The sequence below is a fragment of the Oryctolagus cuniculus genome, chromosome 6, assembly GCF_051225735.1.
Source record: "Oryctolagus cuniculus isolate XC-2025 breed Fujian yellow rabbit chromosome 6, ASM5122573v1, whole genome shotgun sequence".
Taxonomy (NCBI): domain Eukaryota; kingdom Metazoa; phylum Chordata; class Mammalia; order Lagomorpha; family Leporidae; genus Oryctolagus; species Oryctolagus cuniculus.
Window position 1 is genome coordinate 161336248 of NC_142872.1, and position 288358 is coordinate 161624605.

The 288358-nt window shown below is 43.0% G+C and overlaps 1 protein-coding gene and 1 long non-coding RNA gene across 9 annotated transcripts; both read left to right on the plus strand.

Moving 5' to 3' along the window:
* Positions 1-11227: 11227 nt before the first annotated feature.
* KHDRBS3 (KH RNA binding domain containing, signal transduction associated 3) lies at positions 11228-217576 on the plus strand. Of its 5 annotated transcripts, XR_007918873.3 has the most exons (11): positions 11232-11764; positions 91762-91880; positions 114690-114806; positions 118933-119079; positions 131858-131997; positions 134187-134382; positions 167094-167176; positions 209750-209808; positions 211629-211778; positions 213173-213226; positions 216429-217576. XR_007918873.3 is itself a non-coding variant. In XM_051844066.3 (9 exons), exons 1-9 carry the CDS (start codon positions 11677-11679, stop codon positions 211718-211720), a joined length of 1041 nt encoding a protein of 346 aa, XP_051700026.2. In that variant the 5' UTR covers positions 11233-11676; the 3' UTR covers positions 211721-212244. The 5 variants fall into 5 exon arrangements, 4 of the variants coding, with proteins under 4 accessions (XP_089191874.1, XP_051700026.2, XP_089191876.1 ...); XM_051844066.3 differs by lacking the exons at positions 213173-213226; positions 216429-217576 and having other exon boundaries at positions 11233-11764; positions 211629-212244; XM_089335750.1 differs by lacking the exons at positions 11232-11764; positions 91762-91880; positions 213173-213226; positions 216429-217576 and adding an exon at positions 104818-104956 and having other exon boundaries at positions 211629-212244.
* A 27760-nt stretch (positions 217577-245336) lies between these two features.
* On the plus strand, positions 245337-270131 carry LOC149126350 (uncharacterized). Of its 4 annotated transcripts, none has more exons than XR_016234962.1 (3): positions 245337-245918; positions 257486-257589; positions 267444-267560. It is a non-coding gene; the product is annotated as an uncharacterized LOC149126350 (long non-coding RNA). The 4 variants fall into 4 exon arrangements; XR_016234963.1 differs by lacking the exon at positions 267444-267560 and adding an exon at positions 264035-264123; XR_016234961.1 differs by lacking the exon at positions 267444-267560 and adding an exon at positions 269901-270131 and having other exon boundaries at positions 245338-245918.
* Positions 270132-288358: the final 18227 nt, after the last annotated feature.

Below are 288358 nucleotides of genomic sequence, written 5' to 3' on the forward strand. Positions count from 1 at the left end.
TGACTCAGGTAATGCGGTCTGGGGAGGAGTGTTTGTATGTTCGGTGTGTGCACATGTACATGAGTGCACATGTGTATGTATGCATGTGTGTGTGGTAGGCTGCTGGATTGAGGCTGTGGGACGTCACTTGGATCTGTCTTAGTCCACTGGTTGGATGATCAGAACCTGAAACTACACTGTTTGTGCCGCCCCCAGGGAGAGAGAACAGGCGTAGAAGGAACTGATCTCTTGATGCAAAAGACAAGTAATCTGGGGGAAAATAAAATGGTAGAAAGCAAATTAGTAGAGCCAGAGGAAGGTTGAGCTTTGATGCTCTGAGCAAAAGAGATCCATGGTAGGTTTTGGAGAACTCATGCAATTCATTCACAACACAGGCCTCCAGGCAGAGATCTCCGTGTCTGGAGTGATACTAGAAGAAATGGGCAGAGCATCTGGGTCAAATCCCACAGAGTCCTGCTGGCCCAATAAAGGATTTGATTCTCACCTTAACCAACAGTGTTGGAGAGCCATGAAGGGTTTTAAGCAATGAAGAAGTGACCAGATTTGCATTTGGAAAGGTCAGGCTGGTGCAGCGTAGACAACTATCAAGAGAGGGGCCAGCAGGCACAAGCCCAGTGAGAAGAATGTGGAGAAGAGGGAGGGGAGAGAAGTGCGAGGAATCTAGACACACTCAGGAGAGTCACTGTCGGGGTGACCTGAGTCACTGTTGGGCTGAAGGCAGCAGAGGCCGAGTTTCTGGAATGATGGAGAGGCCATTTGATAAGGCAGAGAACTCTGAAAGAGGACGTGATGGTGGGATGCGGCCAACTCTTTGTAAGAGCATAGACAACAATTCCATGAAAGGCAAAGAAGCAAATACAAAGCAAACCCACAGTAATCCTTTAATCAGGGATTCATTTGTTTTAAGAGCTCTTAGGCTAATCTGAGGGAACTGTTACAAGAGCAGACTTGACATCTTGTAGAAACTATTCAATGACTACAACAACCACTCTTCACAACTGCCTCCAATACCCAGCTACTTCCAAAGGCCTATTGCAAAGTGATTTCTCCAGTGCTAGGACATCTGCTTGGGCTTTACTTGAAGTAAAGTGTCCTCACGTCATTAGAACATAACAGCTTCCTCAACAGCAGTGGCTTTGGTTTCTCAAGTATAATGTTTTATACTAGAAATCTTGGAAATAAACAGTCATTGCAAGAGTAATTTCTGTGGATTTTTTTTTCTTTACCTACTTTATGCAGCTTGTTTGACTGGATGAGAAGTCCAATTTTACTTCAAAAAGGACATGTACTGACTATGACAGTTATCAGTTACCAAGCTCTTTCTGTGTGCATACGATTTATCTATATAATATCCCATCATCTCAAATTTTCCATACGTTAAGAATTTACAGCATAGGCAATTGAGGCTTGGAAAAGGTAAATCACTTGTTACAGGTTATTACACATCTTGGAATTTTAAAAAATGAGCTGCGAAGCCTATGTGTTTTCTGCTATGCATGGAATGTGATTTGAGTTCACCAAGGGGTCACGTGCGGGAAGCTTGGTCTCCAGGGTGGCAATGTTGAGGTGGGACACTGAAGAGGTGAGGCCTCTTAAGGAATGGTTAGGTCACTAGGGGTAAGTGTCCTTAGAAAGGATCACCATAGTTCTCTTGGGGCCCTGTCGGTTCTTGTGAAAGAGATGTCATAAAAGATGAAGACCTGCTCCCTTGCCCTACCCTGATACCATTTGCAAGTAGGCCCTCAGAGGAGCTGAAACAGTGGGGCCACCTGATTTTGGGCTTTCAGCCTTCGTAAGGACTATACTACTAGCCCTTGTCTTCTGAGTAGAACAGTAGACCTCTTTCTGATTAGCGCAGGTAAGAAACACTAGTGCACATGGCTTGTTCAGAAATAAACCAAAGCTAACTCCTCTGACCATTTGGTTTCAATCTTACTGATACTTCATTAACTGATGTCATCTCTGACATCAGTTTTAGTTTCCCAAACTAGTTATTTCCTATATTTCCTTGTTATTCCTAGACTTTTGAAGATTAAAGGGAGAGGGGGGGCGATATTGTGGCACAGTGGGTTAAGCCACCACTGCCATTACTGGCATCCCATGTGGGTGCTGCTTTGAGTCTTCGCTGCTCAACTTCTGATCCAGCTTCCTGCTAATATGCTTGGGAAATAAATGGAAGAGGGCTCAAGTGCTTGGGACCCTGCACCCACTTGGGGAACCCAGATGGAGTTCCAGGCTCCTAGCTTCAGCATGGCCCAGCCTTGGCCAGTGAAGCCATTTGGAGGATGAACCAATGGATTAACAATCTCTCTCTTTCTCTCTCCCACTCTCTCTCCCTCTCTCCCTGTAACTCTGCCTTTCAAATAAATAAATAAATATTGTTTTTAAAGATGAAAGATAGAAGGAAGTCACTTACTTTACTGAGCAACTACAGTGTGCCTGTAGGACTATTTGACGCTAGAATTATCATCCTCATTTTATAGATGAGAAAATGGAGGCAATAACTTGGGCAATCACACATACATACTGGTAAAAGGTGATCAAGACTCTCACCCCCAGCCTATAAATACTGTGGTCCATGACCAAAAAGTATTGGCAGGGCTTTGCTTTGTTATGAGATAGAAGATCAAATCATTCTCAGGCTGTAGAATGCTAAACAGTGGATCTGAGTGACTTGTGTCAATGAATGGCTTCTTGATTTTGCTGACTCAAGCCCTTTCTAACTCTTTCCTGGACAGACACGTGCAGTTCTTATTTGATCACAGCACCCAAGGGAGGACGGTGTCTCAGACCAGTACCAAACACTAAGGAAATCGATGTGACAAAATTCGTTTACTGAACCAAGATTATTTATTTATAAGGATCTGTTTACTTAAGAAATCTTTATAAAGCACTCACTAGGTGCCTGGTCCTGTTCTAAGCAATTTCAAATTTTAATTTCATTCTTACAATAACCTGGTGAGGTAGTTGCCATTGTGATCCTTTTCCAAACAAGGAAATTGAAGCACAAATTTTAAGTACCTGGTGCTAGGTCTCACAGCTAGAGAAAATCTGGCTCCCGAGATTTCTTCTGAGCTGCTATGCATACAACAAGCAGCCTTATCTTTGGACGAAACCCAGTTATTTCTTGTGCAGAAACATGGGAGTGTGGCTTCTATGCTTTCCTTCATCTGAAGACCAGAAGCCCTAATGGGTTGACCCTGGTACACCCCTCATTTCTGTTCAGATCCCGAAACCCTTGCTCATCGTGTTTCTAGCAGGATAAAGAAAGAAATTCTTTCACACCCTCTGGACTAAGCCCAAGGAGTGCTGTCCATGTGCTTGGTGCTGATCACCCCAGACATCCCTTACAGTAAGCAAAGAAGAAGGAATGAGCTTGTGAATGTATGATAGAGCTTCAAAAAGTTTCACAGATTTCAAAATTCTTTTCAACAAAATAAAGCTATCATTGAACTCAATTTTCCATGAGATTTTATGAAGTTCCCTCATATAGAACGCCCACTGCAAAACTGGGTGCCTATAAGTTGGGAGACATTAAATGTTGGTAAGTGCCATATACTCTTATGAATCATTTCAGTCTCACAATCACCTTAAATAGGGGGAACAATTCTCCTTCATTTCATAAATGAGGAAACGAATACTAAAGGGTTAAGTAGTCCATGGACATAGAGCTTGAAATGGCAGAGCTGGGATTTGAACAAACACATTCTGTCTTGAGAACCTGAACTTTCAGCTATAATGTCCACAGCTTCTATGAGATAGCCAATAGGAGACAAGTGCTGCTTCCTTTAATATTCATAAGTATTCTGTGACTCAACTGCCTCTCCTCCTAGGATATTGGAGAGAGGGCTTAGTTCAGAGTGTCAGGTTAGCTTGCTCTAGGTCAGGCGCCCAGTGAGTAGGAAAGGCAGGTTGTAAGTGTTGGGTGAGTGAGTACAGAACCTGTGCCTCTCTGTCTCTAGACTCCCATAAGTCATGTGTATCCACAACATGAATGAGGATACCAAATCCCTCCCAGCAGGAGAGAAAATTAACCAGAGTAGAAATCCAGGAGATCAGTTCCATATATTTAAAGTGAAATCTTTTACTGTAGCACTTTTCAATATGGTTTGGCCATTCTCCTTTTCCCCATCTGCATCTCTTCTCCATCTTCTTCTACCTTGTTCTCTACCTGAGGAGGCTGACTTCTATGGGACACTGCCAATGGGAGGCCCCTGTAGGGGTGGGGAGTGTGGGGTCCCATGTCTAGCCTCCCTGCACCTTCCTGGACACTTCTGCTCTCTGCAGCCACAGCCCCTGCTGGAGGCTCCTCCAATCTCCTCAGCTGTCACAGGTCCTGGAATCTGCTTGCTCCCATTGTCTCCCCAGGTGTAGTGGTGGCAAGGTTTCCTGTTGGGGGCCCAGAAAACTGACCTCTTTTCTCTCTATTTACCTTTGCCACACACTTGCACATAGGCCCTTTATGAAAATCTCTTTATTGACTCATTCAAGTGCACCATCTGTTTCCTGCCATGATTCTGGCCAATACTTCAAATAACTGTGTAGACAAAACAACTCATAAAACTCATTGTTACATGATAATAGAAGATTTGGAATAATAATTTATTGAGCATTTCCTATGTGCTGGGCTAAGCCTTTTGTATGTATTATCTAACCTCATCCTCATACTGTGAAGTGGTGGTATCATTGGTCTCACTGTAAGACTTAGATTGTGAGTAACTCTCCAAGACTAAAGGGTTAAGAGTTGGTGACACAGAGCTCGGCAGAACATCTGTTTCTGCTCAATGGGGAGCAGGGAACGAGTTAAGGAGACCAGGGCTCAGGCAGTCATATCCCAAGATTTCCAAGCTGCAGCTGAACCCTTGGAAACAGCTGTAGTGCTTGGAAATCTTGAGAATACACAGGGGCTCACATCCCCATTCTTGTTGTGCAGTGCGGCTCTACTGATGCTTTACCTGTTCTGGGTCCACTGAGTACCAGGCTCTGTGCTAAGAAAACTCTACACGTGGCCGGCGCCATGGCTCACTAGGCTAATCCTCCACCTAGTGGCGCCGGCACACTGGGTTCTAGTCCCGGTTGGGGCACCGGATTCTGTCCCGGTTGCCCCTCTTCCAGGCCAGCTCTCTGCTGTGGCCAGGGAGTGCAGTGGAGGATGGCCCAGGTGCTTGGGCCCTGCACCCCATGGGAGACCAGGAAAAGCACCTGGCTCCTGGCTCCTGCCATCGGATCAGCGCGGTGCGCCGGCCGCAGTGCGCCAGCCGCGGCGGCCATTGGAGGGTGAACCAACGGCAAAGGAAGACCTTTCTCTCTGTCTCTCTCTCTCACTGTCCACTCTGCCTGTCAAAAAAAAAAAAAAAAAAAAAAAAAAAAAAAAAGAAAGAAAACTCCACACGTACACTGAGCTCAGGGCCACCTTTAAGTAAGCGTCTGTGGAGAGTGACGGCTGTGACTCATTTCACAAGTGGGGAAAGAGACCTCAAGAGGCTCAGGCTAAATCATCAAGTAGATTCTGGCACAGATCACTATGGTTTTGTACATCTCCGTGGATGCTTCTTTGCACATCAGTTATCAGTAAGTGTGAGTAGGAAATGGGGAAAGAATTGATTCTTGGGGTAAGCTTCACAGAAGTGGCCGGGACAGTCCTGCATGCCAGCTGTCACCTGAGGCTTGTCCAGGTGTACCAGGTGCCCTGCCTTTCTCCCTGGGTAGCAAGGAGCAAGGGAGGCTGAGGCATCATACACTGCCTAGGCATAAACCCACACAGGTTAGAGAGGGGCTGAGATCCCCATCAAGGCTTGTGCCACCTTCTCGAGAATCCAAAGAATGAAGCCACAAGACATTGAGGGAGTTCGCAGCCTGGTCACCGACAAAAGCCCACTTTTGTTTTGAAAAGAGGTTTGTGCTTGTGATTCAGTGATGTCTCCTGAGTACACAACTTCAATTTTATGTCCGTTCTTTTCCCACAGCCATTTTTGTTAAGCTTTTCACTTCATGTCCAACTCAAGGAAAACAAAGTACAAGCTCAAGTTTTTATGAGACCGGTACGTGTTCACATCTGCAGCGAACTCAGAAAACTTCATCACCCTCCTGGTAGCTGTTCAGACACCCAGGGTAACTTGACACTGCCAGAAATATTTTGTTTCTGATTATTTTTCCAAACTAAGATATGTGTAGTGTTACTGTAGCAAACTCTGCTAATGTGGATGGAATGGTTTTGTGTGTACTCTATGGGTTCGACAAGAAAGAGTGAGTTAGGGGATGGATGTGGATATTTTTACTACCCTGGCAATAATGTTTTACATTTCAATGGCGCTTTTCAAATCACAGTGTCTTACAAAGCACTAGAGCTGGTGATAACTGGATGCATTGTTGAAACACCAGGAGCACTTCAGCAGTCCTGCATCACATATAACCTTTTAGACCAGGAAGTGGAGGATGCAGGGCAGCTGCTGCATCAGGAAAAACAATGTAACACATTTCTAAGATGGTTCCATCTGAGAGCTCACAGCACTTTTTTTTTTTTTCTGGGGTTTTTCTCTGAAAATATTTATTGTTCTCATCATATTTCAATAAAATGTGAAGAGAAAACCCGATATTAGCTACCCTTTAGAAGATCAGAAATAGAGACAGAAAAAGATTGGGGCTTTGAAAAGATTGCCAAGGCTGGTGGGGCAGGTCAAATCTTGGATTCTCTGTCCCCTCTTTCCCTCCCTGGCTGGTCTGCACTGCCTGACTGCTACAGGGCAGCCTGCTGGGCATGCCTGCTCTTCTTATTTTCCATTGCTGTTTTCTTCCATATCAAGACTTGCCGCTGAGAAACATCCCTCATTTAAGCTTTCCTTTGTATTTTGATCGCCGTCCTTTTCACTTTTTTTTTCTACATTTTGTTCTCTCCACCCTCTTTTTCTCCCTTTTTCCGTCCTTTTCCAGTTTTTCTTTGCCTTCTTCCTTTTTCACTCTCATCTAAGATCATATTTCACTATTCTCCTTCCTGGAGTGGAGCTACATATCTACAGGGTAGGGAGGTGGGGGCTCTTCATGGAGACCAAGGGATTCTCAACCCCAGTGCTTTCTGGGGCATGCACCTCTAGATGTAGCCACTAGGGGGTGTGTGTGCAATACCTATAGCTTTTTAGCTGCTGCAACAAAACCAGGATGGCTCCCTTCTCTGGTGAAGCGAGTGTCTGCAAGAGGAACTGGGCTTTCTTTCCACCAAATAGTGACACTCACAGGGCATAGGGACCGAAGGCTGGGTGTCTTCAGGTATGTGAGTGACTGGGCTGGAAGGATTGATTCCACTCAGCCTTGGATGGGATGGAATGTGTGTGTTTTGGGGGGGGGGGGGGAGGGATACACGTGTGTGCCCAATTCACCAGCTACTATCTTTAGGTCGCTTAAACTTTTGGGCAACAGTTTCCTCACCTCTAAAAACTAGCGTCTTGTGAGCTACCTGGTCTCTGAGTTTCCTTCCAACTACGTTCCTATACATTGGCTGCAGAAGATTTTCAGAGATTGTTTGAATAAAACAGTGTGCCACGGACAGACCAGTCAGTCCTCAGCAAAGGCACTCCTGATCTTGGACCATGGGCTTTGCCCAGGCTCCCAACTTTGAAGTGTTCCCACTTGATGCTCAAATCTTTTTGGTTCTAGTTGCACAAGCATTTGGAAAATGTGATTCCTGCTGTAACTGACTGGAGTTAGGGATCACAGTGAACACTCTTGGTGTATTTCTCCTGACACATAAATGGCTGATTTCGAGGTAAGGGTGTGCCATCTTTTGGTGCCTGGCTTGCATGACAAACTCATGTGTCTGAGGCAGCTGGGGAGCAGGGTTGGCAGGGGCTGCACTTCAGGAGTGGATCACCAGCGAACGTGAGAGCTTGCTGCGACTTGACGGTCAGGTTGGATAAGGCACTGGGGCAGAGGAGGTCAGCTGGCTCTGGTGGGGTAAAGGGGTCCACAGAAGACCAGGACCTGATGTGTTCTGATCAGAATGAACCGGGGCACATGCAAGGCTAGTGCAGCAGGGCAGAGGTGAGTCAAAAAGCTGGAATCCATGCCAAGTGCCCCTGATAGTGAGTCAGTGCCGGGCAGCTGTTCTCCTCTCCCTGGGGCCGGGGTCACCGAAGGCAAGTAGGAGAGCCCAGGGCTGCAGCCAGGTCTCTCTGTCCCTGGGGGCACTCAGATTTGGTCTTCACCACTCATGGCGTAGCAAGGTCTTGAGTACCTGGGATTGGGCTCATCGTCCTGAACAGAAGGAACCAGAAGCTTGCAGTGTGCGCAGCAGTGCTGTGCAGACATGGAAATGCCCTCCCAGTCACTCTCCCTATGTTTCGTCTATATTCTCTGGTGACATGGAGATGTTGCAGCGCTGACTATCTGTGGTTAGTGCATAAGGACCAGCTAGAAAAGATTCTGTCTTTCCCAGTGTGTGTTGTTGCGGGGGCGGGTGCGGGTGGGGATTCAGACAGTGTCATCCTGGTTGCTGTTGCAGCTGCTGACAACTGTGCTGCGCTTCCAGAGAGACCAACGGCATTGGGTGAGGGCTGCTACGCAAGGACCCTCTTGGTGCTGGGGCAGAGAGGTGAGTTGTGGACTGGACCAGAGGAGAAACAGCAGCTGGGGTTCCTCAGTGTCACTTAAGGCCTCCATTCCAGGGAAGACACAAACGGTGCAGGAGACTGCGTGGTCCTGGTCTGAAGTGGCCTCGGAGAAGTCTGTCTTGTCCATGGATGGCCCCTGTCCTTAGAGCAGTCTCTGCACACAGTATCTGCTCAGTGAGTACTGCTATGCTCTGGAGATCCTGAGCCTGGAAGCCCCAGGACGTGGGTGTGGCCAGTGCCTGCAGCTGCGTGCAGGAAATCACCACCTCCCCCAAGGTCTGGTTTTCTAATTTTCAGTAGGATCTGAAGGTTCGCGCCTGCAGGATGGTGCCCTTGTGAAGACCGGCAGTGTGCAGGGAGGAGCCCACAGTCAATGGCTCAGCCAGGTTGGAGGGTGGGATAATTTCCTGAGCATCTCACTGAAACATTCATCTCCCTCCTCCCTGGAGGACCTGGTCTGGGCACTCACAAAGCCGGGCACCTGCCCTCTTGGAAGGTACTGGAGGAGGGAGGTCTGCCGCAGAAGATTCAGTGCCCTGGCTGTCAGCTTCCTGGTGCACAGCCCTCCTCCCCAGCTGCTGGCCGGTCATTCTGCCAACTGCTTAGAGAAGGGCAGGATAGAGTGCCAGGGGCGTGTGCCACAGGACCAGGAAAGGAGAGACAGAACGTTGGACTCATTAGAGAAACAGGTGGGGCTGGGAGCCCTCACCCACAGCTGTGGGACCCTAAGTAAAGCATTAAATGGCTCTGAGCCTCGGGCTCCTGACTTGTGAGTGGTGAGAAGTCTTCCCTGCGGGGTGCTGAAAGAAGTGCAGCCAATGCAAAGCCACTAGCATGCTGCCTGGCACTTAGGAAACACTTAATAAACACAGCGATCACTCCAGGTTTGAACTGTTGCTGGATGACAAGCGCAGATGAGGCAGTTGGTAGCAAGCAGAGAGTCTAAGATCAGGGGCTCAAAGCAGGGGGTGGGGGCAGCTGAGTAGCTGTGCCCATTCTCCTCCCCTGGGATCTCAGCTGCCACCCTCTGTACCCCTCTGGGACAAGCCCCAACTCACACGCCCGAAGCTAAGCTACGTCCTGTGAACAGCAACAAAAGCTGGAGGTGTGCCTCTGTCCTACTCTGTTAAAGCAGAAAACATTTCCCCAAAGGCCCTCCACGGGTGCTGGCTCAGAAACTCAGAGCGCTGAGCTAACCAAGGGGCACAGCGCATCAGGGAGGAGCTGGGATGCAGGGAGGACCCTGGGGCAGAGCGGAGGGGTGTCAGCCCCTGTCCTCAGTCTCCTGGGAGATGCCCCGTGTCCTCCAGCAGGTCCAGCAGTGGGGCTACTAGGGGCTTCTGTTTGCCATGTGTCCCTTGGAACAAGAGCTAGAGCCGGCGGGAAGCCGGGATCCAGGTGCCCCAGAGAGCAGCAGAGCGCAGAGGACAATACTCCAAAACAAAGAAGGGCTGTGCCTTCATTATTGGGTTCAGGGAGCTTCCTCAGGGGCTAAATACCTAATCCTTGAGACCCCCTAAGGAAAAAAAGGTTCCACTGTCATCTCCCTGGACAGAAGACACCTGCCCACCTCCTCCCGCGGCTGCTTCCTCTTCCAGGACGAGACAGAGCAAGAGTGTCAGGGAGTCTCGGCCCCACCCCGGGGCCGGGGCGGTGGAGTGGTGGAGCAGGAGACAGTGCCGGTGCAGGTGTTTGGGAGTGAGGGGCCCCAGTTCAGAGCAGCCTGGGGCTTCTGCATCTGCATGGCAACCGCGTGGATTCGGCCACGGGTCGCTGTCCAGAAGATGGGCCGTGCCCCGGGCTTATTCCTTCTACAGACATTCCTGGTGTCCCCCCCACCAACATCCGCCCAATCACCAGACAGTGGGGACCCCTACCCCCAGGAAACACCTCACAGAACTCCAGCTCAGCCCGACCCTGGGCGCCCAAGGCCAGCACGGACTCGCAGCTCTCTTTGGGAATGACCTCTGGGCAGCGAAAAGTCCCGGACCTTCCCGGGGGACGCTTCGTCCACGCCCCTCAGGCGCCGGCGACCAGAGGCCACCCCCCACCCCCGGGCGGCTCTCTCATCCAGGACCTGGCTCAGCCCAGAGAATGGCAACCCCGCCGCGAGTCCGAGAAGACAAAGTCGCCCTGAAGGGCGCGAGCCTTTACGTAACCGGCCTCGCGCCAGGGGTCGCGGGAGGCCGGCGCTCAGCAAGGAAGGCTCTGCGGCCAGTGCGAGGGGGCAGCAAGGCCGCCTAAGTTAGGCGAGTCCCGGAGCCGGCAGGAGCAGGCGGCCGCTCGCCTTGGCCCCGGGCCCACTAGGGCGCCCCTTCCGGATCGACCCCTGTCCCCCACTCCTGGGACCGCACGCGGGGTGATGACCTTGGGCGCGCCTCCGGACCTCCCCCGGCCTCAGTTTCCCGGTGTGGGCGTCCAGCCAGGCTGCAACGGCGCCCTGGGCCTCCCGCCCCCGTACCCCTACCCAGGCCTGGCTGAGGGAGTCGGCACGCGCCAGGCGTCCCCGCACCCCCGCGCCCGCACCCGGCCGGCGCTGCCCGGAGCGGCCCCACGAGGCGGCGCGCGCCGCGGCGGTCGGGCCCAGCGCGCAGGCGCGGCGCGGCGGGGCGGGGCGGGGCGGCCGGCGCTGGACACTCGGCGGCGGCGGCGGCGGCGGCTCAGAGTGCGCGGGGCGGCGCGCGGCGTGCGGTCGCGGGAGCTGCCCAGGCGCGGGAGCCGGCTGGCGGGGCTCTCCCCGGACCGCCTCAGGGTCTGCGAGCGCGCCGCCAGGGCCAGCCTGAGGGGCCACCTGGCCGCACCGGCGCCCGCCCGGAGCGCGGGAGCCGCGTCCCGGACGCCGCGGCCGCCAGCGCCGGGCACCCGGCGGCCACCGGGGACTGGGGCTGAGCGGCCGGTTCCCGCCCCTGTGGCGCCGCCGCTGCCGCCGCCCGGCCGCCCGCCCGGCTTGGCCGCCGCCGCCGCGGCGTCTGGCCCCGGGGTCCGGGCCGCGGGCGGGGTCGGGGGTTGCGGGGCCGCCGCTGCTGCCCGCGCGCCTCGGGTTCGCATCCCGGGCCCCGGACGGCCGCCGAGCATGGAGGAGAAGTATCTGCCGGAGCTGATGGCGGAGAAGGACTCCCTGGACCCTTCCTTCACGCACGCCCTGCGGCTGGTGAACCAAGGTGAGGCGCGCCGGCCGTTAACTGCCGGCCGGCGGCCGTTGGGGCGGGCGGTGGTCGGGGGGCTGCGGGACGCCTGGCGGAGACCCGCGAGGGGCCCCGGGGAGACGCTGGGATGCGACTTGAAGGGAATCTCTGGGGACTTGGGGCTGCCCAGGGGGTAGCTTGTGAGTGGGGACGGCGGGCGTCGGGGGGCTTCGTCGTGGGGGGACCCCGGGGTCTAGGGTGGGTGTTTGGTCGGTCTGATGAGCCGCAGGGAAATGGAGGAACCTGAGGGGACCCGGTGCAGAGCCGAGGAACGGAACAGGTGCTTGGGCTGTTGGTGAAGTTCGGGGCTGAGAGGGGAGGACCGCGGGGGTCCCAGGGGAGGACCCCAGGCCCCTCGCCCCGCGCGACCCGCCTGCCCGGGGTCCGGGGTCAGCAGCCCTGGCCAGGCCGGCTGCCCTGCTCGGGGGCTGGCCCGTGGGGCATCGGGAGGGGACCGGAGGGAGGCCCCCCGTCGGCCTGGCTGCGCCGGGTGGGTGACCCTCCGGGGCGGCCGGCAGGATGGAGGGCACTGCCGTTTCGCACGCGCCCAGCCGGCCGCTGGACGGGGTGTCTGGAGGCAGCACACCCGGACGGCGAGCCTCTGGCTGCGGGATAAGCCGCTGGCGTGGACGGTGGGTTCAGCCTCCCTCCTTGGGAGCAGCCCTCGCCCCCTCCTGTGCGTTCAGTGGGCGATGGGTTCGGGCCCCCGGCCTGCCTTTTCCCTGCGAAATGGCAGAAACGAACCTGGTCGGATCGGTTACCTTTGGCGTGAATCGCTGCGAGTCTAGCTCCTTGGTTAAGTCCGGGCTGCTGCTCTTAGCGCTGACCATGTCTCTTCCGTGGTCGGAAAGTGAGAGACGAGGCAGACATGTTCCGTGTGTGTTGAGGTCGCTGTGTTTGACACAGAGACCTCCGGTGTTTGCCCGGCGCACCCAGTTCTTCCGGTGGGCTGGTGGCGGTGGTGGGGAGACTGCCTGAACCCGAGATTTACGCACGTTGGAATGGTTGAGCAGGTTTGCGGAGCACCCCCCCCCCCCGTTTTAATTGCAAGCTTATTCTTATTTTTGAATAAAATGGGTTTGTGAAAAAGAAGTGGGCATGCATGCCTAAATTAGAGAGAAAGAATGCTAAGTTTCATGCTCATGTTGTTCAGAGCAGTTTACGGTTCCGTTCACACTCCCGGCTCTGCGATTTGCATGCATCTTTTGTTGCCTGCTAGGCTGTCCTATCTGTGGGAGAAATTTCTTTGTACGTTGGGTGAGTTCAGCAGCTTTCGAAATATTCTGGGCTGTGGAGTAAGTGCATTTTTCCTAATAAAGAAGCAGAATCCAAGTTATGCTGCGCTGAATTAAGGAAACTTATTTAATGAGTTATTTTAAAGTCAGAATTATTTTCTGTGCCATGTTTCTGTAGTATCGTGTTGCTAACACACTGAAAATTCTTTTTTCCCACTTTGCTGTTTTTACTACTGTTAATGGCTTCCAGTTACTTGAAAAAGATGCTGGGGAGTGTTGGGGAAATGTTGCCATTCAGTGATTTTTAGAGGATGATTTCCTTTTTCATCAGAAATTCTCTTGGGAGCATTTCTCACGTGTGGAGGCGGCCAGAGGTCCACTCAGCTGCGTGTGTAACTCTTAACTTGTTACTTGAGACTAAAAGGCTTTTCCCTTAATTCAGGGGCTGACACCCAGAATGTAAAGTCCTGTTAATTGAAAATATTAATTGTGCTGTTATGTAACTTCAAAATTACAAGTATCTTTCTCAGACATCGTGGATTCAGTTGAGTTTGCGTGATTGTTAGAAAGCTTTCATTTCAATCTGATGACCAGGTTGGCTTGTTACTGGCTGTATGAAAGTATTTTATTGTTACTTAGCTGTGTTCTTACCACCTGCCTCTAAGAAAGCTGTGCTTTCCAGAGGTTATTCTGAATCTCAGCACTGGAATCCCGTATTCTACACTGAATTGTGCAATGATGATGGGTCAGCATTGAAGCCTTTGTTTTACTGTAGAGTGACATGTAACAGAAATATTTTCTGAGTAACATTCCCGAATGCCAACAGTACCTTGTGTTTGAACAGTGTTTTATTAAAGTCTCCCAGGCACTTCATTGCACACCCTCTCCAATTCCATCCTCATGCTTGTATCCTTGTGAGGCAGGTGTTGGTGTTTTTTTCTGGGAGCACCTCAGTTCTACAAGCTTTTGCAGGCCACCAAGAATTAATTTGAACTCAGATCTTCTGTCTCTAAGGCCATTCATAATTTCTGCTTATACCTTCAGCAAAAGATGAAAGGAAATGCTTCTCACATGCTAATCTGAAACCCTGCGGAAATCACAATAATTAATATGATTGTTTCCAGGTGACTTAATGTAAGGGAAATCATATGTGTCCTTTAGGAAGACTTACCGAGATTTTTTTTTAATGCAAGTTAATTCTGGCATTTGTCTTTGAAAAACCAAGTGTTCATGGTAGACTTATCTCACAGGATTTTAATGCTCATGCCAAGAGGCATGCTTGGATTAAAGCTCTCCTGTGACCAACATTCTAACCAGCATATTACAGTAATAAAGCAGTTTGTAAATGAGATGTAGTCTTTTCTTTAAAATCTAGTATTTTTAAACATTATTCAACTTGTAGCTGTATTTTTTTCTTTTCTTTTCTTTTCTTTTTCTTTTCTTTCTGATAATCTTTAAAGGCTTGAACTGGGAAGACATGAAGAGAGAACTCTTCTGATTTGGGTTGGCTTACATACTTTTTCCAGACTTAAGGTTTCATGAAGGGCATTAATCTTTGTTTTCTGAGTATAACTTGTTCTTTTCCCCATTCCTAACTACTGATTTTGTTTCTCTAACAAAAGTAATGGGTAATGTTTACTTGCTGTTAAAAGAGAATCTAAGAAAAGCCTTTGATACTCTCCTCTTTCTAGCAGCAGTCCCCTGCCCCCGCCCCCAAGTGTCTGTAGGATGCTTTGACATTGCGGTGTCTTGCCTAGGAGGTTAATTAGAGAAGAAAGTACTGTTGCATGTTTTTTATTATGTTTGCTGGTAAGGGATGTGCTGACTCTTTAGAAAACATCTTTAGAAATGTCTCATGCATTGTAATTCAACTCAGTTCTCCAGTATTAGTTTGGATGGTTTTCAATCCAAGACAAATAACCATTAAATAAGATTACATAACACTGTATTTTTAATTATGTGATAATAGTGTACGGATTGGTGGCTGGTTCACTGCCAAGTTATATTTAGTAGTAGGTTACAAGAAGAAATGGAGCAAAGGATTCACAACTTAAGATGGTGTATCTGTGTGCAGTTGATTCAGTTGTTTATTGGTATTTCAAGATATATGTTTTTCATATATCAATTCCTCAAATGTTAAGATTCTTAGTATTGCTTAGGATGTATGTGGGGAATACAAATGTATAAAGGGAGATCACTACTTCACCTTATGTACATCTCTTTGTACAAAACTCAGTGACTTTAGATTTTGTTTCAGAGGACTCCTTTTGGAAAAATGCTTTTCATTTGCTTGTCAGACCTGTACAGTGAGACGGTAAGCATGAAGATTGCAGAATTGTGTTTTGCTGTGGTGCCGTTATGCTGCACTGCGTGATTCATCCCATGGAGTGGAGTGTGTGGTTATTTAGGTTTTAAGTGTTTTCCTTCAGATTATCAGTTTTAAAATTTTGTTTCGTTGTTTCTTTTTCTTTTTTTTTTTTTTTTTTTAAAGACAAACCATTTCTGAGTTTAATCTAGTGTGTGGTGCTTCACAGTGCTGTAGTGACTGTGAGTTCTGTTGTGGTAGAGTTTGGACGTTGAGAATCTAGGATGCCGGCCAGGTCCTGGAGGTGGAGGGAAACACTGTGTCTGCTCCTGAGCAGTCCCTGTTTTCATGTTAGTTTGGGAATGAGTTTTAAATTAGAGATGTCTTCTTTGCTAAGGAACATCATATTTGTCTTTAAATTATCCATCTGAAATATTTAATGACTAGGTGATTTAGATTTAATTGTCAGTTTACGAACATCTTCGTAGCACTTCTCTGTGCTGGGTCATGATTGTAATCTTAATACTGGGAGCAGACAGACATAAAGAGGTTATTAACCTAGTTTTTTAGTTGTACAAACCAAGACTGACAACTAAAGTGACTTGCCCAAGATCCATACTTACAGAATGTCACAGCAGAGGTTCAGATTTTATTGTTATCTGAATCCATTGTTCTTTCCACCATGCCCTGCCTACCCTTTGGGGTCTAAATAATTCAATTACTGGTCACACTCTGTTGCTATAGTCAGTTAATGACTAAAGGAGAATGAAAACCCTGGCCTCTCTGTGTACAGTTTGTTCTTTTCTAGCCTCTGATGGGTTGAAAGATAAATGATACAACACCCATTTTTATACTTCACTGTTCAAATTTCTGCCGTAAAGTATCTCCTTTGACTTCTTCTCTTCCTCCTGATGAGTTTGAATGCCCACTTTCTGGTCTCCCGTAGCACTCTGTACTTAACTATTATGGTAGAATCACAAGGCCTTGGCTTACATCCCTGTGTCTTTGGCATCTAGCGTAATTCTGGGTATGTAGCCCTTGGGAATCCCAGTCTTCGTTTCGGGGTCTTGAAGATCACAGAAGTAGGAATATTAGAAGGAATATGTGGAATTGAAAGGTCAGGGAAGCTTTGATGGTTGCTACTTTACAGCACCTGCCTGCACTGGGCATGGGGCAGGTCTCTGACAGCTCAGCACATACAATGGAAGCAGGTATTGAGGGAACTCAGTGGTAAACAAGCGGAACCTTGCAGTGCTCTGTGAAAGTCCTAGAACAGTAGGCATTTTTCCCTAGGAGATAATGAGAAGATTTTGTCAGATGTTCTTGAATCAGATGTTTGTTTACTTTTATTTTTTCTTGAGGACTTTGTTGAACCAGTACACATACAATTACCCCTCCCTAAACTCCTAGTAATACATCTTATAACAGATCAAAACCAGAATTTTTGAGGCCCTTATCATATGTCAAATAAACTCTCTTACCTGAAGGAGTTAAACTGCAAATTCAAATGCTAACGCTGGGCCTAAAGTTACAGAGGCAATTGAAATAGCAAATTGAGTGCCAGCAACAGCTTTGCTATCAAAAGACCCCTTTGCCTATAGTCACCAGTCCCAGAGAGAGAAGATAGAGTGGCTTATGTTTCTTCCCAAATTGTAGAAGTAGAGCAGTCCTTAGCATATGAGGTAGGGGTGTGTGAGTGTGTGAGATTATAATAAAAGCTGCCTTCTGTTCCAGGTACTTCTATCCATTATTTCTCATCACCACAATATCTTGGTAAAGTAGGTTGTTTTATTCGCTGCCTGAGTCCTTTGATTTTTCTCAAGTGAGGAATCCAAGGCTCAGAAATGTAAAGTAACTTGGCCAGTCAAGATTCCCAGCTTACATTAGGCTGGAAGTTTAAATCAAGTCTACAGCATTCCGATAGGATACATCAAGAAAGGAGTTAAGAAGACAGAACTCAACATTATTGTTTTTAAAATAAAAAGCTTAACCATAATAGAAGTTCACTAGAAATTTTTATTGCAATGACACATCTTTGAAAGAGGTTTCTGAAAATGTGTCTTATCAAAAAAGGCAAGCTCGCTTTTTTTTTTTTCCTGTGCTGCCTAGCAATCTTTAAGTCTTCAGTAGGCAAGCAAGGTGAGGATTTTTAATTATGTGTATATTTTAGTGGTTGAAGAGCAAATAGGAAAACTTTGTATATGGATAGTAAGTAAAATTCATGTTAATGATCTGTCTTGAAGGAACTTCTTAAAGGCACAGAACTCTATATTTTAATCTTTTATTTATTACAGAAGCAATTGAAGATATATTAGGATTTATTTCCACTTTGTTATACTTAGAAATTCATCTAAAAATAGGCACAAAGGAGAAAAAACGTATCATGAACATACTAGAATGTACGTCTGCCAATATGGTTTTGACTGCCTGGCAGGGGGAACATATTTAAATATACTTGTGTTGGAATTGCTGATAATAGTAGGTACTACTTATCAAGAGTTTTTTTTTCTGACTTTATACTTACATATATTGCTTTATTTAATTCTTCTAACAATCAAAAGAATAAATCATTTTACCTTATTTTACAGCTGAGAAAACAGATCAGGAGGTTACTAACTTGCCCAAGGTCACAGGGCAAGCAAATGGTGAACCAGGATGCAGATCCTTGTCTGAAGAGTGCCAGGACTCTGTGCATAGTTCTTGTCAGCATCCTGCAGAGATAGATGCTTTCACTGTGTTTGTTTTCCTTTGGGAATTTTGATCATGCAGCTCTTCAGAGTAACTACCTGGTACTGGATGGGTGACCTGGTGAGCAGCACAGACTGCATACCATTCAGAGGGGCAGAATGGTAGAGGAACTTAATGACAACTGGCAGCATGGAGAATCTGGTGGATATCATTTAATTGTGAAGTAGCAGTATTTAACAAGAGACAGGCTATACAGGACTAACCATGTGATTGTAGAGGTGACAGCTTTGTAGCCTTGCAACTTAATTTTTTAAAAAAAATTTTTGAAATGTATGCATTTTTTAATAATTCTTTAAATTTTTACTTAATACATTTTTCATAGGTACAACTTTAGGAATATAGTGGTTCTTTCCCCCGTACCACCCTCCCACTCCGACTCCCATCCCACCTCCCTCTCTGTCTCCCATCTCCTTCTTGGTTATGGTTCATTTTTAGTTTGATTTTATATACAGAGGGCTAACTCCATGTTAAGCACAGATTTCAACAGTTTGTACCCACACACACACATAACATATAGAGTACAGTTTGAGAACAAGATTTGCAGTTGATTCTCTTATTACAGCTCATGAAGGACGGAGGTCCTACGTGGTGTGTAAGTGCACAGTGACTTCTGTTGTTCCTTTGTAGTCTGCACACTTACTTAATTTTTCAAAGCCTTAGTTTCCCCATCTCAATTTGAGGACCTCAGGCAGCATTTGTAAGGTTGCTATTTTAGGCAGAAGTATAGTGTCTACACATAAAGGTACTTGATAAATGTTACATACTGTTTTTTTATAGATTGGCCTGAGGCAGATGTGTGTGCACTGGCATTACTTTCTAGACATAGAGTTTATGATAATAATAATAATAATAGTAATTTAGCACATAACTCATCTAGTTCCATTTCTTAGGGTAATGTTTATGTGACTAGATTTACTTTATTTTTCTGAGTCTAGAACTATTGAAGGAGCCATTTGTTCCTTAGGAAGTTTCTTCATTAATCCTGTGTACCAAATTGGCAGCAGCTATGATTTTATTATGTTACTCAAGATACGGCACCTGAAGCTTCAGTTAACCAATGATGCGTCCGTAAACGGTTTTATGACTGTGTGTCTTAAAGCGTGTCTAGACACTCAGCAGCCTCTAGAAGCACAAGAGGTTTTAGTCTAAATTGGTAAGCTGTCAATTTCCATAAATGTTCACATTTCCACAGTTTTTCACCAATCAGACCCTGCTGCTATTTTAAGAATTTTAGAAGTGTTCCTAGCATGTTATTGATGTTTTTCCTTGATAAGATAAAGGGCATGAATATGTAAAAGTAGCTTTTTTGATCTCTGTCTTTCATATAAATCTTGTCCTTGAGATCACTGTTGGTTTGACCTCCTATCAAGAAATTATAACAGAGAGGAGAAGGGTAGTTTTCATTCTCATTATTTTTCCTTCTGTTATTTATGCCAGTGCTGCTCTGCTTTTGTTCCACTAGGTGGTGCTCCATATAGCTAGGTTACCTGCTTTCATCAATACCAGTAGTTACTCCTGACTGAAATTAGTCTTGATCTCTTAGCTTGCATTACTTTTGTTTTTCATGCGTTGTCACTAATTTTTTCATATTTATAGTATCTTAAGAGACATACTTTAAAGCCAGTATTTTCAGAAATCTGTAACTTGTAAGCACAAATTATGTCGCCACCATTTCCTGTGTGCATATTGTGTGTAGGCACTTGTCACATTTCTTCATCTGGTGACTGTCATGTGAAGTTAGCTTTGTTGTTCTCATCGTACAGATAGAGAGGTGGGGCTTAGTAGGACATGCAACTTGTCTAAGGCATGTGGCTGACTTACAGACACTGTGACCTAAAGAACAAATACTGCAAAAGCACTGGACATAAAACATTTTTCAAAGATGTTAGGATAGTCTGACTTTTGGCTTTTGGTTTTGGAATTTGTTTTCCTCTCAGTTAAATTGCGTTGGAGTAGATTAAGTCACACTTCGATTTGTGTAAGGAAACAAGTGTAGGTAGTAACAAAAGATTTGTCAATTGGTGTGGACATTCCTGCTTCCTGCTGCTTTCTGTTGCCTGCTGACTTGAGTGAGTTAGGGGGCTTGAGCAGAACCAGGAACAAAACAGACGTGGGAACAAGTTTGGACAAAGCCATGTTTAGTAGTTTTAGCAGCTGGAATAGTGGATCAACAGACCACAGGACTTCAAAAATGTTATTCATGTATTCAACTAGTAGTTGTTGGGCTGCTGAACTGAACTGTGAATATTTAACACTGCTAAACAGTGCGTTGTGGACTAGTTATTTTACTTCTCTGAACTGTTGCTGTCCCTTCATCTTCACACAACAAGGATGCCCCCCTCATTGGTTGTTACTAAGATAAATTGATAACATCAATAAGAAACATAACATTTGTATGTTTCTGATTATCACAGATTTGTTTTACTGATGAATTTCATACCTTAGCTCTTGGTTTTCTGTCATTGTGGTGGTGGATTATTTGCTTTTTTTTTTTTTTTTTTTTTTTTTTTTGTCTTCTGACCAGTGCCCCTGCTGTCCTGTTCTTTCAGTTTGGGTATGCTCTGAGGATATAAATAGAACAGAACAGGTAGACAAGCCTTGTTCCCCTTTTGTTTGCCTACCATGTGCAAATACTGAAATCAGATTCAGACTGGTAAATAAAGAAGACAGAGTAGTTAACACAGTTTTAAGTTAGATTTGGGCTCATGTATCAGGTCTGCCTCTTCTTTGTGTTGTGACTTCAGTTATCTTAACCCCTGTCAGTCTCAGTTCCATGTGTACAAAATGATGACTCTGAATCCTGTTGGGAGTTTTTGTGGGGTTAAATGAGATACATGTGAAGAGGTGTTCAGTGACATGTGTAGCATGTAGTATGTACAGCGGAGATGGCTGCTGCTGTCCTGTTGTCATCAGCATCAACATCGTATTTTTATCTAAGAAGTCATAGTATAGTAATGGAGGTAAACATATGGACAGAACAATTTTAAGAGGGTGTTAAGTTCTGTGACAGAGGAATGCATGTTGGATTTGGTGTCTTGGAAGATGCCACCTAACTTATCAGTACCTGGACAATCTTGGGTAATCTCCTCCTATGAGGTGTTAGTCAGATGCAGAAAACATCACAAGGCATGAGAAACAACTCCTGCAGCAATATGTAACTTCTCTGATTCCTCTAGGTTATTGATTCAGTCCTTGTTTGTTTCCATAACATCTTCACGGTACACCTGGTCGGAGTGTATTATAGTTCTTTGTCTTTGTTCCTCCTCCTCCCTCCCATTTTTAAGACCTTTGTTTCTTCTTGGAATTAAAAATTTTATTTGGAAATAAGTTTAAGCTTACAGAAGAGTAAAGTGATAGTGCTAAGAACTCTTGTGCACCACTTTTTGATTTAGCAGTTCATATTTTGTTACATATGATTTCTCCTTTTCTCTGTATATATAATTACTTTCATGACTCACTTGAGAGTAAGGTGCATGTAGTTTGTCTCTTCACCCCTAAATAATATTATTTGAGAGGGAGAAATGGAAAGAAGGAGAGAGGAGAGGATACACTTCCCTCTAGTCAGTGGTTCACTCCCCAAATGCGCTCAGTTGCCAGGGTACAGCTGGTGCTGAAGCTAGGAGCTGGGAACTCAGTCCAGTCTCCCACATGGATTTCAGGAACTCAGTTCCTGTGCCATCACCTCTGCCTCCTAGGTGTGCGTGAGCAAGCAGGAGTCAGAGCCAAGATTTGAACTCGGGCACTCTCAGGTGGGAGGGAGTGGTCTTAACTGGCATCTTTCACTGCTAGGCTGAAAAGCAACCTCTAAATACCATGATATGTATTTCCTTTTATACCTTGAATACAGTAATCAAGATGATATGGTTCTGTCATCTGTAGTCCATGTGCTAATTTGACAGTTCTACTTTTTGCCTTTTATAAGATCCAGTTGAAGACCACACGTTGCATTTAGTTGTCAAGTCTTCTTCCTACTTTAGCTTGGAGCAATTCTTCTGTCTTCCTTTGCCTTTTCTGATGGGCATTTTGGAAAGCTACTTGGGCCAGTTTTTTGTAGACTGTCTCTCAGTTTGGAGTGTCTGCTGATTCCTTAGAATTGCATTCACGTTATGCACTCTTAGCAGAAATGCCACTAAGGTGATGGGGCATTACTCACACCAGGGGCACAAGGTTTCTGTGTCGCTCTGTCCCAATACAGGTGAGCATGTTAAGTTAGAGCACTTGGTGGTGTCAGTTTACTGTGAAGTTACTGTTTTTCTTTTCTAATTAAATTGTACTTTTGTGGGTAGATCCTTTGAGACTGTAAAAATTTGGTTTCTCATTAAACTCTACCTCACAAATTTTAGCATCCATTAAATGTTTTACCTGAACATCTCTATTACTGTGATAGTTGTAAAATGGTTGCTTTCCTGTTTATTTGAGAGAGTTACAGACAGAGAGGGGCAGAGACAAAGAGAGAGGTTTTCCATCTGCTGGTTCACTCTCCAAATGGCTGCAGTAGCTGAAGTTGGGCCAATCTGAAGCCAGGAACCAGGAAGGTCTTCTGGGTCTCATGTGGGTGTAGGGGCCCGAGCATCTGGGCCATCTTGTACTGCTTTCCCAGGCCATAGCAGAGAGGTGGATCAAGAGAGGAGCAGCCAGGACACAAACTGGCACTGCAGGTGGAAGCTTAGCCTACGATGCCACAGCACGGCACAAATGGTGATTTTCTAACTTACTTAATCTAGGTGTCTTTTTGATTGGCATTGTACTGAAAAGGGACATTTTCACTTTTCTTTTTCTCCCCCCAACCTCTCTCTCTTGTTTTCTATTTGTTTTATGAATTCATGGATTGGTCTTTACTTTAATTGGTTATAATCTGTTAATATCACTATATAACTTGATGCTCAAATTGTCATTGGGTACTCTTTGCCCTGGCTCCTTGGTCTTTTTCATAGAATTATCTCATACATTTGCCTGACTACAGTTGTGCTTTCATATCCGTATATTCAAGCAGCTGTCTCCAATATTGAGAAATTTGTACCTGTACTGAATGTGCACAGATTCTTACTATATATAACAACTATCTACATAGTATTTGCATCATATATAGTAAGTATTACAGGTACTCTGAAGACAGTTAAATATATGGGAGGATGTGCATAGATTATGTGCAAATAATATGCCATTTTACATAAGAAGAATACATATATAGCATTACTGATTTTGGTGTCTGAAGAGGGGGATGTCCTAGAATCTGTCTCCCAGATATATCGAGGGAATATTGAGGGAAGGACTTTTTTTTTTTCTAACTTTCTAATGGCTTTTTGTTCCAGGCTTTGTTCTCTGCTTTCTCTGCCCTAGACTTTGGAACCATGCATTTATTCAGGGTGTTCTGCTTCCTCTTAGTGTGGATCTCATTTAGAAACCAAGATGGAGTTGTTGATATATGATTGCTTCTGTGCCTTTTCAAAGCTGTGAAATAGATATGTTTTATGGGTATGTTTCCATTGTCTTTATGTTAAGTTCTTAACTTAGGGCCAACAAACTTTTTCAGTAGATAGAGTAGTTTGTGAGCTGTACATTCTACTTAGTCTATGCTGTTGTAGTCTAAAAGTAGCCATAGATAGTGCAGTGTGTAAATGCAGAAATGTGTTTATGTTTTGATAAAACTTTGCTTATAAAAACAGGCTTGTACTGGCTTTGGCTGTAGGTTGTAGACTGCCTCCTCCTCCTTGCTGTAAGTTTAGAGCCTAGGAACAGACTTTATTCCAAACTTGGCAGAATTCCGTTTTACCCATACCATCCACAACATGGGGCGTAATAAACACTATTTGGGTAAATTAAATAATGATAATTGTGAGTCATTTACATCATATACCACTAATTTATCTTACATGGATCTTTGTACATCAGCTTTTTATGACTTGTCAATTTGTAATGTGAGTCTTTCGATATATGTAAATATGTAAAATAATAAAAAAATCCATAAGCTCAGTATTTTTCCTGTAGTAGAGTAGATACCCTTTTTCTAATGAAAGAACATGTAAAGGCAGGGCTCTGTGTGAAGGCATTAGTGCATGAACCTTGCTGTGCGTTAGCAGTTCTCACATTCTGCATAGCTGAAGCTGAATGACAAGACTCCGATACCAATCAACTGGGTGAAAAATCTGAAAATTATATTCCTTTCATTATCTCAGAATAGATTTGTTTCTACACAATATTTATGTAATTTTTTTGCTGTAACTTATTCAGCAAACAACTTCATTTATAGCAGTAAAATGGAGCGATCGCATTCTCACAGGATAGTGTGTCATCAGGAAAGACCATCTCACACATGCCCACTGCTTGCCATCAAGGCATTACGTCAAGATACTTAGAGTTGGAACCAGCGCTGTGGCGCAGCTGGTTAAAGCCCCACCCTGCCGTGGTGGCATCTCATATAGGCTCCAGTTGGTGTCCTGGCTACTTCACTTCCTATCCAGCTCTCTGCTATGGCCTGGGAAAGCAGTGGAGGATGGCCCAAGTCCTTGGGCCTCTGCATGTGTGTGGGAGACCCAGAAGAAGCTCCTGGGTCTTGGCTTCGGATCAGCTCAGTTCTGCCTCTTGTGGCCATTTGGGGAGTGAACCAGTGGATGGTTCTGCCTCTCTATGTAACTCTTTCAAAGAAATAAAAATAAATCCTTAAAAAAAAAATGGTAGAGTCATCATAACAGATGGCAGTAGCTTAAGTAAAGATTCAGATTCAGTCAATTTAATGTCTGTGATGACTCTAAAGTAGGCTTCTAATTGTTGCTTGCTTTTAAAAAAAATTGCAAGCATTCAAAAGTTAAGTTTAAATGTGGTGAGCAGATCTGTTTGCAAGTGGGCCATCTTGTTTATTAGGAGGAGCATGAAGTTGCACTCTGAAAAAGGGGTTTGACAGTTCTGTGTTGACGGTTCTGTGGCACCTCCTGTTGTGATGGAAGGGAGAATGAGCAGGTTTTCTTTCCCCATGTAGTGTCTTTGGATCTTAAGATGCCTTATGAGCTTTTTTTTTTTTTTTTGACAGGCAGAGTGGACAGTGAGAGAGAGAGACAGAGAGAAAGGTCTTCCTTTGCCGTTGGTTCACCCTCCAATGGCCGCCGCCGCCGGCGCGCTGCGGCTGTTGCACCGCGCTGATCCGATGGCAGGAGCCAGGTGCTTCTCCTGGTCTCCCATGGGGTGCAGGGCCCAAGGACTTGGGCCATCCTCCACTGCACTCCTGGGCCATAGCAGAGGGCTGGCCTGGAAGAGGGGCAACCAGGACAGAATCCGGCACCCCGACTGGGACTAGAACCCAGAGTGCCAGCGCCGCAAGGCGGAGGATTAGCCTATAGAGCCGTGGTGCCGACCGCCTTATGAGCTATTGATTTGTTTAGTAAGTGTTAATGTTTTGTGTTACTTTTTAATATGAAAAGTACTAAAGAAATTATCTCTGTATCTGTGTTTTTTATAGAAATGCATGGAAAAAGGAATTTATTCAGTTTTTTGACAGTGTCCATCACTTAGTATTCCATCAATTCAGAACAAGTAAAGAACCATAATTCCGTGCCTTATCTTTATTCTGTTTGCGATAAGTTAGAAGAACAAAGGGACATGAAAAAAGTCATACTCTAAGAATCTGTTGACTATGTTTTGGGTTATATTCTTGTAGTTTCCTTTTACTCAGATTTTTGCTCCTTCTTTATAAGATTTATTTATTTATTTGAAAGACTTACACAGAGAGGAGAGGCAGAGAGAAAGAGGTCTTCCATCCGATGGTTCACTCCCCAATTGGCCACAATGGCTGGAGCTGTGCCAATACGAAGCCGGGATCCAGGAGCCTCTTCCAGGTCTCCCACGTGGGTGCAGGGACCCAACGACTTGGGCCATCTTCTGCTGCTTTCCCAAGCCATGGCAGAGAGCTGGATCAGAAGTGGAGCAGCTGGGTCTTGAACCAGCGTCCATATGGGATGCTGGCACTGCAGGCCAGGGCATTAACCCGCTGCACCACATAGCCAGTCCTGATTTTTTGCTCATTAAATGGGTATATTAGCTTTGCTAATAAGCTCTACAAACTTCTGTTTCTTCATCTTTAAATGGTCCTGAGAGAATCTATGTAAAGTGCCTGGTATAGTGGGCTAAAGCCTCCACTAAGGGCATACAGAATAGCCAGTGAGTCTTCTTTGTGGAATAAAAAGGAATTCATTCCATTGATATGCTTTGGTGAAGAAAGATGGAGACAGAGTTTTCCTGTATTTGAGAACTGAAATAAATTCCAGCTACTGATTCTGAGGTGAGATTTGCTGATTGTCAGACAAGTGTGCCAGGCATATACATTCTGTGGTAGTGTGGGTATTTAGCTTTAGTGTGGGACTTAGACCTTGTAGGAAGTCTTCCTCTGCTGCAAGAATAATTGGACCTATATGTGACCTTGACCTCTCATCTAGTATTGTAACTTGTAACAATGTCAGTCACTGAGTACCTCCAGACTTCCTGTGAGGATTCAGTGGCATGCATGTATTCTACAGCTATACTTAAGGCTCCTGAGAACTAGGGCTTCTATCCTCTGTCATTCTGTGCCAGAATGCCCAGTGGCTGACGTAGACCATGTTTGTTGAGTGAATGGTATGTGTGAAAGCACCTCCTAGCAGCCTATTTGGAGCAGAAGGTAAAAACAGGAATGTGTTGAGAAACAGGGCAAAAGGAGAGGGCAGGGACTAAAGCATGAAAGGCCTTATATGTGATAAAATGTGTGAATGTATTTTAAGCTTCTGGAACACAATTGAAGTATGATGTAGCAGTAGTGCCTGAGATTGACATGGTCAACAGTGTGTTTTAGGGAGAATAATAAAAGAAATAGAAGAAAAACAGTAGAAACTGTAAGATTCAGTAAAAAATAAAGATCACAAGGTATTCTCATCACAGAGTTAAAACATTGAACGATGCCTGAAATTTCTAAGAGATATTCCATAGGATAATCAATTTGCCATAATTTAATATTTCCAATAAGCAGATTGTCTAGTGAATTTTGTCATTTTGCTTTCTTCCATTTCAGTTGTCCTGTAGTCAACAACCATGTCTGAAAATATTACATGGTAATTTGAGAAATAAGCAAGTCATACAAAAAAGAAAGATCATTTGGGATGCTGTGAACAATGCAGGTGGAAAAGTTTTTGAATTTTGTGAGTCTGAGTTATTATGTGGTCTTTCAGTATATTTAATTTCACTAAACGTACACTGCCCTATGTTTGAGGCTGTGCTTGGGGATGAGATCACCCAGAAAGTGGGTGGAATCAAGAGAGAAAAAGCACAAAGGAAGGAATCCTTGCAGCCATATTAACCTTGAAGGTTGGGCAAAGGAACTGGCACCTTCCCTCCCTTCCTTTCTAAAACAGAAAGATGTATGATCATGAGGATAAATCATACTCAGAAATGTGTATTTTAAAAGCTGTGTGTGATTTATTCCTTTGCAAGTAGTCTCTTAAAACTTGTTACTGCTGGGAGGTGATGCTTAAGCAGAACGTGGCCTTTGTAAGCTTGCAGATCCCTAAGCTGAGACGAGTTTGAGGGAGAGGCCCAGCCATCTGATGCATCATCTGCTGCCTCTAGGGTGTGGGTTGAGTTCCAGCTCATGGGTTCTGCCTGGTCCAGCCCCAACTGCTGCAAGTATTTGGGGAGTAAACCAGTGGATGTGAGATCTCTGTCTCTGTGATTTTCAAAATAATGAATTAACTTAAAAAATTTGGAGGAGAGCCTTTTGGTACAAAGAACTCAGGAAGTAGATTGGAATAGTCAGCTTGTCACAGGATTTTTGGTCCAGAGAGGTCAGGGGCTCCTAGTAGCTTGTTTTCTTCACTGGCCACAAGTCTTCAAACTGACTTTGAGTTGGTTCACAATTTCCCTGCAAGTTTTCTCTCCTCTCCTCTCCTCTCCTCTCCTCTCCTCCCCTCTCCTCTCCTCTCCTCCCCTCCCCTCCCCTCCCCTCCCCTCCCCTCCCCTCCCCTCCCCTCCCCTCCCCTCCCCTCCCCTCCCCTCCCCTCCCCTCTCTTCTTTTTCCTTCATTCCTTCTGTCCATCCGTCGGGTTACAGACAGTGAGAGGGAGAGACAGAGAGGGACAGAGAGGGAGAGATCTTCCGTCCACTGATTCACTCCCCAAATGGCCACAACAGTTGGAGCTGCACCGATCCGAAGCCAGGAGCTTCTCTGGGTCTCCCATGCAGGTGCAGGGGCCCAAGGATTTGAGCCATCTGCTACTGCTTTCCCAGTCCATAGTAGAGAGCTGGATGGGAAATGGAGCAGTCGGGACTAGAACTGGTGCTCATATGGGATGCAGGCGCTACAGGTGGAGGATTAACCTACCTTGCCACAGTGCCAGCCCCACAAGTTTTCAATTTGATTGATATACCTTATGGTTTCCAGTCATCACCAGCTTATTCATGATACAATTACTGCCGCCTTTGTGTATGTTTTTGGTTAGTGTGGCTGCATTGCTCATAGTGGTTGGTCTTAGATCTTCATAGTCTTGAATGTGACTCCTACTGCCTGACAAGGGCCTGTGTCATGACTGAGGGTCACTGAGTATGTAAGTAGAGTGCAGAGACTACATTATTGGAATATAAATCTGGTATTATGCAGAGCTTTGGCCATGAGACTTCTACATACAAATCATAATAGATTTTCCCCTACCTCTTTCTGTTGAGGGCTTAGGATGGGAGCAGTCTCAATTGCCACCCTCGTCCTTTTCTTTATTCCCCTTGATTGCAGGTAACAGACTCATCATGGGTAGAGCTGTGACTCTTGTATCACAACAGTCATGTGATAAAATTAGGCCAAAAAGGAGTTTCTGGAGAAAAACTCAAAAAAGGTCTTGTTTTCGAAAGATGGCATTTTTAACCTCTTGCCTACTCTGACATGAAGCTCCACTTTACACTATACTGGTCCAGCTTGATATGCCAGAGGAGTCAGTAGAGTGGCCTTGGTTCTTCCTGACTGTGGTAATGTTTCTATGTTCGGTTGGTTTTTTTGACCAGGGCTGGGGGTAAACAGCAGGGATCCTTGTTATCCTCCAAACTTAAGTATGCCACCAATGTCTTTTCATTCCTTTGCACAGACCATACTAAGATTTGGTGAAGTGTCAATTAATAGTCCACAGTCTCATGGTTCATTTAGTTCACTTTAATTAAATAATTTTGTCATCTGTTTGAAAAATATCACTAGTAAGATTTCTTTAGTACCTCAATTTGGATTATTTATGTGGAGAGAGAAAATATTGGTCTTAACTTATAGCACATATGCATAAAGGAAGCAACATTTCTTGATTGTACAAAATCACCATTCAGTTTGTTTTGTGTTGCTTTAACAATATCTCAGACTGGGTAACATAACGGATGCTTAAACAACACAAGTTTATGTATTTTCAAGTATGGCTAAAATGTGCTTGACTTACATTGACCCTCAGAAGCTCCATGACATGGAACAAAATAAGAGTTGATTCAGAAATTTGTTTCACTTAATGTCTGTAGTAGCCTGAATTATACTTATCTCCCCCCCACCCCAACTTCCACCAACCAATGTCTATATCCTAATCCCCACAAATTGGGAATGTTATTATATGTGGCAGAAAGAACCTTGAAGATACTATTAAGAATCTTGGAGTGGATAGGTTATCTAGGATCATGTGTGTGAGTCCAATATTACTACTCTGTTCTGTGCAGAAGGCAAAGTCAGACAGAAGGCAAACTGTCAACAGAAGCAGAAGTTCCAGTCTTGTGGCCATAAGCCATTGAATATTTCAGTCTCTACATGATGGGAAGGATAAGGACCAGGATTCTCCTTTGGAGCTTTTAAAAGGAATGCTGCCTTACATACCCATTTTAGATTTCTTACCTCCAGAAGATCATGCATCTCTGTTGCTATGTTAAGCCACTAAGTTAGGGATAATTTGTTACAGTGGCAATGGGAAACTGACACAGTATCCTTAAATGATTTGAACTGTTTAACAATAATAGTTGAAGACTTTGATACCCTACTTTTTATAAAGGATACAACCAGATAAAATTAGTAAGAAACTAGAAGTTGGAACAATACTATAAGCTGGTTAGAAATAACAGACATCTATAGGACATCTTCTCCAGCAACCACAGAAAATTCATTTTTCCCAAGAATGTGGAGCATTTCCTAGACTCCAGTAAACAAGCCTCAAAAAAAATGTTAAATATTGAAGTCATGCAAATGATTAATTCCATTGACTATAACACAAATGGGATTAAAAATATTTTCAAAAAGAGAAATTCACAAATATGTGGAAATTGATAGTCTTTAACATAACCAAAGAGGTAAAGAAGAAATCAAAAGGGTAATTAGAAAATACTTTGACATAAATGAAAATGAAGATACAGTTTATGAAAAATTAACAGATAAAGCAGAACAGTGCTTAGAGGAAAAGTTATAACTGTAACCTCTTGTTTTAAAAATGAAGATAAATTTCAAATCAATTAACTAAATTTCATCTTAAGACTCTGGGAAAGGAAGAATAGACTAAATTAAACTCCAGCAGATTGAAGGAAGTAACACATATTAATATGGAAATTAATGAAATAAAATAGAGAATAGAAAAACTGCAAAGAAAAGTCAACAAAAAAAGTTGATTTTTTGAAAACATCAGCATAATGCAAATTTCATCTGTATTGACTGAAAGACATTTATTTATTTATTTATTTATTTATTTTTGACAGGCAGAGTGGACAGTGAGAGAGAGAGACAGAGAAAAAGGTCTTCCTTTTGCCGTTGGTTCACCCTCCAATGGCCGCCATGGCTGGTGTGCTGCGGCCGGCGCACTGCGCTGATCCGAAGGCAGGAGCCAGGGACTTCTCCTGGTCTCCCATGGGGTGCAGGGCCCAAGCACTTGGGCCATCCTCCACTGCCTTCCCTGGCCACAGCAGAGAGCTGGACTGGAAGAGGGGCAACCGGGAAATAATCTGGCGCCCCGACCGGGACTAGAACCCAGTGTGCCGGCGCTGCTAGGTGGAGGATTAGCCTATTGAGCTGCGGTGCCGGCCATGAAAAACTTTTTTTAAATATTAACTTATTTATTTCAAAGGCAGAGTTACAGAGGCAGAGAGAGAGAGAGAGAGAAAGAAAGAGAAAGAGAAAGTTCTCCATGCACTGGTTCATTCCATAAATGGCTGCAATGGCTGGAACTGGACCCATCCAAAGCTAGGAGTCTGGAGCTTCCTCCAGGTTTCCCACATGGGTTCAGGGCCCAAGGTATTGAGCCATTCCCAGGCCATAGCAGAGAGCTGAATCAGAAGTGGAGTATCTGGGGCTCAAAGCGGCCCAGATAAAGAGAAGACTCTGCCACAAAAATCAAGAGTGAAAAAGAGGACATTACTACTTACATCATAAAGAAGCAAAACATATTATAAGGGCATGTTATGAACAATGGATGCCAAAAATTAGGTAATTTAGATGGACAAATTCCTAGAAAGACATGGACTACCAAAACTGACTCAAGAAAAAACAAAATCAGAATAGCCTTGTAAGGAAATTGAATTGGTAAAGAAAACAAAAAATATACTTACTATAAGAAACCATCCAGATGACTTCACTAGTTAATTATAAAATATATTTAAGGAAAAACCAATAGAAAATTTTTAATAATCTCTTCCAAAATACAGAAGAGGAAGGAATATGTCAGCCTAGGTCTGTTCAGGTTGTTCTAACACACCTCAGACTGGATACTTTATAAACAACAGAAATTGCTCACAGTCCTAGGAGCTGTAAAGTCCCTTAACAGATTGTTGACAAATTTGGTTTCTGGAAAGGGCTTTTTCCCATAGATAACGCCGTCTGTGTGGCCTCACCAGGTGAAGGGGGCAAAGAGGCTCCCTCAAGAATTTTATAAAGGTGATAGTCTCATCCATGCCCTCATAACTTAATTACCTCCCCAATCCCCACTTCTAATTACCATCAACTTATAGGGAAGATCTCACACAGTCTGTGAAATTTGAGGGTGCCTAAACGTTCAGACTGTAGAAGCTTCCTAACTCATTTTTTTGTTTTTAGTTTTCCCTAGTTTTTAAAAAGATTCAGTATAGCTCATAGATACAATTCTAAGATTGTAATGGTATTCTGTTACTCCCTTCTTCCTTTCCTCTTCTTAATTAAAAATATGTCTTCTCAAAAACTGAAGAGGGAAGGAGGAAGGGAGTAATGCGCAGCCAAATAAGTCTGACAAATAAAAAGTTAAAGCACTAGTTTAGCAGGAATATAGGCAATGGCAATAAGTAGTAGTAAAATAGAAAGACGACCATTTCTCATATATACAGTAAATTTTAAGGTAGTTACAGATCATTAAAACTATGGTGTTATAACCTTCTTAACCATTGAGTTGACAAAGTGTAACAATTTTACGAAACTATATTTGCAGTAGTACTGATACACACAGGCATTTCTTTCATTTGAATTTTTTTCTTTATATAATTTTAGCTTCCACATGTAAAGTAGGTCACGTGGTATTTGTCTTTCTGTGTACAGTTTATTTTGCGCAACATGATGCTGTCCAGTTGCATTCATTTTGTTGCAAATGGTAGAATTTCATTCTTTTTTTATAGCTGAATAATATTCCATTGAGTCTATATACCTCATTTTCTTTATCCATTCATCTGATTCCATATTTTGGCTGTTGTGAACAGTGCTGCTGTAATCATGATGGTGCAGGTATCCCTTTGATACAATGTATTCTTGTCTTTTGGTTTTATACCCACTAGTGGGATTGCTGGATCGTATGGTAAATTTGTTTCTGGTTTTCCAAAAAATCTCCATAGTGTACTCTGTACTGTAATAATTTAAATTCCTACCAACAGTATGTAAGTGTTCCTCTTTATACACACCCTTGCCAGGATGTGTTACTCTCTGTCTTTTGGATTTTAGCCATTCTGATGCATGAGGTAGTATTTCATTGTAGTTTTGATTTGCGTTTCACTGATAGTGATGTTGAACATTTTTTCATTTATTTGTTGGTCCTTGTTATTTCTTTTTTTGGGAACTGTCTGTTGTGGTCCTTTGCCAATTTTTTTTTTAAGTGAATTGATTTTTTTTTAAGATTTATTTATTTTACTTGAAAGTTAGAGTTACAGAGAGAGAAGGAAAGGCAGACAGAGAGAGAGGGAGAGAGGTCGGTCTTCCACCCACTGGTTCATTCCCCAGTTGGTCGCAATGACCAGAGCTATGCCAGTGTGAAGCCAGGAGCTCCTGTGAAGCCAGGAGCTTCTTCCAGGTCTTTCCACATGGGTGCAGGAGCCCAAGTACTTGGGCCATCTTGTACTGTTTTCTCAGGCCATAGCAGAGAGTTGGATCAGAAGTGGAGCAGCCGGGTCTCCAACCGGCACCCATATGGGATGCCAGCACTGCAGGAGGTGGCTTTACTGGCTGTGCCACAGTGCTGGCCCCAATATATATAATCCCATTTGTTTGGTTTTGTTTTGTGTCTGTGCTTTGGGGATCTTGGCCAATAAGTCGTCCCATACACCAGTGTCTTGGAGTGTTTCTCCTACGTTTTCTTCCAGCAACTTCAGTCATGTTTCTTAAATTTAGGTCTTTGATCCATCTTGCCCACTCATTCTTTAAATGAGGCCACTATTACCTTGGCTTTTTTTCTGTTTCAAAAATTAAAAAAAAAAAAATTGTAGGAAAACTGCAGAACAGTATTTCTTATTGAAATCGGAGATGACTGCCTAAATTTTATACAAAAATGTGGTCCCTTAAGGTTCTCCAGAAGCTCCATCTGGGATGCCACATATACTATCAGAATTCGGGGTGCCATACAATATCACCATATGCTTGTTAGTAAGTCCCCAATATTAATAAACCCAAGAGGGTTTTTGCCTAATATTTAGAGAAGAATTCTAAATACTGGCACAGATAAATGAGGCAGCATGGTACATTTTAAGCTTTATTTAGTGTGAAAGATGCATAGGAGAGTGAGAGCTTTATTTAAGAGAGAGAGGTAAATCTGGGTTCATACCGAACACCAGGAACCAGCCACGTGGAGGAGCATCTAGGCCAGGAAGCCTGAAGGTCAGGCACCCTGGAGTCTCAGGGCTACAGCAAGCCCCTTCCTGGCAAGAGGCCAGGAAAGTAGACACTGTGTCCCAGGCTTTTAACCCACTTCCAAAGGGGAGTGGTTAATTAACCTGATTGGCTGGTGGGTACCCAGGTGTCGCCAGGTAGGGTCATGAGGTCACACAGGGGTGTGGTGAAAGTATCAGGTAGGGTGTGAGGTCACACAGTGGCATGGCGAAGGCATGGTCTTCCAGCTCACAAACTTAATTGATTTTAACCTATATGCCTGCCTACTTCATTATGACTATTAGATGCCAAACATTGTTTACAAAATACTAGCAATCCAAATGCAGCAATGTATAAAAGGGATTATACATGTGAGATCACCTTATGGGATTTATCCCAGGATTGCAAGGTTAGTTTAGGATCCAATAGCATCTCAAAAGAATAAACTGTAAGATTTCTACTAAGACACTACTAAAATGAATAAGCAACTTTGGGATATTTTTTCCCTTCGCCTTTGTATGGAATTTTTAAAAAAGATCTATTTATTATTTTTAGAAAAGCAGAGCTAAGACCTGTTCTTTCCACTGGGATCGCACTCACACTCAGAGATCTTTCATTTAGGGTTTTTTGTTTTTTTTTTTTTTTTTTTTTTTTTTTTTTTTTGCCAGAGTGTCTTGGCTTTCCATGCCTGAAATACTCTCATGGGCTTTTCAGCCAGATCCGAATGCCTTTAGGGCTGATTCTGAGGCCAGAGTGTTGTTTAGGACATCTGCCATTCTATGAGTCTGCTGAGTATCTCGCTTCCCATGTTGGATCACTCTCCCCTTTATTTATTCTATCGGTTAGTATTAGCAGGTACTAGACTTGTTTATGTGCTCCCTTTGACTCTTAGTCCTTTCATTATGATCAATTGTGAACTGAAATTGATCACTTGGACTAGTGAGATGGCATTGGTACATGCCACCTTGATGGGATTGAATTGGAGTCCCCTGGTATGTTTCTAACTCTACCATTTGGGGCAAGTCAGCTTGAGCATGTCCCAAATTGTACATCTCTTCCCTCTCTTATTCCCACTCTTATGTTTAACAGGGATCACATTTCAGTTAAACAAACCTAAATGAAAGATCTCTGTGAGTGAGATCCCAGTGGAAAGAACAGGTCTTCAAAGAAGGAGGTACCTTTCTCTGAAGGGAGGAGAGAACCTCCACTTTGACTATGACCTTGTCTAAACAAGATAAGAGTCGGAGAACTCAAGGGGCTTCCATAGCCTTGGAAACTCATGACTGGTGCATAGGGAGATTACTGATGCCATAAACAAGAGTGTCAATTTGTAAAGTGAACAACAGGAGTCACTGTGCACTTACTCCTCATGTAGGATCTCTGTCCTTAATGTGCTGTACATTAAGACTTAATGCTATAACGAGTACTCAAACAGTATATTTCACTTTGTGTTTCTATGGGGGTGCAAACTGTTGAAATCTTTACTTAATGTATACTAAACTGATCTTCTGTAAAAAAAAAAATAAAAGAAATTATTAATTCCCAACTTGACTCTCACTGGGATTAAACATGACAATAGGTCTGATCTGATTTCATCATCATTTAAAAAATCATGTGTTATTTTTCACTTTATGTTTCTGTGTGGGAGCAAACTGTTGAAATCTTTACTTAATGTATGCTAAACTGATCTTCTGTATATAAAGAGAATCGAAAATGAATCCTCATGTGAATGGAAGGGAAGAGGGAGTGGGAAAGGGGAGGGTTGCAGGTGGGAGGGACGTTATGGGGGGGAAGCCATTGTAATCCATAAGCCGTACTTTGGAAATTTATATTCATTAAATAAAAGTTAAAAAAAAAAAAAAAAGAAAAGCAGAGCTAAGAGAGAAATGGGGAAAACACAGAGATCTTCCATCTCCAAATGGCCACAACAGCTAGGGCTGGGCCAGGCAGAAGCCAGGAGCCTAGAATTCCATCTGGCTCGCCCATGTGGATGTCAGGGGCCCCAAGTACGTGGGCTATCTTCTGTCGTTGCATTACGAGGGAGTTGGGTCAGGAGTGGAGCAGCTAGTCCTTGATGGAACACAGACATAAGCCTCAGCCATTCTGGCTCATTTCCCAAAAGAGAGAGAATACTGAAATTTATCCCTTGCCCTTGAATCTCAACTTGGTCTCACACCCTATTGTCTTTACTCCCCACCCCAGCATTCTTCCCTAGGTTCAGAGGCCTGGTGGCCACATGAAAGACCAGTTCCCAGGAATTCACCTCTACCTGCTGCCCACCACCCCCACCTGCACCAGCCCTCCTAAAACATAAGAAAGCCTGGCCCCTGGGGTCAGGGCCTCTTGCCATGTGCTCCATTAATGTGCATGCTGGCAGTTGGTCACCTGGGGCTGTGGATTTACTTTCTCTGAATAACTTCAGTCTGGCTGTAGATTCTTAATGTGTTTGCTCTCTGTTTTGCACTCTTTTCCTAATATTTTGATGCCCTGTGTGAGGCGGCACCAATCTGCACTCTTTTCCTAAGAAACTTGAACCAGCGCTTATGTGGACTTCATAGGTGGCTGCTTAATCTACTGTGCCACAATGCTGGACCTTGTGTGGAATTTTGTAAGTGGAATACTTCTTCTGAAAATGACTGGTTTGTACTTTACCAGATTATGAATTTCATGAGACCGAAGTTTATGTCTGTTTTATAAACTAGTATAATTGGCACCTTCACGAATTTAAAAACAGCTATATTAACTAAAAAAAAAGAGAGAAGACTCATTTAAAAGTCAATCTTTACATACTTTAATGCGTGCTTATTATAAAAAAATGGAAATTATAAAAAAGGGAAAAAAAGAAGACTTCCCATAAACCAGTTTAGGAAAACATTAGCAATAATTTTAGATAATTTTATTTCATTCTCCATATTATATTTTATAAATGTAACTTTAATATTGTCATAGTCAATTTCGTGGGTTATCAGAAAGTTGTGAATACTGTTTCTCGTGGATATGTAGTACTCTGTTACATGTGTCATATATTTAACTGGTCTATCTCTGATGAGAGGAATTACTAATAATTATGATCTGTTACATGTTTTTGCATCCTATTCTTCCCTGGATCTCTGCTCTTATCTAGATTACTATAGCAACCTAAATTTGCTTCCTTCCACTAATGTTCCCCTCCCTTTCAATATTTGCATTCACTAAGTAGTGCAACATGTAGATCCAACCCTGTCATTCCTGTTTTTAAATTTTTCACTGCTATTTCATATCCTTTAAATAAATTTCTCAGATTGGTATTCACTGCCCTGTTTACCTGTCCAGTCTCATTTCTGCCACCTCTTTTCTTTAATTTGATCTTCAGGTTACAACCCTACTGGGTATCTTGTCTTGAGTCAGGAAAGATAAATGCTTTGTTGTGTAAGGCTTCTGTGTACTTATTTTGTTTTAAGCACAGGAGCCCTTTTCTATCTTATGCATCTAACTCGTTTATAGTCAGAGATTTACCTTAGGTTCACCACCTAGAGGAAACTGCATTTCCAGATTGGGTGCCCTGTTTTGTCCTCATCTCTTCGAGCAGTTTGCTTACCCCTGACAGCCTTTATCACTCTGGGTTGTAATCTTATTCATGTCTGCTCAGTAAAGGTTAACGTCCTGGTAGTCAATCTGTGTTCCTGTCTTTGCTAGCTTTTCAGATCCTTTCTTTAGAAGTTTCCTAAAAGCTGAATAACTAGTACAGAAGTTACCAACATTTTAAATGTTCTTGACTATATTCTGAGATTGATTTACCGGTGACTTTTACCAGTTAAACTTGCTGCAAAAGTGTATGTGAATACTTAGATGGTGCTTTCTGAATGTTTCCTGTTTGGAATGGCCCTGCTCAGGCCGTGGTTGTTCAGGAAGACATTAAGTAGTGAGCATTTCTTTGGTGGGTATTCAGTCTATCACCTTTTATGAGTACTTGCCAATGAGAACAAAATGTATCAAACTAGAAAACCAAAGTTTCCTTTCCAATTTTTCATCCTGTTGTATGCTTGCATTTCAAATGTAACTTGTTGTTCTTTGATACTGATGGATGGGCAGAGAGTGGCACTCAGCATAACAATAAAAACCCTAATAGGCATACCCTCTGAGAAAATACATTTCAGATTTGGAGAAAGCTCTTGGAGAGGCACTTCTTTCTGTCTGGTCTCCTGGTTTTGCAAAGTTGAAATAAAAGATATTAATGTTGCTGGACATTGCATTAATATATAACCTCAGAGTTGCTGATTGGGCTGGTGAATTTATGGTGGCTAAGGTTTTCCATGGGTAGAGAACAAAATAATTAGCAAAGATATGTGCAGTCTTTGGTTTTGAATCTGGTAACAGAATTACATCTGCATCAGCAGTCAAATTATAGAGCATTCTCTAGTGCTAGGCTTAGAAATAGGAAATGGTTAGCTTTTCCTTTGTAAACCTTAATAGTATAATAGAGGGAGGGTAAAGATAAACTCTTGATGACCAGATGATTTCTACAAGAAATCTTGTTTCCTTGGCTAAGATAATTCTTTATCTGTTATATGCTCCCAAAGGCTTATATTGTCATTGTACTTCCATAGCCCCCACTGTGCCTGTGTGTTATCTTTTTTCATAATCATTATTTCTTCTAAATTTTTGGATGTGTGTTGGAGTGGGCGGGAAGTGGCATCAGAGCCAGGGAGAAGCTTGCTGTGTGAGATGATGATTTTACTGTTTGGACAAGTGGTCTGATAGAGTAGCTATCAAATGGTCTTGAAGTAGCTATTAGCTGTGAGGACTTGGGCAAGTTAATTCATTTCTGCAACACTGTGCATCTGTAAAGTGGGGTAATACTAACCAGCTAGTAAGGATGTTGGAAAATGTGAGTGTACATAATGAGTGGTAAATGAAATAGTTGTGTAGAGCATATTAAATTAGTGATTGATATATAATAGGTGCCCAGCAAATGTTAATTCCTTTGTTTTTCATAAGCTCTTCTTGTCAGAGCATCTAGAAAAGAATTTTTTACATCAAATAACAAGTGGTACTTTGTCACTGTTCTGTTCCTGAGCATGGTACTGTTTCCCTCCCCCTCCCCTTATAGCATTTTTAAACAGTCTCATAACTCCCTCTTCTCACTGTCTCCTGTACCTACTTCCCATTAAAAAGAAAGGTCAAAATTGATGTTTTTATTTTCATTGAAATGTTATAATTAAATATGCTTTATACCTGGCCCACATTTGAAAGCTGCTTATTGTATTTATGGGCTGTTTATTAAACATATGGCATAGTGGTCAAACCTGTCTGAAAATACCTCCTTCTCAAGCTGGTAATTATTATAGTTGCATTGTTGTATATTACTGAACCCAAAGCGTGATGAACTGTGGCAAGTAAACACATTGAGCTCCCATGAGTATGTGTTGTGGTTTGCAGCTGTCCAGACGGTCTTGTAGTTGCCGTCAGATTGTGGTGTAGTAAAATCCTGTTATGGCAGCTGTGGGGAAGAGTGGGAGGCATTTCTATACTTTGAAATCTGAGGTAATTAGTCTTTGGAACAAAATAGTATAAAGTATATAAAACAGATTCATACTCTGAATTTATATGATTCTTTACTTTTCATTTGTGAATGCTCCATAATGTGAAGGAATCATGTTTAGGTGCCTGTTTCTGCTACCTGTCTGGTCTCTCTTGGTCATTAGCTGTCTCTCCAGAGCAGAGCTTACTCCCTCATGTCCCTGAGACCTTAGAGTGTTTGATGTTTGAATTCAGAAATGACCTGCTTATTCTTTCTACAAGGGTATCAGAAATCTGTTTGTGAGCCTGTGTAGGAAATTTTTAGATAGATTTTAGAGCATAAGTGTAGAATTTGTTTTGAAGCAAAAAGATCTTGAATGCCCACTGTTTCTAGAAGACAGTATTGCATAGTGATTAAGAATGAGGCCTCAGAAATCAGACTGCTTATAGTTGAATCTGTGTCATCACACACATTTATTAGCTGTGTGATTTAACCTCTCACTATCTAAATATACTCATTTAGGTAAAATGTGGAGTATAGTAAAAATAACCATTTCACAGGGTTGTTGAGAAGATTAAATATGCTGACCATTGCAAAGCACTCATGACCTGATAGGTAAGGACGTTGAGTGAATGTCAACTGTTACTGTTATACTCTTTTACAATTTTGATTTGTCATGTGCTATGCTAACTGTTTAGAATGTGATGGTGAATAAGAAATAGTCCCTGTATTCTACCAGGATATTTACAGCAGAACTATATACAATGTGATAAATGCTATATGGCAGCACAGACTTTTTGTCTGTCTCAGCTATCCTCCTTACTCAGTTGAGTTTTCTTCAGAGCTCTCCTGTACCATCTGTCCTATGATCCATTTACTGTCTGTCTCTCCCTCCTGGAATATAAACTCCCTGTAAACAGCACCGTGTCTGCTCATTTTGTATCCTGAGCACCTTAGTAACTGACAGGTGTTCACTGTAAGATATGCATGAATGCTGAAAGTGGTGCGGGAGCTCTGATGAGAAAATGATGAATAGCCTGGATGAAATAAGGAAAACAAAAGAAGATGGTATGTTCTACGTTGGGTCTTTAAGGATGAGTAAGAGTTTTCTTGCTATGTACAAGGTGAAAAAGGATATTTGAGCCAGAAGAGCAAGGATTTAGAGATACATAAGTCTGTGAAAGTCTGTGACTTGAATGAGAATGGGTCACAGCTGTTACCACATCAGGTCATTTGAAGGCTAGTTTACAAGGAAGTCATAGGAATCTTCTTTCTGTTTTTTTGTAAGCCATGTTCTCATCTAAACTTTTGCTTTGCTTATTGCAGAAAAGTATTTATTTTTAATATAAGCTTGCAAATGCTAGCTACATTTATTGGTATAAAGTTAATTTTCTAGAATACCATCTGTTCCTCAGCGATTCAATCGAGCACAAATAGGACTGAATAATGATGATAAAGACAGTGCATTCGCAAAGTGCAGTGCTTTTACCAAAGCATTTTCGTGCATTGCTTCATTTAAAGTCTTAGTAGCCTCTGAGGTATATAGGGTTGATTGACATCTCTAGTTTCTGTATGCAATGTCTTAAAGTCCATGGAAAATGCATATTAATGAAAAAAACTGGATTTCGAAATATTTTTGTACAATTTTCTATGAACTTTTGAAGAACACTTGTAAAAAGTTATGGAGCCCTGATAGATAGTGATAGGTTCCAGAATTGTGAAGAATTCTCAGTGAATGGTTGCTTTAGTAATAGAAAAATGAGAGAGAAGATTCAACTTACCTATTTCCATCTGAGCATCTGTATTAATTGTTTGAAATATGGACATTGCCCTAGAAGCTAGTAGAGGGTTCTTTGTAACTCTTTAATGTTAGGCTTAAAGAATTGTTTTAACATTATTGGACCTAGTCACACAGCAGTGCTTCAAAAATTGTATCTATTTTGAAATTTCAGTTTGAATGTATCTTAATGTTTTCCAAAATTGTAACTGTGCATATGCATAGATGCACATGTATATTTCTGTGTGTGCATATTCAGTGTGTGTGTGCATCTTCAGAAAATATCTACATACATGTTGTTCTGTAAAAAGTTAAGATATTAGATTTTATTCTAGATACTTGCTGAGATTCATCCTCCTTTGCTTAAGGGGAGATTATTACAATATTGTCTCAGTAAGAGAAATGTAATTTTTGTTACATCATTTAGTTGTTTTTACCCAATTATTAAACAAGCAGCTTTACCAGGTAGACAGGATAAGTTGCAGGAGGAACCATGTTTATCTTTTGTTAAGTGCAGTGTCTGGCTTAGGAAATGTTCCATGACAGAAAATGCCTTCCCTCTCTCCAAACCTGTGTGCATGTCATATTGTGGAAGCCGTTGAACCTTGTGACCTCATATAAATTACTTCCTCTCTCTGTCCCTTTACCCATCTTTAAAATGGAAATCATAGTGTGTAGCTTGTTTACCAAATAGAGCTGTAGGGTGAGACAAAATGGAAAATTACAAGTCTTTAACTTGTAAAATGTAATACATATTCAATGTATTATTAGAATTTTTGGCATAAGTATTGTGATGGTTATTGACACACAGTTGTGGAACACAGCATTATGTAATAGCAGCACAATTTCTTCATTAAATCTTTGGTAGAATTCTCCAGTGAAACTATCAGGGTAGGGAGTTTTATTTGTAGGTTTTTTTTTTTCCTTTAAAACTTAATTCCTTTAATAGATATAGGACTATATCTATATTCTAGATGAGTTTTGGTTGGTTGGTTGTTTCAGAACACTGATTCATTTCATGTAAGTGCCTGAATTTATGTATGTAGAGTCATTCCTAATAGTTACTTTATTCTGTTAACATCTGAAATCTGGGATGATATCTCATGTTTTTTTTATATTTTTTAAAGATTTTATTTATTTATTTGACAGGCAGAGTTACAGACAGTGAGAGAGAGCGAGACAGAGAGAAAGGTCTTTCTTCCGTTGGTCCACTCCCCAAATGGCCACAACAGCTGGAGCTGTGCTGATCCGAAGCAAGGAACCAGGAGCCTCTTCCAGGTCTCCCATGCTGGTGCAGGGTTCCAACCACCTGGGCCATCCTTCACTGCTTTCCCAGGCTACAGCAGAGAGCTGGACTGGAAGAGGAGCAATTGGGACTAGAACCAGTGCCTATATGGGATGCCCGCACCACAGGCTGAGGATTAACCTTCTGTGCCACAGTGCCGGCCCCAGTTCTCATGTTTATTTAAAAGTAGAGTCATTGGGGCCGGCGCCGCGGCTCACTAGGCTAATCCTCCGCCTAGTGGCGCCGGCACACCGGGTTCTAGTCCCGGTCGGGGCGCCGGATTCTGTCCCGGTTGTCCCTCTTCCAAGCCAGCCCTCTGCTGTGGCCAGGGAGTGCAGTGGAGGATGGCCCAGGTGCTTGGGCCCTGCACTCCATGGGAGACCAGGAAAAGCACCTGGCTCCTGGCTCCTGCCATCGGATCAGCGCGGTGCGCCGGCCGCAGCGCGCCGGCCGCGGCGGCCATTGGAGGGTGAACCAACGGCAAAGGAAGACCTTTCTCTCTGTCTCTCTCTCTCACTGTCCACTCTGCCTGTCAAAAAAAAAAATAAATAAATAAAAAAAAATAAAAGTAGAGTCATTGGGCGACACCGCAGCTCACTAGGCTAATCTTCTACATAGCGGCGCCGGCACACCGGGTTCTAGTCCCAGTCGGGGCGCCGGATTTTTTCCTGGTTGCCCCTCTTCTGGGCCAGCTCTCTGCTGTGGCCCGGGAAGGCAGTGGAGGATAGTCCAAGTGCTTGGGCCCTGCACCCACATGGGAGACCAGGAGAGGCACATGGCTTCTGGCTTCGGATCGGCGCTGTGCGCAGGCCGCAGCGCACCAGCCGTGGCAGCCATTGGAGGGTGAACCAACGGCAAAAAGGAAGACCTTTCTCTCTGTCTCTCTCTCTCTCTCTATCCACTCTGTCCAAAAAAAAAAAAAAAAGAAAAGTAGAGTCATACACACACACACACACACACACACCCTCCGCCATGATGCCTGCACCAATATCTCATGCTCATGGATTGGAAGAATCAATATCATCAAAATGTCCATTCTCCCAAAAGCAATTTATAGATTCAATGCGATACCAATCAAAATACCAAAGACATTCTTCTCAGATCTAGAAAAAATGATGCTGAAATTCATATGGGGGCACAAGAGACCTCAAATAGCTAAAGCAATCTTGTACAACAAAAACAAATCCGGAGGCGTCGCAGTATCAGATTTCAGGACATACTTCAGGGCAGTTATAAACAAAACAGCATGGTCTTGGTACAAAAACAGATGGATAGACCAGTGGAACAGAATAAAAACAACAGAAATCAATCCAAACATCTACAGCCAACTTATATTTGATCAAGGATCTAAAACCAATTCCTGGAGCAGGGACAGTCTATTCAATCAGTGGTGCTGGGAAAACTGGATTTCCACGTGCAGAAGCATGAAGCAAGACCCCTTTCTTACACCTTACACAAAAATCCACTCAACATGGATTACAGATCTAAATCTACGACCTGACACCATCAAATTACTAGAGAACATTGGAGAAACGCTTCAAGATATCGGCACAGGCAAAGACCTCTTGGAAAAGGCCCTGGAGGCACAGGCAGTCAAATCCAAAATTAACAATTGGGATTACATCAAATTGAGAAGTTTCTGTATTGCAAAAGACAGGAAAGTGAAGAGGCAACCAACAGAATGAAAAAATATTTGCAAACTATGCAACAGATAAAGGATTAATAACCAGAATCTACAAAGAAATCAAGAAACTCCATAACAACAAAACATTCAACCCACTTAAGAGATGGGCCAAGGACCTCAATAGAAATTTTTCAAAAGAGGAAATCCAAATGGCCAACAGACACATGAAAAATTGTTCAGGATCACTAGCCATAGGGAAATGCAAAAAAACAAACAAACAAACAAACAAAAAAAAAAACACCTCACAGTGAGGTTTCACCTCACCCTTGTTAGAATGGCTCACATTCAGAAATCTACCAACAACAGATGCTGGTGAGGATGTGGGGAAAAAGAAACACTAACCCACTGTTGGTCGGAATGCAAACTGGTCGAGCCACTATGGAAGTCAGTCTGGAGATTCCTCAGAAACCTGAATATAACCCTACCATACAACCCAGCCAACCCACTCCTTGGAATTTACCCAAAGGAAATTAAATTAGCAAACAAAAAAAACGGTCTGCACCTTAATGTTTATTGCAGCTCAATTCACAATAGCTAAGACCTGGAATCAACCCAAATGCCCTCAATAGTAGACTGGATAAAGAAATTATGGGATATGTACTCTATAGAATACTATACAGCAGTAAAAAACAATGAAATCTGGTCATTTGCAACACAATTGAGGAATCTGGAACATATCATGCTGAGTGAAATAAGCCAATGCTAAACGGAGAAATATCATATGTTCTCCATGCTCAGTGAAAACTAACCAAGCACCAAAAAGGAAACCTGTTGAAGTGAAAAGGAAACTGAGAAACAATGACTTGATCAACCCTTGTCCTGACAATGTACAACTTAATACTTTATGCCTTTTAGTTTTTTTTGTTGTTGTTGTTGTTGTTGTTCTACTTAATACTATTGGTTGAACTCTTTAACACACAGTTATTCTTAGGTGTTTAAATTTAACTGAAAAGTGATCCCTGTTAAATATGAGAGTGGGAATAAGAGAGGGAGGAGACGTACAATCTGGGACATGCTCAAGCTGACTTGCCCCAAACAGTAGAGTTAGAAACGTACCAGGGGATTCCAATTCAATCCCATCAAGGTGGCATGTACCATGCCATCTCACTAGTCAGAGTGATCAGTTTCAGTTCACAGTTTATCATAATGATAGGATTACGAGTCAAAAGGAACACATAAAGAAGACTAGTGTCTGCTAATACTAACTGAAAGAATTAAAAAGGAGAGAACGATCCAGCATGGGAAGTGGGATACATAGCAGACTCATGGAATGGCAGATGTCCTAAACCGCACTCTGGCTTGAGAATCAGCCCTTAAGGCATTCAGATCTGGCTGAAGAGCCCATGAGAGTATTTCAGGCATGGAAAACCAAGACACTCTGGGCGAAAAAAAAAAAAAAAAAAAAAAAAAAAGGGGGGTACCTTTTTCTGAAGGGAGGAGAGAACTTCCACTTTGACCATGGCCTTGTCTAAATATTATCAGAGTGAGTGAACTCAGGGGGCTTCCATAGCCTTGGCAGCTCATGACAAGAGCCTAGGGTGATTACTGATGCCATCAACAAGAGTGTCAATTTGTTAAGTCAACAACAGGAGTCACTCTGCACTTACTCCTCATGTAGGATCTTTGTCCTTAGTGTGCTGTACATTGAGATTTAATGCTATAACTGTCGCTCCCTGTCTTCGTGGAGGAACGACACAGGACCCTGCGCTGTTCTTTTGTCTGCTCGGCCCTTCCCGGGTTGGCTACCGTCCTTTCCATCTCCGTGGAAGGGCGGTTACCCCTAGCCACTTTCCCCACTTCCGCGGGGGAGCAGCATACCGCCGGCCGGCTCTCTCGGGGGCTGCACAGGTGTTCCCCTTAGATGTTCCTTCAGATAGATGTTCCTGGTGCATGTTGTCTCTCTCCTCCTTTATAATCCTCAACCACCAATCCCAACTCTGCTACCCACACGCCGAGTACTCTGCTCTCCTCCAATCAGGAGCAGGTCCTGCAGCTTGTCAAGTTGGTGAGAGGCAGCTGGGTAGAAGCTGTTTGCTCCTCTCCCAGCGCCATATTGTGGGAGAGCAGATGCATAGAATAAGTCTTAATTCCAGTAACAGTCTAGTCCAAGTTGCTCCCAGTTGCTCCCCACAATAACTAGTACTCAAACAGTATTTTTCACTTTATGTTTCTGTGTGGGAGCAAACTGTTGAAATCTTTACTTAATGTATGCTAAACTGATCTTCTGTATATAAAGAGAATTGAAAATGAATCTTGATGTGACTGGAAGGGGAGAGGGAGTGGGAAAGGGGAGGGTTGCAGGTTGGAGGGACGTTATGGGGGGGAAGCCATTGTAATCCATAAGCTGTACTTTGGAAATTTATATTCATTAAATAAAAGTTTGAAAGGAAAAAAAATTTTTAGCAGGTTTTGATACATAGTTTTTGTATACATTTATTGAATATATCCATTCGTATTTTTTGATGCTATTGAATATTATTTAGGTATCATTTTCTGTTTTTTTTTTTGTCCTGTAACATAGCAATACAGTTGATTGTAATATATCCAGTAATTTTTCTAGATGCACTTATTTCGAGTGGCTCTTTTGTTGATCACTTGAGGTTTTCTAGCTCATTTTGTTTCTGAGTGCACAGAGTTGGGCTTTGTTCTTTCCAAACTAATTATATTTACATTTCCTTTTCTATCTCTTTTTGTACTTCCTAGGACCTCCCACTACAGTGTCAATAGACATTATGTATATGAATTAAACTGAAAATAGATCTATGTAAAAATTAAGAGTAGAAATAGGGAAGGGAAGAGGAAGAAGTGGGGGAGCGTAGGCGGGAAGGAGGGTAGAGTGGGAAGTATCTCTATGTTCCTATATCTGTATAAATGAAATACATTCAATTTGTATACATTAAATAAAATTTTCAAAAAGTTCTTTTTTTATTGTTCCTAATCACAATGTTCTTGATCACTGTTTTACCATTGATTGTGGCATTATAAATAAGTTTCTGATAGAAGCTCTTTTTCAGATTGAGAAAGTTTCCTTTTACTGGTATTTTTCTGAGAATTTTTATCATAATGTTTAATATTTTAAAATAGTTTTTTAAAGATTTATTTTACTTATTTGAAAGACAGAATTACAGAGAGAGGTAGAGAGAGGTCTTCCATCTGCTGGCTCACTCCCCAGATGGCCACAATGGCCAGAGCTGTGCCAGTCCGGAGCCAGGAGCCAGGAGCCAGGAGCTTCTTCTGGGTCTCTCACGTGGGTACAGGGACCCAAGGAGTTGGGCCATCTTCCACTGCTTTCCCAGGCCATAGCAGAGAGCTGGAACAGAAGAGGAGCAGCCGGGACTAGAACTGGCACCCATATGGGATGCTGGCACTTCAGGCCAGAGCCTCAACCCACTGTGCCACAGTGCTGGCCCCTTGAAATAGTTTTTGTCTATTGGGATGACCTCATAGCTGTATTTTTTAGTCTGTTAATGTAATGAATTACGTTGAATTATTTTCAGCTGTGAAGCCAGTTTGCATTCCTGGGATGATCCACACTTGGTGATCTTGTGGTATCCTATTTAGATATTGATAGATTCCAGTTGTTACTATTTTGTAACAAACTTATGTGTAAGGAATGCTGACATATTGTTTTCCTGTCTTGAAAAAAAAAACTGTTTGGTTTTGGTTATTGGGTTAATAAACTGAGGTTTGCTCTATGCTGGAACAGCTTGTGTAGGATTAACGTTATTTTGCCTCCAGGTTTGGTAGAATCACAATGAGGCCATTGCAGCCTAAAGCTCTTTGAGACTTTTTAAGCTGTGAGTCAGATTCTTTATGAAAATTGGAGGGCTATTCATGCCACCTTTTTCTTCTTCATGGGGCTTTGGTAGTTTGTATCTTTTAAGGAAATTGCCTGACTTATCTCAATTATCAGGTTTATTAGGGTAAAGCTGTTGATAATATTCTTTTACTCTTTTAATCAATGTAGAATCTGTGGTGATGTCATTCTTATTCCCTGTATTACTATGTCTTTATGTACTTTTTTTAATTTTCATTTTTTTGAAAGGCTAACACACACACATAAAACAAGCAAACTTTCCATTTGCTGGTTCACTCCCCAAATGTTCCCAACAGCCAGGGCTGGGTTGTTGTGTTTTTGTTTTGTTTTGTTTGGCTTTGTTTTGTGGCAGCAGTGGGATGCAAAGGCTTATTGATTTTAGTGAACTTTTCAAAGAGCCAGCTTCTTGTTTTATTAATTTTTCCCAATTGAGAACCTGCTCCTTATTATTTCCTTCCTCTGTTTACTTGGGTTTAGTTTGCTCTTCTTCCAGTGGAAGCTTATTTTATTGAGTGGAGACCTTTGTATCAGTGCAGTCCCTTAGCAAGCTGTTCCCCCCCGGCCCCCTTCCTCAAGCAACAGATGGAAATGTTTGTCTGGCATGTGTGACAGTGTGGGGAGGGGTTGGTTTTTATCTCTGTCCTCTTCATGCCCACCACTGACACCTGCAGGTGATCGATCTATGGCTTTCCTTCCAATCCTATAGCTGGATCCCAGGGCAGGTGGAGCAGGGTGCTGATTTTGAGAATTATTTTTTCTGACCAAATGGCAGCTGGTTTTTGTTTTATGTGAGAGAATGTCTGGTACCAAAGCAGAGTTTTTATTTTTCCTGCCACCTGTACCAGATGGTAGCTCTCCCAACTTTTCTGCTCCTCCCCCATTCTTTCTTAAACACTCACATTGGAGGCCTTGTAGAAAGTAGTTGGTAAGTGGGTGTGTTCTCTGATGAATTCTTTTTTACTGTATTTATTTGTTTTCTTTGTGAGACAGAGATCTTCCATCCTGAGTGATTTTCCAGCTCCCCATCACCAGTATGGCTGGGCCAGGCCAGTCTGGAGCCCAGACCTCAATCCAGGTCTCCCACACAGGTGTCAGGGACCCAACTAGTTTATCCATCACTACTGCCTTCTAGGGTCTGCATTAGCAGAAGCTGGAATTTGGGAGTCAGGGCTGGGAATAAAATTTGGGACATTGGCGTCTTAATCCTAAGGCAAATGCCTACCCTCTTGCGCACATTTTGAGCTATTGTTCTGCATTTGGCCTCTAAGAATTTGTTTAAATTTTGATTATTTTCTTTTAATTTTTTCTATGGTTGCCACTTCTGTGCTTTCCCAAAGTTAAGAAATTCTTGGATCCCATCTGTGTTTTTGAATGGGTTATCACTCTGAAGGATTTGGTCTGCCTGGTTTTATGACCTCAGCTGTCTGATAAGGTAAAAAAAATAGATTATCCAACTTTTTTTTTTTCATTGTTAAGGGCCAAGGCAAGGACCATTCTCTTGCAGCTTTTTACATTCTAAGTAGAAGTTGAACCTCAGCCTGGTGAGTTTCTAAATGTAGGTGGTTAGTTAACGTTGGGTCTACAAGGAATAGCCAGACTATAAGTAGAGGAAGTGTATCATGACAAGAGTGCTGTTGATGCATTATATCAGTGAGAAAGATGATATTAACTTCTTGCCAAATTTGTGGCAATAAGAAGTTTTACTCCCAATTTTGTTGATTGTCTGTGATTTCATATTCATTTATCAAATTGTATCATGAGTTTTCTTTAAATCTATTTATTCTACCAACATCACTGAGGCCAGGGTTTGGCTTTAGTCATTATTCTCTACTTGCAATGCTATCTAGTGTCCTGGACAATCACTATAGGTGAATGAATTGGCATATGAATTAAAGAAGTACAGTGTATCAAAAGCTTAAAAGCTAACTTTTGCCTCTAGGGAGTTGATTAGAGAATTTGTAGAATTAACCCCTTGAGATACAGTGTGGAGTACTTGTATTTTATGTGTAGGTATGTGGTGCTTTTAATACTTTGCAAAGTGTGGCTAAGCAAGTAGATATTCCTTTTGAAATGTAAGCCGGGCATAGAGGAATATCTGACTCTTGGGAAGTCAAAGTGCATGCTAATATGATTTAAGGGGCCAGCGTGGGGATAGAGCTGGAGTTCAACCCTAGAACATGGGGACACATTTAACTGCAGATATGGGTAGATGAACATGGATATAATATTAGCCAAAAGAGAAAGGAAAACTGTAGAGAAGATGGAAGGATCATGTTAAAAAAGATAGTCCTATAAGAAGATAGATCGGCCAGCGCCGCGGCTCACTAGGCTAATCCTCCGCCTTGCGGCACCGGCACACCAGGTTCTAGTCCCGGTCAGGGTGCCAGATTCTGTCCCGGTTGCCCCTCTTCCAGGCCAGCTCTCTGCTGTGGCCAGGGAATGCAGTGGAGGATGGCCCAAGTACTTGGGCCCTGCACCCCATGGGAGACCAGGAGAAGTACCTGGCTCCTGCCATCGGATCAGCGCGGTGCGCCGGCTGCAGCGCGCCGGCCGCGATGGCCATTGGAGGGTGAACCAACGGCAAAGGAAGACCTTTCTCTCTGTCTCTCTCTCTCACTGTCCACTCTGCCTGTCAAAAAAAAAAAAAAAAAAAAAAAGATAGATCCGAGACAATGTTGTGGTGTAGCATATTAAGCTGTTGCCTGCCCATGTTGGCATCACATTTGGGTGCCAGTTCGAGGCCGGGCTGCTCCACTTCCAGTCTAGCTCCCTGCTAATATGCCTGGGAAAGCAATGGAAGGTGGTACAAGTTCCTGGACCCTGCATCCATGATGGAGACCTGGAAGAAACTCCTGGCTCCTGGCTTTGCCCTGGCTCTGTCCTGGCCATTGTGACCATTTGGAAAGTGAACCAGCTGATGGAAGCTCGCTCTCTCTTTCTCTGTTTCTTCTTCTCTTTCTGTAACTCTACCTTTTAAATAAATAAATAAATAAATCTTTTAAAAAGTCAGTGAATTGAGGAAAACTCTTCAGAAGTACTTTCTTTTTTACAAAAATATAGCTAACAGTTCTTTAAAAAAATATTTATCTGAAAGACAGCATTAGAGAGAGAGAGAGAGGGAGAGATAGAGCAAGTGAGTGCATTCTGCTGGTTCACTTCTCGGATAAATGGCTATAAACAGCAAATAGCCAGGGCTGGGCCAAACCAAAGCCAGGATTCTCAAACTCCATCCTAGTTTCTCACAGGGTGACAGGGGCCCAAGTGCTTGGGCCATCTTCTTCTGGTTTTCCTAGGCACATTAGGAGGCAGCTAAATTGGAAGTGGAGCAGAAGTGGTGTGCTCATATGAGAGAATACCATTGCAGTCTATGGCTTAGTCTACTGCACTGTGATGCTGGCCCTCAGAAGCTCTTGTCTTACACAAGTATTATGGTTCAAAGGGAAATTATATATGTAGTAGGCTGACCCTAAAAGAGGCTCATTAATACGGAGGCAAGTGACTAATTTGGTAATTGCTTCCCTTAAATCCATGCACCCTGATACTCTATTGCTGCTTATTAATTTAACAAAAATTAAAGTGGTTTGAAGCAACTTGTTAACTTGCCACTCACTGAGTCGATTAAGCATGGTTAGATAGCTATCACTTAAGTCTGTCTCATGGATCAGTCAGGCATCTGAAGGCCTGACTCCTGAGAGGTTCTTCTGCCCTATTGCTGCTCCCCATCAGGCAGCCAGAGTTATCTTTTCTCAACCAGAACTGATCACATAATACTTAATGTTGAAAACCTTACAATAAATCTTAACTTATATATTCCTTATTTGACCTCGAAGTGATTGGATTGAGCCATTCTGCTAATATCTTTCATAGTTCTGTGTTCCCATCGGTCAAAACATTCATCAGCCTGTGCTCTGTGTCTCTAATGTCTGTCTTCCCTTCTTCTTCTTTTTCTTTTCTTTTCTTTTTTTTTTGACAGGCAGAGTGGACAGTGAGAGAGAGAGACAGAGAGAAAGGTCTTCCTTTGCCATTGGTTCACCCTCCAATGGCCATCGTGGCCGGCGCACCGCACTGATCCGATGGCAGGAGCCAGGTACTTCTCCTGGTCTCCCATGGGGTACAGGGCCCAAGCACTTGGGCCATCCTCCACTGCACTTCCTGGCCACAGCAGAGAGCTGGCCTGGAAGAGGGACAACCGGGACACAATCCGGCGCCCTGACTGGGACTAGAACCCAGAGTGCTGGCTCCGCAAGGCGGAGGATTAGCCTAGTGAGCCGTGGTGCCGGCCCCCATCTTTACGTTTGTGTTTTTTGATTATCAGAATTGTCTTTGTTGTTTCTGGAAAAATTCTACTTTCAGTGCAGTTCCTAGTATGTTAAAGGCATACAGTACCTAGATTAATGAAAATGATTTTCAGGTAATGGTTAAAGGTTAGTTGTTTTCTTCTTTTTTAAATATAGAAAATTTGCATAAGTTAATCATTGATTCTGTCTTTAAAAATACATCGAGTGTTTACCCTGATATACAAAGTATATAGAAGAAAGATTATCATGCATCTGTCCTCCAGGCTCGTAGTCTGGAATGTGGAGAAGATGTACGTACCATCTGTGCTATAAAGCCTTGTACTAATATACTTGTCCTGGACAGAACTTGATAGTATTATTTTGGAAGAAACTGCATTATTAAACATTTTGATTATACCTGTGCTGCAGTAGTTCTGATCATTTTGTATACTTTTAGAACAGACTTGGTTGTCATATTTCTCTTACCCTGTAACTACAGGCAATTTTGGTAGTTATTCTAATGGGCAGGCATCTATCTGTACAGATAAAAGAGGAGAAATACTTAAAAAAAAAAAAAAAACTAGGAGATTGCAGTTGTGGTTGAGAAGGTTAGGTATTTTTAGTGTGCCCCTCTCCCCCCTTTTGGTGTTGTTTTAAAGTGTATACATGAAATGTAATGACAGTAGGTAATATACTGTTGTCGGCTGGCTGGCAGATACAGCTTATGATTCTTTCCTGTTTTAGTTCTTTGCAATAGTCCTGCATTCTAGATGTTATTACCTATACTGATAAAGAAACAGTGCCAGAGATTAGTAATTTGGCAATGCTTGCAGCTGCTGAGTGATGGAACTGTCACTTAGATCTATGGCAGAAGAAACTCTACACAAATTAGAGGGACACTGTGGACCTACGTGGGGGGTACACACATGCACAACTCAGGATGCCAGCAGCTGAGAACTTCAGCACCAACTCTTGAGTGAGGTGAAACCAGTCTGCAGCAGCACAAGCCACTGGTGATAAAGCTGCGAGAAGACCCTGGTGGGAATGCGGCTTGGTGCCCTATGGGGGACAGTGTACCTGCCAAACTAGAGGTGAAAAAAAAGCGGGTAGGCTCATTTTTTTCTCTCCCAGACCACCCTGCAGCTGGCATCCTGTAATAAGCCAATAGAGGGTGGGCACCATTTTGGACATATGTAGTAGCTGCACCAGCTCACGTCCACATGCCCAGCAAGCAGCAGCGCAGAGACGCCCGAGTGATGGGGAAGACTGACGGGGCTGGGTGCTGTGACTGTGGGCGGCTTGGGTGCTGAGGCTGTGGCTGTGTAGGAAGGCTCTGGGTGTGGCTGGGACTTTGGGCAGTCACTTTGGTAGGCTCCATGCGTTCTGGGCTCTCTGATTCCCTAGTGAGAGTCATTGCTGTGGAATCTGTGCTTACACCAAATACTGCACAGATCCTTTGTGTGGTTCATGTGGCAGTGTGGACGAATATCATGCCCAACTGGGGCAAGTGCTTAAGCACTTGTCTCCTTTGAGGAGAGGAGCTGAGCTGAGACTATTCCTACAGAATGGAACAAACCTCCCCTCTGAATAAAAAAAGAGATTTGCCACACCCAACCTGGGTGTCACCTTGAACACTCCCTTCACCCTGGAGCATGAACAGAGCTCCCTGCCACACCCACCACATCTATAGGAATTCACTGAAGACACAGACACTCCACTAATCCACAGAGGAATAGTCCAAAGATAAAAACCATCATAGGAAAAAAAGAAGAAGAAGAAGAAACCAATGAGTATCTCCACACATGCAGAATAATAAATCGGCAATTAAAGAAATAAGAATAAGGAAGATAGTATGATGCCCTCAAAAGAACACAACACTTCAGTACTAGAATGTGAAGATGAAGAGATTGAAGAAATGCCAGAAATGGAACTCAAAAAATTGATTGTAGGATTACTTAGGGAACTAATCAGAAGCAAATCCACGAACTAATGAAATCTGTACATGGATGAAAGTAAATTTCTCCCACGAAATTGAGATGTTAAAGATAAAGGATAATGAAATATTAGAAATGAAGAATTCAATAGAACAAATAAAAAATGCAGTGGAAAGCCTTAACAATAGAATTGGTGAAGCAGAAGAAAGAATATATGACTTAGAAGACAAATTGCAGGGAGTTTTACAGTCAAACCAAGAACAAGAAGAAGATATTAGAAAATTAAAAAACACTCTTGGAGATCTAGAGGATACTATCAAATGACCCAACATAGGGATTATAGGAGTTCCTGAAGGTGTTGAAAGAGAGACAGGATTAGAAGGTTTTTTAGTGAAATAACAGAAAACTTCCCTAATCTAGAGAAGGAAAGGGATGTCAAAGTACAGGATGCAAATAGAACTCCTAAAATACATGACCAGAAAAGATCTTCAACGTGACACAGTATAGTCAAACTCTCCAAAGTACAACATAAATAAAAGATTCTAAAATGTGCACAAGAGAAACACCAGATTACTTTCAGAGGATCTCCAATTAGGCTCACCATGTTTTTCTCATCAGCAACCCTACAGGCTAGGAGAGAATGGCAAGATAGATTCCAAGTCTTAAGAGAAAAAAAAAAAAAAAACTGTCAACCCATAATACTGTAACCTGCAAAGCTCTCATTTACGAATGAAGGTGAAATAAATACCTTTCATAACAGACAGAAATTGTAAGAATTTGTCACCAGCTGTCCAGCCCTACAAAAGATGCTTAAGGATGTACTTTACACAGAAACACAGAAACATGGTCATCACTATGAAAGAAGGTGAAGGCAGAAAATCTCCCAAAGCACAAAGGAAATCCAAAGTAAAAAATAGAAATATTTATGGAAAGATGGCAGGGCAAAGTCCTTAATCATCAGTAGTCACCTTGAATGTAAATGGCCTCAACTCTGCAATTAATAGACACAGACTGGTTGAATGGATTAGAAAACAAAACCCATCTATTTGCTGACTACCAGAAACACATCTCATTAACAATGATGCACAGAGACTGAAAGTGAAAGGATAGAAAAAGATATTCTAACTTACAGAAACCAAAAAAAGAGCTGATATAGCTATCCTAATATCAGATAAAATAGAATTTTAACATAAATACTGTTGAGAGAGACAGAGAAGGGCAGGCATTATGTAATGATTAAGGGATCAATTCAGAAGGAAGATGTGATTGATATAAACATATGTGCACGTAATTGCATGACACCAGACTATTTCAAGGAAATGTTGGGGCTGGCGCCGTGCTCACTTGGTTAATCCTTTGCCTGCGGTGCCGGCATCCCATATGGGCACCAGGTTCTAGTCCCAGTTGCTCCTCTTCCAGTCCAGCTGTCTGCTGTGGCCCAGGAAGTCAGTGGAGGATGGCTCAAGTGCTTGGGCGCCTGCACCTATGTGGACGACCAGGAAGAAGCACCTGGCTCCTGGCTTTGGATCAGTGTAGCTCTGGCTGTGGTGGCCATTTGGGGGGTGAACCAACGGAAGGAAGACCTTTCTCTCTGTCTCTCTCTCATTATTTAACTCTTGTCTGTCAAATAAAAAAAAAGGAATTGTTGTTGGATCTAAAGGGAGACATAGACTGAAATAATACCCTGGTACTTTCAGCAGTGGACAGATAAACCATCAGAAAATCAGCAAGGAAACAACAGAGTTAATCAAAACTGTAGACCAAATGGGCCTATCAGATATCTACAGGACTTTCCATCAGACCACTACAGAATACACATTCTTCTCAACAATGCATGGAACTCTCTCTAGGATTGACCAGCTGTTAGGCCCTAAAGCAAGACTCAACAAATTCAAAAAATCAAAATCACATCAGGCATCTTTTGAGACCACAGTGGAATGAAATTGTAAATCAACAAGTTAAGAATCTCTAAACATAGGCAAATGCATGGAAACTGAACAACATGCTCATGAATGAGCACAATCAATGTGATACATCATGTTAACTGAAGAACAAAAACAATATGATTATCTCAATAGATTTTGAGAAAGAATTTGATAAAATACAACACCCTTTAATGATGAAAACTCTAAGCAAATTGAGTATAGAAGGAACATTCCTCAGCACAATCAAGGCAATTTATGTCAAACCTGTGGCCAGCATCCTGTTGAATATGGAAATATTGGAAGCATCCTGACTGAGGTCCCAGAACCAGACAAGGATGCCCACTCTCACCATTGCTATTCAGTGTAGTCCAGAAAGTTTTAGCCAGAGCCAATTAAGGAAGAAAAAACAACCAAAGAGATAGAAATTGGGAAGGAGGAAGTCAAACTATCTCTATTTTCAGATGACATGATTTTGTATATAGGGGATCCAAAAGACTCCACTAAGAGACTACTGGAACTCATAAAATAGTTTGATTAAGTAGCAGGATATAAAATCAACATAAAAAAATCAACAGCCTTTGTATACACAGACAATGGCACGGCTGAGAAAGAACTTCTAAGATCAATCCCATTCACAGTAGCTTCCAAAAAAAAATCAAAGGCCTTGAATAAATTTAACCGAAGATGTCAAAGATCTCTAGGATGAGAATTACAAAACATTTAGAAAGAAATAGAAGAAGGCACTAAAAAAAATGAAAAATCTTCCATGTTCATGGATTAGAAGAATCAATATCATCAAAATGTCCATACTACTGAAAGCAGTTTACAGATTCAATGTAATACCAATCAAAATACCAAAGACATTCTTCTCAGATATAGATAAAATGATGCCGAAATTCATATGAAAACACAGGAGACCTCAAATAGCTAAAGCAATCTTACACATCAGAAACAAATCTGGAGGCATCACAATACCAGATTCTAAGACAGACTACAGGGCAGGTATAATCAAAACAGTGTGGTCCTGGTACAAAAACAGATGTTCAGTGGAACAGAGTAGAAATGCCAGAAATCAATCCAAGCATCTACAACCAAGTTATCTTTGACAAAGGAGCTAAAATTAATCTCTGGAGCAAGGATCCTCTCTTCAACAAATGGTGCTGGGTAAACTGGCTTTCCACATGCAGGAGTATGAAGCAAGACTCCTACCTTACTCCTCACACAAAAATCTACTCAACATGGATTAAAGGTCTAAATCTATGACCCAACACAATCAACATATTAGAGAATATTAGGGAAACCCTGCAAGACATTGGCATTGGCAGAGAGTTCTTGGAAAAGATCCCAGATATACAGGCAATCAAGGCCAAAATTGTCAAATGGAATTACATCAAATTGAGAAGCTTCTGTACTGGAAAAACAAAACAAAACAAAACAACAGCAACAACAAAAAAAGCAAAACAACAGGAAAGTCAAGAGGCAACCAACAGAATGGGAGAAGTTATTTGCAAACTAGACAACTGGTAAAGGATTAACAACCAGAATATGTAAGAGCTCAAGAGACTCAATAACAACCCAGTGAAGCAGTGGACTTACACAGACATTTATCAGAATGGCCAACAGTCAGTAACATGAAAAAATGCTGACAGTTACTAGGGTCAAGGAAATGCAAGTCAAAACCACAATGACGTTTTACCTCACCCCCATTAGAATGGCTGTTATACCGAAATCAAAAAGCAACAAATGCTGGTGAGGATGTAGTCAAAAATGTGCCCTAATCCATTGTTTGTGTGAATGTAAACTGGTAAAGGCATTATAGAAAACAGTTTGGAGATACCTCAGAAATGTGACTTCTAGACTTATCATATGACTCAACCATCCTACTTCTGTCAGTTTTCCCAAGGGAAATGAAATCAGCATATGAAAGAGTTATCTGTACCTTCATGTTTATTGCAACTCAATTAACAATAGCTAAGACATGGAATCAGCCCAAATGCCCAACTGAAAACTAGATAAAGAAATTATGGGATGTATACACCATGCAATACTACACAGCAGGAACAAAAAATGAAATCTGGTCATTTGCAACAAAATGGATAGGTTTGGAAAATAACATACTTAGTGAAATAAGCCAGTCCCAAAGGAACAAATAACATATATATACTCCCTGACCTGTGATAACTAGTTGAGCACTTAAAAGGCAATTTGTAGAAGTGAAATTGACACTTTGAGATGCCATGGTACTCTAAACAGCCCTTGTCTTGACTGTTGAGGAACATTTTTTTTTTTTTTGACTGATTTATGGAGCTCTTAGCATAGATTTAATTATGTGTGTATAAGAGTAATTGAAAATAGATCTTAGTAAATAATAAGAGTGAGAATAAGAGAGACCTCTGCAAGGCCTCTGTCTTCAGAGTTGTATTATGAGAATTAATAGTAAAAGTTGTTCTCAAGGATTTACTTTTTTAGTGTATTAAGTGGATATTCTTCTGTCTCAGTTATGGTTATGTCACTTGCAAAAGATGTATCATTCTTGAATTCTTCTTAAAATTAATTGTTTCTCCAAAAAATGCAAAAAAAAAGTGAAATTAACCTCAAGATGCAATGACTTTGAACAACCCTTGTCTCGACTTTTGAGGAACATTTTCTTTTTTTCATACAATTTGTTGAACTCTTTACTTAGTATAGAGTTAATCTCCTGTCTATAACGTTAATTTAAAATAGATGTTAGTAAAAAATAAGATGGAGAATTCGGTGAGGGAGGAGAGAGAGGGGTGGAAGTGTGGCTGGGAGATCGGGTACAGTGGAAAAAATCACTGTGTTCCAGAGAAGCACCTGGCTCCTGGCTTCGGATCAGTGTGGTGCGCTGGCCGTAGCGCACTGGCCACAGCGGCCACTGGGGGGGTGAACCAACGGAAAATGAAGACCCTTCTGTCTCTCTCACTGTCCACTCTGCCTGTCCAAAAAAAAAAAAAGAAAAAAAAAGAAAAAAAGAAAAAAATCACTGTGTTCCTAAAGTTGTATTCGAAATGCAAGAAGTTTATATTCCTTAAATAAAAGGTTTCTTTCGGGGAAAAAAAATAAAAATGAAGTCACTTAATTACCTCATGGAAAAAACTAAAGATTAATTCAAATCTTATGGTTGTTTAAGATTATTTATGCATTCACTTATTCATTCAGTATTTTCCACATTTAAGGCATTGTAATTTAACCGTGAGTAAGACAGATCTAAATAATTTATGGTAAATGCTACAAAGAAGTAGAGGGTAAATGCTTTTGAAAGACGACCAATATGATTAACTAGCAATTAGTGGTAGCTTATATTAAGTGTATTGTTCTTGATTTAAATGTTCACACTGAAGCATGTGGTAGCTGTTGCTGCAGTAAAGATCATGGAGCTTTAATCAGATATAGGTTCAGTCCCTGCATCTTCCATGTATCAGGCGGATTGCCAAGAACAGACCCTCTTGCATTAGTCTACCTCCCTCAAAGATTAAGAAAATGTAATTTATTTTTAAGTTTAACTTTTTTTTTTTTAAGGAAAATGCTTTATTTTTCATCCACTATGAGAGGCAGGTGGTGAGAGGAGAGAGAACACTCTAGCTTTTCCATCCATTGGTACGTTCTTCAAATTACTAAAACTACCAGGACTGACCAAGGCCAATGCTAAGAACTCTATTCAGTTGTCCCACATGGGTGGTCGGAGCCCAAGCACTTGATTCATCACCTGCTACCTCTCATGGTGTATTAACTCTGAGTAAATAAAGATAGCTACCTTCTCCTTCTATCCTTAAGGTATAATCAGTACAGTTTATGAATGAGCAGACCTTTAATTTGTAGAACAAACACAAACAAAGCTGTCTGAATTCCAGGCTGTTTTGTCTTTGTGACATTTTCTTTCTTAGAAGGTGGGCCTTCAAAAATATCCTATTGGTGGTTCATGAACATGCATAAAGTTGTGGTGCTTTGGCATTCAGACTTCTAAAAGCCCACATGAAATACCAGTCATTATAGTATCTTGTTTCAGGCAGAGATTTTCCTTTTAGCATGTTGTTTCTTTGAGCTGTAAAAATCACTTCCTGAAGAATCAAATGTAGCTATTGAGCAAGAAACTTACATATCAAATAATTTTTTTAAGAACTCTAAATGCATTTAAAGAAAATATGAATGAATTCAACAGTTTGGAGCTAAAAGTAAGATTGGAGGAAAAGAAATGTAAAGTCATACATTTTTACCATCCTTAAGATTTACAGCCATTTTACCACTTGTCCAAAGGGTGTAGTTGTCCATTATTTTCCTGTGTTTTAGAATAATTAGAAGGTAGTATTTTTTGTTGTTGTTTTTTCTTTAATGTCTTATTTTTAATCTCAGTGTTGGTTTGTCCTTGTAAACTGAAGTTGCAATCACAAGAGGGCATTTGGAATATTATTGTGTAGTGATTTTTGCTTTTTACAATCTTTAGCCTGTGGACTTATATTTTTCACTTTGGATGTTTGCTTTTTATTCACTGAAATTCATAGAAGCACATTTTGTATTTTTTTGCATATGTTATTGAAGCCTTTTAATTTGTTTCACTCTTCTGATGTGGGTGGTTTCGAGGGCTTGTAGAGGGTCTCAATACCACTTAATTAAAACGTATGAAGATTTGTTATGGCATCTTTGTTTATTGTAGTGGTTTAGTCTTAATTCAGAGATCTGTGGACACTAAATCATCAGTTTGAACAGGACAATTAGGATATTTACTGTGCCATGCAGCTTTCTTTGGTCCATGGATTTCTTCCTGCTACTGCCCTATTTAACTGCCTTCCCCAGATTTCCTATTCCTGTTCAAAGAGTTTAGCATAGCACTGAAAGATCTTCCTGTTTCATCTCCAGTCTTTCTGCATTGTAAGCTTCATCACCAGCTCTTCCCTCCTCATGCCTTAATTTTTAGGCTCAGCTGAAATACTATTCATTCTGAAATTCCCATTGAGTTTTTGAACTATAAATGTTTACTGTCTCTTACAGAGTGTGCAACATTTAATTTGTTAAGCATTTCTCTAAAAGTGCTCAGCATTTATCCTTTGCATTGTTCGTATGCACATGCAAGTCTCCATCAAGTGTATATATTTATTTAGAATAGAGACAGCGTCATATTATACAATAGAGATATTAACATTTATTGAACACAGAGCTTCCTGTCTCCAAAATTCTTGTGTGCTTTTACCATCATATCAAGCTGCTGCTTATAATTATTATGTATTAGGGAACACTGATAGCATGTTTTATGCACTCTGTTGATTCTCATTGAATGAAAGAAAAAATATCTGAGTTTAATGGCATCTGTTTCTAGAGATAATATGTATTTTTCACTTTATGATTTTTAGTATCACAATGAAATGAAACTAGAAATTGAACTCTTCAGACGTACTAACACATTTCAGATGTTCAGTGGTCATGTGTTGCTAGTGACTACTATGTTGGATTATACAGAATGGCTCATAACAGAATTTTTTAAAAAGATTATTTATTTGAAAGCAGAGCTGGGGGAGTGTGGAGGGAGAGAAAGAGATGGATCTTCTGTCTGCTGGTTTACTCCCCAAGTGGCCACAATGACTGGGGCTAGGCCATGTTGAAGCCAGGAGGCAGGAACGCCATCAGCATCCTTCCACACAGGTGGAGGGGGCCCAAGAATTTGGGCCATTTCTGGTGCTTTCCCAGGCACATTGGCAGTGAGCTGGATCAGAAGTAGAGCAGCTAGGACACGAACTGATATATGTGGGATGCCAAGCATTGCAGGCAGCAACTTAACCCACTGCTGGCAACATAACCATTTGTTTCAACAATGCTGGCCCTATCATTACAGATTGTTCGTTTGAGCAGTGGAGTCTTTGATTGCCATGTGAGTAATCCCCATGTACCTGTGATATGACTTTTAGGACAGAAATAGCACAGTGGAGAGTGTCACATAGGAATATACCTGTGAACATTTTCCAGTTTGGGGTTTTCTGACTAGATTACCCCAGAAGCAGTTTTCTGTAGCATGGCACACAGGCACAGTTGTGTAAGTGCTTTAGGGAGACTTTTGTCAGGCCTAGCAGCATCACTGCTTGGTAGAGGGAAACAGACATTTTTCCCTCAGAAAGTCTGGAGCTTAAGAGAGCTAAGGTGTATAAGGCAAACGTGAGGCCTAAATCCAGTAGCCTTGATTTAGCTCAGAACAGAAGTATCCGAACATAGAGAGAGTAGGGCATTAGAGTTTATTATGTGTGGTGTTTAGAGGCATGTCCCTTGGGGCTCATCATTAATTCTCACAGCTCTTGGAGATGGATATCAATATCTCCCATTAATAGTCCAGGTGACCCAGAGCCCTCTGACTTTTTTCTGTGTCAGATTGTTAAGTGCTGCTCTGATTTGAACTCATGTTTTTATTGCGTTCTCTCACTAAATTAAGTTCCTCTTTCCATATTATCACTAATTTATACCTTCATTGTAGATGTCAAAAAGCTAGAAGTTGTGACTGTCTGGGGGCTATAAGTTAATATGTTGTTCTGGGAGTGCCATAAGCAAAAACAGGTGACAAAATAGCTCAATTAAACATTGACTTAAGGCTATTTTTGCATTTTCCCCAAGCAACTTAATTTTACGCTCATCCTATGTGGTGTTTTGGCTTCATTTAGTTTCAAATTTGAGATCATGGAATTTAAAGGCCTTGGGTGGATGTAGCATTTGTATGTAATACCTGTAATACAATTTCTTTGTCAGAGGCATAATTAACAATATGATTTGTACATCTACTGCCTTCTGGTATTCACAACACAGTTTGTAAACTTAATTAGTTCTTGGAATAGCAAATGTTTTGAAGATGATAAACACTTTCCTTCTGAATAATGTGTTGAATGGTTATATATTCATAGAAATTTACTCCATGCTACTCAAATGAGAATGCTGATAGGTATGCTTCTGGAGGTAAACATCACCAGCAATTGCATATTTCTGGATTATATTGTCTTCCTGTGCTTTTCACAGGGGAAATCAGAAATTTAGCTAAGATAATTTAGCCTCCAGGAATATTCATTATGACTCTATTGTATAGAGAACGTCTATGCTAATGTCGTTGCATAGATGCTATTTTCTCAAACTCTGATGGTGATCATTTTGATATATGAGTATACTGAGGGTAGAGTGGGTAATACACCAACATACAGTGTGGGCTTATTTCAGTTTTTTCCAGCTATCAGGGGAAAAACTTTGTCTACCTGCTATCTCTAAGAAATAGCTGAGACTACACCTGTAATCAAGAATGCTCTGTTAGCATCTAAAAGAGATGCTGCAAAAATATGTTGTATATCCAGGAGAACCTGTCTGACCTGTTAATCAAGTCACACTTTTTTTAAAGAAAAGATTTATCTATTTATTTGAAAGGCAGTGGAAGAGAGGTCTTCCATCTGCTGGTCCACTCTCCAAATGGCTGCAATGGCCAGAGCTGCTCCAGTCCAAAGCCAGGAGCCAGGAGCTTCTTCCTGCTCTCCCACTTGGCTGCAGAGGCCCAAGCGCTTGGGCCAGCTTCCACTGCTTTCCTAGGCCATAGCAGAGAGCTGGATCGGAAGTGGAGTGGCTGGGGCTTGAACCGGCACTCATAGGATTGTTGGCACTGCAGGCAGCGGCTACCTGCGCTAGGCCCCTGCACATGTTTTTTTAGTGCAAAAAAGAAGAGATCAGAAAGTGTAAATGACATGACGAAAGTTCTCCTGAGCTCAAGCATGGTCTGCCCCCATAGTTCCTTTGTCATGTCTACCCCTGGGACCACTGAGGGCCTACTCTAAGAACTAGTACCCTACCTACCACTTAAGACCTCCATGCTGTTTATTCCCAGATACTTTTCACTGTGCTTCAGAAATTTACTAAGATGATGCATCAGTCAGGAGTGGTCAGATAAACAGAAACCACACAAGGTATTTTAGTTGTGAGAATTTAATTGAAAGACTACGGCCCTGTGTGACCTCATGCCCCTACCTGATCCCTTTGCCACGCCCCTGTGTGGCCTCATTCACCTGTCTGGCCACACCTGGTTGCCCACCAGCCAATCAGGTTAATTAACCACTCCCCTTTGGAAGTAGGGTTAAAGGCCAGGCCTTGGTATGGCCCAGCCTGCTCTTTTTACTTGGCTTTTTGCCAGGAGGGGGCTGGCTGTAGCCCCGTGCCTCCAGGATGCATGGCCTTCGGGCCATGTGCTCTAGTCTTCCTGGCCTAGATGCTCATCCACGTGGCTGGTTCCTGGTGCTTGGTATGAACCCCTATTCACCTCTCTCCCCTAAATAAGCTCTCACTTAATCTTTCTCACTAAATAAAAGCTTAAAACGTACCATGCTGCCTTGTTTATCTGTGCCGGTATTTAGAATTCTTCTCTAAATATTAGGTAAGAACCCTCTTGGGCTTATTAATATTGGGGATTTAGAAATAAGCCCATGGTGAAATCGTAAGACACCCCAAATTCCGGTAGCACATGTGGCACTCCGGATAGCATTTCTAGGGAACTTTAAGGGGCCACATTTCAGGGTAAATTTTAGGGGGTTTTGTCCGATTTCACTGGGATCAAGGCTCATTTAATATTGTCACCTCGGGATCTGGGAGAGGGACTTTATAGAGCTGGGACACAGCCCTCTTGAGGAAGGGTCCTGGCTTGCTGAGATGTGAAGAGTGTACATCTGGGAATATGGATGGGGTGGGGTGAGGTAGTGTCTGAAATGTGACTCGAGAAGGACCTTGCAGGGATAACTCTCACTGGCTTTAAACTGATAGAGGAAGGTAGTCCTCATTCTCAATAATTGTGTAGATGTGTGCTGAGATTGTACATGTCCTCAGAGGCTGTTACTATTAAAATGTATGCAAGTTGATTTTTCATCAGTGTCTCAGTTAGATTTCATCATGATTAAATCAGTAACAGGCTATGGGTCTTTTATATTTAGCTATAAATAATGATTTTGCTTGTTTGGCAGTTTTTAGGTCATTTAGAAGAATGGTAAGCATAGAGGAAATACAGTATATTTAGATATCATGTATGTTTTGTCTGCTAGCATTAAGCTGCATTTTTAAGTCATTTTCATTGTGTTTGCATATCTTACAGTTTTATTGATATGTCTTCTTTTTTTTTTTTAAAGCCTTCATTTAAAGCTTTTAGGACTAGTTTCCTTTTAAAGTTTTGTTTACTTGTTAGAGAGAGAGAGGGAGAGAGAGAAAGAGAGAGAGAAAGAAATCCCATCTACTGGTTCACTCCTCAGATGTCCCCAACAGCAGGGTGCTAGACCGGGCCAATTCCAGGAACCAGGAACTTGGTGTGGTTGAGCCACCACTTCCAGGGCCAAATGCCCACCCGGATGTTATCTTTTAAATGTCAATGGAGTAGAAATGTTCTTTGGGATCTAGTTGTAGTCCTTGATCATGCTGTTTATCTTTTTTTTTTTTTTTTTAAGATTTATTTATTTATTTGAAGTGCAGAGTTACAGAGGAAGAGAGAGAGATTGATCTGGTTCACTCCTCAGATGGCTACAATGGCTGGAGCTGGGCCCAGTTGAAATCAGGAGCTTCTTCTGCATCTCCCATGTGGGTTCAGGGACACAAGGACTTGGGCCATATTCTACTGTTTCCCCAGGCACATTAGCCAAGAGCTAGATCAGAAGTGAAATAGCTAGAATACGAAATGGCATCCCTATGGGATGCCAGCGCTGTGTGCATGCCGCGGCTTAACCCGCTACACCTCAGTGCCGGCCCCCTTGCCATTTATCTTTTTATTTTTGTAAAAATGACCCTTTTAAATACTATCATCTTACAAAATTATGATATAATGTTTTAAGCTACCCCCTCCCCAGTTTACTTTCACTATTTGCTATATAAATAGAGGCTATATTACTGAATTAGAAATGTATAGCCATAGAATGATAAATTCTACTTGGATTTTATTTTTAGTCTGTCACTTGCATTATTGTACATCTAACCAATAGAAAATATTCATTTGTAATCTTTTTAGATATGAAATTAATAGAGAATAAAATGTTTGTAATATATGGTTGTTATAGAATATCATTAGTAAAGTCATATTTCTGTCTCAAAGTGTGAAAATGCCAGTGGGATAAATGAGAAAGACATTGAATCTTCACACAAAGGAAATGGGTTTTATAATGAGTGCAGTGTGAACAGAACTAATCTCTTTCTTGGATCATTACTTCACCTAATCATAAAACCTTTTTTAATTCAAATCCTTGCAGGGTTCTAATTGGTGACCTCTGGAGCCTGATAATTGTTTAAGATAGCTGGTCTTTTGTGGTATACTTAATGATGTTTGCAATTAAAAGTGAGAAATGTAGTTTAACCCTTGAGTATAACTAAAAAGTAGATTTTCCTCTTTTCAATCTTTAGTAGATATTTTCATCTCTTCCTCCTAATAGCTACTGACTTAACTCATGTTAACTTGAATTAACCCAGTGCACTAGTTACTTCATGTAGTCTGTGATTTTCTGATTATTATTTGTTAAATATGTTGAGTTATAGTAAGAATAATCCCCAGTCATTTGGAATGGCCCAAGGGGATTGCTCTCTTTGGAAAAGCAAGGATTCCTAATTTTTTTTTCTGATGTCTAGATCCATCTTCTTGCTTGTCTGATGGGTGATTTAAGTAGAAGCAGCCTGTCTTTTCAACCAGTTTCAATAAATATTTATTTCAGCACATCCCTTAGCACCATATAAAAATAGGTCAATAGAAGGGAAATGTACCCGTATTCAGCATTAGGACTGGTAAAACTAGGTGGACCAGTGATTTGTCATCTTTACCACTTGGTGTTTCAGCTCTATTGCCCCAGTCGTTTGTTGTTTTGTACAGCAGCTGGACGGAAATTAGTTTGTACTGTTGTACATGCATTAAGTGTGAACTGTCTCTTTGCACCTGCTATATTTAACAATAAATAGGGGGCATTCGGCGCATGTATTGACTATGCCTGTCAAAGTGCTTAGATTTACGGGAGGCAAATTTAATCTATTTTGTTTACTTGTTTCAAGAAAGTTTTCCATTTGTTTTTCAACATGCTTTTTGCTATGTTGTAGTATTGTTTAGAAAGGCAAAGCCTTTGAGAGACACAAAACCCTGAAATCAAACTTGACTTATTAGCTGTAAGTAAAAGGGGGTGTCATAAGTAATTCCCTGACATTCTGAGAAGTTATTAGGACTAAATATATGTAAATGTGTGTAAAGCCTTTATAGTAATTACTCCATTTACTAATTGTAGCAATATCCCATCTCTCATTTCCACTCTTTGGTGTTTATTGTTTGGAATTATTTAAATTACTAGAATTTAACACAAAATTTCAGTTACCTCTTTTCTGAGAAAATTTTTAGTATTTCCTCATGAAGGTATAAATTTATATTTCATGGAGATATTGAATGACCGTGTCTTATCTTTGTATTTCTCATTTCTGCTCTTTATATTTCTCATTCCTGCTTTTGTTTGGTAAGTAATTGCATCCAGTTAAAGACGAATTAAGGTAATAATACAAAATGACAAAAGACAGCAAGTGTTGGTGATGATGTGGAGAGAGGAAACTCTTATATACTGTAACCTGATGGTTGTAATGTAGCATAATACAACCATTATGGAAAATAATGTAGAGCTTCCTCAAAATACTAAAACAGAAGTACCTACCATTTGACTCTGCAATCCATCCCATAACTAGGCATATACCAAAGGGTTTATATCAGCATATCAAAGAGACCCTTGAGCTCCCATGATTATTGTAGAACAATTCACAATACAGTCAAGATTTGGAATGAGCCTAAATGTTAAACAGGTAGATAAGGATGATAAGAAAAAAAATGTACATACACCATGGAATATCACTCAGCCATAAAAAGGATGAAAGTCCTATCATTTCTGACGATGTGGATGGACCTTAAAGACATTAAGTGCAATAAGCCACACACAGACACATACTGTATGATTTGACTTGTATGTGAGGTCTAAATAAGTTAACCTTTTTGAAGTAAAGAGTAGAATAGTGATTACTAAAGATCAGAGAGGTGAAGAGGAGAGGTTTGTCAACTGGTAGAAAGTTACAAGTAGTAGGAATGAATTCCGGTGTTACATAGTAGGATGACTAGTTAAAAATAATATTTACGGGGTCAGTGCTGTGGTGTAGCAGGTAAAGCCGCCACATGCAGTTCCGGCATTCCATATGGATGCCAGATCGAAATCCGCTTCTGCACTTCTGATCCAGCTCTCTGCTATGGCTTAGGAAAAGCAGTAGAAGATGGCCCGAGTGCTTGGACCCCTGCAGCCGTGTGGGAGACCCAGAAGAGACTCTGGCTCCTGGCTTCAGATTGGCCCAGCTCCAGCTGTTGAGGCCATTTGGGGAGTGAACCAATGGATGGAAGATTCTTTGCTTCTGCCTATGCCTCTGCCTCTCTGTAACTCTGCCTTTTAAATAAATAAATAAATCTTAAAATATATTTAGTCATATTTCAGAATAGCTCAGAGAGGTTTTTATATGTTCTGTCCAGAGAAAAGTGGTAAATATGCAAGATAATGGATATGCTGATTATTCTGATTAGATCATACAATTGTATGCATCTAACAAAAGATAAACTTTTCCAAATATGTACAATTTTTGTCAAATATAAAAGCTTTTCCAAATATGTACAATTTTTTGTCAAATATAAATTTTAAAAAATATTGACAAAATCTTGATGATTACAAATAGTGTTTGGAATTTTGTATTCTCATTTAATTCTCTTGAATCATTTTGTTCTGATATATTCTTTTTGAATTCCATTCTATAGATGTATGTGTTGTTAAAAGGTAAATTTAGACAAACTACATTTTAACCTAAAGTTTATGTGCATGAGTTAGCTAGTGCCAGCTCTCAAGCAATTTAGTACCTTCACCAAAGAAGAGGAAGGACAAGCGGTTTATAAAGTATTTATGGGAAAGTTTTTTTTTCTTTCACACTATTTGTTGAACTCTTTACTTAGTATAAAGTTAATCATATGTGTATAAAGTTCATTGAGAAAAAAAGAATGGGATTAAGAGAGGGAGGAGGAAAAGGGGTGGGAGTGTGGGTGAGAGGGTGGGTATGGTGAGAAGAATCATTGTGTTCATAAAGTTGTGCTTACAAAATGCATAAAGTTTGTACTCCTTAAAAGGTTTCTGTGGGAAAAAAGTGTTTAGTGTTTACGGGAGCAAGACAAAGAAAATATTTTAATGGTTTAAGTGGAGTTTGTAGTTGAGGATAGTTTACTGTTTGGTTAAACTGAAGTTTCCTAAGCTATGAGCATTTACTGGGATTTGGGTTTCAAAAGCTCAGGAGCCATTGAACTAAGAATTTTTTTGTTTTTAAGATTTATTTATTTTATTTGAAAGTCAGGGTTATACAGAGAGAGAAGCAGAGACAGAAAGAGAGAGAAAGGTCTTCCATCCACTGGTTCACTCCGCAGCTGGCCACAATGGTCAAAGGTGCACCGATCTGAAGCCAGGAACAAGGAGCTTCTTCCAGGTCTCCCACGTGGGTGCAGGGGCCCAAGGACTTGGGCCATCTTCTGCTTTCCCAGGCCATAGCAGAGAGCTGGGTCAAAAGTGTATCAGCTGGGACTCAAACCAGTCTCCATATGGGATGTCAGCACTGCAGGTGGTAGCTTTACCTGCTGTGCCAGCCCCAAGAATTATTTTTAGATAGTATGAATAAGCAGCACCAATTGGGTGTTGTGTTAAGTAAACAGTGTTAAAACTATGCCTTTGGTAACTATTTATTTGGATAATTTAGAATAATGAGTTTCCCCAAAATGCAATGCTATTCCAAAGAGTTTTTCTCACTTGAAATCAAAATCTTTCTGAGATGGAAAGTAGACATAGAAGACAGAGGAACTGGATCTTTTTTAGGTGTAGAACCTTAGCTCAGTTGCTGAATGTCTTTCAGTATACATTTCCTTTCTGTACAATGAAGAGGATAGTGATTTTGCAGCACTATTAAAAGTATTACATACATGGAACAATATCACTAAATAAATTTGATTTATTTGCCAGTGTCATTGTTATTTTTTTTGTTAATTATTGATGATAAATAGAATTAATTATGTGCTTGCTCCTTCCCTCTCTCCTTATTAGCCTTCTTCTTTTCTTCCTTCTTGAAGTATTTTGACTTCGATTTCCTTGGGTGTGTATTTGTGGATATTATATATTAAAATATTTGCTTTGTGTCTACAAAAATAGGTTATTCCAAAAATTCTTAATATTTAGAGTATTAATAATTCCTTCTTCCCTGGAAAGTATATTTATGCATATTTATGATGAGTTTTTCCATTTTTATTAGGCAGTATAGCCCTATGTATCCCTTCTCTGCTGTACTGTTCATTTATAGTTACGGAACATTATTTGTAGCATTAGAAGCTCAATGAGTCAGTATATTTTGGGCAGGTTGTCACATTTACTTCTGGTTTGAATGTCATTGGTGTTCAGTTAGGTTTAAATTGCTTCAATAATCCCTTAGTGAAAATATTTGTCACATTGGAGGTTATAAAATTTCTTTTTAGACCAACAGCCAAAACAATGTTTTAGCAATCTGTCAGATAAAATTTATATATATTTGAAGGAAAATTTGAATATTCCAACTGTACTGTTGTGTTGATTTTGGAGTAGATTTTTGGATATTTATTATAGGCTCATATTATCATTCTTTTATGAACTCATGAAAGATTCAATCAAAACCTATTTTTTTTAAGTTCAAGCAAGAGTTAAATTGCGTGGGGAAGTGGATCGGGAGGGGATTGGGCTCTATTGAATTTACTAATATACAGACTGTACTTTATTGTGAAGGCTGATTTGCACTGTTCATTTGTGTTTTCCTGACCCTTCCATGAACATTTTTAAAATAAATTTTAAAGGAACAGCTTTCAACTGTGACTATTAGTTCTTTACAAGCTCACTCCAGTTAGTTTAGCCCTTTTAGGCATTCTTTCATTTTTTCATTGAGCTGTTTAGTAGCCATTAATGGCGTCCTTCCTAAGTAAAGCTGGTAGGTGCTGGAATATATTGAAGATGAATAAATAGAAATGTATTCCTCCTATAGGCTTATATTTCTCTTGGGAGTAAAGGAAATGTGAACCATAAGCTTAATAAAGTATATTCTCATGTGCTCCATGTTTTATACAGTCAGAGAGCATTTTGTGGGTTATCTTGACTTACCCAGGGGAGGGTGTGTATTGCAGAGTTGCATTTTAGGTATTTTGCTCAAAAAATAGAAAATTAAACTGGAAGTATATCTCACATGCTTACTAATATGGGCATTTATTTTACTTGGAAAGTGTGTGTGTGTATATATATATATATATATATATATGTAACTTACCTGTACCAGTTATTTTTATAAGCATTTTAGAAATATTACTTATCATACTAGCCTTATAGAGTAGGTACTATTTCTAGATTTCTTTTTGATGACTTATGGATTTAGGACTTAGAGACATCAAGTTACTTTTTGATACCATATAAAGAAGAGTATGTGCCAGAGAGGGATACAAACTCTAGCAGTTGGAGTCTGGCTAATTTACTTCCAAGAATCTTCCTTTAGGGTTTTTGTGCTTTAGTTTCTTACTGGGAAATTTTTATTATTAATTGACTATTATAAATTCAGCAGTGTACTGGAGGTATATTAGATGACAGAAGGTAGACCCTTTTGCCATTGTTGCTGTCTTCAGTTTTTGTGCCAGAGTATCTTCTTTTTTATGTTAAAATCATGGAAGATGACTTGTATTATGGGAAAACCATGCAGAACATTAGAATACTTTCTATACTAATCCTCTTGGGCTTTAGCATCTGTCCATGGCTACTAGGCTATACATGGCCATTGTGTTTAATTTAGATGTTACATGCAAAGATTGCTTGTGTTTGACTCCTTTGTATTTCTTAACTTACGATTTATTTATTTTACAGCAGTGGGATCTTTCTTTGCCCTTCTATTTGGATTTGGGTCTTGGGTTATCCTTGCCGTCATGCAAAATTCCATCAGTTGTTCCTTTAAGTCCACTTTTAAATCTCACTAAAGATCACCAGTATTGAGATTCTGTAGTTTCAAGCTGTTCTGTGAACGCTGAATGGTTGTTTCTCATAGGACACTTCATTACTGGAGAAACAAGTTGATGGATTAGCAGCAGTGGCTACATTAAGAAAGCCCGCCATTTATATTGGTGATTTACTGCTTTTAGAATGTTCTTGATCTCACTTAAGGAAGGAAGAAAAAGACAGATATTAAAAGATATAATATAGCTGGTGCCGTGGCTCAATAGGCTAATCCTCCGCCTTGCGGCGCTGGCACGCCAGTTCTAGTCCTGGTCGGGGCGCCGGATTCTGTCCCGGTTGCCCCTCTTCCAGGCCAGCTCTCTACTGTGGCCTGACAGTGCAGTGGAGGATGGCCCAAGTGCTTGCGCCTTGCACCCCATGGGAGACCAGGAGAAGCACCTGGCTCCTGCCTTCAGATCAGCGCGGTGCACCGGCCACGGCATCCATTGGAGGGTGAACCAACGGCAAAAGGAAGACCTTTCTCTCTGTCTCTCTCTCTCACTGTCCACTCTGCCTGTCAAAAATAAAAAAAGATATAGTCTTTAATTATTCACCATATATATAATTAACACAAGTTCCATTGACCTATCACTGGGTAAAGAAAATGAAATGAACTGGATAAAGAAAGAATATTACTCAGTCTTTAACATGAAGGAAATACTGTCACAAGCTACGACATGGGTGGACCCTGAGGACATTTTGCTTAGTGAAATTGTCCAACCACAAAAGAACTTATGACTCTACTTCCAGAGGTGGCTAAAGTAGGCAAATTCACAGAAACAGTAGAATGGTAGTTACCATGGGCTAGAAGGAAGAAAAAGTGGAAAGCTTTCTAGTGTGTATGTAGTTTCATGAGGAAATGTTTACAGTGCATAAGGAAAAAGTTCACATTGCAAAGTGAATGTACTTATCGCTCTTTTGATTTTTTTTGCAAAATTTAACAATTTTTAACATTTTGCCACATGCACTTCAAATATACATATTATATATACATATATGTTGCACATACACACATTATTTATGTACACATATATACTGAACAGAGATACTAATTCCGCAAAGTGAGGGATTCAGGACAATGATCATAATGTGGAGAAAGAAAGGTATGTTGTCTTTCACTTGGTATGATTCAGTGAAGCAATATTTATAACTATATACCATATGGCATGACAGTCATATAATTTTTATACTTTCTCTATATATTAACTTCCAAAAATAAGAGAAAACAGGTGGTGTCTGTCCTTCTTAGTCTGACTGACTTCATTTGGCATAATCTCCAGTTCACTCCCCGCTGGGCTACAATGGCTGGGATTGGGCCAGACTGAAGCCAGGAGCTTCTTCCCGGTCTCCTAGGTGGATGTAGGGGCACAAGCACTATGGTCATCTTTTGCTGCTTGTAGGGAGCTGTACCTGAAATGGAGCAGCTGTGACTCAAATCGGTGTCCATATGTTACACCAGCATTGCAGGCAGCAGTTTAACTTGCTATGCCACAATGCCAGCTTTCATGATTTCTTTGTCCAGGAATCAGTTGATGGACATTTGGTTGATTCTGTAACTTAGCTATTGTGCATGAAACTGCTGTAAACATCATGGTACAGATAATCCTTTTGTATGCTAATTTCATTCTTTAGATATATTCCTAGGAATGAGATAGCTGGATCACATGGTAGATCTATTTTTAGTTTTCTGAGGAATCTTCATACTGTTTTTGCATAATAGTTATACCAGTAGCATTTCTACCAACAGTGTATTAGGGTACCTTTTTTTTTTTTTTTTTTTTTTTTTGGACAGGCAGAGTTAGAGACAGAGAGAAAGGTCTTCCTTTCCGTTGGTTCACCTCCCTAATGGCCGCTATGGCTGGCATGCTGCACTGATCCAAAGCCAGGAGCCAGGTGCTTCTTTCTGGTCTCCCATGTGGGTGCAGGGCCCAAGCACTTGAGCCATACTCCACTGCCCTCCTGGGCCACAGCAGAGAGCTGGACTGAAAGAGGAGCAACTGGGACAGAACCAGCACCCCAATTGGGACTAGAACCCGGGGTACTGGTGCCGCAGGTGGAGGATTAGCCAAGTGAGCCACGGCGCTGGGTACCTTTTTGAGCATAACCTCACCAGCATTTTTTATATTTTTTGTTTTTTGGATAATAGCCATCCTAACTGGGGTGAAATGATATCTCATTGTGGTTTTTATTGGCATTTCCCTGATGGCTAGTGATCCTGAGCAGTTTTTTCATGTATTTGCCATTTGTTTTTCATTCTTTGAAGAATGTCTGCTTATGTCATTTGCCCATTTCTTACTTAGATTGTTTTGTTGTTGATTTTCTCATTCCTTTGGTATTCTGGATATTAATCTGTCGCTCCCCCTCTTCGTGGAGGAGCAACACTGAACCCTGCCGAGGCTTCATATCTGAGTCACGGCACCATTATGTCGCTCCCCGTCTTCGTGGAGGAGCAACACAGGACCCTGCGCTGTTCTTTCGTCTGCTCGGCCCTCCCCGGGTTTGCTGCTGGTTCTTCCCGAGTTGGCTACCATCCCTTCCACCTCTGTGGAAGGGCGGTTCCCCCTGCCACTTTCCCCACTTCCGCAGGGGAGCGGCACACCGCCGGCCGGCACTCTCGGGGGCTGCACAGGTGTTCCTTCAGATAGATGTTCCCCTTAGATGTTCCTGGTGCATGTTGTCTCTCTCCTCCTTTATAGTCCTCTTCCGCCAATCCCAACTCGGCTGCCCACACGCCGAGTACGCTGCTCTCCTCCAATCAGGAGCAGGATCAGCTCCTGGAGGTCATCACTCAAGTTGGCAAGAGGCAGCTGCGTAGAAGCTGTTTTCTCCTCTCCCAGCGCCATATTGTGGGAGAGCAGATGCATAGAATAAGTCTTAATTCCAGTAACTTAGTCCAGTCCGAGTTGCTCCCCACAGATCCCCCTTTCTTTTTATTTTTGGCGTTGATACGCGCCTGTCTTCGGTGCCCCGCGGCACACACACTGCTCTGCTTGCTAGAGTTGCCCACAGGTGCTTACAAGTCCTGTCAATCAGGCAAACCGAATCCAGGTCCTCTCTTCGCCATGTTGCGAGGAGGTTTTTAGGCGCTGATGCGTGCCTGTGTTTGGTGCCCTGCAGCGCATGCTCTACTCTGCTAGAACTGCCTGCAGGTGCTTACAAGTCCTATCAGGCAAACCGAATCCAAGCCTTCTCATTGCCGTATTGTGGGGAGACTTATTGGTGTTAATTCATGCCTGTCTTCGGTGACCTGCGGCGCATAAGCTGCTAGCTGCCCGCAGGTGCTTATCGTCCTAATCAGGCAGACCGAATGCAAGCTCTCTCATTGCTGTGTTGTGGGGAGGCCTTTCTCTATTTCTCTATCTCTGGGCATTCCTATTTCTCCTATTTTACTTCTATCTACCAGCATTCCTATTTCTCTCATTTTACTTCTAAACTTCTGTTTCTCTTATCCCTGCGGCTTCCCGGCGCCCGCCCCGAGGCTGCTTCTCGGCGGCTTCCCGGCTCTGAGCCGCTTCAGCCCGCGCTTCTCTCACCTGCGCGGCTTCCCGGCTTCGCGCGCGCACTCCGCGGTCTCCGTGCCCCTTCGCGCCCACACCACGGCCTCGCACTAGCCCCACGTTCCCTATCTATTCACGCCCCGTGCTCTCTCTGCATGCGGCGGCTTCCGCGAGTCACACAGCGTAGCTCACGTTTCCGCTACTGGTATTCAATCCAAGTTCCCCGGACTAACCTGGTGAATTCCAACCTGGCGGCCCATGTCTCTGCCTCTGGTTCCAGATCTTCGCCTTTTGCTCCCCGGGCTGACTTGAAGAATTCCAAGCTGGCTTACGTCTCCGCCTCGGCCTGCACTCGCGGCTTCATTTTCCCTAACATTTTTCTCTACCCGGAATATTTCCCTAACTTTTCTTCCAACAATATTCCTCCCTCATTTCTCCTGGCTTCTCCCCACAGTCCGTATCCGAGTCTGTTTGTTCTAGCTTTCACTTTCGCTTTCGACCTTAGAGATTTCTCCCAGCTTCCCCCCGTAGTCCGTATCCGAGTCTATGCCTAGGCTTTCAATAGCTTCTTCCGGCACCTTTTTCGTCCGGCTTTCCCCTAGGCTCTTTGCTAGTCTCTCTCTCCGGTATTTTCCCACTTCTTCCCGTTTCTTCCCTCCTAGGTTTCCTGTCCGAGTCACGGCACCATTATGTCGCTCCCCCTCTTCGTGGAGGAGCGACACTGAACCCTGCCTAGGCTTCATATCCGAGTCACGGCACCATTATTAATCCTTTATTGGGTACATAGGTTGCAAATATGGTTTCTGTTTCACTTTGTTGACTGTTTCCTTTGTTCTGCTAAAGTTTCTTAACTTGAGGTGGTTCTGTTTGTCTATTTTTGCTTCTATTGCCTGTGCTTCTAGGGTCTTACCCAAGATCTATGCCAATTTCTTGCAACATTTTCCCTATGTTTTTCTCTAGTAGTTTGATGGTTTCAGGTCTTAAGTTTAGATCTTTGATCCATTTTGAATGTATCATCAATTATTGTATAGGATATATGACAGGAGTCTGGTTTCAAACTTCTGGATGTGAAAATACAATTTTCCTAATACCATTTGTTGAATAGACTGCTCTTTCTCCAGAGAATAATTTTAGCTAATTTGTCAGATATTATTTGGTTGTGAGTGTGAGGGTTAATTTCTGGAGTTTTTGTTCTGTTCCATTGGCCAACATTGATCTATTGATCTATTTTTATGTAAGTACCAGGCAGTTTGGGTTGTAACAGTCCCATAGTATGTCTTGAAATCTGGTGTTGGAATGCATCCAGTTTTTTAAAAGATTTATTTATTTGTTTGAAAGTCAGAGTAAGTGTTGGGGGGAGAGATAGAAAGAGGATGAATGAGCGAATGAATGAATTTTCTATCCCCTGTTTCACTGCCAGGATATCCTCAGTGGCCAGGGCTAGTTCAGGCCAAAGCCAGGAGCCAGGAACTTCATCCAGGACTCCCACGTGGGTACAGAATCTCAAGCACTTGAGCCATCTTCCTTTGCTTTTCCCAGGCCATCTGCAGGGAGTTGGATCAAAAGTGGTTCAGTTGGGTCACAAACTGGTACCCATATGGTATGGTGCCATTCTAGGTGCTGGGTGGCTTTACACACTGTGCCACAGTACTGGCCCATTTAGTTTTGTTTTCATTGTTGAGGTTTCTAGGGTTTTTAGTGTCTTGAGTTTCTATGTGAATTTTAGGATTTTTTTTCTATTCTATTCTGAAGAATGTTCTTGGAGTTTTGATTGGGATTGCATTGTATGTGTTCATTGCCTTGGGTGGTCTGGACTTTTTCAAAGATTTATTTATTTATTTGAAAGGCAAAAGTATCAGAAAAATAGATATATATTTATCTGTATGCATGTGTGTGTGTGTGTGTGTGTGTATAGAAATAGAGAGAGAGAGAGCTCTTCCATCTGCTGATTTACTCCCAAAATAGCTGCAACAGCCAGAGTTGAGCCAGGCTGAAGCCAGGAGCCAGGAACTCCATGTGGGTGGCAAGGTGGCTTGAGTCATCTTGTGCTTTCTTAGGTGTATTAGTGGGAAGCTGGATTGAAAGTAAAGCAGCTGGACTAAACCAGTGCTCTGATGTGGGATGCCAGTATTGCTGGTGGTGACTTAACCTCCTGTGCCACAATACTGGTTCCCTGTATGGACATTTTGATACTAATTCTTCCAATCCATGAATATGGAAGATATTTACTTTTTGTGTGTGTGTTCTATTTCTTTCATTAAAGTTTTGTAATTTTCATTGTAGAGATAGTTTACATCCTTTGTTAAATGTATTCCAATGTATTTAAAGCTTTTGTAGCTATTGTGAATGAGACTGGTCTCATAAGGTCTTTGTCAGCCAGAACATTATGGATATTTAAGAATGTTATTGATTTTTGTGTGTTGATTTTATATCCTGAAACTTTGCTGAATTCTCTTATTAATTCTAATAGTCTCTTAGTGGAGTCTTCTGGTTACCCTATATAAAGGATCATGTCATCTGCAAATAGGGATTGTTGGATTTCTTCCTTTCCAATTTGTATCATTTTGGTTCTTCCTTCTCTCCTTCCCTTGCTCTGATCCTTCCCCTCCCTCCCTCCCTTGCATCCCTTCCTCCCTTTTTTCCTTTCCCTAATGTCTTTGGATAAGATGTCTAGATCTACATTCCATATAAATAGGTAAGCTAGCCGGCGCCGCGGCTCACTAGGCTAATCCTCCACCTTGCGGCGCCGGCACACCGGGTTCTAGTCCCGGTCGGGGCTCCGGATTCTGTCCCGGTTGCCCCTCTTCCAGGCCAGCTCTCTGCTGTGGCCAGGGAGTGCAGTGGAGGATGGCCCAAGTGCTTGGGCCTTGCACCCCATGGGAGACCAGGAGAAGTACCTGGCTCCTGCCATCGGATCAGTGCGGTGCGCTGGCCGCGGCGGCCATTGGAGGGTGACCAACGGCAAAGGAAGACCTTTCTCTCTGTCTCTCTCTCACTGTCCACTCTGCCTGTCAAAAAAAAAAAAAAAAAAAAAAAAAAAAAAAAAAAAAACAAACCATATAAATAGGTAAGCTGTGGGAGTGGGCATCCTTGTCTGATTTTGGATCTTAGTGGAAATGTGTCCATCTTCTTCCCATTCAATATAATGCTGCTGTAATTTTGTCATGTATTGCTTTATTGTATTGAGATATGTTCTATACTAACTTCTTAGAAGTTTTTTTTTTTTTTTTTTTTTTTTTTTACCATGGAAGGGTGTTACATTTTATCAAATGCTCTCTCTTGCTCTCTCTGCATCTATTGAGATAATTATCTGGTTTTTCCCTTCATTACATTGATGTGATATATCTTGTTTATTGATTTGTGTTTGTTGAACCATCTCTACATCCCTGAAATAATTCCCACTTGATCAAGATAAATGATCTTTTTGATGTGTTGTTAGGTTTGATTTGCTAATATTTTGTTAAGGATTTTTGCAATTGTACTCTTAAAGATTATTTATTTGAAAGGAAGAGTTAAGAGGAAATACACACACACACACACACACACACACACACACACATACACGTACACCTAGACCGAGAGAGACCTCCCATCTACTGATTACTCTCTAAATGGTCGCAATGGTTGGGGCTGTGCCAGACCAGAGCTAGGAGCCTAGAACTCTATCCAGGTCTCCCACATGGAATTCCACAATTTCAGGTGGCTGCTTAACCAGCTGAGTTCCAACACTGGCCCTTGTACTCTTACAAATGATTAAGGGACAGTTGTTTAGCTTTTGGTTCAGACTGCATCCCACATCAGAGTTCCTGGATTTGGTTTTTAGTTCTGGCTTCTGATAATAACCTCCTGCCCTTACAGATACTGAAAACAGCAAGTGATGGGTCACGTGGTCACATCCTTGACCCATTAAGGAGCCCTGGATAGAGTTTCCAACTCCTGGTTCTGGCCGTTTGGGTTATTTGGAGAGTGACCCAGTAGATTGGCGTTTTCCCTCTTTTTTCTTATCAGTTTAACACACATACACACACTCTCTCTCTGCCTCTCAAATAAAAAATTTTCAACAGTGGTTAAGGTGGTAAATTTTCTGTCAAGTAATTTTTATCATTTAAGGAAAAAAGGAAAGAAAGGTATGGACTTTAAAGTCAAATATTTCTGGATTTGAATCCTGACTGTAATATTTACTAGCTATCTGTCCTTTGGCAAGCTTTTTTTTTTTTTCATTCCACAGCATATTTTATTTTGTTTTTAACTTTTAGTTAATAAATATAAATTTCCAAAGTACAACTTTTGGATTATATCGGCTTTTCCCTCCATAACCTCCCCTCCCACCCGCAACCATCCCATCTCCCACTCCCTCTCCCATCTCATTCTTCATCAAGATTCATCTTCAACTATCCTTATATACAGAAGATCAACTTAGTATATACTAAGTAAAGATCTCAATTGCCTGCACCCACACCGACACACAAAGTGCAAAGTGCTGTTTGTATAGTAGTTTCACCTAGTTAATTTGCATAGTACAACATATTAAGGACAGAGATCCTACAGGGGGAGTAGTTGCACAGTGACTTCTGTCGTTGACCCAACAATTGACGCTCTCATTTATGACGTTAGTAATCACCCGAGGCTCTTGTCATGAGCTGTCATGGCCACAGAAGCCTCTTGAGTTTTGGCAAGCTTCTTAACCATTTGAATCTGGGAATTTTACTCTTGAGAAAGATGACCATAAAATTCTTAGGATAAGCTGATAATTTAAATCAAGCACACAGCCCTATACTTGGTGAGTCAGTGTCAACAAAGTAATAATAATTACTTATGAGTATAACTTGCAGAATTTTAATGTGTAACTGTAAATATGGTGAGCTCTGGTTGAATCGTTGGTATATAAAAGAGGTATCAGAAAGTCTTTGTAAAAATTGCTTCAGTTTGCTGGAGATTGAGGGTTGGGGATCTTACTGCCTCACCGGGTCTTCTTTCCACCCCTTTCTGCCCTGCTCTGTGCTTAGGAAGCTGATGTGGGGGTTAGGACAAGATCAGCAGACAGCCTTACCCTCTGGATTTTAACAGTGTTAACACCCACTGGTGGTCACGAACAGATTGGTGGGAGTTTACTCTGACTTCCACCCTCCTGCATCAGCACAGATTGGCCTGCCTTCCTTTGGAACGCTGTAGCCCGGGACAAGCAACCCTGTTCGTATAGTCTGTTTCTTTTCATTCCTTTGCCTCTATGCCTCATACTTTGGGGTAACCACACCTTTCTTGTAAACCCCCAAATACTGCATCATTTTTTGTTGATATTATTTGGGCTATTTTCACCTTAATGTAGAGTCCCTTAATTAAAATCTCTCCAGATTAACCAATTTAAATGGCGTCTGTTTTCCCTCTAGCGTATTGTTCTTAGTGTCGTTCATGCAGGGAAAGAGCAAAGGTTCTGAGAATAGGAAGACTTGCAAACAGTCAAGCACAAATTCAGTACGGAATCAGCATAGGAATTAATTGACTTTTTAATTTGAAAGGTGTTCAGAAATTTCGTGGAAAATGTATTATGAGAACTATGTGTGGACTGCAAAACTTCTTTGCACCAGAACAGCTTTTTACTGACCTGTTATAACGTGTATCCACAAGATGTAGCTCGAGGTGCTAGGAAGGAAAAGACATCAGTTTGTGAAGAGCAACATGAATTCTGGTGAGAATGGAAGAAGAGATACCAAATTTATGGCGAAGCTTGGGTAGGAGAGTGTGAGATCATCAACATTTTATGAAGTTTATGGGGCAATATACTAATGTTTCTCAGGGGATAACCTGATTTAAAAATAAACAGGACAGTGTAGAAGATGAAGCCCACAGTGGCAGGCCATCTACGTCAATTTATAAGGAAAAATTAATTCTGTTTATAACCTAATTGAGTAGGCCTGATGATGAACAGAAGAAAGATTCTAAGCATCTCAGTTGAATTCATCTTACAGAATTCTGATTAAACAAATTAAAAGTTGAACAAATTTTCTACTCATTGGGTACCATAACAGTTACAAAGAGCAGAGCTTTCAATGAAGTTTTAAATAAGTAGGATCAAGATCCTGAAGCATTTCTTGAAAGAATTGTAATAAGTGGTAAACATGGCTTTGTGAATACAATCCTGAAGAAATAACACAGTCAAAGCAATGGTTGCCATGAGGTGGAAGTGGTCCAGCTTAAAAAAAAAAAAAGAAAGAAAGAAAAAAGGCAGACTGGTCAAAAGCAAAGGTCATAGCATCAGTTTTTAGGGATGCTCAGGGAATTTTGCTTGTTGACCTTCTAGAGGGCCAACGAACAATGGCATCTCACTATTATGTGAGTGTTTTGACAAAATTATCCAAAGCTTTAACAGAAAAACGCTCAAAAGAACCATAAAGCCCTTTGTTCAACATGATCATTCTCCTGTTCATTCTTCTCATCAGACACGACAATTTTACAAGAGTTTCCATGAAGTTTTTAGGCATCCACCTTAAAGTTACATGATTCCTTCTGACTTGTTATTGTCTCAAATCCTTAAAGGGTGCCAGTTTTCTGTCAGTTAATAATGTAAGAGTCTACATTGGAATGGGTAAATCCCTGGGACTCCAGTTCTTTAGAAATGGAGTAAATGACTGGTATTATCACTTACAAAATTGTTTTGAACTTGGTGGATCTTACATTGGTACACAGAATTCATATTTTATAATTTTTTGTTGTAATTATATTTTCCATTATTTTTTGAGCTTCTCTTTTACATATTTTTGTGGATCTAACTTGTAAAATTTGTATAATTTCACTTGATATAAACATTGTATATTAAACACTTGATTAGAATGTTAGCTAAAGAAAAAAAATTTTTTTAATCTTATTTATTTGAAAGGGAGAGTTACAGAGAGAGAGAAAAAAAGAGATCTTCTGTCTGCTGGTTTATTTCCCAAAGGCCGGAGTGGCCAGAGCTAGGCAATCTGAAACCAGAAGCCTGGAGTTTCTTCCCAGTCTCCCACGCAGGTGCAGGGGCCATCTTCTACTGCTTTCCCAGGCCATGGCGGAGAGTTGGGTCACACGTGGGACAGCCAGGACTTGAACCGGTGCCCATATGGGATCCGGCACTGCAGATGGTGTCTTCACCTGCTTTACCACAGCACCAGCACCGAGCAAAATATTCCTATAACTTGATGGAATTTGTTGTGAAAATGTACTGGGTTTTCCCTGAGTTTGATTGTGTTGCTTATTAATTTTCTGACTTTTGGAAAAATATTTTCTATTTTTTCTTGTACACAAGATGTGAATAAAATCGAGATGTCCATAAATTGATGACTGGATAAAAAAATGTGGTATATATACCTAATGGAATACTACTTAGCCATAAAAAATAATGATTTTTTTTTTCAACAAAATGTATACAACTAGAGGTCATTATGCTTAGTGAAATAAGCCAGACTCAAAAAAGACAAACTCCATGGTTTCTCTGATTTGTGGTAGCATATATAGAGACTACAAAAAATGTATATGAGTGAAATTGACATATTGAGATTTGATTATTGTTTATAGTCTATGTCTATACTGCTTTGGAATAGTGGTCTTTCTCCTTGTTGAATTCTTTATTTGGTGGAGTTGTATAAAGATGTGATTATAAAATAACTTGAAATTATCTTACTGAAAAAGTTAAAAGGAAAAAAATATAAGGAAGGACAGAGTGGCACCAGGAAGGCAGGAAGAGCAGCAAGTATCAGTATATGTCAAAAGTCGTATATGTGAAATAATGAAATCTATTCTCTAATTAATAATTTTTTCAAATTTTGTTTCATTTATTTGAAAGAGTGGGGAAGAGACAGAAATCTTCATCCCCTGGTTCACACCCCAAATGGCTATGGCGAGGGAAGGGCCAGGCTCAAGCCTGGAGCCTAGAACCCCATCCAGGTCTCCCATGTGGCTGGATCTTCCTCCACTGCTTTCACAAGCGCATTAGTTGGGAGATGGATTGGAAGTGGAGTAGCTGGACTCAAAACAGCACTCAAATATGGAGTGCTGGTGTCACAGGAAGCAGCTTAACCCCTCGTGTCACAGTGCTGGACGCTGGATAACTGTTAGTTTTCCTTGACTATTGTTAGGAAATAGTGGAGGTAAATTGGGTGAGATTACTGTAAGATAAAGCTATCTGCAAGCATGTTGCTTGTAATGAGTCAGTGTCGTTCATTCTTCAGCATGTGTCTGTGGAGCCGTACCTCATGTAATGCTCTAGGAAAGCAGTAAAAAATGGGATGACTAACCGTCTGCTGGAGAAGGCAGTTATTAATTAGGAAGCTGCACATGTGGTGTGTGTCATGTTTTGGTTAACCTAGTAGTCCAGGAATTTGAAGATAGCCTTTCTTTGAAGAGGAATTCAGGCAGAGGTATCAAAAGTATTCTAGAGTTAAAAAAAACAAACATGGAAGTGTTCCAGTCTTGCCCCCATGTTCAGAAGCCCAAGCGTAATGAATGTGGAGCTCAGAACTTCTGGACAAAGTGGCTCGTGTTAGAAGACAGAGAAGACAGGAAGAGGGGAAGAGCACACTGTGTCTCTGTATGCTTACGTTCAGTGGTGGATTTGAGACTTTCTTTCCTTAAGTATGAGGGCACTTTAAGAAGTTGGTGGAAAATGGTGCAAAAATTTTATTTTGATGGGAAAACTTTTATTTTTTGAAGGTTTATTTAAAAGGCAGGGAGATCAAAAGGTAGAGGGAGGCAGGGCGAGAGGCATCCGTTTTCCACCCCCTGGTTGAGTGCGAGCAGCATCAGGTCAGGGCCAGGCTGAAGCCAGAGGCCAGGGACCCCATCATGGTCTCACGCATGTGTGGCAGGGACCCAGGTATTTCTGCTATCTTCTGCCTTCCCTGGTGGTAAGTTGGAGACTGTACAGAAGCAGAACAGCTGGCACTTGAACTGGTACTGCGATAAGGGATGCTCACTTTACCTGCTGGGACACATCACTGGCTCCTGCAAGATATTTTAAATCCAAGCGTATGGGAAGGCTTCAGAAATTTTATGAAAAATAAGCTTGGACTTAAAATTGTCTTTGCATCAAAGTAAACATATCTTTTAATTTCATTTTTCCTCAGACTTTTCAATGTACCCTTTGAGGAGTTTGCCTCCTTACTTTATTGTTTGTCTTATGTCCACTTTTAAACTAAATACATTCTTGAGTTATTCAGGCAGATGACTTTATTTATCCAGCTGTTCTAATCTGCATTATCTCTTTCCACATTTTGTGAGTTCCATTTTCTATTCATCTGCCAGGTTACCTTTTATTAAGCATGACTCTCATCATGTGTTAGTAAGTATTTACCCTGTTTTGCTAAATGTCAATTTCTCATCATGACATTCAGTGTTTGACCTTTTTCATGATACTGTCCCAATTTCTCCTCCTCCACTTTCAAGCAAAAACACTCCTTTTCTCTAACTATTTCATCTTACGGCAGGAGCCCAGGATTTGGGGGTCAGGAAATCGAGTTCATGTCTAAGCTTGTTCACTTAATCTGGGGATTTTGTGTTTAATATTTGCCTGATTTATTCCTTTTTGTGTTGTTAAAAGATAAAGGGGAGGAGCAATATTATAACTTAGTAAAGATCCACAAAGCGACTGTGCAAGTGAGTGAATGTGAGCTGGTGTTAAACAAGGCTGCTTCACTTTGCTGCAGAATTCATCGCTTTATCTTTGTCTGACTGTGTCCAGTTTTCATCTTTGAAGAATTTAGCACAGATTTACTAGTTTCAGATTAATTTTTAAAAGTCCAATCTGTTTCTTTTCTGCAGCGCTCTACATAGTGTTAAATTTGTCTGTGTATGCGCCTTATGCTATCCATACTCCCAGTGCCTAACACTGTTTTCTTCAACATGTCGAAACTTAATGACTAATTTTTGGATAGATGCCAGCAGCGTCCTACTCTCAACTCTCCAGGTGAACATCATTACATTTAAATATCATTGGATTATCAAAATAAAATGTGTTTGCTTATAATTTTCAGAACTGCTCTGTTCAGCAAGTGAGCTAAACACTCCTATAGATTTCCCATTACAGTTTCAGTGATAAGATAATGAATTTGAATGAATTACTATGAGAGTAAAACTTTTATACATTTCCAGTTAATACATAAAATACACATGGCCATCTCTGTATATACTTGTATTTTATTTGGTTTTAGTATTTTTAAAAAATGTGTTAAAAGCTTGACATATTTCATGATATCTAAAGGAATAAAATAGTCACGTGATTCAGAAATTTGAAACAATGTAGAAAGTGATATAGTGAAGTCTCCTGTTCCAGCGTCCTGGTAACTTTGTTCCCTCTATGCCAGATAGGTATCTATTGTTAGTGTGTTATGTAACAATAGGGGGTCTTTTATGTGCATGAAAAATAATAGGAACATATATCATTATTTTTCTTGTACTATTGTATGCACGTGTATTTGAGCATGGGCATGTATGTATGAATGTGCTTATTGACTAAACAGTGTGTCTGGTAGAGACTTTTCCATGTCAGAACATGAGACGCTTCCTAATTTTGTGAAGCAATAGTTGCATGCTATTTCATTTTATGGATGTGTCCTAGCTGATTTAACTGATATTGGGAATGACCCCTAAAATTTATATACTGGAATTTGGGGTGCCATATGATATCACCATATGCTTATTAATAAATCTCCAATATTAATAAGCCCAAGAGGATTCTTGCCTAATATTTAGAGAAGAATTCTAAATACTGGTGCAGATAAACGAGGCAGCATGGTACATTTTAAGCCTTTATTTAGTGAGAAAGATGCATAGGTGAGAGCTTTATCTAAGAGAGAGAGAGGGGTAAATCTGGGTTCATACTGAGCACCAGGAACCAGCCACGAGCACCAGGAACCAGCCACGTGGAAGACCATCTAGGCCAAGAAGCCTAGGGCGGGTGGCCCGAAGGCGCGCCTTGGAGGCACAGGGCTACAGCAAGCCCCCTTCTGGCAAGAGGCCAGGGCAAAGAAGAGAAGGGGGGACACACTAAGTCCTAGGCTTTTAATCCACTTCCAAAGGGGAATGGTTAATTAACCTGATTGGCTGGTGGGCACTCAGGTGTGGCCAGGTAGGGGCATGAGGTCACATGGGACTTGGCAAAGGTATCAGGTAGTTTGTGAGGTCACACAGTGGCATGGCGAAGGCGTGGTCTTCCAGCTCACAAACCTAATGGATTTTAACCTGTATGCCTGCCTACTTCATAACCAATCCCTTTTTGATAGATATTTAGGCAGTTTCTGGTGTTTTGCTGTTAATGACAATGCTATAGTAGAGAACTCTATATTAATATTTTACATTGATCCTAGCATATCTGTAGGGCAAATTTCTGGAAATAAAATTGCTAAGACTGGAAAAATACTATGTAGTAGGCATGTTTGAATGCATGAGAAAAGTTAATCAATTTTAGTAAAAGTTGACACTACCAGAATTTTTAAATTAGAAATTTAACTCAACATCCAAGGATTATTTGTTTTTTAGAGGCTTAGTACTAAATTTTTTATGTATTTCATGGGTTCAAAAGAGGACAAGACTGTTGCTTAGGAATCATCTCTGCATCAAACCAAGGCAAAAAAAAAAAAAAAAAGCAAATGAACAAGTAAAAGCAACACAACTTATTGCTGAAATCATCCATATTTCTGACCTGATAGAAATTTGATGTCCTTGGTTTAAAAACATAGCATTTTAATCCCCTACATTATCTAAAACCTTAATCACACATTTGCTTATTACTTCTGAGCTTGGAGATGGAATTGGTATGTTAAGCAGTGTGATACCAAATGTAATCTGGGGATTAGTGAAAGTCAAATCCCCTATGCATTTGACTTTGAAAATCTGATTTGGATCTCCTCTGTTGGCTGGTCTTCTATTGTTATTCCTAACTAAAGGGTCATATCCATCTTAGTGGATGTCAAGTACCTTCCCTCCACCAGGAAAGATGAGGTGAGTGGTAGCAAGGGTTTGGGAATATGAAACTCCATGTGAGGGACAGGAATAAATATTAAACATCTCTCCCAAGATTTTATAGGTCATCTTTATAATTTCCCATTTTTGTACATTACATTTTTTGAAAACATAAAACAATTTCTAATCATCAGTCCTCAAATAGGAAATACAAAATTATTGATTGAACCGTCTTTTTATTTAAAGTAAAAATTTTGACCAATTCTGGATTACCTAGTTGGAAAGAGACCAAAAGCATGAGACAAATAGAGCGGTCCTGATATAAAACAGGTTGATTTGGCCCCGGTGAAAGGGGTTGGGCTTTTTCCATTGCTGCATAGTGCTTAATAAAGGTCCAGCTAGTGCAAACCTGCATGTGTGTACTATGGCATAAGCTGTAAATTTATTTGCTTATTTCAGTTATATTTATTTTGAAAGCCAGATAGGGAGGGAGGGAGAGAAGAAGGGAGGCAGAGAGAGAGAGAGAGATCTTTGATCCACTGGTGCACTCTCCAGATGGCCTCAGTGGTCCAGGTGCCGGGCCAGGGCAAAGCCAGTAGTTTCATCTGAGTCTCCCACATCAGTGGCAGGGGCCCGGGCATTTGGGCCATCTTCTGTTGTTTTGCCAGGCCATTAGCAGGGAGCTGGATCAGAAGTGGAGCAGCCGGGACAGAAACTAGTGCCCATATGGGATGCCGACATCACAGGCTTAGCCTACTACACCACAGCACTGGCCCCAACATTCATGTCCTTTAAATTGTAACAATTTCTTGTTGCTCATCTAAAATCTTTATGTTAAATGGAGAATATTTTAGTAAAAGTTGAGGGACAACATAATTCGACAGAGTAAAAGTTCTCCAGCGGTATTTAGGACCATGGCTACTTACCAGTGACAAAAGCCATAATCTAGATACTTCCAGTTTAAATACATCTTCTGTTTATCCAGACATACCATGAGAATATTCTTTTCTGTGAAATAAAACATAAAATGTGGTGGGAGAGACTGCAGTGGCATGCTGTCTTTAGAAACAGACAGACCTGGGATTTAAAATACTAGCTGGGGCAGGCACCATGGTGCAGCGGGTTAAAGCCTTGGCCTGAAGTGCCAGCATCCCATATGGGCGTGGGTTCTAGTCCCAGCTGTTCTTCCAATCCAGCTTTCTGCTATGGCCTGTGATAGCAGTAGAAGATGGCCCAAGTCCTTGGGCCCCTGCACCCACGTGGAAGGTCCAGAGAAAGCTCCTGGCTCCTGGCTTCAGATCAGTGCAGCTCCGGCTGTTGCGGTTATCTGGGGAGTGAACCAGTGGATGGAAGACCTCTGTCTCTACCTCTCTCTGTAACTCTGTCTTTCTGTTGGGGTCTTAAGCCTGAGACTGTCCCCTGACCAGCAGGGGGCAGTACAAGCACTCCCCGAAAAGGCGAATGGTAGAGGTAAGGTCGACGGCCAGGCACACCACAGCAAGCACCCGTGAGTTCTGTTGAAGCAAGAACCGCTTTATTGAGGAAGTGTACAGGCTTATAAAGCTTACGAAGGACATGCGCAGTAGGGGAGCCATTCAGCGAAAAGGTCACGCAAGCAGGGGTGGACCATGCACAGGGGCACCTTAAGTGAGGTATAGGGATCACGCACTGTCCACGTGTCTGGAAATAAATCAGACCTATCCCTGCAAGTGGTCCGATCTCACGGGGTTTAACCCCAGAGGTGGCAGACACGCCCCCTGATCATCCACCAGGCACCATGTTGTTAGGGACTATTTTATGCAATGCCCAATATCTTTCAAATAAATAAAATAAATCTTTAAATAGAATAAAATACTACCTTTGCCATTTTTTGTGAAGTTATTTTTCTAAGCATCCCCCCTTTTTTAATTTAAAAATTATTTATTTATTTGAAAGAGTTACAGAGAACGTAGGGGGCAGAGAGAGAGAACGAGAGCGAGAGTGAGAGCGATAGCGGGAGATTGAGATCAGTATTCCATCTCTTGGTTCATTCCCCCAATGGCCACAACTGCCAGAACTGGTCCTGGCTGAGACCAGGATCTTTATCCAGGTCTCCTACATAGGTGGCATCCTCTACTGTTTTCCCAGGTGCATTAGCTGGGAGCTGGATCAGAAATGGAGTAGAAGGGACTCCAATTGGCACCCATATTGGACACTGGCATTGCAGGTGGTGGCTCAATCCACTGTGCCACACGTTGCCCCCCATTTTTGTTTTTTTGTCCTAAGAACAGAGCTTTAGTGTGAAGACAGGTGCTTGGTGCAGGGATGGCACATGTTAGATTCTTAAATATTCCTAGCTGTACAAGCAAAATATATGCATTCATTTGTACAACTGATGCCATCTTTAGCACTTTGTACTTGCTGATAATTATTCTTCTTGGAACATAGATATTTTGCACTTGATGTTTGAGATAACAGTCCATATACTCATTTACTCAACATTCATTCAAACACCTATGCCGTAGGACATAAGATGAATGAGGCATAATTTTAGTATTTTTTGGGATTTGGAGCTTGCACATAATGTGTGGGTACTTAGTAGTAGATGTTTGTTGAATAAGAGATTTTGCCTCATAGGAATATACGTTTTGGTATGAAAGCTAACACATTTGTTGTTTTTTCTTTTGAGTAGTTGTAGAGTTGTGCTACTTGTGCTTTGTTGAGTATCAAGTTGGGAGTGATTGATTCTCCTATTCCTGTTATCCCATCGAGGACCGAGACAATTCACAGACAAAGCAAAGACATTGGTGTGTTGTTGATAGGGGTCATGTGCAAGGTGGCACAATTTGCCTGGGAAAGAAGGCTGATGGAAGGTATTCTAGGTATTCAAGGCTTTTAATGCTGTATTAGAGTCACTTTTTGCTTGTATGAGCCTTAGGTAAGATTGCTAAAAAGGGGTGTCAGTGGTTGCTGCCTTTTTTTCATTATGTAATCAGTCTTTCTCTTGGAGTCCAGAAGGCTTCAAAGAATGAACTAACTTACTTACTTTCCCTCCCTCCCTCCCTCCCTGCCTGCCTGCCTCCCTCCCTCCCTCCCTCTCTTCCTACCTCCTTTCCCTCCCCTCCCCTCCCCTCTCCTCCCCCTCCCCTCCCCTTTCTCTCTCTCTCTCTTTCTCTCTTTCTCTCTTTCTTTCTCTCTTTCTCTCTTTCTTTCTTTCTTTCTTTCCCTCCCCTCCCCTCCCCTCCCCTCCCCTCCCCTCCCCTCCCCTCCCTCTTCCCCTTCCCCTTCCTTTTTCTTCCCTCCCTCCCTCCCTCTTCCCTCCCGGCCCCGCCCCTTCCCTTTTTCCTTTTTTCTCTCTCTCTCTTTCATTTAATTATATTTGAAAGGCAGAGCAACAGAGAGAGAGACAGATAGATAGATAAATATCGTCCACCCACTGGTTCATGCCCCAGATGTCCTCAACAGCCAGGCTTGTGCTAGACTGAAGCCAGTAACTTCGTCGTAGTCTTGCACATGTGTGACAGGTGTCCACACACTTTGGCTATCCTCTGCTGCCTTCCCAGAGCATTACAAGAAGCTTAATTGGAGTGGAGCACCCAGGACTTGAATCAGCAGGGCACTCCAGTATGGGATGTTGGCATAGCAGTTGCTGGCTTAACATGCTTTCCACAACCTCTGCCCCCTGGGGAACTCTTTTTTGCATTTGTGGTTGTTATCTAGTCCAGTACTCCCCACTCTAAGCATACACAGCTGAGGTTTGACTTCGTAGAATCATGATACATGTATTTTTTCCCATTTCTGAAGAATCAATGGTAAAACAGAAAATGTGTCGCTTAAAAATGCGTAGCAATTTAGTAATCTGTGTGTCTGTGTTTGATTTCCTGCCACACAGAGCTAACCAGATGTTCCAGACTTTACAGTCCCGAGTCATCTACTCATGGTTATCTTTTTGCCTCCACAGAAATAGAAAAGTTTCAAAAAGGAGAAGGCAAGGATGAAGAAAAGTACATTGATGTGGTGATTAATAAGAACATGAAGCTGGGACAGAAAGTGTTAATTCCTGTAAAACAGTTCCCTAAGGTAAGGCAGCGAGGTCTACACGCAAGTGTGTTGACTTTAATCCTTAAGGGAACAGACGTTTAGTTTATGTTTTGCTTGATATTTTAAGAGTTGTCTACTCTCTTGTCCCCTCTCCACACTGTACTTTTAAAGTTAATTAAAATTAATTTAGTGATTTTTTCTTGTCTTTGACTTTAGTATAAGTTATAGAACCCTAAAAAACATATAATGATTATACTGGCAGAGTGACTTGGGGCCTGACTTCTTTCTACTTCAATTTCTTCATTTATGATACGAAATTGGATGGTTAAAAAGACAGATTATGCATGTTAAATACTTAGCACAGTGCTTTGCACATAAAATGTTGAAAAATATCAATTTCAATTGTATTTAAGTCTTGTCTTTTTTCAATCGTCTATATATGTGGTCCATGCATACTGTTGTATGAATAATAGTCCATTACCAGACTATATCACAATTTATTGATCTATTTTCCTCAGCAATTGTCAGTTATTGAAAATTAAATTGCCGGGGATATTTTTGTACAAGGCATTTTGTGGTTATATATTTTCATTTCTTTTGAGTAAATTCCTAGTATTGACATTGCTTGGTATTTAGTTTTACAGGAGTTCCCATACTTTTTTTTTCCAATGTAATATGCCTTGTAATTTTTCTACAAACACTGTGTCCAAGTTGTGGTTGTTTTCATATATTCATAAGTATTTGGTCATGTCTGTTTTGTTTTAGTTATTTGAATTTTTGGTAATTTCTTATGCTTATTTTTATTTCCCTAATGATTAATGATTTTGTGTAATTTGTCTTATACTTATTGGGTATTCAAATATCTTGTCTGTTGTGAAGTTCAGATCTTTTGCCTGTTTCTAAATGGATTGTGTGTCTTTTATCATTAGGTTGTTAGACCTTTTTATATATCCTAGAATCAAGTCATTTGTTATATGTATATTTTGTGAAGATTTGGCCTGCCTCCTGTTTGCCTGTTGTTTCTGTAAGGAGTCCTGCGAAAAGTAGAAGTTGTAAATTTTATAATTTCAAATGTATCAGATTTTTCTTTTATGGTTATTGCCATTTGTGAACTAAAAATCTTGACCAATCCCAAGGAAATATTTGAGTCATTTATATATTATATTTTCCTATGTTTTCTCTAAAAGTTTTATCATTTTAAGAAGCCTTTATTTTTAAGATTGTGCTATATCTCAAATTCGTTTTTGTTTATGGTGTGAGGTAGGGGGTCAAGTTCACCCCTCCCACTCTCATATGCTCCCATATGAGTATCCAGTTTTTCCTGCACTATTTGTTGAAAGATATTTTTTTTTCCTATGGCTTGTTTTGGCATCTTTGGGGAAAAACAGCTGACCATATAAATGGTGGGTATATTTCTGAACTTTCTATTCTGTTCTATTGCTTTTTGTTTTGTTTTTGATTATATTTATTTATTTTTTCCTTTTCAATTTGGGTTATTTTATTTCATATATGTTTAAAATTCTTATCTATTATATGAAACTCATTGTTTTCCTCTTCTATTTTCCCATGCTTTTAAGCAGAGAAAATTATTAACAATATTTAAAAGATAGATGACATCCATATTCTCAATGGAGTAAAGAAGAGTTTCTAAGACTACTTTGAGTTTTTGAGAAAATCAAGATCTGGAAGTTATGTTATTTAATAACTGTCTGCTCGCGTAAAATGCTGGGTTTCCTACTTTCCTCAGATAAAGACTTGCCACAAGTTCTATAGTTATAAATACAGTAACATTTTAGTGACCATTTCTTGCTCACATATTAGTACTTTTCAGGAGATTTCACCTGTCAAGTGATTACTATTGTTTGAAATTAATTAGCTTCATTGTCTTACATCCTGGCTGCAGAGTTTTTAACCAATGAATTATAAATTCATCCTAGCTTCTAAACCTAAGTTCCCTCAATGTATTAGTGTAACTTTTGAAACTGGAAAGATGCCATTTTTTTATGGCTTTCTATGCCAATACCACCTTGCCTACATTACTGTAGAATATTTTGTAAGACATTAAGTTAAGTAATGGAGTCCTTCCACAAAAGAATCTGCTAGGATTATGACTGCAATTACATTGGGAGGATTTGAAATCTTTAGAAAACTGAGTCTGCTATTAACTGCATATGGTATTTCTCTCTAGTTGGTTAAATCTCCTCTAATTTCTGTCACCAATGTTTTGTACTTTTCAGGGTAAAGGTCTTGTATGCCTTTTGTTAAACTTATCCCTACATATTCTCTGTGTTTTGGCACTTTTGTAAATTAAATGTTTTTAAATTTTTGTTTTCCAATGTTTTATTTCTTTTTTTTAAACTTTTATTTAAGAATATAAATTTCAGAACTACAACTTTTGGATTATAGTGGTTTTTCCCCCATTAACCTCTCTCCCACCAACCATTCCATCTCCTACTCCCTCTCCCATCCCATTCTTCATTAAGATTCGTTTTTAATTACCTTTGTATACAGAAGATCAACTTAGTATATACTAGGTAAAGATTTCAACAGTTTACACCTACACAGAAACACAAAGTATAAAATACTGTTTGAATGATAGCTTTACCGTTAATTTGCATAGTACAACACATTGAGGACAGATCCTACATGGATAGTAAGTGCACAGTGACACCTGTTGTCAATTTAACAATTGACACTCTATTTATGATGTCAGTAATCACCCAAGGCTCTTGTCATGAGCTGCCAAGGCTATGGAAGCCTCTTGAGTTCACAAACTCTGACCTTATTTAGATAAGGCCATAATCAAAGTGGAAGTTCTCTCCTCCCTTCAGAGAAAGTTACCTCCTTCTTTGTTGGCCCCTTCTTTCTGCTGGGATATCACTCACAGAGATCTCTCTCTCTTTTTTTTTTTTTTTTTTTTTTGTGAGAGTGTCTTGGCTTTCCATGCTTGAGAAACTCTCATGGGGTTTTTAGCCAGATCCAAATCCCTTTAAGGGCTGATTTTGAGGCCCGAGTGCTGTTCAGGACATCTGCCATTCTATGGGTCTGCTGTGTATCCTGCTTCCCATGTTGGATTGTTCTCTCCTTTTTAATTCTATCAGTTAGTATTAGCAGACACTAGTCTTGTTTATGTGATCCCTTTGACTCTTAGACCTATCACTATGATCAATTATGAACTTAAACTGATCACTTGGACTAGTGAGATGGCATTAGTACATGCCAACTTAATAGAATTTGGAATGCCCTGGCACGTTTCTAGCTCTACCCTTAGGGTTAAGTCCGAGTAAGCATGTGCCAAAATGTATATCTCCTCTCTCTCTTATTCCCACTCTTATTTTTAACAGGGATCACTTTTCAGTTAAATTTAAACACCTAAGAATAATTGTGTGTTAATTAAAGAGTTCAACCAATAGTATTTGTTGTTACAAGAAAATACTAAAAAGAATAAAATAGTAAGCTGCTCCTTGACAGTTAGGAGAAGGGCTGATCAAGTCACTGTTTCTCATAGTATCATTTTCACTTCTACAGGTTTCCTTTTAGGTGCTCTGTTAGTTGTCACAGATCAGCAAGAACATATGATATTTGTCCCTTTGGGACTGGCTTATTTCACTCAGCATGATGTTTTCCAGATTCCTCAATTGTGTTGCAAATAACTGGATCAATTTTTTTTTTACTGCTGTATAGTATTCTGGAGAGTACATATCCCATAATTTCTTTATCCAGTCTACTGTTGATGGGCGCTGGCGTTGATTCCAGGTCTTAGCTATTGTGAATTGAGCTGCAGTAAACATTGAGGTGCAGATATCTCTTTTATTTGCCAATTTAAATTCCTTTGGGTAAATTCCAAGGAGTGGGATGGCTGGGTTGAATGGTAGGGTTATATTCAAGTTTCTGAGGAATCTCCAGACTGACTTCCATAGTGACTTAACCAGTTTGCATTCCTACCACAAATGTGTTATTTCTAATGTGAACTTTTGTGTATTAACTGTTTTCTTGGCAAATTCATTTATTTTTTTCTAGTAAGGGGTTTGTTTTAGGATTTGTTGTATACAGAATAATCTTAACATCTGCAAAAAACATTTTTTCCTTTCCAATTTTTATGCACTTTTTTTTATAATTTTTATGCACTGACAACACTGTTTTGGCTATTATCTCCAGTATAATACTAAATGTAAATGTTGAGAGTTGGAATCATTTCATTTTCCCAGTCAAGGAGGAAAACATGTAGTAGTTTCCCCTTAAAACTGAAATCATGCATAGGTTTTTATGGATGCTATTTATTATAAGAAGTTAAGTTGCAATGTTGCTGAGGATTTTTATCCTGAATAGGTGTTGAGTTTTATAAAATGCTTTTTCTGAATGTTGAAATGAAAATGGCTGTTGCTTCTTTTCATTTTTTATGTAGTAAATTTTAAATATTTATTTTTCTAAATTGAAGTTTCTTTGTGTTCCTGAGTTAAAAATTACTTAATGGTGATATACTTTTTATATTGTGTTGTATTCATCACTTCTATTTTCATGAATTACAATTTGTTTATTAGCAATTTTGTAAGATTAGGGCGTTAGTGTTAGTGCTGGCTTCTTAAAATGAATGGAGAAGACATCTGTCCTTACTGTAAAAGACTGACTGTGTGCCAGATTGGTGTAATTGCTTCCTAAGTATTTGATAGCATTCACCAGTGCTGCTCTCTTGGCCTGAATCTTGGAGGTATTCAATACCTTTAAAGATATGCCACTAATCAGATTTTCTGTTTCACCTTGTGTGAAAATTTGATTGTATTTTTAATGGAATTTTTCTATTTTTTTTAATCAGCTTCCCCCCCAAGTATGTTTTTCTGACACTTGCTCTCATTTTTAGACTTAAATTATTAATTTTTCTGACCTTTTGTTATTCTCACAGTTTCTTTGGCTCTCTCTACATTTATTAGTTTTTTGTTGTCATCGTTGTTCTTTACCTCAGGTTTATTCACTTCTGTTATATCTTAAAACACTTTGATTCTCATGTGTTCTTCATTTTGCTGTTAACTTCATCAAGTGCATTTACTTTTTGTGAGGTATTAAAAGTATTTCAGAAAATACAGTTGATGCATATACCCATGGACATATATATTTTTTTTTCTCTTTGAGAATTCTATTTTTCCATTCATTGCAAATACTGTTTATGCTGTTGAATACAGTTAGGAGGTTATGCACTGATAATTTTTATCATGACAAAGACTCATATTGTCCCAGTTCTATGCATGTTATAATTTAGAATTTAAAAATTCTGTACATTATTAATGTACATTATGGGGGCCCAGTTTTCTGTTATATTTCCCTGAGGACTATTGATAATTTTTGCTTTAGGAGTTAATTCGTTTGGTTGGATATAGACTGCAAACTTTGTTGGGGGGAGTTCAAGCTCAGTTAAGTTCTTTCCTTAGTTTGACTTTGCATTTAATTTTTGACATGTACCAGGAATGGGCTAGAGGGTTTGGCAATTTTTTTTACACAAAATATAAGGGTTTCCAACTCTCATTCTGTCTGTCTTAGTATTTCTCTCACATTCCATCATATAGTTTCTTCAAACTCAGCCACTCAGGCTGATAGGCCTAAAATTAGTAAATTCGCCCTATGCTGTTTCCTTTTTTTTTTTTTTTAATTTTTGACTCTCTCTTAGAATCTGCATGTGTTTGATCACTCTCAAGGACTTCTAATAAGTTGTGTTTTATATTTTGTTCAGATTTTAGTTTGTAGTTGATATCTATAGATGATCAGCCTCTTAGGAGCTTACTTAGCCTTACCTGCAGAACTGGGCATATACACTGTTTGTAAACAGAAAATTATATTATAAATGCTACATAGACAGACTCATTACTTGACAAACTGTAGCTTATGGAAATCTTTATGGATTGATCCATTATGTTTAATATGCTGAATATTCGATAGGTAGATGAACAGGAATGCCCTGTCTTTCCTGAAATTAATACTTTGTGTATATGAGTTGTGTGTGAAATAAATATAAGTACAATGTATGAAATAAAATCTCATATTTTAAATGTTAGACTGAAATTAAGTTCTTTGTGTCTAACAGAGTAGCAGCTACGTAAGTCCTCAGAGCGTCTAAAGCAGGTTGTCTAGAAATCAGCCAGTTTCAGAGTACCGGGAAAGGATGTTTCTGTGTAGGATAATGGAGCTTGCAAGTCTCCAGACAGCCTTGTATAAAGGATAATATAGCACAGCCATCAGGTGTGAGGAAAAGCTTTCCTGCTTGTGTCCGTTAATAGACTGAGCTGGAAGAAATGGACAGGACTTGCCCCTTTGGAATAGCCATGAGTAGAGTAGAACTTGGTGAGGAATTGATGTTGACTGAACACTTTTGGCTTCTGTGGTGAGATGGTACTGTTTGTGAGACTCCATCTAATAAAATGATATCCCTTAGTTGAACATTTTTTTCTCTTAGAGAATTATTTTCAGCACTCACCATAATATATGTGTTATTTAATATGCAAACCCTTAAAGGCTATTTCCTCTTTTTTTTTTTTTTAATTTTTTTGACAGGCAGAGTGGACAGTAAGAGACAGAGACAGGGAGCAAGGTCTTCCTTTTGTATTGTTTCACCCTCCAATGACCACTGCGGCTGGCGTGCTGCGGCCGGCGCACCGCGCTGATCCGATGGCAGGAGCCAGGTGCTTCTCCTGGTCTCCCATGCGGGTGCAGGGCCCAAGCACTTGGGCCATCCTCCACTGCACTCTCAGGCCACAGCAGAGAGCTGGCCTGGAAGAGGGGCAACCGGGACAGAATCCAGCACCCGACCGGGACTAGAACCCGGGGTGCAGGCGGAGGGTTAGCCTTGTGAGCCAGGGCGCCAGCCAATTTTTCTAAGTGTTTAAGCTATGGAAACTGTGCTGCATAGCTTTCTTGTGAATAAACTCTAACGACTGTTATGCAGTGGTGTCTAAATGGAGTGGATTTGATGGGAGTGCCAAGACTACATTGGGATAAGGCATTTTGCCTGTGAAGACCTCTACAAGAGTGTTAGTTCATTAATAGAAAACTAGAATTAAAAGGTTATTTTCATGCAGGAAAACTTGAAGTCCATGCATAGTTTTGTCATAATATACATTCTCTAGGAGCTGGAGCCAGAGCCAGAAATTGAACCCAGATACTTTGATGTTGAGGGCCTTAACTGCTGGGCTAAAGTGTGCAGTATGCCAACCTCATTTCTCATGTAGGAATTGGAGGGAAGCTCAAGTAGTGATAGGAAGAATACATTTTCAGAAGCTGCCTTGGTTCTGTTCTCTGAGGTCTCTGAGCTATTGGGATCCTGTGACACACAGACCATGTGTCATGAGACTGGAAAAGTTAGTTAAGTCGGAATTTACTGATGTGATAACATTTGAAATAAAGTGCTTAATTATTAAGCCAGAAAGTAGCACTTGAACTTAGATTTACTATGTGGAATATACAAACAACCAAGCATATATTAAAGGGTTCATGGAAGAATGCATTCATGTTTCTCATTTTGTTTTGCTATGATCTTTCTCAGCTGACTAATTTTAAAATTTGGTCATATATAGACTCCTTAAAGCACCCTAAAGAATCTAGGGTCCTGCACCCCATGGGAAACCAGGATAAGTACCTGGCTCCTGCCATCGGATCAGCGTGGTGCGCCGGCCACAGCGCGCCAGCCGTGGCGGCCATTGGAGAGTGAACCAACGGCACAGGAAGACCTTTCTCTCTGTCTCTCTCTCTCACTGTCCACTCTGCCTGTCAAAAAAAAAAAAAAAGTCCTAGTAGATATACTTTGATCATTAAGCACTATAATTATATTCCATTACGAATATTGTTATGTAAAACTCTATCATGTCTTTGCTTACTTGTTGGGGACTTGTTAGAGAATAGGTTTCAGTGTGTTGCTGAGCCAAAAGATAAAACTGTTTGTAGTGCTTTGGCAATATGTTACTGGATTATGTATCTTGAAGATTTGTGTACATTTGTTTTGGTTCTGGTTCCCCATGGATCACCAGATTGAATCAACTGAAAGTTGGATGACTGCACTGGTATTGGAGACAAGAAATGTGCACAGAATTTAGTCCCTTGCATGTGTCCCTGAAGTTTCATGTGTTAGAAGCAGAATCCCCTAATGTGTATGTTAGTAATATTTGGAAGTAGTTTGGATTAGCTGAGGTCATGAAGGTGAGGACTTCATGATGCAAAGCATTAGTTTCCTTGTAAGAAGAGGAGGCCAGACCCCAGCTAGCACTCTTGCTTTTTCTTGCCTTGTGATGCCCTCTGGCAAATGATGATGCAGCAACAGGTGCTCACCACATGCTAATGCCATGCTCTTGGGAAGGATTTCCCAGCCCCAAAACTTGTATATTCTTTATGAATTACTGGTTTTGGTATTATAGCAACAGAAATCTGTTAACTGTCTTCTAGGACTCAGTTTTTATTTGAGGAAAATGGCAAAAACTCATACCATGGATTGAACTGTGAACCTTTATCAAAGCAAGGAACTGTAGCATTAATTATATGAAACCAGGAACACACAACGTAAGCTTTGTTAGAAAGTGGAATGAAGTCAGGTTTAGCAGTCCATCTGACTTTTCTGTGTGCAGCTCTTCCTTTACTGATACTAAATGTGTCACCATTTTTTCTGAGTGTCATACCAAATCCCAGCCAGATACTTCTCAGGGGTTCCGGCAAACATCTTTGATTTGATGTGTGAATAACTAAAATTCATACCTTCTCCTCTTAACTCACCTGGGGTTTTTGCTGTGTTCCTTATTTCAGTAAATGACAGCACAGTGTATTTGCCACTGCCAGAAACGAGGACAATGTTTTTGCCTACTTGCTTCTCCCTCATTAACTTCTTCCTCTTCCATCCTTGAAATGCTGTTCATTTAGTTCCAAATCAGTTATCTGTCTTTTGCTCCCTACATTCCATCATTGTATCTAAATTCAGAATATTACCATCCCTCACACAGTCTATTTTAATGGCCTTTTATCCATATCTTGTTTTTGCTTTGGCATTAAATTTTCCAGTTAATCGTTCACATTGTAGCTAAACTGTTGTAATCTGAGGTTTTCTAGATTTATAATTTTACCTTTTTTTTTTTTTTTTTTTTTTTTTTGGTTTTACTAGCCATCACAACTGGGTATCCAGCTTTGAGCAAATGGAGATAAAATGCAGTGTTGATTATTTCAGATTGTGTGTTGCTTGTATATGTGTATGCATGAGTGCCCCTGTGTATGTGTTTTTTATTTTACGCATACTGCCCTGGAAAAGTTAGTTACATAATTTATTGATTATTAGAATAAACTGAAAATGTCTAAATAAGTTGAGCTGTTTACAATTTAGAAATAAATGCTGTATTAAAATATACACGATGAAGCAACATCAAATAATCTGAAACACCAGTAATATTTACTGATTTGTTGTCAGGAAATTAATAAATCTAAATGATAGTAATTTTCCTATAGCTTTAATATGTTGTGACAATCTCTGTGGCAAAGAGAATCAATGAAATCTGTGTTGAATGGTAGCATTTGACGTGGGGACAAGTAAGCTTTAGTTCCACAAGTATTTATTGGTGAACCATTATGTTGGAAAAATGATAAACCAAATGTGGGTCCTTCTTATTCTAAAGGAACTTAAAATCTAACAGAGGAAACATACATTTTATGAGTAATAGTAGATAAGGATTAAGTTAATAATAGTGGGACACCACCGAATTTAAAGGAAAGATGGAGAGTTTATTCTTCTATAGAAGGAATTACGTATTAAATTATGGATATGACAGGATTAGTCTAAACTGGAACTCTACATCCAGTATACTAATGATGAGTCTATTACCCTAAATAAGTAGTGAGATACTAACCAGTGATAGAACAGGTATAGCCTTTTTAGATAGATAATAAATATGTTTATATTCACAGACATTAAGAAGTACAAGGACAAGTAGGTGGGGAGAATTCTTGTTGCCTAAGTTAAGGCCTTGGAACATTTGAGATACTAACCCAGAGAGAACATTTAATTTACCATCACCATGGAATGCAGTGATGGACCCACTAGTTCTGCTTGGTTTCTTTCCTTTCTCACAATTTCATAGAGCTAGAGATTTGTACCTCATACTTTATCTAGGCATTCTTTTATTTTATTTTATTTTTTTAACTTTTATTTAGTAACTATAAATTTCCAAAGTACAGCTTGTGGATTACAATGGATTCCTACCCCCCCCATAACTTCCCTCCCACCCACAACCCTACCAACTTCTGCTCTCTCTCCCATTCCATTCACATCAAGATTCATTTTCAATTATCTTTATATACAGAAGATCAATTTAGTATATATTAAGTAAAGATTTCAACAGTTTGCACCCACACAGAACATAAAGTGTAAAATACTGTTTGAGTACTAGTTACAGCATTAATTCACATTGAACAACACATTAAGCACAGAGATCCTACATGATGTAGGGAAAAAGGGACACTAACCCACTGTTGGTGGGAATGCAAACTGGTAAAGCCACTATGGGAGTCAGTTTGGAGATTCCTCAGAAACCTGAATATAACCCTACCATACAACCCAGCCATCCCACTCCTTGGAATTTACCCAAAGGAAATTAAATTGGCAAATAAAAGAGATATCTGCACCTCAATGTTTACTGCAGCTCAATTCACAATAGCTAAGACCTGGAATCAACCCCAGTGCCCATCAACAGTAGACTGGATAAAGAAATGATGGGATATGTACTCTCCAGAATACTATACAGCAGTAAAAAAACAATGAAATCTGGTCATTTGCAACACAATTGAGGAATCTGGAACACATCATGCTGAGAGAACTAAGCCAGTCCCAAAGGGACAAATATCATATGTTCTTGCTGATCTGTGACAACTAACAGAGCACCTAAAAGGAAACCTGTAGAAGTGAAAATGATACTATGAGAAACAGTGACTTGATCAGCCCTTGTCCATAAGTTGTTGATGGACAACTTAATACTTTATCCCTTTTAGTATTTTTTTTTTTTGTTCTACTTAATACTATTGGTTGAACTCTTTAATTAACACACAATTATTCTTAGGTGTTTAAATTTAACTTAAAAGTGATTTCTGTTAAATATAAGAGTGGGAATAAGAGAGAGAGGAGATATACATTTTGGCACATGCTTAAGCTGACTTACCCCAAATGGTAGAGTTAGAAATGTGCCAGGGGATTCCAATTCAATCCCATCAAGGTGGCATGTACCAATGCCATCTCACTAGTCCAAGTGATCACACTGATAGGTCTGTCAAAGGGATCACACAAACAAGACTAGTGTCTGCTAATACTAACTGATAGAATCAAAAAGGGAGAGAACAATCCAACATGGGAAGCGGGATACACAGCAGACTCATAGAATGGCAGATGTCCTAATCAGCACTCTGGCCTGAGAATCAGCCCTTAAGGCATTCGGATCTGGCTGAAGAGCCCATGAGAGTATTTTAGGCATGGAAAGCCAAGACACTCTGGCAAAAAAAAAAAAAAAAAAAAAAAAAAAAACCTAAATGAAAGATCACTGTGAGTGAGATCCCAGTGGAAAGAACGGGCCATCAAAGAAGGAAGTAGCTTTCTCTGAAGGGAGGAGAGAACTTCCACTTTGACTATGACCTTGTCTAAATAAGATGGATGTCTGCGAACTCAAAAGTCTTTCTTAGCCTTGGCAGCTCATGACAAGGGCCTCGGGTGATTACTGACGCCATAAACAAGAGTGTGAATTTGTTATGTTAACAACAGGAGTCACTGTGCACTTATCCAGGCATTCTTAACAGATTCTTTATATCCTCTCATTTCTCATTTTCTGTGCTATCACAGCACTTGATTATTTTACTGAATTATCTTTTTAACAAGTTTTAATAAATGCTTACATTTTGTAGTATTCTTAATTATAAGACATTACCAGCCAGCTTAGTACCCGTCTACCAGAAACCTACTTTTATCCATGTGCTTCTATAATGTGTCTTAGGCTTTATTTTAATTAACGTCTTGGGTAGTGATTGATATATTTTGGGCATTCATTTTGGTTGACATTCATCTTTCTCTTTTGTATGCATGAAACATTGCTTATTCTAGACAGTCAATGAGGTACAATGATGAATATCTGTCCTCTGAGAGGTCACCAGCCTGCCCCACCTGACTCCCACACAGGGCAAAGAAGGTTGTGGGTAGTCAACCAGCTCTCAGATAAACTGTGATGTTTGGGGCTACTAAAATTTAACTTTCTGATGAATGACTGTTTTCTCAATTATTATCTGTGGTACTGAACCTCTGTGCATTCATGCTTTTTAGTGTCCTTTCCTTAAGTCCTCTGTAACCTGCAGCTCTCTTTAACTGATTCCATGTGGCAGCCCTGACACAGTGCCATTTCCAGAGGGCTGACATACTGCTTCTGTTTTTCTCATCTTAGAGCTAGAGACCACATAAAAACCCTGCCACCTGGCTGGCGCCGCGGCTCACTAGGCTAATCCTCCACCTTGTGGCGCCGGCACACCAGATTCTAGTCCTGGTCGGGGCACCGGATTCTGTCCCGGTTGCCCCTCTTCCAGGCCAGCTCTCTGCTGTGGCCAGGGAGTGCAGTGGAGGATGGCCCAAGTGCTTGGGCCCTGCACCCCATGGGAGACCAGGAGAAGTACCTGGCTCCTGCCATCGGATCAGCGCGGTGCGCTGGCCGCAGCGTGCTGGCTGCGGCGGCCATTGGAGGGTGAACCAACGGCACAGGAAGACCTTTCTCTCTGTCTCTCTCTCTCACTGTCCACTCTGCCTGTCAAAAAAAAAAAAAAAAAAAAAAAAAAAACCAACAACAACAACAAACAAAAACCCTGCCACCCTGAGGCCATTGTTGTAAGTAGAAGCCCAAGATATACAGGTGCAGGAGAATCAGCAAAATTTAGGAGGCCTGAGTTCCTCAGCTGACAGCCATGGCTGAATTAGGAGCTATGAGAAGAGTGATGTTGGACAAGGATCCTCTAGCCCAGGTTGATCTGCCTGTAGCAACATGAAGCACACAGGCTTTGCTGTGTGTTCCCTCTGAGACTCGTGTTGAAATCTGATTGTCATTCTGGCTTTATTGGAAAGGAGGATCTTTGAAGAGGTAATTTGGTCCTTAGGAGGAATTGATGCTTTTCTCAGGAGAGTGGGTTAATACAGGGACAAGTGAGTTTGTAGGTGGAACCTTGTTTGTTACTGAGAGTAGGTTGTTGTGAAGCAAGGCTGCCCCTCATGCTTTGTCTGCTGGCTTGCTTTTCCACCCGATTATGATTCAGTAGGAGGACCTTGCCAGAAACAACTGCCTGCCTTGGCCTTCAAGATTCCAGAACACTGAGCTAAATAAGCTCAATGTAAATTCCCCAGTCTGAAATATTTTGTTATAGCATCAAGAAACCACTTATGATATCCCGTTCTCTATCAAGCATGAAAAAGGCATATTGTTCAAGACTGGTCAGTTGTGCAGTGTTTCGTTATGCAGCAGTATAAAACCGAGAAAATATTAAAGTGGACCTCGTCCATTTCTAATTTTGTCACTACTAAGGGCTTTGAGGAAAATTTGGGGTTTCTATCTGTTATTTAGGAATTCACAATTTCATTAGAGTATATATTATTTAATGTCCTGAAAAAAGTTTCAAAAATATTTAATTGAATGATGTTGTCCATGGAGCAGAAAGCTACTGTATATTTATATTTTTGTTGGATCAGAAAGTTTAACTGCATTGTAAAATAATCTATTAGAAAATATCTTTTGGATCACTTCATAAAAGGTGAGATTTTATAGTGTTTTTTTAATTTTTAAAGATTTGTTTATTTTGGGGCTAGTGCTGTGGCACAGCGGGTTAAAGCCCTGGCCTGAAGCGCTGGCATCCAATATGGGCGTTGGTTTGAGACCCAGCTGCTCCACTTCCAATCCAGCTCTCTGCTATGGCCTGGGAAAGCAGTGGAAGATGGCCCAAGTCGTTGGGCTCCTGCACCCGTGTGGGAGACCGGAAAGAAGCTCCTGGCTCTTGGCTTTGGATTGGCACAGCTCTGGCCATTACGGCCAGTTGGGGAGTGAAGCATCGAATGGAAGACCTCTCTCTCTCTCTCTCTCTCTCTCTCTCTCTTTGCCTCTTCTCTCTCTGTGTAACTCTGACTTTCAAAATAAATAAATAAGTCTTTAAAAAAACGATTTATTTATTTTAAAGGCAAAGTTAGAGAAGGAATGGGGGTGGAGAGAAAGATCTTACATCCACTGGTTCACTGCCCGAAGGCAGCAAAGGTCAGAGCAGGGCCAGGGCAAAATCAGGAAATGTAAGCTTCACCTGGTCTCCAGTGTGGTTCGGTAAGTGTCACAAGAGAAATGCAGAATGAAGAGGGAGTAGGTGTGGATTTAGAATGTCACGAGAGAAGTCTGTGGGGCCTGTTAGAACTGTGAATGACAAATTTGTTAGATAGGATAGGCAGGGCCTGCACTATGCCCCTCATAAGCAGGAAGCAGTGATGGAAGAGATGATTCTATGCCCATCAACTTCCTTTAGGGTTAAGTGGGTAGAGTCTCTGAGAGGGGAGTAAAGTAGGCAGGCATACAGGTTAAAATCGATTAGGTTTGTGAGCTGGAAGACCATAGCTTCGCCATGCCCCTGTGTGACTTTCCACACTACCTAATACCTTCGCCACACCCCTGTGTGATCTCATGCCCCTCCCTAGCCACACCTGGGTGCCCACCAGCCAATCGGGTTAATTAACCACTCCCTTTTGGAAGTGGGTTAAAAGCCTGGGACATGGCGTGCCCGTTCTCTCTTCTTTTCCCTGGCCTCTAGGAGGGGGCTTGCTGTAGCCCTGAGCCTTCAGGTCGAGTGGCCTTTCGGGCCACCCACCCTAGGCTTCTTGGCCTAGATGCTCCTCCATGTGGCTGGTTCCTGGTACTTGGTATGAACCCAGATTTACCCCCTCTCTCTCTCAGACAAAGCTCTCACTCTCCTATGCATCTTTCTCACTAAATAAAAGGCTTTTATTTATATTATATATATATATATATATAAACTGTGAATGAGCTGCAAGAAAGGGCATTGACTTCATGTACTTGATTGTGCTCTTTATTTTTCAGTGTAAATTTTTGCTATCATTAGGAGTTAATTTATATTCATATGGATAATTTTAGCTATGCCAAAATACAAAGAAAGAGTGAAACCACCTAGATTGCATCTAGATTTAAAATCCAAACTCTTGATCAAGACTGGTGAGTCTCAACTGGGTGTATCTCTCTCCTTTATACTCTTACCTAGGCTTTGTCTTTGAGTGACTCTGTCATTATCCAAGCAGGCCATCTTGTTCCTCAGAAGCTCCTAGTCTAGAGAGCTTTTTCACTTGCTATTCACATTTCAGGTAATCCTGTGTTCCCAGGTTCTTGCATACGTAGGACACAGCTCATTACATAAGCATTTGCAGAGAGGCCAGCTTAGCTGCAGGTTCACCCATTCAGTGGTAGTTGATTTCTGTTTCTATCAAATTAACAGACAATATCTTCTGCATATTTGTTTTACTTATTTGTCTCCCATACTAGAATGAAAGCTCAATAAGTACTGGGTCCTTGGCATTTTTTTGTTTATTGCTAAGCGCCCACAACATGTTTGCCAGTCACCAGTGTTGGAGTAGTAATAACCTGGGTGGGCACTGATCTACATACATGTTTTGTTGAATTTGTCAATATTAAGAAAAATCAGTTTATTGCCTTTCTTCCTGTAGATTAAGGATTATGTTTAGGGGGGTATGTAGGATTGATGGGCCTGGGCAGATTTCAGGAGTGGCTGCCTTCGTCTCTTCTTCTGTTCCTCTTGGAAGTGGTTTCCCTATTCTCCCTGCCCTGCCCTTCCTTATGCTATCCTGCCCTGCCCTGCCCTGCCCTGCACTGCAGTCATCCGAGAGTTGGAGAGCAACTCTGAATAAAAATTCTTTAGATTTCCAGCCCTCCTAATCCGGGGCTTCTGGAGCTTCATAATCTGATGCTAGCCCACTCTCGATAAGCAAATGCTTGAGTTTCCTCTCTCCCTGCAGGTGCCTCTCTTCAGATGTGAGGTTGGGTTGAGTTAATTTGTATCTGTCCAGCTTTTCTGTTTGTCTTTATGGTTTTAAAGAGAGGAATAACATTCTCTCCAGTTTTCTACGTCTGAGGTGAGTGGGCAATTCTTGGAGCTCGGTAGTTTTGAGGAACTGAAAGAAATCCAGTGTCGCTCCCCCTCTTCATGGAGGAATGACACTAAACCCTGCCTAGGTTTCCTATCCGAGTCACGGCACCATTATGTCGCTCCCCCTCTTCATGGAGGAATGACACTAAACCCTGCCTAGGTTTCCTATCCGAGTCACGGCACCATTATGTCGCTCCCCCTCTTCGTGGAGGAACGACACAGGACCCTGCGCTGTTCTTTTGTCTGCTCAGCCCTCCCCGGGTTTGCTGCTCGTTCTTCCCGGGTTGGCTGCCGTCCCTTCCACCTCTTTGGAAGGGCGGCTCCCCCTGCCACTTTCCACACTTCTGCGGGGGAGCGGCACACCGCCGGCCGGCTCTCTCGGGGGCTGCTCAGGTGTTCCTTCAGATAGATGTTCCTGGTGCATGTTGTCTGTCTCCTCCTTTATAGTCCTCTTCCACCAATCCCAACTCTGCTACCCACACGCTGAGTACGCTGCTCTCCTCCAATCAGGAGCAGGTCCTACAGTTTATTGGTTGAACTGGAGGCAGCTGAGTAGAAGCTGTTTTTACTCCTCTCCCAGTGCCATATTATGGGAGAGCAGATGCATAGAATAAGTCTTAATTCCAGTAACTTAGCTTAGTCCAAGTTGCTCCCCACAATCCAGAATGCCTCAAATCAAAAGCAGAAATGGGTGAGGCCTAGAGGTGGTGGGCAAGGGCTTAGCCAGTGTGGGCCTTTCATTGCAATGGCAGGGACTTTGGATTTAGATCCTAAACATAGTCGAACAATTGCATTTGAATTAGAGGTGGAGTAAGGTCAACTTGGTGTTTTGAAAATACCTCTCTATAATTGAAGGAGGTAGAAGTGGACACTTAGAAAGGACACTGAACACCACAGTGGTGTTTGTGAGAGGAGAAGGTGGCCTGGACACAGGTACGTGTAGTAGGATTGAGGAACAGTGTCCATGCCTTGGCTATTTGAAGACGCAAGTTAAAATTGTTAAGACATAGTTCATGAATCCTTTGGTATTAATTAAGGGCCACCTGCTGTACAGGTGCTTGAGATGAGGCAGCGAACACCTCAAGCCCCATCTCTGCTCTCCTGTAGTAGTGGTCAGTGTGCAAGCTCCAGTCTCTGCTTGTTGATTACCAGTGCTTGCTAGACCAGGGGACTTGCTTCGGAAGCTATGGCTAGGTATCAGTAAAATATCATTCTGTTAGACTAATCATGTTTTTGGTGAGCACTCAATTAAAGGAAACCTTTTAATGGAGACCTTGCCATGTTCTTGAGGTTTAGTTGTTTATGAACTGACAGCTTAACTATAATTGTTCCCAAAGGAACAGTGCCATGTCACAAATATAGTTTAGATCAATTAAAGCTAGTTCAGAAAGGCACTTGATCTTTGCAATGAGGAATATAATTATTAGAGTTTATACATTATGCAGTAAAATTCAAGTATACCTACTCTGTGTTGGTTTGCCATGTTTATCATCACTTCAGATTTTTCCTGTTTATAGTTATAAAACTTGGTGTTTGTAACAGAATAATCGGCATCCAGAGAAAAGTTATTGGTATCAGAAATGATAACATTTACATCTTCCCTGGAAATGAACAAATGAAATTATTAATTCATGTATATTTAGTGAAAGATCAGTGAATTTACTTGGGTAAATGAAATTATTTATAAAAATTAATATTAAATATATTAAGTTCCTATTATCTATCTTGCAGATATATATGTAGCCAGTGAAAGTATAACCTGAACTTAAATTAACAAGAGCTTTCTTTGAAAGGATCATTGTAAGAGTGTGGAAGTGAACTGTTACTCCAAGGGGAGGGGAATTATCACAGTGGGAAGATTATGTTCACCATGAGAGCTGTAAATGACACCTTGGAGGTCAAGCAGAAAGGGGCTTTTCTCTTGTTAGAAACAAATGTGGGAAAGGGAGATGACGAGGGGTTCCAGGGTGGGATGGTGATAGAAAATCTTATACCCTGAGCTTTGCTTGCTTTTTGGGGGGGCTTCAGAGGGCAGGGAGATGGGAGTTGGGCATTTAGGGAAGGCTTCTCTATTGGTCAGGGTGAAGATAGATCAGACTTCAATAACCTGGGGAAGGGATAGAAGCTGAACTGAGGTTTACTCAAGTCAGGGTATGAAGATATATCTGATTAATACTGGAGATAAACATTTTATCTAATCTTTGATGAGGCAAAGCATGGGGATTTGGAGAATCTGTGTCTGGCCTTGAAGGAGGCTATTTCCAGGAACACAGAAGGACAGGTAGATTTTTTAATCATCACTGGTTTTTCAGGAGCCTAGGGCTCAGATAAAATTCAGTATTGTCACAGTGCTTAGCACTTTATCTTATGTTTTAAACTTCATAATAATTATGAAATCTAATACTTCTTACAAGACATACTATAGTAAATATGGTGAAATTGAGGCCGGGAAGAGCTAAGGAATAACTGTAATCATAGTGCCTGGGAGAGGAGCTTGCCACAGCGATGCTTCTTCAGAAGTGTAAGTCAATGGAACCTCAGGAGGAGTTGTAGGACTAATGGCAAGCAAGAGAACTGTGCTGCTTTTTTTAATTGCATTCATCACATCTTCTTAGACCATCTATTACTGAGGTCTTTTTATGTTGGTAGTACTGACTGGGGCTTGCTGTAGGAACATTTTTGTCTTAACTAAATTTGGCTATATTGTGGAATCCATAGAGGAATTGAACTTATAGACTGAAGAGAAGCACAATAGCAAGGGTTTGAAGCCCAAGAAGTACAAGTTACCCAGATCTGTGGCTGTTCTCTCTAGCAGTGTTTCTTAACAGGATCACAATTGACATTTTACACAGGATACTTCTTCCCTGTGAAGGGTGCATCTACTTCTGATGGGTGACAAACTAGGCCTTTGCCCACTAAATCCCAGTAGTGACCCTCTTCATTGTGACAACCAAACAGACTTGTTAACTATTTCCAGATACCCCTAGGGAGGTGATGCAATCTGCGTTTTGAGACCCTGGCCAAGCAACAAGCATGTTGTCTCAGCTCTGAGGACATTCTGTATCTACACAATTAGATCTAAACTTCAAATTCTTATGACTTTGAGTCAAAGGTCTGACCAACCTGGGTGGCCTGGGCCTGGTCTTGTCTGTTCAGTGTGGTGACTTCCTTGGTAGGTTTGTGGATGTAGCTTTGTCAGTTGCAGTAAAAGGTAGGTATTGTTCACATAAAATTATATATGTCCACAGCAGTTAAATTAACCAACTTATTGCTTACTAATTTGGCATAGATGTATGAACTGTTTTGATGGATGGCTTGTTCTGACAGATGATTGTTTTTTCTTACATATTTTCTGATTCATTTCATATAACAGGGACAGGAATTTGGTGGGGTAGTGAAGATGCCATTTGGGGGGACTTCCACATTCCTAATGGGAGTCCTGGCTCTACTTCTGATTCCAACTTCCCAGTATTGTGCAGCCTGGGAGACAGCAGGATGACTCAGGTGCTTGACCCTGCTCCTCACGTGGAGTGGTGTTTGTAGTTCCTGACTTTGACCTAGCTTAGTCCTGGTTGTCATGAGCATTTATGGAGTGAACCAACATATAGAAGGTTATCTCTGTCTCCGTCTCTGTCTCTGTCTCTGTCTCCGTCTATTTCTATCTCTGCCTTTAAAATTAAATGAAAATAATTCATGCATTTCCACATGCATATCCACATAGGAAGAATGAGACTCATGAGTGTTAATTTAACTAGGGAGCTGTAACTAATACATAGTATATAGTGGAATGGAGTTTAGAAGAACAAAGAGTATTAAATCACATCATTCTGTGGGCTTCTGTTTCTTTTGTATAAAATTAAGCATTTGGATTGGATAACTTCTAAAGACTCTTAATTTTTATCAACTGGGAAATATTTGAATGTTTAATATATTATGTAAGTGTGGTTATTGGACTACAGATACTTTTACTCCATCTTTGAAGCCCATTAAAATGAATGCAAGTGAAGGTGAAATGAATGTGAGGATGAGCCTGTAATAGGCAAATGGTGTTAGTAAAATTTCAGTTGTTGTAGAATAAGTGGATAGATGGTAATGGCTCAGGAATAGAGAAAGCAAAGTCTGAGCCTAGAGAGCAAGAGAGACTCAAACAGAAATGTGATCATTAGTATTGGGAAATCTTGAAAAAACCCAGAAATTGTAGATACTAACACTATGAGGGTAGGTTTATGGAGCAGAACTGAAGAGAGCCTTGGCTGAAAGTTACATGTGAAATTATTAGAATACTAGACGTTATTCACATAGAGAAAGTGCGAAGCAAAAATAACATTAGGGGTTGGGTGGGTCAGGACACAGTTATTTTTTATACCCTACAGTAGAATTTAACCTTTTAAATTCCATTAACTATACCTTTAATACTAAAATTTTTTACCTAAAGTTGAATTTTTTGGAAAGATTTACTTATTTATTTCAGACAAGATCGGGTACATTCAAGGTGGTATGGCCATAGCCAGATTTATTTATTTATTTCAAAGAGTTACAGGGGGTAGAGATAGATCATCCATTCTCTGGCTTACTCCCCAGATGCTCACAATAGCTGGAGATGAGCCAGGCTGAACAAAGCCAGGGGACCAAGAACTTGGGCCATCTTCCCCTGCTTTTCCCAGGCCATTAGCAGAGAGCTGGATTGGAAGTGGAGCAGCCAGTACTCAAACCGGTGCCCATATGGGATGCCAGTGTTGTAGGCAGTGACTTTACCTGCTGTACCATAATGGTGGCCCCCACTGAAGTTGAATTTAAAACAACAAATCATTGCATGTGGAGATTAAAAATGTATATTTGAGGGGCTGACTTTGTGGCGCAGCAGGTAAAGCCACTGCTTGCAATGCTCTCATCCCATAGAGGCACCAGTTCGTGTCCTGGCTGTTCTGCTGATCCAGCTCCCTGATCTTGGCCTGGGAAAAGTGGCACAAGATAGCCAGGGTGCTTGGGCCCCTGCCACCCATGTGGGAGATGCTGATGAAGCTCCTGGCTCCTGGCTTTGGCCTGGCCCAGTTCTGGCCATGTAGCCACCTGGTGAGTGGTTCAGCAGATGGAAGGTCTCCCTTTCGCTCTTTCTCTGTTAACTATGACTTTCAAATAAATACATAAAATCTTTTTTTTAAAGTATATTTTAGTTTTGATTGAAGAAAAATAAAATTAAGAGTGGACAAGGAAAGAATATCATTCAGATATTTTTTTTTTTTTTTTTTTGACAGGCAGAGTGGACAGTGAGAGAGAGAGACAGAGAGAGAAAGGTCTTCCTTTGCCGTTGGTTCACCCTCCAATGGCCGCCGCTGCAGCCGGCGCACCGCGCTGATCCTGGCAGGAGCCAGGAGCCAGGTGCTTTTCCTGGTCTCCCATGGGGTGCAGGGCCCAAGCACCTGGGCCATCCTCCACTGCACTCCCTGGCCATAGCAGAGAGCTGGCCTGGAAGAGGGGCAACCGGGACAGAATCCGGCGCCCCAACCGGGACTAGAACCCGGTGTGCCGGCGCCGCAAGGTGGAGGATTAGCCTATTGAGCCACGGCGCCGGCTTCAGATATTTTAAAGTGCTATTTATTTCAGCAAAATTACTTATTCAACAAAAAATAATACTTATTCAAAAATACTTATTCAACTATAACAATGTCATAGTTAGATAAATTGAGGTAAAATTTTCTCCTAAAAACAGGAAGATCACAGTAGTGGCATTGATTATGGAAGAAGTAGCAACTCTATGAGTTTGTTATCAAAAGTCTTGTCGAAGAGAGCAGCTTCTTTCTGGTAAACAGGGCTGATTTTTCTCTTTGGGAGCCAGAAATCTTCATAGTTTACCTTAATTACAGTAAGGTTTTTAAAAATATGAAATTCCTAATAACATATCATTTATTATGCATCGTTGTTCTAAACGATTTATTTTGTTGACCCATCTCAGAACAGATCTGTGAAAGTAGTCACTATTGTCGTTGCATTTTCACAAATGAGGAAACTGAGATAGCATTGCCTCTGATTTCTCATCTGGTAAATGCAAAAGCCAGTTTTTCAGTGGCAGTCTAACCTTAGAGGCCTTAATCTTGCTTGATAAATAAGGGAGCTAGGCATGTGTGTTACACTATATTGCCCACATTCCCATAACTATTTGGGAAAGGAAAAATGGATTTTGTTGTTAAGCTCTGTCAGTCACTGGTTGCTTAGAAACTCATGTAGGCTAGTCCATTCATTGGTTGAAGAAGCAAGTCAAAGTGCTAACCAAGTAGGAGAACCTGGGTATTCCATAATAATCAGTCTGTACATATTAACTTTCTTTCTCACCTGTATTCTACTCCTAACATTGGTCACAGTCCTTCTTTAATGTGTATTGAAAGTGTCAGGATCACAACCTAGGAATTCTGGGAAATTAACTCCATTCACAATTTTTAAATACAGACATTATTGAATTGATTGGTAGAAAGTCTATTGTTTAAAAAAACAAAATACAACTTTTAGCTCCATTTCTTATGGCTTGTAGAAAATATCTGTTATAAATGTAGCAGAAATTTAACTATTTGTCATTAATGGTGTATAGCATACTGTAGTGTTTCCAGTTGTTCATGATTGATAACTTTCAGATTTGAATGTTACAAATTTGGTCGGTTGATTTGTTTTTCCTAGTTCAACTTTGTGGGGAAACTTTTGGGTCCACGTGGCAATTCTCTGAAGCGTTTGCAAGAAGAAACCTTGACAAAAATGTCCATCCTTGGAAAAGGTTCCATGAGAGACAAAACAAAGGTAATATTCCTTATAGACATGGCTACTTTTTTTGATGTACATTTAGGATATCTATTTATTAATCCATAGCATATAAGCTAACTAGCCCCTCAAATGCAATTACATGAAAATATATGTAAGGATATATTTGTGATTCTGTTTAGAAAATTGAGTCACTCTAATTTCAGAATATATAGTCTTAATCTGTACCAATTATATTTACAAATAAAACAGTAATGCTTATATTTTTGACTCTAGTAGTAATGCATCAGCATTTAGGAAGTAGGGTGATATTAAAATCATCATGAGGAGAAATAAAAGTCACGAGTATTTGTACCATCACAGAGTATTTGTACCATCACAGTTTGCATTTTAGATTAGTTCTTTCGAGTCATGTTTTCTATGCATTTTTCAAATAGTTGAGTTTTTAATAAATGCATTTTATTTCTAGTTTTTGACTTTTAATACTGTATGCCTTTAACCAAATTAAAATCGATTATAAATGTTTTAATAATTTCTTTTCTGACTTAGTGTTTTTCTTAGATATATTCACATTGATTGTCTCATTTTTAAACAAGCTAATAATTAATTAATTAATTATTAATCATTTTCTCAAATATGCTAATCCTGAAATAAATATTCACAGGACATGTGTGTCAAGTTATTCTCTATTCTCACTTGTTATCTCATTGTTAAAAGATTTATTACTGAGAAGTAAATCCACACTGTTACTGAGTTTTCATGAAATGTTGAACAACATTAGTTACAGTTGAGAGAGTTAAGTCAAAAGCAGGCCAGGCCTCTTTACAAAGAAAATTCCATCTATATTATAGTTTTGTAATAAAAGCCACCATTTGTCTATTGAATTCCACTGTGAGACAAGAACTGTGAGATATTTTGCATATATTATTCTATGTCTTCTTTGGAAAAATGATGGATTTTACATGTGAGAAAAACTGAGATTCAGAGAATTGAGTATATTATCTGGGTTATTCAGGGAAATTATTTTATTGTTTGATACACAGTTAAGAAAACCATGATTCTCTGCCACCAACACCCATGTGGTTTTCATTACAACTGTGGAAATATAGCATGCATCAGTCTCATGTGGAATAATACTTAAAAATAGATTTTTACACCTGAACTTATTTTGGATAGAACCACAAAATAAATTTTTGGTAGATGCTTGAAATGATTGTGATGCATAGCCAGGTTATGTTTACTTCTGACTGTGTACTACTGCTTCAAATGATGGCACTTGATTCCTTTACTCATTTAATATTGCAGAAGAAAATGGAAGCATATATAAGTCAGTTGATTAGAAGTGTGTATCTTGCATGGAATTATTCCACTTTTGCTGCTATCTTAATCCAGTTTTAATTTTAAGGCCATATGGTAGTAGACTTCATGATGTGAGCAGTGAAACCCAAGGATAGGAACCCATTTACTTACTTATTTTGTTTGTTATTCAGGGAGTTCCTTGGTCAGAAGACTGTTTTGTGGCGTAGAGTACTGGTGATCAGGGCATTCATGAGCAATTCTCAAGTGGAAGGGAAGCGAGGCAGGCAGATCTATCTAGGTTATATGTCCAGGTGATAACAGATGCCCGGCTATCCATAAAAGGGCTCCGTGGTCCTTCCAAGTTGTATTGTCATATCAAGGGCTTGTGGTTGTTTTCTGTTGTTGGCATACCAGGCACTCAGCAGAATTAGTAGCTAGACATCTTTTGTAGGGGAATCTGTGTTGTGCAGTATCATGTAGCTTCTGTCCTTCTTTCCATGATCATTTTGTTTATGAGCGCCTTGAGTAGCACTGAACTGGCTGGGGAGTGAGATACCCTAACACTAGCAACAATGGGTTTCTACCTGATCATTGAGGACCTACTCCACATTTGCTTGGGTCACCCTGGTTTTACACACTTGGGCCTCTTTCTGAACCAGTTATCACTAACTCAGTAATCCTTTCATTTCTATGTTTTCTTCCCATTTGGTACAGTAAATCACTGTGGAGATTTTGTAAGTAGCTGATGATATATGTTCCATCAAGCCACCCAGGAACAGGACGAATAGCATTCAGTGTGAATTTACAATCTGATGAACTCACTATCAGTGGATGAGGACCAATATCTTTTTACCCCATAAGCCACACTCTGATTGGTGGCCCTCCATGGATTGGCATTAGGTCAGAGTTAATTCTTTTACAGGTTAAATATCCTTAATCTGGAAATCTGCAAGTGCTTCTAAAATGGAATTTTTTCAAAGATATATTGTGTATTTACTTATTTATTTATTTGATAGAAAAAGGAAAGGATCTTCCATCAGATAGTACACTCCCAAAATTCTCGCACCAGCCTGGGCTAGGTAAGACTAAGTCAGGAACCCAGAATTACATCTGGCTCTTCTATCATCTGTTGCCTCCCAGGCACATTAGCAGAAAGCTGGATTAGAAGGGGAATAACTAAACTGGCATTCCCATATTGGAGTCAGTATCTGAAGGAGTAGCTTTACCTCCTGAGCCACAATGCCCACCATCTTAAAATTTGAAACTTTCTGAGCCCCGATTCAATGCCAGAAATGCAATATTCTGTACTTGGCCTTATGGGGTGGGTCTCAGTCACAACACAGGCACACTGAAAACATTAAAGCCTTTAGACTGTATGTATAAGGTATATATGAAACATGCATGAATTTCTATTCCAAGTTGGGTCCCATCACCAAGATAGGTCATTATGTATAAAGAGATATACTAAAATGTGAAAAATTCTGAAATTCAAAATATTTCTGTTCACAAGATTTTGGATAAGGGATATTCAACCTGTAACTGTCTGTATAGGTGTTTAGCCTCATTGAAAGTCACTCTCATAAAAGGTGCCATATGTTTCTTGAGAAGACTCGGAGGTAGTGTCATACAGTGGTAAATGTTACAGGTTAGGTATGCATGCTGCCTTCTTCCCTAGATTCAGTTTGCTTCTCTTATTCTTTGTATCCCTGAAACAAACAGATGTCTGACATAAGGAAGAGGAGTTAGAAAGTATGAAGGTGTCTTCTCCTTTCAAAGAATTGTCTCTGCTGTTCAAGCAACATAGGAAAAGCATCACCATATGGTACAGGCTTCTGCCAGTGTGGAAGACTCCATCGGGTTTCCACTTTTGGATGATCAGAGTTATTTGAATCATCCCAAATATTACCAGTACAGTCCTCTGGTTTCTTTGTTAGCTAGACATTACTCTACAACTCAAATAAGAGAGAGTTTGGATATTCAGCAGTACACACATTTTAACTCTGCATCTGTCTTTTGGTTCCATCAGCCTGTGTTTACTACAGTAGAAGCTTCTAGGATACTTCTGGCTCTTTGTGCCTTGAACTGATAACTTAAAACCATGAGTCTGTCATTTCATTCTTTAAACTCTTGATTACCATAAGAAACAGCCCATTTCACTCCAGTCCACTAGTTGTGTTGTCTTCTTGTCCCCGGAACTGTGCTGTTGCCTCTACCACTGGAAGCCTCTCACTGAAGTTGACCACAGGTGATGATTGAAGTAACAACTTTGCTACTTAGGTAGATATTACCGATGACTGTATTGTCATCATATCTTCATTACATGAACTCTAAAGTATTAACTTCTGTTGATTGTTTTCACAAATTCTCAGTTAATATGTTTATGTTTAGCCATTACTTACTATTAAAATCTCATTCTAAAGAGATCTCATTCTTAGGTTCTCGGTGTGTTTACTATTTAATGTGAACTCAGTTCACTTTCTTCTAGTTGCTACATTGATGAAATTAGTGGAATCATGACGTGCATCAGCTACATATACAGCATAATAATCATGATACTTCTGTGGTCTATTAAACCATCAACAACTGGAGAGGTTTAAGGAAGGGAGTCAGGAAGAGGTGAAGGAGCAGGCAATATTGAGTCCGTGATCCTTATGGGCAGTGTCCTGAGTGGAGACTTTATCCTAGTATCAATGGGAAGCCTTTGGAGTATTTGTAAATACCTACAGTGGAAAGATCCTATTTACCATTTACTTCTTCCTCAGGGTGATATATACTGTTCAGTAAACAGATAAGCTTTGGGTAGTTTTTGTTGTCTGTCTTCTTTCATAATGTCAGATTTTTAAATATGATTTTTTTCTTTCTCCAGGAAGAAGAGTTGAGGAAAAGTGGAGAAGCAAAGTACTTCCACCTCAATGATGATCTCCATGTGCTCATTGAAGTGTTTGCCCCACCAGCGGAAGCTTATGCCCGCATGGGACATGCTTTGGAAGAAATCAAAAAGTTCCTCATCCCTGTTAGTCCTATATTTATTCATAGCTCACTTGACCTTTAAGATACTTATTTTGCTTTAGGCTTTGACAATAATTGTAATTTGCATAGATCTTTATTTGTAGTAGACGTTACAGCATCCCTGTAAATTATTTGACATTATTCCTTTTTCTTATATGAGAGGGTGGAGTTTGGAGAGATTAAATACTGCTACGAAATTTACATGGCTGAGACATTTGCAGCAGCACAATCTGTTATTCATATTTTTGAACTCCAAGTTGTACACTTTTATGTGAGACTGAAAACACGTCCAAAACTGATTGATGTCCAACATAAACACATCATTGCCTTCTGCAGTCAAGCCCTGTGTGTGGTGTTGACCACACAAACAGGAAAAATTAATACCTAACATCGAGGAATATATAGTTTAGGGGAAAAGAAACATCAACAGATTACTTAGTGCAGCATGGTAAATATAATGACAAACATAACCATAATGAGCATGGGTAGGAGAGGGCACTATTAAAATTCTAGCCAGTTTCTGCCAGGGTCATTATGTGTGTGTGGGGTTTTTTTGTGTTTGTTTGTTTTTTTAAACAGGCAGAGTGGACAGTGAGAGAGACAGAGAGAAAGGTCTTCCTTTGCCGTTGGTTCACCCTCCAATGGCCGCTGCAGCCAGCGTGCTGCAGCCGGCGCACCGTGCTAATCCGATGGCAGGAGCCAGATGCTTCTCCTGGTCTCCCATGGGGTGCAGGGCCCAAGCACTTGGGCCATCCTCCACTGCACTCCCTGGCCACAGCAGAGAGCAGGTCTAGAAGAGGAGCAACTGGGACAGAATCCGGCACCCTGACCGGGACTAGAACCCTGAGTGCCGGCTCCGCAAGGCGGAGGATTCGCCTAGGGCGCCGGCCCCCTTCTTTACTTTTGTGTTTCTTGATTATCAGAATTGTCTTTGTTGTTTCTGGAAAAATTCTGCTTTCAGTGCAGTTCCTAGTATGTTAAAGGCATACAGTACCTAGATTAATGAAAATGATTTTCAGGTAATGGTTAAAGGGTAGTTAATGGTTAAAGGTTAGTGAATTAGCCTAGTGAGCCGCAGCGCCGGCTCATTATGTGTTTTTAACAATTCATAATCTGTTTTAACACTTTTGAACACTTTGTAAAATATGTATTTATTTGAAAAGTAGAATTATGGGGCAGGTGGAAGGAAGGAGTGATGGGGAGAGAGAGACAAATAGATTTTCCATCTGTTGGTTCATTTCCCCAAAAAGCCCCAAGGGCCAGAGCTTAGCCAGATAAAAGCCAGGAGCCTCAATTTCCATCCAGATCTTTCATGTAGATAGTAGACTTCCCAGGACTTGGGCCATCTTCTATTGCTTTCCTGAGTGCATTAGCATGGAGCTGGATTGGAAATAGAGCAGCTAGAACTGGAAGCAGTGCTCATTTGGGATGTTGGCATTTCAGGTGCAGCTTAAATGACTGTGTCACAATGCTGTGCCACAGTGCCTCCCCCAGACCTGTAAATACTGCTAGCAATGTGGTATTTTAAAGAAAATATACCTCTTATTACCTAAGTTTATTGTAGTCTTTTATGTGACTTATATGCTCTTATTAAAAATATATAATTATTTTATTTATAAGTAAAGCCTTGACACTGGCTCTGTGGCTAGCTCATTCTAGAGAAGCTGGCACGTCTGCCCTACAGGCGTCTGGGTGAGACAGTGTCTTCTGTGATCCCAGGAGTGGCTAGTAGATTGACTTTCATGCAGAGCACATGTATTATGGTCATATTGTCTGTCAAGAAGACAGCTAAAGTACTTAAAGAGAAAGGATATTTTTCTATCACATTTGCCTTAAAAGCCTTGATGTGGAACAAATTAAAAACACATTTTCTGCCCTTATAGAGATCTTAGTTTGATAGAAAAGGCTAATATGAATCATATATTTATAGAAACTACTGTAAAGTTGAAACTATGGCAAGACCACCTAAAGAGAGACTGTGTCTTAGTGGGCATGCAGTTTGGACCAGACAGTGCAGACGTAGTCAAAGATGACAAATTCTGTTTTTCACAAATGTCTACACTGTACCTTCCATCCCATGACTTTGAGAGTTGCCCATCAAGAGGCACAGTTTGATTTTCCTCAACCTCAGTCTGAGATGGCCAGGAGAACTCTGCCCCACCAGGGTCACAAAGTCTTTCTGCTGCTTTCTTATAAATCTTGTATAGTTTTCTTTCAGCCAAATCTGTAATCAGGTTTGATTTTTTTTTTATGCATGGTGAGTTTAGGATCTAAATTTTCTTTATAAATATCCAGTTTTCCTCACATCATAGATAGAAAAGATAATCCTTTTCCCTGTTGAAGTAGCTGAACACAGACGTAAGGGTTTAATTTCTGCATTCACAATTCTGTGCCAGTAATTTATATGCTTATGTTAGCTAGTAGCATACTTTTTTTTTTTCTTTTTTTGACAGGCAGAGTGGACAGTGAGAGAGAGACAGAGAAAGGTCTATCCTTTTGTCGTTGGTTCACCCTCCAATGGCCGCCAAGGCCGGCACACCAAGCTGATCCGAAGCCAGGAGCTTCTCCTGGTCTCCCATGGGGTGCAGAGCCCAAGGACTTGGGCCATCCTCCACTGTACTCCCTGGCCACAGCAGAGAGCTGGCCTGGAAGAGGGGCAACCAGGACAGAATCTGGTGCCCCGACTGGAACTAGAACCCGGTGTGCCGGCACTGCAAGTGGAGGATTGGCCTATTGAGCCGTGACGCCAGCCATAGCTAGTAGCATACTTTTAATTAATGTAGCCTTATAGTAAATTTGGGAATCCAAGTGTGTAGTTTCTCCAACTTTGTTCTCTTTCAGAATTGTTTTGACTATTCTGTCTCCTTTGCATTCCCATATAGGTCTTAGGATTAGCTTCTCAATTTTTACAAAATGCCTGGCTAGGATTTTGATGGAAATTGAGCTGAATCTACAGGAGATTTTGTTGAAAATTTCCATCTGTACAATTTTGAGTTTTCAACTCATGAACATAAAATGTTTCTTTTTTTTAAAGATACTTAAAAAATTTATCTTATTATCAGGCTTACCAGCTTTGCATTTATTTTATAAAATTCATTTCCAAATACTGTATGTTTTCTGATATGAATTGAATTTTGAAATTTCATTCTCAGATGGTTATTAATATATAGAAATACAGTCAGTTTTTATATATTGATTTTGTATATTATGACCTTGCTAAAGCTTTTGTTAGTTCTAGTTCTAATGTGCACTTAAAAAATGAAATCGTTAGCAAGATTAAAAAGAATCCTCACTAGTGGGTTCCATGTGTGTCACAGAATTTATTAATATTGCCAGTCCTACTTCTTCCTTGCCAATTTGGGTTCCTTTAATTTTTTCTTTTGTCTCCTCCTCTCTCTCCTCCCTTGCCCTGCTTTCCTCCCCTTTCTCGTGTCCTCTTCTGTCTTCTCCCTTCTCTCCTGTTTCCTCTGCATTCCCATTGCCGTTCCTGTTCCCCTTCCATTCCTATTCCCCTGACTAGAATTCTCAATGCACAGTTGTTTCTGGAATTAGGAACAAAGCATTCAGCCTTTCTCTATCTGCTGAAAGTTTTTCTTATTTCTCTTATTCATTTGAAGAAGTTCTTTTATATTACTAGTTGCTGAGAGTTTTTATTATGGAAAAATGGTCAACACATATGTGTTGAAATTTGTCAAATGCTTTTTCTGCCCTTCGAGGTAATTGTTTTCTTCTTCATTCTGTTAATAGTGTGTTATATTAGTTGATCTTTAGATGTGAAGCATTTGTATTAAGATTAAATCCTTCTTGGTCATTGTATATGATCTTCCTTATATGTTGCTAGAAAAGCTTTACTAATGGGTTGGTTAGTATTTCCACATCTGTAATCATGAGGGATTCAGTTTACAGTAGAATGATTTTATATTAGCCCAACATATTCACCCTTTCTGGCACTTTGCGTTTGTTCTTACTGACAGTCACCATGTGGTATCAGTTCTTTTCGGCCTGAAGAACTTCTCTTAGATGTTCTTGTAATCTAGATCTATTAGCAAAATAATAACTGTTTTGTTTCTTTATCGTACCTGTATCCTAATGGACAGGTTATAAAACGGTTGGCTGACAATTTGGGTGTTTTTTGACATTTCAAGTATGTTCTTCTGCTACCTTCTTGTGTCATTTTTTAATGAAAGGAGTCATTAATCATTTTTGTTCTTTTGTACATGATCCTTGTTTTCCCCTTTTTGCTATTTCTGTCTTTGTTTTTGAGCAGTTTGACTATGATGTATATGTTTAGCCTACTTGTTGACTATATTTTTTGGATCTCTGTGTTTTATGTTTTTCTTTCAATGTGGCCATCATTTCTTTACATTTTTCTTTTTCTTCCTTTCTTTCACACCACCTCCTACCCCGCCACGATACCATTATATGTATATTCTTGCACCTGCTAGTGTCTCACAGATCTCCTAGGCTTGTTTTTCATCTTTTTTGCTTAATGTTCCTCACATTTAATAATTTAAATTGACTTGTCTTCTGCCATCTGATGGCATTTTTCTGCCATCTGAGCTCTGTTATTTATCTCCTCCGGTGAATTTTTCATTGTAGATATAAATTTTTTAAAATCCTTTTTTTTCAGGTCCAACATCTGGGCCCTTTCCAAGATAGTTTCATTTTGTCCTTTTTCCTCCTGAGTTTGGATCACAGTTTCCTGTTCTTTTTGTGTCACTTAGTTTTTGGTTGAAAATTATATGTGATAGCTAATATTTTATAGGAATCATAGATTCTGATTTATTTTTTCCCAGACAGATGATTGTTGTTCTCTTTTTGGCTTCCATTTCTTTAATAATTTGGTGGTAATCAATCTGTTGAGTTTTTTTTCTATTATAAGTTTTCTCTAGCACCGTTTCATGGAGGTTGTACTTAGAGACCTATGTTCGGAAAGCTTCCATTCTGTGCTGAAGGAACTGTGTGTACCCGGTGGAATGCACCCCAAGTAGCTTGTTTCCATGCCTGTCCTGACTTCTCCTGCCTGGATTTCTTATGTTTCCTCTCTGTGTGAGCAGATTCATTGTGTGGCTGCCTCTCTCTGCTGCGCATGTACACATCGTTGCATTCAGCCAGAAATGGCTGGGGAACCCAGGGCCTGCATGGCTGTCTCAGTTCTGAGGCTCCATTGAGTTTCTGGCTAATCTTCTGATCTCTCCTTTGCCCCACTCAGGGACTGCAGATATCCGCTTGCTGATTCACTTATCTCCCCTGTTCCTTTGCTACCAGAATTGCTGCTGTCATTGACATTGCTGCTGGGCATGGGGTTTTTCACTTACATTACCAGTTAAGGGAGTCTCCTCCTACAGAAAACCTGAGTTCCCACTCACTCCACTGTAGTGGTACTGATGCTCCAACTAGCTGCTGGGGAGGAGGGAGCTGACAGCTCCAAGCAAAAATGCTGGTATCTGACTTTTTCCAGAAATTTACCTATTTATAAATGTATTTTCAGTTTAGTATGTACCTTCAGGCAGTTTGCAGATTCCTTAAATGGTTGCTTTGAATCATTTTGTCAAGTTTTATTATTGCTTTTTATAGAGTGGCTTTGTTGTATTTCTCACTTAACTATAACAAGTATTTAGATCCGTCTGGGCTGTTCGCAGAGCATCTGAAGAGTGGACTAGTGGGTGGGGTGATTTCTGTCTGTATCCCCAGCTTTGGCTGGGTCAGGGTAAAGCCAGGAGCCAAGAGCTCAATCTGAGTCTCCCATGTGAGTGACAAGGGCCCAACTACTTGAGCCATTATCTGCTGCATCCCAGAGAACGCACTAGCATGAAGCTGGAATCAGAGTAGCTGGGATTCTAGCCCTACACACGGATATGGGATGCAGGTGTCCCAAGTAATGACTTAACTACTACACAAAATTCCCTTCTTATTCTACTCTGTGAAGATTTACTGCTTATGTGTTCATCTAAGAGTTTTATGGTTTTAGTTCTTAAATCTTGCTCTCTGAGCCACTGGGATCTAATTTCTACATAAAGCATGAAGTGGAGGTCCCACTTTATTTGTTCACTTTTTGAATGTGTGTATCCAGTTGTTGCAGTATCACTTGTTAAACAGAATGTTTAAGAATCAGTTGGGCTCTCAGTTATATTTCATTGATCTTTATGCCTGTTCTTTATGCAGTTACCACACAGTCTTAATTACTTATAATCTTGAAATAAATTTTATAATGTGAGTATGTCATTCCTTCAACTTTGTTCTTTTTCAAGGTTGTTACAGTGATTTTGGTCCCTTGCATTTCTATATGAATTTTAAGATCAGCTTTCCATTTCAGTAAAACAATTATGATAGACATTTCCTTGAATCTGTGGATCAATTTAGAGGTTATTATCTTATTAACGTTTAGTCCTCCTGTCCTATATTTCTTTAAATGTTTTCTTTTAAGATTTATTTTATTTATTTGAAAGGCCAAGTTAGAGATGGAGAGAGGGAGGTCTTCGATCTGCTTGTTCACTCCTGAAATGGCCAAAAAATTGGGGCTGGGCCGAGCTGAAGCCAGGAGCTTCTTCTGGGTCTCCCAGAGGGTTGCAAGGAGGAGGCACCTGAGCCACCTTCCTCTGTGTTCCCGGGTGCGTTAGCAGGAGCCTGGGAATTGAGGTGTCTCACATATGGGGTGCCAACACTGCTAGGCCACAGCAGAGGCCCCTACATGTTTTCAAATGTCTTTCAGCAATGTTACGTAATTCTTAGTGTACAGATCTTCAGTCTTGTCAGTATATTCCTAATGAAGTTTTTCTTTTCAGTGGAATTGTTTTCCTAATTCTAGCTTTAGATTATTTACTGCTAATGTAAATAAATCCTTTTTTTTAAAAAAAAAATTGATCTTATATCCTATTTTTCGTGTGAATTCCTTAGGATAGTCTAAATATAGGTTTATGTCTTCTGAGAATGGAGATTGGTTTTATTTCTTCCTTTTTAATCTTGATGCTGTTTCTTTCTTTTTGCTATGTAATTGTCCTTAATAGACCCTCCAATTCAATATTGAATAGATATGGTAAGAGTAGGGATTCTTTTGTTTCTGATCTTAAAATGGCACTTTCAGTTTTTTCACCATTTAATATGTTAGCTATGGGTTTCCCTAGTTTGTTAAGTGTTTCTAACATTTGACTCTGTTGGATTACTTTCTCAAATGTTTCTTCATTATTGAAATGATAATGTGGGTTTTACCCTTATATTATTTTTATCTAAATTGATTTCCAGATGATGAACCAAACTTGCAGTCCTAAGAGAAGTTCAGCTTAGTTCTTAGGCATAAGTCTTGCTGCTGGATTTGATTCTCAGTATATATTTTGATAGCTTTAATATCTGTATTAATCAGTATTTGTTGCTTTCTTTTATTGTGCTGTCTGTCTGATATTAGTATATACTGATATTCTGTGAGGCTGTACTGGCCTTATAGAATGACTTAGGAAATGTTTCTTTGCATTAAATTGTTCTGGAACATTTTGTGAAGGGTTAACATTGTTTCTTCTTGAAATATGTGGAAGAGTTGGGGTTCCCTTCCCTGTGTTCCACATTTGAGTGCTTGGGTTTTATCTCTGGCTCTGACTGCTAATTTCAGCTTCCTGCTAATGCTCACGTTGGGAGGCAGCTGGAAGGACGTGAGTAGCTGGTTTCCTGTCACCTGTCTAGAAGACCTGGATTGAAGTCCCAGCTCCAGGTGTTTGCCTCCTGGAGGCATATGGGGAGTGATCCAGCAGATGAGGCCTCTTTTTTGCCTTTTTCTCTGTTTCTCTCAAGTATATACAGTTCAATTCATCATTGAGATCATGTGAAATCATGTGGGCAGTGGACTATTTTGGAGGAGGAAGGAAAATTTGGGGTACTAATTTAGTCTCTTGTTAAAGAAAAGCTTTGTCTACACACAATACTTCTACCAAATGTGTGAGGTTTTTCTTTCTTTCTTTCTTTTTTTTTTTTTTTTTTTTTTTTAAATTCCAGCCTACCAGTTCTCTGACTCTGCAGACACCAGTTGGCTATCCTACATTTGTTAAATTTCTGACACTCACTGTTTGGAATTACCATCAGATCTCACAGGTTAAGGATTCAGTCCCACAAGACTGCTGAGGCGCCAGTTGCAAGTCCCAGGTTTCCTGTGCTTTTGACCAAGTGGACTTCAAGTTATGTGTTACCTAACTCCCTCTTCAAGTTTGATAATTGCTATAATGATTTATGTAACTCATGGAAACAGTGTACTTAATAGGTGAAGATGAATAGCCAGGAGAAGAGGGAATAGGAAGAGATCTGGGACAGTCCCAAGCATGGAGCTTAGATCCTTGCAGAATTGGAGTGCTCTTCGCCGCTGCATTTGGATCCTTACCAACTCAAACTCTCCAGATTTTACCATTCAGGGTTTTTATGGAGGCTTCATTGTGAAGTTTTTGTTGATGGAATCATTGGCCTTTGGTTTTTTAAGCCAATCTCCAACCCTCTTCCCTATCCAGAGATTGTAGTGGCTTGGGGCTGAAAGTTGTAGTCCAACAGTCATGTTGTGATCTGTCTCACAACCAGACTGCACCCTTCAAAAGTCACATTACTCTCATAAACTTGTGTTTGGGTGAAATGGGCTTACTATGAATCACAGCCTGTCTCCTCTGTCAGTCCTGAAACTCCCAAGAACTCTGTGGTAAATACCAACTCTGTGTTTCCTATTATGTTACATGTACTGCTGTCTGTTCAGTTTTGGTAGTTTCTGTCTTTTTAGGAGTTTATCCATCATCTAATTTTACCTAATTTATTGGCATGTCGTGTTCATAGTATTTCTTTATAAGCATTTTTTTAATTCAAGTCCAGGTGATGCTCCATTTTTATTCCTGATTTTAATAATCTTGAGGCTTTTTTCTTCCTGGTCAGTCTAACTAAGAATCTATGCATTTTGTTAATCTTCTTTTTTTTTTTCTTTCAAACTTTTATTTAATGAATATAAATTTCCAAAGTACAGCTTATGGATTACAATGGCTTCCCCCCTATAACGTCCCTACAACCCGCAACCCTCCCCTTTCCTACTCCCTCTCCCCTTCCATTCACATCAAGATTCATTTTCAATTCTCTTTATATACAGAAGATCAGTTTAGCATACATTAAGTAAATATTTCAACAGTTTGCTCCCACACAGAAACATAAAGTGAAAAATACTGTTTGAGTACTAGTTGTAGCGTTAAATCTCAATGTACAGCACACTAAGGCCAAAGATCCTACATGAGGAGTAAGTGCACAGTGACTCCTGTTGTTGACTTAACAATTGACACTCTTGTTGATGGCGTCAGTAATCACCCCAGGCTCTTTTCATGAGTTGCCAAGGCTATGGAAGCCTTTTGAGTTCACTGACTCTGATCATATTTAGACAAGGCCATGGTCAAAGTGGAAGTTCTCTCCTCCCTTCAGAGGAAGGTACCTCCTTCTTTGATGACCCATTCTTTCCACTGGGATCTCACTCGCAGAGATCTTTCATTTAGGTTTTGTTTTTTTGGTTTTTTTTTTCCCCCAGAGTGTCTTGGCTTTCCATGCCTGAAATACTCTCATGGGCATTTCAGCCAGATCCAAATGCCTTAAGGGCTGATTCTGAGGCCAGAGTGCTGTTTAGGACATCTGCCATTCTATGGGTCTGCTGTGTATCTCACTTCCCATGTTGGATCATTCTCTCCCTTTTTTATTCTATCAGCTAGTATTTGCAGACACTATTCTTGTTTCTGTGATCCCTTTGGTTCTTAGTCCTATCATTATGATCAATTGTGAACAGAAATTGATCACTGGGACTAGTGAGATGGCAGTGGTACATGCCACCTTGATGGGATTGAATTGGAATCCCCTGGTATGTTTCTAACTCTACCATTTGAGGTAAGTCAGCTTGAGCATGTCCCGAATTGCACATCTCTTCCCTCTCTTATTCCCACTCTTATATTTAACAGTGATCACTTGTCAGTTAAGTTTCAGCACTTAAGAAGAATTGTGTATTGATTACAGTATTCAACCAAAAGTATTAAGTAGAACAAACAAACAAAAAATACTAAGAGGGATAACGTATCAAGTTGCTCATCAACAGTCAGGGTGAGAGCTGATGAAGTATGCTGAGTGAAATAAGCCAGTCCCAAAGGGACAAATACCACTTGTTCTCCTTGATAGGTGACAACTAACTGAGCACCAAAAAGGAAACCTGTTAAAGTGAAATGAACACTATGAGAAACGGTGACTTGATCAGCCCTCATTTTGTTAATCTTCTAAACAAACACCTTTTAATTATTTTTCTTTTTTTTTTGGCCTTTATATATATTTCTCCTGTGATTTTAATTTTTTTCTCTATTTCTTGTGTTTAACCTTTTTTCTTTTCTATTTCTCTCTGAATTTAAAAATTGGGTTATTGGTTTGAAATCTTTGATTTTTTAAAGATAGGCATGTAGAACTATAAACTTTCTTTTGAACAATGCTTTAGATGTAGCCTGTAAATTTTGGTGTGTTGTTTTTGTCTTTTCACTCATCTCACATTAATTTCAAATTTTTCTTGTTGTTTCTGTTTTGACCTAATGGTTATTTTGTTATATGATTTCCCTCTTACATATTTTTGAATTTCCAAATTTTGTTTCCTTAATGAATTTCTCATTTATTCCACTGTAATCAGAAGATACACTTTAACTTCAATTCCTGTAAAATTATCAAGGCTTGTGTGATGAACTGACACAGAGTCTATCCTTGGGATTATTCCATATACACTTGAGAAGCGTATGTGTTTTTGAATGTACTTAAAAAAAAAAATGTTTATTGATTAGAAGAATAGAGTGACACTGAATCTCCCTTGTGGCTGGCAGAAATACTAGGGCCATCATCTTCTGCCTCCCAGGCACATTAATAGGAAACTGGATTGGAAACCGAGACAGGACTTTATCTCAGGCACTTTGATAAGCGATGTGGGCATACCAAGCAGGGGCTTAACCTACTATACCACAACACCTGCCCTAGGTGTAGTGTTTTTTCAATCTCTGTTTTCGGTCCTATCCTATTTTTTTCACTAAACGTAGAATGATATTTCTAGGATGTAAACCTAAATAGGCAGATCGCCTTAGAATTATTAGGGGCTTCTCAGAACCTTTTATTTTCAGCATTTCAAGCTATCATTAATAAGATAACGTTTTTCATGAGTTGGCCTCTGGTTACCCCTAATCCTGCTCCCACTCACATGCCAAATTGCTTTCATAATTTCGCCATAACAGCCAAGGTGGGGCCAGGCTACAGTCAGGAGGTACGAGCTTCATCCGAGTTGCCCACATGACTGTAGGGTCCCAACTACTTAAGCCATCTTACTCTGCTTTCCAGGTACATTAGCAGGGAGCTGGATTGGAAGTGGAGCAGCCTGGACTTGGCCCGATGCCCGTATAGGATGCCAGTGCCGCAGACAATGGCATAATCCAGTTGGCCACAGCGCTGGCCGCTATTTTTAGTATTAAAATTTGTTTTTCCTTTTGCCATTCTACCACTCTTCTGGTTAATTACTTCTCACTCAGATGTCACTTCTTATAGAAAACCTACTGGATTTTCCTTTTTGATCACTGAAACATGAATTTTCCTATTATTGTAAAACAGATCAGACTTTATTTACACCTCCATGTCTTTGCTGATGCTCACTGAATGGTGTTGAGGATGATAAAGAGGATGGAAGACTTAGAGATAACAGCAATGTTTCTGAGTTGAATATTTGGATGGTAATGCAAGGTGAAAAGAAAGGCAATGCTGAGGAATAAGATTATGTTCAGTTTTCAAAATGTTGAATTTCACAACTTGTATAGTAGCCAAATGGGAATCTACCAAAGGAATGTATATTTGTAGTTTTTTTTTTTTTTTTTTTTTTTTTTTTTTTTTCATTGACAGGCAGAGTTAGACAGTGAGAGGCAGAGACAGAGAGAAAGGTCTTCCTTCCATTGATTCACACCCCAAGTGGCTACTACGGCTGGCACCCTGCACCAATTCGAAGCCAGGAGCCAGGTGCTTCCTCCTGGTCTCCCAGGCGGGTGCAGGGCCCAAGCACTTGGGCCATCCTCCACTGCCTTCCTGGGCCACAGCAAAGAGCTGGACTGGAAGAGGAGCAACCAGGACTAGAACTCAGGGTGCCTGCGCTGCAGGAGGAGGATTAGCCAACTGAACCACGGTGCTGGCCACTTGTAGTTCTTAATTTTAATAATGTTCCTATGATAGATTGAGTTCCCTGGCTGCTGGGACCCTGGTTCACTCATTTGGCTTTCTAGTACTTGATGCATCATAGATGCTTAGTAGCTACTTTCTGAATTTAGTTGTAAATAATTTTGTTATATGCCATTTTAATTTCAATGTAAATACTTGTCATGGAAAGCATGCCCAGGGGAAGGAGTTACAACTCATTATGGAAAATTTTACCTTGGGAGAAAATACTGGTTTTCTTTTTTCTATTTAACAATATTATCATTAAATTTGTACTTTCTAATTTTTTAACCATTTCTAAGTGTATATTAGTGAAAGCATTTTAACAGGGTTATGAAACAGAACATTTCTGTTTTAGTAAATTCATAGGTTGCTTTGTGAATTCAAGTATTTTCTGATCATTTTTTAAAAAAATTATTATAAAGACAACAGATTTCATTTAATGTATTTAATAGATACAATTCTAAGAAGATAACCATACTTTCCCCCTCAAAAAAAAATGATTGTTTTTTGTTGTAGATACTTTTATAGTTTTAGTATGAAGCAAAGTATTCTGTCTTCTGTCTTCTGTATAGGACTATAATGATGAGATCAGGCAAGCACAGCTCCAGGAGTTAACATATTTGAATGGTGGTTCAGAAAATGCAGATGTTCCAGTGGTTCGAGGGAAACCTACCTTGCGTACCAGAGGTGTACCAACCCCTGCAATCACCAGGTGGGTGTAAGTTATTGACTTACTTTTTATGTTTAGGTTAGGATACCAAAGCAACAGGTTTAGTGTTTCTTTAGTTAGTAGCCAGAATAAGGTAGATAGGTTCATTTGTACAAATCTAGTTTTCAGACAATGTAATGTCATATTAAGGGAATTTACATTGGATTGAGATATTCCCAAGGTTAACTATAAACTGTACCACTTATTAATTCATAACTTTAGACAAACTATTATTCATTTAACATTAATTCTTTAAAATGAGGCTTGTTTTATGTAAATAATAACATTCATTGATAAGTGGTTTGAAGTAATGGTCTCCCCTGTTTTCCCTTTGTGGACATCTGGCTAGTTCATTGTTATACCACCATTGCTAAGCACAGCATTAAGCACCTAGTGGATATCCAAATGCCTGTAATTTTATTCACTGCAAACACTCTATGACATTTGAAAGTCCCTCAGCTGGTCCAAGAACAAAGATTTTATTTCTCCCTGGATTAATGATTACTTAAAAAAAAATTTACTTATTTATTTGAAAGGCAGACTTACAGAGAGAGAAAGGAGAGAGAGAGAGAGAAATCTTCCATCCACTGGTTCACTCCCCAAATGGCTGCAATGACCAAGGTTGGGCCAGGCCAAAGCCAGGATCAGGGAGCTTCATCCAAGTCTCCCATGTGGGTAGAGGGACCCAAGGATTTGGGCCATCTTCCACTGCTTTCCAGACGTATTAGCAGGGAGCTGGATCAGAAGAGGAGCAGCTGGGACTTGAACCAGCACCCATATGGAATGCCAGTTATGCAGGCTGTGGCTTAACCCACTGTCCCACAGCACCAGCCATTGACATGGCTTTCTTTTTAGTGATAGGTAGACAGAGTCATTTACCATGTAACGATGCTACTGTGCACATTAGATCGTTTAGCAGATGGTGGTCCCATAAGACTGTAATCAAACTGAAAAATTCCTATCACCTATTGCTGTCAGTGCACAATGATCTATTTATGGTGTTGCTGGTGTGAACGGACTCACGCTGCCAGTCATGTAAAGTATAGCACAGTTGGGTCCATTAGATGTATAGTAATCTGTACTCTCTAGGTTGTTGTACACTCTGATGTTCACACACATGTTGTATTTCTCAAAATGTACCCCTTCTGTTAGCAATGCATGGCTGTATACAGATAGCAGATAGATACCAGTGTATCTGTATATGTAAATAAAAGTTCTTTTTAAAGTTACATATAAGCATACATATATAAGGTTAGCACACAAGAAAGTGTTAGATGTCTGATAAATGTACATATATACACACACAACTTATCACATAAGATTAAATCACTTTTCTTTTGAAATCATGAAGCCAGCACTGTGGTGCAGTGGGTTAAAGCCCAGGCCTGAAGTGCTGGCATCCCATATGGGCATTGGTTCTAGTCCCAGCTGATCCTCTTCCAGTCCAGCTCTCTTCTGTGGCCCAGGAAGGCAGTGGAAGATGGCCCAATTGCTTGGGCCCTGCCACCTGCATGGGAGACCAGGAGGAAGCACCTGGCTCCTGGCTTTGGATCAGCATAGCTTCGGCTAACTCTATCTGTCAAATTTTAAAACTCTGGGTTCTAGTCCCAGTTGCTCTTCTTCCAGTCCAGCTCTCTGCTGTGGCCCAGGAAGGCAGTGAAGGATGGCCCAAGTGCTTGGGCCCTGCACCCGCATGGGAGACCAGGAGGAAGCACCTGGCTCCTGGCTTCGGATCAGCGCTGTGCACCAGCTGCAGCGGCCACTGGGGGGGTGAACCAATGGGAAAAGGAAGACCTTTCTGTCTCTCTCTCTCTGTCTAACTCTGCCTGTCCAAAAAAAAAGAATATGAGCAGCAGATTCCATTCAGGTGTTATCCTGGTGTGGTATGACATAGGAGTCTTCAGCACTTGCAGCTCCCCAGATTTCATAGCTCCCAGCCTACATTTTAGCGAGAAATTGAGTCTGGGTTTCTTCGATGTTACCTTATTCATTGTTACTGAACTACCTACCTAAATGGCTAACTTCCTTTTGGTATATACCTAATTCTTACTTGCTTCAATTCTTCTTTTGCATCCTTAGTTCTTATTCCTTATTGCAGAAATACAGAACATTGATTTCTGTGAAGTATAAGTAATGTGGAAGGAACATTAGAAATGTGGTAAATATTGCTAACTTGACGCACTTGTTTACAGGGGGAGAGGAGGAGTCACAGCCCGGCCAGTTGGAGTTGGTGTCCCCCGAGGGACACCAGCTGCCAGGGGAGTCCTTTCCACCCGAGGGCCAGTGAGTCGAGGAAGAGGACTTCTCACTCCGAGAGCAAGAGGTGTTCCCCCAACGGGGTACAGACCTCCACCGCCACCTCCAACACAGGAGACCTATGGAGAGTATGTAAGTGAAGGTGTCAGACCACTGCTCTGTTGTTCATATTGCCCCAGTGCAGACAAAGCACTGCTGTTATTACCAAGTCCCTCCCTCTGTTTTAGTTCTTGAATGTTCTTCAGTGAATACTTACTGAATGCAAAATAAGTACTGGGTACAAAAAGTGCAAAAAAGTCAGGCCTCTTTCATAGAGTAGCTTAAATATAAGGTATGGAAGAGGAATTTGGGTGGAAGAGGGGTACAGGACCAGGGTCATGGAGATATACATGATGAAGCTTTTAGAAGCACTTAGTACTCTGATATTCTCCTCTAGGTTGCTTCTAAGTAATTCAGCTTTTAAAAATAATTGCCTAAATATACCAAGGTGATTTTACACTTATTTTGTTTCCTTTTAAGCTGTGCTGCTGTTTTTGGATTCTTAGTGTAAATTCTTTTCAGTAAAGGAAATAAAATTTTCCTATTTTTTAATTGGTACAGATTAATCTTTTAGTCACCATTCAGTAATTATTTGATATGGCTCAATATGGAATTAACATAAAGAAAAACAGTCATGAAAATTTGAAGAGGAGATTCTTTAAGCATACAAACTCCTCATATTCTTATTGCAACACTCAAATTTATCATAAAGAAGAAAATAAAGAGCAATAGATAACTGATTCATATTTGTAATTGAAAGTAAGTAAGAGCATATAGATGTTGTCAGTGAAAGAGAAGCCATGACAGGAATAAAATGCAAGAACCAATAGGTTTTCATGTTTTACTTTATATGATAGAGGTCTCTTGCTAGCTGCATATTGTACCTTTTTACACAATTCCTGTAAGATTGCAGTAATACCTTGTGTTGCCAGCAACCTCTTTAGCGTCATCTTTATTTGAAAGGTAGAGTTACAGAGAGGCAGAGGCAGAGAGAGAGAGGCCTTCTCTCTGCTGGTTCATACCCCAAATGGCCATTATGACCAGAGCTGAGCCAATCTGAAGCCAGGAGCCAGGAGCTTTCTCTGGGTCTCCCACGCAGGTGCAGGTACCCAAGGACTTGGGCCATCTTCTGCTGCTTTCCTAGGCTATAGCAAGAGAACTGGATCGGAAGTGGAGCTGCCAGGATTTGAATCTGTGCCCATATGGGATGCCAGCACTATAGATGGCAGCTTTACACACCACATCACAGTGCTGGCCCCATGTATAAAGTATCAATGCAACCAAGTTGAAAAGTATTTTGTAGAATAATGCTTTCTACCCTCTGCTATCAGAAATAGGGTAATGGTACTGTTGAAGAGGAGAGAAGTTGGAAATCTCTGAGAAAGGAAGCCTGTGGTGGTTGGAGCTAGTCATTCTCTCACACCTGTCATTCTTGTCACTGCAGCTGTGGTTTAAATGCAAGGATAGTATCCTTTCTTCCACACCATAGTGTCGCCTACAAATGACTGACAGCCACATTTGCCATCATTGTTTTAATTGGACTGGAGTGCAGCATTAGCAATTTTCATCAGCTTCATACAACAACAACTCCTAACATACATAATATGACTGTATCCTTTCCAAGTATCTTTTAGACAGTATAATAAGACATTAAAAGAAATACTATTAAGAGTGCACCTGCCTCTCCAAGTCGCATTACTTTATTATATAGTGTCTACTCATTAGTATGTATTATTCCTGAGAAAACCTTTGAATTTAATAGACAAGAATTTTCCACATTTACACTAGCAATTTTGTAAGTCCTCTTGACGCAGTGTAATAAAAACTCAGGAAACTCCATGTTGTAATACAGCAAACACAGTCGGTAGCCTCTTCCCCACTGCCATCAGTAACACTGCCTCCCAGATAGGCTGTTGTGACCTCATCTTCCTCCCCTTGAAGTGGGGGAAATGGGATCTACTTTTTATTACAGGTCCTTGCCATGCATAGAGATGAATTCTTAATGCTGGCATATATGACATGAATTTAATTCAGAAGCTGAAAAAGTGAACACACACATATGTGAGCATAGGTGAGTAGTGGGAAGTGGGTCAGAAGGAGGTAAGGAGTGTGGGAGGGGCAGTAGAGAGAGATGGCACTTCATTGCCTCCTGTACTCTGGTCTCTGGTGAGAGAGAAAAGGAGCCCCTCCTAACTGCTGGCCTCCTTTATGAGGTTGGATGGGAGTGGCTATCAGATGGTACCTCCCTCCCCACCCAGGTCTCAGGTGAAGGTGACATCCTGGAAAGGGGCAGTTCTTAGTTACAAGTAGGGCTGCATTATTTGCATTATTCCCCCGGTGGAAGCTTATGGCCTGTAGCCACCTCAGGCTCAGCATATCTAGCTATCTGCCTGCCTAGCCCATGTCACCAGGACTCAGCTTTAATGGAATTTCCTACTGCCGGTCCCTCGAATCCAGCGTTGTAGCCTCTGGCCTTTCTCTGGACATTGACCCTTGGTCTTATCTGTTGTATACTCAAGATTCTTATACAGTATGCATAGTTTTACATGGGAAAGAGAGGAAATAAAATTTTTTAAATTTTATTTTATTTTATATCAAGTAAATATACTATAAGATTAAATGTAGAAAGGATCCTGTAACACAAGGAAGCATTTGTATATGCATTTATCTAGTGAGGAAGTTGGTCTTCCTAGAATGTACTAGTTATCTTCTTGAACTGTAAATAACCATAAATTACATTCTAAGCTTATTAATTAGGAGTTTCCCCTCCCCATTCACCTTTTTTTCTGTCAGCAATTACTGTAATATCTAACACACAGTAGGTCTTTAATTAATGTTTGCTAAATCAATATTCTCGATTCTGTGTTTTTAAAAATTGTGGTGAACCTAAAACAGATTGTTTCTCTTTCTTAAAAAATATTTTTCCTCCTAACAATTTATATGTACCATAATTATTAGCATAGATTTATGTAGGGCAGTCACTAGTTAGCAGGTATCTATTTCTCAGGGGAGTATTCATTTCTAGGGATATTGTTGAATCTTTTTTCTAACTTTTATTTAATAAATGTAAATTTCCAAATTATAGCTTTTGGATTACTGTGGCTTCCCCCCCCCCATAACATCCCTCCCACCTACACCCCTCCCATCTCCCGCTCCCTGTCCCATTCCATTCACATCAAGATTCATTTTCAATTTTCTTTATATACAGAAGATCAATTTAGTATATATTAAGTAAAGATCTCAACAGTTTGCACCCACACAGAAACACAAAGTATTAAGTACTGTTTGAGTACTAGTTATAGCATTAATTCACATAGAACAACACATTAAGGACAGAGATCCTACATGGGGAGTAAGTGCACAGTGACTCCTGTTGTTGACTTAACAATTGACACTCTTGTTGATGGCGTCAGTGATCACCCTAGGCTCTTATCATGGGTTGCCAAGGCTAAGGAAACTTTTGAGTTCGCCAACTTCGATCTTATTTAGACAAGGTCATAGTCAAAGTGGAAGTTCTTTCCTCCCTTAAGAGGAAAGGTACCTCCTTCTTTGATGGCCTGTTCTGTCCACTGGGATCTCACTTGCAGAGATCTTTCATTTAAGTGGGCCATCCTCCACTGCACTCCCTGTGCAGCAGGAACTGGACTGGAAGAGGGGCAACCAGGACAGAATCCAGCGCCCCAACCGGGACTAGAACCCGGTGTGCTGGTGCCACAAGGCAGAGGATTAGCCTATTGAGCCACGGCGCCGGCCGCATTTGCTAGGTCTTAACCTCCTGTTATTGCTCCCCACCAAAATCAGGTTTTTCTGCTTGGCTGAGGGCGGGCGCAGCCCTGTGCTGTTACATATGCCCAAAATGGCGCCTGCTCTTTGTCTTGCTCACCTTTGTACTTGAGTAGAGAGTGAGAATCATGTCCGTACTGATCCTTTTTTTTTTTTTTTTCTCTCTCCTCCAGTTAGCCTAGTGAACTTTCCCCCATGGGGCTTCAAGCCTTGTTCCCTCTAGGCTCTTCCTGCCGCTTTCCCACCAGTGTCTCTGGCTACTAAGGTTTCGCCTCACCTCCCTTTCCAGCGCTGGTGTGTAGACTTGGTGGCTGGGGTCCCCAGCCAAGGGTGCCTGTGCCTTGCACGTAGGTCCACCATGTCCCACTAGTTCCGGAAGAGTTTCCTCTGCAGTTTTTTTCCCTAACTCTTCCCTGAAACTACAGTATCTCCACTTTTATTAAACTGTCTTTTCCCGAACTATCAGTGCGCTCCCTCCCTATTCCACCATCTTGGAGCCTGCTGAGATCCCCCAGGTTTCTTATGCATCTTTTGTTTAGTTTAGTCTCTACCTACTTTCTGGCACACTTAGTAAATGTTTGCTGGACTGAATAACCCTATACAGACTTGGTAAGTTTTCCTAATTATTGTTAAAATCAGCTATTGGGAAGAAATATGTTAATTGGGATTTGAAAGAGTAACTTCCCTAAGTTGTCATCTCCTTCTGGTGTTCAGAGGGCAGTAACAGGTTACAAAGGGATAAGACTAATTCACTGCAACTGGCAAATGAAGCATCCCAGTGTAGGAAGGAATCTCCACAGAAACTGTGACATTCAATGGGAAACACCCTCTACCAGGCACTTTCATTTTTTTTTCATGGTACTCACAATCACTCAGTGAGATACCCTGATTCTTTTGCATAAATGATAATTGAAAGTCGGGGAATTTAAGTGTCATGCCTAAAATTATATGACTGTAAAGAAGGAACAAGGGGCCAGTGGTGTGGCACAGCGGGTTAAAGCCCTGGCCTGTAGCACTGGCATCCTATATGGACGCTGGTTCTAGTCCCAGCTGCTCCTCATCCAGTCCAGCTCTCGGCTATGGCCTGGGAAAGCAGTAGAAGATGGCCCGAGTCCTTAAGCCCCTGCACCCACATGGCAGACCTGGAAGAAGTTCCTGGCTCCTGGCTTTGGATCCATGTAGCTCCTATTGCAGCCATCTGGGGAGTGAGCCAATGGATGGAGGACCTCTCTCTCTGTCTCTACCTCTCTCTGTAACTCTTTCAAATGCGTAAAATCTTAAAAAAAAAAAAAAAAAAAAAAGGAACGGATGCAGGATTTAAAATTTAAGGCCTATGTTCTGTCTTGAAATATCAAGTTTTATTTTAAAACGAACAGTGTTCTACTAGCTGAGCTTCTGAAACCTCTTTATCTCTGGAGAAAGTGCAGCAGATATTGTATGCTCTTTCATCAATAATGCCATGGAAGTGATTGCCTCAGATGGGATTAAATAGCCTCTCTGTCCTTTGCACTTCAAATTTCCCTAAATGGAAATTTAGGAGATTAAATTTAGGAAATTTAAATGGAAATAGAGAACTGTTTAGAACAGTAAGGTGGAGTTAGCATTACAAAAAGAACAACAGCAAATTAATACTATTACATTTATTGGCAAAAGTAAAAAAAAATTCCACTATTTAAGTATTCTGGCACATCTCTATCTCTGGGAAGGGCTTGTCATTCCTTATACCTCAGAAATATAGTTTTTAAGGATCTCCTTTGGACAGTCAAAGCAAAGCTGTTAAGCTGCTACTTAGGATGCCTGAAATCTATATTTGAGTGCCTGGATTTGAGTCCTGGTTCAGCCTGTGACTCCCACTTCCTGCTAATGCATATCCTGGGAGGCAGAAAACGATGACTCAAGTTTTTAGGTTCCTGCCACCCTCATGGAAGATCTAAATTGAGCTCCTAGTTTTAACTTGGCCCACTCCTGGCTTCCTTGTATTACAGGATCCTTACTACATTTAATCTTATATTATATTTACTTGATATAAAATAAACAATATACAGTTGGAATACCTCTCTCTCTTTCAGCTAAAATGAAAATAAATAGAAAAGAATTCCTTTTAAAAAACAAAAGACATTTGCAAATTATATTAGAGTTCTTGGGTTGAATTCCCAGGTCTGGCTTCTGATTCTAGCCTCCTACTAATGCATGCCACAGGAGGCAACAGTGATGGCTCAAATAATTGGGTCCCTGACATTCATGTAAGTGACTTTAATTGCATTCCTGGCTTCAGCTACACCCCTGCCCTAGTTGTTGTGAGCATTTGCTGAGTGATCTAGCAGACTGGAACTCTCTCTGTCACTCACTCATCCTCTATCTATCTCCAATAAGTAAATAATAAAATTTTTAGTCATTTCAGCCAGCTGTTCATCATTAGAGTCAGTGTCACAGAAAACTCCTGTGGTATCCTTGCAAAGGACATCAGCTAGCAGATAAGTCTATTTGAATGCAAAATTATTATTGTAAGAGTACATCTGAGTAGAATAGGCTAACCACTCATAAAACCAAATCCTTTCAGTGAATGCTTGTCTCTTAGGAGGAGTAACTTGAAGAAAACAAGATATGGTTAGCCTTTTTCAAAAATGGAAGAACATAGATAATGCATGTGATTTCAGTCAATTAAGTATAAAATTGGGATCTTCTGATCTACTTTTAACTTTGTAAAATTAAGCACAATAATAACTTTTTATCTTTTGAGTATAAGAATGACCTCTTCCCAAAATGATATGGATTGATTTCTTCTGTCCAAATAATTAAATTACTGACAAATTAATTAGCTTAATTCAGAATACAGTAGATGTTAGTATACTATTACAAAGACATTACCTGATATTTCAGACAGAGGCCAACTATGGATGAATTTTCTACCATTTTTGATCCATTGCTTCAAATCAGCATGCAGTAAAAATGTGCAATCAGAATAAATATGTGTCCCCCTAACACTTAATGCATTGACTTTATTTACTATCACAGAGTGGTCTTGTCTATTTGCATTGCCTGAATGAGCAGTTGCATGTTAATAACTACTGAAAGGAAATACCCCTTTCATCTGCTTCATTACTATTCTCTGTACTTCATTTTTACAACTTACGTGTGGACGTTTCCCGCACCAAACAATTCTCTCCTCAGTTCTGACATTGTGTGGAGTTAGCACAGACCCCCCAAGTTAAAGACTAGATCTTACAAGACTGCTGTGTACTTTACATGCTGATCACAAATGGAGGTTCCCAGGTTATCCACAGTTTGTGTCCATCTCAGCTACTAATTTGGAGGTTCCAACAACTTCTTCCTCTGGGTTGATAATTTGCAAGAGTGGTTCAGAACTTAGGAAAACAATTTACTATTACTGATTTATTCTAAAAGGGTACAACTCAGGAACAGAGACACTAAGGGCAGGGTATGGGGGAAAGGTGTCTCTTCCACGCCCTCTCTAAGCATTTGCTGTCTGAGCACCTCCCTGTGTTTGCATCCTTGGAAGTACTTCACGCCCCTTTAGGTGGAGTTCTGAAATAAAGGATTCATGGGTTTGGCCAAATCATTGGCCATTCAGGGTTACCTCATGGGTTTGGCCAAATCATTTATCATTCATGGTTACCTCAAATTCTAGCTGCTCTCCCTTCAGGTCAGGACTAGGGCAGAAAATTCCAACCTATAGTCACGTGGTTGGTTGCCTTGTCAGCCATTCCTCTTACACATCCTTGGGGACTTTCCAAGCCACCATGTTAGCTTTCATGTTAGCTTTCACCATAATAGCTTTTAATAAGCTATTAACCTGATTCTGATGTGGTTGGAAGGAGCTGGTTATGATAGCAAAAGGCCTTCCTTTCACCTTTATTGCTTTTCACCTAGGAAACTCCAAGGGTTTTAAATGAGCCAGAGACTATGGAAGAAGATTAAATATGCATGTATTATACCACAGTGTCACAACTACCAAATCTAAATCTCTATTCATTGTCATCCTGTGTCCCTCTCTCCTGAATGCCCTAAAAGCATTTTTGAAAACTATGGAGTAGACCAACACAAAGGGTCTCCCTGTTCCCCAGGTTCCCTGTAAAGGTAAATGGTAGTGTTACATATTCAGATTCCCCAGACTCATTCTTTCACCTTCTTCTTCTTCTATCTTTGGTTGCTAAGTGTGTTTTCACTTCTTCCTTATGACTTTTTGAGCTGTAAGTGCCTATATGTTATAATTGCTGTAATGATGATGCTTTAGAAAGCATTCTGAGCTCCCAGTTTCGTAACTTTATTTGCTTTGCTGACGTCCTGTCAGAGCACCCTGCACCACTGACAACTTGTAGTTGTTTGGGAATTTGTTTCATGTGTGACTTCCCACTAACTTCAAATCTAACTTCAAATCTTTATCACTCTGCTATTTCTAGCACTTAACATGTAGTATTCATTTGATAAATACTGGTTATAGAAGCCAGAGTTGTGGCATTGCAGGTCAAGCCACCACCTGTGATATTGGCTTCCCATGAGAGCATATTTGATTTCTGGCTGTTCCACTTCTTCTTATTTTCAATTTAATTTAATTAATTTATTTCAGAGGCAGAGTTATAAAGAGAGGGAGAGACAAAAAGAAAGACCTTCCATCCACTGGTTTACTTCTCAAATGGCCACAATGCCTGGAGCTGGGCTGATCTGAAGTCAGGATTTCACATGGTTGCAGCGGCCCAAGCACTGGGACCATCTTCTACTGCTTTTTCAGGGCATTCGCAGAGAGCTGGGTCAGAGAGGAGCGGCTGGGACAGGAACGGGCACCCGTGTGCTGATGCTATAGGTGGAGACTTAGCCTACTAAGCCACAGGACCGGCCCCCAGCTGCTCCACTTCTGCTCCAGTTCCCTGCTAGTGTGCTTCAGAAAGCAGAGAAAGATGGCCCAAATGCTTGTGCCCCTGCTGTTCATCCTGGGGCACCTGGATGAAGTGTCAGTTCCCTGCTTCAGCTTGACCCATTCCTGGCCATTGCAACCATCTGAGGAATGAATCAGTAGATGAGAGTTATCTATCTATCCCCACCCCCCAACTCTATCTTTCAAATAAAATAAATACATCTTTGATTAAATAAATACTGGTTGTTTAGGTGAATGGATGCACGATGATTGCCATAACCTTGTTAATAGCTTTTTTTGATTGTAGTCTCTTCCTTGCTCCAGTTCCTTTCTTCGAATAATGTTTTCTTCATACTGCTTCCAGGGGACTTTCCACTGTGAGTCGGTCAGTGTGAACTTGGAAACTGCAAGAGTGGGAGACTTGATGTTAAGTCTCAGTTTTTTGCAACAGTGGAGAAACAGTTTCCAGTAGCTCTGCCTCACTCTGAAGGAGGCAGGAAAAGTGGGAACTTGTGTGGCTGTTGCCTATTGAGAAGGAGCAGTGACTGTATGACCAGTAGAAAATAAAGAAAAAAAAAATGTAAAAACAGAATGTCTAGAAGCTTCTTGAACATCTGGGTACAAAGTAATCCTCTGGTCATTCCAGTCTTCACAGAGGCCTGGGCTCAGAGGGCAGAGGTGACCAAACTCCTGCGTAATATTTCCTAAAGACCTCCTGCCAAGTCTACTTTGAAAGGCTCTTTCAATGCTAAATTCGTAATAATCTTCATTTGCTGTTTTATTCCTTATTACTTTCACATATTTAAAACCTTTCTATGCTACTGTCCACTCCAAAGTAAGGAAGGAAAAATCAATTAGAATTCTAGAAATTCTTAATCTTTGCAGGATAAATTTGAGACTCCTCAGCATGTTGTCTGACAGCCTTCGTGGCTGTCCTGAGTGTTCAGCCTCATCAGCCTCCTGCGCTCCTCACGTGCCATCTCACATCCTATTCTTACCAATTACCATTCTTTAAGCATGCAAGAGGCTTCAAGGTTGTATCTCATTTGTGTGCTGTTGGTTCTCTCTTAATGCCCTTGCTTCCTTTGCGCCAACTCTTTGTGAATATATTCTTCAGTGTGAAACCTTTCTAGTCCTAATCAAGTGAAGTTACTGTCAAAAGAAAAAAATAACAACAATTAAGTTTTAGGTCTTAATTGGCTTTATTTTTGATTCTAGAATGTAGACAGCTTGCTAAAAAAAAAAACCACAGAAATAAAATAAAAAACAAATTGATAATTCAAAGTTACTTTCATATCAAGGGAGGAACAGGGAGACAGTATAGAAAAATAACTGGTTATTACTAGGTTATTTTTGTTTGTGTGTGTGTAAAGAGTTAGTGAGAAATTCATTTTCATGGCAATTGAAGCTGGCCCTGTTAAATGTTATCTAATTCTGATTTCTCAGGTCAGATATACAAGTTAGTTTCAGCTTGGTGAAGTAACACTTTGGCATGAATGACTCTGTTTTACTGGTCAGTTGGGGCCTACTGTAGGAATTCAAGCCAAAGCAATGACTTTTTATAATTTTCATTTAATTTTAGTAGCATTTTTTGTGTACTGTTAGCGTGTTTCACTACCTCCATGCTTCCGTTCTCTGCCCTCAATAAATTGTGAGTGCCTTTTGCTTAGGGCCGTTATACTTGTTCTGTCTTAGTTTGCCCAGAGCCTGTCACAGGACCTGACATTTTGGAGATACTCACTGAATGTGTGGAGGATGGGTATCTTGCCCTTTATTAATGCAGCTGATTCCTTTGTCATGCAGTGGATTGTGGAAGCTTTTCAGTATACTTGGTAAACTAAAGTTAAACACATTCAGCCACTTTTAGCACACATGACATGGTTCACTGAGTGAACTAATAAATATGAAAGACAAGGAAATTTTATAGAGTAGTATTCTCAGAGGCAAAATACTTGTTTTGGGGGCTGATGCCGTGGCTTAGCGAGTAAAGCCGCTGCCTGCAGTGCCAGCATCTCAGATGGGCGCTGTTCGAGTCCTGGCTGCTCCACTTCTGATCCAGCACTCTGCTATGGCCTGGGAAAGCAGTGGAAAAAGGCCCAAGTCCTTGAGTCCCTGCACCCACGTGGGCGACTGAGAAGAGGCTCCTGGCTCCTGGCTTCAGATTGACACAGTTCCAGCCATTGCAGCCAATTGGAGAGTGAACCAGCAGATAGAAGACCCCCTCCTCTCTCTCTGCCTCTCCTTCTCTCTCTCGCTAACACTGACTTTCAAATAGATAAATAAATCTTTAAAAAAATACTTGTTTCTAATCTCATGTTAAACCAGAATTCTTGAGATGAAGGGATTTCTGAAATAAAAGGATTCATTGTGCCTTTACAGAAGCTCACCAGAAAAGAACTAAAACCTGGCATGGTTTTCTGCAGCTACCAGCCACAAGCCTAGATAGTAGTTGAGAAAGTGTCTAGACCTAGAACATAGACTTTTCATACAAGGAATGTTTGAGAAGGAGAGCATTAATTATTTATATTGAGCCTACCTTGTCTATAGGTAATGAGGGGTGGGATAATGCAAAGCAGGGGGATGTTTTAGGATAGTTCAGTCCAAAAAAGCAACCTAATAGTTGCTTCTGGCTTAGTTGGAGTTAAGAGTTCTGGAAGTTCAAACTGCATACAGTGGCTGTGGTGGTCAGCCAGGATAGACATTTTAAATGATTGATTGAATGATTGATTATCAGAAAGGCAGAGAGAGAGTGAGCGAGAGATACCTTCAGCTGATTCACTCCCCCAATGGCAGGGCTAGGACAGGCTGAAGTCAGGAGACCAGGATTCCATCTGGGTCTTCCATGTGGGTGACAGGGGCAAAAATACTTGGGTCACATGATTGAATTTGAGTGACAGGTTCACCACATATTCAAATATCTTGTAGGTTTATCCAGCTGCTGCTGATTAACTTCCCTTATTCTTCCTTCCTCCATCCTCTTGTTCTCTGGAATTAAATTTAAACCATCTCAGAATTTTTCTTTTATTACCCTCTTCTTTTCAGTATTACCATGTATGCATTCCTATTCCAATTACTTAACCTTTCTGGGCCTTAGTATTTTTTCTAATCTGCAAAATGGTGATGATATTTTAGATAGTAAGTGAGCACATTAGACCAGTTGTTGTTCTTAATCTCTGTCTATATAAGAAATAAGCTTGATCTGTGAGAGGTTAATAATAGAAGGCTTTTTCTGGGCAGAATATTAGTGACTTGGGCCTGGGAGACACAAGTCCAACAACTTTCAGTGAGTCTTGGGAAGTATTCAAAAGTGGTCAAATTCTGGTGTGAATTTATGTATTATACAGAGAGAACACATTGACTTGGCCCTAAAAGACAAACTTTAGGTAAACAGGTATCATTTCTCATGGTTGGAGATTGCATTCTTTAGAATATGATTGAATATAAGGCACTTCAGAGACAAGAGTATTGTCACTACAAAAAAGGCTACTGGTCAATTTTATGGAAGACATTTCTAGGAATAGATAAAGGAACATACAGATTAAAAAATTGTCTCTAGTTTGCTGCAGACAGTTAAAATCAAACAGACCTTGGAACATACAGATTAAAAAATTATCTCTAGTTTGCTGCAGATAGTTAAAATCAAACAGACCTTCCGTACTCATTTCTCAAGTTAAATTGCCCTTGTGGATAGGAATAATGCTTAGCTTGTCGGCCCCTCTTCAGAGGAGTAGCACTAGGTCTTTCTGTTGAATGACTTGGAGGCCTTTTAGGGTCAGTTTGTTGTTACCTCTACCACTTGACAATTCAGTAATGGATTGAGTGTTTTCTGTTGAAACTTGGTTTCCACTGTCATCTTCAAGATGTTTTTTCTAATAAAAAACTACATTTTATTTAATCTAATAGAAATTTTGATATTGAATCAGAAGTCACAGTAAATAAAAATCATTTTCATGACGGAAATAAGACAAAAGTGCGCTGCTATCTTTTAAATTCTGAAAGTTTGAAAATGTAGAAGTAAGATTTTTTAGATGCAAACATGCTGTGTCTTAAAATATGTAAATTAACAGTCTTAGAAGTCCTAATTTTATTATTCTCTGACTCATTGAGTTATGATTTCATGAGTTATCTACTCATAGAACGTAGTTGCCATTCATTAAGACCTCTTGACATCTTAGTGTTGTTTAATCATTCTAAGTTTTTGAGGCTGAACTGTAGGGTTAACGATTTGGGCATTCATATGAGTTCATCGATATAAAAGCTCTTTCTTCATCAGGTATTTGATATGTTTTGATTATCCTCTCTTAAGATATTTATTGAACACAATGTGGAATTAGGAGGAGGTAAAAGTGAAGCTAGGCCAATAAAGGGCTTTGAAGCGTTTGCTTTGCCTTAGGTAATTTTAAGTTAAAGACACAGTAGTAGCTCCTCCAGGTTGAAGTAGCAGAGTCAAGTGCACATGCCTGCAGTACCCATTGTTTTTGTTCCAGACCCTTTGTCAGGATTTGAGGGAGAATAGTGTATGGGCAGGTGATATCCGGGACATTCCACAGGAGATTAGTGCTGTACTTTCACTGTTAACTTCCAGTCCTCACAGAAGCACCATCAGGTGGCTTCCCCACCTGGAATTAGTATGAAAGTCACTGTATCTCAGATGAAGAAGGTGACCCAGCCATGACCATCCAGTGATTTAGCATGGGTGAAAAGTGAACCACAGCAGATGACAGTTGGAATATTCTCCACCCCCCCAACCCTGTAACTCTACCTTTAAAATAATTTTTTAAAAATAAATTTTTAAAAAAATGTAAACTGAGATGTGACCCCAGATTTCCCTAGTCTAAAGCATTTATTCCCATAATGCTAACTTCTGTAATGTTATGGGCTAAAATAAATCAGGAAAGAGTACTAGAGCTGGAGCTGGAGTTGTGTGTAACAAGGCATAGCGGGTCAAGGACCTTTTTTCCAAACTGATATCCTTACCTGGTGTATCTTACTGACTGAATAAGATCTTTCTTTGTAAAATTATCACCGAAGGCCCATAACAAAATTATTGTTTTAACTTACTGTAAGTTTGTAAGAATGATAATGTAAGCATTGAGAAACCATTACAAAATTGTAGTCCAGAATACAGTTAACTTTTTAAATTTTATAATTTTTTTCTAATCCAATTATTACAGGATAATGATACACTTTTTTAAAGATTTATTTTATTTATTTGAAAGAGTTACAGAGAGAGGTAGAGATAGAGAGGTCTTCCATCCAATAGTTCACTCCCCAGATAACCACAATGGCTGGAACTGCACCGATCCTAGGCCAGGAGCTTCTTTCAGGTCTCCCACATAAGTGCAGCAGCCCAAGGACTTGGGCCATCTTCTACTGCTTTCCCAGGCCATAACAGAAAGCTGGATCAGAAGTAGAGCAGCCGGGACTCGAACCAGCACCCATATGGGATGCCGGTGCTTCAGGCCAGGGCTTTAACCCACTGCACCACAGCGCGTGCTCCAATGATGCACTTTTCAACCTTTCTCAGTTAATTGAGAAAAAAGGTAGCTGATAGTTATTGGATATTTGCTACCTGCAAAATTTATTAGTGTATCTGGTATATTTATTGTATTATCTCAGTCAATCCTCACTTCAACCTTGTGAAATAAATATTATTGTCTCTACGCAGATGAAACTTAGAGGGCTTAGAGAGGGTAATTTTTCCCAAATTATGCCTCCAGAAGGTAATGAAACCATATGACCTTATTCCTGGCAAGCACTTTCCTAAACACTTGACATGCTTAGAAACATCTGTTACATCTTTACAGCACCACCATGAACTAGGAACTTTTTCAAATCCATACAGCTAATTATGGCAGAATTGGGATTTAGACCCCTCCATTTCATCTAATCTCAGACCTTGTATTTGCACTTAGAGAAACTGATAAATGCAGAGTGAAATTGTTTAATTTCTTCAGGCATAGAGGTTGCTATTCAGAATTTAGAGTCTGTGGTACATAATTAAGGAGTAATTAATTTTACCAGTCCTTCTGCAACTACTATAGAATATTTCCTCAGAAGACGTATGTCATTAGTTAATGTAATCCTCATTTTTTAAAAAGATTTATTTATTTATTTGAAAGTTAGAGTTACACAGAGAGAGGAGAGGCAGAGAGAGGTCTTCCATTTGATGGTTCGCTCCCCAGTGGGCCACGATGGCTGGAGCTGAGCCCATCCGAAGCCAGGAGCCAGGAGCTTCTTCCAGGTGTCCCACATGGGTGCAGGGTTCCAAGGACTTGGGCCATCTTCTACTGCTTTCTCAGGCCGTAGCAGAGAGCTGGATCGGAAGTGGAGCAGCCAGGTCTAGAACCAGTGTCCTTATGGGATGCTGGCGCTTCAGGCCAGGGCATTAACCTGCTGAGCCACAGTGCCGGCCCCTAACGTAATCCTCATTGAAAGAGTCAAAGAGATCATTCTGCATAGGAGCAGAGATCTGAACCTTTTGTAGACATACCTTTGCTGCCTGCTGTATAGCTTCATAACTCACTAAGTTTACATAAGGTGAATATTGTGTTGAAAAAAAACCATTGCTACTAACATGGGTGGTATTTTCTCCTGTAACATGAAAGTATAGTACCTCTACTTTCATTTTTGAAATAAGGATAAACTCTGAAAATGTTATCTAGGAAGATCAGTAATAGGAAAACCAAATGTATTTTTAAATGTGCTTACAATTCTTTAATGTTGAATTTTGTTTATAGACTGAAGTCATAATCCTCATTCTTGTCCGTAAGCTAGAATTTACCTGAAGCTCTGTATACCTACTTTGGGATTTTCAATGTGAGGGTTGTACTAGTGGCAAATTTTCCCAATGTGATGAATACTGGAGACACTTTTGACAGTTCACAAATTTCTGTACTGCTTCAATTATCTTGTTTTCCACAATGGGAAGTTTAATTAAAACAGAGTACAGATTGTGTAAAAGTTATTTTTGAAAATGCATTTTAAATGTGAACTGGAAAGCCTAGGAACATTTTTATTTTAGATAAAAAGATGAAAGTTCTGCAACTTTCTGTGTTTTACCAGAAGCAAGGGCAAGGCAGCACGTGGCTTACTTGAATGTCTTTCAGGAGCTTCACAAGTCAGTATTTTTCTTAAATTACTTGAAAGGTTTACTTATTTTAGAAATGTAAAATTTCAGGACATAATTCCAGATTATATAAGTATTTGTGGTTTTTTTCCTCAAACAAAAACTGTAACAACAAAAAAGAGTACCCTATCAAAGGAGTAGAGGGTTCAAAGTGAAGAGCAAGGCTGGAAACAGGTACTCTCCTTCATAGTCGGACGTGCCCGTCCAAGTTAATGAGCAGGACTGACTGCATGGGGGCTGATGTGACAAATGTGCATGTCACTCGGGTGAATTAGGGCTGGGACAGAAAGGGGAACTTTTGATTAGTATTGTGTCATAATGATTTCCTTCTAGAACCTTCCTGCTTAGTTTTATTATTTTCCTTCAACGTTTAACCAGTGTTCATACAACTCAGTCTCTACCTTTAAGTAGATCAGAGTCTGAGAAGGAATGCTATGGGTTGGGGTGGGGGGGAATGTTTTTTCTGAGTTCTTTACTTGGATGGACTCAAGTGACAAAAGAGCATACAAAAGTTTATTAGCATGTGTATTTCATGTACTCATGTGCTTGGAAGATTCCCAAGAAGTGAGTAAATCTGAAAACAGTGGGTTTGAACTTCACTACAAAGCATCCTCAACAAAGAACAGTAGTGTATCTCAAAAAAGGGAGAGGACAAAGGAGCAGGACTTTGTGTTTCTGGAGCCAGAAAACTGTAGAAAGGCAAGTCAGTGAGAATTTGTGGTATAGATTCTCTGGTGTCATCTCAGGATTATAAGGTCTGACGGTGCCTTCAGTGAACAGCCTTTGTCCCTCTTGGGAAAAAGGGGAGGAGGGGGTCCCTTTTGCCTTTGTACTTGAATGCCTTGCTGTATTAGATCAATTTTCATTACTTTAACTAAAATACCTGAGAGGAGCTTCTTGAGAATAGAAAAGGTTTATTTCAGCTTAGAGTTTGGAGGTTATAATTCAGCATTGAGCAGCCCTGTAGTCTGGCATTTGTAGAGGCAGGCCATGCATTTCTGAGGCATGATCACATGATGAGTCAGGAAGCAGAGAGAACCTAGCCTGAATTTGAACTCAAAATAATCAACCATTTCTGGAGAACCACCATCTGAGAGCATGACCCCAGTAACCCAAACTCTTCCCAGCAGACCCAATTCTCAGGGACAATAATTGGCCCAAATATTCACCCTTCTCCCATCATCCATTAGGCATTAAACATTAAGACATTAAAGTTTAAATATCTGCATGTATTTAGCAAAGACAATTCCTACTCAACCCACAACATTTGATTTTAGAACAATAAGGAAGGACAGGTAGCTTTTCTTGTATCTACTTTTTTCAATTGCCTGAACCCCAAAATAAGCCTTATGCTAAAAAAGCAGTTATCACCTTTGATTTTAATCCTTTAATAATTGTCTATAAATCTTTGGAATCCCTGTGTTATTTAGTATATACCTTATTTAGCATATGTAATTAAGTCAATCCTTTATTTGTCTTACTCTTTTTATATTGACTTTTTTTAAAATTTATTTTAAGGTGAACGAATTTCATATCTTTCATATGAACAGATTTAAGAGCATAGTGATACTTCCCACCACACACTCGCTCCCACCCTTCCTTCTCCTTTGCTTCTTATTCTTTCTTTCAATTTTTACAATGACATGCTTCAGTTTATTTTATACTCATAAGAAAGAGATCACATAAATAAGACCAAGTACCTGGTAATAACAATAGATTGAATTTCAATAGGAAAAAATTCTAACATGGGAAGCAGTCTACACAGCAAACTCAGAATGACAGATGCCCTAAACAGCACTCTGGCCTCAGAATCAGCCCCTAAGGCCTGACTTAAAACACCATGAGAACATTTCAGACATGGAAAGCCAAGACATAATGGCAAAATGGTTCTGCATGAAAGATCTCTGAATGAGACCCCAGTGGGAAGAAGGGGCCATCAAAGAAGGATGTACTTTTCTCTGAAGGGAGAAGAGAACTTCCACTTTGCTTGGCCCTGTCTAAATACTGACTGAGTTTGTAAACTCAAAAGGCTTCCATAGCTTTGGCAGCTCATGTGAAGAGCCTCGGGTGATCACTGACATCATAAATAAGAGTGTCAGTTATCTCCCTCTCCCTCTCTCTCTCCTCCCCCCCCACTTCTTCTCTCTCTCCCTCTCTCCCTCCCTCTCCCTCTCCTTTTCCCCCTCCTTCCATCCCTCCCTCTCTCTTCATCTCCCTCCCCCCCATAAAGTTTTAAAAACAAATACTTAAAGACACTTGGAGTCTCTGTTCTTGCCAGTCATCATGCAGTGCAGACAGGAGTCATTCTTTCTGAGCAAGCACAACAGAAGAATGAGTGACTGTGTGTAAATGCATTACTGTCTTCCATTCATTTGGAAACTATTTATTAGATGCTTTATTTATTTCTTCATTCATTCATTCTGTGACAGCACTGGGAACTCAGTAGTAACTAAGCAAATGAAGCCTGTGTTCTCATGGAGATTGTACTTCCAGTGGGAGACATAGGTCATAAACAAATACTAGATGTTGATGAGAAGCAACACTCAGACCTTCCTGCTGAGCACAGCTATTAAGAGGGAAATGAAAATGACAAATAAACACCGTAGAATAATCTTTGAAGGCATCAAAGCTAAAGAAGTTTAAGAAAAGAATTGTAGGGCAGAAGTTTAGGGAAAAGGAAAGTCAGAAAGTTAAGTTCAGAAACTCTGATTTTTCCCTTGGGCATACTTGTTCAGCAGAGGTTACTCAAAATCTGAATCAGTGAATCTCAAAAATGATTTGTGTGACTGTTTCCTCAACTGTCCCAAGTGTGGCACATAACTGGTCTTATGATAGATGCATAGAAAGTTGTTTTAATGTACAGTGGACATTTGAGGCCATTAGACTTCATTGCTGGACCCCTCGTTGAGAATGGCTGCCTTGGTTTCCTGCCAGTTCCTTACTAGGAAGCTGAATTGAGTCTTAAAAGAAATCCAGATTTTGGAAAACTTAAAAAATGGAGTCTTAAGACTCATGAAGTTTGAGTAAAGGAATTGATAAATATGACCTTTTTATTGGAACCTTAAAAAAGTATATTTCCAGAGAGGAAGACCCTGATGTCTAGCTCTCAGGTATCTCACTTCCTGATGGCATTAAGGCTAACCTGGAATTGCTAATTATGCTATCCTCTATTAAAAGCAAATACAGGGCCAGCGCCGCGGCTCAATAGGCTAATCCTCCGCCTGTGGTGCTGGCACACCAGGTTCTAGTCCCGGTCGGGGCACTGGATTTCTGTCCCGGTTGCCCCTCTTCCAGGCCAGCTCTCTGCTGTGGCCCGGGAAGGCAGTGGAGGATGGCCCAAGTGCTTGGGCCCTGCACCTGCATGGGAGACCAGGATAAGCACCTGACTCCTGCCATCGGATCAGCGCAGTGCGCCGGCCGCAGCTCACCGGCTGCAGCACACTGGCCGCAGCGGCCATTGGAGGGTGAACCAACGGCAAAAAGGAAGACCTTTCCCTCTGTCTCTCTCTCTCACTGTCCACTCTGCCTGTCAAAAAAATTTAAAAAAGCAAATACAAATATTCTCTGAAGAAATACTGAAAAAATATTGTAATATTGACGTTAAAACAGATTTTCATGTGTAATTATACATACTCAAACGAGACAGGAATAGGGAAGTACCATACTAGAAAATAAAGAAGCAAACCACAGAAGATTCCTATATGAAATAAATGCTTTATGCTCATTATAATCAAAGAATTAAAAAATGCAATAGGTGATTTAAGTAGAGGACTAGAAAATATAGAAAAAAAACATTCTAAAACTAAAAGACATAACAACTGAAAAGAACTAATAGATAAATTGAGTAACAGATTAGACACAGCTGAAGAAATAGTACACTGGAAGTTAGACCCACAAAGACCAAAGACTGAGTGGCACAAAAATTAGCATGAAACACCTTCTGCACTGGCCAGCTCATTTACTGAAAGCTCTGAAGACCCCACAGGGTCTGACTCCTCTCCTTCTTCTGCCTCACTCCATTTGTACCTCTTATTTTAGTCCATTCCTGCTGCTTAAACAAAATATCTTACACTGAATATAAATAATGGGAATCTATTTCTCCTTTTTCTGGCAGTTGTGCAGTTCAAGATCATGGCACCAGACTGAGTATCAGACTCCTTGCTTCTTAAATAGCACCTCTTCCTGTGTTCCTGCATGGCAGAAGGCCAAAAGGATATAAGGGAGTGAAGGGCCAGACAGCTCTCTGAATTCTTTTTTGTAAAAACATTAATCCCATTCATGAGATTAATGTCTTCATCATCTAATCACTTCCCAAAGCCCCCTACCCCACCTCTTAATCCCATCACATGATGATTAAGTTTTCATCATGAATTTTGGAGGAATACCAGCATTTAAACAATAGCACCATTCTATGTTATGGTCTTTGTTTTTGCTACTTATTCTATCTGAAAAGCTCTTCCTGATCCCCCTAAAATATGTGGTCAGTTCTCTTATCTACTAGAGCTTCATTGAACACCCTGTCTAGAAAACTCAAACTTCCCCAACACCCTCACTATCTTACTTATGATATGTTTTTATGATTAGTTTTGTCTGCTTCCCCACTGGAATACAAGCCTTATATGGACAAATATACTTGTTTGGTGTGTTCAAGGCTGTTCAAAACAGTGCCTGGCACAGAGTTAGGCACTGAACAAATGTCTGCTTCCCAGAATCAATGAAAAAATTTGATTGAAAAAATGTAGAGCATGATGACAGGTTAATGTGAAATCAGTAAATTTAGTTATTCGCATGTCTTCTCATCTTTGTGGGATTTCTGGATTAGTTTCATTTTCCTAATTTTCCATTTACAGTTTGCTTTCCCTCTTCATGATTGTAGAACTTATGGGTTAACTTCCTGTTATTTAATTTTCCTTTTAGTTTTCATTAATGAATCTGAACAAATGTAATTCCACCTCAGATAGGAACTCTTGAGAGATGAGAGGCATTCTTTGAATAATTGGCACAGATAAATTGTTAAAGGCCTTATTCAGCTGTGGATAGAATGGAAGCTAATCCTGATAAGTAATTTCTTAGTCTAGAAACCACAGAAGTTAATACTATTTACAGGATGTAAATACAGACATTACATTTAGGTGATGTTTTAAGAATTCCTCAGATTCTAAAAAAAAAAATACCTGAATAGCTTTATTTTCCTCTGACTTAATAGCTTTGTCTGTTTAAAAAGAACAGGCCTTTAAATAAAAGGAAAATACCACTATAATGGTAAGTACTGTGCCAAGCAGTTTTGGTTAATTTTCCCACAACCAGGAAACAGCCAGTAAGAGTGTATTATGATTCTCATTTTGGAAGTTATAAATTTTTCCAAGAGGTTGGTAAATTCTCCAAAGCCATCTACGTAGAAAATGGCAGAGCTGGAATTTGAGCATGGTTATCAGACTCCGAGACTGATAGGAAGAAGTTGTTAGTCTAAAAAGGCACGTAATGTATTGCTGATAGCCATGAAGTAAACAACTGAGCATGTGACTTGATTGTTAAATACTGATCTTATGTTTAAATTATGTGGGAAAGATTTCTTATTTAGAATTAATATTGTGATTATCCCCTTATTCATAAAATAGGTTGGTTATATGATATACTCATAATCATCATTGACACTCATAATTGGTAGTAATTGACAAGGGTATTAACCAGAACCTAGATAAAATTCTGAAGCTTGCATTGTCGCATAGCAGTGAAGCCACCACTTGCAGTCCCACGCTGCCACCCCATATGAGTACTGGTTTGTGTCTGGGCTGCTCCACTTCCAATCCAGATCCCTACTGATGGCCTGGGAAAAGCAATTGAAGATGGCCCAGCTGCTTGGGACCCTGCTACCGACATGGGACACGTGGAAGAAGCTCCTAGCTTCTGATTTCAGCCTAGCCCCACCCCGACCTTTGCCAGCTGGGGAGTAAAACATAAGATAGCAAAACTCTCTCTCCCTCTCTTCTATAACAAAATAAAAAAATTTTAAAGCATAATATAAAAAATGAATTTCTGGGCCGGCACCACGGCTCACTAGGCTAATCCTCCGCCTAGCGGTGCCGGCACACTGGGTTCTAGTCCCGGTCGGGCACCAGATTCTGTCCGGGTTGCCCCTCTTCCAGGCCAGCTCTCTGCTGTGGCCAGGGAGTGCAGTGGAGGATGGCCCAAGTGCTTGGGCCCTGCACCCCATGGGAGACCAGGATAAGTACCTGGCTCTTGCCATCGGATCAGCGTGGTGCACCGGCCACAGCGCGCCAGCCGTGGCGGCCATTGGAGGGTGAACCAATGGCAAAGGAAGACCTTTCCCTCTGTCTCTCTCTCTCTCACTGTCCACTCTGCCTGTCCCCCCCCCCCCCAAAATTTTTTTTTTCTGAAGACCAGTTTTAAGTAATGTTTTTTTCAAATCTAAAGAATCGTTGTAAGAATAAATTTGAAGTTTTAACCCTGTATTTTATATATATGAAAACTACAGTTTTGTTAAGATTTATTTTTATTTACTTGAAAGACAGAGTTACAGAGAGAGGTTAGAGCCAGAGATAGAGAGAGAGAAGTCTTCCATTCTGCTGGTTCACTCTCCAGAAGATTGCAACAGCCAGAGCTGAGCTGATCCACAGCCAGGAGCCAGGAGCTTTTTCTTGGGCTCCCATGTAGGTGCAGGGACCCAAAGACTTGGGCCATCTTCCCAGGCGGTAGCAGAGAGCTGGATTGGAAGTGGAGCAGCCAGAACTCAAACCAGCACCCATATGGGATGCCAGCACTACAGGCTGGGGCTTTAACCTGCTGTACCACAGTGCAGGCCCCAAACTTTTTACATTTTAAAATGACCATTTATCACCCCCAACTGAAGTGTTAAATAGCATAACTATCTCCTTTTAAAATTTTCAGAATTGAAACAGTATTTTTAAGATCTCATTTGTGCAAATTCTGCCTTATTAAAATGTCTTTTCCCAGGTTTAAATGTTAGACTTGATTTTCCCTGTGACAAAATTAGAATTGAGTGGGTCATGCTATTTTCTTTTCTCCTTGAACATCTCTTTTCAAAGCAAGATTCCTCTGACATCTGGCAATATGTCAGTTTGAGTTTTAAAGGTAGAGAATGACCATGAAGAATCTGTACCTGTATTACATTGTATTTGCCCTTCTCTGAAGCCTGCCTGACATCCGCCAAGTGTCCAGGCCACCACCACCGGTTCAGTGCCATTTGTAAACTCCGACATGTAGCTTGATGAATAACCAAGTCTTTTTAATGAGAAAGAATGCATTTTAATATATATTCATGACTTTTAATAATGTTCTTCAAACTTTCAGAAATTGAATACAGTTATATTTATAACATATATGTAAGACTTATTTAATGTTTGATAGAGAATAATGCAAATCATTTGCTGCTGTAAAAATTTTAATATTTTAATACATATTGTGGTTTATTCTACTTGTTTTACATCTTTTTTTAAGAAAGCTTTTATTTAATAAATACAAATTTCGTAGGTACAGCTTTAGGAATATAGCGGTTCTTCCCCCTATACCCACCCTCCCATCCCTATCCCCATCCCACCTTCTACTCCCTCTCACATCCCATTCTTCATTAAGATTCAATTTTTAATTATCTTTATATACAGAAAATCAGCTCTATACTAAGCAAAGATTTCCACAGTTTGCACCCACACAGACACACAAAGTATAATGTACTGTTGTTTGAAGACAAGTTTTACCATTAATTCTCATAATACAACTCATTAAGGACAGAGGTCCTACATAGGGAGTAAGTGCACAGTGACTCTTGTTGTTGATTTAACAATTGACACTCTTATTTATGACGTCAGTAGTCACCCGATGCCCTTGTCATGTGCTGCCAAGGCTATGGATGCCTCTTGAGTCCACAAACTCTGACATTATTTAGAAAGGGCCATAATCAAAGTGGAAGTTCTCTCCTTCCTTCAGAGAAAGGTACCTCCTTCTTTGATGGCCCCTTCTTTCCACTCGAATCTCAGTCACAGAGATCCTTCATGTAGGTCATTTTTTTGCTACAGTGTCTTGGCTTTCCATGCCTGAAATGTTCTCATGGGCTTTTTAGCCATATCCAAATGCCTTAAGGGCTGATTCTGAGGCCAGAGTGCTGTTTAGGGCTGTCATTCTATGAGTGTGCTGTGTGGTCTGCTTCCCATTTGCATTCATCTTAAAAAAAAAAAAAACTTTCTGCATTTCCTGCCATTTTATGGTTAATTAGTTTCTTTCTTTATTCACTCAACAAACATTACTGCACATCTACTATGTGCCAGACATTGAGAATACAGGACAACAAGCCCTGATCCTTACCCTCAAAGACCCTGGAGACTAGTGAGAGAGAAAGGAAGCAAATAAATACTTACTGTGCTGTAAGTATCAGTTGTCATGGAGGAAAATGATAATTCGGTCTTGTGTTGACGTGGACCTACAAAAAGTGATGTCAAATGAAACAGAACATTCGGAGCAATCACAGCATGAAGTAACAATTGTGTGTGCCCCCCATGGTTCTGCAACACAGGGTGCAACACAGCTGTGCATGCATTGTTTCTGGGTAAGGTGCTGAGGACTCTGGGAGGTGCAAGAATTTGGTCTGTGTTTTATAGGAAGCAGGAGAGGAGAATGGGAAGAAGAAACTTAAAGCATTGAAGCAACAAGCGCAGAGCTGCATTTTGTTAAATAATCCAGAAGAATGTTTGTATGAGGAGGTGCTAGAACCAGGGAAACCCATGAAGATGTCAGTGCTCGTCCATTTGGAGAAGCTGCATGATTCAAGTGAATCTAATAGTCCTGCACAATGAATCTAATAATCCTTATATTCTCTTGGGAATACAAGGAAAGGGTGGTTGTGAAGGAGATTTCAGAGAGTATAATCTAGACATACTAACTAGTTGCTCTGATAGTGGGATGTTTAAACAGAAAGCGCTGATTTTCTCCAGATGGAAGTATCTTCCAGCTGTATGCACACAGATGCATTTTTGCCACTGTATGAGGTGTGGGGTGCATCTCATATGTTTCTGCTATGGCTTCACAGCTACAGGATCCAGTTGTAAACGTGCAAGGAAGAGGATCAAATGTGTTTGTGGTGTGTGTTGACAATGTGTTGGAGCTCTATTAAATGTCCAAGGAAAATCAATATATTGCTTAAAATAAGTTTGTAATGCCCCATTTCCTTACTTCTTGTCATGCAAGGACTTGGTTCTGCAGATGTATAGATCAGCTGTGGAAAACTCAAGGCACAGGAGAGATGACAAAGCAGGAGAAAAGTTGTAGGGACATTCTGTCTAGCAGTGTAATGAGCACATATTAGGTTCTTGATATGTTTTGGGCATTGTTATTACTCTGTTTTAAAAGAATGAATAAGACATGATCTGTGTACAAAGTGGGAGGTGAGACGAAAAGCATGTCATATCCAAACAGTAATAGAGGTGTATGTATTAGGTCTACTATTGTCATAACACAGGTAGACTGTTATAGACTGTTCTTAGGAGATTGGGAAGTTAAAACAGAATTGAAGGTGCTCATTTGAGCTTCATCTTGAAAAATTTGGTTCAAGACAGAAGGCACAGAGACTTATAGGAAACACACATGATCTTAAATTAGTTACTGCAGTTGAAGACCAAGACACATGGCAGAAAATGAGGCTGATGTGTAGACTGGGGGCCATGTAATCAGGAGGAATGCTGTTTATGAAAAAGGGAAATGTGCGAAAATACACAAAGATATGAGGTGTAAAGAAAATTTTCCAGGGGCTGTCATTGTGGTGTAACTGGTTAAGCCACCACCTGCAGCACCAGCATCCCGTATAGGCACTGTTTCTAGTCCCAGCTGCTTTGCTTCCAGTCCAGCTTCCTGCTAATGCTTCTGGGAAAACAGCAGTAGATGGCCCAATTGCCTGGGCCCCAACAGCCATGTGGGAGATCCAGATGAAGTTCCTGGCTCCTGGCTTCCACTTGGCCCAGCCCTAGCCATTGCAGCCATTTAGGGAGTGAACCAAGATGGAAGATCTTTGTCTCTTACCCTCCTCCCCCCATTCTGCCTTCAAAATAAAAGAAACTCTTCCAGTGCATCTGAGCAGTGCTAAGTGTGAAGTCTAATGAATTCTCTGTCCTGGTTCTGACAGGCTTCTTTGAAGAGTAGATTATCGGGCCGGTGCTGTGGCATACCAGGGAAAGCCGCTGCCTGCAGTGCCGGCATCCCATATGGGCATCGGTTCATGTCCAGGCTGCTCCACTTCCAATCCAGCTCTTTGCTATGACGTGGGAAAGCAGTAGAAGACAGCCCAAGTCCTTGGGCCCCTGCACCCAGAGGAAGCTCCTGGCTCCTGGGTTCGAATCATTGCAGCCAACTGGGGAGCGAACCAGTGGATGGAGGATCTCCCTCTCCTCCCTCCCCCTTCCTCTCCCCCTCCCCCTCTCTCCCCTGCCTCTCTGTGTAACTCTTTCAAATAAATCTGTAGAAAAAATAGATTATAAGTTTAAATATGTGATTGAACCTAATCTTTAACATCTCCTCCTATACTGTATCTTAGGATTCCCCTCAGTTACATACTAAGTTGTACCAAATCATGCATTATTTTAAAAAAAATCCTACTTCAGCCTCAGAAAAAAATGTAAAGAATAATTTTATAATGTAGTGTTATGTAAATAAGAAAAAGGACCAAACTGGAAGATGAAAGCATTTGATAAAAAAGGGAGGACTGCTAGCCCGCAAATCACCCCATCTTCAAAGAAAGCCTGAAGTAGTGCAGGAACTCTTACCAAACTCTGCCACCTAATACCCTTCCTCATGTTAATCATTTGATGAGTCATTACTGGTTCATCTCATCTCTTGCTTTCAACCAGTGACCCCTCTCCTGTCTTGTGGTAAAAATAGATGATCAGCAAGAATTCCCTCTGCTCCTGTCTAGAAACTTAGACACTTATCTGCTGTCACTCTCAGTTTTCCCTCCTTTTATCCTGTCACAGTTGTCTTTATGCTTCCTTGTGTTTTTCAAGCATTGTCTATTGAACACATAGAACTTGTTATAATGAAAGAGAATGCAGATATGCACCCCATGGCCAAATCTAAATGAGAAATAATCATGAAAGAAATGTTGTGACAGTGACAAATTTAGCCTTTTAAAATGTTAATATAAAAATAATGAAGTTTGGTGCCAGCATTGTAGCGTAGTGGATTAGGCCATCACCTGTGATGCTGACAACCCATATGGGTACAGGTTCGATTCCCAGCTGCCCTATTTCTTATCCAGTTCCCTGCTAATGTTACTGAAAAAGCATTGGAAGGTGACTGAAGTGCACCCACCTGGGATACCTAGATGAAGATCCTTTCTATGGCCTGGCCCAGCCCTGACCCATTGAGGCCATAACCAGTGGATGGAAAATATCTCTCCCTCTCTCTCTCTAAATCTGCCTTACAACATTTCAGATAAAATAAATAAATCTTTTTTTTAAGGTTTTTATTCATTTATTTAGTTGTAGAGTTATAGACAGTGAGAGGGAGAGAGAAAAAGGTCTTCCTTTCATTGATTCACTCCCCAAATGGCCACAATGGCTGGAGCTGTGCTGATTTGAAACCAGGAGCCAGTCACTTCTTTCCGGTCTTCCATACGGATGCAGGGGCCCAAGCACTTGGGCCATCTTCTACTGCTTTCCCAGGCCATAGCAGAGAGCCGGATTGAAAGAGGAACAGCTGGGACTTGAACCGGCACCCATATTGGATGCTGATGACACAGGCAAAGGATTAACCTACTGCACCTCAGTGCTGGCCCCAATAAATCTTTTTTTTAAAAATTGAAGTTAACAATTCTTGAAATAAACAATTTGAAATTTTCAATGAGTTCCTAGCATTGTAATATCTGGGAGCATAATTGAGCAGAGAATTAATGACATAATTGTAGGATTAAAACAGTGAAGTGCTTAATATTTTAGTTCATTTTAAAAATTTTAGTCATGTAGTCTTTATTCTTTAAGCATGGAAAAATGCCATGTTCTATTCATGCTACTAATAATTTGTTAAAGAAACCATGATCCCCACTTTTTGCCAAACTCTATGCACATTTTAGTGATATAGTTGTAGCTGCAATTCTCTCCCTCCATGTACACCTTTTCTATCTCAGCCTCACCCTGCAAGTATCTGAGATTTCTAAAATATAAAGTGAGAAACTGGCATATGTAAAATACGAAGTGATTAAGCAACTGTTTGCCATGCCAGCATCCCATAATAGCGTGTGGAGTTTGAGTTCTGGCCATCCAGCTTCCTACTAATGTGCCTGGAAAGGCAGTGGAGGGCAGGCCATGTACTTGGGTCCCTGCCAGCCCATGAAGGAGACCAAGATGGATTTCTTGGATTGAGGCTTTGCCTGTTGTGGCCATTTGGGAAGTGAACCAGCAAATGATGAAAGAATGCAAGGGAGAAAGAGAAAGAAAGAACAGGTAGATCTCTCTCCCCCCTTCCTCCCTCCCTCCTCCTTTCAGTCTGCCTTTCAAATAAATAAATAAATAAAATCTTTAAAATAAGATATATAGTGAATCATGTTCCTCAAATCCACAGCCATTTTAACTTGATCTTTCTTTTTTTTTTATAACAAATCTTCAGTTTATTTGAAGCAATTCCATTTCAAAAACTTTTAAGTTACAGCAGTCACAGAAAAAATGGGATAGAAACAACAGAAGAATGACCGGGAGTACTGTATTTACTGTATTTTTAACACTGTCATGGCTTTATTCAAAACACAGTTGCACAGAAGTATTAACTTCAAAGTTTTTAAGGAGAGATTCTTGAGGAACTTAACACACTACCTACATACTGCCATACAAAAGTATTAAAGTAGGACCAAAAAGGTCTACAAAATATAAAACCCACCCTTACCTGTTTGCATGAAAATACCACCCACAAAACTACAGAAGTCTTAAAAGTTATCTGGAGACTCTAGGTGTTGTTTTCAAAGAATTCTTAATTTTGATTGCACAATATGATGATTTATAAGAAAGTCAATATATAGATTTCATTTTAAAAATAAGTATTTTATAATCTGGCATAGTACGCAACGAGAATCCTTAGGGACTAAAACAGGGCATTTCAACTTGATCTTTCTTGATCTGCCTATAGGTTTCTCAGTTTTCTTATCTGTCTTCCATGTGCACCTTACGGTGTACTCACAGTAGGCTGTTTGCTTCCCCAAATGAGAAGGGTTCTTGTATTTCTATACCTCTACTGTTTTGTACCTGCTGTTCATTCTACACAATTTTAATTTATCATGACTTTCCCCTGCAACTTTTGCTTTTCTGTGCTGTGAAACCAACATCTGGCGTTGACGTTTCTGGAAAATGTCCTTCCCCTTTCCGTTTGCCTACTGGACTAGTGAGTCCCACCTCAGTGCTTGGCTTTGACGTGGCATTTGATGTGCTGAATTATAGTTGGAATTATAGTTGTCTCTTTAGTTGTTCTTCATCTCTCCCATGTCACCTGTGGTCAGTGCACACACCAGACTGTGAGGTGCCTTTCCATCTAGCAGAGTGCCAGAAACAGAGTAGGTGCCAGGTGAAGATTTAAAAAATTTAATAGCAACTTCTTTTTGTTAGGAGATGCCCACTTTTTTTAATTTATGAATTTGTCAGAATTGTTAGTAATGCTTGCATTTCGCTACTTTCCAAATAACCAAAATCATTTCAGTTTTTTCCCTTGGTTGTGTAAAAGCCTTCTCATCCTTGTGTTGCCACTGGAAAGTTATAGCAAAATTTGTAATGTACTGGTAGTACTATGAAGAACATGATAACTTGCTTATTGATTTATAAGCTTATTCCTGACTTTTATTTTTCTTCTGTCTCCCATTTTAATGAGTATTTTATATTCTGGTATATGTTCTTTCCAAAGTACAGAACATGTATCTTTGATAGATATTTGGTTCTTCCTTTGTAAAAACTGATAATAATAATGACAAATCTAGGTGATTATGTATAAATTATACAAAACTTAATACTATCTTTTTATGTTAATGTATGTTTTACATAACTGAAAGCATTACAGTGTAATTCCTATTTAGATATGTGTGTCTTTCTAAAATAAATTGAGGTCTGCTATGTATTAGATGCTTTTTTAAAAGAGAATGAAGTGATCACTTTAAAGCCAGTCATTTGACTGATACCTTTCATGTAGTACCTTCTGATGTTCTACATCTGTGAGTTGTGGTATTTTAGAAATCTATGAGAGAGGTCTGTGTGGACACTACTGTACTGTGATAATGATTAAAACAAGCTATACATTATGAAATTCTTCATGTGTCAGGAATTGGGCTGGAATATATATTCACATATGTACATATATTTTCTCATCCCTTTAAGATGCTTGCAAAGGTTTGCACTTTACAGGTAGAGATACGGGTTCTGGTACATGAATAAGCTTGCCTAAATTCATTGATGTCAAACTATAGAAGCCTACGTGAAGCCAGACCCTTTCTTTTATTCTGAGACCACATTTCTCTACTTCAAGAAATTTGGTGTATACTCTGCAATCATTAAATTCATTTCCACCAATAATATAGATATCCCAATATACTTGTCTTAGATGTTATTTTCAGGCTTATTTGAATATTAAGTTAAATACTATCCCAGTAAATCCATAGCCACTATATAATTGAATAAGTCTGGAAACTTAGAAATCAGTTGTTGAATAGGATTCATAGTTTCATGGATATAAACATTACTGAATAACACACATCTCATTTGATCTTACAGAATAGTAGTTTTTCTAGATTTTTTTAAATCCCATGATACTTTTTAAATAACCATAGTGTGCTTGCTAATACCTGTAAAATTTCCTCAGTGTAAAGTCTGTCCCCAGTAGAACTTTTGCTCTTATTGGGTTATTTTTTTTTATTTTAATTGTAGAGTTGGATACTAGACAGTTTATCAAATAAATGATTTGCAAATATCTTCTCTCATTTAGTGAATTGTCTCAACTTTTCTGTTAGTATGCTTTAAAGGATAAAAGTTTAATTTTGACGAAGCCCATTTTATCTATTGTCTTTGGCTATTTTGGTTTTGCTGGCGTATTTTAAGAACTCCATGCCCAATCCAGAATCAGGGAAGTGTCTGTGTTTACCTTTCAGTTTAACAGTAATGTACTGGAGATTGCTGAGGGGTGGGCATTGGCTACAGTGATTCAGATGCCAGTTGGAATGCCCCCAGAGTCTGAGTCCCAACTCCACTTGCAGGTCCACCTTTCTGCAAATGCACACTCTGGGAGGCAACAAGTGATGACTCAAGTACTTGGATCCTGCCACTAATGTAGGAGACCTGGACTGTGTCCTGGACTTCTGGTTCAGCTCAGCTCTGGCTGTTGGGCATTTAAGGCATGACCACATAGATGGAATATCTCTATATCCCTTTCCCTCCCTTCTGAATAAAGTTAAATTTTAAAAAATTTTACAGATCGTTTGGCTTCTTGGATGTATAAAGTTTTTATCAGTTTGGGGAAGTTTTCCACCACTGTTTTTCCCAGTACACTTCTGCTGCTTTCTCTGCTGTCCTTGTAGGTATCTGACCATGTGCATGTCCATTCATTTGGTGTCCTCACTTCTCTGATGCCCTGTTCATTTTCCCTTATTTTCTTTCTTTTCCACACACTGGTTAATCTCCATTCGTCTGCGTTCAAGTTACCATTTCTTCTGCCTACTCATATCTGCTGAAGAGCCTCTCTAATGAATTTTTCCTTTCAATTATTATACTTTGAGACTCAAGAATTTATTCTGGTTGTTTATGTTTTCTGTATTAACATTTACTGTTTGGTGATGCCCTTTTCTCATATTTTCCTTAGTTGTTTTTAAGCAGTGTATATCTTTTACAGTTCCTTGACTGTATATAAAGTAGCCAACTTATAGTTTTGTTTAATAAGTCTGGTATCTTCCTCAGGGGCTTCCTCAAGTTTTTATTGACTTTTTTCCTTGTATGAGAGCATACTTGTCTCAATTTTTTTTTTGCTTAAAACTGGATATTTAATATAATTTGTGTACTCTGGAAGTTAAATTTTTCCAAGGTTTGTTTGCTTTATTTTTTCTTCAATGACTTTTCCAAACTAGTTTTTAAAGTCTATATCTATCATGCTTCACCATTAAGACCTCTGTATTAGCTTATTGTTTTCAAAAGCTACTGATTAGAGATTTTCAGTGAACTTCCTACTCTTTGACAGAGCCCCTTGGGTGCACCCTGGGACTTGTTTGTGAGATTCCATCAGTTAATGTAGAACTAATTCTTAGCTAGCTTTCCATTTCCTGCTTATACAGACCTGGTGGTAAGCCAGAAGAACGCTCAGGCCATTTCAGGTCTTTGTGGAATGTGGACATAACACTATGCGTGGATGTGGCCTTCCAGATTCTCGGGAATATTTCAGGGTTTTTCAAAGCCTGTGTGGACATTTCAATCCTTACTTTAACATTGAATCTCTTTGATTAGCATATTGTTTTCCCAGTTTTTCTCTACCACTTGAAGCAGCTGAAGTCCTAAACAATTGCCTAAAATTATTTTCTTCTGATAAACTGAGGCAAAAGGCTTTCTGCACTGCATAAAAGGCCGATAAAAACAGTTCTCTGTGAATGAGTTTTGAAAGAGCCCCAGCCCTGTTCTGTCTCTCCCATTGGTGATCTTCAGTGCTCCCCCAAAGCTGAGGGAGAGAGGGTAGAAATAGAACCACTTAAAACAGCACAAAATTTGCTGCTCTTACCAGGTTTTGACCACTTTTTCAAAAATCAGTGTTTCCTATATCTCTGAATCCTTTGGTTAATTTCCAGGATTCTGAAAATGATGATTCTGGCTCACTGCTTGCAAGTTCTCTTATTTCATTTTCAATGAAGTCACACCTGTGTTTTTCTTTACATTGTTAATTAGACATAGAGTTAAAGGCTAGCTGAATTAATGAAAATTGACTGAAAGCAGAATGCTTCTTTCTTTCCAGAAACTTCTCTGATGTTTTTGTACTCCTCCCATTGTATTTTAGGACTATGATGATGGATATGGCACTGCTTATGATGAACAGAGTTATGATTCCTATGATAACAGCTATAGCACCCCAGCACAAAGGTAAGAGTCATTCTTCATTACCAGACCCCACAACAGACACTGTGCCCTTTCCTAGTTGTGTACCCTGGAGAAAGTGTGATAATTAGCTAAAGAGACTCATTTTGCTTGCACTATTCTGTTTTTTGTTTACTTCAATTGAAAAAGTGCTGTCTCTCCAACAACTAGCATGTATTACCCCACCAAAATTTACTGTACTATTAAAGCACTAAGGCTTGGGTAATCAAAATAGAATTTTTTTCCCTAAACATTTAACTTAAGTGTTCGTTATATTCTTAGATGGAACTCTGGCCTCAAAGTCTCACTTTTCAGTTCTGAGGCCAAAAATCACATCAGAAATGAGTAAATCTTGCCAGGAGAAGAAAATGCCAAGTTTTTTTTTAACCTTATTCATAAAATATTTCAGTTTCTTGTCTGCAGTGCTCCTATTTTACAACTTCAGAATCCTACGTGTGAATAATGAGTTAGTTCTGATTCATTTTCTGAAGAAATATTTACCCAGAAATAAATAATATGAGAGCCATAATGTAGTCTTATAGTTACCTCTTCTGGTAAAATACTCTGATAGTTGGTGTTAAATTAAATCAGTGTTTATTCTGTTCATAATCTTTTCCTAAATGCTTAGACATCTTTTATTCCATGTTTAAAATTCCTCTTTTTTTTTTTTTTTTTTTTGACAGAGTGGACAGTGAGAGAGAGAGACAGAGAGAAAGGTCTTCATTTGCTGTTGGTTCACCCTCCAATGGCACACCACGCTGATCCGATGGCAGGAGCCAGGAACTTATCCTGGTCTCCCATGGGGTGCAGGGCCCAAGCACTTGGGCCATCCTCCACTGCACTCCCTGGCCACAGTAGAGAGCTGGCCTAGAAGAGGGGCAACTGGGACAGAATCCGGCGCCCCGACTAGGACTAGAACCTGGTGTGCCGGCGCCGCAAGGCAGAGGGTTAGCCTAGTGAGCCGCGGCGCTGGCCCCATGTTTAAAATTCTAAGCACAGTACAAAGATAGACAAACATAAAATACTGGCTTTACAGTGATTATGAAGCACAAATAAATATAGATTGATAAAGCATAAAATCACTTTTGAACTCTGTGCCAATTAAGCTTGGACTCAGTCTCACATTTGTTAATTGTGCTACTGACTTTTTCATTTTTACTCCGATCAATTTATTTTCTTACCTAACTTGTAACAAATTAAGTAGCATTCAAATTTTGACTCTCAACTGCTCTTTTTGCATAGCTGCCTTGTTCATCATGTTTGTATGTTTTATTATAATGGGAGTAGCACACTCCTAATTATTCATTGAGCCAATGACTGGCATATCAGTGAATGCCAGATAAGACTATATCCCTACTATTTCATTGAAATTTCACAGTCACTTTATGAAGTGTGTAGTGCTATGCCATTGTAGAGATGAAGAAAAGGAGTATAAAAGACAGAGACTAAATGGAAAAATGAAATTCTAAGGTAGATTTCCTAACTCAAAGGTTTGTATTCTTTATTTAAAAAAAAAAGTCATTTTCCTAAATTTTGTTTGAAATCATAATGCAAAATATTTCAAATTTTGATCTAAAAAAACCCTGGCAAAGCAAGTCTCCCACCCATACATCATTTGCTGAGTGTGTACTGTATTACTGCTTCCTTGAGTTTCGTAAGTCTGTATTCAGGATCATGTGAGCACAGCACTCCTAACCACCGTCCTATAATGCAAATGTTCTTACTATAGAAAAGCAGCCTGAATGACAGATTCTGGGACTTTCCTGTGACTACCAGCCAATAGGTGGTAACTCAGGTTGCATGGTTGCCAAGTGGGTATTCTTAACCTTGGTATGTTTTCTGGAATCCCACTGCATTTGTATGTCAATTTTGTCGCAATATTCGCTATAATATTCAGTCTATTGAACTTTGGGGAAATGCCAATTTTTTATTGCTTGAACAGTATGATAATCTACAGTGATATTTACAGTTTGATTCATTTTGTGGACGAGAGAAGGAACCTAATATTTATTGAGCACTTACTTTATAGTCACATGTTGCTTATTGATAGGGATACATTCTGAGAAATACATCTTTAGGTGAATTTATCACATAAATAGCATATGAGGGCTATGTCATTTGATTATATAATTACTACAATTAGGACTGCTACAGTGTCATCAACTGATAGAATCTTATGGGACCACCATCATCTTTGTAGTCTGTTGTTGACCAAAATTTCATTGAAATGTTGCCAGACTGTATTTGATTTCAGCTGGTCTTCACAAGCACCTATCCAGTCCTATGCAGTAAGTATCATTATCTCTGGTTAGTAAATGTGGAAACCAAGATCTTGTATATTTTTAAAGATGTGCATCTGTAATACATGATAGTTCCTGTGATCTCTGGGTTTTTGATAACCTGATGTGAAGTACTAATTTTTTAAAACATTTATTTGAGACACAGATAGGCAGAGAGAGGAGAGTTCCCATCACTGGTTGACCTACCAAATGCTCACAACTGGTGCTGAACGTAGGCTGAGCCTAAGGGTCAGCAACTCCATCCAGATCCCCCATATAAGTAGCCAGAACCCAGATACTTGAACAGCCACCACTGCCTCCCAGAAAGCACATTAGCAGGAAGCTGGAATCAGGACTGGAGCTAGGAATTGAATCCAGGCACTTAAATATGGGATACAGGTATCCTGACTCCTAGGCCAACTACTCACTCCTTAAAAACAACATTTTAACTATTTGTCCTGTTAAATTCTTAGATCTGTGAATTCATAGAGAACATAAGAGAACCCGTATTTATATTGTGCCTTCCGTAAATCAGTTGTGAAATTTAATCCATTTCTTAACATATCTCATTTAGTCCAAATGAAAATAGCAAGAGTTAACATACATGGTGAACTGAGGCTCACCCAGGTAACTGAGCCTGTGTTTGAATCCAAATGTACAAAAAGCTCATCATCTTTACACTTTAAACTATGATAACCTCCAAGGATATGTCCAAAAAAATTCAGGGAAAATTGAATTAAAAGATAAATGTAGGCCGGTGCAGCGGCTCAATAGGCTAATCCCCCACCTGTGGCACTGGCACCCCGGGTTCTAGTCCCAGTTGGGGTGTCGGATTCTGTCCCAGTTGCCCCTCTTTCAGGCCAGCTCTCTGCTGTGGCCCAGGAGTACAGTGGAAGATGGCTCAGGTCTTTGGGCCCTGCACCTGCATGGGAGACCAGGAGGAAGCACCTGGCTCCTGGCTTCGGATCAGCACAGTGCACCAGCCACAGTGGCCATTGAGGGGTGAACCAATGGAAAGAAGACCTTTCTCTGTCTGTCTCTCTCACTGTCTACTCTGCCTGTCAAAAAAAAAAAAAAAAAAAAAAAAAAAGATAACTGTATTAATGGTGCAAAAATTTTGAAATCCATACATGTAAGGGTTCTTCAAAAAATTCATGAAAAGTGCATATTAAGGAAAAATAGGCGTGTATTTCATAATTATTTTGCACCAAAATGAACTTACCTTTTAATTGTTTTCTTATCAGTTCTTTGAAGTGCCCTTGCATGAACATGATTAGTTACATGCATTTATTCCTTTACTCATTTTTTCAGCAACCATGTACTGAATATTCCTTTTGTGGTAGCCACTGTACTTGACATTTAAAATACAAAGATTATTGAGATAGTGACTATATGAGTCAGCTTTTCATTACTTTATCTAAAATACCTGAAAGGAACAATTTAGGAGACTTATTTGACTCACAGTTGGAGGCTCTCAATCAAAGTTCACATAGCCCCATTGATCTGGCCTTGGGTGGAGGCCAGCAGTGGCTGAGGAGATGCAGGGTAGTGTTCACATGACAAGCTAGGAAACAGAGCGACCCAGTAAGCCTGCTCAAATTATGTAATCAACCCTCTCAAGAGAACTGCCTTCCAAGGGAAAGTCCTCAGTCACTGAAACACCTCCCACCAGGCCCACCTCTTAGATACCATAGTTAGATCAAGTTTCCACCCTTTATCCATCAACTGTTAGCATAAGACTTTAACTCCTAACAGAGTTTGGGGTGAGAAAAATCCTGTCCAGTCTACAACAGTGACCCTACTGAAAAACTCACTAGCTGGAAGAAAACAAATGCAATGTAAAATGATAATCATTAAAGAGAAACTCAGTGTTCCCATAAGAAGACAAGGCGAAATTCTGGTTGGTAATATTGGATCATTTCCCTATGTAAGTAAAGGATAAAAAGTTGTCACCAAGTGACAAGCATGGAAGGACATTGACAAAACGAGACTGACAAGTCACACGGGCATGAAGCAATAACTTTTATGTAAGAACTCCAGTAGTTTTGAAGGACTCTAGTATACGATGCAGATGAGGAGTGGGGCAGAGATGAGGTGAGAGGAGTGGCTGCACGTTGTCAAATTGCCAAGACTTGATACTGTAGGCAACAGTAGGGAGCCATTAAATAGCCGCATAGGAGGGAATGAAGTGTTTAGACTTAAATTTAGAAAAATTAATTAAATTACATTATAGAGGCTGGATTGGCAGATGGTACATCTAGGGGTTTCTAAGACCTGTTAAGAGGTACATTGTAAGTTACAAGTCCTTTGAATGTCAGGAAAGACTCAATTAAAAGAAAATCTTGTGTTACAGCCAGTCTAGATCTTTAAAGTGATCTGTTCAGTGCTACAACATGTCTTATCTGAAGGAATACAGAGAATTGCAGACATTGGTAAATACAGAAGCCACTGTTTTTGGGTACTCTGCTCATTTAGTCCTTATAACATATTAAATATCCATTCCTTTTAAAGGAAAACAAAACGGTGGTTCACAAAAATTAGATAACCTGCATGAGATTATATAGCCCTCAAACGCAGGAGCCAAACTTCGAACCTCAGCCTGTCTGGCCATGAACATCTATCTTGTCCACTATAGCTCTCTCAAGCCTCAAATAATCAGCTGTACTTAAATTGAAGTGAAGCATCTATAGTCATATTAAGGAGTAGGAGGAAGAAGTAGTTTTAGGCACCTCGTTAGTTTCTTAGGGCCACTATAACAAAATACTGCAGTCTGGTGGCTTAAACAACAACAATTTGTTTTCTCATTGTTCTGGAGGCTGGAGGATCAAGATCAGGATGTCAGCAGGTTGTGTCCCATTTGAGAATCCCCTCTCTGGCTTGCATGTGACTGCCTTCACATTGTCTTCACTGTCTTCTTAAAAGGACACCAGTCAGATTGGACTAGAACCTATCCTAAGGGCTTAATTTCAACTTAAATCACATCTTTTAAGTCCTATTTGCAAACATTGTCATGAACTGAGGTCATAAGGCTGCAACATTTGAATCTGAGAGAGGTGCACAATGACATGCAATTATTATAACACTGTTTTAAGCACAACACTTTATGTCCCTGAATTAGGAACCTAATATTAACCAGTTAGAACAGCACTTTTTCAAATCATCCCCAGTACCAAATAGTAGGTATTAACAAGAATATCATCGTTGCTACCTTCAGTTACTGCTTACTCAGTGCTTGGCACTGCTTTGTAGAGTTGACCTGAATTGTCCCACCACATCAGTGTCACCTTCAATATTATTTGAGTCTGAAAACATTTTCTTGCATCCAGATTCAGAGAGATTAAATTGCTCCTCCAAACTAACCAGGCAGACCAACCTCACAAATCCACCTTGGCCTTCACATGTTCTCTTTTGAACGCTCCTCCACTGCCTTTCGAGTCTTTTACTGTGGTCTTCATTTCAGTTACTGAGCAGATTCCTGTTTGTGTCTCCCAAGTCTATTATCCAAACATCTAAAACTTTAAGATGCAAGATGCTTTCAGATTTCTTAGGAATTATGCTTCAACCTGCACTAAAACTTAGCAAACTCGGGCTATCTTAACCAAACATAGAATTTCATTTATGCTACATAGCAAAGTTGTAGGCAAAGACTAGTGAAATTAAGAACTTTGGGGACTGGTGCTGTGGCGCAGCGGGTAATGCCACCGCCTGCAGTGCCGGCATCCCATGTGGGCACCAGTTCAAGTCCTGGCTGCTCCACTTCTATCCAGCTCTCGGCTATGGCCTGGAAAAAGCAGTATAAGATGTCCCAAGTCCTTGGGCCCCTGCACTCGCGTGGGAGACCTGGAAGAAGCCCCTGTCTCCTGGCTTCAGATCGGCGCAGCTCTGGCTGTTGCGGCCAATTGGGGAATGAATCAACAAATGAAAGACCTTTCTCTGTCTCTCTCTCTCTCTGTCTCTCCTTCTCTCTGTGTAACTCTTTCAAATAAATAAATAAATCTTAAAAAAAAAAAACTGTTTTTCCAGTTTTATATCAGCAAATAACATTAATTGCTTCTGCTCTTCAGGAGCATACAATAGTCACAGTGTTCACCAGTGGAAAATCCCATGTAACATCTGATATCTGCAGTCCAAAATGACTTCCTTTTGATGCTTTGGGTTCTGCGAAATTAATTTCGTACCTCAGGAATCGTCTCTGCTATAGGCACAGTTTGGTATCACCGATGAACTCTTTATTTGCTCTCTCTTTTATTTTTAGGCGTCAAAGCAATTCTGAAAATGTTCTTTAATTTCTCTTGTTTATTTTTACTTCTTTATAAATGTGGCTATTGGAAAGCTTTGAATTATAAATGTGGCTCTCATTTTCCTTTTTTGTAAGACAGCTCTGTGTTAAACGCTTCTGGCCATGTCTGTCCATGGCAAACAGAGGAATATAATAGTCTCCAGGTTACGGACACATTCATGCAGGAATAAACAAGAAAATCCACTAGATGAAGAGAGAATTAGGTTCAACTCACATTCATTTTTTATATTTTTATGTTAATATTTTGATATGATGTTATAGTACATGTATTGCATAAATGTACATTACAATTATAAGTTGAAAACATTCTTTCTGATACAGATATATTATCAAAATACTTGGAAAACCATGCTGCAGTCTTTACTTGAAAGATCTGTGGTCAAATTCCAGCCTTACCACTTATTGGCTATGGAATTTTGAGCAAGTTATTTAATCTCTGTAAGCCTCAGTTTGTGTAATAATTGGTTTTACTTTGGAGGATCAACGGGAAGGTTGAATGAGACAAGAGAGCATGAGGTTCCTGTAAGCTGTGTGGGAGGGCAGTATCTCAGTACCTCCACACTGTGCTGTCTGCTGGAGGACTGAATAAGATAACTTTTATAAAGTAGTCAGTGCACACTGAATAGATTCTAGTTTCTACCCTCTCTCTGAATTACACCTCTGAATTACTGCTGTTTCTCATTTCGTACAAGGATGACTACAAAAAGCAGGTATTAGTAACTCTGGAAGGACTGTGTGAATAAATATTTTGCAGTAAGTATCAAGAGAGAGAGGGGATGCCTTGCAAGGGACTTCTCCCTCTGTGGATGGTCCATGTGACTGTTAAAGTAAACCGGGAGTCAGTAAGGGGAACCTCTAGCCCACCTGAAAGCCAGAAAGGGACAAAACAGCAGTGTTTTGGCTGCCCTTTGGGCATCACCTGTGTGAAAGGATTCCTTTCAGCAGTGACTTTTAAGAAACTTCCTAAGTCTTAATCATTTTATAATACTCCTTTGTCAAGAAAAAGTTTCTCTCAGATATTTTACAAATTAGACATTTTCCCCCAATTTTAAAATACTTTGTATTAAAATTGTAGTATAAAAGAGAATCCCTACAGAATGACAGAAAATTCAGTATATTTCAACTATATGTCTCCATTGATTGTCATAATGACCTTGATAACTCTAATATTATGACAAAGCATTGCTTATCTAACTTTACACCTTTAATAGGTAGTAAGATGTCAACATAATTACTGTGAAGAGAAATAAAAAGTATTCTTTATAATATTAGAATTATTCTAGTACATATTGGCTCAAAAATACTCATTGATTCCTATGGCTACACACCTTCTGTACAGCTACTGTGCATAAAAAAGAACAGGTGATAAATGGCCTCACTTCTCTGCCCTGCCTTTGGCCAGACATGACTTGAACCCTGACAGTTATCGAGATCATTCTTGGCTCCTGGAAACCCAAAAGAAGTATATCTTTTTCATTTAAATTAAGCAGGAGTTGTTGAGATTTGATGTCTCATTGAAAATAGTCACAATATTTTAGTTTGTGCTTCTGGGTAAATGCAAGTTTTCCAGAGAAATACTTGGGTCCTCCAGCAATCATAAAGTAAGTAGAATAAAAATGGTCTCAAAGACATGGGTGTATATGGTTACCTGTATTGTAGACACACGTAGCTACTCTGGGCTTAATATAGATATACTGTTTCCCCATGGTACTGTGTGGTTTAGACATACTTCCAAGTATTTACTTAATTGCATCCTCCCAAATCTCTGTGATCTTTATAAAAATATTTTAAATTGCTGAAAAATGAATTTAAAATAACAGTTGTCAACTTTGTAGAATCTGTGCGGTCTCTCATCCAGCTGTGTTCTTTGTATATATCTTATCTGCAGTTTTCGTAGTGACCCTGATGGTAGGGTTTTATATATGTAAGGGAACTGAGAAGTGGGATGTTTAGTAGCTTTTCTAAGAATACGCAGCTGAAAAGTCCTTAAGTCTTAACTTTTGTCTTAATTATGAAATGCCCAACTTAATTATGAAATGACTGACTTGTGACACAACAGCACTAAGCCCCTTGATCTAAATAGGCAAAGCAATGAAAGTTGTTAGAAACTGTGTATTCTGTTGGTGTGTTTTCAAATGTCAAATCCATGATAAGCAGTGACTCTGAAATGAGTATTGCCATGTGCCTGCTCTCTGGTTTATTGTTATTTCTGTTGGCTGCTTAGCATTATGTGTCCAATAATGTCTTCTTGGCAGCTGATCCATGGAAATCTGAAAATAATTTAAAATTATCACTTTGGAGATGATGACTTGTTATTTAATTCACAGTGTAGCAGTTTTAGCATCAGTGAACTTATCTTTTAGAAATTAATGGTCTGTTGGATTAGGATCAATTGTTTCAGACTTTTAAAAGCAGGATGTAATGATTTAGTCTGGATTAAGAAGTTAGCCATGGCAGGCGCCGCGGCTCACTAGGCTAATCCTCCACCTTGCGGTGCCGGCACACCAGGTTCTAGTCCCGATCGGGGCACCGGATTCTGTCCCGGTTACACCTCTTCCAGGCCAGCTCTCTGCTGTGGCCAGGGAGTGCAGTGGAGGATGGCCCAAGTGCTTGGGCCCTGCACCCCATGGGAGACCAGGATAAGTACCTGGCTCCTGCCATCGGATCAGCGCGGTGCGCTGGCCGCAGCACACTGGCCTTGGCGGCCATTGGAGGGTGAACCAATGGCAAAGGAAGACCTTTCTCTCTGTCTCTCTCTCTCTCACTGTCCGCTCTGCCTGTCAAAAAACAAAAAAAGAAGAAGTTAGCCATGCTTTGTAAAACTTTTGTCAGGCTTTTCAAAGGAAAAGGACCTTTTGTGTGTGTGTGTGTGTGTGTGTGTGTGTGACTATTGCATAACTACTAAAGGAATCTTGCAGCACAAGCTGAACATTATAAACTGTCAACAAATACTTATAACATGGTACCATGTAGACATTGACAAAAAAAAAAAAAAAACATCGCAACACAAATTATACTGTAGATTTGTAAATGACCAAATTCTCAAAGACCCTGTAGTAAGACAAGTATAAATAAATAAAAGGGAGGACAGTGGTGAAAAATTACAACCCTGATAAAGAAAAAAACAAAAAAATATTCAATGATACTTGTTGAAAACATGGCAATACAGACATTAATCAGGACCATTGCTATAGATGTAGAACCCAATGCAATGGGGCTTTTATAGTGAGGGAGAGATTGGGCTCAGTTTCAAATGTAGCATGGGCAAGTGGGAATTTATAGCCCGGGGAAAGGGTAGGAGTCAGTAGATAAGGACAGTTAGCAGAGTAAAGGTGATTCTGGCTAACAGACATAAAAAAGTCTTGCTGAAACAGGCGCAGCTGATCAGACACCCCCTGCCACCTGGGCGATGCTGGGAAATGGGGAATCTGATCAGGTAGTGTCGTGTAGTGTTGCTTGTCTGGGAAGTTTGATCAGATCCGTCTGAGACTCGTACTTGGACTTTTCACGGTTTTCATGTTCTACTAAACTTCGGTTGTATTGAATAATCTAAGAAGTATTTGTGGTTTCATCAAGAATTCTTAATTCCTAAAATTAAGCTAAGAAAAAATAAATTATTTAGATTTGTTATGTTAATAAATTTTGAGAGCCGGCGCCGTGGCTCAATAGGCTAATCCTCCACCTTGCGGCGCCGGCACACCGGGTTCTAGTCCCGGTCGGGGCACCGGATTCTGTCCCGGTAGCCCCTCTTCCAGGCCAGCTCTCTGCTATGGCCAGGGAGTGCAGTGGAGGATGGCCCAGGTGCTTGGGCCCTGCACCCCATGGGAGACCAGGAAAAGCACCTGGATCCTGGCTCCTGCCATCGGATCAGCGCGGTGCGCCGGCTGCAGCGGCGGCCATTGGAGGGTGAACCAACGGCAAAGGAAGACCTTTCTCTCTCTGTCTCTCTCTCTCACTGTCCACTCTGCCTGTCAAAAAAAAAATAAATAAATAAATAAATAAATTTTGAAGGAGTGGTGTCTATTACTCTGTTAGGTGTTCTCAGGTCTATCATTTCAATTCTGATGAACCTCTAAAATTCTCAGTCCTTAATTTTACAAATAAAGAAACTGATACTTTTGAACTTGACCAATGTCACATAGCCAGTAAGTAAGTCAAGCCTCATATCCACCTCTCTTCAAGAGAAAGCTCAGATGCTTTTCCTTAATTTGAAAACAACTGGTTAATTTTTTCTGATAAATATACAAAGTACTAGAAATTCTGTACTCAAGTTGAAGTTGAAATCTTCATGTATCATCTCCACAAGCATATGGAAGCATGGTAGTGGGCAAAGGCATATTTGTGGTAATAAATCAATTGACACTGTCAACTCACTCTTTACTGTGCTTGAGAATACATGAGATTTATCACAGAGGAACTGTAGAATAATGGTAGTATATGAAAACACAGTCCACCAGGGACATGTACTACATCATTTGGATTTAGCACTTCCATCTGCTTAATAGCATTGAGAAGACTACAGCAGTGCTTATGATCAACCATTCATAGCAGTGACAGATGCTGCAGAGAGTGAGCATACCAGGGAGAGAGGTTCATTACTAAAATGTAGATTATGTGACAGGGTTTGTAAAAATTGGATGTGTTGATTATCTGACCCCCAATTTTAAGTCTTTAGTGTAGAGTTTTAAGGTTGGTAAGATCAAAATCTATTCAGTAAATCTCTGCATCTTTTATTCCCCTTGTTGCATACATTTTTCAAATGTATTCTTTTTTAATTTTTAAAGGAATTTTTCTGGGAAATCTTGCATATATAGCCTCTTAGTGATTGGGAATAATCTAAAGTGTATAACATATGACTCTTAAGATTAGGTGGCGTGATGTAATGCAAAGGCAGTGGCTATAATAAAACATATTCAGGGGCCAGCACCTTGTCTCACTTGGTTAATCTTCCACCTGCTGCGCCGGCATCCCATTTGGGCTCCGGGTTCTAGTCCCGGTTGCTCCTCTTTCAATCCAGCTCTCTGCTGTGGCCTGGGAGGGCAGTAGAGGATAGCCCAAGTGCTTGGGCCCCTGTACCCACATGGGACCAGGAAAAAGCACTTGGCTCCCAACTACAGATCAGCGCAGCACTGGCCATAGCAGCCATTTGAGGAGTGAATTAACAGAAGGAAGACCTTTCTCTCTGTCTCTCTCTCTTTCTCTGTCTATAACTCTACCTGTCAAATAAATTTAAAAAAAAATAATCAAAGCTGGATTTGAATCCTAACTCCATTACTACTTGAGCTTCGTGACTTGGACCACGTTGCTTAACTTCTTTTGTGTGTTTTCTTTATCTGTGAAATGACAACAGTAATATTTGATTTGTAAGAATGTGATTAAATGAAATAGCAAACATAACAGTAATATTTCAATAAATTTTCTATAGTAGAAAGTAGTGGCTATCGAACACTGTTCTGAATGTTTCATGACTGATAAAAGTAGTTGCTGTTATTACTATTATTTTTATGGTTGAGAAGATTGATATAAAGAGATTATGGAACTTCCCCGGATCAGAGAAGGTGAAGGCTTGCATTTTAACCCAGGCCATCAAGCACTGTGCTGTGCCAGATACCACACCTCAAGAAGCTATTAGTCTTGTCTGAGGAAATCTGTGGTCAATAAAATCTCAACAGACAACAAACCGAATAAAATTATGCATGCCATTTTGAGGCCCAGTTTGTGAAATAGAGTTCTGGAAAGTTCATTTATTTAGGCTGCTTAGAGTCCTAATATGTGTTAGAACATTGACTTGAGGTCAGAGTTTAAGGTTATTTTTTGAAGGATGATTTATGAAAAAGAATGTCAGTGCTTGCATTTCTTAGAATTTATTCAGATCTCATTTATTTGGCTTAATGTTACTTTTAAAATTGAAGTGATGCAGATATTGTGTGGTTTCTATTTTCCGTGATACTTGTCATCATGAAGGGATGTGTTCCTTTCTGGAAGTAATTTAAAAGTACATCAAGACCCTTAAGATTATCTATAACCTATGACCCAGTATTTGCACAATAAACAATGTAACAATGAGTATTTTTTTTTCAAGATTTATTTATTTATTTGAGAGGCAGAGTTACAGACAGAGGGAGAGACAGAGAAAGAGGTCTTCCATCTGTTGCTTCACTCCCCAAATGGCCACAGAGGCCAGAGCTGAGCTGATCCGAAGCGGGGAGCCAGGAGCTTCTTCTGGGTCTGCTATGTGAGTGCTTCAGCCCAAGTACTTGGGCCATCTTCAACTGCTTTCCCAGGCTATCATCAGAGAGCTGGATCAGAAGTGGGGCAGCTGGGATGCCTTTGCCACAGGTGGAGGCTTAACCTACTATACCACAGTGTCTGCCCCAACAATGAGTATTTGACAGTCTAAATATATTTTAAGAGCTCTTTAAAAAGAGTAAGTAGTTTCTGGCAGAGTTCAGGTGAAAAGAAGGGGTAGATGATAAATCTAGTTTTTTGTTTAACCTAGTTTTTCAATTAAATTTATACTCAATAAAATAGGTAATAAGATTTGGGAAAAAGTCTGGGGTCTGTGGAATTTAAGGCCTACAAAATTGTAAAAATTAAGTAATTGATGTGCAAATATTTTACATACTACTCCCCCTTTCCTCTCCCTCTCTCTCCCTCTCCCCCTCTCCTCCTCTCTCCCTCTCTCCCTCTCCCCCTCTCCCCCTCTCTCCCTCTCCTCCTCTCTCCCCCTCTCCTCCTCTCTCCCCCTCTCCTCCTCTCTCCCTCTCTCCCTCTCCTCCTCTCTCCCCCTCTCTCTCTCTCTCCCTCTCTCCCCCTCTCTCCCTCTCTCCCTTTCTCTCTCCCTCTCTCCCTCTCCTCCTCTCCCCCCCCTCTCTCTCTCTCCCTCTCTCCCCCTCTCTCTCTCTCTCTCTCCCTCTCCCCCTCTCTCTCCCTCTCTCTCTCCCTCTCTCCCTCTCTCCCCCTCTCCCCCTCTCTCCCTCTCTCTCTCCCTCCTCCTTCCCCTCTCTCCCTCCCCTCTCTCCCTCCCCCTCCCTCTCTCTCTTCCACTCCCTGTAACCTCTGCATTTCAAATAAATAAACCTTTAAAAAATTGCTATACAGGTTGAGTGGCCCTTATCCAAATGTTTAGAACCAGAAATGTTTCAAATTTCAGAATTATTTAGATTTGAGAATGTTTGCCTAGACTTTACTAGTTGAGCATTCTTTATCCAAAATGCTTCCAGATCTGAAGGGAACATCATGCTGGTACTCGAAAAGTTTCAGATTTTCAGATTAGGGATGCTCAGTGTGTACCACAGGAAGATGAATGTATGTTGTTACATAATGAAAGTAGTTGTTTACCTAATCCAGTACAGCCTTTGTGAATGGATTAGTAAAAAGCACTGGGTATAATCTTAGACATTGAATGTAAACAGTACATATTGTTATATAAGAGAACTTCAAAAGTTTGTGGACAAGTTGAATTAAAAGACAATACACATTTCCAAGAACTTTTGAAGCCCCCTTATATAGTCTGATAAGGCATTTTAGATAAAGAAAATCCCTACATGTTTGAATGTTAATAAGAGGAAAATAACATCTCAAGACTGAATTAATAAATAGTTAATGAAAATAAACACTATTTTACATGTCTTATCTGGAATTGGATTTGAATCACAGCTCCGCCACTTGCTAATAGTGTGACCACGGGCAAGTTATTGAACCTCTGCTCCAAGGTCCTGATCTATAATATGGCAAAGATAATAATAACTACTTCACACTTTTTACGTGTTGAAGTTCTGTAATCCTTTACCTAAAAGCTTGAAGCTAAGTATCTAAGGTTTAGAATTTTGGAAAGGCAATGTTGTGTACACACCATGTGTCAGTAAACTCCAGTGGAGCCAGTTGTGCTTCTCCAGGGTAATGATTGCTTCATGGATTGTTTGAAGTTTACAGTCAAGGAAAATTTGTTTACAGAAGTATGAATAACAGTATGTGTGGCAATTTGAAGAACTAGGAAATTTCTGAAGGAATAATGTATGGGATTTATCCCTGGCAATTTGTAATCCCACCAAATATGAAGTATTGCTAGAGGATGAGTTAAAGGATTAATATAAGACCATTTCTAATATTGGCAGCCATCACTTTAGCACTTGTTCTGGCTGATAATCTTTGATATCATTTCAAGTCATCCTGTCATGCAATCTGACTTTACACTGAATTGTTCTATAGCAAGTAATTTATAGTTTGTTCAATTACATATTAAAATCTAAGGCATAATTTGTAAGATTAAATTTAATGACGTCAGGCCCAGCACTATGGCGTAGTAGGTGAGGCCTGCAGTGCCCACATCCCATATGGGTGCTGCTTCAAGTCCCGGCTGCTCCACTTCCAATCCAGCTCTCTGCTATGGCCTGGGAAAGCAGAGGAAGATGTCCCAAGTCCTTTGGCCCCTTCACCCACATGGGATACCTGGAAGAAACTCCTGGCTCCTGGCTTCATATTGGCCCAGTACCCATCATTGCGGCCATTTGGGGAGTGAACCAGAGGATGGAAGACTCTCTCTCTCTCTCTTTCTCTCTCTCTCTCTCTCTCCATCTCTCTGTAACTCTGCCATTTAAATAAAATAAATAAACCTTTTAAAAATTTAATGACATCAAAATCTAAATAGCTCATCAGTATTCTGTTCACTTATGCTTTATAAAGACATGGTGGTTTTTAGGATTTTGTGAAATCCAAAAGCCACCCTTGAGCTATAGTTTAACAGAGCTGTGATTCCTTGGGTCAGTAGTTATATTATCCAAAAACCTTTCTGGATTCTCTTCACCTCATATAAGTTGATAAGTAAGTACTAAGTCAGTCTTATGTTTTACCAAAGTGCTCTACAGTTGTCTTTGTCTTCCAGTAGTACATGCTAGACTGTTGATAATCTGTCCCCTTTTTATTAAGAGCCCCTCAATGGTAGGAGCCTTTTGTACTCCTCTTTATATCTCTGTCACTTAGTACAAATGGTCAAAAAAGTAATCCTTTTGTGTGTTTTTAGATATATTGATAACATCTAAGTCCATGTCTACTGTAGGCTTCTTTATTAAAATACAATAATAAATCTGGTACCATTGAAACTTTAATTTGAAAATGGACAGTTGTCCTGAACTGTAGGTGCCTAGAAGAGTTACCCATGCAGCCTTTTTTTTTTCTGTTAAATTCTTTTTTTTTTTTTTTATTTGACAGGTAGAGTTATAGAGAGTAAAAGAGAGAGACAGAGAGAAAGGTCTTCCTTCCATTGGTTCACTACCCAAATGGCGGCTACGGCTGGCACTGCACCGGTCCAAAGCCAAGAGCCAGGTGCTTCTTCCTGGTCTCCCATGAGGGTGCAGGGGCCCAAGCACTTGGGCCATCTTCCATTGCCCTCTCGGGCCACAGCAGAGAGCTGGACTGGAAGAGGAGCAACTGGGACTAGAACCCGGCGCCTATATGGGATGCTGGTGCTGCAGGCGGAGGATTAACCAAGTGAGCCATGGCGCCAGCCCCGCTATGCAGCCTTTAAAAGTATACACATGGTGCCCAAGTAAATCACCTTTTTTTAATCTGGGTCTTGTAGCCCAGGTATCTTCAAGTTATTTTTAAACTCTCCAGGTTATTTTGGTAATCACTGAAGTTATTTGGTAATCAGTGAAGTTTGGGAACTACTCTTCTTAACTATTAAGTACTATATAAGTGAGAAAACATATATAATACACTTTGCACAGTGATGAACATATCACTGCCAAATAAATATTTGTTTCCCTCTCAAATTTTTGGCATTTCTGTAATATACTACAGAACAATTTATAAGTACCTACTATTTGCCCTAAACTATCCGAGGAGCTTACAAAATATCAGTGAACAAAACAGGATAAGGAGACCTGCCCTGCTCCGTTTCAGCTCTAATCATGACATTTTAAAATTTGTTAGGCATAGTCAGCGTCATTTAGGAGCTAATTTAAAGCTTGAATGCAATTTCATAGTTTGCCTAAATTGATATCTATGGAAGCAACACTTTGTGCAAAACCTGTCTGATGGGAATGTGTCTCATGTGCTCTGTCACCCTTAAAGTTATAATTTCCATTCATTTTAATTTATAAATTCGTATTCTTCTGAATAGAAAACTTCAGAAGTCCCTTTGGAATCAGATGTTTTTGAACAATTGGGAATAGAAAAATTAGCATTTCAAAACTATAATAACTTCTATCTAAAATTAATACCAATGTCATTAAAAGCTTGCACATGTAAAATGAAGAAGCTACAGAGCAAGATTAGTGCGTGCAAACACATTGACCACCCATAGGCAACTGTGTGCTAGTTAAAGGCTGTCAATGATGTCCACATCCTCACTTCTACAGCCTGTGGCTGTGTTACCATACAAGGCAGGAGGAACAGTGCATTCACTTTGAATAAAGACCTTGAGTGGGGAGTTGATCCTGGGAAATCCAGGTGCATCCACTGCAGTCACAGGGGACCTTAAAAGTGAAAGGAGAAAGCAGAAGAGTTTAGAGAAGATGTGGCTTTGGAAGAAGAGCACAGAGAGCAAATACTATTGGCTTTGAAGATGGGGAAAAGCACAACCACAGGCCAGATGCAAATGGCCTTAAGAAGCTGGAAAGAGCAAGGAAACAGATTGTTCTCTAGAGTCTCCAGAAAATAACATAACCCTGCCAACACTCTGTTAGCCCGATGATACTCATGTCAGACCTCTAAAGAATTGCAAGACAAATAATCTGTGTTATATTGTTACATCTGTTGCAATTTGTATAGCAAAATAGGAAAGAAATTCAGTAACTAATACCCAGACCAAAGAAGAGAGGTATAATTATATAGGTATGAATTGTATCTTACTCACTCTGTTCTTTTTCATAAAGCCATTCATCACTCTGTTAAAAAATGAAATAAGAAAACATGATAGTCAATAAAAAGTAATAGAGCCAGAGTTAGCCCTTGTATTTGAATCCTTAAAGAACATCTTAAAAAAAGATATGATAAATGTGTTAAAAGATACTGTGCAAAAAGTGGGCATCATACCCGAGCAAATGAGAATTTCAGTAAACATGGAAACTTTCTTTTTTTAGAATTATTTATTTATTTGAAAGGCAGAGTTAACAGAGAGAGAGGGAGAGACACATTTCTTCCATCTGCTGGTTCACTTCCCAGATGGCCACAACAGCCAGAGCTTGGCCATTCATCTGAGTTTTCTCATGGGCACTGGGACCAAGTACTTAGACCATCTTCTGCTGTTCTGGGCACATTAGCAGGAAGCTGGATTGAATGGTGTAGCAGCCAGGATTTCAACTGGCACCCATATGGGATGCCAGCGTTGCAGGCAACAGCTTTACCCACTGTGCCATCATGCCAGCCCCATGTGGAAACTGAATAAATGTTAAGTGAAAATGCTAGAAATGAAAAAGATTAGAATATCAGAGTTGAACAGTTCTTTCCATGAGCTTATCAACAAATTATCGACCCTAAAAGAGATAAAAAGAGAACATGAAGACAAGTTAATAAAAATTACTCAGAAACACAGAGGAAAAGAAATAGTCTTGAGATTTGTTAGAAACTCTAACAGTCTGGCCAGCGCCGTGGCTCACTAGGCTAATCCTCCACCTTGCGGCACTGGCACACCGGTTTCTAGTCCCAGTTGGGGTGCCAAATTCTGTCCCTGTTGCCGCGGCGGCCATGGGAGAGTGAACCAATGGCAAAAAGAAGACCTTTCTCCCTGTCTCTCTCTCTCACTATCCACTCTGCCTGTAAAAAAAAAAAAAAAAAAAAAAAAAAAAAAAAAAAAAAACCTAACAGTCTAATGTTTGTAATTAGAATCCCAGAGTGAGAACTGAGAAACTGAGAAAACATGGGACACAAGATATACTTGAATAGATAGTAGGTAAACATTTTCAAAATTAAGAAAAACATCCTCACATGTATCCACAAAGCTCAGATAATCCCAAGCAATGTAAATATAAGGAAAAACACAACAAAGCACAACATATACGAACTGATGAGAGACAAAAAAAGGAGACACACAGATAGGTGAGAGATGAATCTTGAAAGTAGCCAAAGAAGAAAAGAATGTTAGGTACAGAGGAAGAATAAGACATATAGCTGACTTCTTATCTGGAGCAATGAGACATTGTCTTTAAACTGATGAACAACAGCTGTTGCCACAGCATCTCATATAGAAAAACTTATCTGCACAGAGCCATGTTAAATAAACATGCTTTCAGGTAAAAATAAAAGTTAAAAGGAAGTTTATATCCAGCAGAATGGCACTATTAGAAATGCTAAAAGATTTATTATTCTGAGTGAAATAGATTAATACTAATAAAAAGAATCATTCTATCTAAAGAAAAGAACACTGAAAAAGTAGATATAGAAAACACTAGAAGCCCTTTAAAAAGTATTCTTTTGCAGCTGGCGCCGTGGCTCACTAGGCTAATCCTCCGCCTTGCAGCGCCGGCACACCGGGTTCTAGTCCTGGTCAGGGCGCCGGATTCTGTCCCGGTTGCCCCTCTTCCAGGCCAACTCTCTGCTGTAGCCAGGGAGTGCAGTGGAGGATGGCCCAAGTGCTTGGGCCCTGCACCCCATGGGAGACCAGCAAAAATACCTGGCTCCTGCCATCGAATCAGCGCAGCGCGCTGGCCGCGGCAGCCATTGGAGGGTGAACCAACAGCAAAGGAAGACCTTACTCTCTGTCTCTCTCTCTCACTGTCCACTCTACCTGTCAAAAAATTTTTTAAAAAAGTATTCTTTTGCATTTATTATTTGTATTTAACTGTTGAAAACAAAAATAATAATTTAATGTGGAATTTATACATATTTATTGAATATATAAAAATAAAATATGACAACAGTAGTATAAAAGCCCAGAGAGATAGTAGTAACTGACAGTATATTGTTGGAAGTATTTACACTGTTGGCAAACCATTTAAATATTGAAGATAAAATGATAAGTTAAAGATACATACTGTAACTTCTAGAGCAACCTGTAAAAAAATTAAAGAAGTATAACTAAAAATCAGTAAAGGAGATAAAATATGAAAAATATTCATTTCACTAGTTAAAAAGGCAAAAAAGGAAAAACAAGAAAATAGAGCAATTTGGAAAATTAGAAAAATACTATGATGAAGCACTTTGATCAAAGTGGATCAATAATTAGGAGATTAAAAACCTAAATTAAAAAGCACACTAGATTAAAAAACTATATTGTGTTTGAAAGAAAAAAATTTTAAAGATTTTATTTATTTATTTGAGAGATAGAGCCACAGACAGTGAGAGGGAGAGACAGAGAGAAAGGCCGTCCATCCTGTGATCCCCTCCCCAAATGGCTGCAACAGCCAGAACTGTGCCGATCCTAAGCCAGGAGCCTCTTCCAGGTCTCCCATGCTGGTTCAGGGGCCCATGCATCTGAGCCACCTTCTACTGCTTTCCCAGGCCATAGCAGAGGGCTGGATTGGAAGAGGAACAGCCAGGACTAGAACCAGCACCCATATATTATGTTGGTGCCACAGGTGAGAATTAATCTACTGAACCACAGCGCTGGGCCCAAAAGAAAAATTCTTAAAAGATAACTGTACACTTTGAAAATACAAGAAAAGGAAATAGTATTCACTAAAAAGCTAACATAGTTGTATTAATTTCAGGTGGATCTCAAGATATTTCTAACTAGAGATAGTCATTTCATAATTCTAAATGGAAATTAACTTTACCTAAGCTTTCAGTATAAATGCTGAAGCTTAGATTCTATTCTGTGTGTGGCGCCAGAGCCTCTTAACTATTAATTCTGTGCCATCTTCTAAATTGATTATAGTAGTATGAAGAAATTTGCTTAAAGTGAGAATATGGTTATACAAGGAATGTAAATATGGCAAACATTGCCTAGATTTCACAGGATCCCCATCAGTGCAAGCTCTGTGAAGCAAACTCAGCAAGCCGGCATCACCACGATGCCTAGTGTGCATGACTCGGCTGTGGAGGAAGAAGATTGGCACAGTTTGTAGTGAGGAGAGATTTTTGTTAATAAAAATTTGTCTTACTTGGAATCTAACAAAAATATATAGTTTTATTTTTCAATTATGTAGGACCACCTGCAACCTTTTAAGCTACTTTTTGATGAAAGTGAGATTTAGGAGCTGTTAGCTCCGGTATCAGAGATACAGAAGGTACACAACATCCCTTCAGGACAGGTTAATAATGCTGTAACTTGATCGTCAGTTCAAAGGAGAGGTTGATTTTTCCTTATAATGTGCCTCCTAGCTGATGTGACAACTCTGTAGTTCCTAAGAATCCAGTCTTCTGCTTTCGTTCTTCCTGTCCTTCGCCCTGGCTTCTATCCTAAGGTTCAGCTCAATTCCCAGGGCTGTGACAGTACCAGCCACCAAGCTGATGCAGTAAGAACTCCTGTTAGTTAGATCTCTGTTAGGAAATTCCCAAGAACGTTTTACTCCAGGAGTGGAGTCTGGTGTTGGCTTCACTGACTGCCTCAAATGCAAAAGTAGCTAAGAAATTCAGTTGTTTGGGATTGTTAAATTGTTAACACTGGCATCCCACCCCAGGTCTTCTGTGAGATCTCTTGGTGAGAAAGAAGGAATACTGCATGTTAAATGGGCAGCAGACGCCTATTGATTCTCCTCTTTTAACACATTAATTTTTTTTTCTTTTAGATTTTTTCTTTTGACTGCAAAGAGCATGAATTCACATCTAGCTGAACTAGTTCAATATACTTTTACCTGTAGTATACCCATGTAACCAAGAGGGAAAGATTCCAGTGTCACAGAAGGTTATCTGGCTTTTTCTTTTAGACTTTGAATATGAGATATCTTAATTCCAGTCATCTCCTTTGGTCAATCTGAATTGCATGATTTTCTAAAAAATACCCAGACACATCTCTTACTTTTTGAGAATGTAATAATTGGTAGTTGAATTAGATAGTAATGAAAAGCAGGGAGTGTGGAAGTCAGAGTGACTAAACTTCTATCCTGACTCCATGGTGTTCTAGCCACATGACTTCAGATAAATCATTTTATGCCTCAGATCAGCTGCTATCCCTAATGCCAGGTCAGATTCGATATTGTTCTGTTCAGATTTTTCATCTTTGTCTTGTGATTAGTCAATTTAAGCTTTTCTTCTGGGAAACTTTTTCATGTTCCCCAAAACTCCAGATACCTAGCCTCTTGAGTTCCTACAGAATTATGGTTTTTCAGCATCATAGTACTCATTTTGCCCTGTACACAGTAGGTACCCTATAAGTACCTGAGAACAAATGTTGAAAAAGACACTATTTGAACTTCCTGAATTCCTACTAAGATCATCTCACAAAGATCTACATTTTTGTTTTTAACATAAATTTACAAAATACAGATAACTAATTTCTCAGTTTGTCTTTAAGATAAACATAATGTCTGTAGAATACCTAGCATAATTCTTCATAATAGGCATATGATAGGTGGTGCCTGCTATTAGCGTTGTATGACGTCTTTGTATGTCTCTGTGTCCCATGTGGTACCAGCTCACAGTAGCTGCAGTAGGGCCTCTTCTTAATTATGCTTGCCAAGAATGTCTAGGGCACATGCTTTTTTGTCACTCATGATGTATCCTTCTGGGTTGCCTTACACAGAGGTGGTGCTGTCAGCCTCTGTGGAGAAGAGAATGAGGGAGAAAGCATTCTGTTTCTTGAGAGATCAGGTTTAAACATGAAACAAGGACTTTCTGACAGGCTTGCTTGAGGGTGTTACCGTGACAAGCTATTCAGGTGTCATTTCTGGAAGTCTTTGAAATTAGAGCGAGATAATCATTTCTCTCAGCTGATTAAGATGCTTTAGCCTGAAGGCCCTTATGGCATCTCAAGGTCGATTTCTTCCCTTTGATTCAGTTAAGTACCAGTAAGTTCCTGCACTTTGTCGTGGAGGTAAAATGTAAAAGCATTTCACTACAGAGAGGGGAAGGCTCAACTATGAAAGGCATGTATTATTTCTGGTCCTCTGGTAAATGTGTGTTAATAGTTAAAATCTTACATCTGAAATGAAATTTTGTAAACTTCATTACAGCAATAGGATTAAGAATAATAGTCACTGGGCCAGTTCCGTGAAGCAGTGGATTGAGTTGCCACTTGCAGTACTAGCATCCCACATGTGTGCAGCTTTGTATCCCAGCTGCTCTGCTTTTGATCCAACTGCATGGCAATGCACCTGGGAAAGCAGCAGGAGATAGCCCAGGTATCTGAACCCCTGCCACCCACATGAGAAACCAGGATGGAGTTTCTGGCTTCAGTCTGGCCCAGCTCTGACTATATGAGCCAAATGGTAGAAGACTACTGAATTGGGGCATTTGGGATAGTGTCTGACTTAACCAACATTCTGTGTCTGAGTTTGTGTACTTGAGTTGAAATTAGAGCACATGCTGTCCAGCCTCTGCTTCATAGCGCAAACTTAGCCCAGTCAGTAACTTTGCAGAAGATAAGAGAAAAACTGGAAAATGAGACTTGGGGAGAAGTTAACTGCATTTGTTCAGCAACGAACAGAAACACTTTCTGAGGGAACAGACAGCCGAGAGTTGGTTTCTGAGAGGTGGTGGGAGCTGAAAGAGGGCATACCAGCCTCCAGCATTTACAGTGACAGTATGCGAGTGGGGAGGGTAAGCCTGGAAGAGGACATTCTGCAAGTGCCTGCAGAGTCCCAGCTGAGCTGACTGTGCTGTCTTCAGAAAGGAGCCCCATGGCCGGGATTTCTGTGGTGCTCTGGATTTCAGGAGACTGACTCCTGATGTCTGCTTGGTCTGATGTTGCTGATTTTGGGAACATAAAACCTTAGTCTCAGAGAAGTTAAGAGCAGACATTTGTTGGAATCCTGGCTTCACCAGCTCTGTGACTTTGAGTAAGTTGGGTCTAAAAAGACTGAAAACTTTTTACTTGTTGAACCCTTTTTTTGCTGGATCATAAAGGTCTTGACTCTAATGTAAATTAAAAATGCTATCATTAAAACAGAGAGAACAGAAATGTCGTTATGTTATTAGAATTGTATCTAATAAATTATATTGAATCTGTTATCCTAGCATTAATATCACATTAAAAGGGGCCAGCGCTGTGGCATAGTAGGCTAAGCCTCCGCCTGCGGAGCCGGCATCCCATATGGGCACCAGTTCATGTCCTGGCTGCTCTCTGGTTATGGCCCGGGAAAACAGTGGAAGATGGCCTAAATGGTTGGGTCCCTGCACCTGTTTGAGAGACTGGATGAAGCTCCTGGCTTTGAATCAGCTCAGTTCCAGCAGTTTCTGCCATTGGGGAGTGAACCAGCAGATAGAAGGCCTTTCTCTCCGTCTGTAACTCTACCTCTCAAATAAATAAATCTTTATTAAAAATCACATTAACATAAAATAAAACGCCAGTTGATAAAAACCGAACAAAAAAAGCAGTTTTTATTCTATTTTTTGAAGTGGGGATAATACTGTCTGCAAGAATTTAATATATATGTACATGTCTACATGTTTGCATAGGTGTATATACCACAGTCCTCCCCCCTTATCTGCAGTTTTGCTTTTTTAAAAATTTTTTTAAAGATTTATTTATGTGAGAGGCAGAGTTACAGACAAAGGGAGAGATAGAGAATTCTTCCATCAACCGGTTCACTCCCCAAATGGCTGCAATAGCTGGAGCTGGGCTGATCTGAAGCCAGGAGCCAGGAGCTTCTTCTGGACCCCTCACATGGGTGCAGGGACCCAAGCCACCTGGGCCATCTTCCACTGCCTTCCCAAGCCATTAGCAGAGAGCTGGATCAGAAGAGGAGCAGCCAGAACATGAACCGGCACTTATATGGGATGATGGCACCACAGGTGGAGGCTTAACCTAGTACTCCACAATGCTGCCTCCAAGTTTTACTTTCTAAGTATTCACCTGTCCTCAGTTAACTGTAGTTCCAAAGTAATGGAAAATTCCAGAAAGAAAAAATTCATTAAAGTTGAATGCCATTCTGAGTTCCATGATGGAAGATCACACTATACCACTCTATCTAGCCCAGGATATGAATCATCATTTTGGCCAGTGTTTCCACACTGTATACACTACCCACCTGTTAGTTACTTAGTAGCTGTATCACATGGACTGTAGAGGTATTGCATTGCTTGTTTTCAGGGAACCCATATTATACTTAACCATAGACCCCAAAGCTCAAGGGTAGTGGTGCTGGCAATTAGGATATGGCAAAGGGAAGCCATAATGTGATTTCTTTAAGTGAAAAGATATAAGTTCTCAACTTAATAAAGAAAGAAAAAAAAAGTGTGCTGAAATTACTAAGATCAATTGTATCCATGAAATTTATAGCAGGAAAAATTTGTGTTAGATATCATATGCAGATTCAAGCATACACTAGAGGTGTTGATACAGTAGGGGAACTATGTAAACACATGTACCTATGATATAGGCAGACAGGATCAAATTGATTAAATTTGTAAGCTGGAGTCCACACCCCTCCACCATACCTCCTGTGTGATCTCATGCCCCTACCTGATCTCGCCTGAATGCCCACCTGTCTGTCATAAGACTATGTGACCACTCCCCTTTGGAAATCATATAAAAGGCCTGGAGTGCCCATGGCTCATTCTCTGCCTTTGCTTTGCTGCCCACGCTAAGCTGCCTGTGGCTGCCCATAATCGTATGCTTGTTCCACGTGGCTCCTGGCTGCTCTCTCTCTGGTATGGACCCACCTTAGCTTCTAGGCTTCTTTCTGCCCTAATTAAGACCCTCATTTTCCTATACATTTCTCTCACTGAATAGAACACTTAAAAACTTACCATGTTGTCTGGTTTATTTCAGCCAGTATTCAGAATTCTTCTCTGAATAGATGTCAAGAACCCACTAAGATTATTAATACCTGAAATTATTAATAAGGCTGGGTGATATCACATATACACATTCTAACTACAAAACCTAAACTGAAATGTTCAGCAGTGGTCTCATTTCACTGTCTCTACTTGACTTCATCCCAGTTTCCTTTGAACTTGATCTTTTTGTCACCAAACAACTCTTTCCAGTATTCTCCGTGACTCTAAGTGGCCAAATCTCCAAGTCACTTCTCAGTCCTTGGTTGTCTTCCATCCCAGATGATTAGGGGCTCCCTCCTTCTGTTTGAAGCACCACAGACCCTCGCTATCTGAGGAGCCTCCATGCTTCCACTTCCCTGGCTGTGCATTCTCAGTCTCTCCTGCCAAGTCACCCTCTTTTCTTTGTTTTGTAGTGCCTCAAGGCCCAGTCCTTTCAATTAGGCCCTAAGTGATCTCGTGTTTTATGGTTTTAAGTGTCTTCTGTATGATAAATCTCAGTTTAGGTCTCCAATTCAAACTGACCCCTAGATTTCTCTTTACAACTGCTTCCAACTCTCTCCCATGAGGACTCTTGAACCCAGTGTGTCCTGAACCACACTTCTGATCTCTTTTCCCTCAAAAGCTATTTCTGCCATACTCCACCCTTTCTCATTAAATAAAAATTTTGTTTTTTTTTCTAAAAACCATTAAAATATCAGATTTTCCCATCTCAGGATTTTAAAAAAATTTAAAAATACAAAGCAAGAAACAAGAAGCCAAAGCTTTTCAGTGGCCTCCCTGATCCTCCGTGATCCACCCTAGCTTGTTGCATTCTCTTTGATTCTGTCGCCCTCCTTGTTGTCCCCTCTGCTCCACCTGCACTGCCTGTCTTTCTAGGCTTCAGCTATGCTGTGATTGTGCCCCCAGAAAGACTTTGTGACTGGATAGTCCCTCTGCCCTACGGTATTTGCATGATTCCTTCAGTACCTTCAAATCTTCCCTCAAATGACCCATATTGGAAGGGTTCTCTCTTCAGAGTAAAAAATAAAAGCCTTATTCCATCCCTGCAAACTCTGAGCCACTCTTTGTATTCTTAGTAGGACTCCTTTCCATGTGACATATAAACTGTGTCTGTCTCTCTCATTGTAATATGCATACAAGCTCTATGAAATTAATGAATTTGTTTCTTAAATGTTTTGAAACCAGTTGAATCCCTGAGTGAATAAGTCAGTAGATGAAGATGGCAAGGGTCTTATTAGATTCTCAGATAGCAAGGGTGTTAATATTAGATTCAGTAAATGGCTCTGGCTCTTGCTGCATTTTCTAGGTGGCAGGGCCAGGACACTGGATCAGGTTTGATTAGACCCGGGCAGTGAAGTGTAGCACAGTCCCTAGAACAGGGCTTCACCTGTGGGTCTCAGTGGATCTCAGTCTCTGTGGGAATAAAACAGTAAAATGGGTTTCTTCTAGAATAGTTATAAGACTTTTAATAAATTAGATGACTGTACTTTTGTTGTAGAATATATAGAGAGCTATAGGCTAATATTATTGCCACAGTAAAACTCAGATTTTAATAGTGTCAATTTGCAAAATAAGGCTACTATTAAATATTTTAAATATAACCAAGTTCATCGCGTTTTAAATTACTAGTAAGGGAGGAAAGGGTCTGTTTTCTTATCATTTTAGAATTATACTTTATGAGAAATATAGGAGATCAATTTTCAGTTTTAATTTTCTAAAAGACTGTTTTGGGGACTACAGTATTAGATTCATAGATTCACGAGGAAGGTACAAAGAGTTCCCGTATACCCATACCCAACGATGAACTACAGTTTGTGTTAACTGTTAATCATTTGAATGAAGAATGTTTTCATACCTATTTACATTTACTCTTTTTACCAAATCTTACTTCATAGCTTAAAAAAGCATGGTGAAATTATTTTGTAAATTGGCCTTTATTTTCCCTCCTCCTTCAGCCTGGTGATGGATCTTCTCCTGAACAATGAAATGTCTCCTAGCAGTCAGGTTAATAATATCAATTCTAAAAGGTCTGTAATTTAGAAAATCAGGCCTTCAGTTCCTTTGTTTTGTTTTGTTCTTTTTTGTTGTTGTTGTTTTTTAAGATTTTATTTATTTATCTGACAGAGTTAGAGAGAAAGACAGAAAGGACTTCCTTCCGTTGGTTCACTCCCCAAAAGGCCGCAACAGCCAGAGCGACACCCATCCGAAGCCAGTAGCCAGGTGCTTCCTCCTGGTCTCCCATTCGGGTGTAGGGGCCCAAGCACTTGGGCCATCCTCCACTGTCTTCCCAGGTCACAGCAGAGAGCTGGACTGGAAGAGGAGCAACCGGGACTAGAACCAGCACCCATATGGGGTACTGGCGCCGCAGGCGGAGGATTAACCAGTGCGCCATGGCGCCAGCCCCTGTTTTGTTTTTGTTTCTTTCTTTTTTTAGAAATCTTTTATTTAATAAATACAAATTTCATAGATACAGCTTTTGGAATATAGCAATTCTTCCCCCCATATCTGCCCTCCCACTCCCACTCCAGTCCTACCTCCTTCTCCCTCTCCCATCCCATTCTTCATTAAGATTCATTTTTAATTATCTTTATATACAGAAGACAAACACTATACTAAGTAAAGATTTCAACAGTTTGCACTCACACAGACACACAAAGTATAATGTAATGTTGTTTGAAGACAAGTTTTACCATTAATTCTCATACTACAACATATTAAGTTGTGACTCCAGTTGTTGATTTAACAATTGACACTCTTATTTATGACATCAGTAATTACCCGAGGCTCTTGTCATGAGCTGCAAGGCTATGGAAGCCTCTTGAGTTCACAAACTCCATTGATTTTTAGACAAGGCCTAAGCAAAGTGGAAGTTCTCTCCTTCCTTCAGAGAAAAGTGCCTCCTTCTTTGATGGCCCCTTCTTTCCACTGGGGTCTCACTCACAGAAATCATTCATGTAGGTCATTTTTTGCCACAGTGTCTTGGCTTTCCATGACTAAAATGCTCTCATGGGCTTTTTAGCCAGATCAGAATGCCTTAAGGACTGATTCTGAGGCCAGAGTGCTGTTTAGGGCATTTGTCATTCTATGAGTCTGCTGTGTAGGCCTTCAGTTTTTGTTAGCTGAGCCTTTATTTAGACAGAGAGAGACATCCTCTAATTAAACCATAGGTTTAAACCTACAGTTTAAACCATCCTTTTAAATTTATTTAAATATTCAAACATTTGCAAATATATGATTTTTATTTTCTAAAACAAAAATTCAAACCTAAATTTATTTTTCTGTTTTCTAACATTGTTTGCAGTAGTAAATAATTCATACCAGTTAAGGAGCTAAAGTTATTCTAGCACTAAAACTGTTACTGATGATTGAGAAGAACCTGTATGTATATTTGTATTCCTATTATTTGTTTTTTTTTTAAGCTCATTTTCTCACCCAATTACTTTTCCTCTTAATACACTTTTGTTTTTAAAGATTTACTTATTTTACTTTGAAAGTCAGAGTTACACAGAGAGGAGAGGCAGAGAGAGAGAGAGGTCCTCCATCGCTGGTTTACTCTCCAATTGGCTGCAACAGCCGGAGCTGTGCCAACCCTAAGCCAAGAGCCAGGAGCTTCTTCTGGGTCTCCCATGAGGGTACTTGGGCCATCTTCTACTGTTTTCCCAGGCCATAGCAGAGAGCTGGATCGGAAGTGGAGCAGCCGGGTCTTGAACCGGAGCTCATAGGGGATGCTGGCACTGCAGGCAGCAGCTTTACCTGCTACGCTACAGCAGCAGCCCTGATGTATTTGAAATTTCATTTTCTCTGGGTTTTTCTTACTGTATTCAAGGAGGTAAGAGACAGCTTCCATTCTTGAGCTGCCTGCAGCCTCCCAGGGAAGAAAACAAAATCTGTTCCGTCTTGTTTTTCAATGGTAGGAACTTATTTACCTGAGCCATCACCTTCTGCCTCCCAGGGTCTCCATTAATGGGAAGTTAGAACTGGAGGCTGGAACTGGAATTGAACCCAGGCACTCTGATAGAGGAAATGGGCATCTTAGCCACGTGGTCAAATGCCTCCCTCAAGACAGGGATTTTTTAACCATGGTATCGTGTGACATATTGGGCTCTGTCTATGTGGCTGGCTGGTTAGTGGTGTCTCCCCCATCACTGCATAGACACAGAGACAATTCTGCAGATTAAAATAAACCAATCTACAGGTAAACGTTTATAATACTTGCCCTGCTGCCTCTTAAGATTTACTCTTGCCTTGTATTCTACGCCAGATATTTCTGACAGTTTAAGATTCTATGCCCCCTTTATACTCTAAACTAATGAATGCTACAAAATTTTTTAGTGTATATGGTTTATATCTGTTAATACTTACCATACAAGAAATTCAAAGAAACATTTTAAGTATTAATATAAAATAATAACTCATTGCTTGTTAATGTGATTACTTTTATGAAAAAAATTATCATTTTCCAAAAGAAATAGTAAGAATTGTGCCATTATGGATTTTCATACCTTCCTCTGCATTCGTCTAATGTGATATATTTTTTGGTTGCAGTAGTTTGAACAACAGATATGTGGTTAGAAAAGGAAAAATAGCCTTTTCAAATAATTAATGACTATTCTTTCAATACCATAACTTGGCAGATGACAGTTTCTTAAAAGTTAGCTGCAGTGTGGGCTCTGAAATATCTGTAGATTTTCATGCTCTGTTATGTTAAAATAGCTTTGTCTGTCTTGATACTTGATGGATTTTGTGACATCATGCTTGTATTCATTTAAAAAATGTTGGCTTATCAGCTCATGCACATTTTTTTCAGATGTGACACATTTCATTGTACAGTATCTAAAAGAATCACATTTGTGATCATCACTGATCTCAAACAAGAAGTATTGGCTTGCTATCAGCTTATACTGGCACATACTAGTTTTCCAAACTTGTAGCTTTTACTTAAAGGCTGAACTTTTATCATTGTTAACAAATACTGTCAGTTGTCTTGAAAATGGCAGGTCCTTTTTATTCTTCTTTGAGAATACTTCTATCAGATACCCAAATCTGAATAAGCATTGTGTATTGCCCATCATTCTCTCAAGTAAAAATGATATTATGTGAAAAGAGCAATCAGGTAAACTAACTAGGTAAACAAATACCAGGTGTTTTTCCTTGAGGTCACCAGTGTACTTCATTGTGCCCAAGAATTGCTGTGAGACTACTTTTCCTCTCAGCATATGAAATGATACAAGGCTATGTACTTGGGAAGCGGGATACACAGCAGACTCATAGAATGGCAGATGTCCTAAACAGCACTCTGGCCTCAGAATCTCAGAATCAGCCCTTAAGGCATTTGGATCTGGCTGAAGAGCCTATGAGAGTATTTTAGACATGAAAAGCCAAGACACTCTGGAAAAAACAACAACAACAACAACAACCACCACCTAAATGAAAGATCTCTGCGAGTGAGATCCCAGTAGAAAGAATGGGCCATCAAAGAAGGAGGTACCTTTCTCTGAAGGGAGGAGCGAACTTCCACTTTGACTATGACCTTGTCGAAATAAGATCGAAGTCAGTGAACTCAAAAGGCTTCCATGGCCTTGGCAACTCATGACAAGAGCCTAGGGAGATTACTGACACCATAAACAAGAGTGTCAAATTGTTAAGTCAACAATAGGAGTCACTGTGTACTTACTCCTTATGTGGGATCTCTGTCCTTAATGTGTTGTCCAATGTGAATTAATGCTATAACTAGTACTGAAACAGTATTGTACACTTTATGTTCTGTGTGGGTGCAAACTGATGAAATCTTTACTTAATATACACTAAATAGATCTTCTGTATATAAAGAGAATTGAAAATGAATCTTGATGCGAATGGAATGGGAGAGGGAGTCGGAGATGGGAAGGTTGCGGGTGGGAGGGAAGTTATGGGGGGCGGGGAGCCATTGTAATCCATAAACTGTACTTTGGAAATTTATATTTACTAAATAAAAGTGAAAAAAAAAGGCTGTGTACTTAACGGTTGAGATTTAAGGAGATCAGTAAGTTTTACTTCTACACAGGAGTCTTCTTAAGTGAAAATCACTTTGTTTTTAACTAGTACAGCTTTGTGTTGTTGCATTAATTTCTGACAAAGAACCACCACTTTTTAACATACAACATTTGGTGCAAATGTCATCACAGTGAAAAAGACAAGTAACATCTTAGTATTACTGGGAAAGTAGTTTTACTTTGATGGCCCTCTGGGAGTCTGCAGGCCACACTTGGTAAACCACTTCTCCAGGCCATTTTGGAGATGCAGTGTGAATGCTGTGGAATCCAGCAGCAATTCAAAGTCAAGTGAGATGTCCAGAATATTCTACACCTTGTGCATCCTTCCCAACAAGTGAATCATCCTCACATCATAAGTTCCTTGAGGCAGAAATGTCATGGTGGCTGCCTGCTGCTCACATAGGAAGCACTCTGAATGCCAGGTCACCTCACAGAACAAAACTTGCACTAACTCAGAATTCCCAAGAGGGACAAAATATTAGCAATCATGTATTCAATTTAAACACATTTAATGAAAGATAGAAGACAGGAATGAAGCAAAGTTACTATGATACCTTTCCCAGGTTGGATGACAATAGCTCCAGTAGCAACTCTGATTCACAAAAATCAAGGAAAGGCTAAAAAGCAACAAAGCCATGGTCAGAAGACAGGACCTTGTTATAGCTCTTTTTCTGTCCAACTTACACATCCTCATTCTGAAACTTACTAAATATCCTTCTGATGAAGTATTAGATTCATCAAATAACTGTTAGATAAGTAAGACTTTTATTGAAAACAGATTCGAAATGTTTTAGCCATTTACCATAAAGGATTTTAAATCTTGAGGAATCCATGACATGGGAAAATGAGATATTATCCCCAAAATTCATTTTAAATACTTTCATATATTGTCTATAAAAATTTTTGGTCTTTTGAGAATTATTTTTATTTATTTGAAAATTAGAGTGACAGAGACAGGGAGAAAAAGATCTTCCACCTACTCGTTCACTGCCCAAATGACCACAACAATTGGGGCCCGGCCAGACTGAAGCCAGGAGCCAGGAACTCCATCTGGTCTCCTATACAGGTGTCAGGCTCATGTACTTGGGCTATCTTCCACAGCTTTCCCAGGAATATTAGCAATGACGTGGATTGGAAGTACAGCAGCAAGGACTTGAGCCTGTGCTCTGGTATGGTACGCCAGCATTGCAGGAAGTGGCTTAACCTACTGCACCACAGTGCAGGCCCTGAATATAAAGTTTCTTAATGGTGTTTTTAAGAATTAAACCCCCTAAGTAGAATGGAAATGGTAGACTGGGACAGTCAGTCAGTAAGCAATTACCTGGGTTGTACATGTCTCGTTCTTCAGCTTTTCCTATCATGATAAGCATTTAGTCAATGTTGGATAAAATATTTTTATCACAGTGACTAATGATAAGATTTTAAAGGAACAGGATGAAATAATCATGGAAATTAGCTCTTCAGTATTAATGCAGTAGTGCAGAACTTAGTAATGACGTCTGAAGGGATTTACTGTTCTTCCTCTCCTCCAAAGAAAGTCATTTCACCAATAGTAAACAGACAGTACTGTTAGACACTCTTCACTGATGCATGGACAGAGTTTTCAGTGCCCATGTTCATATTAGTCTTCCAATCACCTTTTTGTTTTTGGAATACCATCATATATTAAGGATAAGTACTGTACATAACAAATGTGCATTAGATATGGTTCTCATTTTATCTTTTTTCTTACCTGTAAAATTAAATAATGTCTTCTTCAAGCACAGATTTTGAGAACTAAAGATTGTCTAAATGTGTTATAAATTAGAGGACTTTAAAAACATAAACAAAAATAAAATCAAGGAGATGGACTAAGAATATATACCTGTTCCATACAATCCCTCCTTAAAATCTCACATAGTAGCAGAAATGAGTTTGAAAAGATTTACTGAGAAAGAAGGAAATGAAACCAGTTCTATGAAAACAAAACAACAAACCCCCATTCAGGAGAAGAGTGTTAGAGTGTTCTGTGAAAGATATAATCCCAAATCAATTGCTGTGACCAAGGAGTACTAAGGGGCTCAGGGTGTTCTCATAATTGATAGAAAAACTGCCTTGGGAGCAACTAGGCTGGTCTGGTCTTGCTCCTGACTCAGTGGAGCTCGGAAGTACAAAGCAGTACTGTTTATTCCCAGATTAAAGGCATCACAACACAGGACTAAGCCTCTGGTAAAACCTCCCTCTGGGGGAATTAGGAACCCCCAAACGTAGAGTGTGCCCTTTTTCTGTTATCAACATCAGGAAACTATTTTATTTTTTTTTCACTTTTATTTAGTAAATATAAATTTCCAAAGTACAGTTTATGGATTACAATGTCTTCCCGCCCCCCATAACTTCCCTCCCACCCGCAACCTTCCCATCTCCGACTCCCTCTCCCATTCCATTCGCATCAAGATTCATTTTCAATTCTCTTTATATACAGAAGATCTATTTAGTGTATATTAAGTAAAGATTTCATCAGTTTGCACCCACACAGAACATAAAGTGTACAATACTGTTTCAGTACTAGTTATAGCATTAATTCACATTGGACAACACATTAAGGACAGAGATCCCACATAAGGAGTAAGTACACAGTGACTCCTATTGTTGACTTAACAATTTGACACTCTTGTTTATGGTATCAGTAATCTCCTTAGGCTCTTGTCATGAGTTGCCAAGGCCATGGAAGCCTTTTGAGTTCATTGACTTCGATCTTATTTCGACAAGGTCATAGTCAAAGTGGAAGTTCGCTCCTCCCTTCAGAGAAAGGTACCTCCTTCTTTGATGGCCCATTCTTTCTACTGGGATCTCACTCGCAGAGATCTTTCATTTAGGTGGTGGTGGTTGTTGTTGTTGTTGTTTTTTCCAGAGTGTCTTGGCTTTTCATGTCTAAAATACTCTCATAGACTCTTCAGCCAGATCCAAATGCCTTAAGGGCTGATTCTGAGATTCTGAGGCCAGAGTGCTGTTTAGGACATCTGCCATTCTATGAGTCTGCTGTGTATCCCGTTTCCCATGCTGGATTATTCTCTCCCTTTTTTATTCTATCAGTTAGTATTAGCAGACACTAGTCTTGTTTGTGTGATCCCTTTGACTCTTAGACCTATCAGTATGATCAATTGTGAACTGAAATTGATCACTTGGACTAGTGAGATGGCATTGGTATATGCAGCCTTGATGGGATTGTATTAGAATCCCCTGGCACATTTCTAACTCCACCATTTGGGGCAAGTCCGATTGAGGAAACTATTTTAAATAAGTGATAACATTCACAGACAAGCAAACTTTGAGAATCTTGAAAGCAGGAATTAACACACACCCATGATTTACAAGCCATGTAAGAAACTTCGACTCAGTAAACTGAGAACCCGACACCATGAGTGACAGCGCACATCAAATAGAGGATGATTATAAAGTAAGTAATAAATCTTCAAGTGAATAAGAATGGAAGGCATCCATAAAGGCCAAACAAGTTAGAATTGGGAATTAAGGAATTAATAGATGGCTAAGCAGGCCAATGAATAGTACTAAAGGGGAAGAACTGCATGATAGGAAATCTAGGAGATAAGAAAGATGGAGCCCAAACTTCAAAAGTAACTACACTGAGGTTTCCAGAAAGGGAAAACAAAGCAGATGAAGGAAAGTAGTGGGGCAGGCATTGTGGCCAGGGTTAAGCTGCTGCTTCCAGTTTGAGGCCTGGCTACTCCAGTTCCAATCCAGATTCCTGCTAATGTGCCTAACAAGGCCCCAGTGCTTGGATGCCTGCTGCCCATATTGAAGACCCAGAATGGAATTCCAGGCTCCTGACTCTGACTTGGCCCATGTCCATCTGGGAGATGTTACGAGAGATGAAAGATCTATGTCTCTCTGTCTCTGCCTTCCAAATAAATAAATAAATATTTTTAAAAGGGGCTTGGGGAGGAGAGAATACTTTTTAAAAATGGGACAAATCAAAGTAAAAAATGTGGATTATAATTCACATTGAAAAGGTATACCAAGTGCCAAAAAGATGTGATTGTCACAGGTTGTCAATTTGGGATAAAGAGAGAAGACATAAGGAAAGAAAAAAAAAAATCTGTGTATAAACATACTTGTATAGATTTCTTGTCAAAAGGGTAAACTCCTGGCTTTTAGCATTTCAGAAACAGGTGCCCTGGTGTCTGGGCAAAAATCAGCTGTTATGTGAGACAGAGTTGACTTACAGCTTTGGTTTTTACTTGATCATCTTTGGATACCTCAGTAAGCTTTGAGAGCTTCATTTGTTTTGTATATAAAGGAAATAGAATAATACCTGCTTCACAGCATTGTCATAAATGAGATCATGTATACTTAAAATGTGTAACTATAGTTTTAATTATTTATAATAGTGAGTATAGATATATTCTGTAATTATATATTTGCCAGCAGCACCCTGAATATAGTAGGATTACTAGTAATTCCCCTTCTTCAGGAGTTCAGGCGCATCACAGTCTCTCTCCTCTTCCTCAAAGTCCCTCAACCACTCATGTGTCACCTTCATTGAATAGCCTCCTCCTTCTTACCTTCTTCCTACCACCAACAAAATTAGACTCTGATACCAGGGTCTCTACTTACTCCCTGTTCTATGGAGATGTATTTGTACGAGCTACTAAGAGGCAAGAGTTCACATCTTCTTTGTTTCTTTGAATCCTTATACATTTAGAATTGAGGTGGGTCAGGGAAATGCCTCTTGTTCAAGTTTACTCATTACTAACACTTTGTCTTTTCTAAACTGCCTGAACACACAGATTGGTTTGTTTTTGTTTTTGATAATTTTGTTGTAATCTATTCAGTCAGAGTATTTAATGTGTGGTGTGTGTGTGTGTGTGTGTGTGTGTATGTGTGAGTGAATAAAACAGACACAAATGCCTCCCTTGTAGGACTTAACGTTTTCATGAGAGAAAGTTAACAGTGAGCATAATGAATAGATTAGGGTGTATTTAGAAGGTGACAAATTGTGTGGAAAAAAGAAAATAGAGCAAGATAAAGTGGATCAGGTGTGCCAGGGTAGGGGATTGCAGTTTTCATCTCAGAAGATGTCTTGGATATGGCATCGTTTGAGCAGTCTTGAGGAAGGTAAAGTTAGCCATGAAGATGTTTGTAGGTAAAATTGTTCCAGGCAAATATTATAGCTGGTGAAAAGAATGGCTCTCAGCTTTCTGTCCTTAAAAAACAAAATAAAGTTAGTATCATCTGAGATGTAGAAAGACTTAGGTAATGAGATGAGAAGTTCCATGTAATTTTGGCCTTAGATTTGAGATGACTATTAGAAGTTGAAATGTTGAGCAGACACATAGGTGTAAAATGACCCTTGCAGAAATACCTGGTCTAGAGCTATAAATTTGGGAGAATTTTCTATTTAGATTACATTTCAAGTAAAGATTTGAGATAAACGTTTGTGCCAAGGGACCTGTTAGATAAAGCAGAAAAAAGTACCAGGCTCTGAACTGTGGACTGTTCCAGTTTTAAGAAGAAAGATGACTGGGTGACTGATAAGTAGTCAGTGAGACAGGAATGAAACCAGGAAGCAGAACATCCTGGAGGCCAAGAACAGAAAAGAATATCAGGGAAGAGGAAGGAGGTCAGTTGCATTAATTACTGATCGGTCACATAACATGAGGAACGAGAATTGATCCTTGAATTTAGTGAAGGATGAAGAGTATAAAAGTAGTAGAGGGGATGATTGCAATGGATTTGGAAGAATAATCAGTGTATTACCAGCAACGTAAAGAGAGGAAATAGTAGTCAGAATGTTTGGAACATGACACTGAATATGTAAGATCCTAGCGTGCATGGAAACTGAATGGTCAAAGGAGGCAAGATCAGTGGACTCTGAGAAAACTGAGACTCAGTGATTGAGAGGCCTGCTTGTTTAAATGATTATCTACTTATGTACAGAAATCACTAAGACTCAGCACATTGGTGCTGTTGGGAGACTCGCAGCCAGGTGTTGGTCCAGAAAAGTGAAACATAAAGATCTGAAAGTGAAGTGATGTGTCTGTCTTAAGGGTAGAGGAAAGAGTACAGTGACCCTTCTAGGCCCAGTGGTCCCTTAGCTTGGTAGATAATGAAAACATTGGAGAGAGCTGAGGGAAAAGGTTTGTCACTACAGTGAATCAACTTTCTGTTGGACAAGAAGGTTTCAAAGAGTTTGAGAATATACAGGGATTTTGCTAGATATGAAATTCTGTTGAATTTCATGAATTCCGTAGTGCACAGTGAAAGAGTTGCGGAGTTGGGTGGGGAATGAGGATGGGTGGGATGTGTGGAGTGTAGGCTTGCTGGAGAGGAAGACTAACCTCGTGATCTGGAGATGGAGAGTCAGATTCTCTGTCAGAGAGAGAGGCCCACTCTGGAGCTACTGAGGGAGGGGCTTCCACGTGTTCCCTTTTAGTGGAGGTCAGGAATATTCAGACTATAAATATTTTAATTTTTATTATTAACATTTTAATTTCTGTCTATAAATGAAGAGATTTTAATGTTTTTCCCTCTTCCCTGTATGTTGAGTTTTTAGTTTATCCTTGGGAAGTAGGACACATCTTTGGCTAATAGACATTTGAGGTGCACGAAATGAAATGCTGCAAAAGCAATTCAGATGGAACTGACAGGTATGAGAATGGGGCTCAGCTGTGCCCAGCTCCTCAGCTTGATGACAGTCTTGCAATAAATAATCAGAAACTGGGTGAACTGATAGCAAATGTCAGTTTAAAGTTTTCACTTGTCAAAACTGAGACTGTCATATCACCAAACCATTGCTGGACCAAATTATGCTACCTGTTATCTTTTTGTTCATTGGAAAGCATTCTTCACCTCCATTTTTTTATCCGTAGCTGTGCTTCACAGACAAATTCCCAATCTGTACTGATGTTTATTACTGCTTACTTCATTTAATAAAGGAGGCTTAGTTTGGTCAGAAAGCAATTGTTAGACTCTTCTGTGTATCAGTCCTTTAGCTGTCCTTTCTGATTTCAACTTAAACAATCGAGAACCATCTCAAAGAAATTCCTTTTCAGTTGTATGAGGTGGTCACTCTCACTTTATCCTTGTGACAGAGATAAAATTCTCAAGAACTCGGTGCCTGAGCTGTGGCGTAGTAAGCTAACCTTCCGCCTGTGGTGCCAGAATCCCATGTGGGCACCAGTTTGTGTCCCAGCTACTCCTCTTCTGATCCAACTCTCTGCTTATGGCCTGGAAAAGCAGTAGACAGTGGCCCAAGTGGTAGGGCCGATGCACCCGCATGGGAGACCCAGATGAAGCTCCCAGTTTCACCCCTACCATTGCAGCCATTTAGTAAATGAACCAGTGGATGAAAACCCTCTCTGTCTGTCTGTCTGTCTGTCTCTCTCTCTCTCTGTCTGTCTCTGTAACTCTGCCTTTCAAATAATAAATCAAATCTTTAAAAAAAAAAAAAAACTCAAGAACCTCAAGGTTTTTTCCAAGGAACCATTATGTTGTTACTTGTGACCTTTGAAAGAAGACTGAGGTTAATTTAATTTAGTACTGAGTTTTTAAGAAGTGTTAGCCAAGGCCGGCGCCATGGCTCACTAGGCTAATCCTCCGCCTAGCGGCGCCGGCACACCGGGTTCTAGTCCTGGTCGGGGCGCTGGATTCTGTCCCAGTTGCCCCTCTTCCAGGCCAGCCCTCTGCTGTGGCCAGGGAGTGCAGTGGAGGATGGCCCAGGTGCTTGGGCCCTGCACCCCATGGGAGACCAGGAACAGCACCTGGCTCCTGGCTCCTGCCATCGGATCAGCGCGGTGCGCCGGCCGCAGCGCGCCAGCCGCGGCGGCCATTGGAGGGTGAACCAACGGCAAAAGGAAGACCTTTCTCTCTGTCTCTCTCACTGTCCACTCTGCCTGTCAAAAAATAAATAAATAAATAAATAAATAAATAAAATTTAAAAGAAGTGTTAGCCAATTTATTTTTAGCAAAAAGAGAAGTTATTTTGACTAGTTTAAGGCCAGATTCTATGAATGAGCCATTGTGTGTATGTTAGAGCTTCAAGGAACTCCACGCAGCATGTGGATCAGCCCTTGGCCAGACAGAGGAACAGCAGGATCCAGCCAGAATAGTGACTCTATCAAGATGCACTGCAGGCAAAGGCTCTTGTTTAGAAGATGTGTGGACTGTTGACACTGTTATGTATATCAAAGGTTTGAGTCTGATTGTTCTCAAGACAAGGAAACCATTCTACTTTAATAGCATTCTATCTTTGAAGCTACAATATCTTAAGTAGGAAAACCATATTTGTTTCACTGTTTTTATGTTGGATATATGGTCTGTTTTGAATATGAAAATTTCTCCTTTTTTCAGCAAGTCCTTCTTTTCTTCTCATCTTAAATGTATATTATGCCTTGAGGGAAAGATTGACCTACAGAAAGGGGGGGGGGGGGGAGAATTGAGGCCAAAGAGAAGTAAGGCAGTTAGAGGTCACTGTAATCATGTGGCAGTGAGTTCCGCTTGGACCCTGGCTTGTTTCTTAGCATGAGACGGGGTATAGGTGCTCCACAAGGACCAACCCAGAGGCATTCTGGAAGATCAGCAACATATGTGAGAGTAAAGCAGGACCCTCCCTCGCAGGTACCTGCCATGGTGAGCAGGTCACATCTTTGGTATGAGTAGGTGCCACCACTTAGAAGTGTGTGACCCTGGGCACGTGGTATAACCTGTCTGAGCCATACTGCCGCGGCAGCATGGAGATGTTTTCACAGCACGTGAGGTCACACACATGAGGTGCTGCTGATGCGGCAGCGATGGGCTCACAGTAGCTCCTTTCCTCTTACACCTCCTTTTTGTCTTCCAGATTCTCTAGGAATCCAGCCCTGAGTTTGAAGACCATTTTTTAAGACTCTGTAGCTGTATATGTGCCTCTGGAAAGATTACACACTGCCATGTCATATCAGTCAGCTCTAGAAGTGACTGTTTTGTTCCTGGGAAGCATTTAAAAGGGCCAGTGAGACTAACAGCACATTTCAGAGAGCTTATGTTTTACAGAGAGCTCATATCATAACCAGTATTTTATACTCTTTTCAATCAACTCGATTAAACCAGGATAACAAAGTGTAGCTTATATTCTGCATAGAGAGGAAATTCTGGCCCAAGTATTTTATCAATACTTACTATTCTATATGAAGAACTACTTGCAGCTACTCAGATTTTTCAGCCTGTTTCCTGCCTCCATGCTTGCGTCTGCTGCTCCTTCTGATGGAAGGCCCTTATTGCCACTGCTTCTGCCCATCCCTTTTCAGCCCTTCTCCACCTTCATCCTCCTGGTCTTTTAGAGTGCTCCTCAGCAGGACATTCTCAGGAAGCTACTCGTGACACACCAGAGTGATGGAGGTACCCTTCTCCATATACCCAGTCAGTCAACACATGTAATGGAAGCGTCTGTTAAGGCCAAGAGGGTGAGAAATAGTGAAAACATACTGTAGGGGAAACTGGCCTAACCCTGGGCAATTGTGAGAGTTCTCTCTGGAAGTGACAGTTAAGCTAAAAACATAGGAAATAGCTCAGAGGAGGGGAGAGGAGCATGTCTGGTAGCAAATGTGAAGACTCATCCCCATACATGTGACACAAAAAGGAGCACAGCTCCATTGCTTATGTTTTTATCAAAGGAATTGCTTACTGTACCGTGGTCATTGCATCTGATGATTGGTCTCTGGTGTCATATACCTGAGAAAGCAAACAAGGGTGAGAACCAGGTGTGGGTGTAGCTAACACGTGCGACCTTTGCAGTCAGATAGATTCAGCTCTCCTGTTCTCAATGAGATTTTAAGCAGACTTAGGCTTTATTATGTGTAATATCCTTATCTACAAAATGGGTATGACAGTTACAGTTACCTTGGGCTGGAGCTATTGTGATAACTCTAGGAGCCATCTCAGCAGCTAGCGTATGGTAGGCAGTTGCCACATGGATTTTATTCTTGTGACTCCCCAAGGTGTTACATAGCTGAGCTTGGTCATTTCCCATTTTGATTGATTGTATGGAGTTGGAATGCTGGGATGTTTTATTTCCACAACAGGCTAAGATAATTTCAGGACTGTTATTTCCTTACAAAATTAAGTAGAGTGGGAAAGAGGAAAGCCTGAGAGGGCAAGTAGAAGCTCGTCTTCAAATACTCAAGATGCTTATGGTTTGATAGCCTAGGTTTTTCCATAGGTCTGATCCCATAAAAATTATGCATACTTAAGATATATTGTGTATATGTAGCCTGTTTTACACTATCTGCAAAGTTGCAGTAGTAACATGCTTTCTCCTGCCTTCTGTCTCAAGGATGTTGGAGTATAGATTGCCAATGCTTTGAAAAGCTTCTCTGCCCTCTGACTTTTAAACAGATCATCTGTCAGCCCTCCTGCTGCACTTGGTCACTGGGGCAGTGTTGGTGTGGTCCACCACTTCCTGATGGCAGTGCAGTAGTGCTGCAGAACCGTGTGCATCTCTACGCTTGTTCTTGACGTGTTGTCCAGGGCTCACAGTTCACACAGCGCCAACTTCTCTGGTGGGAATGGGCTTAAGCAGAAATAAAGTCCCTGTGGTTAACTTTCTTTTTTTTTAACGAATGCATTTTTCACAGGTACTACTTTAGGAATATAGTGGTTCTTTCCCCCATACTCACCCTCTCACCCTGACTCAAATCCCACTTCCTACTCCCTCTCCCATCCATAAGTAAGAGTGTTACTTGTTAAAGGAACAACAGAAGTCACTGTGGTTGACTTTCCATCTGTTGGGAAGGAGTGATGTTTGCTGCCTCCTCCACTCCCGTAGTACCTGGCACAATCCCGCCCCAGTCACTGGCATGCATTCTAGCATTGTGTACACACACACTCCCAGAACAAGTTCTGTCTTTATATTCTCACATGCAATTTAGGGTCTTACCATGAGTTCCTTAAAGTGTTGTTTGAAGATTCAGATATAATTATGTATTAAAATGGGGGAATTAAGGAGAGAGGCTTTTGATAACCATGAAGTGTAAGGCTTTTGTCTTAAGGCTCTGTCATCTTAGTAGAGATTTGTTTTTAGCCCTGCTTTTTGTTAGTTGTCTTTAAGTTTCAGAATACATTTTAAACTCACAGCCAGATCATTTTGTCCTATGTTTCCTTTTATTCAATACAGTGGTGCTGATTACTATGATTATGGACACGGGCTCAGTGAGGAGACCTACGATTCCTATGGTGAGTGACTGGTCACAGCAACCTCATATGGAGAGGGGGAGTGGCCACAGAAAGACCTTGAAGGTCTTAATTGGAGGAAAAATTTAAAAAGTCACTTTGCCTGTGAAATAGCAGCTTTCTCTGCATTCATTTGTGCATATCTTGGCTATTTCCAGAGGCTTCTTTACTATTTAATATTTAGAGAGTACTAAAGATTTGCAGAAAATTGCATGGGTTAAGATACTGAATTAGATTTTCTGTTTGGGTTGATTGCCATGTGCTGATTTTTCTCATTCATGGACAGTTTGGCAAACTGCATATACTTGATAGCATGGGTCTTTTTGAAGTGTCTTTGCTTCTTGACAGTAAAAGGAAATGAAACCATTGAGACTGCAGCTCTTAAGTGATTCTCCTACTTCTTTATGTTTTAACTCATTCTCAATCTCAAATCTTCTGAAAAAAATTACACAGCGAGTCATCCCATAAAGGTTTAAAAAAGCACTGAGCCAGCGAGGAGATGCAGGGGTCTGTGGGGCTTCAGGGAGGCAACCAGACCCCTCATAATTCAGTGGGACCTGATAGAGATGCTGGAGAGCCCATGTCCAAAGTCTGAATATGCCGAAGGATGACAGATTTAATTAAAAGAGTTGGCAGCAGCAACATAATGATGGTAAGAAGCACCTTTGCTGCAGGGCAAAGAGATCAGAGAACACGAAGCTTCAATCAGTTGCAAAGCTATGATGAGTGTGTAGTACGCAGTACAAGTGAGTCAGGACTGTGGTTAATGGATGTTATGACATTTCTCTGAACATAACTGAAAAACCATTTTCCAGGGTTCCTTTTGAAGTGTATTTTGTTATATCACCTGCCTGAACACATGATGACCATATCTTGGTTTTTCTTTTTTTTTTCTTTTTTCTTTTTTGGTTATTCGTAACAAACACTTAAGAGAAATACATTGGCTTACTGAAAGCTATCTACTTAAATTGATGCAAGTTAGCTTGAGGGAATGACGTTGATTGCATGTTTGTATCAAAAAAAAGAGGTCATTTTAAGCATTTTTCCTTCACAGCTTTTTAAATTGGTCTCTGTGGACACATGGCTTTTAAATTGCTGTATGTTGCAGCAGGGATGTTAACTGTTTGCTGTCAGAGACCTGTAGGTAACTCGTTGGAAGTCCTGAAGCTGAACAGCTGTTTAATGTCAGAAGATAAAGATGGGATATCCTTTGTTACCAATACCATTGTCCAGTACGGGTTTAGTTATAATGACTGAAATTTCACGTTGTATCATTTAGTTTATTTCATATTCCTGAAGTGTTCTTGATGTGAATTTTTACCCAGTGCAAATTTCTATAAAAGGGCCTATGAAGAGTGAGACAATATATCTTTTTCTCACTTTGCCCATTCCCCCTTTTGCGCTTAATCCTTTTATCCTCACAGATTTTTATCCATGTTTTTCTTTGTTTTTGCGATAAGGAACAATCTAAGTGATTTGTCTCCCTTCTGTTAATATTTACCGAAAGGCGGTCCAGTTGGTTGAGTGAGCTTTTGAACTTTTATTAAGAGTAACCAAAGTTCTTGCAAAGATGATTACCATTCAAGATACAAAAATTGCCTTTTTTCCCGTGTTGGTAGGTTTCATTAGTGAGGCCGGCATGTTCCATTGTGTTTGTAAATTTTTTTTAATTTCTTGTTTGTTTTTTTTTTTTTAATATATCAGGGATGCATATATATTTAAATACAACATCTACCATTGGTTCAATATTGTTATATTCTAAAATATGAAGCCAGTGACAGCCATGGCAATGATGTAATTGTGATTCCTCTTACTAATTTTAGGGCAAGAGGAGTGGACTAACTCAAGACACAAGGCACCTTCAGCGAGGACAGCGAAGGGAGTCTACAGAGACCAGCCATATGGCAGATACTGATTGTACTGTCTGATGTTGTGAAATAGCCAATCTCCACCAGTCCTGTATACTGTTCAAAGTAATTTTTTTCTATGAACAATCCCTTTTTAAATAAATCAAAATGCTTAAAATCTGAATGGATGGAACTTAAAACTACTTTGTTGAAACATCAACCTGGGCAGAAAAAAAAAGACATGTAAAATTTTGTTATTTCCACTCTGTATATGAAAAAATAGGTCATCAAAAGGAGAAAAAATAACTTTGATTAACTAGTGTTAAACAAAAAAATAGGTTTACTAAATATGTTAATCCATTCTTTTAACATAAGCCTCACCTTTTATTTTAAAGGTTTCCATAGAATTTAGTTATTTTATCTTTCAGCAATATGCTAGTTCTTTTTTTTTCTCTTGCCAACATGCGTAAAAAGGGAAGCCAATTACAAGTGCAAATAATGTGGTATTCTTTTGTAACTAAAGTCTTGAAATGTTCTGTAGTGTTAAGCAAAGTCCTATCTTGCTTGATACTAAATAAACTTTTGAAAGAAATCTCGTGTGTGTGAGCTAACAATTTCATGTTTTTCTTATTTAAAAAGGCTTTCATAAATAGTTGTAAACAGGGAAAGAATTCATTTAACAATGCTTGTCATAACAGGGTCACACTAAACATTGTACAACTTATTTTAAAAATGGTATAAAATTAAATGTACCATTATATACTCACCGTAGATTTAAATGCTGTTTAAAGAGTCCAAATGTTATCAAGCTGCTTGAGTGGCACGTTAAAACTACGCAAAACCAAATCTTGGTTAAAAACTGGTTTTAAAAATAACTACTGGATTTTCTGAAAAAGATGTGATCAGTTTTCATCTTGTTGAGCATTTTTTCACTAGTGCAACTTTGGATTTTTTATGAGAATTTTGGTACCTTAATGAACACCTCGCTCCATGCTGGAAGCAATAAGCACAAAGCTTTTAAAGACATTCTGACTTGACTAATTGAGGTCGCACTCGCCAAGGCTGAGGATGTGTAACCCTTAAACGGTCTTCATTTTCAAAGGTAAATAAATCAAATAAGATTTTAATCTCAATTAATTTATCTTAATATAAATAATAAAGCTAGGGAGATTACAACTTAGCAAGTTTCATTATCCATTTTAGAAAAGTTTTAAGATCACCTAAATTCTCATTTTAAAAAGTTTAATTTGTTTTAGTAATCTAAAAAGCCTTAGTTTAGTCAGTTTAATTGGGGCCAATTATTCCCTATTAAACAAATGTAAAACCTCATAACTAGTTATTTGTAATACATTATTTGGTTAGTAATTGAGGGCACTTCTTAAAACTGACAAATATTTAATAAAGTTATTTAATCATTTTGCTTAAGTTTTGTTTTAAGTGTAGATTATATAAAATGTTTAATTTTTGTTTCTTGAGGGATCGCCTTCCATTTTGAGTAAAATGATCTTTTCTTTTGCTAGGAGACATCTGTCGTCTTGGAATGTGGGAGGAACTGGTGCACACCTGGAAGGAAGGTGAGTGCCTGTTTATACCCGGAAGCTTGCTCACCGGGCAAGATGAAGGCATCGAAGTCACCGGGAAGTTTTCCCACACTGGTTCCCTGCTGCCGGTTCTGGTGAAGGTGGCAGATTAAGTCTTCAGGTCAGAAAAAGAGCTTCTTGAATGTAAACAAATCAGACTCAGTCAACTTTATTAGAGTTGCAGCAGTTGGAGGCTCATGTCATCACAATATTTAAATATGTGAGTTACTTTCTTAAATAAAAATAGTCAACATGAAAAAGTTTTCAGAATTATTACATAGAAGAAGTAGTTTCCCATACTTAATGCTTTCCATATGTGTATGCACACACACACACAAAGCTACACAAATAAACATTAAATTGCTGACTTTAATTATCTCAGTTTTGTTTAAATATGGTTTTTTGTGCTTATGCACTTCGTGAAATAAATTATTACTTTTCTAAAATAAATGTACAATGTATTTTGGAAAATCATTCAAACATTTTTAAAAATCTAGGGATCTGTGAAGGAAAGGTATCACTGATTTGATCTCACTTTCAGATATTCTTACTTTGTCCTAACCCATCAAAAACCACTATTTAGGTCTTGATCTGCCAGAGTCTGTCTTCAAGTGTTTGTGTTTGAGCTGTGCCACTTAACTGTGTGCACTGTGCTCACTTAATGCAGTTCCCAGTTCCTGAACTAGGTAGGACCCTGCAAACCCAGAGGTGGGTAAGTGAGCAGACACCACTGCCACGTCTGCAGGACGTGCAGTGCTAACCTGAAGCTAGGTCTCTGCTCTGCTTGTTCAAATGTTTTCTCCTCAAGTTCAAGACTTTAGGTCCTTTAAAGGCAAAAACCATGTCTTTTTTGACTTGTACCCCAAAATCTTAGAGTACATCTTAGCCTGGTACAAAGATACAGGAAGAGCTAACGAGGTATTAGGTGAGGAACAACGAGTGAAATAATGAAATCATTCTCGAAACACTGACACTGCGCAGTTTGTTTTCTCAGCGGAGCTGAGATCCATGCTGCCTTAACCAGCAGCTGTTTCTGTGGGGAATGCAAAGCTGGACAGCCAGAATCCGTCTTTGTTTCGTAGGCAGTAGTGTGCTTGCACAAAATCTAAAACTTCCCAAGTGTACGGTACCTCCAGATACCCGTCGGTTCCTAGAACTTTCGATGTATCTTTGCAGAGATAATCTGTGCTTAGGCGCACACACACCCCTATCAAGACTATTCTTATGTACAAAACTTTATGCTGTTTTCTCTCCTACTTGTTTCACTTCAGACTGAATAATATATGTTGGAGTTTATTTTCTATTATTTTTAATATAAGGCTATATTTTATTAGCTGAATAATATTTGTGTGAATGATCCATTATGTAAACAACTGCTGACAAACATGTAGTTTGTTTCCAGTATTTTTTCCTCATTAAAGACAGTGCTAAGAAAAAAACAGGCTTATTTTTCTGTTTTTGCGCATATATGTGTGTGTGTGCCTGCTTGCGCACACAATGAATTTCTTAGAGCAGATTTACCAAGTCATTACATTTCTATAGATGTTAACTCTTGTTCCCCATGGAAGTCATGGTGTATCTTAATACGCTTTTCTGACGGAAGCTTAAATTCTAAATGCAGTTAACATGTCACACAGATGAGTTACCTGCTGGAAAGTGGCATTGAAATGGTATTCTGTACACTGCACAGTGTTGGCACGTGGTTGGCTTGATGCCCAGGGGACACAGGGTGTGTCAGGTCCAGCACAGACACTTCCAGCTGCTCATCTCTGTGTCTTTACCAGGGAGAACACAAAGTTTCCGACTCTTACTCTGACTTGTGCTGGTGGCTTCTCACTGGCAGAACCTATTTATGTTAGCAGGTAACAGGGGCTGGCCTGTCACATGCAGGCTTCATGCTAAGCACTGGGATACCCTGAGTAGACAGACAGCTTTTGTTCTGAGGGGCCCTCTCCTCTTTGGAAGAAACAGAGCACTTTTCTGTGCCAACAGTTTTCTTCCCCAGCTCCTTCACCCGAGAGTCCCTCTTTTCTCGGCCTGCGAGTCCTGCTCATAGCACTCAGTTGGCAGATAACTAATCCTGAACTGCTGCTCACATGTGGTTGTCCTCTATCCCGGGGTCACAAACGAGGCTGCTCTATCTTAGAAACCTTTTAAGCACTGGCTCACAAGCTATTCAAAACATGTTCATTGGTTACTTAAAGATCAGTAGATTTGCTTTATTTGAAGTTCAACTTTTTTAAGTGTTAGCCTTAACTTCATTTGCATCTTATTGATCCTAGCAACCCTGATGCTTCATGCAGGGGACAGAGATGACTCTGCAGTCATGAAAGGCTGGTAAAGGCAGAGTTCACACAGGGAAAAGTGGTGGACTTGGTCTGGGAATGACGGGGGGAGATGAAACCTGGAAGGGGTCTACAAAGCCAAAATCTTACAAGCAGGCAGGGAGAAGGAAAACGTAGACCTAATAGACTGGCCAAGTTCTGGAAACCACTGTGTGCTGGGAACATCTATGCAGTAGCTAGAAAACAGGGTGCCAGAAGACAGGTGCAGGGAGACACATCTGGTAGGAAGGGGCTAGCTCCCGGGAGCCATGACAGGCACCAGGTTGCTTGCAGCTGTGTTGAATGGATGAGCGATCCCTTAGGGTGAGGCAGATGTAGACAGAGGCAAGAAAAGTGAACTGGCAATGGCTGCTTTCACCACTGTGATTAGGTTTTTCCTTTGATCACCACACAGATTTTGAAGAAACAAAATTTTGTTATGTATAAGCATATCAGCATTTCTGGGGTCTGTCAATTAAAAAATGTTAAGAATATATCAGTTGCTTATCAGATGACAAGAATGCAAGGACTGCGCCAGCATGGACCCATAGGAGCTCGCTTCATGTCTAAACATTAGAAGTTTCACAGAAGACAAGGCATTGCCATTCTGAGATCTAACCCAAAAATTCCCATATTACTTAGTATTTTGATCTTGATGCTAAGTGGAATTAATAATTTTTCTGTCTGCAGAACACAAATATGTTGTCTTTACTTTTAATAATTCTATTTTGCATTATTTTCCATATAAAATATGTTCATTAGATTTCTACTTACCTGATTCCTCTGCCTAGATCCTACCACTCCTAACACATCCTATAATTATTATTAGTTCCTTGGTATATACAAATATATTTCATTTTCCTCTCTTTCAGGAATGTGCCCTCTGTTTATGGACTTCTTAAGAATAGTCACCTCACCAGCGTGCCTAGTCAGTAAAGAATCTACTTGGGACCTTGAAAATCATCTTAGTTTAATTTTTTTTCCAACCAAATTTGTGTTCTGTGAAATGTTTTTATAAAATGGTATGTATTTCAATTTGGAAATCCTGTTTTTGAAAAAAAAAATTTTATTGTCTCCTAATAACAAAAGACAATGATTTGTGTAATAATTAATAAAAACTGCCCACTGTGCCCATCAGAGGTCTTCCACTCCACTAGAAAGTGAGAAAAAAAATCTGTTTATGTCAGCACAACTTTTTAGTGTTATACACTTGAGAACCAACTACAGGTGCAACTCACTGCAAGAAATCAAGGTTCTTCTACACCTTTTCTCATTTGTCCATCTCCAATAAACACAAAAGTGTAAAGCAGAATATGCTGTCACCTAAAGGATTAATTATAGAGGTTTTCTTCAAGAAGCAAAATGATATGGGATAGCAGCCTGATTTTTCATGCCTCCCTGTAATTTGTCACGGCACATAAAGGTCGTAATCCCTGCAGACGGTATTGTTCTGTTTGTTCTCTTTTCCTCATTTACTCTAAATCACACGTTGTGAACTAAATTCAGTTTGCCTCAGGAGGATGTGTTTCATTTCTTTGGCTGGAAGCTCACCCGTATTTCCCACTCTTGGAATGTCAAGAACAGTCCTACCCATTGTTTTGTCACTTTCTTACCTTAAAGAGACATTTCCTCAAGGCATTTACTTTTTACAGTGAACCACGTCTGGAACATTGTGTTAACCATAGAATAACACTGAATAGTTTAGCTTTTGCCTATCTTCTTATGGTAGATCTTAAAAACAGCTGAATACATGTTTCCCTATCCCAGAAATGCATGGACTATAAACCGGCATGTTAAAACAGCGGTGAGCAGGAGCACCAGGCTCACGAAGGCTGTGTGTGGGCAGTTGAGGGACAACTCAGAGAACACTTCTGTTTGGAATTAATTTTAAATGAACAGAAACTTTAGAAAAAAGCCAGAGTGTGGTAAATGGAAAAGAATTTGAACTCTGTTTTTGTTTGCATCCTTTCCACCTGCTGAGTCACTGATAAAATTGTAAGCCTACAAGTAAAATCCCATCCAGTCATCTTAGATTCTACTTGATCTCATTCTTACTGTAGTTTTGACCTCCTGTCTCACTTCCTGCATTACTTAATTCATTAAAATCATGCATTGAGAGCCTCCTGGGCATTTTGCTGCATGATAGAAGGCAGAGAACAAAACAAAGGAAGTCCAACCTGGAGAGACATACATTCAAGTGGTGGGGAGGCAGGCCATCAGGAACAGTTGACACTGTCCAGAAGTGAGATGGGGACAGCGCTCCGCAGGCCACTAGAGCACAGTATTGGAGGGTTAGACTTTAATTTGGGTGACTGAGGTATAGTAAGGTGTTGTTTTAACAGAGACCAAGAGAAGTAGTGAGATGTTTTCCAAAGATCCTGAGGTGGGAGCACCCTTCCCTCCTTAGGTACTCGAGGAAGAATTGGATGCCAGTGTAGAAGTAATGGAGTGAGCAAGAGTCTAACAACAATAACATGAGATCGGGAGCTGCCTGGAGGCCAGAGCCTGTAGGAGCAGCTTTGAGCTTTCCTTTAAGCTTTGCAGGATGAGGTGTGAGAAGGTCCTCTGGTTGTGCCAGGATCACTGTAGTGAGCACAGTGGCAAGAGTCAGTTGAAGCCGTATAATGAAGATACAGAGACGTGAGCATGGTCCAGGGTACTGAGAACAAGCAAGACTTGTAAAGTAGACCCGAGAAGACTTAGTGCACCAGTTGTGAAATGCAGAAAATGAAAAGTTAGGGGATGCAGAGATTTTGTTCTAGAGCCACTGGGGAAATACCCTCTTTGCAAAGTGGGAAGGTTATATGAGACACAGGTTATGTGTTCAGTTCGAGATGCAGACCAGGAGGAGGGAGATTTCAGCTGAAGAAAGCCACCAGAATATAAATGTCCTCTAACTTTATTTTTTTAATATTTTATTTATTTGAGAGGTAAAGTTACAGATAGTGAGAGGGAGAGACAGAGAGAAAGGTCTTGCATCAGCTGGTTCACTCCCCAGATGGCTATAACAGCTAGAGCTGAGCCATCTGAAGCCAGGAGCCATGTGCAGGGGCCCCCAAGCACTTTGGGCCATCTTCTCCTGCTTTCCCAGGCCATAGCAGAGAGCTGGCTCAGGAGCAGCCGGGACTAGAACCAGTGCCCGCATGGGATGTTGGTGCCATAGGCAGAAGATTAACCTGTGCCACAGCACCGGCCCCTCCTTTAACTTGAAAGCTATACTGTGAGGGGTGGTCATAACAAATATGTAGAATGTCACAACGGATATAGAGGTCGCTGAGCTACAGAGGAACCAACATGGGACGGGGAGAAGAAATCCGAGAGGAACACTCTGGAAGGAGTCTGAAGAAAGGCTTGTGAGGAAAGGGGACACCATCCTCTTGCAGGTGATGACTGCAGAGGTCAGTGGTGGACCTGGTTCATTTCTGGATGGAAGGCATGGGGCAGATTCAAGAAAGAATGACAGGAGAGATTAGCTCAGTCAACTCTATGGGGCTCTTTAAGGAGTTATTGAGGGTTGTGGAGTTGATAGGAAAAACTGGAGAGTGGAGGAGAGAAGAGTTGTTGGAGGCATGTCCGTGAGCCAGTGAGGACATTCCACACAGGCACTGACCTCAGCGTCATGAACACACACCATGAGTGGGTGCAGAGGCGCAGAGGTGGGTGGGCGGGACAGGAGACCGTGGAGTGTATATGCACCATGTCAGCAGGTCTTCCTGTCTCATGGGTGTCCTGATGCTTTCTCAGCCTACAGGCTGCTCTACTGCCAGCTGAGTAGTACAGCCAATTGTTGTACATGTTACGTATTGGTCAACATTATTAGGTTCTCCCCTCAGCATCCAGTTCAACTGGCAGATTCCTCAGCTTATCACCACTAACGGTTTGGCTCCTACCTGCATCTCTAGCCCTAAATTCCCATGGTGGAAAATTACCAGGTTACTCTAACTTTTGTGTCAGCCTGGCATTGCCATCCATTGTCTTACGCAGGATTTCCAGCTGAGACATGAGCATTCTGAGATTCATGTTACCTGGCTCTTGATCTGAATTAAATCTGTTTGAGTTGACTTTGGTGAGAGAAGGAATGTGCTGCCTTTCACTGCCGGGTACAGAGAAAGGGTCCAGGATTCTCTTGGCCTCTGTTAACAAGGGGAAGCGAAAGGAAAAGGGGTCTCCTAATTGCTCCTGGCCAGGTTTGGGAGTGCCAGCTCTCATAAGGTCTCTGCTGTTAAACCCCTGGACTCTGCTGGCATGGTGTGGGGCATGGGCCTCCTTGCGGGGCGGAATCCTGACCTTCCCCTCTGCCTTTCTGACCCCATCCCAACCAGGAGGGAGCCAGGTGGGGATGGAGGTCAGAGTTCCCTACCAACTTCACAGGGGTGCCATCGCCACCAGGTAGACATGAACCTCCCGACTCTCAGCCGCACTCACATGTGTTCATCACTGAGAACTGCGTGTAGCCTGCCGCAGGTTGGGGACTGGATCTTCCCACTTCCTTTTAAACCCTGAACCTCACTGAATGGCTTCCTCTAACCCCATGTCTCCCACCTTTCTCAGGACTTGGTAGATAGAATGATATATTTACTACTCACGGGAGTTAAGTGGAGGTGACCCAGAGCTACCCAGTCCTGCTGAGCTGCCCAAAAGCTGAGGGAAATCACTCTGTACACAAACAGTCCATTCATGGCACAGCAATTTAAAGATGACAACCAAGAGTCTAGCCAGGACACTGGCATCCCCATTTCAGAGTCCCTGGGTGCAATTCCCAAACCCTCAAGAGCTGGGCTACTGCCATTCACCTGGGAGACCTAGATTGTGTTCCCAGCTTCCAGCTTTGGCCTTGGCCCAGCCCCTGCCATTACAGGCCTCCTCCCTCTTCCTCTGAATCTACAGTAACTAAAATCTTAACAGTCCAGAAACCCCTATAATACACACATGTGCCTAATCACATTGTATTAGCCATTGGCTTTCTTTGCAGCCCTAGTCTTAGTCCTTTTGGACTGTATAACAAAGTGCCTTATGCTTGGTCATTGTGGACTACAGAAGGGTACTGCTCACATTCTGGAGGATGGGGAGCCAAGAACAAGACACTGGCGGAGTGTGGTGAGGCTGTCCGTGCCTCATCGATGGCACCTTCTGTGTGACCTCACATGGCTGAAGGGGACAGAGGAGCTCCTCTTAAAAGGGAGAGCACTACCACATTTCACGAGAGTAGAGCTCTCAGGACCTAGCCACTTCCCAAGGGCCCCACCTCTTAATACTGCCAACTGAGTATTAGGTTCCTATGTAAGAATTTGGAGATGGGAGTAGGTAAACCATAGCATTTCACCCCCGGCCTCTTTAAGATTCATGCCCTTCTCACATGCAAAATTCATGAATCCCATCCCAATAGGCCCATGGGTATTAATTTGTTCCAGCCCCTAGAGTCTCATCTAAATCAGATGTGAGTCTCAAGGTAGCCTGTATCCTTACATTTCTCTGTCCTGTGAACCTGTGAAATCAAACACTCTTCCAAATTAAAAAGGGGCCTCAAAAAGGTCATGGAAACTACCTGCCATGAGAAAACTGTCTACTTGGAAATGCTTTGCACCAAGGTACACTTATCTTTTAATTCAATTTTCCCAAGAACTCTCATACATTGATGGGATAGACATAGGATACTAGGGTAAGTGTGACCATTCCGAAAGAACGAAATAGGAAGGGAAAGAAGAAGCCATCATGCCCAAAAAGCAAATGTTAAATCTTACATTTCCAGAATAAGTACAGTCCCCAGGGTACAGTGATTCAGTGTAATTTTAGACTTCATGATGGTGTGAAGGTGTTACACAACCAGTGGAAACCATACTTCGAATTGTAGTTTTGATCTGCGCTTGGACTGGTGCTCATCTCCAGTCAGCCTTCGGGCCACTGGGTAAACAGCTCTGCAGTACGTGGGATGGCTAAGCTAGTCTGTTCAGTTGGTCAAGTGTATTAAATGCATTTTCAACTGAAGATATTTTCAGCTTACCGTGAGTTTATCAGGATGTAACCCACGTACAAGTTGAGGAGCATCTATAGTCTGTGACTTGAAATCCCACATCCTGGATACACTGGGGTGGGGGGTGGTCCTTCAAGGTTCCAGATGGGCCCTGCCCCGTGTCTTTGCTGGGTGCAGTCCATATGGCAGCTCTCATGGGCTGAGGTCTTGTGCCTGTGACTTTCCCAGGCTGGAGTTGCACACCAGGAGCTCCATTGAGCATTTCCCTAGCAGACAACGTGGCCTGACACTCCTGGCTCCACTAAGTGTTCTCATAGTGGGTGTTCTGTACTCACCCCTTCCCTCTCCACCCCAAAGCTTTCTGGCTTAGCCTTTGAAATCTAAGTAGAACTAGCGATGCTGGACCTCACAGCTCATGCATTTTGCACCCCAGTGGAGACGGCACCACGTGGATGCTGCTTTGTGAAGTAGAGGCCCAAGCACACGCAGGCCCACTTCAGCCACAGTGGGGCTGCCATGGAGCCCTGTGCCAGAATGCTGGGGACTGTGCCTGAAAATCAAGGCCCTAGCATTCTGAGCCTGTGGTGAGTGTGGCAACCCTGGAGGTCTCTGAAATAGCTTTAGGGCCATTCTATCATCCCCAGACTTTTGCCCATATATACTAATATCCTTATCTAATGGTCACTTAGTCACACCTTTGCTTTTCTCTCTCGAACACATTTTCTCATTCTTTACTACAAGTCCAGGCTAAGATTTTTACACATCTTTTAAGGTCTTTCTTCCCTTCTAATTATAAATTCCATCTTTAATTCATTTATCTCTTGAATTTTATTATAAGCAGAAGGGAAGCCATACTGCACCGTCAACACTTGGCTTAGAGATTTCAGCTGCTGAATGTCCTATCTCACTGGTTGCAAGTTCTGCATTCCACAACACCAGGATATGAACACAAGGCAGCCGAGTTCTTTACCACTTTATAGCAAGGATCCCCTTTGCTCCAGTTTCTGATAATGTGCCCTCACTTCCATCTGAGACCTCATCACAATGGCTCTACCATCCGTTTTTCTATCAGCATTGCATTCGTCCCACTGAGGCAGTCTGCGAGAAGACAGCCCTTCTCTTCCGACCCCTCGCCAGGATCACCAGCATACCTCAGAACTCTCCCAGCCTCTGCCCATCATCTGCTCCCAAAGCCACTCTCCGAGTTTAGGTGTTGTTGCAGCGGCACCTCCCTTCTGGGTGCTAATCTCCATTCGAGCTGCTCTAACGAAATACCCTAGACTAATGTATAAGCAAAGTCAGTGCTCACGGTTGTGGAGCTGGAGTCCAGGGTGAAGGCACCTGCAGATTTAGCATCAGGTGAGGGCTTGTTCTGGCTTCAGAGATGGTGCCTTTTGTGTGCCTTCACAGCGTGGAAGTGCAGAGGGGGTTCTGGTGGGAGAGGAGCACTCGGGACCTAGTCTCTCCCTGCAGGCCCTACTCAGTGCTGTCACTCACATGGGATGCTGGGTTTCAGCAGCAGAATTCTGGGGGAAGCAGTGTCCAGGACATAGTGGCCCTGCAGGACGGAGACTACGGTTCAGGATTTTGTGCTTCCAACATCATCCGTTGTGAGTGCTCTTTGTCCCTGATCACAGCGACATAGGATCACGCACCCATAGCTCTAGGGGAGAGAAGTACCAGAGGGAATTATTCAGAGTAGAGGACAGCTGACCAAAAGAAGCCTTTGGATTTGAAATGCAGCCTTCCTTTTGTCTGGCTAATTTTAGCCCATCTCAGACGAGCATGTTGCTCCTTTCCGTGTTTCCTGCTGTCAACAGTTCTCCAAGCAGAGAAGGTGGAAATGACCCTTGTAGTGTTTGGCTCCAAAGACTCTAACTTCTATGATTTTAAAAATAACAGCTGATGGGTTTTTCAGTGTATTTATATTTGTCCTTAAATCCGTCTTTTTAAAGTGTTGCCTTCCACAGTGTTGTGAAAATTACAGTTGCTGCCACATCAAAGAGTTTCTCCTTACTGGTACTCAGAAACCTGCTCTCCAGGGTGACCCAAGCCAGACGAAACATCCAAGCCCTGGCAAAGTGATGCTGTGCACAGAACCTAATAGCTCCATTCCCCGTGTTCTTGCTCAGTGGCAATTTACAGTGTGTTCACTTCCTGTCAGTCCTACACCCTACACTGGCCGCTCGTGTCTGACACCTTTGCTGATGCCTGGTTCTGCGTCTCCACCTGTCTTTAGACAACACCTACATGTGCATGTCCACAGTCCCCAGTCAGCATGCTCCAAATGGCTCAGAATGGTTCCTCACCGTGGCTCGTGGAGATCCTACAACACAGGTCAAGTGCAGCCGCTGGAGAGCTGCCCCTGGTGTGCTATCGGTTGATGTGTGACAAGCTGTTCTAGAAGTCAGCAGCTGAGAGGACACACATGCGTGCTGGCGTGTGGGTCTTCTGTCAGGAACAGGAGACCCATTGTGCTACACAGTCTTACAAGGCTGCAGTCAGACGTCTGGGGCTGGTGAGCCCCGCATGCAGGCGCACTCACACGCCCATTGCCCAGGGCTCTCCATTCCATCCACATGGTGGTCACTCTCTAGTGACAGCTCACTTTCCCAGACAGGGGGAAGCTACAAGGAAGGAAAGCACAAGACGGAAGCCGCAGCGTTTTGTTCCCTGATTTCCAAAGTGACAGAACATCACTCTGCCACTGCAATGTGGGTGGTCCCTACATAAGGTATGAACCAGGAGGCCGGGACCACAGAGGTCCTTTTGCAGACTGGCTCCCACCAGGGCAAGTCACCTCCCATCCCTGTGCCTTGTCCTCACCTGCACAGTGGGATGGTAGCGACCACCTCACAGGAGTTGTTGAGATTTAGTGCCCTGTGTGCCCAGCTCTGAAAATGAAGGCTGAGACAATAAATGCTTGATATAGATCAGCTGTTGCCCCTCCCTCAAACACACACACTCCCAGTATAGAATGGTGGGGCCACCCCATCCCCCTCGTGCTAACCCCTGGTCACAAGCCTTCGACCATCCTGCCCAGGCCCCTTGCCACCTGCTGGGGCAGGAGACCACATCGTCACTGAGAGGCAGCACTGCAGAGCACTTGTCTTGATGCTTCCTGGGGTCTCAATTCCAGCTGGAACCCCTCTATAATGTGCCCCTCACCCTGCACTAGATTGATTTTCAATCAGTGTCTATCGTCTCCCTCACCACATGGACCCTCTAGATGACACTCCTTTATGCTGCCTGATTGGCTCCAGGGTAAGGGTGAGGCTCCCTGTCTGGCGGTAGCCTGCCTCTCCAGCTGCCGCTGCTGTACCTGGATTCTGGCCACCAGGGGCTCACCGTGCCCCAACAGCCATGCCGCACACAGCTCCACACTGTTCTCTTCCACTGCAGTCTGAGCCTTCCCAGCTACACTCTCCAGCCTGGAGGCTTCCCTCCCATGTCTCAGGGACGCACCTGCCTTTGAGCTCCTGAGACCCTGGCACTCGCATGTGTGGATGTTTCTGCACCGAGGCACTTGCCCGCCCCCACTGAATACCTGGCAGAGAGAAGTGGGAGTCCTGGGGTGCGGATTGCAGGATTATAGTAAGGAGAAGGACATTCACAGTGATTAGCACCTTTAAGGCCTGCTCAAGCAAGCACTCCCTGCTCCCCTGCTATGCAAGGTAGCTGTGTGTGTTTGTGTGTGTGTGTGTGTGTGTGTGTGTGCAGCCTTGCCTTGAGGAAGGGAACATTTCCCCAAATCTCAGCCTGTGCAGTGTGGAGGTGAGGCCTGAGCCTGGCCCAGGCTGGCTCCTAGCTCTCAGCTCATTTGCTGTTGCACAGCCTTGTGGGAGGCTACAGCCACTAACAGCGATGCAGTCTAGACACATTTTGGAACACATAAGCCTTCATTGATGAAAGAATTGTTTGCTGTGTTTCTGAAGACAGTGAGAGCATTTCACAAGGGGGAGAGATGGATGCTGGTGATACTTAACCCTGCTCTGAATCCCTTCCAAAATGCCCAGCCCCCGGAGCTGGGGAAGGGCTGGTGAGGAAGGAGCCACGGCACAGATGACCTCCCAGCAGAGCACAGACACGAGGGCAAGAAACTCCCCAGCCTGCTCTGTTGGGTGGGGCTGGTGCAGTGGGGCATAGAGAGCTAGGAATGGAGAAGTATAACGGTACCTTTGTCCCTGTGCGTCACGCTACTGGGGCTTTTCCCAAGTGTTACTACATGTCCATGGCTACTCGGGAGTGAGGGCTTTCCAGATCCAGTATCCATGCCGGGGCTGGGAAGGGGAGCTTTGCTGACGGCACCGTGAGGAAGCTGCTACCTGGGGCAGGTGCGTGCATCCCTGTGGCATGCAGGGAGCCCCTCTTTCCCTCGCAGGCAGCTGTTTCCCATGATCCTCTCTTGTGGAAGGGACCTGGTGCCATGCTCCCAGGCACACATCCACACTGCAATACTCCCCCATGCTGAGCGTGGCTCTGTGGGGGCAGTGGCCCCCTGAGCCACACCGTTAGACCCACCTCTGCTGTTGAACCTTGGCACAGACTGGTCTCTTTAAAGGTGTGTCCTCTCCAAAGCAGTGACCTCCACTGGCAAAATGAGGACTCGCCCTGCCCACATCACCCACACTTCCCACGCCAGCATGCGCAGCCTAGACCTGCTCAGCTGCCCCGCTCTGTACTCAGCATTCCTGCTGCCACTGTTGCCACTCCATGTCATGTGAGTCACGGCCTGGCTGTTCCCTTTGGAGGTGGCCTCAGCTTCCTTTGCTGTCCATTGCCCTACCTTTGGTTCCTGAGACCTCACTTGCCTGGGGCCCTCTTCTCCTGGCTTTCTTGCCTGTGGGACCCGACCTCAGCTGTGTGACCAGCTGCAGCCCAGGGCTGGACCTGAGCTGCTTGCCTGTTCTCCCAGTTCTGGCCCCTTGGGTTTTCAGGCTGTGTCCTCGCCCCTGGAGTCCTACTAGTGGATTGGTTCCCCAGCCAGGCTGCGTTTCCACCTCTTCATCCCCATCAGATTGGCAGTGAGCAGCCGGGGCTCTCGGCTCTCTGAGCCTCGGCTCTTGCATCTGGAGGAAGTAGACCCTTCCTTCCTGAGCTTGCTGAGGGATTCTCAGAGGCGACAAGTTGGTGAGGATGCGCTGGAGCTCAGACAAGAGGAAAATTACAAGGCAAGCGCTCAACCTGGCACACTCACTGTATCACCCAATGTTTGAGCACCTGCTGTGTGCTCTGCCTAGGCCTGGCCTGTGCCTGGTGCAGAGATGTGGGCAGGAAAGGCATGCCCCGCCCTGAGTGGCTCAGATCCACAGGAGGGAGAAGGGACACAAGGATCACAAACGCACCCATTTCCTAAAAACCAGACACCAGACAAATGTTTAGGTTTCTTGTCGAGTGTGGTATTTCAGCTGAACAAAATCCAGGATCATCTCTTCAAAGAAAACACTGCGATGTGCTAATTCCTTCGCCACCCCTGACTTCCAAACCCATGCACCCAGGAAGCAGCCCGCAGCTGTCAGGGAGATCAGTGCCCATCCCGGGAGAATTCATCCCTGCACGACGGAAAACAGCAAAGAGCACTGCATCTGCCTCGATGGGCGGGAACCGATTCTGAGCGTTTACGCTGTCTGAAGCCGTCGGAAGATCATGATGGCAGAGGCGAGATCAGAACCTGCAGGAACGGGGAGCAAAGAGCAGCCAGCCTGGGCTACTGCTGCTCACGACAGCTGCGGGCCCCTGTCTGTGCGGTGCTGGGCCGGCACGCTGGGGCGTGAGGGACGCGCTGTTCATGACAGCCAGTTCATGGTGACAAACGCGGCTGTGCCCATCAGACCCCAGAGCACTCTGGCCTGACGGGTGAGCTCTTCCGCCCGCCCTCGCATTCCCCCATGTTAACTGACTGGCTCTACCTGGTTACTGCGGATGTAGTCCCCTCGGATGTGGTTTCCTACAAAAGCTATTACACTTGAGTAATTGAGGTCAAATCACAGATTCTTCAGGAAGGAGCACCGAGGGTGTGCCTGCTTCCCTGCTCCTGCTCAGCTGGGCGCCTGTCTCCTTTGGCTTACACAGCGGGGCAGTTTATGTCCACTCTTGCTAAATAACTGTGTACCAGCATCGAGATGTCTGGCTTCTCTTGCTAGCAGCCCGTCAGCTTTCCATGGCTCATTTGCCAGGCTCAGCCCTGCTCCCCGAATCCTCCAGTGCTGCGCACCCAGCCAACTGGAGCACTTCTAGGAACTGCTGGCTGCATCAGCAGTGGCATTGGAGCCCATAGCCCATAGCCCAGGCAGTGAGGCTTTGTCCTGTACTCGGTTGTTTGGCACAGGGGAGTCGAATTAGTTAGAAAAGGTGGCAATCCAGGCCCCTAACTCTGGACCACTCAGCCAAAGGCACCGCTGGCGTCTCGCTCACTGTGAAGGAGATGGGGCAGGACCCCACGCAGCTGCTCAATGGCAATTGGACAGGTGAAAGGATGCCCCACCAGCAGCAAGCCCAGAAGACGGTCACAGGCAGTCCATGCTGCTGAGAGAGGAGGGACCCAGCCACGAGGCTTAGGTGATAGGAGAAACTCCGCCCCCTGAGCAAGAGTCTACAGCAAAAAGCTGCCCCTCTTCCCACAGCCTGCCCTAGCACCGTGGGCGCAGGCTGTGCTCCCCTCCACCTCTGCACTCTGCTGCTGCCTTTAAGGCAGCCATGTCCAGTGCACCTGTGGCTGCAGGACTTTCTGGGTGTTGGGGTGCTGCTCCAGTGGCTGGTGACCTGGCTCACTGTGCCCCTGCACTCCCCGAAGACACCAGAGACAATGCTGTCTCCGAGAGCGGGTGCTCTACCCACCGTCTGAGGGCCCCCAGCACCTATGCATATGGAGTGGCCTCCCAGCCCCGGGTTGTCACTGGCTAAGCTGTAGGACATCTGCCATGCCTGGGGCACTAGACGTAGAGCCACAGAGCAGCCAGCACCCAAACTGGCCACTCTGGACCCAGTGACCTTGTTGGCCAAGTGTCTCATCCTCAAGCTGCAGGGGGGTGGGAAAAAGCAGGGCGTGGGAGGCAGAGAAGCAGGAAGTGGGAAAGCAGGGGTCTGGACTCCCCAGTGATTTGCTGTCTTTAGAGCCAGCACCTGGTTGTGAGTCATTTTGTAAACACAGGGGTTACAGAAACAGGCTTGGCCTACTCTGAGGGGACCAGAGCAGGTGCCCCACTGTCGCTCCCCCTCTCACGGAGGAACGACACAGGACCCTGCGCTGTTCTTTTGTCTGCTCGGCCCTCCCCGGGTTTGCTGTTGTTCCCTCACTCGCGGAGGAACGACGCTGTCCCGGGTTAGCTGCAGGCCCCCGCCTCCGCAGAGGGGCGGCACCCCCCGCCGCTTTCCCCGCTTCCGCCGAGGGGCGGCACACCACCGGCCGGCTCTCTCAGGGGCTGCTCAGATGTTCCTCAGATGTTCCTGGTGCATGTTGTCTCTCTCCTCCTTTATAGTCCTCTTCCACCAATCCCAACTCTGCTGCCCACACGCCGAGCACACTGCTCTCCTCCAATCAGGATCAGGATCAGCTCCTGCAGTTTATTGGTCGAACTGGAGGCAGCTGTGTTTAAGTTGTTTGGTCTCTCTCTCTCAGCACCATATTGTGGGAGAGCAGATGCACAGAATAAGTCTTAATTCCAGTAACAGTCTAGTCTCACTTGCTCCCCACACCCCACCCCATCCTCTCTCTATAAGGTGCCACTCTCTTTTCTGGGCCATTTTCACCACACAAAAGCTGTCTCCTTGGTTTGATCAGAATGGCAGTAAACGCACCCAAAATTGTAGGGAAGAAGGCTCAGCTGAAAACAGCCAGGCCCTCATGACAAACAGGCTCAGACCAACATCCGGGAGGAGGAGGGGAGAGCCGATCTCTAGAGGCACCCTCTGCGTGCCTTCCACTTCCCTGGTCACCCCACAGCACCAGGAACCCATCACCCTGGTCTCCTGCCAGTCCTTGGCTTCCCCCTCCAAAGCCAGTGGGATGTGTGCATACCAGGGTAGGGGGAGGATCCGACCAATCTCCTGGACCTACAGAGCAGCCATCTTCCCGGCGATGCCTTGTTACTGCCCTGGAGACCCGTGGCACCTGCAGGGGGCCCCCTTGTGATGGCGAGCACAGGCCCTGCAACTGGACCATCCAGGCTCAAACCCAGCCTCGCCTCCAGTCTAGCCACATTGGCTTTGGCACTGAGGTCACCTGTGTGGACTTCTGTGTCCTCATCTTCAGAGCGAGGATGTGAACAGCAGAGAATTCACAGTTGGTGGGGGCATTGCCAGAGACAACAGTGAAGGATGCTTGGCATTGAACCTGACACACAAGAGGGCTCCTTACATGTTCACTGCCGTCATTGTCATCATCGTCGTCGTCATCATCACCATCATCACCATCATCATGTCATTATCTGTTTAGCTGCAATAAGGAGTGAGGGGAACCCCAGGCTTTGGGGGCCACTGCATGCCCTGGACTCCCCACACCTCATGCTGGGATGGGACAGGCCTCCTGGACTCTCAACACCAGTTCTTGAGCTCTCTAAGAAGCTGGAGTCTTCTGTCTGCAAGTGCTGGGATAAGGGAACAAGATGGTGTTCAGCCAAAGGGGAATTACTGATGCTGGTAAGCAGAAATGTCCAGAAAATAAGTTCAACTTGTATCTTGGGTCTCTTCCCTTGGGAAGGAGCCATTCCAGAACTGGCCATCCCCTCAGGACCTCAAGAATGCAGTGTCCCGCCCAGCCAGGACTCAAAGTCCATCCCTATTGGACAGACTTGGGTCACATGCCAGCCTTCCCACCAATCACTGTAGCTGGAGACTGTTACCTCTGCCAAACTCTAGGATCTACTCCTATTGGGCAGATTTGGGTCACATGCCAGCCCTCCATCCAATCACTGAGTTGAGAGAATGGAACTTTTACCCCCACCGCTGCTACTGTGGGCTCAGCCCTGGGCTTTCTCCCAGCCCTGAGGCAGAGGCTGATGTGGCGGAGCACTTAGGTAATGGAGCTCAGACGCGGGGCATAGATGCCACTCTGGATTGCTATGAGCTACCATTGACAGCAGGGTTTTGGTGGAGGCCACGGACTTCTGAGCAAGGCCGGATTAGAACTGGCTCAGAGCTCGGCTGCATGGAGGGAGGAGAGCATTGCAGGTGGAAGTCACAGATAAGCACCTCTACATTTTCTTTTCATCGCACCCTTTCTCCAAAACACATGCAGCCCATCCGGAAGTCTGCACATATCGAGCCCCTAAGCTAGGGTTGCCGGGTGTAGCTAATAAAAACATAGGCAGCCCAGTTCAATTTGGATTTCAGATAGGCAGCAAATAAGTCCTTAAGTAGGAGTACAGCCTTGGCAATATTTGGTACACATTCACAGGAAAGAAACATTTACGGCTTATCTGAAATTCGGTTTTAACTGGCTGTGTCACATTCTATCGGACAGCCCTACAGCGCAGGCTGCCCCTTGGTGTGGAGGTGTCCCGGGCTGCTGGGGAAGATGACACTTGTCCTGTGTGGTTCCAGGAAGAGCTAACGCCCCCAGGTGCTGTCACCAGGAGAGAGATGTTCCAGTTCCGCGTGCTGAGCAGCCCTGCGGCCGTCGGCCTTGTCGTGTGGCTGATGAGTCCTTCCCCGGAGGGAGGGATGCTGTCTCATGGCACGACACTTGTCCCCTCCTTAAATTCCCAGGGAGGGGGTCTCTGAATTTCCTCAGCTGTTAGGAGGCTCTGTGGGCTGGAATTCTCTGTCTTCTCTTTCATCTTTAGTCAGGACCGGACAGAGGCAGTGATTGGAAGTCTGGCATCTGCCGGGAGCGTGGAGCTGTCTCAAGCTCCAGACGTGGGGTCTTGGGAAGGCGAAAGTGTCAGCTTTGTCCTTGCAGCCACATATCAATGTAAGTCATGTGCTCTTTTAACTAAGTAGACCTAACGCTATTTCACAGAAACTCACAAATCATAATGAGTTAGACAGAAAGAAGTTTGTTTCTCCTTTACATAAAGGACGCTCACAAACAAAGCAAATAATGTAGAGCCATGGCCGTGACATCACAGGGCTTCACGCTCCTGGTCTTCCTCTCCACCATCCAAAATGTATGCCTTCATCTTGAGAGTCACTTTATAGGCCAAAACAGCTGCTGGAGTTCTAGCCATTGCCTCTACATCCCTTGCTAGCAATATAAAGGACAAAAGTGAGGCCCCTTCTAGCTAGGTCAGATCCTCTTGCACAACCTCTTCTGGAAGTCTGACACATGTTGGTTTATATAGTCTTTTTTTTTTTTTTTTTTTTTTTTTTACAGGCAGAGAGAGAGACAGAGAGAGAAAGGTCTTCCTTTGCACCGTGCTGATCCAAAGCCAGGAGCCAGGTACTTCTCCTGATCTCCCATGGGGTGCAGGGCCCAAGCTCTTGGGCCATCCTCCACTGCACTCCCGGGCCACACCAGAGAGCTGGCCTGGAAGAGGAGCAACCAGGACAGAATCCGGGACCCTGACCGGGACTAGAACCCGGTGTGCTGGCGCCGCAGGTGGAGGATTAGCCTAGTGAGCCGTGGCACTGGCCGGTTTATATGGTCTTGACCAACACTTAGCAACCAGTCCTGGCAATGAGGGACAGTGCAGTATTTTAACAGAGTGCACAATCTGCATGAAACTTTGCCTCCTTAGGAAGGAGGAGAGGAAGAACATTGCATGACCACCAGCAGCCTCTGCTGAAAGCAACAGAGCGTCCATTCTGAGCTCCACTGAAGGACTTCTAAGTCCTCTGTTGGCCTTGTTCTTGGACCAGAAAGCTGGGGGTTTCATTAGCAGCTCACTACCACCCAGCAGTTTAAACGGGTGCTAGCTGCTCCCCAGCCAGGGATGGGATTCCCGCCTCCTGTGCTGCATGTACAAGGCCAAGTTTCCTCACCCTTTCTCCTAATACAATCTCACCAATAACCATGCAGAACTGGTGAAACTGGAGCTGCTTTGGTTAAGGCCAAGGGGGCTGACCCAGAACACCCTCCTGGCCCCCCACCCCGACTGCAAGGAACTGAGTAGAGAAACTACTGGACAGCCAACCTTGGGGGTCCCTCCTGCCTCCAAGGCTCCATGACTCAGCCTTGGTGACCACAGATATGGGCCGACTAGCTTTCTGGAAGATTCTGTCATGAGGTTCCCTGTTAAAGGAGTCCTTACAGCTCAGCTTTGGATTGACAGTGTACTGTTTCCAAACTGAACGGGCCCCAGAGGGAGCTCAGGACTCCCTCCCCTCCACAGAGACAGGATGAGTCCGCCTCTGGGAGTGGGTGGCATCCGTGTGGTCTCTCTCCCTACTTTTCTATGAGAAGGGAAGGAAGGGTGTAGAGCCATTGTCTCCCCATTCTACTCACTCATTCACCCTGCCTGCCTGCGGGGGGAACTCCTGCCCCTGTAGTCCCTCTCACTCCACCAAACCCACTTGAAACTCAGTTGGGAAGAGACACACCAGGGTCCCTTGTAACTGCCTCCCCACAGCACCTGTCAGGTCCAACCTAGTCCAGCCCTGGGGTAGTGGCCCAGACCCCACTGGGGTCATGCTGGTCTTCATCAGGTCCCCTTGGCCATGAGAGTCTATATGGGTGTTGGGTGGGTGGGGCAGTGAAACACTGACTTGGGATTCCCAATGTCTCTGCCACCCCCAATTTTGTCACCAGAAAGGACTCACTAGGATGCCAGTTAGGAATGGCTGTGTCCCCATGCCCCATACACACTCTTTGAGAGGAAGTCACTGCCTCCCAGGGACAGCCTCCCTGCCACTATTCCACAAGGCTGCCACCCTGCTTCTGGACACCGGGGTAACCCAGGGCCCGGTGCACCGGCACCTAGTAGGTGCTTCTCTCACACTGGGTGGACAAAGGCTTCAAGAGGGTGCGTGATTGTGGCCAGAGAGTGAGACGGGCATTTGCCCTGAATGACAGACACCCAGAAAGGAACGAAAACGTACTTGGAAAAGTCGGCTGTGTCTTCCTCACTTATTTATGTGTTTATTCATTCATCATTTATAGTCTGCCTGCCTTCAGAAAGGATTTGAGAAGTCTTCCAATATTAAAGCATATAGAAAGGAGCAATGGAAGAAACCTACACAAAATAAAGTCATTTAAAAGAAACAGAAAAAATACGAAGGACGCCACTCCTGCCTCTGAGCTATTAATTCAGCTCTAGGGCAGCTGCAGGTGAAGCAGGGAGGGAAGCACCTGGAGTCGCCGGGGCCGCTGGCTCACCAAGCGCTCCCTCCCCTCGGCTCCTCTCTGCGGCTGGCAGTGCCTGGCCGGCAGCTCCTTCGGGAACTACACAGAGGACCACTGCTTTGCCCACCCCACAGCAGATGTGAAATCCTCGGTCCAGGGCTCCTTAGCGGTTGTCGCCATCAGTCATGGAGAGCACGCGCCCTAAGGAAAGTGTGGTTGGCAATGGTTAACGTGGTGGATGGGCACCTGCAGGCAGGGAGGGTGTTTAAAGCACGGCTCCTCCTCCCAGTGGCCCTGGTGGGCTGGACCCTGGGAGGTTGGCAGAATGCCTAGTGACAAGCCAGTGGAAATGGATGTCCTTGGTACCTAGCATGGGAGAGCAGGAGGAAGGATGGGTAGGTGGTGAGGGGGAACCGCTCTGAGTTATGAGTCTCCGAGTGCTCCCCTCCCCACTGAATGGGACTCCAGCCACAAACAATATGGCGGCCACTAGGGCCCAGTGAAGATGGGAATGAGGGGTCGCAGAGCAAGGTGTGGGGAGGAGTTCTGTGGGCCTATGGAGGCCAAGGATGCTTGGCGGTTGGCAGGCCGAGTCACCAGGATGTGTGAGGGCCCAGCTGGGGCTGCAGCCCCCCCTGCCCCAGGATGGGTCATCCTGTGGCCACTTACATTAGAAGAGGTCACTCTTCCTCCAGTGATAGCTCTGGCAAAGCTTCTGCCTCTGCTTACACACTCAGACGGGGCTCAGCACCTCCCCTGGGCAGTGCATTGCTAATGGACAGGTCTGCAAGACCACGTGGGAAGTGTTAAAACCTGGGGGTGACACAGCTGCTGGGGGGGACCCTGAGGAGAAGGCTTGCTGGGTGCTGTCTTCCTCTGCCGCACCAAGGGCAGCTGGAGAGCAGGGACTGTGTCTTGGCAATGTCTACTTCTTTAGCCACTGGCACTGCACTTGGCATACGGTATGTGCTCACTGCACCGTGTGGATGGACGGAGAGGGCCAGGAGAGATAAGCAGCAGGGGAATACAAATGCTCCCTTAGTTTAACCCAGAACTTACTTCTACCCACTTTGCTCTGCACCTCGGGCCCTGGACAGCAGCTCCAACCTCTCCTCTGAAAGTGACCAGAACCTCCCGGTCACTTCAGATCAGCACAGTTCTGGCCGTTGCAGCCATCTGGGGAGTGAACCAGCAGATGGAAGACCTTTCTCTCTGTCTCTACCTCTCTGTAACTCTGTCTTTCAAATAAATAAAATAAATCTTAAAAAAAAAAAAAGATTGGCCGGCGCTGTGGCTCACTAGGCTAATCCTCCGCCTTGCGGCGCCGGCATACCGGGTTCTAGTCCCTGCCGAGGCGCCGGATTCTGTCCCGGTTGCCCCTCTTCCAGGCCAGCTCTCTGCTGTGGCCAGGGAGTGCAGTGGAGGAAGGCCCAAGTGCTTGGGCCCTGCACCCCATGGGAGACCAGGAGAAGCACCTGGCTCCTGCCATCGGATCAGCTTGGTGCGCCGGCCGCGGCGGCCATTGGAGGGTGAACCAACGGCAAAGGAAGCCCTTTCTCTCTGTCTCTCTCTCTCACTGTCCACTCTGCCTGTCAAAAAAAAAAAAAAAAAAAAAAAAAAAAAAAAAAAAAGAAAAGATTGTGCTGAATCTTGGTCTGAGTGTTTTTCAGGCTGGATTCACCAGACCTTTGGTCTTCCAAGTCAGATGCAACGGTTTACTGTGATATTACAGGAGGAAAAACAAGGTACAGAGAGGGTGTGATGGTGCCCCAGGTCACAAAGCAAGGAAGTGTGGGAGCAGGACTGAGCCCAGGCAGCCAGGCTCGGGGAGAGGCGACAGGTGCTGCGTGTGGTACCAGGCCCTCAGCTTGACTGTCCATGGTATTTAAAGGCTCCTGGCACCCTGGGCTGAGCCGGGAATTCTGACTGAGAAGGTGAGGGACTACAGGCTGTGAGGCTAAGGACTCTTCTCTGGCCCAGATTGGAAGCAGAGGCCTGGGCTTAAATCACAGAACCTCCATGCAAGCTTCCAACCTGGGCTTCTCCCTCTTGGCACCACAGCAGAGACAACGGCCCGGCCTGTCCAGGGGCATGTTCAGCCTGGAAGATTCCAATTCTTCCATGTGAGTGGCAGGAGCCCAAGTAGTTAGGCCGTGTTCTACTGCCTTCCCAGGCGCATTAGCAGGGAGCTGGATCTGAAATGGATCAGCCAAGACTTGAATCAGTGCTTTTATGGGATGGCAGTGTCACGTGTGGTGGCCCGACCTGCTTCACCACAATGCAAGTGCCAGAACTTTGGTACTTTGAATAAGTGTCAAAAAAGGTAAAACTGCATTGTATTACAAACCTGAAAAATAGGTTTAAACAAATTGGCTTGTTTTCCTCTGAAGGTGCTGACCCTGCAGTGACATTCTAACAGCTAGCATGAGTGGTCCCTGACCATAAGCCTGGCCTGGGCCACAGTCTGGTATTCCCTCATCCAATGCCATTCCCCAAAGCCCTGTCTGAAAGAGGTGCTTACCTCCATGGTCCCCGAGGGTGGAAAGACCTTGCCCAACACTGCAAGTCCCTGAGTGGCAGAGCTGAGATCCTGCCACAGGCCCTTGGTGCCACCTGCAGAGTGCACTCCATGGTACAGCCGCTCCGTCTGCTCAGGGACCAGCTTCTATGACTTTTGTGCTCTGCAGTGCTCAGCAGGTGGCTTCCACCATGAAGCTGGCCTTCGCCTTTGTGTGTGTGGCTCAAGCAGGGGAAGAAGAAAGGCCAGGGGCAAAGGCTATGTTGCATGGACAGCCCCCTGGAAAGCACTCCTTGTACGCTCGCATCCACGGAGGGTGGAGCTGCCCTCCCCTTTCCCTTGGGGAGGCAGGCGCATGCATCAGTGCAGTCTGCGTCTCAGGGACCTTGCAGGGGCGTGGCTGCAGGGAGCACGTATGTGCTGTGTGTGGGATCAGGGAGAACGGGGCACTGTGCTGCATGTGAGGGCCAGTGCCCCAGGGACCTCGAGGGAGGTGCAGCCCCAAATGGTCCCACTAGAGACAGGCTGCTGGGCACCTAGGCTGTGATGCTACCCACACTGGGTATGAACCCTAGGTTCCACGGCTGTGAAATCCCCAGCTGCACCTGACGTCCAGCGGCACAAGGGGTGTGCGGAGGGTCAGCCCACATGCTGGTCAGGAGTGGCTACTTAATGCTGGCTGTATCAGATGTACTAGAGGGCTTGTTATAATGCAGATGGCTAGGCACTGGGCCCAGGGTTCCAGATTCCTTGGTCTGGGAAGGGACCTGAGAATTTGCATTTCCAAAAAAGTCCCGGGTGCTGCTGGTGGTGGTCCAGAGTATTTTGGGAGCCACTGAGCAGAGGGTCTGGATGCTGGTTAGATGGCTGCCAGTCTGTGCACTCAGCAAGGAGCTTACACAGGGTGAGCCTGTGTGTGTGAGAGAGGGGTGTGGATTGGCACAGTCTGATGTGAGGGTTACCAACAGGAAGTGTGACTTTGGTCGAGTCTCCTTGCTCCAAGCCCCTCTTCCCTCCCCTGTAAAATCAGGCTGGACTGCACCATGGCCTCCTGGGAAAAGTTCCAGACCTGTCTCAACCACACACTGAGGCACAAATGCACCTCTTGTTCTCACGTCACAGTTGGAACCCCTAGAATCTGTAAAAAGAGCTTAGAGGGTTTTCCCGATTTGGGTCTCCCTGCGGCTAAGTGAAGCGGTCCCCGGAGAGAACTGGAGCTCTCGGAAACAGCAGTGGGCCAGGCCAGGCTGGGATCTACTCAGAAACAAAGAATCTGGGGCCCTCAGTGCTGCTCTGCACTCCTGGACGAGACCCTGAAGATGGCTTCTGGTTCTCCTGGAAGCAGAAATTCAACGCAGCCAAACGCTGGGTGCCCTGCACAGTGGCTGGGCAGGAAGTTCTGCAGCAGCTGGGGTGTGGGCCCGTAGACCTGTGTTCCACACACCCTTGTGGTAGTGGGTGACCCCCACAAGTCCCTGAGGTCTCCCAGACTGGGTTCTGCCTGTGGGTGCAGGGGGAATGGGTATGGAACCTTGAGCTGCATTTACACAGCAAGCAGCCATGGCTCACCTCAGCGTTCCCAAGGTTTTTGGGGAAGATTTAATAAAATTGCGTGGTGGGATTATCGTAATAATCACGGTTATTTTTCCAGCAGAAACACTGTCTGTGATAGTTTTATGACCGTTGATTTTCAACTGCAAATCCACCACGAATTACTCTCAAATCTCTCCCTTAGGTTTGCACACCCTGGTGTGGGAGGGGCCTCACTGTGTGACTCACTTCACACTGGTGAGCTTGTCTGTTCAGGAGTCACAGCGTGGCTAATTATGTTTATTTGCAAGGTGATGGGAGAGCAAACGGGAAAGATCCCAGAATGGGTTGGATGCATCCTGGGAAGGAGAGCAGGGCTGAAAGGCAGGCAGGTTCCGCAGGTCTGTTCCCTGCAGGCCCTGCCACCCATGGAAGCAACACTTGTGTTTTTCTCTCTTAGACAGAACTTGTGCACCTCTGACTATAACCCAGGCACTGTGCTAAGAGCTTCTTTGAAATATCTCCCTTGATCTCAATTACTCTTGGGGTTCAGTATCACCATTACCACGAGGAAGTCAGGATCCCACAGCTGCCGGTGGGGGAGCCCAGATTCACACTCAGCTGCCATGCCCCCACAACACCCCCGCCTCCCTGTGCCCCCGAGGTTTTTCCCTGCACCGGGGGCTCGCACTGGGCACCCCTTACCAAAGACCCAATTGTGTGCTCTTGGTGGAACGCTGGATGGACTCCCCTCCTCCCAGTGCAGGCCAGGCTCCTGCCCCGTTGTCTGCCGCTGCTGCTCCGTTCCCAGGTTATGAAGACGTATGGGCTTGATTAGGCTGGGCCCAAGCCTCTATTAATCATCATCTGAGCACCTCTCAGAGAGCCCCGTGCGTTCTAAGGAGAGTGGACTTGGTGTCATGCAGCACTGTTCTGATTAGAAAGAGCAGGGGCGTCTGTGGAATCGACCCAGGAGTCGGAGTCCAGCGCCTGTCAGAAGCGTCCAGGACAAGGTCTCAGTGGCGGGAGGACCCGTCTGTAATGAAGAAGGATGACTGGGCCTGTGGCGGTGTGCGTGGTGGGCGGGGAGTGGCAGGGGCGCGGGGCTGCCAGGGCCTGCAGGACCTCGAGGTTCACAGAGATGCTGTCTGTGCTGCTTGGCACGAGGGAGCAGAGGCTGGGCTGTGCGCACTTGGGGAGAAACCCTGGATGGCTCTCAGGTGGCAGCTGTCCAGCTGCCTGCAGCCAGCAGGATCATGGTCAGGCACAGACGTGGCCATGGTGCAGCAGGTCCCCAGTGGTCCTCGACAGGGACAGGTCGCACATGCACCCCTGAGAGGGTCTGGCCTTCTCCAGTGTCTGCTCCACAGATGAACCTTGGGGCTCTTTGCCCGGGTGCATCTCCTGCTAGGGTGCCCCAGGCCTGTCCCGGCTTCACTGGGTTCAGCCCACCATTCTCCAGGGACCGTGAGTGGCTGCTTCCTGCCTCCTAGCGCATTCACTCCGTGTAGTATTTTAGGAGGCAGGTTGTATTATGAGCCCATGGTACAGCTCAGGCAGTTGAGGCACAGGGAGATTATGCATCAAAGGCTACTCAACTGGTAAGGATTCAAGCCTAGAGCACCCATTATTCGAACACCAAGCTTTCCAGCCCCTCCTGGGACCCATAGGGTTGAGGTTGGGTGCTACCTGCTCTGGAAGGTTCTCCTGTCCCTGCAGATGGAGCTGGGCCTCTCCTTAATCCTGCTTATGTCATTGTAATGACACAAACTCCTTCTGTGCCTGTTTCCACTGTTATTAGCCTAAGAGCTACTGGGGGCAAGAACCATGCCTGCTGCCTCCCTGTTTTCCAAGTACTTAAGCTGGTATGGAGCCAGCCTCTGTTAGTGTTGTTTGCAGCCTTGGGCGAGGCCCTCAACTTCTCTGACCTGACTCTATTAGTCAGGGTTCTGCAAAGAAACAGACCAACTAGGAGACAGATAGATGAGAGAGAGATGAGATGGGACCAGCACACACAGTGAGAGAGCCTGAGACGTCCCTCAGAGGCCATCTGCAAGCTGAAGATCCATGAAAACCAGGAGTATGGCTCAGTCCAAGCCCAAGAACCTCAGGAAAGCTGATGGCGCAACTCTAAGTTGAGGCCCAAGAACCTGGGGGTCGGAAGGGGCACTGCTGTGAATATTGGCATAGAGGCTCCAGTGCCTGGGGATCTAACATCCAAGGGCAGCAGAGTAGCCCTGAAAGAGAGAGCAAGGACTCACCCTTCCCCTGCCTTTGTGTTCTGTGCATGCCCCCGGCAGGTTCAGCACTGCCCATCCACACCAAGGCTGCTTTTCCCTACCCACCCAGTCCGTGGGCCCACATGCCAGTCTCCTGTAGCAACACCTCACCCAGAGGCCCAGAAGTCACGCTTTGCCAGCTCGCTAGGAAGCCCTGACTCCTGTCAAGGTGACCCCTACAATCAGCCATCACACTGACCCTCAGGGATGGTGGAGGCCACAGGAGACCCTGCTTTTAGGGTTCTTAGCACATTGCCAGCACCTCAGGGCTGCTCCAGGCCAGCCCAAGAGAAAAGAGTGACAGCAACATCACACAGGTGTCTGTGGGAAATTCACGGTGCCCAGCCTGGGTCTGAGCCTGGCTGACATTTAGGGAGTGGGCTCTGAGGACGAAGGAGGGCTCTGTGTGGGCGAAGGAGGGACTTCCCAAATCACTTGTCTAAGGTGCGCTTTGAGCTCTTGAAGACCCAGGAATGCACCAAACCATTCATAGAAGCTCCAGCTGTTCATTCAGCCACCATAGAGGACAGCGCTGAACATCACACGTGCTGGAGGTCCTGCAAAGGTGTAGCCCTGCTCCATGTGCACTGGGTGAGCGGCACCAGGCTGTCAGGCACAGTCAGAGCCTTCTTAAGCTCTCAGAGCAAGCCCGCATGGACAGAGGAAGAGCTAGATTAGGCTCGGACAGGTTAAGTGACCTGCTGGGGTCATGCAGCCAGGAAAGGTCAGAGCAGGCCCAGGGGTGCTGGCCACTTCCAGTGGCCTTCAAACTGGCTGCTTCTCTTTGCCTGACCTTTTGCTCTTCTCCACACAAGCCCACATGTGGAATCCCCATTTCCACTGATCAATAGAGTATGGGAATGTAGGGTTCTTTTAAGATCCTTGTCTGAGACCCATTTGCAGGAGAGGCTGTACCATGGACGGCAGTTGAAAATGGTGTAAAACGCCCAGCCCAGGTCCTGACACAAGGCAAGCATTGCACCAGTGAAAGCAATTGTGTGTGTTCTGTGCCAGTTCTGTGGTCTCGGGGATGCTGCTAAACCTCTCAGAGTCCCCCATCGCCTTATCTAGGAAATCCATGAGACTGTGCAATTCATATATCCATTCTAGCTCCTGCATTCTAAGATTGTCTGTCCAGGGGTGCTGGTCATATCTGTGATAACAAAAGGCAACAGGGCAGGATGGAATGGCAATTGAGTAATCGCCATCATCATGCTTGAAAAATCATTGTAGAATTATGGGAGCAGCTTGCAGCATTCTGGTACGTAATCTTCATGCATTGTGACAAATGGAGCCCACGCTTCCAGAGAAGAGGTTGATAAACCAAGGTCTGCCCCATAAAGCAGTCCACAGCTTGTGTTTGTGAATGAAATTTTATTGACCACTCAGCCATGCCCATTTTTCTAGGTACTGTCTATGACTACTTTTAACTACAAGTTAGTGGTTGGGACAGAGGGCATGTGGTCTGCAAAGCTTAAAACACTGCTGTCTTCAAGTATCTTCCTCCTTATAATAGAGCTGGAGTCTCCTTTATCTGAAATGCTTGGAACAAGAAGTATTTTCAACTTTGAATTTTTTTGCATCTTCGAATATTTCTAAGTGCATAATGAGATAGCATGGTGCTGGGACCCAAGTCTAAAACCAGAATAAACTATCTTACATATAGCCTGAAGGTAATTTGTAACAGTGTTTTTTGTTGCCTGAATTTTTCCTGTAACCTGTCCCATAGGGTCAGGAGTGCAATTATCTACCGGTAGAGTTGTCCATGCTCAAAAAGCTTTCAGATTTTGGAGCCCTCTAGATACCTGATTTTGGAATTAGGGATGTTCAGCCCCTACCACTAGAATACGTAGAGTGGACGTAGCCAAATGTGAGTCTCACAGGTGATTGTGTCTTCTCGGCCTGGTCGCAGCCAAGGCTCCTGAGCTTGCTCTGAAGGAGCCTTGACTCAGGCACAACAGGCGTAATGACCCACACATTGTGGTTCCGTGGACACCGAGAGCTCTGCCTCTTTGGTCTCTGGCATGCTGTTCCCTCTTCTGAACACCCTTCCGCACAGCCCCTCCTCGCTCTCCTCCTCCTCAGTCTCCTGGGTGAAGCCCTCTCCCATGTTGCCCAGCCTGATTCGAGCCCTGGAGTCCATGGTACTTGTCCTCCTCTAGCATTTAATGCCCTGCATTCCTGGAGGACATACTTGTCTCTCTCTTGCTCTGGATTGTGTGCTCCTGAGAGACCAGGACCTCATCTTCCTGGATCACTGAAGTAATTCCCATGCCCCAGACAGGGCCTTGCCTAGGGGGAGCACTCAGAAAACTGAGTGTACGAATAATGATGACCCACCAATATATGGACACTCAATCAATTCTGACATTTCTGCCAGTAAGTAGGATCTTCACAAAGACATTGTTAAAAGTATGACTGCCAGCAGGTCAATTCAAACCTGTGACTAGCATTTCAGAGCAAGCAACAAGAGTCCAGAACAATCACATAATACAACTGCACAGTGTGTCTGGAAAAAAAAAGGACCTAAATGAAAGATCTCTGTGAGTGAGATCCCAGTGGAAAGAACAGGTCTTCAAAGAAGGAGGTACCTTTCTCTGAAGGGAGGAAAGAACTTCCACTTTGACTAGGACCTTGTCTAAATAAGATAAGAGTCGGTAAACTCAAAAGGCTTCCATAGCCTTGGAAACTCATGACTGGAGCACAGGGAGATTACTGATGCCCTAAACAGGAGTGTCAATTTGTAAAGTCAACAACAGGAGTCACTGTGCACTTACTTCTCATGTAGGATCTCTGTCCTTAATGTGCTGTACATTGTGATTTAATGCTATAACGAGTACTCAAACAGTATTTTTCACTTTGTGTTTCTATGTGGGAGCAAACTGTTGAAATCTTTACTTAATGTATACTAAATTGATCTTCTGTATATAAAGAAAGTTGAAAATGAATCTTGATAAGAATGGAAGGGGAGAGAGAGCAGGAAAGGGGAGAGTTGCGGGTGGGAGGGAAGTCATTGGGGGGGGGAGCCAATGTAATCCATAAGCTGTACTTTGGAAATCTATATTCATTAAATAAAAGTTTAAAAAAATCAATTGCACAGTGTGTAGCCAACTGGAAATAGCCTGGCCTTGGTTTGCTATCAAAAAGCCCTGGGTATCTGGACAGGACATAGAAATCTTAGGGCCCATCCTAGAAGTCTGTCCACCCCAGCAAGGAAAAAGGAAGACTCCTAGTTAATTCTGAGAAAGGCTATTGTGTTCTGCCTCCAATAACTCCTGACACATTGGTTATTAAATCTTACAGAATTTTAGCATCTCAGAAGAGAGGTGACCACCATCAGGATCACATGTGAGTGTGTGTTTCACTGTGTGCATAATTTGTAGTCTTAGCTTCCATAGTGTCCATGCAGGGTTCATCCAAGGAGTTGGTGAGAGTGGCCCTGGATGTGGGCAGTAGCTGGTCAACAATTCCAGGCCCAGTTCCCTTGACATCTCCTGTTCTGTGACTTCAGTCTCAGAGGCAGGGTGAGAACTTTACTTGTCCAAATAGGAAGTATTAATGAGACAAGAGAAGGGAAAGCCCCACTGAATCTCTGATGGCCTGAAAGGCCTACCCTGCGTTCCCTGATCTACTTACAGTCCAAAAGGCTTCCCCAAGACCCAGTCTTGCCCTGTGAAATTCAATGTCTAGTTTGTATTGTTGTTGTCTGCGATGCCCTGGGTGAACTCAGACTCTTCAGTTCTGAGATTTCTACACCTTGGAGGGTTGTTAGAATTTCGTGCCAACACCAGGAAAGAAGAAGAAGAGAAGGCTACACAACAACTATCTGGAATACAAAGACTTCCATGGCAAATGAGTTGCCACCACCATGCTGCCCCATTCTTTCCCATACTCCCCCTTCCATTCCACTCCATTCAGTTTTCATGTTTTCTTTTTTTGCACGAATCCTGACTGTTCCTACAAAAATGGTCATGTGGCTGTCCACCGAGGCCTACAGAGGGCTGTCCCCTGGGAAATTCCCCATCGCTCATCTTTACTTTGGCCTTGGAATGGCTGCAATGGAGTCTCCTTCCTTATATCAGCCATGGCTTCAGCCCATCATCATTGAGGTGTCTCTCTATGGGGTGGGGAGTGGGGAGGGGGAAGCCCACCCATTTCTGGTTGTCAGATGTCACGAAAATGCACATCTGGAGAAACAGCCAAGCACATCTGTGGGCTTGTTTATTTAGATTTTCTCTTGCTTAGCTCTGGCTTGAATTTTTCAATGCACTTTTCAATTTCAATCTCAATGTTAGTTGTAACAAGCAGAACATAAGTAACTAAGAGAGAGAATCAATTTTCAATCAGGCTTATGGGGGATATTAGCTTTTTTTTTTTAACAAAAATGACAAAGGCACCAATGATGGAAAGAAAAGAAACCAGAAAAAAGGGGTTAGGAATTTTGGTTTGAGCACTGAGAAAAATTACTGCTAATAAATGAAAGTAAGATTTGGGGCTTTCTTTCCATTTACAATTTTTAGTTTGAACCAAATGCGAGGGCTGGCTTTATGAGCTATAGTGGCCTAATATTGGCATTTTCATGGGATTCAAGCTGGCATAATTAATTCATGTGACAACTTCATTAAGGTTTGTTCCCGGTGCTGACCTGAAAACTCCTTGGGGACAGGCACCATGTCTGTTTTCTGTTGGCTGAAACTAGCAGGATGCTGGTAGATAATAAAGGCTTGCCAAGTCTGTCCTCAGGAAAGGATAAGATGACTCAAGAAAGGGGAGGGACAGGCTGAAAGGGCAGACATCCTAGCTGGGGCAGGACCCCAGGATGAACCTGGGGACAGTCTGAGATAATGAGCAGGCAGAAAGTGGCCCTTGCTGCTAGCAGCTCAGAGACACCTGAAGGGGGGATTTCAGCAGGAGTTGCAGGCAGCCCACCCGGGCAGTAGACAGAGATGGAAGTGAATGTGTGGGAGTTTCCACAGAGTGCTCAGGAAGCTGGTCTATGGGAGTAAGACAAGAGTGCTTCCAAGTTCACAGGAAATGGAATCGTCTTGGTACAAAATAATTTTAAGTCCATAAATAGTCTTTTTTGCATAGTACACATTTTCCAGGAATACTTTGAAGACCTTTTATATGGATGAGTCTCAGGTTTTCTTTGTGCCAATATAAATATATCCTTTGATTCCATTTTCTGCAAACTTAAAAAAAAAAAATACCACCCTGCCACCCCCTACTGGAGGAAGAAGGATCAGGCAGTGCGAGAGGCGAAGCAAGACGGAGTCAACACAAGCTTTCAATCTATACCATCAAGAGCTCGGAGCTGGGGTTGTTGCAGTAGGGGCTGTGATTTTACGCTGCTGTTATTGGCCAGTTGCTGGATGTAGGCTGACCAGGAAGAAACATAAGCTTGAGCAAGGTGATGCTCCGAAGCCAAGGCAAATCCTGAGGAGGGCTAGCAGTTGGAAGCACTCCCAGCAGCTGGGGGAGCAAGGCCTTTGGCCCTGAAGGGGATCTTAGTGCTCCTGCTGGCATCTAGGGCAGGTGTGAGGAGAAGGCGAGAGTCATGCGGAAGGAGAGGCACCTGCAGCCCACCACGTGAGTGCTGGAGGTGGAGAGTCTGGGCTCCAGCCGACTCCAGGCATGCCTGGACCTCCATAGAGAACCCAAAGCCCAGAGGCTCTTGGGAGCTTGGTGGGAGAGCTCAGTGGATGAAAATCCCAGGACTTAACTCTGGCCTGAGCAGAAGGAAGAAATGGCCCAGAGCTGGAGGCTCAGCACTTCCACAGGTGGAGAAAGAACCCGAGAAGTTCTCATTCTGTGCCTTTTTGATACCATCTCACTTCGCGCAAGGTAAGCATCCTGTGAAACATGGTTAGCTCATGATTTCATGATTTAGAATTTGTTTTTGTTATGAAAATGATACATACCTGTATAAAGAGTTCAAAGATACACAGAAGTAGGAATTAGGAATCATTGATAGCCCTCCTAATGAAAATAACCTAGAGCCTATTTTCAGCCCTTGAGCCTATTTTCTCATTCACCATTATTCTTCCCATGGATGTCTTCACTGAGTGGCAGTCATATGGCTCCTGGCGTTTTATATCTAGGTTGTTTACTCTCACAGCATAAGCCATTGGTATTGGCTGCGTGTTATTTCACTGAGTGGATGTACCATGATTTCCCTTAACTACAATTTTATTGTTTTCATATTCTTCCTATCGTAAACTATGACATGTCACATTTTGTAAATACAAATATGTAAATGTCTACATATGCATCGTAAACTATATTCCCAGGGGAGCTCCTCTAATGTTATAGAATGATTCAAGGGTCAGGATGTACCCACCATCTTTGATCCGTGGCCACTCCCAGCAGCATGTAGGAGGGCAGCTGTGGATGTCATAAATGCTCCACATCACCGAGTTCGCTGCCCTTCCCTGGCCACTGGCCTGAGCTCTCAGCATCGCACAAGGCTGCCTTGTGGCCTTTCTTACCTCCTGTAGACTGAATTGATGCAACTTTTTCTAGAAAACCCATCAACTTAATCTGGCCTCTTCTCTCTCACTCCCCAGCCTCTCTCCCATGACAGAAAAGAGTGAGAGCTCTTGGGTCCTACACCTTCCCATTGCTCCTGCCCAGTGGGGGAGATCCAAAAACAGACTACTTGTAGTTTTCTTTTTTTAAAGATTTATTTATTTATTTGAAAGTCAGAGTTACACACACACAGAGAGAGGAGAGGCAGAGAGAGAGAGAGAGGTCCTCCATCCGATGGTTCACTCCCCAACTGGCCGCAATAGCTGGAGCTCTGCCGGTCCAAAGCCAGCAGCCAGGGGCCTCCTCTGGGTCTTCCACGCGGATGCAGGGGCCCAAGGACTTAGGCGATCCTCCACTGCCTTTCCAGGCCACAGCAGCCTTGGAAGTGGAGCAGCCGGGTCTTGAACCCGTGCCCACATGGGATGCCGGTGCCTCAAGCCAGGGTGTTAACCCAATGCGCCACAGCGCCAGCCCCTGTTATAGTTTTCTTATCATCTGTCTATTCCTAGTGAGGTACTTTCCACGTTCTGTCATAAAAGCATTAATGCAATGGACATTTCCCTTGGATTCTGAGGTCACTAATATAAAATTTTCTGTGGAAGCCCATTCTCTTTGCGAGCCTGAAGACCAAGGCGTGCTCAGGAAATCCAAGTGGGATAAAGAAATGAATAAGTGACTGCTGTTGGATGATTGTTTTGTACAAAGTTTGGTTAGAACTATCTATAAATTATCACTAGATCATTTTTCTTCTGCCTGCAGTGAGGTGCTGCTGGTCAGGTGCTGTCAGCTTGCACTTGTCCAGACGTGCCTTTACTGTGCCCGTCCATTCTTAGATTGTTTTGCTGGAGTCACAATTCCACATGGATCTTTCTCTCATCTGGAGACGTGACTTGACTGTCTTCTGGCTTCCAGTGTTGCTCCTGAGACGCTCACGTTCTTTCTGTGGTCAGTTCTTTGGAGCTCATCTCTCTACTGCCTCTGGATGGGTAGAGACTCTTTGTCCTTGGTGTTCTTCGGGTTCATCAGGGTGTGCCTACCTGTGACATGTCGTGTTTCCTGACTCCTGACCTCCCATCATTCAGGAAAATCCTTACACATGTCCTCTTCACATTGTCACTGTTCTGGATGTTTGTAAAATGACTGTAAGATTTTCACACTGGTGTCCTTGCTTTCAATCTTGCTTTCAAAGCACCAGACAGGTCTTCCTGTGCTGTGTTCAGAGTAAATTTCCTTAGAATTATCTTCTTGTTCATGAATTCTCTTTTCATTTCTGGTCAATCTGTTCTTTAACTCACTCACTGAGTTTTAAATTTAAATAATGTTGTATTTTTATTTAGGGAAGCACTACTTTTTCAAAAAAATTTAATTTAAATTTTATCAGATTCAATATACTTTGTATATAGACTTTTTTTTTTTTTTTGACTGGCAGAGTGGACAGTGAGAGAGAGAGACAGAGAGATAGGTCTTCCTTTTGCTGTTGGTTCACCCTCCAATGGCCGCCGCGGCCGGCGCACCGCGCTGATCCCATGGCAGGAGCCAGGAGCCAGGTGCTTCTCCTGGTCTCCCATGGGGTGCAGGGCCCAAGCACCTGGGCCATCCTCCACTGCACTCCCGGGCCACAGCAGAGGGCTGGCCTGGAAGAGGGGCAACCGGGACAGAATCCGGCGCCCCGACCGGGACTAGAACCCGGTGTGCCGGCGCCGCTAGGCGGAGGATTAGCCTAGTGAGCCACGGCGCCGGCCCTTTGTATATAGACTTCTAAGAACATAATGCTATTGCCTTCCTCCCTCCCTCCCTCTGTCCCACTCTCCTTCCTTCTCCATTTTTTAAAACATTTTTCTGATAACATTAACATTAAATTAACATTACAGTAATAAGGCTTAATACTACACTGAACATGGGAAGCAGGATACAAGGCAGACTCATAGAATGGCAAATGCCCTAAACAGCATTCTGGCCTTGGAATCAGCCCTTAAGGCATTTGGATCTAGCTAAAAACCCCATGAGAGTTTCTCAGACAACAGGAGTCACTGTGCACTTGCTCCCCCTGTAGGATCTCTGTCCTTAATGTGTTGTACTATGTGAATTAATGGTATAACTAGTACTCAAACAGTACTTTATACTTTGTGTATCTGTGTGGGTGCAAACTGTTGAAATCTTTACTTAGTATATACTAAGTTGATCTTCTGTATATGAAGATAATTAAAAATGAATCTTAATGAAGAATGGGATGGGAGAGGGAGTAGGAGATGGGATGGTTTGTGGGTGGGAGGGTGTTTATGGAGGAAAAACTACTACAATCCAAAAGTTGTACTTTCTTTTTTTAAAAAATTTTATAAACTTTTATTTAATAAATATAAATTTCCAAAGTACAACTTTTGGATTATAGTGGCTTTTTCCCCTCATAAGCTCCCTCCCACCCACAACCCTCCCATCTCCCACTCCCTCTCCCATTCCATTCTTCATTAAGATTCATTTTTAATTAACACAAAGTATAAAGTACTGTTTGAGTACTAGTTATACCATTAATTCACATAGTACTTTCAAAATTTATATTTATTAAATAAAAATTTTCTAAAAAAAAGAGGTTTAACAAGTAAAAAGCAAAAAAGACCCTACTTTAGTGAGGATATAGACAATGACTATAAACAATGAAAATAATTGAATGGAAAAACGACCATTTCTCCCATATACAATAAATTTTAAAGTGATCACAGATCTTTAAAACTATAGTAGTGTAACATTCCTAACCACTAGTTTCATAAAAGTATAAAAGTTTTATAAAACTATATTTGCAGCAATATTGATACACACAGACATTCCTTTCTTTTTTTCTTCTTTTTTTTTTTTCTTAAATTTTAGTTCCCACACATAAGGGAGAACATGCAGTGTCCTTCTGGGTCCGACTTATTTCACCCAACATGATGTCCTCTAGTTGCGTACATTTTGCTACAAATGGAGTACTACTTCCAGTTTGCTTGTTCATATTTATCACCTCCTATTCCTCTATAATGCAGACAGCTTCCTTTTTTATTCTTTTAAACAACAAATATGCTCATTTTAGATGGAATCTAATTATTTGTGCTTCTAATTCCACATTCATAGTGATTTATTTTCTTCAGTATTTTAAATTTTAATATTATGAACTCAGATTCCTTGGATATCTGTTTGCAGGAATTCTTCAAATATTAAAATGAAGTTGTTCCTCTAGAAATGATTCTCATTTGACTTTGAAATAAATTCTAAACATGGGGCCTATTACAAACTGGACATTGATCCACAGGTTGGAACTATAATGTGGCTTTAGATAGGTCATTAAAATTAAGTGAAAATTAAAGTCAAAAGGGTAGGGCACTAATCCAATAGAACTGATGTCCTTATACATAGAATAGCCTCTCTCTCTCTCTCTCTCTCTCTCTCTCTCTCTCCCTGTCTCTAACTCTTTGAATGCATGCCCAGAAAGAAGGTCATCTGCAAACCAGGAAGAGAGCCCTCACCAGCCACCAACCTTGCCTGGACCTTGATCTTGAAAAATCCACAAACCAGAACTGTGAGAAAGTAAACTTTTATTGTTAAGCCATATAGCCTATGGTATTTCCTTGGGAGGCATGAGCAAGTGAGTACAGGGTCTTTTGAATCCCATGAAGAGTAAGTCTGGTCTGCAGGTGGTGAGTGCTGGCTGATGGCCGTGAACTCCAGGGGAGCATTGTCTCTCCACTTAGTGCTGAATTGGGGTGCAGATTCCCCTTCTGCCCATGCAGGTCTCTTTCTGTCCTTCACACTTACAGGGTAACCTCACGTAGGAGTCTCGTCAGACTCCCCACACCTGTGTCTGTGCTCCTCCTTGGTATGTGGCCACCAACATGGAGGAGGCTCACCTCTCCAGGGTGCAGCAAGTGTCTCCAGGAAACAGTTGACTTCAGCATGGCCTATCTCTTTGGCTTCCTTTTTTGCTTTGATTTTTGGCTTCTGGGAATTTTTCTAATTTTCTTCCAAGCTTGCATTAGGGATATGTTAAGATTGTTCCCAGCGTTTATACTGTTCCTCAGTGACAGTGTAGCTTACAGTGTTCAGCCAATGCAGAACCTCTCCATGCTCTGGACCACATCTAGGCAACCTCTGCCACCCCCTCAGGAGACCCAGAGCCAGGCACTGGGGAGGTGACAGGTCTGGCATTTCTGAGGAGGTTGATCGTGGCAAATGGGTGCAAGTGTCCCCAACAAACACACTTTCTGGTGCCCCCCTCCCATCTTATGCTGACTCGGGGTTTGGCCATGTGGCTCGCTGTGGCAAACAGGAGCTTAGTAATCACGAAGCAAACAAAGGCTTTCAAAGTGACAATGTGTCTGGGCTTTGCCTCGTGGGCTATGGTGACCATGCTTTAAGGAAGTCAGGCTATCAGCTGATGATAGAAGCCTGGAGGAGGAGATGCCATGAGGAAAGTCAGGACACTGGAGGAGAACTGAGGTTCCCTGGGCAAGCTCGTGGCTGTGTGCAGGGTCTTGGCTGAGCCAGCTGCACCACATCGAGCAAGGTCACTACCTGGTCAGCCCACAGATAGCACCTCCACGGGCCCTGCACTTTGTGGCTCTCTGTGTTCCAGTTTAAAGTCCTGGACCAGGGACTGAGTAGGACTCAGTAGCGGGAGTGGACTGAGGCTGTCTTATACTACTGTATTCTGGGGTGGTGTGCCATGTGGTGTAGATAGGTTAGGTTGACAAGGTTGGCCCGTGTCTCCTGTCTCCTGGCTTGGGACATAGGTCCAGAAGTCAATGACACTGTCTGCAAAGGGGACTACTCCTTCCTCTTCATATTTTACATCCTTATGTTTTATGGGGGCTTCGGTGCTCAGTCACTGGGGACCTGAGTCATTGTTCTCCTTGGAGTCTTGCTTCTCTTCCTCTCTGTCATGAAGACTTGGGCCAATGGTTATATGAGTTCCTTGGGCCCCTTGCAAACTTAGCCATCAGTGCACACCTGTTTGGATCTGGCTTTGTACTAGGACCTCAAGGAAATAAGAAGAAAAATAAAAAGTGTCACCTTCTCCTCCCCTTGGGAGCTGGGACTCCCAGTGGGGAACACCTTAAGCATGCATAAACCAGATGTATGTGGGATCCAGTGACACCTCTGATCTTTATTTGCCCTCCCTTTGAGCTGAGCCAGCAGGCAGGTGCATTAGTTGCCCGACAGATGCTCAGCCCCTTCCTCTGTCTGCCTGACTATGCGCTAGTCTTTAACAGGAAGTGAAGGAGGCAGCCAGGGCCACACCCAGTGGGCAGCCAGCTGGCGGGGCTCTTATGGAAGGTGCCTTGGAGCTGAGACCTGAGTGTGAGAGGCAATGTACCCTTTGGCCGCCAGGACAGGGGGAGGGGCTTGGCAGCTATGGGAAGGGAAGGATGGCTTGCACAGTGCTGGGGCAGTGAGCAGCTGGGGTAGGGGAGGCCAGAGGGGCAAGCAGGGTCCGTCCAAGGGTTTTTTCTTGGTGGTGATGAGAAAGCAGTGAGGAGTGGCCTGGTTTGTGCTGCTGCTAGGAGATGGGCTCTCGGGAGGCAGTAGTGGGAGTGGGGACCAGGGGTTCAAAGGAAGGCAGGACAACCACCTGTTAGGGGTCTCATCCCAGCCTCAAGAGCTCCCAGAATTGGGTCATGCGTCCACCCCCACATGAGTCCACCCAGACTAGGAAGTGGAGCCTCAGAAGCACTGTGCCAAGGGAATTGGGGTGTCATGGATGTGGGGGGCTGGTAAGCAGATCAGGATGTCACCCTAAAGGAGGGGTGGGCTAGCTGGAGCTTGTGGGACATGCAAGAAGCCACACCCACTTGGCTGCTGGACTGGGACCCCAGGAGGAGTAGCTGGGGGCAGGGGAGGCCCTGGCAACTCTGCTCTTGGGCGGGATCCCTGCCAGGGTGGCAACTGCCTCTGTGGGCTCCGCCCCGTGCCGGGTAGGGCTCTGGGGCAATGCCGGTCAGCAGGTTTAATGGTTGGGGATGAGCAAGGGTGTCCAGGTCCCAGGGGGCAGCTCCACGCCTGTCCATCCCTGAGAAGAGTGTCCTGTGCTCCTCTGGTCTCCAGCACTAGCCCAGAGCAGAGAGAGGGGCTTTGGACAGCGATCACTGCAGCAGGAGACGAGTGTGTGGGGTGATGCTGGCCCAGCACCTGCCTCCCCCAGCTTGCTGGCTTGATTTTCTGAACTCTTCCCCAGGGTGGTGATTCTGTTTGGCTTCATCTTTGGGTTTCTTATCCTGTGGCCCCATTACTAGAGACAGAGCAGGTCTCATTTCATTGAAAATTTCTGGAAACAGGAATGCTCTGAGGAGTGTGGATCCTGTCAGTGTCCTGGACCTAGGAAAGCGGGTGGGGGGTGTGGGGCTGGGTGCTTATTAATGTGGCTCCCGGTGGGTGGGGGCACCCAGGCTGGGGAGGGGCTTTCCCTGACAGCTGGGGAGCTGAAAGCTCATGTGCTGGGTGGAGAAGAGAGAAGAAAGCACAGGGACAGAGAGAGCCACAGATCTGGTCTGGAGAAGCCAGCGTTGTCATCAGTCCAGAGTAAGCCCAAGGGCAGGCTCAGGAGACCTGGAGGGAAGTGGGGAGCTGAGCAAACGCTGGACTGAGCTGGAGGCGAGGGTGGGGCTCAGGGAGGGAGCCCCAGTGTGTGCTGTGCATGGGGTTGGCAGGACCCTGTGCCATTGGGGTGGCCCAGGTGCGGTGATTCTGTCTGTCGTTGCGGCAAACCCAGAAGGGAGGGGCCCGTGCATCGTCCCTGGGAAATCGAGGAAAGCTTCCTGGAGGAGGCACGACTCTTCTGAGATCCTCATCCTTTTACTGAATTGCTTCTGCTTCACTTCCGCTCTGTGGTTATTTCCTCCATTTCATCCTTTCTGCCTGTCAGGTGAGAAGACAGAGGCCAGAGAGGTGCCCCTGGGCTGACCACGGCCAGCTGACAATCTGTCTCGCTGGGATTTGATGCTTCCCCTGGTGTATATATATCTGCTTTTAATTTAAAAAATGTCCCCTGTTCCATTGAGGTACAATTGGCAAATAAAAGTTGTGGCTATTCAGTGTAGATGCCACAGTGTTGTGACGTGACCTGTTCGCCAGTGTTGCGCTCGTCAGCGTGTCCACCCCCTCACGTCTTTACCTTCTTTCCTGGTGAGAGGATGCAAGATCTCTTCTGCAGTTAGCAAACCTCAAGTCCTCGACATGTCACAACTACATATGGTCCCCATGTCGCTTCTTTGATCTCCAGGATGTGGAAGTCTTCTCACTGCAGGTTGCTGCCCTTCTACCCAAACCCTCCCAGCCCCAGCTGCCCCAGCTCCTGGCAGCCACCTTCTCCCCTCTGTAGATCACACTCTGGTGAGACTGCACTGTATTTGTCTCTCTCTGTCCAGCTTATTCCACTCAGCAGAACGTCCTCCAGCGTCACCCACGTTGTCTCTGCTGGCAGGATTTCCTCCTTTTAAAGAACTTTCCTAGTGCTACCCAGTTAATTAAGTATGGTGGTGGCCATCCTTAAGCAGATTTGCCCTTACCTGCCATGTCTTTGCTGGGCTGCTTGACAGGGAGTGGAGACTGTCCACACACATGCACACACACACACACACACACATAGACACACACATATAGACATATACATAGACACTGTCGCTCCCCCTCTTCATGGAGGAACGACACTGGACCCTGCGCTGTTCTTTTGTCTGCTCGGCCCTCCCCGGGTTTGCTGCTGGTTCTTCCCGGGTTGGCTACCGACCCTTCCACCTCTGTGGAAGGGCGGTTCCCCCTGCCACTTTCCCCACTTCCGCGGGGGAGCGGCACACCGCCAGCCGGCTCTCTCAGGGGCTGCACAGGTGTTCCTTCAGATAGATGTTCCCGGTGCATGTTGTCTCTCTCCTCCTTTATAGTCCTCTTCCACCAATCCCAACTCTGCTACCCACACGCCGAGTACGCTGCTCTCCTCCAATCAGGAGCAGGTCCTGCTGTTTATTGGTTGAACTGGAGGCAGCTGTGTAGAAGCTGTTTCCTCCTCTCTCAGCGCCATATTGTGGGAGAGCAGATGCATAGAATAAGTCTTAATTCCAGTAACAGTCTAGTCCGAGTTGCTCCCAGTTGCTCCCCACAGACACACATAAACCATACACATAGACATGAACACGCATACTACACACATATAGACACATACTTACACATACATAGACATAGACATATATACACACAGGCACACACCACACACATGCACACATACACACATACATAGTCACATACATACATTCCACACAAAGACACCTACTTACACATACATAGACACATACACATATACACACATAGGCACACACCACATACATAGATACACATACATAGTCACACACATACATACCATACACACATACTTACACATACATAGGCACACATGCATACACAGTGCACATAGACATGCACACATAGACACACACACCACACACACTTGCATACGCACATAGACACAAATTCACACACCTAGAGACATGCACACACACCACATGGATAGACATGCACACACACCACATGGATAGACACATGTCACACATAAACACATGCACACAGCACACAAGTACACACATACACACACAGTCTCACATATATATAGACACATTACACATACATAGATACACGCACACACATGCACACAGGAGGGTTCTTGAAAAAGTTCACATAACTATGAAATTAAAAGAGCAATGTTTTCTGGTGAAAACCCCCCTTGAAATCCACGCAAATCACATGCAATTGTTCAATGCATATTTACTGACCTTTGGAGGAATCCGTCACATGAATGAATATCAATTTTTTGGCACCAAAATGAACTTGTCCTTTAATTTGTTTTTCATGAACTTTTGGAAGGGTGTTCGTGTGAGTCTGTCTGTTGGGAGCAGACTCCCGCCCTCCTGGGAGACCCACCAATTGCCTCGCTCAGCCAGTCTGCAGAGCTCCGCCTCTCCCTCTGCAAGCTTCATTTGCCGGGCAATTACTGAGCTCCTCAGTGTGACAGTCGTGCCAATCGTTTCCTTCCTGGCCCCTCTCATTTCTCCAGTTCCCCTGGGGACCTTGTAAGAGGTGGGGACTGTAGTGATACTGACTTTCCAGTCTCAGGAGCTCTGCGGAGGGGACTGGGGCATGGATAGATCCACAGTGGAGCCCCCTGAATTGCTGAGAAGGAAGGGCAGGCCAAGGGGTGCCAGGGCCCTGGGCATGGGGGAAAGATCCAGGCCAAGGGGTGCCAGGGCCCTGGGCGTGGGGGAAAGATCCAGATCTGAGTTGCCGCTCTGCACTGGTCTCAGAGATGTTTCTTCAGCTGTGATGATGAACTTGTTGCTATGAGGACTCAGCTGGGAACATGGGGGCCAGGCTCTCTGCATTTGTAACCAGTCCCCAGGAGATGCTGCTATGGCTGACGTGGGGACCACACCATGCATCGAGGACATGAAGTGCTTTGCAGATGGCAGGGAGGACGGGGCTTCCCTGGGGATACACAGAGCCCCAGACAAAGTTTATGACAGAGATACAGAGCATGAAAGGGGCCCGCTGTGGGAGAAGGAAGAGAAATGGGGGTCTCAGGCTGAATGCAGTGAGAGAAGCGGGGGTCCCAGACTGAGGAAGGAGAAAAGGGGCATCCTAGGGCCAGGGAAAGCAGAAGTGGGGAGGGGGAGACTCAGCCACATCAGTGCACATCTTCTTGTTCCTATGTCAACATCTGCAAACTTACAGAAGGCTGGAAGTGCAGGACCCACTTACAGAAGTCTCTGCTGTCATGGCCTGTGAGTGCAGGAGTCTTCCTACAACCTCTGTGCAGCCATCAGCATCAGCTACTGGCACAGGTGCAGCACTGCCCAGCCGTCCTCACTCACCCAGTTCTCTCCACTGTCCCGGTGGCTCCCTTTCTATCAAAAGGATCTGCTGTTACGTCAGCTGTCAGGTGCCTTTAGGATGCTCCTTTCCCTGACTTGGATGGCCTGGGCACGTTTGCACGTTTCAGGCCAACCCTTTTGTGGGGCAGCCTTCACCTCCAGCTGCTGTTTCCTCTAGGCTGCACCCAGTCCCCTTTCCTTTGGCGGGAGTGTCGCAGAGGGGATGCTGTGCTGCCCGCTTCGCCGGGTGCCGTTGCTGGGCACACTTGTCCCACCTGACTGGCTCCTCTGTGAAACGTCTTTCCCTTTGCAAGCAGGGAGCAAATATGTAAAGATCTGCTTTCTCAAGACCCCTCCAGCCCATGCACTCACTCACCCATCAGTCTGCCCAGGAGGCCTCCCAGCGTGTTCCGTGCGCTGTAATCTGGCTCTTCTCGCCATGCTCTGGCTTGGGCTCCTTCTCCTTCCAGCTGCCTCTGTGTCCTCTGGTCAGTCAGGCCCTGTCATTCATTCAGCACCATCTGCGTCTCCCACCTCGGGCGTGCCTGGCTTGATTTCCATGCTCCGCGTTTGGCCCTGATCACTCTTAGAAGAGGACGAGATCTGGAGTTAGATCCATGCGCCAGGCACGTGTGTTATTCATGCCGTGTCGGTGCTCTCAGGCGTTCTCGTGGGACGTTTACAGCTGTGGTGGTTTTGGTAGCTCTCTGCATGTGTGGGAACCACGAGTTCATCACAGACAGCCCTTATCTGTGTGGAAGTCTTCCCTTCCCCCTTCATAGACTCACTTGTTTGACCAGTCCTGTATAGAAAGTATCTGTGTCCACTGCAGATGCCAGCCCTGTCCTACACCTGCTTGGGCTCTGATTCCTCCCACTGGCCACCCCCTGCATGGCTGCCCTCCTCAGCCAGCCTGGGCTCCCACCCTGCTCCCTCCCAAACACACCAGCCTTCCTGGGCAGAGGACTTCCTAATGATCTCTGTATGTATCTGTCTCTCCCCTAGGCTCAGCTCCTTTTCAGAGCTTTGGATGTCTCCAGATCTCATCACAGTCCTGTTACTGGCTCCTCTACGAGGTGTGCAGAAGGCACTTGCTCAATGCTTGTTGGGTGAGTGGAGGAAAGCTGACAAGGGTAAAGGTGCAGAGGCAAGAAGGAGGGAGGAGATGGGGGCCTGGAATAGGCAGGCAGCTGGGGCGAGACCGAGATCAGGGCACAGCGAGCTCGGAGCTGGTGGAGAGGAGCCCGTGTGGGTTGTAGTGCAGGAAGAGTTGACAGCCCCGGGTTTGGGAAGCAGCCCCTTGGCCGCTCCAGGGAGGATGCACTACAGGGAAGGGAAGGCAAGAGGAATGTGGAGGGCTGTGGAGTGGCCTGGCTGAGTGTGCCCCATGTGTGTGTGTGTGTGTGTGTGTGTGTGTAGAAAGGGCTGGGGATGCCCTTGCTGCCAAATCATTGTTGCCATCACGACCTCCGGCCCTGACTTCTACTCCTACGGTTACTTCTGCAAATGGAAATGCAGCCTCCCTCGGATGTGGGATTTCTGATGTTCTCATGTATAAATGCATAGAACAGAGAGATCCTTTTCATACTTCATCTACTTTCTTGTCAGTCTCAGCTTCATTTTCAATTCCCTTCTTCAGTGTCCTAATTTCCTCCTTGATGGATTTTTTGATTCCATCCTTGTGGGCTTGCCGCTGAAGGGGAACGGTGTGGGTGGGAGTCTCTCTCTCTCTCTCTCTCTCTCTCTCTCTCTCTCTCTCTCTCTGTCTCTCAGCCCTAGAGGTGCTGGGCATGGGGCAGATTTTGCTAAAGGTTGGTTCTGAGCCTGGGCTCTGTTCTCAGACCCCGCAAAGTGTCCCAGCTGCTTAGGGAAGGGATAGACTGAGGAACCTGTTAAAAGGCAGCCCTGGGAAGGGAACTAATGGCTGCTCAGCCTGCTCTAGGCACCCACAGTGCGCCATGGACAATGCACATTTTCTCACATCTGCAAAATGCCCGTGCTCTCCTTGTTAGCGAAAAGGTCATCAGTGACTTTGCTGCTCGGGGTTACAATGGCACTTCCAGCATCTACTTCCCTCTGCAGAAGAGGAAACTAAAGATGTCGAGTGATACCCTGACCCCCAGAAGCACAGCTGGCAGGTCCCAGGCCCGCACCCACTGAGGGCCATCTCTACCTGCCACAGTGTCCCTAAGAATAGGCTGTCCCAGCCTTCAGAGCTGTGACAACCACTTCTGATACCAGAGTCCGCTGTGACTTGGGAGGGACCAGAGCACTCAACTTTTTCGCAAGCAGCTCTGCTGTTTATTAGCCTGTGTGACACAGGAAAAATCACTCAATTTCTTTGAGTCTCAGCTTTCTCGTTTGTAAATTGGGAATAGTGTTCTTTCCTCATTAGTGTTCCCTCTGCCAGGCCACTCTCCCCAATGTGTCCCGGCAGCTCCGTCACACCTGCCACCAAAACCCTGGATCTGACAGTGCACCTGTGCCCCAGCCCTGCCAGTCCCCACACTCTGAAGCTCGACACCTCCCCCCACATTTCTGATCTTGTGACCTGACCCAGATGTGTGAATGTATGTGCTCTTCATGCGTTGCCAGCTCTGCTGGGTAGTTTTTTCAGGGATAATGCCTGGACATCCTGGAGAATTATGAGGATTCTAGTTAACATCTTCTGGATGCGTTTAGCATCATTCTTGCTGTGCAGCAAGCCCATGAGCAGTGCTTATGACTACTCCCCCTTTCCACCTGCTTAGTCCTGGAGCCTGCCTCCTGCCCACGGTCTGTATGTCTCCCCTCTCACCAGGCTTGTCTGAAGCACGTGTCCAGGCCTGGTGCCACCTGTGCCTGGAACTGTCACTCTTTTGGTTTTCGAGGTAGGTGTTGGCAGAGCAAAGTATGCATTCTCCTTGGTGGGTGAGCAGAGAGGAACCAGCCTCAGGAGGGGTGGCTGGCAGGGGTACATGGAGTGTGTCTCCCATTTCCTGTCCTGCTGGAAGTTAACACAAGGTTGCACTGGACGTGCAGTCCCTTCTTAGCTGCTTCCCCAACTCTCCAGAGCCTATGGGGTGCAGGGAATACCCCTCCCACACCCCGGCAGGAGCACTTTGGCCTTGTCTCTAAGAGCCATGCGGGGCCTAGGAAACCACAGTGAGCTGTGGAGACTGCAGACCCAGAGGGGCTGTCTTGGATTGCTCAGATTTGGGAGTGCAGTGGACTCAATGCTTGTTCCCCACTACACCCATAGGCTGAACCCTAATTCCCTGTATGATGGTGCCTGGAGATGAGGCCTCTGGGAGGTCATTGGGTCTTGAGGGTGGAGACCTTGTGATGGAATTAGTGCCCTTATAAAAGAGACAGGAGACATCTCACGTCCTTTCCCTCCGCTGTCCACCATGTGTGGGCACAGCACAGCCATCTGTGAACCAGAGAGAGGGCCCTGACCAGAATCCACCCCAGCTGGCATCCTGATCTTGGACTTCCCAGCTTCTAGAACTTGAGAAATATCTGCTCTTTAGGTCCTGTGGTCTATGGTGATTTATTACAACACCTGAGCTATAAAAGTAGGTGCTGGGGAGCTGCAGACCACACTCTGCTCTCCTCTCAGCCGACTCCCAGCCCAGGTCCAGGGTGCTATGGAGGTTTTTCCCACCTGTGTGAGGATGACCATTAGCTGCTGGACACTCTGGACTGTAGGACAGATAAAAGCCATGCTCTTGCATGCTTTCCATTGCCCCGGATGTTGGAGAAGGGATAAGTCCACTGACCCTACAGGTCTCCTTTGGAGGGTCAGTGACCCCTGACCTCACAGGTCTTTGGAGGGCCCACTTCACTGCTGCCCATGCTTTAGAATCTGTCAGACCTGATAACTCATGAGCCTCAGCAGGCCAGGACTGTGCTCCTTATCCACTGTGTATCCCCAGCACCAGGCTCAGTGTCTTGTATGAGAAGGTACTTCAAAATATTCATGGACATATGGAATTTATAGATAATTTTATTTAAAAAAATGGAATCCATGCATATTTTTTTCAGAGTTTGCATTTTTCATTAGATTTTTTGAATTTTCCGTATACAAATATATGCTGGATTCATAGGTAACAAAATGTGGAAATGGAACCCTCTCTGTCCCGGAGTTCTGGATTCACGTTGGTCAACATTCCAGAGTTCCAGGGAGACATCAGGCATGAAACGTGTGAGGCTCATGAGAGAGGTTGCTTAAAATGGTTTTTGCCACCTGCTACTTGGTTAGTTTCCTGAAGCTGTTGTAACAGGTGCCAAAAACTGGGTGGCTCAAAACAGCAGAAACTGACCATGTTACAGTTCTGGAGGCTAGAGGTCCAAGATGCAGGCTCCCGCAGGTCCTTGCTCCTTCTGAAAACTGTGGAGGGGAAATCCGTTCTTACCTCTCGTTAGCTTATAGTGGCTGCTGGCCATCTTGTGCACTCCTTGGCTTGTAGATGCACAGCTCTGATCTTCTCTCTTCATGTGGCTTCCTCCTTCTGCACCTGGCTATCTATGTCTTCCTTAGAATGAATCAGGTTGGATGAAGGCTCACCTTACAGACCCAAATTTGCACTTGATCACCACTGTGAAGACTCTACTTATGAATGAGGTCAAGAGGTGGGAAAGCCAGAGAAGCTAAGAGGCAGAGTGTCGCTCCCCCTCTTCATGGAGGAACGACACTAAGTCCTGCCTAGGCTTCATATCCGAGTCACGGCACCATTATGTCGCTCCCCCTCTTCATGGAGGAACGACACTAAGTCCTGCCTAGGCTTCATATCCGAGTCACGGCACCATTATGTCGCTCCCTCTCTTCGTGGAGGAACGACACAGGACCCTGCGCTGTTCTTTCGTCTGCTCGGCCCTCCCCGGGTTGGCTGCTGGTTCCTCCCGGGTTGGCTACTGTCCCTTCCACCTCCGTGGAAGGGCAGTTCCCCCTGGCCACATTCCCCACTTCCGCAGGGGAGTGGCACACCGCCGGCCGGCTCTCTGGGGGCTGCACAGGTGTTCCCCTTAGATGTTCCCCTTAGATGTTCCTGGTGCATGCCGTCTCTCTCCTCCTTTATAGTCCTCCTCCGCCAATCCTAACTCGGCTGCCCACACGCCGAGTACGCCGCTCTCCTCCAATCAGGAGCAGCTCCTGCAGCTTGTCAAGTTGGTGAGAGGCAGCTGTGCAGAAGCTGTTTTCTTCTCTCCCAGCGCCATATTGTGGGAGAGCAGATGCATAGAATAAGTCTTAATTCCAGTAACTTAGTCTAGCCCGGATTGCTCCCCACAGATCCCCCTTTCTTTTTATTTTTGGCGTTGATACGCGCCTGTCTTTGGTGTCCCGCGGCACACACTCTGCTCTACTTGCTAGAGTTGCCACAGGTTCTTACAAGTCCTATCAATCAGGCAAACCGAATCCGGGTCCTCTCTTCGCCATGTTGTGAGGAGGTTTTTAGGCGCTGATGCGTGCCTGTGTTCGGTGACCTGCGGCTCATACTTTGGTCGAGCCGCCTGCTGGCGCTTACCGCCTTAATCAGGCAGACCGAATCCAAGCCTCCTAATTGCTGTATTGTGGGGAGGCCTTACTGATGTTAATTCGTGCCTGTCTTCGGTGACCTGCGGCGCATAAGCTGCTAGCCGCCCGCAGGTGCTCATCGCTTCACTTAATCAGGCAGACCGAATCCAAGCTCTCACATTGCAGTGTTGTGGGGAGGCCTTATTGATGTTAATTCGTGCCTGTCTTCGGTGACCTGCGGTGCATAAGCTGCTAGCCGCCGCAGGTGCTCGTCGCCTCACTAATCGGGCAGACCGAATCCAAGTCTTCTAATTGCAGTATTGTAGGGAGGCCTTTCTATTTCTCTATTTCTCTATCTCCGGGCATTCCTATTTCTCCCATTTTACTTCTGTCTGCCAACATTCCCATTTCTCTCATTTTACTTCTAAACTTCTGTTTCTCTTATCCCCGCGGCTTCCCGGCGCCTGCCCCGAGGCTGCTTCTCGGCAGCTTTCCGGCTCTGAGCCGCTTCAGCCCGTGCCTCTCTCATCTGCGCGGCTCGGCTTTGCGCGCACACTCCGCGGTCTCGCACTTAGCCCAGCGTTCCCTATCTACTTGAGCCCCGCGCGCTCTGTAGCTGGCGTAGCTTACGTTTCCGCCATTAGCATTCAATCCAAGTTCCCCGGGCTAGCCTGGCGAATTCAACCCAGCTCACGTCTCCGCCCCACGATTTGGCTTCCCGTCCTTTGCTCCCCGGGCTAATCAGACGGATCCCAATCCGGCTTACGTTTCCGCTTCTGGTTTCAACTTTTCGCCCCCTATTCCCGGGCTAACTTGAGAATCCCAAAGTGGCTTTCGTTTCCGCCTCGGCCTGCCCCCCGCGGCTTCAATTTCCCTAACATTTTTCTCTACCTGGTATGTTTCCCCAAACTTTCTTCCAACAATATTCCTCCCTCATTTCTCCTGGCCTCTCCCCACAGTCCGCATCCGAGTCTGTTTGTTCTAGCTTTCACTTTCGCTTTCGACCTTAGAGATTTCTCCCAGCTTCCCCCCGTAGTCCGTATCCAAGTCTATGCCTAGGCTTTCAATAGCTTCTTCCGGCACCTTTTTCGTCCGGCTTTTCCCTAGGCTGTTTGCTAGTCTCTCTCTCCGAAATTTTCCCATTTCTTCCCGTTTCTTCCCTCCTAGGTTTCCTATCCGTCCTAGGTTTCCTATCCGAGTCACGGCACCATTATGTCGCTCCCCCTCTTCATGGAGGAATGACACTAAGTCCTGCCTAGGCTTCATATCCGAGTCACGGCACCATTATGTCGCTCCCCCTCTTCATGGAGGAACGACACTAAGTCCTGCCTAGGCTTCATATCCGAGTCACGGCACCATTATGTTGCTCCCCCTCTTCGTGGAGGAGCAACACAGGACCCTGCGCTGTTCTTTTGTCTGCTCGGCCCTCCCCGGGTTTGCTGCTGGTTCCTCCCGGGTTGGCTACTGTCCCTTCCACCTCCGTGGAAGGGCAGTTCCCCCTGGCCACATTCCCCACTTCCGCAGGGGAGTGGCACACCGCCGGCCGGCTCTCTGGGGGCTGCACAGGTGTTCCCCTTAGATGTTCCCCTTAGATGTTCCTGGTGCATGCCGTCTCTCTCCTCCTTTATAGTCCTCCTCCGCCAATCCTAACTCGGCTGCCCACACGCCGAGTACGCCGCTCTCCTCCAATCAGGAGCAGCTCCTGCAGCTTGTCAAGTTGGTGAGAGGCAGCTGTGCAGAAGCTGTTTTCTTCTCTCCCAGCGCCATATTGTGGGAGAGCAGATGCATAGAATAAGTCTTAATTCCAGTAACTTAGTCTAGCCCGGATTGCTCCCCACAGCAGAGGGTGTATTTAGAGAGAGAATTGAGATTCTGTGACATTTCTGTCCCTTACCGGAGCAGAGGGGAGAAGAGGAGGGCTTCCTTCACTCCAAATCTAGTGAGAGGGTCTCTAAGGGGACCACTTGCAGGGCAGCTTACCACGTGTTTCCTGGGGGCATGGAGAGAATCCAGCTGGACTGGTTGTATTGGCAACTTCTATCTCCTCTCCTCCACAGTGCCTGGGTGTGAAGAAAGACCCAGTGGGAGCAGTGGAGTTCTCCCACATCTGCTCAGCAAGTGTTTGTGAGTTTCCCACAAGGCCATTGCAAGATGTAGCTGGGTCCAAACTGTCTTTGAAGGGACCCTGCTGAGAAAGCAGGCTCCCAGGGTGAGAGCCCATAGTGATATTAGGGGCTGTGCAGCTTGGGTGGTGGCTGAGAGGGAGGTCTCACCAGGTCCACCAGGAATGGGGGCATCTCCTGTGTTCAGGGCCTGGATGGCAAGGAGCTTCTCATTGGCACCTCCCATGGATCCATGAATGTCCGCTGAGGGACACAGAGCAGCAAAACACAAGTGTTATCCCAGAGATTCACCCATAGGACTTCCCAGATCCTTCTCCCACTTCCTGCCCCCGGGGTGGGGTAGGGAAGAGTAGGAGCCTGGATAGAGTCAAGAACTAGACACCTGGACTGGGGGGTGTTTCACCTTAAATGAAGTTGAGAGGTCTTTTAATTAAAAGTTTATTTTTTATACATACATACACACACATACAGAGAGAGAGAGAGAGAGAGAGAGAGAGAGAGAGAGCGCTTCTATCTGCTAGTTCAAGAATGCCTACAACAGATGTGGCTGGACCACATCTGGTTGTCCATCCAGGTTGAAGCCAGGAGCCAGCTGGGTCTCACATGTGGGTGACAGGAACCCAAGTCCTTCAACTATCACCTGCTGCCTCCCAGATGCATTATCAGGAAACTGGATCCAAAGTCAAGACAGGACTCTATCCCAGATACTTCAATACGGAATGCAGGTGTCCCGAGCAGTGGCTTAACCCACTGCAGCACAATGCCTGCCCTGAAGTTGTAAGCTGAGCTGGGTGCTTTAGTTACTGAGCTGAAAGCTGCTCTTGGGGGTGGGCATTACCAGGAGCACAGAGCCCTTTCCTGTCATCTAGGACCTTACCTTGAACTTCATCTAAAAAAACCGGGCAGGAGAGGCCAGGGACTCTCTTACAGCAGCAGCAGAGAGAATCTACCACATTGCTTGTGGCTCATGGAGTCGCTTTCTGGACACAACATCTATCAAGAAGCCTCAGTTAAACTAACCACACCCCTGATGGAGCAAAGTTACTCTATTCCATTAAGAAGGCAGTAGTGTGGGGTGGTTTAAGGATGAGCTTGGGGTTGTACAGTCACTGTCTCTGGACACAGATGTATCTGGCTCCAAAAGCAAACTCAACCTCGCGCCCATCCCACTATAGTCGGCAAGAATGAGACAGAGGCAGGAAAGCAAAGCCAGGGGCTCAATGATCTTCATCACCCTCCTGCTCCAAGACTTTGGGTAAGGCCGGCTCCTCCTTACTCAGATCTCAGCTGTCACTGCTTCAAAGGGATCCTCCTGGCAGAACACACGGCATGGCTGTGACCCAATTGTACATTTGAAGCCTCTGATAACATTCACCTCTTTCTCCTCCCCACCAGGCTCCATGACTGCCCCTTCCCCTGCCTGTCCTCCTGCCTGCCCTCAGTCTCCTTCCCTTCCATTGTGCCTCTCCATAGGATGAGATCTGCGTCCTGAGCATCAGCGTCCACAGAGGCTGTAGATGCCGGAGAAGCAGGTGTGGGATGAAGGGTGGGGGCTTAAGCCTATCACAGTGGAACCCTCCTGATTTAGGACCAGGGAAGCCCAGTTAAAGGGGGTGGAGACCCCCTGAATCAAGTCCTGGACAGACTTCCCACAGCTGGAAGCCATAGCCCAGCTAAGGAATGAGCCTCTGATGGAAGCCACGTGACCTGGAAGTTTTAGGAATGCCCAGCCTGTCTCCAGCCACATCCAGTGCCAGGCCCAGGGCAGTGAGGTTGACCAGCATCCTCTCCTGGTCGTCTGTGGAGCCTCTGAGAGCCTAACTGCTGCCGCCAGGGCTGCTCAGGGATGAGGCTCTGCCAGGCACTGTCACTGACGAGATGGGGAAGGAAAACATGGAGAAGTGATTAGAGGAATTTCACTGCTTGGTCCATCGCTGGCACTGGTGGAGCACCTACTGTATGCCAGACACTGCTCTAGCTTTTTAATTGACATATGCCCATTATGAATGTTGTCTGCTAGTGACCGAAATTTGACTGGAATTGGTTCCTGTAACTGAGAAATCCGCAGGTGAGGTTTGGCTTAAGGGTGGCCACATTGGAGTTGTTAGGATCACAGCTTTCTCTTTCTGGGTGCTTCCTGGCTGCTTCTGTGGCGCCCTGTCCCCCAGTTTCTCCTTTTATTGTCATAGGGCAGCCAGGGACTCCCAGTCTTGCGGGGGTAGTGAAGGGTTTCAGGTCAGAATTCCTGGTGGAAGTCCCGTGTCACCTCACCAGCTTGGGCTGGCACCTGTGGCCATTTCCTGCTAGGTGGATGGTGAGTGTAATGTTTGGTTTAGGTTGAAGTCCTGTGTGGTTCAGTCATCTCTGCTAAAAGCTTGTGTGCTGAGATTGGAGGCAGAGGGGGCATTCGTGACCCTGGGGGAAATTGGGATCTGATTAGTAGAGGAGAAGGAGGGCTTCTGGACTCAGAAAAGCAACAGACAACACTCAGAGCATCATCCAAGTGACCCTCCCATTGGTCGAGTCATGAGCTGCTTGTGCAGGTGAGAATCCGGAGACAGAAAGGGGGTTTCGTTTTACACAAGGGATACATCTGGCCCAGACCTATACAACCTTCTTTGAGTTCCTCAACCAGCTCTCCCTCCCTTAGGATCCCAAAGCCCTTTGTTTGAATTCCTGTGTTGCATCCATTTTCACGCATTTTGTCCAAAGTAATAGGATGCCTGTGTGTCAGTTGTCTATGGCTGTGTAACGCATTGATCTATTACCAGTGAGTTGGACAGCACATGCTTATTGTTGGCCAGATGTCCAGGCATGGCTTTGTTGGCTTTTGGTTAAGGATCTTCCCAGAATCTTTCATTGGGAATCAAGTTTTTCTGAGTGAGCAGTGTGAGTGTTGGGTGCCAAGTTGCAGCACACTGCCCTGTGTCCACATGTCCCGGGGGCAGGCTTTCCCAGGAAGTCCTCTTGACAGGCTGGGTGGGCTGGAGCTGGTGCTGGAGCCACAGGTGGTAAGTCTGGATGAGGAACTCCCATCACCTGTTCACTCTCTTCCCTCTTCCTACAGTATAGGAGCACAGGGCTGCCTCCCAATGCTGAGGGCGTCCTCTGCTATACAGTAGTTGTTCAACAGATACTTATGAAAGGAGTAATCCCAGAACTGAAAGTTTACTGCAAGGGAGAAACTGGCTGGGGGCCAAATAAGGCCAGGAAAATGCCTTTGAAACTAACTGACTTTGTTCTGGGCAGAAACTTGCCACAAAGCCCAGTCCAGATAATCCACTCAAGGGTATTCTTAGTCAAGGTTCTCCAGCTCACCTGAACGTGGATGTGTTTATTACAGGCAGTGACTCCCCTGGTCCTAGAGGCTGTGATGTGCCATGATCTGCAGAGGAGTCAGCAAGGTGGACACACCCAGAAAGCAGGGGGAGCAGGAGGTATGGCAAAGGAAGGCACTTGTGTAAGTCCCAGAGTCCAAAGACTCCAGAACGAGGGGATCCAGTGTCCAAGGGCAGGAGACGTTGGAAGTGCCAGCTCAGGGATGGGTAGAGGCAGAGAGGGAGAGATATTCCTGTCCCACTTTTCTCTTCTTTCTAGGCCCTCATCAGTTTGAGTGATGGCATTGATGAGTGCAGAAATTCTTTGTTCCATCTACCAATTCATTGCTAATGTCTTCTAGAAATGCCCCCATGGACACACTCAGGACACTGCTTCACCGGCTACCCTTGCATCCCTTAGCCCAGTCAGGTGGGCACCCATAAACCATTGCATGGAGAAGTTGGGGATTTGGGGTAGAGGTGTTCAAATCTTCCCTGGAACCCATGGGGGCAGAGACTGGTGGGTACAGGTCCAGCCGAGGAATGCTACACCCAGGAACATGATCAACTGCATGCCCCCTCCTAGAGTAGGAAGAAATCTGTGTCTAGTTTGTGTGATATGGTGAAATAACACTGGCAGTTGGGTTAAAATACAGCTTGCCATCTAGCTGTTCAACCATGGATGAGCCATTACCCTCTCTGAGCACAAATCTCACTGTCAACAAAATTAGATAATACTAGCCAGCCTCCCGGAGCTGTTTCAAGGGCTGTGTCCATGGTAGGCATTCAATAAATTATAGAGGTAATAATACTGCCATTAATAATGATGTTCACTACTATTCCTTGTTCTTAGAAACACCTTGCAGTTAATAGGTGTTCAATAAATTATTCTGGTTGACTTAATTTCCTTTTGATACTCAGAAACAGGAATATCCTTACTACAGACAAAGAGTCTCACTCAATTAACTCTGTGTTTTGAAGTGTCAATAAGGGCAGGGAAAAGGCATTTCTTTGCTCCATGTTTTTATGATCTCATCATCTGCTATGGTTTTTAGATGGGGAAATGTGATTGTCAATTAAGAATCTGAAAAAGAGTTCCCTTTATTAAAACACACAAACACAACACAAGCACCGTATTTCATGCAGAATCGGAGCTGCTGCCGGCTGCCTGAAATTTACCGCCTCGTGTCCCAGCAGAGAGAATTTGCAGCTGGATTAATGCCCCTTTCTCTGGCAGTAAATCAATTTTATTCATACAGCCATATTTTCACCCCAGTGACGGGAGCAATGGCTGCTATTTTGTAGGCACTATGGGAAAACCCAGGGATAACTCCCAAGGCACTCAGAGGCTGCTCCACAAGTATCATAGAGAATTGATCTTTCCTGGGGAGAGGCATTCTAGAAAGCTCAGCTTGGTCATTTCAAGGCATTTCAAGGATGGGGAGACTCCTCTATGGAGCATACTTGGTCTCTCCATTGGGCTTGATTCCTGCTGTGGTCTCTGGGGCCTCCTGGGAAGCCAGATAATCCTCCCCGCTCTGTGCAATCTGGAAGCTCCTGCCCCCTTCCATCTCTGCCACCCACTGCAGAGGAATGTTCTAGATAAGGGTCCCTTGTTGTGTGCTCTCATCACCTTGAACTATGTCAAGGCACCTGCACAGGTATGATTAATTATCTGTAGAATTAATGAATTCACATTGTGCCTGCCTTTCCTGTTAGGGTCTTCCCTGTGTAGATTCAAGCTCCATGAAACCAAGCCTCTTTGAGGAATGAATGCATTGATGACAGATGAAGGAAAGGACCAGCACTGGAGACCCACAGGCTGGGGCAAGTGGAGAGAGATGATATGGGAGATGCAGGTGGTCATGTCTTACAGGGTTGTGGGCTGCACCCCAGGGCACTGGGGTGATGTGGCCCTACTGGAGCATGGACTAGAACTGGGCTTCTCAAGCCTGTTTACTGGCCTTAGGGAACACCTGGGGATGATGTGAACCACAAGATGGAGATTTCTGATGTCTGGGTGGGCCCAAGGTTCTGCGTTTCTAATTTCTCCCAGGTGAGGCCAGCGCTGCTTGTTTCAGAGAAAGCAGTCCCATCAGTTGGTGGAGAATCACCTGGCTGGTGAAGAAGACGCAGTAGGGGCTCCATCTAGGAGACAATCAGGGTTCAGAAACACAGAGATGAGAGCCAGACATGGTAGACCAGCAGAGACAGAGGAGGGAGCTGAGCTTTAAGGGATGCAAGAAGCTAGCCAGCAAGATCTGGTGACCAGCAGGGTGAGCATTTTGGGAGGTGTCTGATGCCCAGGTTTCTGGTGCTTGGATCTCTTTATAAGTGTAGTGTTTTGTGGCATTTACTTCACACACCAATGCTATGGCTAGCTGATTTTAAATGAAGGCAGGGGAGGGGGCATTGGCAGAGTAGTTAAGAACTCATGGTGGGGGACAGCGCTGTGGCATAATAGGTTAAGCCTCTGTCTGCAGCTCTTGCATCCCATATGGGAATCGGTTCAACTCCTGGATGCTCCTCTTCTGATCCAGCTCTCTGTTATGGCCTTGGAAAGCAGTGGAAGATGGCCCAAATGCTTGGATCCCTGCCCTGCTGTGGGACATGTGGAAGAAGCTCCTGGCTCCTGGCTCCTGGCTTTGGATTGACACATCTCTGGCCCTAGTGGCCATTTGGGGAGTGAACCATCTCTGTAACTATGCCTCTTGAATAAATAAATAAATATTTTTTTTTTTTTTTTAAAGAACTCACAGGTGGCACCTTCATCTCATATTGCAGTGCTTGGTTTTGAGTTCTGGCTTTGCTCTCAATTCCAGATTCCTGGTAATCTGCACTCTGAGAGATAACAGGTGATGGCTTAAGTGCTTGGATTTCTGACACCCACCTGGGAGACTGGGATTCAGTTCTCAGCTTCTTCCTGTAGCCCAGCCTAGCCGTAGATGTTGCAGGCATTTGGGGAGTGAACTAGTGGATGGAAGATCTCCGTCTTTCCCTCTTTCAAATAATAAACAAACAAATGATTAAATAAAAGTTTTAAAAAAGAACAATTGAAATGGAGACAATGTGTAGAGCCACACTACTGTCTGCCCCTAGCATGGGACTTACCAGAACTGAATATCCTGCCCCTGTGCTTGGTGGAGACCTAGAGTCATTGCCCATTCCTGATGAGATCCACGTCCTCCAGCTGTGGGTCACTGAACCCAGCTCCTCTGACTGGGACCTGGGCCTAAAGACTTCTGTCTGCTTGGCCTGAGCACGGTTTCTCTACTCCCTTTTGAAATAATGAGCCAGCCAGTATGATGTGGCTGCCTCATGGTCCTTGTCCCCTCATCTACCTGCATCTCAGACCCTCTGGGGTCCTGCCATTGCCCTGTCAGCCGCTTTAGGCACTGGGTGAATGTGCTGCTCACCACACCCTCACCCCATCCTGACCCTGCCTAGGCCTGGTGCATTTCTTCCTTGCTTTGGGACCCTTGCCAAGGGCAGGATGGACCCTGGTGAGAGCTTCCTGGGCATGAGCCATAGGAATCCAAGCCTGCAGGTCACACACCCTTCTCTTTTCTCCCCAAAACCAAATCAATAAAGCTCCCACTGTGTTATGGGGGCACTGTCTGCTGAGACATTCCATTCTCCAGCCCCTGCAGCTGGGTTTGGCCACGTGGCTGAGGTCAGCCAGTGAGATAGATGTGGAAGTTGGATGAGCTTCCTGAAGTAGTCCTGCAGAGGATTTCGCCAGGCTCGGGAATGGCCTTTCACCTTCTCCAATTCTCCTTCCTGCTGCCTGAGATGAGGACGTGGTGGCTAGACCCCCAACACCCATGGTGTGGTTAACAAATAAGTGATTCATAGCCCAACGCCAGCTGCTGTGTGCTCTCCTGGCTTTGGGCAGCTCCAGCTTCCTGTTGGGGTCTCTTACATTATGTTTGGCACCTTGGTCCTTTCCCACCAGACAGGTTCAGTGCAGTTTGCACAAGATCCTGGCTCGCCCTGTTCTCAGCTCCTGACTCCTACTTTGCTCCATGGTGACTAGTCCTGCTCTCTCCATTGTCTGAAGACATCTGCCTGCTGTCTGGGCTGGTGAAGGAGCATATCCCGGTGTGCCCGATTCCATGTTGGTAGTTTTCATGTGCTATGGAGCAGTCAGTCATAAAGCAAGTCCTAGAGTTATTTTTCTACAGAGGAGAAAGTGGTCTTGGAGCAATTCTGTAACTTCCCCAGCCTCATTCATGAGCTCAGTCACTTCATGGTTATTTCTTGTGCCCTTCTGTATGCTGGACACTATCATTGATGATGAGACAGAAGTGGACCAGAAAGGCTCTCCCTGGTATTACTGAGTTGACAGTCTAGGGAAGTAAGATACACAATTGATAAGTCAACAAGCATGGAAAAACCAGCAATTAGTGTGAAGTGGACACTTAAAAAGCTGATGGTACACAGAACTTAATTTTTTTTTTTTTTAGTTGCAAGCGCGCGCGCGCGAGAGAGAGAGAGAGAGAGAGAGAGAGATGCTGTCACACAGAGACAGCTCTGGTTTTCTGGAGCTCTCTCCAATTGCCCACAAAGTCAGGTTTGGGTCAAGTTGAATCCAGGAGCCAGGCACTCAATCTGGATCTCACATATGGGTAACAGGGACCCAAGTGCTTAAGCCATCACCACTGCCTCCCAGGGTGTGCATTAGCAGGAAGTGGGAATTGGAATCAAATGTGGGAACTGGGCCCAGACACTCCAATATGGGATGCAGGTGTCTTAATCATTACACCACATTCCTGCCCTCATAGAATGTTTGAGAGATGGAGGAAGGGAAGATAAGGGTAGTATTCCTTTAAAAACTGGCCAGAAGAAGGAACAGGTGGTTTAGAGGTCCTGTGGCATTAAGGGTGGGCAAGTGAAACCACATGGGGTGGAGGGGGAGGCCACGGCGGATTTGGTAGGCTGTGCTTATGGGTTTGGATTTCATTCTGAGTGCAAGGGGAAGATTTGTGTCTGCCTTTTTAAAGTTAGCTTAAAATAATTTTAGGTCTCCAGAAAAGCTGTAAAGACAGCACAGAGCTCCCATCAACCCTTCCACACCTTCCTATCATGTCAACATCTTACGTGGACATGACCTGTCCATCAAAGCTGGAAACTAACACTCTTCAGTAAGCTACAGACTATTCAGTTTTGCTAGTTTGTGCATAATGTCGCTTTTTTGTTCCAGTCACTCTGTCTGCTTCGACTCCGCTAACTCATGACAGCTTCTGGTCACCCTTGCCTTTCATGACCCGAGGCTTTGAAGAGCAGCAAGCAGGCGTTTTTGTAGGCTGTTCCTCAGTTTGGGTTTATTGACTGCTTCCTCATGCTTCACCTGAGGCTGTGGCTTTTGGGGAAGAAGACCCCAGAGGTGTAGTGCCCTTCTCGCATTATCGCATCAGTGCCTGAGTGATTTCAGCAAGACCTGGCATGGGCAATGCTGGCCTAGACGCCTTCGATGGGTGGTGACCGCCAGGACTTTCCCTGCCCCCTGTATTCGTTTGATAGATATTCAGTGTCTGGGGGGATGCAGGCTGGAGCCCACACTCATGGGTCAGCAGGGTCACGTTCTCTGAACACTCCAGCTGCAGCAATCCTGGGTGAGCCACTCTCTGTCTCCTCCACCCAGTCACAGTCCTCCCTGTGTGTTTGTGGCCCCTCTTCTTGTAAGTGCCCCCAGTACACTGGGTTTCCGGCCCCAATCACACCTAGGTAGTAAGACCACATTCACAAGGACCAGGAGTTAAAACTTCAACAATCTGTCTTTTTAGGAGACACAGGTCCACCCAGAAATCCTCCTTCGATTCATGTTCAGTGATGGTTACTTGTGCCACTTTGCAGAGGTCTTTTGTGAGGAGGGGTAGTGGAGGCAGATCAATGAAGAGGCTGTCACTGTCATCCAGGCAAGAGACCTTGGGGGTCTAGACCAGGGTGGGGGTACAGCCATGGAGAATAAGGACTTCCTTCTGAACATATTTTGGAGCCTATGAGACCTGTTGGGGTGGGCGTTGCAGGACTGGGAAGAATCCCAGATGGTTCCCAGGTATTTGGCCTAAGCTATGGTGGTGGTGGGTTGTCACTTTGTGCCAGGGAGAGCAGTGGAGGCCCAGGCCTGATGGCGCCCTAAGTCACAGGAAGACGTGCACACGGGGTTGCTCAGTGAGCCCCTGCATGCAGAAATGTCCGAGCAGTGCAGTGACTGTGTTGGGAGCAGGGCTCAGCTCTCCTGTCCCCAGTCAAGGCTCTTCAGAATGAAAAGAACCCTCTGGTTTGGCTCACTTTGATGTTGAACAAGTTTCCTTGGGGAATCAAGCTGCCCAACCAGCTTCAGTGAAAGATCTTAATCTCATTTTGCAGCCCTGATTGTGTGGTTACACACGCTGGCCTCGGCAGTGACCGCACTGGCCGGCCTCTGGCGTCTTCCATTCTCTCCTCAGCGATGGCTGTTCTGAACGGGAGCTGGGGCTGCTCCTATTGAACACTCAGTGCCTTAAAGGCCTGGCATTGATCAGAACTATCGACCCCTTGGTTTCAAATACCTGAGACGGTTTCCAATGGATCCAGATAATTAAGACTTCTCAAATGGCAACTAATAATTTGCATTGCAGTGCGGCCGTCCTCGGGAGCTCGGGAACCCACACTGGTGAGAAGTGAAGCGAAAAGTCGTCCATCTGGTCATCTGATCCTTGCTAATGGAGTCTTAGAAAAACCACTTTGCCCTCCCGATCTATCTTACCAACATTATCAGGTGACCTTGGGGAGTTATCTTCATGTACTGGAAACACTTGGGACTCGTTCACAGCATTAGGGAGTGCAGTGTGCTCCTCGGGTTCACCCTCTGCTCTCCATCCCCCTGTCACCCCACGGGCTTGGGCCTCCCCATCCCCAGGGGTCTGCTATGGGACATCGTCCTGCTCCCAGCCCCTCCCTCCTCAAATCGATCCTCCTCATGACCGAGACAAATCTCCATAAACCAAGTTTGGAGTTCATCCTTCTGCTCCCACACCTGCACTGTACCAGAATTTAGTCCAAGTTCCTGGGGGAGAGGGGCCCTCATTTTACACCCCCACAATCTTTATCCACAGCCTTTACACCTAGGTGGATACAGTGAGAGCAGTCCCTAGGCCTGGTTACTGATAAGGGCATGTGGATTTCTTAGGCCACTGGCACGTTAGTGCTGAGCCCTGCATGGAGTTCTAAAATGTGAGGAGTGTGGCTGGGCTCACCCTCTGGGCTCTGGTCATCCATGTCAGAAGGGCTTGCTTGGCAGCTGCTGGTCCAAGGAGGAAGAACACCATGTGGAGCAGACTTGGATCCGACTTACAGCCTGGAGTGTGGCCCAGCCAGGTGCAGTGCAGATCAGCTACCCTTCTGCCAACCCACTGGCTGTAGAGCATGAGAGCTTGCACTGTCATAAGCCACTGGGTTTGGGGCTGGCCTGTCATGCAGCACTGTTGAGAGGGCCACAGTTGATGCGTGAGTACAACAACGTGCAGTGGTTATCTGTCTGCTGACATCTCAGCCTTATACATGCTTGTCGGGTGTGCATAGGGTGAGTATAACAATGACAGCAGTGTTGACTGGGCACTCACTGCCAGGCAGTGTTCTGACGCTCCTCATTTTCTCACTGACTGTCTTTATCCTTGTTTTCCAGGTGGGAAACTGAGGCTCAAGGGTTTGCCCAAAGCACAGGGCCACCAAGGGAAAGCACCCTGTCTTTCGTCTCTTCCTTCCACCACAGATGGTAAGACCACTCTGTCCCATCCATGGGAAGAAACTTGCCAGAGTGGACCATGGCAAGAGCCAGGGATTTGAACCCATTCCTGTTTGCTTCTGAAACCATGCTAAGACTGGGGTGGCACACAAGGTCACCTGTGGTAGGACGAGGGTGAAAATGGGACAAGGGGAGCAGGTACTGCGCATGGGACCAATGAGCACTGGGGCTGTGCTGAGAACAGATGGAGGGGGCTCAGATGGACCTGGGTGGGGACTCTTGCTAAGCAGTTGGATTCCATTCTGTCTTCTCTGGATAGAGAAGGGCTCAGGCTCCAAATGTGCAGAGTGCAGGAATTAACATAACCAGCATCGTCAGCTCATTTTCCCTGGCATCTGTCCGAGCCAGCTCTGTCCAGAGGCTCTGGCTCCTGCTGACCTGACTTCCTGGCCTTGCCTCTTGGCTCCTATGGCCACCGAGGCCCGTCCTTGCTGATAAAGCTGCTCCTCCCTCCCCTCACCCCCGACCCCTGCCTGTATCTTATTTGTTAGCATGAGTTAGGGCCCACACATTCTTTCACGGTAGCGAGCAGCTATGGACCCATGCACAATGCAAAGATGATCATATTCTCCATGTCCACCCGTGTGAGCTTCGCCATGATCCTGAAAGGGGAGCTGACATCATCCCCACTTTACAGAGAAGAAAACTGAGTCACAGAGGCCAGGAGCTGACAAGGTCACACAGTTAGTAGGGAGTGGGGCTAGGATTTGTATCCAAGGAGCCTAACCATTGTGACAAGGTTCCCAATCACAAAGTCATGCTTTTTAAACACAAGGATTCTGCTCCCCTCTCTGTACTCCTTTTCTCCCTGCCCCACCACCAGAGTCCTGATTAGCTACAGGGGTCTTTAATGAACTAGAAAAAAGTGCCCTTTCTGTGGGGGAGGTGCTGCCCCACCCCTCACTCCCAAGAGTGCAAGGCCGGGTGAGGGTGCGCGGGCCGAGCTCAGCTCCCTTTGCATACCCGCCCTCCTTTGACGGCTGAGCCCTCTCTGGGTTGGTGTTGGGTGTGGCTGTCCAGGCTCCATCTGAGGGCTCCTGCTGGCTCCTGATATTGCCCCACCTGCAGTAGAGAGAGGCAGAGAGACCCAGATGAACAATCCTGGCTATCCAGGCTGCTGCACATGGGGTGGCCCTGCTTGGAGACAGCAGTGGGGCAGTGGGGGAATGAGGAGAGGAAGCAGGGCCTGGAAGGCTTGATTTTCTTTATGCTGGAGCAAGAATGAAATTTAACTCCTGAGCAGCCCCTCTGCTGGCTCAAACAGCACCTTTTTGAGAACAAGAAAATACCGCCTGCTCCCTGCTATCTACTGAGAAAATGTCCTGAAGTGATGACAAACGCAGTGGTGTCTAGAGCTGTGTGGTGTGCAACCTGTGCGTTTGTGCACAGCGGCCTAGGCTCTGACAAGCCACAGTATCTTGAACTGTGCTGTCATGACCCCTCAACTGGGGTTGTAGTTCTTACAGAAACTGGCTAAAAATTGCTTACATAATAGTATTATCACTGCTGTTATCAGTTTCAATACTCATACTAATGATTATGCTGCTGCTGACTCATTTGGTATGTACAGAGGAGCTACACTTTTCCAGTAGGGTTTCAAACTTGCTTTCTAATTGTCTGCTGCAGTCACAAAGCAATCACTATTATATCCATTTTACAGACTGGAAAATTGACTCATATATTATTCAATAGCTTGTACAAAACAAGACAGTCAAGAAAATTGAAAGCAACACCTAACTCCCTCCCTCTCCATTTTCATCAGACGCCTTTGCCCGTGGGAAGCATCTGTGATGTCAGGGATAAGGATGTGTGTGGTGTGTGTGGTGTGTGTTTGGTGTATAATGTGTGTGTGGTATGTTTATGTAGCCTATGTGTGGTGTGTAGGGTGTGTGTATGGTCTGTAGTTATATATAGTGTGTATATAGTATACGGTGTGTGTAATGTGTAGTGTGTGTGTGGTATGTATGGTATGTGGTGTATAGGTGTATGTATGTAGTATGTGGTGTGTAAGTGGTAAATGGTATATAAGGTGTGTATGTGGTGTTTATGTGTGTGTATTTTATGCTGTGTGTAACGTGTGTAGTGTGACATGTATGTATGTGGTTTGTGGTGTATAGGGTGTGTATGTGGTGTTTATGTGTGTGTGTTTTATGGTGTGTGTAATGTGTGTAGTGTGACGTGTATGTATGTGGTTTGTGGTGTATAGGGTGTGTATGTGGTGTTTATGTGTTGAGTGTAGTATACAGAGTGCATGTGTCTATCCTGTATGGGGTGTGTGTGTGTGTGATGTATGTCTTTCTTCACAGTGTGCCTCTGTTGGGGATTCTTAGTCGCCTTGTGTCATGGCTCTGGATTTATCACTTTCATTTGCTTTGGCGTCTTACACACAGAAACTGCCTTTTCCCTTGCTCAAGCTCAGGTTGAACCTGCCTGTAGGGTGTAGAAATAGAGTTTTGTATTTTACCCTCTGTAGTTTTCTACTCTGGTGACCAACATGAAGCAAGAAAATGATTTACTTTGGACTTGAGATCAGCACACTGCTGTCATTTATACCTGAGCACCCAGGAGTCTGTGGATGAAATCATGTGGAGCGAGCCAGGACCATGTAGGCCACTGGAACACGGTGGAGAGTGAGCCTACACATTCGGGGCACTGGGGTCTCCCTCCTGTCTCACTTCACATGGCCTGCCCTGGGGAGAGGCTCCAACAGTGCCCTCCCTGGGGCACATGCACGCCTCTGTGGAGCCCTCTGGGTTGTCCCCTGGTCCTTGCCACGCTCCCATTGGGTCTCCTGTTAGCTGGCTGTGCAGAGGCAGCGTCCACAGCTCCGTCCTTCATCACAGAGGCTGCCCACTGGTCAACGCATAGCCTCTGGAAAAGTCAACATGGACCTGGGGCGGGTGGTGTCATTCAAAGCTGTTGTCAAACACAGCGATGATCGTATTATATGGGGAATACACGGAGTAGGAAAGGAGGGAGAGAGGGAAAGGCAAGGGAGGGGAGATTAGAGTTCCTGTCCTGAGCTCTGAGAGAACTGGAATTCCATCCTCACACAGATGTGCAGACTCAGGGTGTCCGCCCCTCCCCCCAGCATGCCCTGCAACCTGATGATGGCTGCCTCTCTCTCACTGGCTGTCTGGGCCCTGTCCTACCACACCCTCCAGTGCCAGGCATGCCACACTACAAGGGTTCATTTTTGAACCCTCATTCCCTCATCTCCTAAGTCATCAACAATTCTCATTATTTTCCTTCCTTTATGTCCATTTTCCATTTACAACTTCCACAGCTTCCTGCAGGGCCCTACAACCTGTCTGAAGACACCTGCTCCCATCACTCTGCACAGAGCTCCAGGGCCCCCTGTTTCTCTTTGGGCAAAATTCAAATTCTCATCCCAATCTGTGAAGCCCTGGACAGAGTGTGTTGTGGCTCTTGGCTGTAAATCACAAAATACACTCTGTGAGGCTTCAATAAAAGAGGAAGCTATCAAAGGGCAGTGCCTCCTGGTGGGCAGAATCAGCCTGGGGCTCTTCGGTCGGGGGGTGGGAATGGCAGCTCCCACGGCAAAGCCACCCTCCCTCCCAGGATGAGTTCAGGTGTCCCTCTTTTCTGAATCACCCCAGGGTGTGGGGTGGGTGGTGTTGGAGACATATGAATGCTTCTTACTCTGAGGGGGATGGGCAGGCCAGTTCCTGGTGTCAGATGCAGACTGGGGCAGGTGTTCTGCACGTGTTGAGATGGTCAGATGTCCACATGACAACTGTCTGCCATCTGCCCAACTTATCTCAAGTCCCCTCCCCAGCCACTGCCACCATGTGACTCCTCTTTGTCCACACCCTATGTCTTCTTCAGACCTCTCTCAATGGCCCCTTTCCCAGGCACATCCTCCTGTCTGCAGCTGGGTCACTTCCCTCACTGCCCTCTGCCTGGGCCTTTGGGACCCACATCACATGGCCTCGTCCACTTCTGATGTCAGCTGAGTCCTGGTGGATAGATTATAGTGTGTGGACACGCCTCCTGCATGGTGCCCAGTGCTGGCAGGTGCTGCTGCTTCTCTTTTCCTGGGAGCTTCATCACTGCAGAGCGCTCACCTGGAGAAGTGCAGGTGCGGTCATCTCCCTTGGGGATCCCCACACCTGTAGGGTGGAGTGGCCAAGGCTAGTCTCCCACCTACGGATGGGTTTCTTTCCGCTTCTCCGATGTCCCAGCTGCACCAAGCCCTGCCGTCATCAGCAGCAATCTCACAGATGTGTCCGTGTGCCTCTCTTGGCCTTTCTCCCAGGAGCTCTTGTCTTATTCTCTCTCCCCTGTTTCCTAGAGTCACTTCCAAATAAAAGCTGCACACCCTAGTTCTTGTCTCTTGCTGGGGAAATTTAAATGCAGTCAGTCCCATTCTTGGGTTGTGCCTTCATGTGCTGGAGCTGATTTGCGAAGTGTTTCTCCCACAAGTCTATGAACTCCCTGGGGTTCCATGGGCCACTACATCCTAACCCAGTTCCTGGCTCAGAGCAGGGGCTCAACACATAGAAAACGAATGAGTGAATGATCACCATATCACCGGGTGGTGATTCCTTAAGTTATCCCACTTCTGTAAAAGCACTTTCTGGTGTTTCAGGCACAAGACACCTGTCAGGTGTCAGCTAACCTGAATGTTTGGGGTTGCACCTGACACTCATTCAGCCATCTGAGGCCCAATAAAAGGACACTGGCTGCAGCCCACAGGTGCACACTGTCCTAGAGAATATGAATCCCAGAGAGGCGAGGTGGAGACACAGAGGGGAGACTGAGCAGGGAGTAGCTGGAGTTGCTGGACACTGTGTGTCCTGCCTCATCCAGGAAGAACAAACTTCACACCTGGGCTGCTGTCATCACCCTCCCAAGTGTGGCACCCAAGAGGAGTCTCCGGTGAGTTTTCTTCAGTTGTGGTCAGGGGGAGCCAGAGGAGAGGAGGTCTCTCCTTATCTCACACAGGCTGGAGGTGCTCCCACCTGCCTCCCCACCCCCACACACCCCCAAGTCTCCTTTGGTGGCCCCCAGGCCTGCCCTGAATCCTGCCTTCCACTCACCCTTCAGGTCCTGTGGTGTGGGTTTCCCCTGGGAGAATGAGGCAGCAATAACCGCCCTATTGACTGGGGGCCACAGCACAGTGTCGTGGGGCTGGGCTGGTACCAGGTCTTCGTAAGACTTGGGGGGTGAGGGGCGCCCGTGGGGCCAACCCTGGAAGCTGATGAGATCAGAACCCATTACTGCCTTGTGATTCTCTCGCTTGGAAGAAAGCATTTTCTCTGGGAGTGAGTTTTCCCAGAAAAGACACTTAAAACCATGGCCTAAAAGCTCTTCTCAAAAACCACACCTAAAAACAGAAGCTGTGCCTCTAGTCCTCTGGGCTTGGGGCAAAGAAAACATGAAAAAAGCAAAGGAAAGTTGTGTAAGTGGCAGAGGAGCACATACACGGGTGGAATGTTGACCGGGCGAGTCCGGGGTTGGGAGGCTTCTCGCCTTTGGCAGCTTGATTCTACCCTCTGTTTCTTTCAAGCAGGGACGCTACAGAGTTCTTGCAAACCCATGGTACCCAGCAACAGGCAAGTTGTAGTATCTGCTCTGGGCCTTAATTGTCTTGTCTGAAAAATGGGTGCAATGGAACTTGCTCTGCAGGATGGTCTAGGTGATACATAAAACAAGGGTGGTGGGTGCTTGGCGTATCAGGAGGGCTCAGCTGCAATGATTGCCCTCGGGTGCTTGATGCAGTCCATATGATTCTCTCTTCCACCGCCTGCAACAACAGCTCACAGAAGTTTCGTTGTTTGTCTCGATTCAATAGCCAGGCAGGACGGAGTCCAGATAGATCCTGGGTCGTCTTCATCCCGGAGCACCACTTCCTGGCTTCTCATTCTCTACTTTTCTGTTCTTCAGGCTTCATCCCTCTCAGCTCGCTCTTGTCTCCATAAATCGGGGATTATGATGGGGACCAGCAGAGGCAGTGTTAGGCCAGGGCAAGAAACACTGGATTTGGACTTGGAAGACTGAAGGCGGGCCAGGGCTCACAGCAGGACCAGCACTGCCCTGTCTGGTGCTCTGTCCTCACCTGAGGTTGGCCCCGGCAGGAACACCTGTCCCTGCTGCCTCTTAGTCTGCCTCTGGTGAGATGGACACAGAACACGACACAAGGTGTGCACAGAACATGGCAGTTGGCCCTCCTTTGCATTGGTTCCAGACAGTGCTTGTCAGCACACGATGTAGGACAGTGGGAAGCCAGGAAACAGTCCACTCTGACCCACCCCAATTCGTGGGGGTGCCTCTGCAGAGACAGTGGCTCAAACCCTCTTCACTCCTGACTCAACACTGAGCTCTCCAGCAAGGGTGAGCACAGGCAGCAGGCTCTCTGGTCAGTTTCTTTGAAGAGATGTGTGCACATTTATGCTTGTGCATTTATGTACTCTTCCTAAAGAGTCAGTTCCTGGAAGAGGGTGCACCACTGCATGCATGCTGGCCTTCGCTCATGCTGTGCCCTCTGCCTGACACTGTTCCTTCTTTGCTTACGTCCCTCTCCAGCTCTTCAGTGTTCAGCTTGGCCGTTCTGCCCCTTTCCTCTGAGCCCTGAGCTGGCTCAGGCTGCACTTTCTCCTCCCAGTGTGCAGAGAGGGGCTTTCATTTCCTGCCTGTTGTGGACTCTGAACATGTCCTCAGCATGGACAAGCTCCCAGCTCTGTCAGCCAGGCTGCGATCTCCCCCCACCTCTGTTCTTGGTCCCCACCATGGCACAGGTGATGGGGGGAAGGACCGAGGCGTCGCCAGCTTGTCTCTGCTCCTGTCAGCCCCCAAGACCAGCCTTGGAGGCTCAAACACGCAAATCAAATGTGTCTGTCTTGAATTAAGCCCATATTCTGGTCTAGTGGGGGCAGAGCTGTTTCTTAGCCAATAAATATTAATAAGAAAAATAAACCAATCTTTTAGGCTTCTTCCTCCTGCCTGCCACCCCAGGGTTATAAATTATGTACTGCCTGAGTCTGTTTTGACAGTTGTGATAAAGTGGGCTTCAGTCTCTGGGAGCCAGGCTCCTGGAAGAATGCATCAGCGTGCATTTCTGATACAATCGCCACTTGCCCTGCCCCCTCTTTTCCTATCTAAAAGGAAGATTTGACTAGGCTAGCTGCTTTGCTGGGCTGAGGTCTTTCTGCCTTCCTGTTACCCCTGCCAAACAGACACTGTGTGTGTGTGTGTGTGTGTGTGTGTGTGTGTGGACTCCTCACAAGAACTCAGGTTTTAACAGGGCAAGGGAGTTGGGTGGGGGAATAGCCTGCCCTTGGCGATGACCATGGTGATTGTATGCTGCCCACTTCCTGGCCTTGCCCACGCTGCTCTTCATTCTCTGCGATCCATTCCATTGGTCACTTCTCCAGAGCAGACTCCAACTCACCCTGGAGCCCCTGACAGATCTGTTCCTTACTCTCCCAGCATTCCTCGTGGTCCACTCCTGCTCCAGTATTTCTGTCATCAGGACTAAAAGACACCCAGAGGTATCTCTCCCTCTCCTTTCCTGCTCCCTGTCTGGTTGGTTTCCAACCACCCTCATTCTGTCCTCCAGTAGCTGTCACTGCCCAGACACCTGTCTTGCTTCTGACACTCCTAGGCTTTCTTTCAGGGTCACTCAGGCCATCGTTGACTTTCATGGTGAAATTATCTGCACACAGTGAAGTGCACGAGCCCCCAGTGTCCCTTCGGTGAATTTCCCCATTTGTCTCCCCCTGTGTCCCCTCTAGATCATGAAGGGAGGAGACCAGCTCCCCAGTAGGCTCCTCATGCCTCCTTAATAGATAGCCACAGGTACAATGGTCCTAACCACTGCCATCAAGGTGCCTTCCACCTGTTCTTGAACTTGTACATGGAGGCATCCAATATGTACCCCTGTATTTTAGCCTTTTTTTTTCTCACCATTACAACTGTGCAACAAATCCAACTTGTGTTCAGCAGTTGATCTTTTTCCTAAGAAGTATTCCACCAAGAAGTGTGTGTGTGTGTGTGTGTGTACATCTATCTAGCTATCATCTGTCACCTCTCTCAGCTGACTTACCCATGGATATCTGGTCATGTCCAGCTTTTGGTTGTTATGACTAATGCTCTAAACAGTTTTATTCCTATCTTTTGATGGGTGTAAGTCTTTGTTTTTCTTGGACAAAGCGAACGGTGGAATTTCCAGCTCATGGATGATCCATGCCTACCTTTAGTTGATAGTGCCAGGTAGTTTATGAACCAACTTACACACCTACCCATGTCACAGGAGAGTCCTAATCATTTTTCATTTTCACCAATGCTTGTTATCACCATTAGACTTGTGGGGATTTCCTCAGGTCCATTTTTAAATTGATCCACCAGTCTTTGATTTGTAGGAGTTGTTTCTGTGTTCTATATATTAGTCCTTTTTGCAGATATGTGTGCTACACGTATCTTTTCCCAGGCCATGACGTGTTTTATCACTTCCTTAATGGTATCTTTTAATGAGCAGTTCACACTTTAATGCAGTCCCATTTATCAATCTTTGCTTTTATGGCTAGTGCTTTCGGTGGCATGTTTAAGAAATCTCTGCCCAGGGGTCATGAGAATATTCTCCTATGTTTTCTTCTAGAAGCATCATTGCTTTACCTTTCACATTTAGGTTTATGAACCATGTCAAATTAATTTTTATGCACTCTGAAGTTCACCTTGACTTTTGAAGCAGGCTCTTCCCTGATATCCTGCCTTGGTCTCCTGAATCACTCCGATTTTTGCTGCATGCATTGTTGTCTGTTCTAAAGCCAAGTACAGCCATGTTTCCCTGACCATCAACTCTAACGTCCTCAGCAGGACTTATAATGACTTTCAGTACCAGGTGGTGATTTACCTCTCTAGCTTCATCTCCTGTTAATCTTCACATGGGTATTGTAGTCCAGCTACTCTGATCATCTACTGTTTTAAGTTGAAATGTACCCTCTCTTCCATCCAAAGATGTGTTGAAGTCCTACCTCACAATCATAAAGAGAGCAAGTGAAACGAGCATTAGGGCAACCCCCAATCCAATAGGACTTGCACCTTTGTCAGAAGGGGAAATTTGGACCTAGACTCACACCTATGGAGGTGACTGAAGACAAAGTGGGGCTCTGGGTGATGCATCTACCAGGTAAGGAACAGCAAGGACTGTCAGGAAACCACCAGAAGTGAGGAGAGAATGAGGGAACACAGCTTTCACCCAAGCCCTCAGAGGGAACCAGTCCTGCTGGCACCTTGCCTTTGGACTTCTAACCTCTGTATTGGTGAAACAATAAACACTTCTGTTGTTAAAGCCATCCAAAGTGTGGTACTTTGTCATGTGAATCCTATAAACTAATGTGTACACTAAACATGCTTCCATATGTCCACACTTGCTTTCCCCTCTATTTGGAGTAACCCTTTCCTCCAATGTATAGTAACTCCCTATGCCACTTGTGTCCAGCCTGTCCATCTTTTTAGTAGTGACTTCCTGCATACTCACACTTGATGCCCACAAGCTCTTTTGCTCTTTCTCCCCTTGTGTTTTATAACCAGGGAGTGTGCATGTGCCTCTGTTGTAGCAAGATTCTGCTTGATCATCATCTGTCCTGAACATCTATTCCCCCTCTCCTCTGTGTCTTTTATTGCTCAGTTGGGAAAGCCCAAATCTCTCTCTCCTGGACTCCCCTGTAGCTGAGCTGTGAATGCCAAAGGGGTTCTCCCAGGTACAGCAGAGGCGGGTGGAGGCTCTACCTTTTTTTTTTTTTTTTTTTTTTTTTGCAAGGGTTATAAAAATGTGAGTGTTTGGAGACTGTTGAAGCTGCCAGGCTCAGCTTAGTGTCTGGCCTCCAGCTTTTAGTGAATTTGCACTGCTATAAAAAGTGCCATAAAGTAGGTAGCTTATAAACAACAAGAATTTATTTCTCATAGTACTGTAGGCTAGGATATCCGATATCCAGATTCACTGTCTGGCGAAGGCCTGCTCTTTGGTTTCTGTGTCCTCACACGGTGGGAGGGGCAAGGCAGCTCTCCAGGCCTCATTTTATAAGGACACTAATGGCATGAGGGCTCTACTTTCATGGCCTAATCAGCCCCCAAAGACTCCACCTCCAATTGTCATCATACCAGGCACAAGATTTAACATGAGCTTTGGTGGAATACAAGCATTTAGTCAAGATTGGAGGGTATCTGAGGTCTTTGTAGCCAATAAGAGGTTTGAGCTCAGTGTCGTTATCATTAATTATGATCAACCAGAAGTGTGACAGTCTACCTATACCTCACTCCTCTCTCCACACTGTTTCTGCTTTAGGGGAAAAAAGACAAGTATAGCTAATCAGGGAAGTATTTCTCCTATATACAATACCTGGAATAGTTCTGGTTTCAGATACTTAATACTGAGCAGCAAACTAGCCCAAATATTGTGACTTCAAATGATAATTTTTAAAAAGATTGACTTATTTTGAATAAATTACAGAGAAAGAAAAGACTGACATAGAGATAATCTTCCATCTGCTGGTTTACTCCCTAGTTGGCTGCAGTGGCCAGGCCAAAGCCCGGAGCTAGGAGTTTCATCTAGGTCTCCCACGTGTGTGGCGGAGGCCCAGACACTTGAGCCATCTTCTGCTTTTCCCAGGCAGTTAGCAAGGAGCTGGTTTGGAAGTGGAGAATCCAGGAAGGAGCTTCCTCCGGGTCTCCCACGTGGGTGCAGGGGTCCAGGGACTTGGGCCATCTTCTGCTTTCCCAGGCCATAGCAGAGAGCTGGATAGGAAGTGGAGCAGCCAGGACTCAAACTTGCGCCGTGCCCACGTGGGATGCCGACACTGGGGGCAGCGGCTTTACCTGCTACGGCACAATGCAGGCCCCAGTGTCGCTCCCCCTCTTCGTGGAGGAACGACACAAAACCCTGCCTAGGCTTCATATCCGAGTCACGGCACCATTATGTCGCTCCCCCTCTTCGTGGAGGAGCAATACAGGACCCTGCGCTGTTCTTTCGTCTGCTCGGCCCTCCCCGGGTTTGCTGCTGGTTCTTCCCGGGTTGGCTACTATCCCTTCCACCTCCGTGGAAGGGCAGTTCCCCCTGGCCACATTCCCCACTTCCGCAGGGGAGCGGCACACCGCCGGCCGGCTCTTTCGGGGGCTGCACAGGTGTTCCCCTTAGGTGTTCCCCTTAGATGTTCCTGGTGCATGCCGTCTCTCTCCTCCTTTATAGTCCTCCTCCGCCAATCCCAACTCGGCTGCCCACACGCCGAGTACGCTGCTCTCCTCCAATCAGGAGCAAGTCCTACAGTTTATTAGTTGAACTGGAGGCAGCTGTGCGGAAGCTGTTTACTTCTCTCCCAGCGCCATATTGTGGGAGAGCAGATGCATAGAATAAGTCTTAATTCCAGTAACTCAGTCCAGTCCGGATTGCTCCCCACACCCCAGTGCTTTTTTTTTTTTTTTTTTTTTTTTAATCTCTCATGGTTCTGGAGGTAAATGGGTCTTAGCTAAGTGATTCTTCCTTGATCTTTCATATGGTTGAAAGATGGTACCTGAAGTTGGTTTCAACTGTCATAGACGGTTTCTTCACTTGTGTCTGGTACCTTGGTTGAAATAAATGGAACACGTTGGGGCTGGCTAGGTCTCTCTTTGGGCTTCCTCACATTATTTCAGTCTTAAGGTCATCTAACTGCTTTTAAGGACTTTTTTTTCCCCCCTATGAATGAATGTTCTAAGATATAGAGGAAGCAGTGGCACTATTTATTCCAGCCTTGGCTCAGAAGTCATGTGGTATCCCTTCTTCCACATTCTATTTGTGAAAGTCAGACTGAGCCCAGACTCAGAGGTGGGGATTATGCAAGAGTGTGCATGTTGGGAGGCATGGCTCTCCACTGGGAGACCAGCTATGATTTGTGTGTATGTGTGTGTGTGTGTGTGTATCCTTCTTAACTGTGAACAGATTATCTGTTCCCTGAAGGTTCTGATAGGAGTCAGGAAATGGTATTAATTAGGCAAGTAATTTATTCTACATTCTATTTCCTAATATAAAAAGTATGCCCAGTTCTCTCTTATCTAGATTTTAAAGAAACCAGAGATGAGCCCAGAGGATGGCCCCTCCTCTGAATAATATAACCTCAACAGTGTAGACCTACCTCACAAAGGGTTATATGACATACGGAGCTAATTAATTAGTGGTCTGTCAGGGAGTATCAAGAATGATCCCCAGCATGCATGTTAAAGGATAGAAGATAGTGACTGCCTTTGTGTAGTGGATAAAGACACCGCCTGCAATGCTGGCATCTCACGTGGACACAGGTTCCCATCCTGGTTGTTCCACTTCTGGTGCGGCTCCCTGCTTATGGCCTGGGAAAAGCAGTGGAGGATGGCTCAGTATTGGGGCCTGTGCTACCCATGTGAGGGACCTGGATGAAGCTCCTGGGTCCTGGATTTGGCCTGGCTCAGTGCTGGGGAATGAACCAGTGGATGAAGGATCTCTCTCTCGCTCTCACTTTCAAATAAAATCTTTGAAAAATAAAGAATAGCTCCTAGATATTATATGGGAACTTCAGATTCAGGAGAACCAGAACAGATTATCTCACTTCAATCTCATGGCAATATTATTTTCATCACACCCAGAACTGCTGACCAAAAATAACCATGAGACACATTATAATGTATTATATACAATATATATATTGTATATAATGTATTATATACATTTTATGGAAGACTATCTAGAGTTTCAGAGAAGTAAACTGATCTGCCCAAGGAAGCATCTTTTCTGTGGGTGAACTGAGGCTCTAATCTATCCAGTGTGATTTGAATTCCACTGATCTCTTTTTGACTGTAGTGATATTAGTAGGTGGGTCATGCGTGACGGTGCTCCCCTTCCCATGTCTCTACAGACATCACTAATCGATCCAAGGCATCTAGTGTGCTGAAATGAGACATTGGTCAGTATTCTTCTAACTTCGCAATCTACTAACGACTTGATAGCACATAACCGCTTCTCCCCATCCTGATATTTTACTGTATTGCCTCTCTGAGGACTGAACGAGGCCTTAATGGTATCTTATTTTGGTGGCCCTCTATAACGGAAAGATAACCCCTTCTTTAACTTGAGGCCTTTAAAACATAAGGAATATTCCCTGTTCACTCACTTTTAAGGTGCGC

Coding starts and splice junctions, on each gene's coding strand:
- KHDRBS3 (XM_051844066.3), top strand. CDS start 11,677: ATGGAGGAGAAGTATCTGCCGGAGCTGATGGCGGAGAAGGACTCCCTG. Junction 114,807..118,932: donor CCATGAGAGACAAAACAAAG/GTAATATTCCTT, acceptor TTCTTTCTCCAG/GAAGAAGAGTTGAGGAAAAG. Junction 131,998..134,186: donor CCAACCCCTGCAATCACCAG/GTGGGTGTAAGT, acceptor ACTTGTTTACAG/GGGGAGAGGAGGAGTCACAG.